Source organism: Chionomys nivalis, chromosome 5 (assembly GCF_950005125.1).
Source record: "Chionomys nivalis chromosome 5, mChiNiv1.1, whole genome shotgun sequence".
Classification (NCBI taxonomy): domain Eukaryota; kingdom Metazoa; phylum Chordata; class Mammalia; order Rodentia; family Cricetidae; genus Chionomys; species Chionomys nivalis.
The window spans coordinates 57,042,062-57,330,419 of NC_080090.1; the positions used below are offsets into that span (position 1 = coordinate 57,042,062).

The 288,358-nt window shown below is 38.0% G+C and overlaps 4 protein-coding genes across 8 annotated transcripts; 1 reads left to right on the forward strand and 3 right to left on the reverse strand.

Moving 5' to 3' along the window:
• Nucleotides 1–3,912: 3,912 nt before the first annotated feature.
• On the reverse strand, nucleotides 3,913–6,435 carry Mettl18 (methyltransferase 18, RPL3 N3(tau)-histidine). Its single transcript, XM_057770317.1, has 2 exons — nucleotides 6,374–6,435; nucleotides 3,913–5,580 (listed from the first exon to the last, which is right to left on the reverse strand). The coding sequence occupies exon 2, from the start codon at nucleotides 5,385–5,387 to the stop codon at nucleotides 4,278–4,280; it is 1,110 nt and encodes a 369-aa protein (XP_057626300.1). The 5' UTR covers nucleotides 5,388–5,580; nucleotides 6,374–6,435; the 3' UTR covers nucleotides 3,913–4,277.
• A 98-nt stretch (nucleotides 6,436–6,533) lies between these two features.
• On the forward strand, nucleotides 6,534–52,218 carry Firrm (FIGNL1 interacting regulator of recombination and mitosis). Of its 4 annotated transcripts, none has more exons than XM_057769679.1 (24): nucleotides 6,534–6,710; nucleotides 10,397–10,436; nucleotides 11,311–11,399; nucleotides 12,312–12,416; nucleotides 13,154–13,294; nucleotides 13,857–14,019; nucleotides 16,665–16,749; nucleotides 18,296–18,434; nucleotides 24,281–24,361; nucleotides 26,088–26,152; nucleotides 30,088–30,236; nucleotides 30,481–30,595; nucleotides 32,596–32,782; nucleotides 33,988–34,070; nucleotides 34,686–34,737; nucleotides 36,273–36,362; nucleotides 39,838–40,023; nucleotides 42,577–42,699; nucleotides 44,582–44,677; nucleotides 46,668–46,781; nucleotides 48,154–48,258; nucleotides 48,900–48,980; nucleotides 50,851–50,955; nucleotides 51,868–52,218. In XM_057769679.1, the coding sequence occupies exons 1-24, from the start codon at nucleotides 6,600–6,602 to the stop codon at nucleotides 52,075–52,077; spliced, it is 2,715 nt and encodes a 904-aa protein (XP_057625662.1). In that variant the 5' UTR covers nucleotides 6,534–6,599; the 3' UTR covers nucleotides 52,078–52,218. The 4 variants fall into 4 exon arrangements, with proteins under 4 accessions (XP_057625662.1, XP_057625659.1, XP_057625660.1 ...); XM_057769676.1 differs by lacking the exon at nucleotides 6,534–6,710 and adding an exon at nucleotides 6,914–7,241 and having other exon boundaries at nucleotides 10,409–10,436; XM_057769677.1 differs by lacking the exons at nucleotides 6,534–6,710; nucleotides 11,311–11,399 and having other exon boundaries at nucleotides 10,425–10,436.
• Nucleotides 52,098–77,382, reverse strand: Scyl3 (SCY1 like pseudokinase 3). Its single transcript, XM_057769680.1, has 14 exons — nucleotides 77,064–77,382; nucleotides 73,311–73,516; nucleotides 68,753–68,938; nucleotides 67,053–67,166; nucleotides 65,182–65,238; nucleotides 64,053–64,155; nucleotides 62,915–63,026; nucleotides 60,571–60,648; nucleotides 59,622–59,761; nucleotides 57,943–58,127; nucleotides 56,762–56,933; nucleotides 55,233–55,394; nucleotides 53,607–54,277; nucleotides 52,098–52,830 (listed from the first exon to the last, which is right to left on the reverse strand). Exons 2-14 carry the CDS (start codon nucleotides 73,473–73,475, stop codon nucleotides 52,774–52,776), a joined length of 2,202 nt encoding a protein of 733 aa, XP_057625663.1. The 5' UTR covers nucleotides 73,476–73,516; nucleotides 77,064–77,382; the 3' UTR covers nucleotides 52,098–52,773.
• Nucleotides 77,383–92,570: 15,188 nt separating this feature from the next.
• Kifap3 (kinesin associated protein 3) lies at nucleotides 92,571–229,738 on the reverse strand. Of its 2 annotated transcripts, XM_057770388.1 has the most exons (21): nucleotides 229,502–229,738; nucleotides 219,829–219,960; nucleotides 215,660–215,814; nucleotides 213,535–213,590; nucleotides 212,875–213,016; nucleotides 205,706–205,805; nucleotides 204,109–204,233; nucleotides 201,889–201,987; nucleotides 194,306–194,484; nucleotides 192,902–193,064; nucleotides 168,455–168,555; nucleotides 158,554–158,662; nucleotides 157,179–157,291; nucleotides 153,749–153,914; nucleotides 152,811–152,936; nucleotides 147,877–147,975; nucleotides 144,485–144,570; nucleotides 131,022–131,211; nucleotides 125,825–125,924; nucleotides 96,264–96,332; nucleotides 92,571–93,933 (listed from the first exon to the last, which is right to left on the reverse strand). In XM_057770388.1, exons 1-20 carry the CDS (start codon nucleotides 229,531–229,533, stop codon nucleotides 96,287–96,289), a joined length of 2,319 nt encoding a protein of 772 aa, XP_057626371.1. In that variant the 5' UTR covers nucleotides 229,534–229,738; the 3' UTR covers nucleotides 92,571–93,933; nucleotides 96,264–96,286. The 2 variants fall into 2 exon arrangements, with proteins under 2 accessions (XP_057626371.1, XP_057626370.1); XM_057770387.1 differs by lacking the exon at nucleotides 96,264–96,332.
• Between the last annotated feature and the right edge of the window lie 58,620 nt (nucleotides 229,739–288,358).

The window sequence follows — 288,358 nt, forward strand, 5'->3', positions numbered from 1 at the left end:
AGAAGGGAGGAAACTGAGGATGGGAACATGGAGGGTTTGAGATGGTGGAGTTGTCAGAAACCAGCTCTATAAGTCTAGTACTTAACAAGGTAGGGAATGAGGATTAGAAAAATGTTACCTTAGAGGAACAGGAGAGATAAGAAAGAATCACAAAGACATAAGATGGTAACGGGAGGAAGAGCAGCTCAGGGAATATTGAATGCTGAATTCACCAGTGTTTGTTTTTCATACACTTCTAAACCTCAATACAAAAAGGGGAAGAAGATAAAAGACTGCTTTAACATGATACAAAATGTTATGCTCAAATCCGCGAAGTCCCTGCAAAAGCCAACAAGGAGATCGAGTCGTAGGTAAAAGCAAAGAGCCTTTATTTTAATCAAGTTTGCAAAGTCAGTCTCTCCACATGTCCAAGTATTGGAATAACCAGAGAGCCCCGAGCTCAGTTAGAATTGGGTTTTATTTTTTTAGTAGTAAAGGTGGGGTTGAGATTCAGGACCCCTGATTGGCTGACATTTGTCTAGGGGTGTGTACTAGCAGGTGGTCCTATCTATAGCAGTTGGAATGTTAGGCATTTCCTTTGGATGGTTTGTTTTTTGGTGGTACTAGGTAATCTCAATTTGTGGTCCTTTCTGCATCCAGGTATTGTCTCAGGGTAAACTACTGAGACTCAGGTCTCTTATTAAATTTATCGATGGCTGAGTCCTACACTGGCAGATGATAATGGTTGGAAGTAAAGAACTTCCTTTAGGTGACCTGCCCATACTTAACTTATCATGGCTGGCCCCCACACAAAGGACAACCAGAACAGTTTCTTGCTTCCATACTTTGAGACATCAAGTCATTAGCATTCTGTTGCCTAGGCAGTGAAGCCACCCTAGACCAAGTGTCCTGAAGGCAGCCACTCCCAAGGTCAAACCTCCTATTTCAAAAGGAGCAGAAAGTATGCTTGAATTGACCTCTGGTCAGAGTGGAGTAGGTCTACCTGTATGGACCACCATACCTTACTTAGGTCAGTGTGTGTAGCCACACTTGTTTTTTTTTTTTTTTTTTTTTGGTTTTTGTTTGTTTGTTTTGTTTTTTTGAGACAGGGTTTCTCTGTAGCTTTGGTGCCTGTCCTGGAACTAGCTCTTGTAGACCAGGCTGGCCTCGAACTCACAGAGATCCTCCTGTCTCTGCCTCCAGAGTGCTGGGATTAAAGGCCTGTGCCACAACTGCCCGGCCCCTACTTAAGGGTTTTTTGTTGTTGTTTTGTTGTTTCAACATTTTTATCTCAAATCTCTTTTGTAGGCAGCTGTGGGTGGACAAATCTGTCTCCTTTGGGCTATTACCCCAGAATAATCTTTAATGGTTGTATTTATCTAGTTCCCAGCACTGAATTTCATTTTTGTTAGCATCTACTTTTGTCTTCTCCCTAAGAGCTGAAATTGTGTCTTGAGCATCGTTTGCTTCCAGAAAGACCTCAAGGAAGACCCTCTCATCAAAAGCTTAATTCTACCTGGATAACTGAGGTACTTATTTGTCTCAAAAACTTTAATACTGATTATCGTGCTGATTACCAAAGCATCAATGCTTTGTAACTCCTCAGTTAGCCAGTTCACCTGGGAGGGTGTCTGTGTTCTGTTATCTAGTATGTGTGAGTGAGTGAGTGTGTGTGTGTGTGTGTGTGTGTGTGTGTATCTGGAATTGTTAGCTGTGGCAATTTTGACAGTATGTCTATTCAAGCATCTGGCACACTACATGTCTTCTGTGTTGCTACCACAGGAATGATGGTTAACTGTACATTATCTGTGGATTTATCTGATGAGAGTCAAAGTATTTGATTTACTTTCTTCATATACATTAGGAAACATACACAGTTGCATAGACATTAGGGATACATACATATGCATTTGGGTTAAGGCCACACCATAGCAACCATATATCCAGAGTCTGGAATGTTCGGGTGGAGGTTTCATCTCAAGCCCCTTCCCCTGGGAGTTGCCTCAGTCCAGAGCCCACTTCCAAGTAAGCCTGCAAAACAATGACCCCTCCCCAAAGATGCTCAAGACCATTACCGCAGGGCATTTAAATGTACTCCAGAGAACACGTGGTTTTCCCGTCTTCCTTTCCTGTTTCTCTGGTGATCTGGAAAGCCATCTGAGAGCAGTGGTATCTATTAAACCTGGGCTTTTTCTAATTTGGTTTGATTTGGTCTGATTTGGATTATTGCATCGGCAGAGAAGCTTATGGAGTGCAGAAACTTTTCAATGCATATATGGAATTTGTGAGAATGTACAGTTAACCATCATTCCTGAATAAGAGGATCAAGATTTATGACCAAAACAGGCACTGATATGTTCAGCACCAAAACAGGTGCTGAAAATTGTAAAATTTTTTTTTTTTTTTTTTTTTTTTTGTTTTTGGTTTTTCGAGACAGGGTTTCTCTGTGGTTTTGGAGCCTATCCTGGAACTAGCTCTTGTAGACCAGGCTGGTCTCAAACTCACGGAGATCCGCCTGCCTCTGCCTCCCAAGTGAATTGTAAAATTTTTAAAGGACTTAAGATTCTGACTTAAGCAAAGAGCATGATGGCCCTTACCTATAAACCCAACACTAGGAAGGCTGAGGCAGGATTGCTGTGAGTTCAAGGTCAGCCTGCGCTACCTAGTCAATTGACAGTGTGTGCTACACAGCAAGGCCACCTCTCCCCCACACACATACAATAAAACATTATGATTTAAGGTAAAAACATGTGAGTAGGACAAATAAACTTTTTGAGCCTCAACTTACCTATAAAGCATGGGGTAGTTATTATAACCTAATCTGCTGGTGTAATAAGTATTAAATAATAGCATTATAAACTTATCAGCTATGCACATATAAATGCCGCAAACTGTTAGCTCTCATAACTGAAAATGACTAATCATTACTAAACTGGGATGACATGCAAGACTATAATTGCTAAATAAAATACTATACAAACATAGTACCTAGTTGTCAGGGCTCCAATAAATAACACACTGAATCCAAGACATAGCATGGCGTAGGGTTTTTCCAAGGAAGAAAATGTTTATATAACATGGCAGATCTCAATTTCATTAGTGATATGACAATTTTTGTTCCAGGTTCAACTAAAGCAGTACAATGTTTCCATCCTCCCTTTCTTTCTTGAGGAACTTAGGGCCAGAATCTGAAGTTCTTCTTCCCTATTTGTCTTCCCTCCAAGGTCTTAGGGTCTCTTACTAGCTTACAGGGGTGAGAGTTATCTTTAAGTACTGTTTCTTTATTACCACCCATACATTTTGTTGTTGATGTTGAAGTTCTATGGATGGAACCTAGGGTCCCATGCATCCTAGCAAGCACTCTACCACCAAGCTACATCCCTGTTGTCTGAGTTTTCTATCCTGCCTGGCTCTCACAGCCGTTAAGTCCCAAAGAAATCACACAGAGGCCTACATTAGTTATAAACTGATTGGCCCATTAGCTCAGGCTTCTTATTAACTCTTATAACTTATATTAGCCCATTATTCTTGTCTATGCTAGCCACATGGCTCAGTACCTTTTTCAGTGGAGCAGGTCACATCTTGCTTCTTCTGTGTCTGCGTTGGGACTGCAGAGGAATGGACTTTCCTCTTTCCAGAATTCTCCTGTTCTCCTTGACCTGCTTCTACTTCCTGTCTGGTTGTCCACCTATACTTCCTGCCTGGCTACTGGTCAATCAGCGTTTATTTAAAATATAATTGACAGAATATAGACCATGGTCCCACACATCCCCAGCCACTTTCACATTCTGTGTCAGATTCTTGTGAGTTCATCTTAATGCAGATTCAACTGCACAGCATGCTACTGCTTTTACACAATGGGAATCAATAAAAAAGTCTTCCTAGTTACATAAGCCTTCAACCAAACACCTAAATTCAGTTTACTCAGGGATGCAGTCGTCCTTAATAATCTAGCCAGGCACTTCATGTGAACGAGGAACTAACAAAGACTGTAGAGAGATTCATAGACTTGATAATAAATGGGAATAGTCCCCAAGAATGTGTTTATGGAGTGTTAGAGACTGTAGAAAGGTCAAGTAGAATGAAGATGGAGAAAGACCTTTTGTACAAAGTGATTCAAGAGCTCATCAAATGCGCAGGCAGTTTTACATAGAAAACACAGGCTGCTACTATACATGGCTTATTGTTTTAATAAGCAGAACCATACAAACACCATAATTTCAGAAAAAATTATAAAAAAGAGATTAAACAGTCACAAGTTCTGGGTTCCTCTGTTTATTCCATTAGGCTACTATATATTAACTGGGATACTTAAAAGTAATTTCAATTAGGAACCTCTTGAGACCCTCATCAATTATTTCAAGTGTTTTAGTCTCAAATACATTCCTTTCTTCTACAAACTTCTGAAAGAGATGAACGCCACCACCAACACCAAAATAATGTGCTTTGCTGGCCAGAAGCACCCGGCCGTTCCTACTCAACAGTCTGAGGAACGTTTCATGCAAAGCGCTGTAATAATCTGGATTATAAATGGTTTCTGAGGTGAGAATGAGGTCATATTTTGCAAAGAGTTTTTCACTTAATACAAGCTTACTGAACTCAGACCATTCCCCAGAGAAAAACCGACATTTACATGTTTCTTGGGCTGCTTTTGACTTCTTTTGTCTTTTCCCTTCTGGCTCATTTACATCATTGCCCTCATCTTGCAAAGGGAAGTTAGCGACTACGTTAGGTAAGGTCACTTCGTCGATCACCAGACTGTTATAATCTTGAAAATGAACTTCGATAGCTCCTCCTTTGGACGCAGTTATTCCAAGCAATCCCGATCCACACCCAAGATCCAACACTTTTTGCCCAGCAAATTTCACTTTGGCCTTTGAGAAGTAAGTCAAGAGGTCAAAAGTACACTCCCAGATTTTCAAGCCTCCTTCATAGACACCTGGAATCAGATCAGAATGAGATGAAAAGCTTTTTGAAACTATGTTTTCTCCAGGGAATTTCTCTTTCAACAAGACAGTTTTCACTACCGCTATGTTGACATGGGGACCCGGCAACATTTCCATAACCGTATTTTCTAAGACTTGATTTAAATCTTTAGGCATAGCATGCTCTTTAGCAACTCTCAAGAAGGGCTGTTTTTCATATGCTTCCCGGTCACCTGACCCATCAGCTGCACTGAGTGGGCGGTCGGTGTCTTCAGAGGAAGCTGCATTACCCATTGAGGATTCCCATAAGCCATCCGGAAGCAAGTCTGATGGTTCTGCAGAACACTTTCTGTCCTGCCTTCCGTTTTGACTTTTTGAGACGGGTGGTTCTTTTGATGAATCCAGGGTCAAAGTTCCATCTCCAAGGGGTGTTAATTTATTTTCTACATCCTCTTCTATACTAAAGTTGAATTGAAAGGCCATCCTCTTATTATATGGACACTCGCTTTATCAAAGGATGATGCTTCAACTTCCGGATGGGATAGAATGGCTTGATTCACACAGTCAATTAGTTCTGTTGGGATCAATGTCCGTTAGCTACTTATCCACCACTGGATATATTTAGAGAGGCTTCCAAAGATTTTTCAGGGGCCTTTGTTCCTCTTTCAATTCAGCTCTGGAAATGGGGAAGAAAGAGAGAGAGAGGGAGGGAGGGAGGAAAGAAAGAAAAACAGAAAGAAAGGAAGAAAATGATTATTTTAAAAAAAGCTGTGCGTGTAGGGGGGTGATTTAGGAAATTACACAGATGCCGTTAAGTATTCATAAGTAGAAGATAAAATATAAAAGCAAACAAAAGAACAGCTATAACAGTAACCACCTTTACCAGAACAAAATTCGAAGCCCAAGATTTTTATACAGGACAGACTAGCTACTCGGGGTGTTTTAGCTGTCGTATGCCCCCTACTTTCCGCCACATCTTCATCTCTGTGTGTTAATCTGCCTCCACAACAGTTTAAGGTCTTATTTGAGTAAGAAAGACATCCATTTTCAAACACGTAAAGGTGTAATATGGCGTTTATAAATTCATCCGAACGGCATATTTAATCAAGATCGTAATTCGAAACGGCGGAATGAAGACCAGCACTGTAGAAAGTAAAATCGACTGTACAGAAACATTTTTAGCCACGTAGCGGACTTTGTATAAGACCCGTTTTAATCTGCACACTTCTGGACGGTGGAAGGTTCACTTGGCAGGAGCTGGACGGTGTGTGCGGGGAGAACTCGCACCCCTAAAATTATTCCTACTTTCCAACCCCCTGCACTGTGGGGCTTCGAGTCATTCCCGGATACAGGACCAGCTCACCCTTGACCCTACGCGCAGTCTCAGAGCCCCCTGGCACCGAAGGTAACAAACTTGAGGACTTCTGGTCTCAGCACTCGAATGACAGAAGTCAGGGTGAATGAAGTACCTGGGTGTCCGGAACTCGCGGCAGAGCTCGCCGTGGGCACACCGTGCACACCAGCGAGATGAGTCCTCCGACGGCTAGAGGAGACTCTAGGCGCGTGGGGGCGAGGGGCCGCCTCTCTATGGTTGCGTGTGAGCGGCGCGCTCTCAAAGGCTGCCGGGACAGCGTGACCGCCATTCCAATTTGTGGCGGGAGTTGCACAAATCTGTTCGTGGCCGACGGCGCAAGAATGTCTCAGGACGACGAGGCGGAGGCGAACCGGGCCATGCTGGATAATCTCAACAGTTGGTCGCGGGAGGTGTGCCGCCGGGAGCTGCCTTCGGTGCTACCCCGGCTCGTCATATCCTTGGAGGACGCTGAGGGGCGGGCCGCGAGCTTTCTGCCGGGCGGGAGCGGGCGGCCTGTGGCTGGGCTCGAACTCTAGGCGTTTACGAGGAGGTGGCGGTGGAGGGAGCGAGGAGGACAGCGGTGGGTGCAAGGCCTAGGCCCGCCCGGCGTTGTCGGACGATTGCCACTGGAGCTGTTGGAGATGACTGGCGTTCTCACGCCTTAGTGTGTTCCTCTGTCCCTTAGTTTCCCCATAGACTCGCTGCCGAGTGTGAGAGATGCCAGCGCTGGCGCCCGGTATCTGGAGTGTGAGAATTGAAGGATGTAGTTGTAGTTATTCCGTGGGACCACATCTTTAGAGGATGTTCTGTAAATAAAAAATGCTTTCCCCTTTCAAGCCCCAGTTTCCTTTTTAGCTAGAAAGCGTCGCTGCAGGTTTTGGCTTTAAATGCATTGGAATTGCGCGCTGTCGGTGGAATGATAATTAGTGCCGTGCTTTGTGTTTATACTTGTAACCGGAAGTCGACCCCCTTCATGTTGAAAGGTGATCTTAGTATTATGTCTTCGGTTCTACCTTCTGTATAACATTACACAGACACACACACACACACACACACCTCCAAGACCAAACGACCATCACTTTCTCAAGAGTGCAAACCTGCACGAATGATGTTTCACAATAGAGCAAGTATTTCTACCATGTTAAAGTCATTCCTTAAATGGCACTAAGGTCCGTTTTTTTATACTCGTTGTGTGAATACGGAGTTATTTTGCCTTCTAGATGAAGTCTTGCTGTGTAGCCCTGGCTGGTTTGCTACCAGCTACACACAGCAGGCTAGTTTTGAGTTTGCAGTGAGCCTGCGTCTGCCATGCTTGAATTATATGTGTGCCAGCCTGCAAGGCTGTCTTTGTGGAATTTCCTTCTGGAAACAGCTGTTTTTACTACGCTTATTTATGTAATGTGTGCTTGCTATAATGCTAGGCTTAGAGGGAATGAAAATAGAGTGTTTTTCTCTCGCTTAGTTACAGGAGCCCTCACTAATTCAAAACACCATTTCTACCTTTCCTTGCTGCCTACGAGAACTCAGATCTCACTTCCAGGTTTTCTTTTTTCTTTTTTTTTTTAATATTTATTTATTTATTTATTATATATACAATATTCTGTCTGCATGTATGTCTGCAGGCCAGAAGAGGGCACCAGACCTCATTATAGATGGTTGTGAGCCACCATGTGGTTGCTGGGAATTGAACTCAGGACCTTTGGAAGAGCAGGCAATGCTCTTAACCACTGAGCCATCTCTCCAGCCCCAGGTTTTCTTCTGTAAGTAAACCTTGAATACTCATTTGTAACCAACATATTGTGGCTTCTGATTCTAAATTACTTCTTGAATCTTCCTGTCTCCCCTGCTGTCACTGTGAGTCCAGTCTTTATCATCTGGGCTCGTAATATTTTCCTTGTTTCTACATAATTCTTCTATAATCTATTCTTACAAAGTTTAGGGTGGAAAGCAACTCACTTTATTTCTCCTTCACGTACCTTTGTGACTTAATTTTTTTGTTTTGTTTGGTTTAGGCTGGCCTTGAACTCAGAGATCACCCACCTGCCTCTAGAGTGCTGGGATTAAAGGCATTAAAGGCGTGTGCCACCGCTGCCCTGCCTGTGTGTCTTAATTTTAAGAATACAGTCTGAACCTTGCCCATAATTTGAGCCTGTCCCTTCCTTTATACCTAGCTAGGTAGCTACACTCAGTCCCCAAGTTGACCTCCTTCAGAATCTTTGTTCTCAGCCTAATTTGTTTTCCAGCCTTTTCAACATCTCATTCCAGTCTTCTTCAGCGTACTTCCTTAGAGGATCCATTTCACAGCCTTCAATCTCAGGTAGCTCCCTGAAACCTGTCTTAGGATTTCGATTGCTGTGGTAAAACACCATGACCAAAATCATCTTGGTTGATAAAAAGTTCACTTCAGCTTGAAATTTCATATCACAGTCCATCAGCAGAGGAAGTCAAGACAGGAACTCAAGCAGAGCAGAGAAGAGGGTTGCTTATTAGCTTGCTCCTTGTGGCTTGTTCAGTCTGCTTTCTTAGAGCACCCAAGACCACCAGCCCAGGGGAGTGGTACTGGCCAAAGTGAGCTGGGCTCAATCATCAATTAAGAAAATGTACTACAAATCAATTGATTGAAGCTCATATGAGCTCACAGACTGAAGCAGCAAGCATAGGGCCTGCATGGGTCTGCACCAGCTTCTCTCTGTCTCTGTCTCTCTCTCTCTCTCTCTCTCTCTCTCTCTGTATTAAAACTTTCAGCTTAGTATCTTCATGGGATTCCTGCATAAGTGTGCATAAGTGGGTCTCATTCTTGTACTTTCTCCTGTTTGTGTTGTCCAACTTAGATGTGATAGTTTTTGTTTTATCTTATAATTTATTTTGTTAAGTTTTGTTATCTCTTAGAAGCCTGTTCTTTACAAATAAGAGGCCGAAAGGGAATGGTTCCTGATGGGAGGGGAGGGGGGAGGAACTGGGAGGAGTAGAAGGAGGGGAAACTGTAATCAGGATATATTGTATGAGAAAAGAATCTGTTTTCAATAAAGGGGGTTACACTATAGACTAGCCAACAGGCAAATCTTACAGAGGCATTTTCTCAGTCTAAAGTCCCTTCCGAATGACTCTAGCTTGTGTCAGTTTGACATAAAACTAGCCAACACACCACCCTGTTACATTTATGGCGTTTATGGTTTTCTGGAGACCATTTGATCCTTATTTGCTCCTTCCCCATTTTTCCTAACTGTATTGTGTAGAATAGAGGCAGGCATTTGGTTTTGTTCACTGTTTTATCCTCACCACTGAGAAGAGTGACTGGCACATATGTGTTCAATAAAAATAACTAGATATTGCAAGGTTTGAAACATTTAGTATTTTACTTTCATTCTGTAGAACAGATGGAAGAAAAGTGCAATATATCGTAATCTATCACCTACCAAAATTAGCTTCTTATTTTTTACTTTATTATTGTCCAGTCATTATCTGAATATTTGTGTACTTATAAATTAATTGTGAAGTAGCAAGCTTTCTAAATTTAAACTGGAATTGTTCCAGTTGGCAGATTTTACTCTCCAGAACTAAAAAGTTTTGGGTTTCCTCATTTTGATTGTAGTTATAAAATATGCAAAGTAAAAGTTCAAAAGAGGGGTTTTTATGATAGTTACAGGTAACTTCTTCACATTGTACAAGGGTTCTTTCTGCTTTTACAATAAAATATTTCTAATAATTCTAAGTGATGTAAAAGTATAGTTTATACTGTGTTTATTGTTAACCCTCATATCATAATTAAAAGTTGCAACAATTTGCAAGATCCTGCTACATCAGAAGATTTCAGTCTGGTAAGGTTGGTGCGATAGACATGTAAGTAACATGCAGTTAAGCCAGAGACAAAGGGTAGAAGTGCTAAGGAGAGCGTCTTTCCTGTCGTAGAGCCTGGAACTCTGGATTATCTTCCACCAATCCTAAATATCTCATGACTTAGTATAAAGTTACTTAGCCTTAAGTAACATTTTCACAAAACCTTTGTTCATATGATACATGTTAAATTTTCAGAGGTCAAAGAAATAAGGGCTTTGTGTATAATTTCAGTCTTTTAGGGGAGTATTGGTAAATTTTAAGAGTCCCTTTTGAATTTATTCCTTAATTACTTTTTATTTACTTTATGTATCAGCATTCTGAGAGATGGATTGAACATATACGTAAGTAAAGTTGTTTTGTATATTTGATGTTGTGTATGTGTGTCAGTAGATGACTTTGCAGATTTATGTTACCATCAACGTTAATCTTTATTGTAGCTTTGGTAACTTCCTGTTACATAAAATGAGCCAATTCCTTCCAGTCATAGTGTTTTTAAGTTTTGAATTCCATTTTTGATGATGTATAAGCACATTGAAATTTTATGCTGTGATAGGACCAAGAGAACACCAGTTCAGTCTGTTAGAACCTGCAGCCTCTTAACATACTTAGTGTCATCTAGAAAGCGCTCTGAGTTAGGAAAAGCTCATTGTCTAGATGATGACAAATTCGTCATTTGGAAAATTTTTATTCTCATCTCCATCTGTTTTCATGATTTCTTATAAGAAATCTGTTTTCTGATGTCCATGCATACTATGGCATTTGTGTGCATGAACTTAAACATACAAACATGTACACAGACAGAATCCCTTTTAGAGAAGAGATTATGATGGGAACTATGTTATCTCAATCCTTACATTTCTGTCAGCCTTGCTATATGAGTCATTATATTTATCTGTTTATATAATTGCTAAATTATGAATATTTGCCATTTTGGAAACACATATAGTGAATCCTGTTGAGAAGAGGTATTCATACCCACTTAATTTATTTAGCTTGTCTTCAGTTGCTGGGTGTAATGACTGTTTCTGTTTTCTTTCTTCCCTTTTTCTTGTATTATACTTTTTACAGTGAAATACTTAAGTTTCTCTGTAGATTATGGTATTTGAGACTTGCAATTTTGGGTTGACATTACATACATGTTCTCATATTTGAAAAAGGACAGTTACTGACTGACATGGTATGATATTTTTCAAAATATGTTATTTTGCTTTATAGGAATTTTGAAAATCATTACTGATAATTTTTTGCCTCATATGAATCACCTGACACTGGAACAGACTTTCTTTTCCCAAATTTTACCAAAGGTACAGTTTTGTGTTAATTTGCATACTATAGAAGATATTAAAATCTGACCTTAACTTTATATAATCTGTTCCTGATTTTCTTAATTCTCTTATTTTTCTTATTTATCAAATATATTCAAGTGCAAATAAATAGTAAAAATAGTTCACTTTTGTGCTAATTTGAGTTATCCTTATAATAATACAACTAAGCTTTTTTTGTATCTAATGTTCTGTAGTATAACATTTCATTGCAATGTGTTTAATTTGGGAATAGATAACTGTTCAAGTAGCTTCATAAATCTAGTTGCATGATGTTTTTATTTGTGAGTTCATTACTGTAAAGTGATTTTTATATTTAAAAGGGTGAACTAGTCAAAATATAAGTGAGAACCGCCTAGTGGATGTCACACACCTTTGATCCCAGCTCTTGAGAGGCAGAGGCAGGCAGATTTCTGTGAGTTCAAGGCTAGCCTGGTCTACACAGGGAGCTCCAGGACAGCCAAAGCTCCATAGAGAGATCCTGTCTCACAACACAAAAACAAACCAAATATATAAATGGGTTCTAAATATAAGACTCAGTATAAATTCATAACCAAATACCAAGAAATGCCCTTGTAAATGCCACAGGATATTGGTTGATTAGGGTTTTTTGTTATTCAGAGTAGTACTTGGCGCTTGTTACACCCTCAGATGAACTTTGAATGAGTTATTTTTCTATTACTAAATACATTCACACCACAGAAATGAAAAGCAAAGTAAGACTTGGGGCTTTGTTTAGGGACTCCATTGTAGAAGTACTTTTAAATTAGGACCAGTGGTTAACTGACAGTGGATAGTTGGGAATAATCAGGTCATTGTTATGTTTTTTCCTTCAAAGGTGTCTTTTTTTCTAGTGATTTCTAGTCCTGTTTATAAGCTGATTTGTTTTCACAGACTATGAAATTATTTGATAGAATGATACGCGAATTAACCACTGAAGCCAGAGAACTCTCAAGCCAAAATTTAGGAATCCAGGTCACTCTAAGGAATATTTTACAAGTAAGTAAGTATATTAGAAAAAGAGTGGAGCTGGGTGTTGTGACATGCTTAAGGCAGGAGATGCTTCTGTTTAAGGGCAGATGCGGTTATACAGTGAGATCCTGTCTCAAAAGAAAAAAAAAACTGAGAAGTTTTTTGTAGCAGGGGTGGTGCCTCATGCCTGCCTATTGTACTAGGGAGGTTGAGGCCAGTCAGGGTTAGGGAGTGAAATCTTGTCTTCGAAAAAACAAGACAAACCATTTATTTTTCATGAAATGGCATAATGCTTGAATTAAATTTATGGACTTAAATACATATTAAAGGTCAATTTCTGAATTTTTTAAAAAGATTTATTCATTTATTTATTATGTATAGAGTATTCTGCCTGCATGTGTACCTGCACCCCAGAAGAGGGTACTAGATCTCATTATAGATGGTTGTGAGCCCCCATGTGGTGACTGGGAATTGAACTCAGAACCTCTGGAAGAAGAGTCAGTGCTCTTAACCTCTGAGCCATCTCTCCAGCCCCAATTTCTGATTTTTTTTTATATAATTTTATGTTAGTTGTCTTAGAAGACAAATCAAGATAGCACCCTGAATTTGGTTGTGATTCTGAGTGGTGTTCTGAGAGAGTGAAGTTCACTGAAAAGAGAGAGGCACGTAATGTTACTGCTGTAGGTCCAGCACTCAGAATGCTATATAATTCCTTTGTTGCCTATATAAAAGTATGTCTTGAACCAGCCTTTCCTTTCTTCCAGACAATGGTGCAGATCTTAGAAGGCCTTACAGGATGTGTTCATCATATTTGTACCACACAGCAATCCATCATTCTAGAAAATATTCATAGTCTTCCCTCATCCATCCTGCATATAATTAAAAAGACATTTGTACATTGTAAAGTGAGTAGTGGGTCTATGTAGCGTTTGAATAGCCTGGAATCTGTAGGCAGAAGTGCCAGATAAGTGTTTATGTATAAGGTTTTACATTTTAGTTGATAATGGGATAGACTTTTCTGGAGCAAAGATAGACTTAATTGTTTCACAAGTGATTAAAAGGTGATTTTGGAATTGAATTTCCCCCTTCTTAAAAAAAATGGTTAAGATTTATGTGTAACCACAGGAATCTTGAAATTGTTCTGTTAGATAGCAAAGTGGGTTACTTAATTTAGTCCTTCTTAACATTACTGAGGCAGCTGGAAAGCACAAAAGATGGCTTAGAATTCGTAGGGCACAGGCAGTTTTGTTATCAATGTTTTGGGGTAAATGTCAAATTGTGTATGGTGGTAGGGGGCTAAAATGTGCACTGTTTATATTCCTGCATCTATCAAAGTGCATTTAGTAAAGTGTGATTCTGTCAGAACATTAAGTTTATGATCTCAGTCTCTGATAGTATGGACTAAAGTAAATTTGAATTTTGAGCTGTTTGTGATCTGTTTCTCTTCTTTTTATATTTTATGGTCAGAATAGTGAATCTTTGTATTCTGGACGCTTACACCTACTGTCAGACCTTCTCCAGTCTGTTTTCAGGGAGGCCTATTCTCTCCAGAAGCGGCTGATGGAACTGCTGGACAAGGTTTGCATGGGCCCTTCAGTAGATGAAAATAACACTTTGTTGATGGTAGAAGGTGAGCAAAGAATTATTGATTAGAATAGGGTGAAAATGGCTATAGTTTGTTAATCAATTAAATCATTAAACTAATGTTTCTCTTTATGCATGCTTTCTTGCTTATGTATAAAAATAATATCAATCTCCCTAGGTAAATTTTCAGTCTTTAAAATTTGTAAAATTTAGTTTTTATACTTTATTATCAATCTGAATATCCAGTAAAATATATAGTATGTAATTTCCACGCAAAAGATTTAACCAATAAAGGATTTATGTAACTTTATACTCTTTAAGCTACTCTGTAGTCTGAGAAAGCAGTCTTTAGCTTTTTTTTTCTCTTTAACCCATAACTGTAGACCGCCTTGGCGAGTCACTCTGTCTAGGATCTGTAACCCGCCTGGCTGGTCAGTTATTCCAGGGTCACGGAGAGGTACCACCTGAAAGACATGGGCTGATGAGAGGAAGGAGGCTAGGCATATTTGTCGAAGCCTCCGTTTATTAGAGTCATGGTTGCAGCTTATATAGCCCCTGGATGAGGAGCTTGGGGGGCTGGGGCACGGGATCTTGCCACGTGGTCCAAGCTAGCCAGGAGGTTACGATCGGTCAAGTCACGATTCCTTGGTCAGGAAGTCACGAGTTGACACACCTAGTTCTCTAAATAGTTTGGAATGTGAGACGGGTTCCACTAACAGATAGCTCTCTATTAACAGTTAATTTCCTCAATACAATTGGGAAGTAGAGCCCTCTACAAAACTCCTCAGGGCGGTGATTCCTATAACAATTTTTTTTGGGGGGGGGAGGGAAATATGGCTCCTGACATGTAACAAAAAGTGTAGGGGGAGGGAGCTAAATTCCTTTCTGGAATTGTGTGTATGTGTGTGGGGGGACTTTTGAATGTGTGCATGTATACTGACACACACATTATAATAAATATCTATTGGGGGCTGGAGAAATGGCTCAGTGGTTAAGAGCACTGTCTGCTCTTCCAGAGGACCCGGGTTCAAGTCCCAGCTCCCACATGGCAGGTCACACCTGTCTGTAGCTCCAGTTCCAGGGCATTCAACACCTTTACACAGACACACATGCAGGAAAAACAATGTATATAAAATAAAAATAAGTAAATTATAAAAAAAATAATAAATATCTGTTTTACATGTATTATACTCTATTATTTCTTTTTCTTTTTTGGGAATTAAGCCCAAGGCCTTGCATATACTATTTCATTCTACAAACTTGTTAATTGTTAGCCAGGTGTGATGGCACAGGCCAGCATAGCACTTCGGAAGCTGAAGCAAGAGCTTACAGGTTCTAGGTGACTTAAGCCACATAGTAAAGCCCTGTCTCCCAAACACTATACAGAAGTTACTGATTGTAATCTGTGTCATTGATTTCATCGCTTATTAATGATTATGATCTAGAATTTTGAAAATAATGCATTAATATAGGAAAGCAAAGATTATATTTCTAACTTTACTGTTAAGAGTATAGGTTGATTTGGGACCAATATTGGGTACCTTTTGCTCTCTAAGTAATCAACCTGAAAATCTGTTGTTTAAAATAGTGTTTGTTTATTCAAATCCCATGTGCCTCAACTTAGACTGGCATTATCTGCAGTAATTTTCTGTGCAGCTAGCTCATTCCTCCATTTATGGCTAAGAACGTCCTTCACCTCTGGCTGTTTGCTGAGGCAGAAGTGGTGAGAAAGTCTGCATTTTATTTAACACAGGCCCAATCACAGCTTTGGGATTTCCAAGAATCACAAGGGGAGGACAAGTCCCGGCACACCAGATCTTGGCTTGTTTTGCTTTGATCATTGTTCTTTTATCAAATCAAGTTAAAGGTCTGTGCCCAGAGACATTTTTATGACAAGAGAAGGGGCCATTGGAACCATTTTTTACAAGCTTTCTAAAACAACTAGAATAAAACACTTGCATGAATGTAAGTTAGTATAAATTAAGTTGCAGTTCTTTTTAGGTTTTCTTAGTAGTTTCTTTTTCTTCTTTTTTTTTTTTTAAATTGTATCTCTAGAATATTTCAACTACAATAGGACATAATTTTTATTCCACTAAATTTTTTTAAATTTCTTTTTGTTTGTTTGTTTGGTATTCTAAGACAAGGTTTTTCTGTATAAAAGTCCTGGCTGTTGGTGGTATACTGGTAAGCATAGATGCCTTCTACTGAACATTTTATAATAGGACATAACTATTAGTTTACTGAACATTTTTTAGTAGGACATAACTTTTATTCCACTGAATATTTTTGGTTTAATTGTCATTAGATAGATGTGAATTGCAATATCAATAATTCTTTCTTTCTCTTTTTTCTTTTTTTTTTTTAATTTCCGAGACAGGGTTTCGTTGTAATTTTAGAGCCCTGTCCTGGAACTAGCTCTTGTAGATCAGGCTGGCCTCGAACTCACAGAGATCCGCCTGCCTCTGCCTCCCGAGTGCTGGGATTAAAGGTGTGTGCCACCACATCCCAGCTCAATATTTCATTATTAAAACCTTAAAAATACAACATTTACTTTCAGTAATTATTTTCATACTAGTGCATATTTTAATTCTTCAGTCAAGTGTTGAGATGTTCACTTGATCCATTTAAATATAAGAAAATATCTCATATAACATTTGATTATCCTGAGAGATGTGTTATTCTTCTCTTTAGTTATTCATTCGTTATTGGATATCTGCTCTGTGATCTCTGGTATGGACCAAGCATTTCATGCCAATACATGGAAATTTATAATTAAGTAAGTTTGTTAGATTTTCTTTTTCGTACTGTGTTTTCTATATCTCAAATTCTAAATAGTTGATGGTTTTAAGATTACATTTGAAAAAATTTTTGTGATTGTATGGAAACTCATTGATTCTGCTGCATGATGATTCAGATATTTGTACATGTAACTTCCAAACCAAATTGAACTCCTCTATACTATTATTTTTTAAAAACAAACAAATAAAACTCCCTACAGTTGTAGCTAGTTAGCTGGTAGTTCTGAATAGTGGACCATGAACCATAGTATGCCCAAATTCATGTGCTTGCAACTACTGTTAGATAATTATCAGTATAAAATAAGGTATTTCTAAGTCAGAAATTAGTAATTTTATTTGTAGTTGACATTAATCTCTTTATTATATACAGTTGAGTTGTTCAACAATAATTCTACTTTTCAAATAATTTTTAACTTAAATTGAAGCCTTTTAAGGGTTAGTAGGGAGAGTACCTATAGTAGTTATTAGATGCTGAGGGGTGTCTCTGATTATCCTGCAGGAATAATTAAATCAGTGTAACTCATTTTAGGCACCTTTCTTGTTCTCTCAGGATGTTAACTTGCAAAAAAGTAATAGAGTGTTACTTGTTCACCATAATATGTGTACCTGACTCCTTGAAACCTCTCCTGAGTTTTTAGACAATTTGATTAGTTTTTTAAAACTGCTTTTACGTTTGTTCATCTTAAAATAGGATAATGATAGCACTCTTTATAGTGTTGCACTGAATATTGAGTTCACATGGCAGGCACCCTGTAAATGCTCAGTGAATTATCCACATGGCCGTCTCCATCCCACCAAACCAGCATCATTGTCATCTCTACTTCGTTCTTGCTCTTTTCCAGGTACTCTGTTTTCAGAGTGATATATTTAAAACTTAAACTGGATCATATCACCCAATTTCTTAAAATCTCCCACCATATAGAGCAACAGCTTAAGCCTTTTTGGACACATCTTCCTTTACCAGCCCCCTGCTGCTCCTTCCTTTCTGCTCTCAGTTCTTCAGATGCAGGAAGTTCTCTGTCCTAGGCCCTTCCTTCCACAGCTTGCCCTTTGCAGAAGCTGTTCCTCTCTTCTACTTTATAATGTAAGCTTCTACTTACCTTAATTCCTGGGTGCCAGCATTAACATTCTTGTAACACTGTTTCATAGTAATAGGACTTTCTCAGCTTAGCATTTACTGTTTATTCTATTCTTACATTATTTGACGTTTTCATATTAGGCCATATATTCCCTGTAGATAGCGCAAAAATTATGTCCAATTGATTTATTTTTTATCCTCAAGACCTAGCAGAATGGTTGACAAATACAAGTTCAGTTATTTGTACAAGTTCAGTTATTTAAAGAGACAAAAATTTAGCCACTAGCTTTAAAGGTAAAGTTGGATCTTAATTGTACCATGTTTAATATATAATACATTGTTTTGTTGAAAATGTTATATAAAGTAGGTGTTCTTTGGGCCTGAGTTGATTGATGTTATTTCATGTCTCTTCTGGTGATTTTATTTTTCTCTTTTTATCTATTTAGGCAGAGCCTTAAACACCAGTCTGTTATAAAGAGCCAATTGAAACACAAAGAGATAATTTCTAACTTGTGTGAAGACATTGTTTTCTCCTTCCATTCTTGTTTGCAGTTAGTTGAACAGATGACACAGCCAGCTGCACAGGTAAAATGAAATCTAGACACCACAAAGGGGAGTTATTATTTTCGCAGTTGTTAAATCTTATTGAACATAAAGAGTATGGTCTAGGGTTTTAATTATTTTCCCTTAGAAAATCTGTAGAATTCTTTACAACTCATAACTACTTTTTACCTACAACATTGTATTACATTCATTTTTTCACTTACAATAGCATTTACCTGACCATCATTTTTACATACTTAGTTGGTCAGAGCATTGTCCTCAGAATCTTTTATTCTTTTCTGACCTAGAACAAAATTGTAGTTTCTCTGTTTTTACATTTATTTAAGGTCTTCCTAATAGAGAGATTGTTAGCCTTTCTGTCACCAATGCATTATAACCTTTAACAGTATATATGTGTAGGTGTTTATTCATTTTAAAATTGATAGATTTCTTTTGATTTCAAGAAGTTACAGTGTTGAATTGGCATCACCTTAATGAAATAAAGGCTGCATTCTAACTAAGCATGCAGAATAGGGTTGTTTGAAATTACAATTCACCTTTCTATAAAAGTATATTAGCACAATAACTTTTGTTTTAGACTAACTCTAAATTTATTTAAACATCCCTGAGTTACAGAATTGATGGACTCAGGAACTAATGTGTTAACTTTTATGGGAAGATGAGTTGAATATTTCTTTCCCAAATGTCAGAAATAGGACTCCTCCTCTTGTAGATCTACAGCTGACTGAAGGTTCCTTTGCGTCTGTGTTCTTCCCTATCAGACAGCCTTGGGGATAGAAGTGTAGACGTTTAATCCAAGTTCCAAGACTGGTCGCAACTACTGCTGGAACAGGGATAGTCTAACAGGACAGATCCAAAAGGAACGTAGGACTTTGAAAAGGAGCTCTGAAACATACAGACGTGAAGGATAGTTGTAGAAAGAGCTTCACTTTTTTCTTCTTTTTTTTTCTTTCTCCTTTTAGATGCCTTCATTTTTCCTTTTTATTTTCTCACTCCTGGTTCCCTTTCTGGTTCCCAGGACCTCACTGATAGGAGAGCTTACCTGTGTATCCTGTGTCAGTGGCAGAGAACTTGATCCAGCAGTTTGCAACCTGTCGGTGGTGACCATTTGGGGTTGAATGACCCTTTAACATGGGTTGCCTAAGATATTAGAAAACGCAAATGTTTACATTAAGATTCATAATAGTAGTAGAATTACAGCTATGAAGTAGCAATGAAAAATGATTTATAGTTGGAGGTCACCACATGAGGAATTGTATTAAAGAGTGGCAGCATTAGGAAGGTTGAGAACCTCTGATATCTTGAGTCTTAGCCTTCTTTTCAATTTCTTTTTTGCTTGATGCTGCAGACTCACCTATTAGTAGTAAAAGGAAAATTAGGTTCCTGACCAGGTGAGAGATGAGGAAAACCCAAAGAATAGTATAGCCTGGAGTGGCAAGCTGAAAGAAAGTCTGGGAGGTTCCTAGATAGAGTAGCTAAGTGTATGATAAATATATATTAATTTATTTTAAATAAATTGGCTGTATGATAATGAAATTGAATTGAAACTTTTTCAACCAAATTCTCATGTTTTACTTAGTTGTGCTAATTTTGGACTGATAAATGTGACCAACTCCATTCACTGACTGAAAGAGTTCTGGGATGGCTTTTATGTCTAGTCTTTTGCTCACTGTAGTCAGCAGTGCCTTCTGCTATTCACTGTTGCTAATTAAGGTGTTTCCCAAGTAGTAATCATCTTGTAGTAGTCTACTGTTCCTTCTACATCAGAATACCTGAAACTAAGACATTTGGATACAACCGCAAACTATTTCTACAATTCTGTAGTCTAAGATCAAGACAGAAGCGGGTGTATTGATGCATGATTCTAATTAATCTTATTAAAAACCTGGAGTCAGATATTGGGGTAAAAACTGAAAGATCAAAGAAGTAAAGGACCAGCCACAGTCACCTCTTAGTTGCTCAGACTGAAAAGGACCGAGATCCTGTCTCCTCCCCACCTTCTCACTTCCTGTCTGTCTGTACAGGCCCCAGACCTCTATGGTTAACCAGTGGCTAGCTCCACCCTCTGGTCTCCAGTCAAGCTTTATTTGTTAGAACATGAACAGAATATCACAACAATGTATGGTCAGGGCGTATTCTCAGCTCAGAAAGTGTCACCTTAGTGCATTCTCACTTGGTGAAAGAGCTTAGATACCTCCCTGCAATCTCCTCATAAAGACACCTTGCCCAGATCACCTCCTCAAAGGCCCTAACCCTTAATGTTGAATATGCACTGATGTTGTGGTTCCAGCATAGTTTGACATAACACCAACATTCACACTAGGACCCTGCTTTCTGAAGTGTCACAGTAAAGCCAGTGAATTTAATTGTAAATATGGGATATGAATAAACTAGTCTTTGTTGTCTGGGCCTGCCATTAAAAACAAAACAAACTGAGCAGCTTAGAACAACAGAAAATTATTCTCCTTATCATTCTAGAAGTTTTGAATTCTTAAATGGCAACAGGGTTATGTTCTGTCTAGGGGAGAGTCTATACTTTCTCTCAGCTTCTGATGCTGGCAGATGTTGACATTCCTCAGTGTACAACTACAGATTTCGGTCTCTGTACCCATCTTCATATGATATATTTCCTATGTCTCTCCATCTTAAGATACCAGTCATATGCGATTAAGGGTGGCCTTAAGTCTGGTACCGCCTAGACTTACCTGCTCGTGCCTGAAGTGACCATATTTCTAAAATACTGAATTTTGTTTTAAAAATTATATTGAATTAGATTACTCATCATAAAGCTTTAGACACCAGTCATTCAGTTTCAAAAATATGTAAAATTTATTTTTAAGGTACTTAATTTAATCTCTATCATAATTTTTTTTTAAGATTTATTTATTTATTTTGTATACAGTATTCTGTCTGCATGTCTACTGCAGGCCAGAAGAGGGCACCAGATCTCATTACAGATGGTTGTGAGCCACCAGGTGGTTACTGGGAATTGAACTCAGAATCTCTGGAAGACAGTCAGTGCTCTTAACCTCTGAGCCATCTCTCCAGCCCCTATCATAAATTCTTAATAATTGCCGTTATAATTGTTTGGGGGTTAAGAAGATTAATCAGTGGGTAAAGTGCTTTCTGCTCAAGTATGAGAACCAGGTTTGGATCCCTAGTACCTTAGAATCATGTTTGAAACCCCAGAGTTGGGGTAATGAAGACAAATGAGTCCCTAGGACTCACTGGCTAAGTATTTATTGTAACCAACCTGACAAGCTCCAAGTTCAGTGAGAGATCCCTCACTGAAAGGGGTGAAAGGAAGAACCATGTAATAAAGGCCGGCCCCTCCCCCCCCCCCCCCCCCCACATACACATTCCTATTTATGTTGATGGTAAGGTGAGTTGAAGACAGGTCCTTGAGTTCTAGCCCAGGCTGTCTTCAAACTTAATCCTTCTCCTTTTTCCAAGTGTTGGCTCTCAATACATTGCTTGTTAAGTTTTTGTATTATTTAGAAAGTAAGCACATACTCTGGTATCTGTAGTCTCGTTTATTTTCTGCTACATTTAGATTTTTATCAGTATTTAAAGAAAAGAAATATGGTTACTCATTTTAAAACCCTGAAAAAAAATGTTTGCCTGGCTTATATTCCCTACTTATTTTAACAATTAAGTGAATCATATAAGAGTGTGAATATATTTATATTGTTTACTTGTTTTTTTTTTTTTTTTTTTTTTTTTTTAAATTTTTTTATTTATTTATTATTTATACAGTGTTCTGTCTGCATGCCAGAAGAGGGAACCAGATCAAATTACAGATGGTTGTGAGCCACCATATGGTTGCTGGGAATTGAACTCAGGACCTCTTTAAGAGCAGCCAGTGCTCTTAACCTCTGAGCCATCTCTCCAGCCCCTTTACTTGTTTTTTTTAAAGATATTGAAATAAAAGCTTTAGAGTTAATAGGTATCATGCTACTTAGTAATAAAGGAAAAGTAATGCTTTAGTCACAGTCTGCATGATTTTCCTTGTATCACAGGTGGTAAGGACGAGGGGATCCTGGAATGTTTAACACACAGGATGGTTCCTTCAAAAGGGATGCATAACCTGTTATCTGCCCAGAAGACTGGGAGCAGACTTGCCTGGTGACCAATGTGCTTTCTATGTGGTCCTGATCCTCCCCCGCACTCTGATCATAAGCTTGCTAGTCTCAGTCAGTTTGTACATCCTATCTTTATGAAAGATGCCGAATGTACTTTACAAAGAGGTTCAGTGTAGTCATGTTGGATCTTTCTTTAGATTACTTTGTTCCTCAAGGAGAGTTTTGTATGTCCTTACTGTGCACATGGGATTGAGCTGAATAGCACTGGGAACATTTCACCAAATTGTGCTATGCTTCAACATGCTAAAATAAACTACTCAGGGTCAGACTACCAAAGTTTGAAGCAACACTAGCTACTTAGTTGTGTTGAACCAAACTGACCTTTTGCCTCCTGCAATTGCAGAGACCCCTGCAAGAGAGAACATGCTGAGAGTGTGTTCTATTTCACTCTTGATAGTGAGTACCAGGTTGCTGAGAGAGTCTGGGCATTAGTGTAGATTCATTTTTAACCTCTGTTCTTAAAAAGAAATTACTCTGGGGGAGTGGGGCATACATGCATCATGCATAGTGTGTGTGTAGGTCAGAGGACAGTTCTATAGAGTTGATTTTTTTTCCTTCCTCTTTGTGTATTCCAGAAGTCAAACTTATATCTTTAAGCTTGTGTGGCAAGCACCTGTGTCTTTGAGTCATCTGTCCAGCTTTTATTCTCTGTGTTTTTTACTTGGAAAGCACTGTATAACAGAGTTCATGTCAGTAATATAAAAGAAAGGTGAATTTCTATTTACACAGTTTTTTAATGCAGAAAACCGTTTCCAGTTATTTGTTTGTAGTGCAAATCAGATGTAAGTAGATTATTCCATTAGTGGATAACTCAGATTTTGATTGAATTTAACTAACTAGGCTTTTACCACAGCAGGAGAAGAACCAAACATATTCAGTTAACATTAATGTTAAGATAGGTTATTTTCTTGTGAAATAATTCCCCAAATTAAAGATAATTCATTTGACTTAACTTTGTGGTGTTAATATAAAACTTTTTATCCATGCTTGGAATTTTTGTGTCATGACAATAAATTTATTTGCCCTGTTCTTCATGCCTTATGGGATTATAGTCTGTGAGTATGCTGTTAATATTTAGTCACTATGTGTGATAAATGTTTGGCTTACTTCCATTTAAAAACATTGTATCACATACTGGGTGCAACATTTTCATGGTTGTAGATATAGAAACAAAGTTTCTAATCAAAGAATTTTAACTGCTTAATTCCTGATATAATTGAATAGTAATTATTTTAAACTTCCACCAGCAATTGGAAAAAGTCCTTATGAACCCACTTTTCTCCCCAGCTTGTGAATATCATGTATCATGTCTTTTTAAGATTTGCTAGTCAAATAGTCTACAGTCCTTTTTCCCAAAAGATACCTAATTAGGTTGTAATTTTTCACTATGACTCATTGGCTGTTTGTATTCTCTTTTCTCCCCATTGCTCTTTTTTTTACCTTTTACATATCAATCACTTTTTCCTTTTGATTAATTTGATCCCCATATAGTAAGGAACTATAATAAATTATTTGAGTTTCACTTTCAAATCAATAAGTCAGTTTATTTTTAGTAATTCAGAATTTATAAAATATCTCTTGTTAATTGGTAAGAATAAAACAATAAGAAAATAATTATGTTTTCATGGAAAATTCATAATCTGCTTACTAAGTCTTTTAGAAAATATTGTCTTGTTTATAGGTTTAGCTAATTTTACATTATTATATTTATTTCCTTCTGAACAGGATAATGCTGACCACAGAATATTTCAGAAAACACTCAAATTGTGTCGTTTCTTGGCTAACTCCCTTTTGCACTACATTAAGGTAAGGTCCAGTTTTATAATACATAAATGTAAAACAAACACTAAATTTTAAACTGTCCTATTGTGTATGGCAGGGTGGGCCGCATGTGTGTACACATGAGGGCAGTAGTCTACATGGAGTGTGTCTTCTTCTCCTCTTTACCTTATTCATGAGACAAGGTCTCTCCCTGAGCCTGTTGTTTGCCATTTTTGGTAGACTTGCTAGTGAGTTCCTGGAATTTGTCTAGCTCTTATCTCCCAATGTTGGAGTTACAGTATGCTGTGCCATGACTGGCTTTTATGTGGATGCTGCTGATTCAAACTCAAGTTCTTTTTCTTTCCTGTCAAGTACTCTTGACCACTGAACCATCACCGTACTCCTCAGCTTGCCCAAACCAGTCATTTGAATGTTTTTTTGAAGTTCATTTTGAAGATCTCATGGTTTAATACTATTGATTGTTAAGTATTGAACATCTGTTACACTGCTTATTGATAGCATCATCAGATATTTTCATTTAATTTTCTGAAAATTATTTATGTAAGTAACTTATAGTTTTTATAAGCATAAGTCAGTTAGAAGGAAATGACTTAGTTTGTGTTTAAATACTATTTATAAAACTAGAGGTTGGTAGCACATGCCTTTAATTCCAGCAGTGGGAGGCAAAGGCAGGTGGATCTTTCTGAGTTTGAGGCCAGCGAGGTCTACAAAAGTGAGTTCCAGGACAGTTAGGACTGTTACACAAAGAAACCTTGTAAAAGCCAAAAACAAAACAAACAAACAAACAAACAAAAAACACCCCCAACTATTTACAAGTTATTTCTACCATATTTTGGAGTTAGGGCCAACTTTAAACATTCAAACCCTTTATCCACATATATACACATACTTTCTCCTTCTGGTATTTTCAGAATGACAGTGATATTTGAAGTTACAAGAATAGGATAAATGACAGGCAGTGGTGGACTCTGAGTTCAAGGCCAGCCTGGTCTGCAGAGTTCCTGGACAGCCAGGGCTACACAGGGAACAGAGAAACCCTGACTCAGAAAACCAAAAGAAAAAAAAAGGTTTTCCAAGATTATGTAGAAAGAGGATCAGACATTGAGAGAGACATTATTATTAAAGATGTTAGTGATTGACAAGCAAAACAAAACAAAAAACTATTACCCAAGTTAAAAATTTTAATTTCATGTTTTTAATTCTTTGATGGTTTCATGCATGTAGATCATGCATTTTGGTCATTTCACTCTCCATTAATTTTTCTCATCCTCCTCTCCTGCAGAGTGAGACTTCTTCCTAAGTCCCCTTCTACTTTGATGTTCTTTTCTCTTTTTTTTTAAGGTTTGAAAACATTTTTGTTTTTTTCTCTTCTGGCATCTCTTCCAAGATCCACCTACTCTCTAGCCACCCCTTTATGCCCTTTCTTCGAAAAAAAAAAATTCTCCCAAAATACCCCCCTCCAGTGAAAATTAAAAGAGACAAGCAAAAGGCCAATAATACAAGAAATGACAAAACTAAACAGCAAAGGTGGTCCTTAGTGTCAGCTGCTAATTGTGGGTGATGATGGCTCTAGTAGCCAAGAAGTTTGGATGCTTACCCTCATCCTCCATTTTCACGTAAGCTTTCCTTTTATATTTGTCTGTGGTGTGTCCAAGTTTTATTCTGTATGTTATGGGCAGAAGGTATGAATTAGACATTCATGTGACATATGAAGAATGAGTAGAGTTTCTTTTTCTTTTTTTTTTTTTAGGAATTTCTTCCTTTCCTGTCTGATTCTTGCTGTACTTTACACCAGCTTTATCTTCAGATATACAGGTAAAAAGGAGTGCCTTATGGTTACTAAAATGTGCCAGTGCTACTCGAGCCATGTAAACATGCATACTTATCTACTAAAGCATTAGAATGATTTTTCTTAACGTTTGAGTAAAGTTTGCCTACTTGCATAAAATATTGGGAGATGGAAGCTTTTGAAAGATACATTCCATGTGAGTTTAACTTTGTTTTTACTAGTTTCTTAAAATGACAAATAATTGGTATGATGATAAATACCAAAACATTTGTGTATGGGTATATTTTATATAGAATATATATACACGTACACACACATACACACACCTATGTATGTATGTATATACACACACATATACAGATGCTAATATACACACACAGATTATCATACATAATGCATATTTACATTTGTAACTGCATAGTAGAATTAAGTTAATTTTGAGGGTTTTAGCAGATGGAACGCAATAGACAGAGGAATAGTGAACTTTAAAATCAAGTCAGCAGAAGTGGCAAAGACTGAACAGATTATTAAGGGCATGTAGGAAAATATAAAATAAAAACATGTCAGTGTAGATTCACTAGAAGAGAGAATAAATTTAAAAAAATGGCCATAATGCCCAAATGTTTTATAACTTTAAGGTTTCCAGGCTGGTCTCGAACTCACAGAGATCCGCCTGCCTCTGCCTCCCGAGTGCTGGGATTAAAGGCGTGTGCCACCACCGCCCGGCACTTTAAGGTTTTTTTATTTGTTGTTTGTTTTGTTTTGTATAAGCTAATGCCATGAAGTGCCTTTTTTATTTGTGGAGTTTTTCTCAGCATGACTAAGACTTGTGTAAGATGTGGCATTTTAGACTTTATCCACTAATGTTTACTGGATCATTCCTGAGGAAGAAGTGTAAAACCAAGAGATGGCTGATATTTGGAAAGAAGTTGTGAGAGTCAGGAAGGTTTAGAAGAAGGGTATGGAATAGCGGGAGAGCCTTTCATCATGATATTAAGTTAACTTTATGTGCTTTTGTGGGTCTGTACCCAGGTGCAGATGACTTTAACTGGTGAGCCACCTTGCTGGACATAGCTTCAGATAAAAGTAAAAATAGTTCTAAGTTTGAGAACATCTTCAGCTGTCAATTTTCTCATCTGAAAATGGAAGTAATAATAACTCCTTCTTCAGGGATTTTATTTTGATTAGGATAACTTGTGCCTGATGTGGTACAGTCAGTTTCTTCTTGCCTCAGCTCCAGTGTTGGAACATGGAAGCTGCCTGTATGAAGGCACTGAGAAGCCATATCCACACAAGTTCCTCGTTTTTCATTCAGCTAGTTTTAGAAAGCTAGAACATTCAAGGAATAAGAGTACCAGTCAGCCTTGTATAGTGTACAAATATGTTGTTATAATTTTGTCTCTATTAATTTTTATGATAGTTTTATGAGATTTAAATTAGGTTTGTAAACTATATGAAAAGGTCTTCTTTAATTAGGGGTTAGTCACATTGACTTATCTTAGAGCTCAAAATTTAATACTGAAACCTCACATCTGTCAATTCATTTGCCCAAAGCCCTAAACTTCTATCCATAACTTTTTTATTTTGTTCCTTGATGTTAATTCCTTTTGTCACTGAGAATAATGGAAACAATTAGAAGAGAGCTTATATATACTCTCTTCTCCTTGTACCTGTATTTAGGCCCATATAGTAATTCCCTCGCTGCCCTGAATTAATTGTGCATGTGCCTGAGGCTGCCTCTTTGTACTCTGAATGTAATTTTCTTACATGCTCAGGCAATTCCTGCAGGTAGCCCCTTTCTCTTTTGCAACATCAACCTGCCCTCGCTGCTGGTTCGTTCTCATGAGTACGTAATTCATGCTACTTACTATTTTCCCCATTTCAGTACAACAATTCCTCAGCTGTACATTCTTTTCCAGGTTTCCTCTCATTTCTTATTGCATTGCAATCCTCAGATGGCTTCCTCAGAGACCTTCCTGTTCATTTTTCTTAACTTTTTTTTCTGTATAGCAATTAACACCTGGTATATCATAGTAGATCCTACAATTCATAAGGAATATATTAAAAAACCTACAATTGTTGCCTGAAAGGCAAATGATACTGAATTCTTTACTGTGCTTTCTTATACATATATAAATACATACCTATAATAGAGTTTATGTCTAATAAGAGATCCACTATAGTAATAGTATATTGTTAAGAATTATGTGAATTGGTCTGTCTCTCCAAAAATATTTTGCTTTGCTATAGTTACCTTTTTGATGTGAGAAGATTAGATATCTTGTGGGTCAGTGAAGTTAGGTGAATGACAGTTATGACATGACATTAGGCTACTGTGTAAAAGTTACTTGAGAACTAGTACGCCATGCGTGAACAGTGGAGCCGATGGCCTAGAAGCTGCCTAGTGAACTGTGGGGTGGCTGATGTATACAGCAAAGACATACTGTACAAGGGAGATTAGCATCACAGGCAGGGGAGAGCAGGATGGTGTGAGATTTCATCATGTCCCTAAGAATAGCACACAAATAAAGAGTTGTGCTCCCTGCCCCCCACTTCTTTTAGATGGTGTGACTCCAGGAAACTGAAATCATAGAGAAGAGGAAACTGTTATACAAGTTTATTTTTTTACTAAACTGTCTGTCCCCTCTAACTAAAATATAAACTATATAAAGGGTAGTGTTTCCTATATTCTTTTTAGCACTACCATAGTACCTCCTCCTTAAACAGTGCGTCCTGTTACATAGATACTTAAACATTTGTGAAGTAGTACAAATACATCATGAAATTGAAAGATATTTAGATGCTTAGTTGTAGTTCATATCTGGAGTTTTACTACCTATATTTTATTTTATTCATCTATTATTTATTTCATTCTTCTTAATAATTAGGCATCTTGTTAACTGTGTCACAGAAGAAGGAATACAGGAATAAGGAGATGAGATTAATGAACAAAGTGACATAGATATTTGGCTATATGTGAAATAGGGCTTTTCTTTGTCATACTAGAAAGACTTCAGGTATTTGTTAGGTGCATCTTTTTAAACGTTATATTACATGTTAGAGAGTTTGCTTATAATGTCACACTTACCATAATTAAATATGAAGTAGCTGCAAAAAAATTGAGTACTTATTATATTTCATATAGTTTTTAATTGAAGTTAAACTTCATTACTGAGACATTTCTGTGAGAGTCTTTTTAACCCCCTTTAGTGTTTGTATATTATTTCTTAAAAGCTTTAGCTTCTAAGAAACAAAATTGATAGTAGATTCAGCATTTACCTATTTTTTTTTTTGTTTCGTTTTGTTTTTCTCTGTTTAACAGTCCTGGCTGTCCTAGAACTCACTTTTGTAGATCAAGCTGGCCTCAAACTTGCAGAGATCCTCCTGCCTCTTCTTCCCCAGTGTTTGGATTAAAGATGTACGCCATTACTGTCCCATGCCTTTACCTATCTTAAAGTAACTATTTTATCTTATTATTAATTTATTTATTTTTGATTGTTTGAGATAGGGTCTGTACTCTGACCTCAAATCCAGTGTAGTCTTCCTGGCTCGGCCTCTTGAATTGAGGTTACAGGTGTAAGCTATTAAAAACAACTTTCAAAAGAAGTAAGCCAGAATATATCAGACCCAGAATATATCAGATCTATCTTTTAACAGATTTTACTAGTAGATTAAATATTTGTTATTTACATTTTTAAGGTTACCTCATCAAATGGTATTAAAATGTCTCAAAATAGTACTATATTTCTCTAGGAAATATTTTCTCTATAGAATTACAGCTATGCTATGTAGTTTCTAGGTCCTCATATTTTTCTACTACCAATTCAGTGTTTTGAGCTTTTTTTCCTATAAAATACGTACTTTTGCTTTTTTTCACTACTGTGACATGAACTTGTGATACATTTATTTAAATCCAGAAGATCACTATTAAATACGTGAGGGTTTTCACCTTTGTTTGCAGCAAGTTTCCTCCAAACCTGCATGCTGCTAGGATGTCTAAAGCACTGCAGGAGGAAATAGCAGGTGCTTTCCTTGTGTTACTGGACCTACTCATCAGACAGCTGCTCACATCCCAGCCTTTTGTACAGGCAGTTTTGGATAGTAAACTAGGTAAGTTTCAAAACAGATTTATACCATCTCCTTGATATGACATGTCATATACAGTTGTTTCCCTTCAAGCAATCACTATTTTGTGAAATTTGAAAATTTTATTTAAAATTCATTATACTTTTATTGAAACATCACCTATTAGTCATACTTGTACTTTCTTTGCATAAAACTATCAAATTTCTGCTGAAAATATTTCGGATATATTTACCAATTTGTTTTAACATATGACTTTATTACTGAAAAGACCTGCCCTGTGAACTGCAGCTCCCACAAGTCCTGCTCCTGGTTGTTGTCATGGAGAAGTTGTGCTCTCAGCCTAAAGATGTCCAGACCCTGTGGTGCACAGAAGCTATGACTAGGTAACGTTTTGCTTATATATATAATCATATTAGCAGTGGTTTAGTGGGCTCTGTTAATTTGAAATGATCTTAAATTTATGTTTAAGCCAGACATGGTCTGTGTCTATAATATTTCCTCTGCAGGATGCTGAGACAGAGAAGCACTTGAACATAGCATTTTGAAATCACCTTATCATATTTTGCTTAATAGCTATTGTGTAGAAAAGCTATCATATAAAAGATATAAAATGTATATAACTGATGCTAAAAATATTTTAATTTTATTCACTGATTATTACCCATTGGTGGCACTAAAAACATTGGCTATAATGAATATAGATGCAAATAACAGCATGGAAGAGTGAGTTGCAATAGGAGCTGGAGAGATGGCATATCTGTTAAGAGAGCTTGCTGCTCAATCATGAGGCCCAAAGTTTGGATCCTAGCACCTATGTTTGGTGGCTTACAAATACCTGTGACTCCAGCCTTAGGAATCTGACACCTTCGGGTTTCTCTGGATGTGCATGTGCAGATACACTCACACAGATGAACATACAGGCATATGCATAAGTCTTTTTTTAAAAGCTGTGATAGATATTGTACAGTGTCTCCCAGGAAACGGCACTGGTCTTCACCCCTTTTCCCAGCACTGCAGCTCAGGTGCTAGTTTGTTATAACTGGATTACTGCTATGCTCCTATTTTTTTATTCTTCCTCTTGGCTGGTCTGAGGTTCAAACTGGTATGCTCACAAAAAGAAGTAATGTTCAAACTTTGAAATTTTGTGACCTGTTCTGTTATTAACTTTGACCTGATTTCTTCATTAAAATATATATAAAAGCCGGGCAGTGGTGGCGCACGCCTTTAATCCCAGCACTCGGAGGCAGAGGCAGGCGGATCTCTGGGAGTTCGAGGCCAGCCTGGTCTACAAGAGCTAGTTCCGGGACAGGCACCAAAGCTACAGAGAAACCCTGTCTCGAAAAACCAAAAAAAAAAAAAAAAAAAAAAGTAATATTTCTATTAATTGAGAATTCCGTATATACATACAGCATATTTTGATCATATTCACCCACCCATCTCACCCTAAATTTTCCTAACTTTCCATTCATTCTCAGCTTTGTGTCCTCATGTATTTTTATAACCCACTAACCTCAGTTTATGCTCTCCATATGCTCACGGGTGTGTGGCTGTCAAATGGAGTATGGTTGGCTAACCCGGGGCCATACCTTTAAAGCAAACCGACTCTCCTTCTGTCAGAAACTATCTACTGTCAGGAGTGGGGACTGTTGAGACACTTGTCTCTCTGTCCCTGTGCAAGGGTGTAGACTAACTTGGTCTTGTGCAGGTCTTGTGTAGGGTAAGCACAGCCTGAGTGAGTTTGTAAGTGCAAAATCCTGCCTTTCCCAGAAGGCAGTGTGTGGTGCCTTCCCGCCCATGCTCTGGCTTTTTAAGACCCTCTTTTATTTGTAACATAACATATGAACTTAATTATATCATTTTATTTTGTCTCTTACAGACTTTTGTTTGTTTTTAGTTTTTTACTTGAAACCTTTATGAAAGTTTCAACTATTTCTATCTTAAAATGATCCTTCCATGTATGTTTAAAATAATACTTAATTTAGCTAAGCTCTTTGCGTTTGATTTTATATAACTTGACACTATTGTAAGTGACGGAGATTTTTAAATTTATTTTATTGAGTTTATTTCTTTGTTTAAGATGGGGTCTTGCTGTGTAGCCCTGTCTGTCTTGGAACTCTTGGCAGTCCTCCCATCTCCTTCCTAAATTTACATGCACAGTTTGAGAAAGTTTTGTTCAAGAAATTCCTTAAAGATTTTTTTTTCTGGCAGTAAATAATGTTTTATTTTTTATATCTATATATTTATATATATTTCCAATTATTACAGATTTTTATCTTCTGACAGAATTTTGATTTTCTAAGTTAACCCTGTTTATGACATTATTTTACCTGCTAGTTGTTAACTTCTATTAATGCTGTGCTCAATGTTCTTAATTTTCCTGCAGGATGTCCCTGTTCAAAGCCATTTTCTACAATTTTGAGAGGTGTTCTGGTGAACTGTCTCTGACTGCTTGTTTACAGGGAGTAGAGGATAAAGGGCAAGCCGAGGCCTCTGTTACTTTATATCAGCACGTCTGTGTTCATCTGTGTGCATTTGTTGCTTCTTTTCATCCCTCACTGTTCCCTGAGCTGGTAAGTGCTCTACAAACTTGGAAAGTGGGGCTCTTGCACTTTGCTTTCTTTTCATTGAAATTGTATTTGTTTTGTAGAAGAACATGAGAATTAATGACTGTAGTAAACTTCAACCTAGTCACTTCAGCTTGTACATTTTGTTTTGTTCATTTGTGTCTTAAGAAATGGCAGTCCTTGATCATATAATACTAGATGTACTGTTTTGCTAAAACATTTGATAAAACATTTTGTGTTTTGTGTGGGGAGATATAAGAAAATCCTGTGAGAAGTGGAAACACAAGAAGGGGATGTTACCTAATGTACTAGTTACATTTCTGTTGCTGTGATAAAAATCAGGAGGAGTTTTAAAAGGGAGAGTTTGTTTTGGTTTAACGTTCCATAAAGAGAGTCCGTATAATGATTGAGGAGGCACAGCATTTGGTGACCAGAATAGGAAGCTGAGAGATCACACCTCAAGCATAAACAGGAAGCAAACTCCACTTTGAAAATGAATCAAGTCTATAAACTCTCTGTGTCTGCTCCCAGTGATGTACTTTTTCCAGCAAGACTTCATGTCCTAGAGGCAGGCCGATCTCTGTGAGTTCGAGACCAGCCTGGTCTACAAGAGCTAGTTCCAGAACAGGCTCCAAAACCACAGAGAAACCCTGTCTCGAAAAACCAAAAAAAAAAAAAAAAAAAAAAGACTTCATGTCCTGAAAGTTTCATAGCTTCTGACAGTGTCATGAATTGGGTCCAAATGTTCCACTGCCTGAGCCTGTGGGGAACATCTTTTGTTCAGACTACTATACTCTTTCATAAAAAATGAATAGTAATATATAATGATTAGTATTTTTTTATGTGGTTTTATTTTTAATGGAATTAGATTTAAAGGCTGAAGATATTTTAGAAAAACTTGTCATGTTGTTTGAAAGCTTTCAGAGAATGGTCTTTGTGGCTCACAAGGCTAAGTTAGCACAGTTAAGATTGCTTTCTGTTCCCCCTCAGCTTAACACAATGTGTAGCATATATCTGTGTGCTCAACAGATAAAGGAATGGCGTTACAGTTCTTGTGGATACTAGCCTGTGGAGGTTTCCCACTGAGGATCTCTTAGAGGATCTCTTATTTTGATTTGTGTAGTGCTTTCTGACTTAGTGTGAGAAATGTGACGTTAATATCTCATGAGCATCTGCCAAGGAATAAGTTGACATTTCTGTTTTCTCACTAGGATGCTGCTCTACTGAATGCAGTGCTTAGTACTAACATGACCACCTCGCTGCTAGCAATGGACGTGTGGTGTTTCCTTGCTCGGTAAAGAGTGGCTTTTCTGTGTTTGGATTGAGTTAGTAGTGACCAACATAGTTTTAAGTTAATAGAAAAATTCTATTTCTGTAATCTTTTAATGGTTAGATTCCATGCCAGTATACTAAGTTTGGAAACAAGTGCCCTTTTTTTAATGTTTAAACTAGGAGGTGAATGTTTTTGCAAATCTGTTTACGATGATGTTCCCTGGTGATGGGTATCCAGTTTGAACATGCCTAATTTGAAATCCAAAATGTCTTAAATTCCAAGCTTTGAGCACTGATGGTACCAACAGTGAAAAGTTACATTCCTTGAAACAGTTTAATGCTCAAGATTACTAGAAATATTGAATAAAAATTAAGTTACGTATATAGCCAATTATAAAAGATAAATATAATTATAAAAGATAATGTTTTGATTTGGGCCCATCCCCAAATCTCATTGCATATATGTAAATATTCTAAAATCTGATAAAATCTAAAATCTGAAACACTTTCAGTATAAGGCATTTTAGATAAAGGATATTCAACCTGTAATAGTTCACATGTCCTCACCAGGTGTTCTCACCAGGGTGTTTTCTGTGTCCTTGTTCTTCTCCTAACTGTAAACTCGTTTAATGTCTAGATATGGAACTGCTGAACTCGGTGTGCACCATGTCACCTTAGTGGCTCATCTGGTAAGTAGAATTAAATGACCTAAAACACCTACTTTCTATGTTTTCTTTGGAGATAAGATTTTATTTAGTTATTTGTTTGTTTTTGTGACAGGTTTTCTCTGTGTAATAGCCCAAGCTTTCCTGGAACTTGCTTTGTAGACCATGCTGGCCTTGAACTTACATAGATTCACCTGCCTTTGCCTCTAAAGTGCTGGAAAGAGAGAGTGATATTTTTGAATGTTAATAAAAATGGGAGAAATGATAGCTAAATTTAATGCTAATTGTTATTAATTGCTAATTTAATCCTAATACGAATACAAAAAAGTAGTAAAAACCCCTCTGTATAAAGTGGAGAATTTTTTCATTTTCAGAAGGGGGAAAAAGCCTATGTCAATTGATAATGTGTTTAAAATTGAATGTAACGTGAAGGTGAAAATGTGATAGTGATGGCTAAGTGCTCATCTCCCCTTCTTTACTGTAACCTGAGGTCTCCTGTGGTTGCTGTGTTTAGTCAGGATGGTGTGAAAGGGATTCAGTGATTGTGATCATATTCTCAGGAAAACGAAGGAGGACAAGCATAAATGGACTTAGTGGTTCTTTATCTTTAATGGTGATTTTAATTATGAGGTGTATTCCATATGAAGTACTTATGACTTGTCACTGTTTTTAACCATAGCCTTTGATAATGATCATATCTGAACCCGTCTACCCTTTGCTTCTTAGTCATATATTTATTTCTGCATGGACCTTTAATGATAGTTATATTCCAGTGATGAGTAGCATAACCTGAATGGCTGACTTTATAGCTCTGGATGTAGCTCACAGCCTGGTCTTTACTGTTGGAAGGCTGTACAAAAGAGAGTGATGCTTTACATGTCTCAGAACCTCAGTCTTTGTTACTTACTTTTTAAAATTATTATTTTTGAATAATAAAAATATTAGTTTTTTAGATTCTGTGTGCCTCTATATATATGGTCATGTAAATACAGGTTTGCACAGAGGCCAGAAGTGTCAGACCCTTGGGAGCTGGAGTCACAGGTGGTTTGTAAGTGGCCTGGTCTGAGTCCCACATGTTCTTCATGCTGTGCCATCTTTCCAGCCCTCGTAATGTATTTATTTATTCTCTAGACTAAGATATCTTATTTAGTCTAGTCTGGCTTTGAACTCAAATTGTGCTTGCCTCAGCCTCCAAGGGCTAGGATTACCTTATAATTGCTAACTCAACTTTTGCTATACATTAGTGTGCTTAGATCCTTAAAATTACATAAATTATTTTGAGTAATAACATTAACATACTAGCTTATTGTCAAAGTGGTAGTTACTGTATTACTGTGTTCTTAAGTGTAACACAAAAGTTCCTTTCTCATTATTAAAGCAACCAAGTTTCTTTGAAGCAAAGAAATTAAAGAATAGCTATGAATTAAAAATATCAAAAAATTTAAAATTAGTTATAGTCCAATCTCTCAGAAGGAGTCATTAGTATTTTGGTGTAATTGTGCCTTACAGACTGACTCTCTTGTTTTAACTCTTCTCTTCTTTCCCTCCTGTCTTTCCAGATAAAATCCTGCCCTGGAGAGTGTATCCAGCTTACCAACCTGTCAGTCCTGTTGAAGCGTCTCTTTTTCTTCATGGCCCCACCCCATCAGGCAAGGATATTGTCTGTGCCAGTGTCTTTAGTCAGCTGTGAGGAGCACAAATTAACATTGATGCTTTGGTAATTGATTTTATGTCTGCGTAGATTTTGATGTCCCTGTTTCAGTTCAGGTTACAGATGCAATCTGATTCAGTTGTCCTGGAATACTCCCCCTTTTAATATCTTTAAGATGGACAATGAGATAGCTTTGTCTTTGTTCCATTTATTAATTCTGTTATGCTTTGAATGATGTATCTTAGTTTTTCACAGTAAGTAAAATTGATTTTTAAGGAAAGATTACAAGTATGATAAGCCTCAGTTACTTACTGTTGTGAAGTCAACAGGATTTGCCGTGGTTGAGTTTCTTATCTCGTGGGCCTGAGTAGCCTTGTGAAGAGTTGTAGATGGGTACCATTGGAACTTCTGTAGCAGGTTTTTGTTTGTGTTTAAAACAAGTTTGTGGACTCTGGCCTATAAATGCAGTGGTGGGTGTAAATAAGGCTCAGCAATTGGCTTTTGTTGTTAAGCACTTAATGTGATTCTGACAAGGAGTCGAGCTTGGAATCCACATGAAAGAAATTTGCCTGTAAAGCCTTTGGTCTTGGCTTGAATCCTGATTATATTAGTGATGCAGCATCAACACACATCAGAATGAATGTGTTTTACTGAAAGCTGACACATGCTAAGATGTGTTTCTCTTTCCATGGGAATAGCAGTTGAATGTGTATTGTAACTCAGTACTCTTACTTTAGTTGTTTCCTGATTGGGGGAAAAGGAATGTCCCTTATTTAAACATACTAATAATTGTTTTCTATTGCTGTGATAACAAATACTGACCAAAAGCAACTTTAAGGAAGAGAATATTGATTTGGCTGAAATTCCAGGTTTAAAAGTTCATCATTGCAGGGAGGTCAAGGCAGGAAATTCATCACACCCACAGTCAAGAAGAGAGAGAAACGAATGTACCCATGCTCTTTTGTTTGTGCCTTGTTGAGTTTCTCCACTTTTCTCACAGTTCAGGACTCCCTTCCATAATAGGCTGGGTAACTTAATTAAGGTAACCCCCACAGGCAAACCTAGTGTAAACAGTTGCATATTGAAACTCTCTGCCCAGCTAATTCTAGATTGTGTCAAGTTGCAATTAAAGGTAACCATCACATTGTGCTAGTATTTTTATGTAAGGTGAAATTTACTACATTTTCATTTTAAGCCCTTCTTAGTTTTAAGGAGGAATCTAAATTTTCTACACAGTGTTTTCTTACATGCCACTCTTCTTGTTTGAACTGTTAGCCCTAGTAGCTTTAAAGTGATGTTTGAACCTTAGGATAGAGTCTTGAACTCTGAAGTGATCAGTTCTGGTAACACCTTTTAAAAACATTTTTATTGTGTAGGACATTATTATATGTCATATATTCTTTGAACGGAGACACATATGTTGATTAATTTAACCTTATTATAAGGAAGAATGGTTCTTGAATTGGCTTCTCAGTCGAATCATGACTTTCTTGATGCACTTCAATTTTCTGCTGAAGTTGCTTATTATAAATGACACTCAGCTCTCTTTTTTCTTTTTTGATTTTCAAGATAGGGTTACTCTGTTAAACAGTCCTGGCTGTCCTGGAACTCACTCAAGTAGACCAGGCTGGCCTCGAATTCACAGAGATCCAACTGCCTCTGCCTACCGAGTGCTGAGATTAAAGGTGTGCACCAACCACTACTGCCTGGCTTGACACTCAGCTCTTGAAGTATTCTTTTTTTCTATTTGTAGACTCTGTCACAGCAAGTGACCAGTCTCTTGCTTGTTTTTGATGCACAGTTAATAAAAACTCAGAGACAGATATTGGGGTTTAACCTGAAGACCAGAGAAGCAAAGCAGCCAGCCACTGGCTTTTACCTCTACCTCAGTCTGAAAATGGTGATCCTGCCTCCAGGAAACCTCAGAATGAGACTGAGACTAAGAGCTGTCTTTTCCCGTTTTATAGTGCTGGGATAAAAGGGTGTGCGTCACTACTGCCAGGTTTCTATGGCAAGCTAGTGTGACTACTGAGGTTAAAGGTGTGTGTCATTGTGGCTACTGGGATTAAAAGGTGTGTGTCATTGCTGCCTGGTCTGTAAGGCTGACCAATGTGACTGTTTTACTTTTCTGACCTTCAGGCAAGCTTTATTTATTAAAATATAAATGAAATACCACTACATGTTTTGTCAGTTAGATATTTATTTTCTGCAAGTTAAATAGAGTTCATATACAAATATATAATAGAAAAGTCCGGCACTATCAAAATTAGTTGTATTGCTTTGGACTTAGGAGAAATTTTTGTTTAGTTTTTAATGTATGACAAGTTTTCATATATTTTGTGAAGCTTTAATATTGTAAATTGAACTATCTCATTTCTTTAAAAATATACTAGTATACTTTTTAACTAGGTTCTACAAATTTAGCAATTAAATACAATATTTTTTAAAATCTAACAGTTGGACTGTGTTGTTTTTTGTGTTTTGTTTTGTTTTGTTTTTTTGTTTTTTTTGTTTTTGGTTTTTCGAGACAAGGTTTCTCTGTGGTTTTGGTTCCTGTCCTGGAACTAGCTCTTGTAGACCAGGCTGGTCTCGAACTCACAGAGATCCGCCTGCCTCTGCCTCCCGAGTGCTGGGATTAAAGGCGTGCGCCACCACCGCCCGGCTGTGTTTTGAACTTTTATATTTTTATTGAATCTTCTTGACATCTGCATTTTAAAAGAACAGTATCTCGTTTCTGTTAACACAATAAATGCTTTGGATTCCATCTCAGTAGAAGACTGTATTTACCTATCACAATCTTTATTGTGGTTGTTTTTTGTTTTATAGCTTCCTTTTGGGAAATTAATTTAGTATGTCCTCTAAGGCCGAGCAGAGCCAGCTAATCCATTTGAAAAGAGGACATATGACCTTGACTTCATGTTCTCAAATGCAGTAAGCTAAGATAAAAGCCAGGAACATGGTGGATTATTCTTGCCATATCTGGAATATTAATTTGACTTAACTATATAAGGTGATGAGTACTTGGAAGATAGCAGATCTAATGAGTAGAAAGAAGATAAAATATCTGATGTGAATAATAATGAAATGCATTATTTATCACTTAGTGTTTTTTATATCATGCTTCATTTAAGCATGATTTTTCATTTTGGAAATAAATATAGTAGCAATAAAAATCTTTGTGCTTATTTATGTTATGTTGATCTGGTACCCAGTGATCTTACTGTGCATTTAAGAAACAGATTTTAAAATATTTTTGTTGGTGCAGACAAACTTTTGGTATGTGGCCCTGACTGCCCTGGAATTCACTTTGTAGACTAGGGCGACCTCAGACTTGCAAAGATTCTATACTCTGTCTCCTGAATGCTGGAGTTGTGTCATACACCACTACACCTGACATAAGTGTTTAAGTTAATATTCAGTTCTTGCATATCCAGTGATCTGAAGTTGCTCATTTCATTCTCAACTTATTTCAGGTGGAATTTATCCGGAGATTTTCTCCAGAAGAAGTAGACAACTTGCCTCTGTGGCAGTGTATTTCCTTCCAGGCATTATCTGCTGATCTTAGGAAACAAGCTGCATGCAAAGTGATCAGAGTATGCACAGTGCAGTGCATGGACTGGTTGAGCAGCAGTCATACCCTGGCAGAACTTGATTCTCTGGTGAGATAGTTTTGCTTAATTCAGCAGTTTACTTAGATAATCGCTAGTCTTCTCTTTCAAAACATAGCAATATTTTTAGATCTATACATTATAAAAGGACCTTTGAGAAAATTTTATCGATTAATGTAAATTGAGCAGGAGGTTTCATCTGTTGGGTAAGAGACATTTGGAAAGCATGACAGCATTTCATTCCTATTTTTGGTAGCACCTATCTTGATTAAGCAGATATAATTCACTCCCTCACCCTTAGAGAGGATCTCATCACTGAGTAGGCCAGGTGGCTTTGAACTCATGATCTTAACCTCTTTAGTGTTGGATGACAGGCCATCTTAGATATGATTGTTTTATTTGACAAAATACAACATGCATTTTATAGAAAACTACTCTGAGCCTTTACATAGCTTTCTCTTTAATTGATTTCTCATAAAACAAAAAAAGAGGTTCATCTATAAGTAGAAGATATATAAAAAGTGGACTAGACACAGCATATACAGTTGAATTTTCCACTTTAGTCTTCATTTGATTATTCATTTATTCAACAAATAAACTTTGAGTGTTCATATATAATAAATTGTGTTAGTCATTGGGGGAATAGATATAACAGGAAACAAAATGAAGAAACCCTTCTATTCTTGTAGATGCATATTCTAGCTAAGCAGTACACAGTATAATAAATACCGCTGTGGTAAGTATAAAAAACTTAGCAGGGATAAAAGCATACATTCAAGGACTTGGAAGCTTTCTTTTTAATTTTTGATTAGAAGTTGCTGAAGGCATATATTTCCATACTAAGTTGTTGTTCTATACTTTTGTAAAATGGCAGTTGAGCACAATTATTAAGATAGTTTAAAACATTTACATACAAAAAAAAAATAAAACATTTACATAAAACCAAAGAAGTTTTTTTTTTTTTGTGGCTTTATTTATCACAGCTAATCATGAGTGGGTCAATTTAAGTTTGTCATTTGTATTTAATATGCACTAGTTTCTAATCACTCAGCAAACCCAGTCATGTTGTGATGGAGCGGTGGGCCACTTCCTGCCACCCGGCTAGCTTTACCTGAGATAATAACACACAAATTGTATTCATTTAAACACTGCTCGGCCCATTAGTTCTAGCCTCTTATTGGCTAACTCTCATATCTTGATTAATCCATTTCTACTAATATGTGTAGCACCACAAGGTGGTGGCTTACCGGGAAAGATTCTAGCCTACATCTGCCTCGGGTCGGAGAATCATGGCAACTGCCTCACTTCCCTTCTTCCCAGCATTCTGTTCTGTCTACTCCACCCACCTATGTTCTGACCTATCAGGCCAAGCAATTTCTTTATTAATTAACCAATGTAACAACAGATAGAAGACCCACCTACATCATAGTCAGTAGACTCTCAAGATGTATTACACTTACATAATAAAAATATTTTGGGTGTATTAGGTAAAAATACTACTGTTGTAAAATTAACTCCTTTTAAATTATGGGCAAAACTTGTAAAGGGAAGTAGATTAATCTTGAATGAAATGGTATAAGGCAACTTTAACATGGGTTGCAGCTATTGAATTATAGGATTCAAGTCAGTGTTACTGATTATTACATTAAAATATGACCTTCTCCTTATATATACCACCCCAGACATTAGTATAAGCCAGAAAATAGATCTGAGTATTTGTATGTAGAAACAAAAATGAGTCTAGAAAAGTTTGTTTTCTGTTTCAAATTCTAGATGCTATATTTCTTAAGTATTTCATTTGCTTATAAAATTTGTTTCTGTAGCATCTCGTGGTAAAAAACAGAAATAATAAAAAAATCTAGTAACCTATACAGATTGCTGGGTGCACAGTGTTGAAAAAAATAATGTAGCTTTCTATTGATGAGTACTTTAAATTAGGCTAACCTTGCTCACCATGTTTTAGGTTTCTATTGCTATGACAACACAATGACCATAAACAACTTGGGGAGCAAAGGGTTTATTTCAACTCAGTCCATTATGAAGGGACAGCAGGGCAGGAACTCAAGGCAGAAACTGAAGGAGAAGCTTTGAAGGAACAGGACTTCCTGGCTTACTCCGCATCACTTAACTCAGCCTGCTCTTATCCACAGTCAAGACCACCTGCTCATGGGGTGGCATAACCCCCAGTTGACTGGGCCCTCTCACACCAGTAGCCAATCAAGAAAATGCCCTACACACTTGCTTACAGGTAATCTGATAGAAACATTTTCTTAACTGGGATTCCTTTCCCCGGATAATTCACACTTGTATCAAGTCGACAACAGCAACAAAATAGGACAGAAGCTTAGTAGAAGTCGGTGTTGTTGCTATTTTAAGTGGACATTCCAATCTAGGGGGAGAAACACTTTTATGTGCAAGGAAAATTGATCTTAGTATTATAATTATACTAAAACTTTATATGTTTTAAAAAGCTGAAAAGAATGGCTTTATCTCTGTGGATCTTATGAACAGTTAATAAGTAACTCACACGGTGTTTATAATTGGGCCTCTGGTCCTTTAAACTAGATTTGGAAACTGAAACTTTTTTCTTTTCTCCCCCTTTAGAACACAGCACTCTCTGCTTTGCTTACTGTATGTAATTCTGCTGGTGATGCTTTGGATATTGGACAACAAACTACAGTTATTGAAGTTGTGGGTCGGCTTTGGGCTTTTATAAACATTCAACAAGTAAGGAAAGCTACTCATCATTTCTTTAAAAACTATAGACTATTGACAAGAGAATATTAGAATATCCCTATAGATTAAATTTTCTAATTTCTTGAGGTGTTAAGTAAAAGTTGTGATTAGATTTCACCTAATTGCATTCTCTCTCAGGTAGTTGTTATATATTCATATGGGGATAAAGGAGTGTATGTATGTTTTTTGGTGTGTGTGTGTGTGCTCACACGTGTGTGTGTGTGTGCACACATGTGTACCAGAGAAGACTTGGGTGTTTTCTTGACTACACTTTATCTTACTTTTTGAGACAGGAGCTCCAGAGAGCTCCTGGGATATGTCTGTGTCTGTTACCCCTTTCTGCCAAAGCACTGTGATTACAGATGAGCCCTGCCACATTCAGTTTTTTGTGGGAACTGGGGATCAGGAACTCAGGTCCTCATTTTTGACACATCAGGTACTTTACTGACTGAGCTGTCTCCTTAGGCCCTTTCAGGCAGTGCTTTTGTTGTTGTTTATTTTATTCCAGTAATCTTAGACCCTACCACAGTGGCAACCACAGTCCATCTTTCTGTGTTTATGAACTTGTTGGACCCTTTTAAAAATTAAGTTTCATCTTTTTGTTGTTGTTGTTGTTGTTAGATTGATGTCTATTTGTGATTTTAAGTTTTTTTTTTTTAGTAGTAATTCAGTTGACAAAATAGTGTGTTACTAGTGAAAGGGACTAGTAAGTGTTGTAGCTAATTTGTATTCCTCTTCCTAACAAAGCCAGGAAATCAAGTGTTTATTAGGCTAAAATTAGAACATATTCCCTACATATAGTTGTAAACTTAAGTTTCTTATGTTAAAGATCTAAACATTTAAAGTACAATGTTTGTTTTCTTTAACTGAGCATGTGCCTCTGGTAACCAGTGGAAGTTGAGAGCAAAACAAAAACTTTGGGGAAGTAATAGAAATTATTTTGCAGATAATAGATTTTGGGGGTTCAGGTTTCCTGTAAGTCAAACTTAGGGCTTCCTGTGTGCTCCACCACCGAGTTACCCCCTAAGTCCTTCTGAAAGACCAGGTTTATGATCCATTTCTATGGTCACCTTGCCACCCTGCAGCTGTGTCACCAGTAGTGGGCTGCCCTGAGCCGGATATAGCACTTAGTAGCCATTCCGATGCCTGTGCTGGGATGTGGCTTCACAGCAGTACGACATACATGCTATGAAGAGGTAGAATTTTACCAACACCCATGGATATACAGGTTTTTAAGTGGCCAACAACAGTAATTTGACCCCTTTAAATCATCTATTTGAATGATGAGCAAATATTTTTCTTACCCTGTGTTTTCTTCTTATTAAAATGGGATGATATTATCTACCACTTAGCTTATGTAAGTATATAGGTGAGGTAGTAATTCTAAACCCCATATCAACTGGTATATAATAAATGCTTAGTAGACTACTTACTATTGCTGCTGTTCTCGTGTGTGTCTAAGTTAGACTTTCCGCTGTGATAAACACCATGACCAAAAGCAACTTGAGGATGATAGGAGTTATTTTGTCTTACATCTTACAGCCCACCATCCAGAAGAGTCAGGGCAGGAATTCAAGGCAGGAACTAATGCAGATGCCTTGGAGCAGTGATTGTTTACTGACGCACTCCTATTGTTTGCTAGTTATCGCACCCAGGACCACCTGTCCAGGTGACACCACCCACAGAGAGCTGGGTCCTCCCCTATCAATAATAATCAGGAAAATGCCCTACAGCTTATCTATCTATAGGTAGTGTGAAAGAGACAAAAATTGAGGTTCTTCCCAAATAACTGTGTATGTGTCAAGTTGATGAAAAACTAACTCTATTATGTAATTGAAAATTCTCACCAAAATTACTTTGTTTCTTGTTCTAGGTACTAAGTCAACCCTATGTTCAACAAGCATTTAGACTTTTACTTCAGCTACTGACATTTTTCATCCAAACTGTAGATCCACAGCTGATAAGTCAGGTAATAATGTGACCCAGTTGGTTCTTTGCTCATTGTGAATCTGCAGTGATTTATTTGGTTTACTTGTAAGCCCTTTAATCATTTCCCCTCTTCCAGACTGGCCTCAGACTCATTTTGTAGCAGAGGATGCCATTAAACTTCTCATCCTTTATCTTTAGAAGCATGTGGCACCATATCAGATGTTTATGCAGTGCTGGGAGTAGAATCTAGGGCTTTGTACATACTAGGCAAACACTGCACCAGCTGAGCTCCATCTCCAGCCTTTGTGATCCTTTCCTTGTAAACCGAATGTGTCAGCTTTACTTGTTTTCATCAAGATTGTCACCTTCTCACTTCTCTTAGTGTTCTTACTGTTAACCCAGCCTTTGTCAGTTCTCAGTCACCTTTAAGCTTTATGCTCTGCTATTTAGTAGTCAGAATTTTGTGTGGCACAATCCAGGAAACAGCCTGCCAGACTGCCCAGGAAATAACCAGGTTTGCTGACCTCTGCATCTATTGTCCTTTCATTGCCAACAGCTAGCTTTGAGACTGCAACATTGCCATGTCTTTGTTTCCTTGAAAAAAATGAGATTGCTTTCAAAAGCTGGTACTATGAATTTCTTCTTTTGACCCCAGCTTACCTGGCTGGGCATAGGCATATTTACTGTCTGGAGTGCTGCTTCTGAGGCAACAAAACATGGGAATACCTTCCTCTTATCTGAAATGACTGAGAGCTTTGAAATGAGTCCATATTGGACAGAATTGATCTGCCAAATCCTGTTAGCTTTAGTTCAGGGTCAGGAAGCATAAAAAAATAGTAGAAATAACTTCTTATTTCGGAAAAGTATGAAGAGGTGGAATCCTGTCATCATATATCATGAAATGGAGGATAAAATGAGCTACAAGTAGGTGGTAAAGCTTTGTTTCAGGCTTTGTTTCTGTTTAATTGTATATACAAATTGGCTTAATAAGCAAGTACTTTAGTTACATTCAGTTACTGTGTGTGTAATGTGGACTATTGCAAATAAAGAACGTGGGAAAACATACTGGATAAAGTAATGGTTGAATTTACTGACTGAAATTTCTGAGGTTCATGTTGAAAAATTGAATATGACAATTTTAAGAAGTACTTAAGTCTTAAAAAGCTTTAAGCAACTACAGTTGTACAATTGCAGTGTTCAAATAGGGATTGTGTAGTTTGTAGATTTCACTTTTGCCCCTTTCCATTGTTAGGAGCTGCCAAACAACCCTCTGGTTTAATTCACTTTGTTATTTTCAACCGAAGAGCAATGAATGGCTTTTTTCATTTTAAAGATTGTTGAGTATATGTTAGTATTGTGTGATATTTGACATATCATATATTTGACAAATATATATTTGACATATCCATATATTCAGCACAATGTACAACACAGAATGTGTTGCTTTTAAAGCCCAAATCTACTGGTTCTTTTTTTATAGAACAAATTTACAAATCATTTCTTTAAATAATGAATTTCTTTTAGTAGAATTTAAAATGTAAAATGCTTAGCTGGCACAGATTTTGGAACACAGATGGTAAATTTGCCAATGCCCAGTCATGTAAGCTGGGGCCCAAAGAAGGAATTCAGCAATATCAGTCTTTGAAAACAATCTTAAGTTTTCAAGGAAACAGAGGATCACCCTTAAGTTCATGGAGGCAGTGTTCTGTAACCCCATAGCTAGCTGCTGACAGTGCCTTTGAAAGTACTACATGAATGCAGAGTTCACCACAGCACCAGGACTCCTGACTCGGCTATTTCCCACAAAATTCTGATTGCTTATTAGCAAAGTATACGAGTTGGAGGCAAGAAACTATTATGGTGAGAAGAAATATTAACAACACTTTTATCTGATGCTCTCCCTGCTTCCACAATTGAGGCTTTGCAGACTTAGCTGCTCCCAATTTTGTCTTCTTTCCCTTCCCCATACAACCACACCTTGGTAGCAAGCAGCTCTACTTACAACTGCTCTTTTGTTCTTAACTCTTCAGGTAGTAACTTTACTGACCTCACTACTTAAATTGGAGCCTCCTGACCATGTCTGTCTGGCAGTGCTGGATTTTTTATCTTCTCTGAGCAGACTTTTTATACCTTCAGCTATCCAGGTAATACACTCTTTAACAAAAATGCAAAATCTAAAAACATTCTCTAATGACTAGGGGAATTTTAAGCTTTTGATTTTTGTTTGTTTTTGAGACAGGGTCTCATACTGTAGCCTAGCCTGGCTTAGAACCTGAGGCAGTTCTTAAGTGCTGGGGTTATGATGTGAACCATGCTGGGTATAGGTTTTTGATTGCTAAAATCTTGTGCCTATACTAACAAAGTTGTAGAAAAAGAAATACTTTCTGATAAAAAGGGTCATTGTCAAAATAGAGTACTTTTTAAGTAATTTTCTTTTTAAAAATATGAGTTAGCATTCAAGTAATTTATCAAGTCGCCTACTGTACTCTGGGATACATTCTGTTATATGCCATTATCTAAAGGAAGAAGTCATTCATGTTTTACAGGCAGTAGTGTCTAGTGAGGAAATTTGGTAATGAGTTATTGTGTGGGTAGATTCATGAAACAGCGTTTATTTTTAGAGACAGTATTTTAATAATACTGTAAAGTATGTATAGATGACAAATGTGTATTTTGCTTCCAAAATTATATTCTAGTGACCTAGGGGAAGACTACCACCAAATTTTAAGACCACCTACAAAATTAGATTCTCTTAAGCCAGGAGTTTTGTTTACTGTTGTAATAAAATCCCAGGGTTTCTAGATTCTTGTCTTTGTTTTACCTTCAAAGGGGAGAATGTAAAAAGCTCTCTGGTGAAAATCTTTTCAGAGTCAAAGATGGGCTATATTTCAGTACACATGAATAAAAATCCTTGAAGTTGAATTCTAAAAGGTTTCTTTTACTTATTCACAAGAAAATGACACTAATTCACCCATTTCTATCATGTCAACTTGTGATTCATGAGATAAACTTAGATGGTGGCAGCTTTTCTCCTTTTGACAGAAATACTAACTTGCATTTGAGCAGTCATCTTTTTTGGGAAAGGTCTTAACATGTAGCCCGGGCTGGGTTCAGACATGTACTCTTTACTGCTGGCGGTGTAGTGGCCCCGTTCTCAGTCCGCTGAAGCAGCTGACAACAGAGTTGTGATACACATAGTGTGGTGAGTGGTGAGTGCTATGGGAGAAAATAAAGCAGAAGAGGGGGGCAGTATGAGGGGATAAGAAGAGGGAGCCCTTACTTGGGTGATAAGTGAGTATAAATATGAAAGGGAAGGAGAAAGCCATGTTCTGAACAGGGTATAGAGAACAAGTACAAAGCTTTGCAGGTCATTGTAAACCCTTGGTTTCACTCTAAAGGAAATTGGAAGTTATTATGAGAATTTGAGCAAGGAATAGAAGAACATAATGTGTCCCAAAAGTAGACAGTATTCTGTATTGAAGTTTTTTCTACAGCAAGATTTGGTTCTCTTTGTAGGACAAGGTGCTGCCCAACCTGCCTTGTATATTTGCTTTACTGCTAGCCAACAGCAATTGGCTGCTAGAGCAACATACTTTGGAGGCATTTACTCAGTTTGCTGAGGTAAGACCAGTTTATCATATTGACTTCTGTATATTTTAGTATTTCTTTTTTTAAAATTTTTATTTAGGAAATATTTTTACTGATTTTTTTTATTGAGTTCTACATTTTTCTCTGCTCCCCTCCCTGCCTCTCCCCTTCAACCATCTCCCAAGGTCCCCATGCTCCCATAATTTAATATTTCTAATATCCTTATAAAACACTTAAATTAAAATACTGAGCTACTTATGTATCTCAGTTGTGAAATTTTCTGCTGAGAAAATATTTGTATGTTTATAAAACCTCATTATAAGGCCTAGAGAAATGAAGTGACTTTTCCCAAGGTTCTCTGATTAGCAGGGATTAAACATTTGGAGTCAACTGCCTGATTCAGACACTGCCTTCAGTAGCACTGGGGGAAGGTCTCCTTTGGAATTGCTACTGCTCTGACCCATTTCTGTGCAGTCACGCCTTGGGTTTAATAAGTAATTAAACCTTGCAGCACCATATATATAGAAGCCAAAATTACATAAATCTTTGTAGATCTCTGAGAATCCTTGGGTACTACTTCCTTTTAAAATGAGTTTTCAGGTATAAGGTAGTTAAAAAACCTATCAAGTTGCTGAACTATGCGTGATCTGTCTTGTTTACTGATCTTTTAATAGGTAACAAATCATGAAGAGCTAGTTCCACAGTGTCTCAGTTCTGAAGATATCAAGAACAAAGTTGTAGCCTTTCTGGAGAAGGTATTTATTTATGTATAAAGCCCATGTTTTATTTTTTATCATTTTTAAAATTAGCTATTTGTAATCACCTTAGCTTCCTCTTGGTTCTGGGGTTTGAACCGGAGTTTTGCATATGCTAGACAAGTGCTTTACTACTGAGTGTTTTGCACAATGCTAATACAGATAGGCTAAGTAAACATCCCTAATCCAGAGTACTTCAAAATCTGAAACTTTGTGAGCCACCAATATGAGGCAAAAACAGAATATACCTTGTAGTGAAACTGTATGTCATGCATAAAATTACTCATTTTAGTAACATTTACTATTTTACTAATTTTACAAAAATATTGTATAAAATTACCTCAGGCATGAATTTTATGTTCATACTTGGAGCCTATCTCCATAGTATCTGAGTGTTTGAAAGAATTCTGAAGCATTTTGTATAAATGTAAAGGGAAACACAACTTGTATGAATCAGTTAAGAGCGTCCATTAGGTGGGCGGTGGTGGCGCACGCCTTTAATCCCAGCACTCAGGAGACAGAGGCAGGCGGATCTCTGTGAGTTGGAGGCCAGCCTGGTCTACAGAGCTAGTTCCAGGACAGCTAGAGCTGTTACACAGAGAAACTGTCTTGAAAATACAAACAAAAGAACATACATCAGAGAAGTAAATCACTTTAAGTCAATGTACCTAAAAGTTTGAGATATAATAGCATTGATTACCTTGGCACTAAGATAAAAAAAGTGTGAATTCCTAACATTGCTGATCATAATTAGCTATACGTGATTATAAGGCCTAGTATTATGGTTTGTATGATATCAGTATGTTTTTCTAATATACAGAAACAGACTTTATTTTTGTAGATAGGATCTCACTGTGTAGCCCTAGCTAAGTTTGCTCTCAGAGATCCTCCTACCTCTGCCTCCCAAGTGCTGGAATTAAGGGTGTCTAAAGTGGTGTTTCTACAATTGTTCAATACAGTCAAAAATTTTAAGTATAGGGATCCAGCATATATTCTGGTGTTACGATGTGAGGGAGTAATTGAAATATTAAGACCTGTCAAACCAGACTTAGAATACCAGGAAGTATAAATTATACTTTAGCACATATTTAACTGGGTTCTATGTATTTTATAAATTACTTACATGAGTTGTTACTAAACATTATAAATAAATGTGTTACAGTTATTATCTAGGCTGAACTTTAAGTACATGTGGTGTTCGTTTTTTGTGTTTCTGATTTTTCAAGACAGGGTTTCTCTGTTGCTTTTGGATCTTGTCCTGGAACTAGCTCTTGTAGACCAGGTCTGCTTCTGCCTCTGCCTCCTGAGTGCTGGGATTAAAGGCATGCGCCACCACTGCCCGGCTTAAGTGCCTGTGTAAGTAATTGTTTTGCCAGCACCACACCCTGTACAGTAAGTTGAATGTGTAACATACTTATTTTTCTTGGAGAGATAATACTTAATTCTGTAGTGAAAAATGTTTTAAGGCACTTTTAAGAACACTTTGGTCCTTAACCTAATGGTCCTTTGTCGCATGGGGTCACATATCACATATCCTGCATGTCAGATATTTATATTATGATTTATAACAGTAGCAGAATTACAGTCAATGAAGTAGCAGTGAAATAGTCACCACAACATGAGGTATTACAGGGTCGCAGCATTAAAAAGATTGAGAACCACTGCTCTAAGGGGATTGTATTCAGATTGCACTAAAGATGAGTCTACCTAACCTAGAATTTGCCTGGTCACAGGTCAAGCCAGAATGGTTTAATACTCAGCATTTACAGACATATACATAAACTAGCTGGTTTCCTTTTCTAAATCTCATACCCCTTGGTATCTAGTAGAGAATGCTGATTTGTCAGTGATTTTTGATGATCTTTGACAGACAGGATTTGTAGATGAAACTGAAGTTGCCAGAGTGGATCGTGTGAAACAGAAAGTCGCTTTCTTGGAACCCACTATAGAGGAAGCAGATGGGTTGGCTTTACAGGTATGGACTGCTTTTCAGTATGGCTAATAGTAAAACAATGGAACGTCTTTGCTCATTATTGATAAACTAGTTTGATTCTTGTCCTCATGTTGAATATCAAAGTCTAAACATAAAATTCCCATTTTATGGTCAAAAGCACATCAAAAACAAAACCATACATCTTTCCTGAAGTGTTATCAACAGACAAGAACTACAAAAAAATAGTTGTAAACATTTTAACAAATATACTCTTTATTATTAGAAGTTACATATTGTATCAATGATGACATAAAGGTATTTTCTGACCCATAGATACCAATCAGCATGTTTAGTTCATCTCTTGTCTCCTCATCCAGCCAGCCTCAATCACTTTTCGCTAATTATCACATGTACCTATTAATTGGAAGAAACTTGACACTACTACGTACATTCAAAATTGTGTTTTAAACCTAAGTACAATTATAGTTTGGGATTTTAGGCAATAGGAATTTTTTTTTTCTTTTAAGATGTAGCTGTAAGCCTGAAGTATATAAAGTTCAATATAAACCAGTTATACTCATAAGCCCTGTGAGTTTAAATTGTGACACCCCTTTGGAAAACTGATTATTAAATATGTCTGGGTCTCAGTCCCTTTCCCCCCTCCCTTTGCAAGATGTTTTGAGCCTGTGGTTCTCATCATTTACAAACTTAGTATTTGGGAAATCACAAACACACTATCAAGAATACTTATTGATAGTTGTTGGGCAAGACAGCATTTGTCAGGGGGGGCCCCAGCATAGGAGTGTTCTCCTTGGCTGCCGCATACAATTAGGATGAAGTATGATTAGAGATGGGGAGGGAGCACTTTGGGATCCCATGACTGCAGTTTCTCTCAAATTGTTTTCAGAATGAGCATTACGGCATTACTTGTTTTATGCTTTCCTTATTTCTCAGCCTTGTACAAAAAGAGCCCGGCATGAGTTCCCCTTTGAAGAAGAGTACAGGTCAGCATTTCAAGCCGCAGTAGGGGCTTTGGACACAACTGAGTGGTTACTCCAACAGGCCCCTGCTCCAACCTGGCTGCCAGGGAAACTGCAGGCACTAAAAGAAAAGATCGAGAAGCTAAAATGCTGTGTGCCCGAGGGTAACATGAATGGGCTCTGACTCTTCCTCAACCATCAGCGCCTTGCCTGGATGTTTTGTAAATGAAATTATGAATGTAAATTATGTTTGTACATTTTCATTGCACATATAAAAGCTTTTATAAATGTGAAAATAGTCTTTATTTAACACAGAGAACAAGATGGGGGATGTTTCTCATTGAGAACTTTGGTACAGTGTAATACACGTGAAAGAGTAACTGCCCAGGTAGGTCCAAAGGAGGGACCTTTCTTTTACTCAGATGATAAACTGTAAACAAATAAATAAGCTGCTTAAGGAATCTTAGCAGTTTGAAGTTATAATTTACAGCTAGACTTTTTTTCAGTAAGTCATTATTTCATAGTAGAGCTTACTCTTTTAAAGGAATGGCACAAAATTAAGCTTACCGGCTTGAATTTTTTTATTTTATTTCCAGAATTTTCCTGGAAAAAGCACTTTAGCTACTTACTTTTCATGGAACTGGCCTCGATCAAGTGCACACAGGCTCTTCCTAGAATTTGGAACTGAGAGCCTTCTGCCACTCACGGCTTAGTCAGCAACTTGAAGTTGGTCTCATGCTTGAGTTGGTTGGCACAGACTGCAAAAAGAGCTTCTGGTTTGGGGAACACAGGCTGCTTTGGGGTTTAACATCCATGCAGCTTGCTTTGAGGTATTAACTTCCTTTAGAATTCTTCCTGAAGTTTAAGCTCTCCCTCATTGTCACCAGTTGTTATCTTCCCAGGTCAGCTCTTCTTCTTCCCAGCCTTCTGCCTCTCCCTGCAACAGAACACACCAACTATCTGAGACAAACTATATACCCCGAGCATTTAAAAATGACACATTTGTTTATAATACCAGAAGAGACCGACGCCTGACAACCAAAGGCTAAAGCGAGATTGCTTTGGCTGTAACGCCACAGGCCACATCCATTGGAAAATAACTGTAGTCCAGTAAAACTGGTCAGATTCTTTCCTAAGTCAAGGACTTACTTGTACAGGAGGTAGACCTAAGCATGGCCAAGGACAGCCCTACAAATGGAGGTTTCTTTTAAAGATTTATTTTAATTTGATGTATGCATTAAAATGCGTATGCATTTTTATGCACCACGTGTGTGCCTGGTGCCTGTAGAGGTCAGCGAGCGACTGAATCTCCTGGAACTGGAGTTACAGACAGTTGTGAGGCATTCTAAGGGTGCTAGGAATCAAACCTGGGTCCTCTAGAATAGCCAGTACTGTTAACCACAGAGCCATCTCCAACCCCAAGATTTTAGTTTGGCAATGTGATTAAACAGTTTTGAACTATAACTTTGTACATGACAATAGCTGTCATATCAATAGGTTGGACATGCCTGAGGGATCAGTCTTGTTTGTTTGTTTTTTTTCCAATAACCATGAAATCATTTATAGGAACTGGTTTTATTGATTCTAGGTTAAATTTGATCATTTTAATTAGCTATGTATGATACCTTCATTGAGAAAAATACTTGTTTATTGTTAATTAGGACCTCCAAGGGAAACCCTGATTAGCACATTTAGTACAAAGAATGAACTCACCTCAGTCAGTTCTGTTGCAGCAAATTTTGAAGAAAATTGCATCACTGTGGAGACGTCGTCCTTGTCAGGGACCATCACTTCTGTCCTCAGTTCAGGCAAAATGAGGAAAGTACCTGAAGGCTTAATATCTGGAATCATATCTGCAAACCAGTCCAACTCAGGATCTTGTACTGGCTTCTTTTTTACTTGTATGGTGAACTCTTCTCCTAAACCAAGTTCTGACCGAACTTTAAGGGGTCTTTCTTGGGACACTTCTGGTGGTTTAACGTCCCCATGCTGTGTGTGGCTGGTCTTAGAGGAAGGGCTGCATTTCAAAGGCACAGAGTGCTGAGTGGGAGGAAGCCGTGCTGCAGTGGGCTTCTGCTCTCCTGAGGTAACAGGCATGGCAGCAGAGGCAGCAGCCACTGTGTCTACTTGGGTACCAGAGCTAGACTCACAGTCATCCCGGCACTCCTCTGCCTTCAGATTCCTGTGCTGGGACTCTGCACAAGGCTCGTGGGACCGCATCTGAACACTGGCAGTTTGGTGCTCGGACTCCTCAGGCTCACTCCAGTCAGGCCATTCCTCAGGCTTACTAGAACCTGCTGGGAGGTTTCCATTGTCCTCTGAATTGATTTTCACATCTGAGATTCCATTCATAGGGAATTTAATAGAGTGAGAAAACTGATCACCTATGGGATATCCAAGAATCAGTCTCATAAAATGTTAAGAGCAAGCAAGCATAAAGTCTAATTACTTAAAAATATCCAAATACACTTAAACTCAAAGGAAGCAAACATACTATGCCAATTAGCTCATCATTAGATCTTTGACTAAATATTCTCACACTCATTGGCATAAGTAAATAATACAGATGCAGTCTTACCTAGTAATTGTATCTAAAAATGGATGCTCAAGTAAGTTGTTTTAAAAATTATTTACTTTGGGGTCTCCCACATTCTGGGTGTGAATGCCACAGTACAGGTGTGGAGGCAAAGGACTGCTACGTAGTTGGTTCTATTTTTGTGGGTTCCCAAAATTGAACTTGGGGTATTAGCCTTTTACTGCAGGTGCTTTTAATTCCTGAGCCATCTCTCCAATCCACTTTATTTTTCAAAGATTCGCTTTTAATTACATGTTTGTCTGTGTGTGGGTATACACAGGTGAGGACAGAGGCTAGAAGCATTGGATTTCCTGGACCTGGGGACCAAACTTGGGTTTCCTACAAGAGTAGTTTGTTCTTTGAACTGCTGAGCCATCTTTCCAGCCCCCAAATAAGTCTGAAACAGATTTTCTTAAATGCTATCAAGGTGCTAAGAAATCTAGGTTTACTCAGCTACCACTTCCTCATACTTATTTGTAAAACATTTTCTGCTACTTTATTATGTCTTTATTAACATCTTTACAGCTCTTTATTTTTGGTACATTTATGATGCAGAAGACATAAAAATACCAAAGCATCTGATATAAAAATGAATTCAAGTAATGGTAACTTATTATGTAGAAAGGCTAGGTGTATAACCAACAGTTTAAAGAGGTGAAAAGAGAAGTACAGAGACATTCCAAAGTGCATTTAATTTTCAAAATTTAAGCTTAATATTCTCAGGAACAGATTGAAGCCACAGGAACCTCAGTTAAAATTCTTACCTGGCTGTAGAAGAGTATTGTAACACTCTTCCTGTATATGCTTCTTGCTGTTGATGGGCGTGTTGCCAGAAAACAGCCATTTAGGGAATGAATTAGAAGAGGGGTTCTCTGAGATGTGTGAGAGCCTACTCTGCTGGCTGCAGACAACATGCATGGGAGAACCTGGAGAACGTGAAGGGAGAGGATGGGCTTACTGATCTAGCACTTGATTGGTGAGCAACAGTCAGGGGGAATGGTATATGTAACACAGAAAAGAATATCAATATTTGACCAAAACCCATTGTTAATGGTCACCTGTCTCTGAAGGTTTAAGACAGGTTGTGTCCACTGAACATGGTGGGGATGGGACAGAACTATGAAGCATAACATAGATAAAATTTCTAGGAAACCTTGGTAAGTTACAGTTCTTAAAATCATTTTGGTAGCAATCTAAGCCCTTGATTCTGACTCTTTTAAGAATAAAAGGCTAGTATAAGAGTACAGAGTGAACAATATTAATAACTTAATACCACAAAATTATAATACTGAAAATAAGATAAGTTATGCTATGGATATCTGACCTTGAATGAGGAAAGTAGCTGCCTTTAACAGTTTACCAGAAAGCATATATTCAAGATTGGATATTGATCAGAAAGATTTAGTAAAATTACACTGAGTATTTCCCCTACCTTAAAGCTAGGGTAAGGGGAGTCAACTGTCATAATAAGGCTTCAGCTCTCTCTAGCATCTCTCTTCTTCACCCTCAGCCCTCAGGGCCTAGCACTACAAGCCAAAGAACTGCATTAGAGAGACCAGAATTTTGTAATGAAATCATGGTCATATTCAAGGTCATACAAAGTAGCAAAAAGGCAATGACACTGTTGATATAAAGTTCTTGTGAGAACTTTATAGAGTGGGAACAAACCAAAATCAAAGATTTCCTGAAGTACTCAAAATAGCTTTTATCCAATAGTCCAACAAAGTCAAAAGAACTTAAGGATCTAGCGTTAAAAAGAACAATGGTCTTTAATAGTCCCTACTAAAATTCAAATATATCCTCTAACCCACAAAGTCTCCTTCTGAGACTGACTTATCCTATGGCAGTGGAACTCCATATAATAAAGATGCATCTGCAAGGATATTTATGGTACTACAGATTATATACTGGTTAAAAATCTAGCAGTGGATACAACAGCTATGGCTATAAATCACTGAATTGGATTCAGTGAAATGGTAGGTGTAAAAATGAGGTTTTTCTGTATTGACCTCGAAACACATCTTTAATATACAATACATGAAAATAAGCTATAGAGCTGGGCACAGCATTATTAAATATAATCCTATAAAATCCACACATAATGAGTGTGTAGTTTCTGTATCCCTTTGTGGGTTTAAAAAAGGAATTTTACTGAACCATTAAAGGTCACTTTGTACCCACTATGAGAGTGTGAAAAGGGAAACTGAACTATCCTCATGCTTGACCATTTACCTCAAAATAAAACCTGTATCATAGAATAATAAGAACTTACTAAAATAAAGTTGAATCTTACCTTCAGGGGAAAGGTCACTAGTTTTGGTAAAACTTGGAGCAGTACGCTTAAAGATCTTGGTTCTTTCTCCACCCACAACCACTTCTGGTCCAAGTAGAGATACCAGCACCGCCAGGCTACGAAGAGTAACTGCCACAATGGAATGGCTGGTGTCACGAAGACCCAGTAGTACCTAGGAGCAAAACTGGTCATGAGTGCAGACAGCCACTACCTCTGCCTCCTGGAGAAGAGCAATTGGCCTGCAGCCATAATGCTTTAAATAAATATTTTCCTAGACATTCCTCAGCAGTTCAACTTACTATGGGAAAGAAACAATGTTTTGTCCTTCCAGTCCATCATGGATTGCCAACCCCACTCCCAAATAGGCAAATTATGAGCCAGCCCCAGAGCAAAGGCTCCATGAAAATGGGTGTGGACTGCCTGATACAGCTGCCCAACAAGATACGTAAACTTAAGTATCATTTCTGGGAGCATCAAGGCTTATAATTTGCAGGCCCTTAGAAGCAAGCAGCTGCACCTTGATTTCCCACTTTAGTTTTCCAGTGCTTCAGTATATTTTTGATATTTTGATCCATGCCTTTGTGATTTTTTTGTGTGTGTGTGTGTGGGGGGGGGATACAGGGTTTCCCTGTGTAACAGCCCTAGCTATCCTGGAACTCGATACGTCGATCAGGCTAGCCTTGAACTCGCGAAGTCTACAAGGCGTGCACCGCCACAGCCAGTTCTGATAATTTTTTATGGCATAAAAAAATGATTACAAACCTTGGGCAAGCAAATCCTAACATTCCCTATGGTGGATAAACAGGTTGGCAATCACTGCTAACAATCTCATGTTCTCTGTGGTAATTATCATAATGTAATTAGTGCACAAATGCTAGTGAAGGGCCATGGACCGAGGGTCTGCTTAGGCTTGTTTTTGTCTTCTCATCCATTTACCTACAAGATGAGCAAACAGAATCCTAGCTGCTCACAGACTCAGACTGAACATCTTATGCTAACTGACTGTTCAGACTGGGATGAAATCATGATTTCACCTCTTTACACCCTAGTAACTTTTAAACTCAATCACTGTCTCAAGGCTCTGAACTACTATCTGAAAACCGTCTTCCCTCCTTTCATTTCCTAAGGTGGCAGCAGTCTTGTGCACTCTCTCATCTTCCCACTGCCAGCGTGGTCCTAACCTGTGGCAAGATGACTTTCTTCAGCTGTTCCTGTGTGAAGTGCTCCACGTAGGCTTCGATGTGGGACAGTAATACCATCCGCACATGCTCCTCGTGGACCTCGAACAACTGGAGCAGCACAGGGACCACCCGTGACTGGAAGAGTGCTGGTGAGAGCAAGCACGGAGGCTCTCCTGGTGTGTTCTCTACCCGGCATCAGAAGGTACAGACAGGTCATTCAGGGGAAAGGGTCGTCAACTGAGACCAGAATTTTACACATATTTTATCTATTTGTCTAGAATTTTAAGCCCCAAGCTAAAGGGATTTCTTATGTGGATTCAAAATTACTTAAAGGCTTTACTGTCTCAAATGCTATCTGCATCGTGTCTGGCCCTAGTTAGCGGGTGGGGCAAAACTCATCTTTAAAGAACACTGAGATGACTCTTGGGTTCTCCCTCAAATCCAGTCAGGATGGAAAGCTGTAAGGGAACATTCAAGACTAAATATATTCAACACCCCCCAAAAAAAATGCAATTCTAAATTGAAATTAACTACCCATAGTATCTGTTGGAATGACACCATTTAAGGCAATGAACTCAGGGGCAGGCGAGATGGCTCGTTAGTTAAGAACAATGGCGTTTGCAGAGGACTCAGGTTCAGGTCCCAGCACTCATAGCGGCTTACAATAATCCCTAACTCCAGTTTCAGGGGATTCAGTACCCTCTTGTATCTTCCATGGGGACCAGGCAAATATGTAATACACATACATATAAGTAAAACACTCATATACATAAAATCAATTTTCTTTTTAAATTTAAGAGAATGAGTCAGGCAGTGGTGGTGCATACCTTTAGTCCCAACAGTTGGGAGGCAGAGGCAGGAGGACAGGTCTATAAAGTGAGTTATAGGACAGCCAAGGTAATACAGAGAAACCCTATCTCGATAAACAAATGAATTCTTAAAGCAGGATTTAACCTAACTCTAAATTCTTTAGCATATTAAAAATAAGTTCTTTTTTTTTTTTTTTTTTTTTTGGTTTTTCGAGACAGGGTTTCTCTGTGGTTTTGGAGCCTGTCCTGGAACTAGCTCTTGTAGACCAGGCTGGTCTCGAACTCACAGAGATCCGCCTGCCTCTGCCTCCCAAGTGCTGGGATTAAAGGCGTGCGCCACCACCGCCCGGCTAAAAATAAGTTCTTTAATCTGATGTGTTACCGTCTAAGAAATCTCATAAAGAAATCTCATACCGTCTTACAAATCTCATAAAGTTTCAAAGCAATTGCTTTGAAACCCACAGCTCCAAGATTAAAATGGTCTTGGAGATTTTCAACCTTTTTACTAAAAATACAACATGGGTTGCTTTCAGTAACTTAGGAAGCACAGGTCTAAGGATGACCGAAAAGATATCTGAGAGCGTATGCCTTACCCATTAAAGGTTCATATACATACCATGTTGCATTTGTGTGTGCCTGTGTATGTGTAACCACTTATGATGTAAGATGTTCCATAAAGATATTCCATATTTACCCGTGGGTTTTGGTACCCGAGTCAGAGTTCAAGCTATCATATTAGGGAGGAGTAGCTCTTCTGTGCCTTTAGAGGCAAACATTAACTTTAGAATACTGCAATATTACTCCATTCAAAATATGAACTAATAATTGCCAAATTCCCTCATAACTAATAACACTGGGGAAAAAATTCACCTTTCTTAGGGCCAAGGAGATACGGAAGAAAACTTTTAACAGCCACTGGCTCAGCAAATACCAACTGGTTAAGCAGAAGAGGCACCAATCTCGAAGCTATTAATTCTTCTGACAAGCAGCTCACTCTGTCCAGCAGAAATCTAACAGGAAAGAGATGGTTAGTCCCCAGTTTGGTCATGTGACCTCTGTTCTCTCTAGCTGTGCTAGTCATCCATCTACTTCTGGCTATTTGTTCTTTTACTTTTGCTTGTTACACATTTAGTGTTAATACATGGCCTTCCTGGGCCACTGCTCTACCACCTCGTCTCCCGCCAGTTTACTCAGTCTCCTGCCTCAATTCCAAGTGCTCCCTCCACTCCCCCACTGGCTCTTCCCCTCAGTGTCTTTATCTTTTCTTTCATACCTCAGTGTCTCCTTCACTGGTCCATAGTACCCCTACACCAACCTCTTACCTGCTGACTGAACAATACATACTAACCAATCCAAGCCTGCCGTGCTCTAAGCCTGCCTTCACGAACGGAATGACCAGTAAAGGCAGACCTAGCTGTCTCGCGGACGCCTTATCCCCTCAGTGGCTTCAAAGCAAGAAGTCTACTACCTACAAATAACGTCTACGAGGAACACCTCTTACCTGTTCTTGTTTTGAAATTTGCCCTCCAGTAGGATTCAAGTGCTTGCCATTTGCTACACAAATCACAGCCTTTGTGTGTTCACTCCTGTTTCTCTGTCCTGAGACCTCCCTCCCGGCAAAGCAAGACTTGCACCCATCTTCACACTTAAGTTACCAGTCTAGCTATGTCTGCATTACCAGTACAATCTATCCTGGGCATGTAGAAAAGTTCAGTAACCACTATGAAGTCAGAAGTCTGATCCACCCCTACCTAGATCACCAACATGCTTATCATAGGTTTAATTCAAGTTAGCAAACCTAAGTTTTTTCTAAACTTACTTGAAAAATTCAGTTTTTTCATCTTCACTTTTTAATGTCAAACTTCTCAAGAAATTCACAACTTCTAGAAAATCATTCCTAAATGCAGGGCAAATAAAATAAAATAGGACAATAGATTAAAGGCATGTTAAGTATTGATGTTATTATCACAGACCATACCACCATTTTCAATGAAAGAAATGTTCTCTGTGTTATATGAAAGACTCAAAGTAGCTGATGAGATTTATGCAGTGGAGCAAACCTAGAAGAGCCTAATGTCTTCATAATTCTAGAAACATCTGCCAGAGGCTATAAATAGAGAAGCGCATGCTAGTGTGCTTTAGGCTTCAGTAGCAAGCATACTTCCCCCAACTCTCCACTGACACAGGACACTGGCAATGGACTGTCCTGGGAGCAATGGCGTAAGTATTTCAAAGAAGCTGCTGATTCCCAAGTCTCTCCTGTGGCGCAGTGAGAACACTTGGGAAGTGGAATCTCTGTAGGAGTCACGAGCATTTTCTCACTTTTCTGACTTTTGCGCTCAGGCAAGGCCAGTTTCTAAGGAATCCACAGATGGTCCTAAACCTGTAAACTGTCTGTTCCAAGAGAGCATGGCTCACAACTTACCATAAGGGAGCTATTGCATGGCAGTTAAGCACACAAGCTTGGCAGCCGACATGGCATGCACAGTTACTACCTCCCTTCCCATGTTAACATCTCCATGTGACCCTTGGACAACTCATCACCAGGGCACTGACTTTCATGACTTCTTCCGCAGAGAAAGTCACGTGACTTTGACTTCTCCAAAACTTAATTCCCATTAGCCTGGTGTTGAGCAGATGCTTCAATGAAAACAGTCTACTAACATACTTTTCTATGGTGCGTGAGTTAAAACACAACGGAAGACACACAAGAAACTCAGAAAACCTCTGTACTGCATCAGCCATTTTTCCGCTTTTCTGGGGCTGATTCATACCGCGTGCCGTTCCAGGGCAGCACCTGCAGCGCTGTATGCAGCACACCAGGAATATGTGTGCCTGTGAGCTTTCCTAGTTCATGTGCTCATGTCTCACTGTAAACGGTACCATATATGGTCTAGAAATGTATGAGTATGTGTTCATAAACTTTAGCTTCTTATAAGGACAACTTGTTTATACTTCATGGACCCAAATAATAGACTATCTACATTTATTTTATGTGTCCATCACAATCTGTTTCTCCCTTTGATATTTCTAGGCTATGAAATTTGTCTCAGAGTTTCAATTTTTTAAACTTTAAAGATTCATGTCAAACCTAAGTGGACCTGTACATCCTGAACCCGTCATCAGTGTCTGCCCAATCCTCTGCAGCAAACCTAAGCACAGTGTCTTGAATCGAATGAAACTGGCTCAGCTGCCTCAGTGATGGGTGCTGACCTGCTTCATCCTGTGGCCTCCGACATATTTACTCCTCACCATAGTGGCTGTGTCAAGTGTGGGTTGGAGTGCTCTTTTGTTTTTTTTTCTTCCCTCTATATTAATACACATTTCTTAGAGAACTTGTATTACACATAGTGGTGACAATTTACTACAGTGAATTATCTTTGTAGAGATTTTATATCATGAAAAATAGAGGATTTCTAAGAATCATCTGCAAACACAAGAAAATACATGTTTCTAATAATAATTGTTGAAAGACCTGTACAAGAAAATATATACAATTGTATCTGTCAATTTAGGAACTAAATGGAGGCCATATCTGCTACACTGGAAAAAGCTAAAGCCATAAATGGCAACTGTACTCTTGATAACTACAGGCACTAATTCAGTAGCAACCCCAAAATGTGCCTCTCTAGAGGTGGCTCATCTCAGGAGCAGCACAGCTGTCCTTTGCTCTGCTTCCTGCCAAGCTCTCTGAGTACAACACAAAAGGTTAGCTTTGCTAATAAAATTCATAAACGTGGAACTAACCTGGGCATAAGGTCTATGGTTAGAGAAGTGAAAGACCATAAAATTAAAACTACTCTTGACAATTCAATACCATCTGTGAACGCAGGAAAGTATTTACACTGTGTCCTTCCTTCTAACTGACTTCTACATATTCTGGGACAAAGGAAACAGTCTACTGCTGGAAGAAACACAACCTGCCCCCTCCCAACACATACTAGAGAACATGTCCCAGTAATGCAGTGGCAGCAGACAGAGGCCACGTTTATCAATTAACATATAACTGTAAACTATTTCACACAGATTAGTTTCTTTATAATCAAAATCCCTAGTGAATCTGAGTAAAATTCCTTCATGACAGCTAAGAATTCCTAAAACTTTCTGTGATGGGACCTTGAGAGGCAACCAGTCTCTCTCCATCACGTCACCTGATGCCTCACCTGAAGAAGTCATGGGACAGTAAGGTGCTGAGCGCTGGTCGACAGGTTGGCGTGGGATTCAGTAGAGTTGAGTGCAAGGTCTGTAGGAAGCTGGAGAGAACACCCGCTGAAACTGAAATCCAGAGCTAAGTTAGTTCCAGTGCCTTCTCCCTCTTTCCGGACCTCTCTAGCTGGAGACTGACGAGAGCAAAAACCAACCTGCAAAAGCCCAAGCACACAGAGCCCCGCTGTTGCTACATGACTCGCGTCGTGCAGGCCAGATCCGCAGCAGGTGCACAGCGCTGCCCTGCCAGCACAGCCACACGGCCGCAGGTGCCTCCCTTCTGCATCCCCCCATTTCCTCATTTTTAACCCACCGACGTCCAAAATGGTGGTTTGAAAGGGGGCAGGTTTGAAGATCTTTTTTGGGCAGGTCCTTCTCACCAGGGAGCTGACTGAATGCCTGTATTTTCAACTCTTGTACACATTTGCCACCATTATAGGTGCATAACAACAATGCCTTAGAGCCTTAGGCTTTAATTCGCAAATATTCACGTTGATAGCCAGAGCCTTCTAACAGCAGAACACTGCACATCATGGTAGAAGCTATACTGGCACTGGAGAAGTGTCAGCAGAGTAAGACAGCCACTAACAAGGAGCTAATGTGGCACACAACTCAGTAACCTTCACAGGTGCACAATTAATGTCCTAGAGTCCACCCCTGAGTGACACAGGCTGCCGAGCATGCCATTAGAGAACACAGAAGGGAATAGAGAACTGTCTTTAAGTAGACGGGCTTTAAGAGGACACACAAGAAAAAATACTGAGTAAATTTTAGCAGAAGTAGGTTTTTACATCTCAGTCACTAAGGGCATTTATTAGCCACAAGAGAACTCAATAATGAACTCTGAAGACAATCACATATGATGGGGACAGCCACTGTTCAAAATGTTTCCTACTTAAAATTCCTTTTTATTATTCATCCTTATGGAACCCCGAGCTACTCCCCTTTTTGGTGCTGCTATCTGTCCTAAGTAAACAGTGTGGTGAGCGGCGGGTTCCCCACTACACTAAAGACTGTAGTCCTTGGAGTTCACGCGGAGCGGGTCGGGTGCTTTCCTACTTAGTCTATGCATGTGGCCATACAGCTCCAACTCACCCTGCTCATTCAAGATGGGGAGCAAGCTGTCCACCAGAGTTCCGAAGGAATAGGCATCTCGGGCATGGCCATGGGACTCGGGAAGGGCTGCAAATTCTGGAGACTAAATGCAGGAAGACTATTAGAATGAGAGGACCTGCTGTATAAGCTGTCTCCAACATTCTCCCATGTTTGCATTTATTATACTCAATTCTAACTTGATGGTACCACACTCCACAGGTTTTAAGAATTGTTAGTACACAGTATGTGACAAATTGGTACAATTGTATGTCAATTAAAATCGTAGGTCTCTCTCAAAAATGGAAAAAATTTTTGACCTATTAGTTGATGGAAGAAGCTTATCAAAGATTTAAAAATATCATATATGAAAAAAGATAAAATACTTAATCTATGGCTTTCTGAATTGTGTATGGCTGCAACCCAGGGTTAAAAATACTATACACACACAATGAAAACAAAAGTTCATAAAACAATGTTTTTTCTTATACTCTGGTATGCCCAGTGATATTTTCAACATTTTCAAAATGCTGATGAACTGACTTAAAATCCACAAATCATCAGTTTTAAAAAAATCCCTAGTCTATGCATATACAGAGATTTGGTTAACCTGCGATCGCAAATCTTAGGTCTCTAGCTTACAGTTGGGCTTGCATTTCCTGTAGAGCACATTGTCTCTGGAGGTTGGGGCTTTATTTAGGGCTTGTAAAAACTGTGTAAAGGGCTCACCTTCTAGACTAGTAAATGGTCCTTTCCTCACCATGGTATTAACAACCCCTCTTGCACATGCCCAGGAGTTCCAGCTATGAGCAGCTAGGAAGACGTGTGCCTGGGATGATACAGAGGAAGGATGAGGCCACTGCTTCCCCCAGAATCACGGCCTCTAGCAGAGTACACCAATTTCTCCTGAAATAGATATGATGCTCTCGCCACACTGGGGCATCTCCATCTTTATACAAACACAGTCCCTAAGCTGGTCTAACTGTGATAGTAAGATTGATCTCAGGCATTTTCAAGATCATCATGAGACACCTATGATTTAGTAAACTGGGCAGAGGAAATGGTGAGGGTCTTAGTTCTCCGCTGTTGCACAGCAGAGGCTGACTTAGTTCCACAAACGGCATCTACTCACCATCTCCTCAGGGGGAATAGATGCTGGGTCTCTTACTGACTGGATACTCCTGAGAAACTAGACAAAGAAATAATTTAAGAAAAACAACTCATATTTGGTAATTTAATCTTAGTTCAATTTAAAAAAGAAACAAGCAGTGGAAGCAGGAGCCAGGAAACCTTTTGATCAGTGCCACACACCCCACTCATAAATGTCCAGCCTTCCTAATTTGATGTGACTGTGGTCCCCAGCACAGCATGGGCTCAGGAAGCATCAATGCCAGCTGTTCTTCCATTGGGCTTGTCATCAGAGGCCCCTGAACTACCCACTTTCCCACAGACAGAACAACTGTGAGGTGCTTCGGTCAGATATGGCCCATGCCTATAGTGGCCACTAGTAAGGAAGCTGAAGCAAGGTTACTTGAGCCTATAAGCTCAAGGCCAGCCTGGAAGACAGAGTGAGATCCTTTTTTTTTTTGGGGGGGGGGTGTCAGCACACAACAAAAATTTACCACCTATTATACCATGGGAATCTTAAGCTTTGCTGTCACAAGACATTAAGGCTCAGACCATATGTCACAAGCCATATGCGAGGCTCATATGGGCTGTACAGATAAAAACAACACCCACTGAATAGGCACACCTATTATTCACCTATCCAAAGATTATTTCTGAAAAGCTTACATTTCCAAAATGCCATTTCTGGCACAAGGACTATGAGATGAATGGACAGGATCTCCTGTTCCCAACCAGTGCTTACAACCTGGAGAGAAGCTAGCAGTTCTAATAGATGTGCCGAGCACCATGAAGCCCACAGTAGTGATTAATTCTTTCAGATGAGGAAGGATTCAGACGGACTTAGGCTCGATCTGTGTTTCCATTTTCTAGGAGGCCAACAGGAGGAAGAAGGCGGTTCGGCAGCAGAACCACATCAGAAAACAGGGAAGCATCTGAGCTGCCCCCTGTGTAAGCAACAGCTCAGGAGTGTGGGGCTGTGGGTGCTAAACAGAGCTGAGGTGATGGGCAGGTACTGTGAGGAGCTGTGTGCCCCATGGCAAAGAATTTGTGCTATGGACTACAGACTAGTCAGATCGGAGGTGAGTTCAGAGAAGAAAGTGTGCAACAGAGACAGAGGTAAGGAGAGGATATTTACAGAACTGGCAGCATCAGAACACAGCACCACTCATGAAGGTCTAAGGGTAGAAACGGCCCAAGAAGATAGACTAAACCAACACATCAATGAGAGAGTGTCCCCATCTTTTGGAGGACCCGAAGCCAGTTCCCAGCACCCATGTAAAGTGACTCACAACTGCCTATAACTCCAGGTACAGGGGATCTGACATCCTCTGACATTATGAAGGAGTGATTTTTTATTTCTTTTAGAAAAAGTGAGTCAGGAACCACATGCAAATGGTGAAAGAAACAGAACAGAGAATAAAGCAGCTTGTCTACTAGGGTCGAATGTACAGCAAGTTCCATGGGAACAACAACTTCACTCTACACAATGTAGTGTCCTGGCACGGGGTAGCTTAGACAATGTCCAGGGAACACTCCTGGCCTCGTAATAGCAGCTGCTATCGCAGGAGGAGATACAAAGTACGACATGCAACTGCCGGGACACAAGAGACACAAATAATGAGGCACAAAGTAGCTATGGGAACAGAGAGGCGGGCAGCTGGCTTCAATGTTGAATAAACCATTTACCTCAGTCTTGGGCTCCTTACATACTAAATGATAGGGGATACATGAACCTCAGAACTTCTGAGCAATAAACACTACAATTTTCCGAACATGAGCTTTAACACAAAGTTCAGCTCTTCAAATCTACAATCCTAACAGTTAAGGACACTGCTGGGGCGCGAAGCCCACCCCGCATCACCATCACTGGCTCACCTCTGCTGTGGCCTCAGGAACTCTGCACACGGTTTCCATGCCTCCGAGCTTCCAGTGCCCGTCTTCACTCACAAAAATAGAAGACAAGCAGACATTGTTGTGTGTCAGATGTCCCTGGAAAAGAGACAAACAGAAAAGGAACAAGACTGACACCCCAAAACCTGAAGGTTTTAAACAATTAAATACTAGTCACCACACACAGTGCAATGTGGTCTTTGGCACCCGCAGCATAACCAATGGAGCTGTGCTTAAATGAACAAACCAGACGCAGCTAAGAAAGGAAAGGCTCTGCCTAGCGCCCCCACCTGGCAGGAAGGTTGTGAAGACACCAAATCCTATGCACAGACAGCATCACTCCCATTTCTTGAGAATTAGGAGCCACACACGTCCTTAAACATCCGCAAGTCTCCACGGCCTGGATCAGCTGCTTCAGTACCTTAAACAAAAGGTACAGCAGCTCCCGCAGATTATGTCTCTTTCCCCTTAAAGTCTCTCTTGCCTGTAGGCTGTCATGAACCCAGACCACTCCACCCGAAAGCCTGGCAGTCAGTAGGCATTTACAACATCCCACCACAAGAGGGGAAGTGGAATGTCAAGAACCACCACCCACCACAGAAGGATCTAGTTTAAAACTAAAAAAAATAGTACACTCAAATAAATATGAGGAAGGAGAAAATGAGACCAGGGTTTGAGTAGTTAAATTTCTTTTTCAAGCCAGGAATCATCCATTCCAGGACACAAAAAGTATACTAGATATTCTACTCACAAGATTCAGTGTGTATACATTTTATACAGAAGACTCTGATATATAGTAAAGGAAGGTTTTTAACAGTATAATATGCTTCCACTGGGAAAAATAGGAAAATAAACATAAAATATTTGCTTGACATTCACACAAAATTTCTCTGGAATAATGCACTGAGCACCACAGTTGCCTCAGAGGAACAAGGATGGGACAGAGGTTTACACGCCCTCTAACCCTGCTGCTTTTCTGTTATAGGTAGATTTCCATCAACAAAAAAGACATTCCTCCCCAATGAAGCATTAACAGTTCTTGCTGCCATGTGAACCTCAACAGACTCTGAAATTCTAAGAAATTATAAACTGCACATGACAAACAGCTTTAAGATGCTGAGATGCGCCTGGGGCCAGCATGTGTAGCCTGCGTTGCTGCCGTCCCATCTCTGCAGACTGCCGAAGACATAATGTTTCAGAATGGACATACCGTACAGCGACAGCTCAGAACAGTGACAACAAACAGACCAGAAGTGAGCACAGACCCGACATCTATCCCAGAAATCACCAGAGCCAAGCTTACTAGCCAACCATGGGGCTGTCTCCTCACTGGATTCACCCACCCATTTCTTCTGAAAAGATGGCTATTTCTTTCTTTGAAATCTAGAGTGGAGCAGAGCTTCTGAAAACAAAGAGGGGCTTTGGTCTATAGTAATGGCTGGCTGCCCTTTCTCTTAGCCAGTACTGACTGGCTATGTTTAGATAAAGACTTAAACAACAGGGAGACAGCAGACGGAAAGAAAACTGTGTAAATAACTGCTCAGGGACAGACAAGTAGCGCTGAGTCCACAAACCATCTGCAGGATCCCTTGTTCCTTCCACTCTGGCTCAGTTTCTCTCTGTATCGGTCTCTAAGTACCACCGCCCAGAGGGTCACTTCAGTCCCCATCAGTCAGTCCACTTACTCTGTCATGAAGGAAGATAAGAGCCAGCAATATGTCATAGATTCCAGCACAGACTTCTGCAGGAGACAGGGTTTCCAAAGCCACTTCCAGAGGCTGTACTCTCTCAGTGATGAGATGAATGCCATCTGCTTCCACAGTACAAGATAAAAATCTTAGCAAGCAAGGGTGACGAAGGGTCTTTAAGTGCTTTAAAATACAAACAGAGAGTTGATGAAGTTAATGACTCAAACCAGATTAGTTCCAGTTTCATACGCACTGAATAAAAGGCATGCTTTTTGTTGAAAGTCTCTTTAACTTCCCTATGCTCTCCCAGATTTCAAGGACAAAAAAAACAATCTATAACCTGTTCTAAGTTGAATAAATTTATTCAATTTACCAATGCTTAAATAATTCTACAGAGACTTCCTATTCCCTCATAAGCCCCTGAACTCTCACGCCCTCCAACTATCATTGCCATGCAATTGGAATGAAATGCCAGAAACGGCCAAGAATTCTGCAAAGCGCCCAGATTATGGAGCAGAGTCAAGCAGCTGTGAAAATGAAGCTCACCTCTCCTCCTGTAATGAATCACACACTAACAGCAGGCCTCAAGCACGGAGTAGGGTAGCAAGGGTACCAAACTGCACCAAAAATCTCCGTATCTCTCAGGCTAGACTCAGAAAGGAACCTAGGGAGGGCAGAGTACGAGACCACTGTCCCAAAGGGTGGAGAGCTGGCAAAGGAAAGGCCCCATTTTCTGCACAGCTATAAATCCTCAAACTCTGGAATCAGCAAGCAGGCACAGGGAAAGACCTAACCAGGAGGAAGGAATTTGAACTGCTATTCATGGGAACCTGAGGTCTGAACCTAAGGAAGGTTAAATTGGTGGTAGAATCAATAATCTCTGCCACACAACATTATAATATTCAAAAGGGAATTCAAAATATATTCAGCCTGAGAATGTGATCCATTTTTAATGGGAAATTATTAGAAATTAAAAACTCAAAGTAGGAATTCATTAACCATATGAATATGCCATAGTATAGAGTGAGGAAATCTGAAGCTATTAACCAATCCAAGGAATAAAAAATTTGCTTGTTTTAATGATCAGCACCAGAGAAACCTGTGTGACAATAACAAAAGGTCTAATACAGGTAATGAGGTTCCCCAAAAAGGGGAGAATAGGGGCATAAAAAAGCATAATTACTAAAAATATAAACTGGGCCTAAATCTCCAATACACAAATTTAAGAACTTCAGTTAGCAGAGAATGTAGTAAACGTTTTAGGTTTAAAGGACATATGGCTTCTGGGGACAAATATTAAAAGCCCCTTTAAAATCATGAAACATTCTTAGCTCATCCTTAGTTCTTCCTGAACATTTGCTGAGCCCGACACTAGGACATAGTCTTATTAAACATTTTTCATTTTATATTCTTAACTTTTTACCTACTTATCAAATATCTAACCTTTTAAAATAGTTCAACATTTTAAAAACTTTTGTTATCTGAAGTGATTGCCACATTTTTTAGTTACATATCTCACCAGCAAAAATACCTTATTTTTAACACCTACTTTTAACACATAAAATACTAGAAAACAGCATGTAGGCACAGTGGCACATGTTTTTAATCAGCACGCAGGAGGCTGAGGCAGATGGATCTTTGTGAGTCTGAGGTCGCCTGGTCTACATAGTGAATCTCAGGACAGCCAGGGTTACACACTGAACACCAAAAGAGAAGACTGAGTTTACAAACTTAGTTCCAGCTTCCCCTTAAACTACAAGGAATTCATGCAGAAGCCTCTGGCTTCATTTTTAGAAAGCCCTAATATAAAATATCCCCCTTCCCTCTCAGTTTCCTTAGCAGACAGACAATATACATGCATGATGACAAGTATAGTCCGCGTTGTTTGAATACAGGGTTAAAATTATAGTCTCTTCCCCGTTTGGTTTTGAAAAATGAACTGAGATTGGAACTAGCACTCAGAGGCAGATGGGAGGGAAGCAACTGGAAACTCGAGGCCCAAACAAGGAGTTAGCTGCTTGTTAACAGAGTGTTATAACAGCCATGACCCTGGCTCTGTTATAGCCTGATTAGCTCTGGATTATTGGTTCCTAGTTCATGCTTCATAAGATGAAAATTTCAGCTTGACTCTACTGGCTGAGTAGAGGGGCAGTGCATGGTGGTGCACCATAACCCAGCACTGTGGAGGGACAGAGGGTATAACCCAGCACTGTGGAGGGACAGAGAGTATAACCCAGCACTGTGGAGGGACAGAGGGTATAACCCAGCACTGTGGAGGGACAGAGGGTATAACCCAGCACTGTGGAGGGACAGAGGGTATAACCCAGCACTGTGGAGGGACAGAGGGTATAACCCAGCACTGTGGAGGGACAGAGGGTATAACCCAGCACTGTGGAGGGGACAGAGGGGCAGTGCATGGTGGTGCACCATAACCCAGCACTGTGGAGGACGGAGGGGCAGTGCAAGTTCAAGGCCAGTCTGTTCTACAAAATGATAGCCAAGTCAGACTCTGCCTAGATAAAAACAAAAAGAAAAACTAGGGAAACCACTTTAAAGAAACAAAAGGCAATAAAGAACATGTTATTTAACCAGTGATTACAAGCTTGAACATGCAAAACAGAGAACACAGCGAAGACTCCAAGGAGCAAAGCTCCTGCCAGCAGGTTGGTTAAGTGAGTATAGCTAATTGGAGAGCATTTCTTATTAGTTTATTTTAATCTATAATTTCTGTGCAACATTATGTATCCTCCTTCATACTTCAATTTTTCAAATTATTCCAAATAATTTGACTGAACATGAACTATTTCACTTTTGTCTGTTCAAGAAAAACTCTTCGTTCCACTTTTATGTCTTAGTGCTCTAATTAATTTCCTCTCTTCTTTAATTTTTTTTTATATTTATTTATTATGTACATGTGGGTGCAGGCCATGATGTAGTTGGGGGCCAGAGGACAACTTGCAGGAGTGGATTCTCTCCTTCAACCGTCTGGGTGCCGGGAACTGCACTCAGGTCAAAAGCCGTGGCATGAGCACCTTTTCCTGCTAAGCCCGGAGCAGCCCTTCTTTGATCTTTGTGTACTAACTTTTATTCTCCTACTGCTCAGGAAAACACCTCATTCAGTGCTGGTAGGAAGATACAATGTCACTAAGTGGTCACCTGATGCAGGTAAATTTCAGTTTTGCTTTCCCTACCATCCATGCCCAGAAGGTCTCATGCTCAGAGCAGCTGTAGGCACTCAGACAGGGGATTACAAGAAATTCAGGATCTGGGGTCTCACTGCTCCCAACAATTTTTACCCAGCATGTACCACTCCCAGGGTGTGGGCAGGCGCGCACACAATGCAAACTGTGTCCTGAGAAGACGGTTACACATGCCCTTTCCCACAGGAACATGTCAAAACTGTCAATTCTGTGTTTAATCTAAGACATAACATCAAACAACTAATGAGTGTGGGCAATGAAATACCAATATTGCTAACAATCTTTATAGCCATTAAAGAAATAAAGCATGTAAGAAGCTTATGGAATAATGTTCTCCATCTATGGACTCTTAAAAAGGAACTCATAGTGACACAGACCACGATTCCAACAAAAGAGCTATCAGTTCAAATGGAAAACTTCCCAGTCCTACTACAGAAACACTAAGAACTCATGAACACAGCTGTGTTTCTCTCTAGAAACTCCCTGATGATGAGTTAGAAAGTATGCGAAAGTTGGTTATCCAAGGAAATGTCAGCACACAGGACTGCTTTCTTTAAGAAAACAGGTTATTTTATTAGAGATATTCTTCCAAGGTGGCTCATTCTTTCTTTTTCGGTGCTAGTTTTCCTTTTCTTTTTTACCTTTTTTCTTTTTTGGAGGACAGATCCACGTGCTCAGTCACGTCACGGGAGTACTGCACGACACCAGCCTAGGCATCATTTCTTCTCTGTCACCGTCCCTGACACTCAATCACACAGCAAACCGACCGCAGTGACACTGTCGACTAAGGGGCTAAGATGGACACCTCCAGAGTCAATGACCCTGTAAGGCCTCTCACCAAGAACCAAAGGCAGACTAAACACTGTTTCTGTGACAGCCAATCTAACACACAAATTAAAAATGTCGGGGCAAGGGCTGGAGAGAGGCTCAGCAGGTAAGAACATTTACAAAAGAATACAAATAAAATACTTCTTAAAATGCTGTGACATTACAATGTTTCGGGGCAAGAGAGATAACATAAAATTCCTAAAATACTATATTTTCAACACACTAATGAGAACATCAATAAGCAGCATTTTTGTTAAACTAGATTAATTCCATCTCTTAGGTCAGCCATGTGAAGTCACCCGCCTATCATTCTCCTTAAAAGCCCTATGATAAAAACCATCACAATGAGTTGTGTGACGCTCTTTGGCTGTGGGGATGGTGTGTTAGGGACAGAACAACTGTTTTTATGGGACACTGATAATAAAATACCATGGCTTGTGACCACACCTCCCTCCATCTTTAGGAAGGTCACTGGAGAGGAGACGAGGTAATTAAAAAGCCCTATGAAGATAACCCCATTACAGTACCTTGGCGGCTTTGTTAACCTTGTCTTCATTTTCTCTCTTATATACAAACACGGAGGCACATTTCCCATCTTGCAGTGTGGCGGGATAAACAGCAAGTCCAGAGGGCAAGGTGAACGGCGGTTCTTTCAGTGTACAGCTCTTTAAAGCGCTGTTCTCTGATCCCATCCCTTCTGCAGGGGGGCAGTTCCTCCTCGGATCAAGCAGGTCTAAAACCCAGGAGAAAACATTACATATCTATCTGCAACATAAGCCAAGCTGGCTCTCCAGCTCACACTGAAATGTCCATTCAAACTTACGCCATTTCTGCAGTGTTGACAGCTTCATTTGATATCACAAATGGTCAACGAACAGCAAGCTATCAGGAATGCTTGTTAATTAACAACAACTCCAGAGAAAATGTGTGCCACCAAATAGTCACAGGTACTTCCTTCCCCAAACCCAATCACACACAAATTTTATAAAGGCTTGTAAAACTTTGCAGTTAAAAATAAACAGTCTTAGATGGTGGTGGTGGTGCATACCTTTAATCTCAACACTTGGGAGGCAGTCAGGTTGGTCTCTGAGTTCAAGGCCAGTCTGGTCTACAAAGTGAGTTCTAGGACAGCCAGAGTTCACAGAGAAACCCTGGCTTGAACCTCTCACCTCCCCAAAATAGTCTTTGTATAAATACAAACCTAATAGTCATGGCAAATCTCTCTTGACTTAGATTTTCCTTCCACCTGAAGAGCCACAGAATAATTTGTTATCTATGTAATGATGCTTAAAAAAGAAGCCTATCATAGAATTTAAAATACGTACAGATGTATACACTTCCACGCGAGGAACACAAAATGCACTAGGGCAAAAAGCTACAGAAAATTAGTTTTTCAAAATCTAAGACTGTCTATAGGTAAGAATTAACTTCGCTGTTTAGCAAACGCACTGAGCTCTTATGTCCCTAGCAATTTATCTTTCTTAGGCTCAGGGATAATTGAGGAAGAGAGGGCTTGTAAAAGCCAGAGGAACAGGAAGTTTGCTGTGGTATTGTATGTACTAGAAAGCCAAAGAGGTGATACCATCCAGTCTCATTAACATGCCTGTCTAACTAAGACCTGAACGACGAGGACCCCAACGGACAAGCTGACATAAAAGATGAAAGCTCCCCAAACCCTAGCCAAAGAACTACAGCAACTGGGGATGCTGGGAATCACAAGTGTTCTTCCAAAGGGAAGAGTTCCCAACTGCAAGTCCAATAGCAAGTGGTCAACCCTGACATCATCATCATATATATATATATACACACACAGGTAACATTGTACACACTGAGCAGGTTGTATTTATGCATTCAGGAACACACACACACACACACACACCAATTAAAGAAAAAGAGACCATGAATTTGAGAGAGCAATGGGGAGGGGGATGCACGGGAAGGTTGGCAGGAGGAAAGGGAAAGAGGGGAATGATAAAATTAAGGTCTAATTTCAAAGTATATATAAAAAGAAGTGACATTAAGAACAATATCAAAATATTCAACAGCCTCAGTTATAAGAAACACCCACTTTTGACTGGAACAACAGATAAAAACAGTTCATGCAGGATAATGGAGAAAAGCAACTCTGTTCATCTGGGGATGCATAGTGTTTGCTCAGTGAGGGCCTTCCTCCTGCGCCTGGCCAAAGTTAATGACTTGCTTCAGGTCAAAGAGCAGTCAACTCACAGACTGTCTTCCGTGTCCACAACCAGAACGAAGGCGCAGACTCACCAGAACTGGGCAAGGCTTTTCTCCATCACTAGTAGCACATCTGAAGCTGGGGGGACCAGGTGATGGAGACTGGGGCAGCAGGAGGTGGAACTGGAGCTATGGTGAAGGAAGGCAAGGGGGAGCAAAAACTTGGTTGCATCGAGGTAGTGAGTGGTAGTGGCATAATAAGCTCAGGCTGGGGGAAGGGCCAGACACACACCCGCAGCACCCCCATCTCAGACTTGTCTCAGGTCTGGAGGATGAGCAGCTAGTTTCTAATACAGTTTCTTCACTGACTAACTCTCTTAGAGTCTGTAGCTTTTCTGACTGGCCTATGCTCTTTGAGACCAACTGATATTTCCACTCTAACCCCTGTTTGAAACACCACAGGATGAGTTAGGGAAGGCTTACTTTGAAAAGTAGGTGCAGCTGGCCTGCATTCTTGGCTCATTCAAAAACAAAACTTTTCAATATAAGCAAACAATAAAGGAAAAACAGAAGGAGGAACTACAAGGTGAGTGTCTGCCTGGCAGGAAGTCATGTGCCTGAGTTTCATTGTTAGTCCTCAAGGTTCATGAGTTATGCTATCCAAGGCAAGGACAATGAACAGTTAATTTATTCATTCTCAATGGTAAAACAGGCCCTTGTTGGAATACCAGGCTTTAGAATATCTATTAACCTTTAATTCAGTATTCTAAGTACACACATGATAACTTTAGGTTTACAAAAGGATTAGAAAGATACTAAAGCTGCTCATTTTTCACAGCAGTGTATTGCCTACGACCCCCCCCCCCCAAAAAAAAAAACACTTTAAAAAAGGGATGACTGTTTCTACTGAAAACGGAATGCCTTGTACTGCTGCCCTGAAAGCTTGGCCACAGAGAGCTGTCTACTGACACCGACCGAAGAGCAGAGTTCTATGCCCAGTGCAGCAGGGAAAGGTACTGAGGACTGGATTTGACAACACACCTAAAGTGGCCATTGGGTCTTCCCACCACGGTAGGGGCAGGAATGCTATTGACATAAACAGTGCTTTTAAAACTGAGAACGTACTGGAATGCAAGGCACAAACAACACTCCGAGCTCCAAATATTCTTTCTTGGTTTCGGGAGTATGGAGGAAAATATGAAACAGTGCCATATAGATTTGAAACGGAAAGTCACCCGAAGGTAGAAAAGGCTATTCTAATATGGCATAGACAATTTACAGAATACACTTCTGCTTTCTACAGTGAAACGTTGAGTTGACAGTCTCCTCGGACGTGAATATTCACCATAGCTATCTTTATATAAAAAAAACTCATTTACCTATTTTCCTCCAACCTTCTTTCTTTGCTTCAGGTGAAGCTTCAGAAGGGACCACCTGTGGCTGGGAAGCACCCCTTGCCTAATTCACCGGACAACTTCTAGACTCAACCATAAAACCTGTGTCCTCTGAGAGAAATATGTCTGTTAGTTCTCCCAACAATCCATAGGCTTCAAAGTGCCAAAGCTTACACCATTACCCTGAGAATCCTGAGACTATGCCTTATCCGCTGGCACTTAGCTCTTGGGCGATAAACCTTCTAGCAGCCCTGTGCTTTGATGGGTTTCAGCTATGGACGTTCCCGGTCAAGAACTCAAACCACAGTGCTAGGTGATCATGTAGTCTCTGCTGTCTAAAAGTACCCTGCCTGACCTCAGCTCAGGATACACACGAGTCCCTCAAACCAGCGGTAATTATGATCCCCAATTTCTGCCAAAAATAAAAAAAAAAAGACTTTGGGAGAAAAGCGTTATCTTTATTCTTCGCATGAAGCCCCTGGGGGCCTGGGACCCTGCACCGCGCGACCTTCCCGCTAGACTCCAGGCCCGGCCGCTCCGTTCTCCACCGGCCTCGGCCGGACGGCGGGGGTCACCGGAGAAGCCAGGAAGAGGGCACCCCGAACAGCCGGAGCAGGCGGCGCTCAACCGGCCGCCCCAGCGCTCCCCGCGAGCGGCGACCCCGCTCCCGCCCTGCCCCGCCGCCCTGGCCGCTCAGCTCCCGGTTACCTGCGGGCGGCGGGAGGAGGCTGGCGGCTGGCTCCGACGCGCAGGCCTAGGCCCCTCCACCCACAGTCTCCCGAGCACCGGGCTCAGACCGCACCACCAGGGCCCGGAAACGGGTCAACAGACCGGCCTCCAGTTCCTCCGACGCCACCACCGAGGTGCGCGAACCCGGAACCGAGCTAGAGCGGCCGCGCAGGTGACGCTCGGGCCCGTGTCATCTTCAGGGCTGGGCGCCGGGGAAGCCTGCGCCGCGCGCCTGCTCCCAGCAGCCTACTCTGGCTGCAAAGAAACCCGTCTGCGTGTGATTTTAACCTTGATTGCACAGGTGTCCTAGTTTAATGTTTGGGGTTTTAGCCGGTCTGATTGGAGTTCATTTCCGCCCGGATCCAAAATGGCCAACTCTGGCTTCAGACAAGTACAATATTAAAGGGGCGGGGCAAAAGGAGAGGCGTTTGTGGCTGAGCCAGAACTTTTCCGGTAGTGACTTGCCGCATCCAGGCCATCATGATTGGCCACGCTACCTGGGAAGGTATTTTTTTTTTTTCAACTACTGGTGAAGTTGTCAGAAATCATGGTGATTCAGGCTTTAAGATTTAAGGTTTCAGATGGAAAGCCTGGGATCAATTCAGTAGAAAAATAAAATTAGAAGGAATTTCTTTGGTCCTCAAGACCAAAGAAGAGAGGAAGGGAGTGGAGGAGAGGAGAAGGGATAGGAGGGGAGCGGAAAGGAGGAAGAGGAGGAAAAGGCGACAGTACACACTATAGGGTTACTAGCTCCGACATCGCTGATGTCTCCATGCTTGTTCACCTTCAGCATAATATAGCCTAAGATCAAATGATCTCCCCATCTGTGCGTGGGCTGTCGCAGGTTCTGTCTAGTGAGACTTAGCAGAGCTGTGTAGATGCTAAAGGAAGGTCAGTGCAACACAGCCTCTGCCTTCCTTGTAAAGAATGTGGGCATGAATGAATTGCAGCTACTAAGTCATGTAAAGAAATTCAACTGAGTTGAAAGGCGGAAAGAACGGGATTCTCTTGGTCCATTTGTTCCCTTTTCCTGGAGGAGTAGAATTGAGTCACTTCCACCAGCACATGAAATCTGCCATCAACACAGTTACTTTCCTGACTCACCTTCTGTGCAGCTTCCTCAGCTCCGAGTTCTTGCTGGCATTCTCATCCACTCTTTGATCATTCATCCAAGTCTAATTGTAGATGGGATCTTGGATAGCCTATATCCCTTTTTCCCAAACACGATGGTCATCTCCTCCTCAAATTAACAATAAAATTTCCTCCTGAATGAATAAGAGAAGACTGGAAAAGACTCACACTCAATACTTTCTTTCCCCACTATTTATCTACTCACTTACTTGTCCCAAATGTCACTCAGGTCTCTAAATCACTTCTTAAATCTCTGGATTAAGATTCCAGATGTTTCGAGGCTACAGGTTACCTTGTACATGCCCCTCTACTAAGGACGACAATCACTTTGACTCTGTAAGAAGAGGGAGCAGTATTGGACTGGCACACAGAGATCCAGCTATCCTAACTGGACTTGGGTGACAGTTTTGTTAGTGTGTGGAGGACAGAGGACAACCTCAGGTGATATTCCTCTGTAGGACCATAAACAGGCTTTCTCATGGTCTCGCAACTCACTGATGAGCTAGGCTCTCTGGGGACACCCAGGAACCCACCTGCCTTTGCCTCCCCAGTGCTGGGATTACAGCCTCCTGCTAGTACTGCAATTTTAAACACAGGTTCTAGGGATCAGACTCAGGTACCAAGCATTTTCCTAGCGCCCCCTCCCTGCAACAAAATTACAGAGTATCTGCACATTAGCCTGGGGTGAAATTCTAAAACCATGTGTAAATTTTGGCCTCACAAGATTCTTATACACTAATGGAAGGCTGATGGCAGGCAACCTTTCAGCCTTTTTTTTTTTTTTTTTTTTTTTGGTTTTTCGAGACAGGGTTTCTCTGTGGTTTTGGAGCCTGTCCTGGAGCTAGCTCTTGTAGACCAGGCTGGTCTCGAACTCACAGAGATCCACCTGCCTCTGCCTCCCAAGTGCTGGGATTAAAGGCGTACGCCACCACTGCCTGGCCCTTTCAGCCTTTTTGACTTGTCTTGAAGTTGCTCATTTTGGCAATGCAAATTCAGTTTTTAACATTCTTACAAGTACTATTTAGTCTGCCCGAGATGTGAGAAGGGCATTTTTCATAGGATCTTGTCTCTGAAATATATTATTTCCTATTGAAATCCTTTCAATACCAGCCCCTGAAGTGTGAAATGCTTCTTAGCTTCCAAGTGCACACGAATTATTGCAGACACTTGTTCAAATAAAGAGAGAGATTAGGGGGAAATAGAGATGGGTTGAGTTGTCTAGGTCTCCTTGCAAGAGAGTATTTCATATGGTGATGTAATTTGTTCCTTAGGGATGGTTAGTGCTTCATTTGGAAACATGTTAAAATTGTGAATTATGGGGCCCATGCAGCTGGAGATGTAGCTTAGCAGTTAAGAGCACTTGCGGGTTTTACACAGGACCTAGGTTCATTTCTCAGCACCTGTAGGTAGCTCACCTGGAACTCGAGCCCCAGAGGATTTGATGCTCTCTTCTGGTCTGTGCTGTGATCTAGCACTTGGGTCCTGTGACCTCATTGCCTTTCAGTCTTTCACTCACTTAACCTGTCCATCACACTGGCCTCTTTGACATCCCTGCAACTCAAGTGGACATTTGTTTAGGACTTTTGTACTAGCTCCTCCTTCAGCCAGGGATCTCTCAGCCTTTGATAGCTACCTACCTACCTCTCTCGTGTCCTCCTCCTGTGCTCAGATTACTCTGCTTAGTGATGTGCACCTTGACTATGCCATCTAATATCACGGCCTTTATCCCTGACGATTCCATTGCCAAAGCTTCTTAACCTTTGCATGTTCCCATCAGCCTAGAGTTCTAACATCGATGTTTTATGAACTGTAAAATGACAGGTTTTCTTAATGTTGCTAGAATTTGGAAGCATTTTAACCATAAATAGCATCCCATAATTTAAAAGTTTTTCTTAGTGTCATCAACTGTACTGGTGGCCCTTGTGTGATGGCATCATAGACTGACAAAGCACAGGAATTCCTACCTATTATGTTTCTTGTTCATCTCTAGGGGCAGAGGTTAATTTGGGGTTTTTTTATTTAACAGAGACGCAAATAAGACCCAGGTACAACCAATAACTTTAATGGTTACTAGTACCCTGACCTGTAGGGCACTAACCTAGCAATGGTCAGCAAACACGTGAAAACAAAATCAATTACAAAGATTTTAGAGTTTTATTAGATTATGCCCTCATTTTTGGCAGTAAAGTTTATTTTCAACTATTTTCTTCAAAGAGTTTTAAAATTCTTTCACATCTTCCCCCAATTGCTGTCTTCTTCCTTGTATGGTACAAAGGCCATTATGTAAAGAGTTTACTATCCCAGTGAACTGGTACACTGTGTGTGTAGAGCACAAGACACCTGTATGAGAAAAGCAAAACATACAGTACAATGGCTGCTCTTGGATTCTGGCTAGAAAGAAAAGTAGAAGACACCTCTGTTTGCCTTCTTATCTTCTCCAAGCAAAAGACCACTTCAGGAATCCCATGGAAATGTGGTCAAATCACAGTACACAAAAAGGCATTTTAGCAATACGAAATCAGACAAAATGGTAAGGTTGAGGATATGCAGGGACTTTTAACAAAAACACATGTAAGTAAGCTCTATGTGGTTGGTGGCATGTACTTATAGTTCTGCTACTCACAGGATGAGGCAGGGGGATCACTCACTGCATATCGGGACCAGCCTGGATGGCATGGTAGGACCCTGTCTCAAAACCAATAAAACAAGAAATAAACATAAAAGAGAATGGGGAAGTTTAGGAAGAATGGTTCTTAAATGGATGCCTACAGAAACTATCAAAAGTCTGCCATCACAAGCTTGCCCAGAGGCCACTGAAATTCTATAGAAGAAATGCCCACAAGGACATCTGCCTGGCAACTGACCCTTCAACCTTGGGATACATTTCTTTTCTATCATTGTGGCCAAGGATTTTTATTCCTAAGAGTATGTAACGATTCTCATGTTTGTCTTTGAAAACGTTTCCTTGTTCTATCACATTCAATATGCCCACAGTTTATTCTAACATGCATATTTCTTTTGCAATGTTGTGCTATTTCCAAATAAATAATATTGTATTATCTTTTATTTAGGTAAAAATAATAGGAATTAGATGATAATTTGATTGTACCAATGGTGTTTTCCAGAAAGAGTCATTGAAAGGGTAAGGAGTAAATTTAGTTACAGAAGGGAGCTGGGTACATTGGAGGCTCCCTGCTCCCTCTGGTGGCAAGTATACAGTGTCACCTACTTCTCTGGGTAGATAGGACATTTGGACCCAGATTGGCTTGCAGTTTTCAGGCTGAAATACTTTGTGTGCTATCTTAATTCTGAGAACTTTTATGGCTGCCTAAAAAGTGGAGAGACTTATGGAAAAATACAGTACATACATCTAATAGAATTACTCCACTATAGGAAGAGATGAGGTCTTCCGAGGCCTGCCTGTGAGAGATGAGCTATGAGAACGATCAGGTATACATCCTTTTCTGTGTAACATAATTATGTTATGTGAACATTTCAGAATATGAAACATTTCAGGGTTTTTCCCCTCCTCTGAAAGTCTGGTGCTATTAAAGCATCAGATTCTGCCTAGTAGTGAATGACCTCATCATCAAAGTCTTATTCAGGCATGGGTAAGGCTGCTTCAGCAGGGTCTCTTCTAGTGTAGCTCTTCTTGGTCCAAACACCCGACGGATTCAAGAAATCATCTGTCCTGACTGTTCATCATTATTTAACATACACTGGCGACTCCTAGACCAGATAACCACAAAGGACACTCCTGTGTCCAAACACATCTAACTAGTTCTCTTTACTTTGATCTCCAGCTGCATTCCCTAATCTGAGTCCATTTTGATTCCCTGGAAAAGGCTGGTTTCCTGTTCCATTTCCAGATGCTAGCCAAGCTGGCCTATCGCAACTTCAAAACAAGGGGGAAAAAAACTCCAGCTCTTCGTGAATTTCACCAGTTTCCAAGCTGTATAAGAGCTGATCCTATAATAAACCCCCCACTCTGTATATCTGGTGGTTCTCTCTTGATACAATTCTGATACAAGATTGATTGAAAATAGCTGAGCCCATTACTACAGAACTTTTTAAATGGAACTTCTCACTGGAGTTTGGATCTGACAATTGTGGCGGTTCCTGTCTGGCAAGGAGGGGTGCGGCAGCAGCTGTGGGATTTTGATGGATGGAATTCCAGGAGGCACAGACAAATTTATAATCTTAGACAAGTCACTCATTCCTATCTGCTGGGGCTCTCTAATTTGGAAAGTCTCAGAGGTGTGGTGCCTGTAATCACAGCAACAAAACTCTCCATGTCCATGTGAGCAGATTAAATGTAGAATAGTGCAGAGGACGGCGAGGTGCGGATGCAATTAAAACATTCTGAGGAAAGAGCCAAGCCGTTAGACTCCCAGTGACACAGCAGAACAAACACTGCTTCTTCAGGGTTCCAAGAGATGGCTTTGTGCACTCAGATCAGAGGGAAGCCCCATGCTAAAGGGAAACATCTGTGATGTGACTCACAGTGGGGACACAAAGACTACTTGTGGGTCAAGGGTAGCAATGATACCTTTACCTGAAAATGAGGTTATGAGCTTATGCCTTCTACCCCATAATCATTTAGAGAAGGAACAAGATAACACAATGTGCTTAGCTCTGGGTTTTGCTGACTTGAGTACAGGAAGCCAAGTGAATGGGGTCGGGGGAGGCAAATTTACTGACTATACTATGGTCAAGCAGATGCAAACAAAGCGGTGAGAAAATTAACACTCAACTCATTTGGGAAGAGAATCATCAAAGCACTGGCACCCATGAAGATGCCAGGCTGATGAATACTAAGATGAGTGCTATATTTGAACCACAGGACTATAGGAAGGAAAGCCAGGACGGTGGGAGTCAAACCCACCACAGGATACTTTTGTTCAAGTGTTAACTAAGCTTGTGCAACACCTTCAGTGGTGAGTACAAAGAATTTATAACTGATATGTCTGTTCAGTTTTACCATGTCAGAAAATGTTGTTTTTTTTTTAATCTTCATATTTCAAAAAAAATTTTCTGGGCCTATTTTTCAGGGATCTCCTGAGAAACCCAACCAATAGTATATACATAGCTCTTTAAGGGAACTTACTATGGGAATCAGCTTATGAGATGAAGTAGGTCATTAAGTCCCATAATATTCTATTTGAAAGATGCATAACCAGGAAAGCTGGTGATGCAATTCTGTTGGGGAATATTATTTTCTGATGGAGGAAAGTCATTTGTCTATGTGTTACTTTCATTGGCTAATAAAGAAACTGCCTTGACTTTTGATAGGACAGCAGCTTAGATAGGCGGAGTAGACAGAACAAAATGCTGGGAGAAAGAAGGCAGTGAAGCAGTCGCCATGATTCTCCAACCCCAGACGGATGTAGGCTAGAATCCTTCCTGGTAAACAACCACCTCGTGGTGCTACACAGATTATTAGAAATGGGTTAATCAAGATGTGAGAGTTAACCAAGAAGAGGCTACAGATAACGGGTCAGGCAGTATTTAAAAGAATACAATTTGTGTGTTGTTATTTCGGGTGTAAAGCTAGCCGTGCAGGAGCTGGGTGGGAACGCAGCCCACTGCTCCTTCTACAATTTTCACATGTGTTATTTTTGTTTATGCTGCATTTGATTAACTGTGAAGCTGTGATTCTTTGCTTTCCTAAAACTCTTGATGGTCTAATAAAGAACTGAACAGCCAATAGCGAGGGAGGAGCAAGGATGGGTGGGGTTGGGAGGCAGAGAGGATAAATAGAGGGAGAAAGGAAGAAGAGGGGGAGAACAAGAGAATGAGGAGAGGAGGACACTAGCGGCCAGTCACCCAGCCAGCCACGGAGTAAGAGTGAAAGAAAGATATACAGAAGTAAAAAAGGAAGAAGCCTGGAGGCAAAAGGTACTCAGGATAATTTAAGAAAAGCTGGCAAGAAACAAGCCAAGCCAAGGCTGGGTATTCATAGAATAAGCCTCCGTGTGTGATTTATCTGGGAGCTGGGTGGTAGGCCCCTCAAAAAGCTGAAAGAGCAAAAATATATCATGACACAATTCAGTCTGAGTGTAAACTTCTAAGAAGCAGTGGAGGAGTCAGTGGTGTAGTCCTTGTTTGAGGGAAGGAAGCTGCAGTGTTCAGTGGCTCAGCAATCAGGAGCAGCAGGGCCTTTGCTACAGAAGAGAGAGTACAGAATCTTTCCCTTGTTCCCATGAGCTATCAGCACTGCTGCAGATGGTGCCCACATTGGTGAGGGTGGTCCTTCCCATTCAGTCTGCTTAGTCAAAGGCTAATCTCTGCCAGGAGCACACCCACAGTCACCCAGGAAAATATTTTATCAGATGCATTTTTTAGCCCAGTCCAACAGATAACATGGAAAAACCATGATGCCAGGTATAGAATTCTAGGGGACCAGTTTATTCCTTTTCACATTATTTCTGATAAGAAATGTATTATCACCTTTATTTTCTCCTATGTGTATGATGTCTTTTAAAACATTTTTTAGTTCTTTGAGATTTTCATACAGTGTGTTTTGTGTTCATCACCCTTCCTCCAACCAGACACATCCTCCTTCCCCATCCATCCAGCTTTGCCCTTTTACGTCTCTCAGAAACCTATCAAATATTGTGCTATTCCACTACTGTCTTAAGAGTCCTTGGGTTTGAATGGGTGGATAAGTAAAGTTATCTCCACAGTACACATATACATGATGTTAGAGATTGAACTTTGTCTCCCAAATGTATGTTGAAGTCTTAAATCCTAAAAGGTGACCTTATTCAGAAAGAGTTTTTACAAAGGCAACCGAGGTAATGAGGTCATCAGAGTGGGTCTACTCCAGTGATTACTGTCCTGTTGACAGCAGCAACTGAACCTAGAGCACAGGATGCAGCCCTGGTATAGAGTGCTGCATCTATAAAACCAGGGAGCCAATGACTCTTAGCAGCACCAGATGCTAGAAAATTTAAAAACTTCAGAGGAAACATGGCACTGCCAGCATTGTGGTTCTGCACAGTTAGTTTCCACAGCTGTGCACGATTTGTTCCTAAAGCCTCATCCCACCCAGGTTTTTAGCGTACATTTACAGCAGTCCTTGAAAACCAACATGCTTCATACATGTGGCTGATTTGGAGCTTGTACAATCCCCACTTACTCTATCCTATGCTCGGAACAAACTTGGTTCAAGAATCCATCAAAGCCAGGCTTATGGGCCCACACCTGTCTCACAGCACTCAAGAAGGCGGGAGGGTCTCTGTGTGAGAAAAGCCTGGATTACAGAGTGAGCTCGTTTTAACAGAATAGTAAAGATGAAGATGATGATGATGATAGAACTCCATCTAGTGGCATAGGATTTCGTATCTAGGGCCCTTCTTGGTCCCTGGCACTGTGTCTGGGTCAACTGGTATTATGTTAAAGGGACCACTGGAAAATGATGGCTGCTGCCATGGCGAGTTTTTAACACAAAAAGACCAGTTCCCAAAGCCAGGGAATTAGCAAATTGGCCAAACAGAAACCATTCAATTGTGAGATTGGTCATTGCTATAAGCCACTGTTTAAAAATTGTTATATAAAATATGATAATTGAAAGTTGACAAACCAGACTAGTAACGTTCTTGCCTTTTTTTATACTAAAATATTTAAATCTTTTTTTTCTTGAAAAAACAACCCTAGGATAATTTCGGTCTCTGTGCGTTACTGTTTGTTTGGCAGTTATTTTCTCTCAGTCCGCTGATGCATTCTATTGGCTATTTAATTGCTGAGATATGTTATCTGTCTAATTCTTCAAGTGTGCTTTTCAGGTCATTGCTTTTTGATACATTGGAGTCTCATGCTTCTGTATCCTAGTATTGTGTGTTGTGTGCTTCCTGTATCAAACATTTCCTTCCTGTGTAGATATGCTCCTGTTGTTAGCTTGGAAAATTCGCTATGCTCCGTCCTTCCCCCACTCTTCCAGCTTTGAAAGCCAGGTTTAGTTCCCATTCATATCAGTTCCACCACACTACAATGAGATCATTCATATTTCCAGTTTCTTTAAAATTAGAGTGACTAACCAAAACCTGGACTAAATTAAGGGACTTCAACAGATTGCTCATGCCGACTAGAAAGACATATAGTTTGCATCTCAACCTGTCTTCAGCAAAGCTCTTTTGCTTGTGGTAGCTGTATCATCCTGAACTAGAAGAGTTTGGCTCTCTGTGGTAGAGACACGCAGTGAAGCACTGGGAAAGGCTTTGTAAATATCTGATATGCAGGATATCTGATACGTGACCCCCGTGAAAGGGTTGCTTGACCCCCAAAGCAATCGCGATTCACAATGGAGACCCACTGGTGTAGTCCTTTGTTCTGTCTACTGAGCCTTGCTCCAGTCTCGTTTTCAGCAGGGCAAATGGGTGAGGGGGAGTCCCGAGTCCATTCTTTACATCACATCAATGTGGCTCGCTTGAGCTGGAGCAGCAAGGCTTACTCTTCTGCACTGGCCAGAGCATGGACAACCACTAATAGCCAGGACCTCTCAGTACTTTGTGCCTATGCCCACAGGAAGCATTCAAGTCCTAGGCAAGGTCACCCCACCAGCGAAAACAATACATAGCCTAAGTACTTATAATTTCAATTCTTGATCTCTCTGATATGTTTGGTTAGTGGTTAAAAATATAGTGTCAAATAGGCAGTTTTCAAAAGATGAAATACAAATAGTAAACATTAAAAAAATGCAAAAATACACCAAACATCAGATAAATGAAATTAAAACTCTACTGATGTTGATGAGAGGACGGAAAGGGTGGAGTACTCTGGAGCACTGCGACATGCCTGTTGTCCTCAGGAACATATAGGAGCTGTGACTATCTGTACAAGACCCACACCACACTGAGACTGAACAGTTCAGTCATGGAAAGGAGTGTCTCAGGAGGCTCCACCTCTCCTGACAATCCGCAGGCAGTCAATGACTGCTGGTGGAGGAAGAGACATTTCCCTTGTGTTGTAGACCCTGGTAAGTTGGCTATGCTCCTGTAAAACCCCTCACCCATGTTCCTGTAAGCAAACCTAATCAAACGTGAGTCACACACAAGCACATACAAGACTGTCAGAGTAGAGGGGACAGTTGGGAGGAAGAAGGTCAGCAGGAGTGGGAAGGAGATGAGAGGGTAATACGAAGTGAATCTCTTCATAATATATTATCTATGTCAGAGGTTCTCAATCTGTGCATGACAACCCCTTTCAGGGTCATGTATCAGATATCTTGCATATCAGAATTTTATATTATAATTTATAACAGTAGCAAAATTACAGCTAAGAAGTAGCAATGAAATAGTTCTCATTCCTCAGTGATCACACTGAGGAACCATATTAAAGCATCATTCAGAAGGTGAGAGCCACCGCTCTGCATGCTAGGAAATATCATGATGGAATCTATTACTACATGTAATTAATATATGGACAAAAGGGAACCCTTACACACTGCTGACAGGAATGTAAAACTAGTGAAGTCACTAAAGAGGTTTCTTAATAAACTAAAATAGACCTAGCATTTGTCCCAGCTATAGAGATCCTGGGTGTTTTCTTGAAGGACCCAAATTCAATGTATCAGAGGTTTTTGTGTATACATGCTTACAGCACCCCTACTCACAACAGCTGAATTATGGAATCAACCTAGGTGTCCAACTTCAGAGGAATGGATAAACAGTGTGGTATGGATGCACAGTGGATTTTTTTCAGACTGAAATAAGAAAAAGGTTATGTTATTTGCAGGGAAATGGGTATGGCTGAAGATAATCATATTAAGCGAATTAAGCCAGTCTCAGAAAAACTGATTTTTTTTATCTCACTTGTGGTTCCCAGATTTTTGTTTGGATACATAAAACTATGCAATACATCATGAAAGGAAAAGTGAAATGGTCTGGGAAACAAAGGGGATTGACAGGAGGAAAGGGGGGGCGTAAAAAAGATTAGGAGTAGGTGTGAGAAAAATACACTTCATGTACAATATATACTTGTCTAAACATTGAGGCGAATAATTCAGAAAGCCTAGCATGATTTCCTTATCTGTCAAATCTGGTTCTCATCAACACAGTTTAACTCTAAACATTTAGTTTTACATGCCTGACCTTTGTCATATTTCTTGCACATGTTTTGGTTCTAAATTTGTTTCTTAAACTATTTGAAAGAGGTTTGTTTTATCGTCTGTATATGGTGGAGGCAAGGGGCTTCAAAGTGCTCTCACTTGTTAATGTAATTTTTCCACGGGAGCCTGTGCTTAGGTATCTTACCCTGAGGGAATGAACGCTGAAACTCGGGTTCACAGCACCTTCCTCTAGAAGGGTCTGTGTTTGCTCCTGCCAGGTGCTCCAGAGCTATAGACAGTGTCTCTCTGAACTCTTAAATTCAAAGAGATCTATATGGAAGGTAAAAGAATATTCAGTGTGGTGTCTGACTGCTCAAGGCATCTCTACTTTTATAGTAAAAGGCCTCTAAAGTCATAAAACTCTTATCCCTTCAATTACTTAAGTTGTCAAAACTATGTAGTCGTCCATGAGTTAATCTCCCATGCATATATTTTCAGGAAAAATAATTTTAATTTGCATTTTGTTTTGTAGTTAATATTTATACCTGCCAAGCTCAAAGTCCATCAAATCCCTTTGTGGGGTCTTCCTCCTGAACATTATATAAAAAATGACACTATTAGGAATGGAATGGGGAGTCTACCTCTGGCACTCTTTTTTTTTTTTTTTTTTTTTTTTCTGAGGCAGGATTTCTCTGTGTAGCTTGGTTGTCTGGAACTCACTCTGTTGACCAGGCTGGCCTCAAACTCAGAGATCTACTTGCCTCTGCTGAACACTGGGATTAATGTCGTAGCTTAGATTCTTAAGCACTTAGCATTTTAAGAAGCGCTTCTGGTCAGAAAATAATTACAGATATGCAACAAAGACAAATCCAGATAAAAAAACCCCTATAAATGGGTCACAGTGTTGAATAAATTTACGTAGGCTTGAAAGAGAAAAGAAAAAGAATATAGAATGTCATAAAATAAAATTAATGCTTTAAAAAAAGGGGTAAAGTCTTTAAAGAGACACACTACAAATAGTCATAGATTAAAAGGAGTAAAGAAAAATAAGCCATTTAAAGATGGCCTATACACTGAGGGTCTGGATTATGTATATTATTGTGGTATCTTTGAATTTTTTGACTGTGAAGGAGCTAAGTATAGAGAGACATTTCATTGTATGGGCTGCTAAGCTAAACCAGCATGTATATTATAAAGGTATTTTGAGTACAGAATTTTTGTCTAAGGATATGTTGCTTTGGAAAAGAGGTTTTCTTTTGTTTCCACAGAAGATGAGAACCTGTGGACTGCTTCCAGACCAACATGGTACGATGGACCAAGACCCCCTGAAAGGTCACCGTGAACACCCCAAAATTACCACAAAAGAAAATACTTTGCCGAATAGACAGCAGGAAGAAGTTTGGACAAAACTATGCCCATATTCCCAAATACTGTTTATAAATGTTCTTTTACATTTAAAGGTGGATATAATACAGATATGAATAATTTGCATTGGTATATATCTTGGTTTATTGATACAAATTTAAGGTCAATCTTGTTATATGTATATTTATGCTTGATTAAGGAGTTGCGATTGTATAGTTCTTTTAAAAATGTAATGTATAATTAAGAAATATAGATTGATAATCATCTATAATAGTCAAGCTTGTAGTAATGTTAGATATTCTAGATATATAGAGATATATTTCAGTTAGATAGGTATTCTTCAAATCTTTCAGAGACCTTCAGAATATGGCATTTAAAATGTTTTAAAAATTTAAGACTTTTCATGACAATGAGACAAATCTGCTCAGCAGCACCAATCTACTTCAAGAGGATGATGTGCATTGATGAGGCTCCTTATGGAGTTGGTTAGCCATTTGGGTAAGAAACTGCTCTTGCCTGGCATGCTTCATTGGACATGCAGGACCCACAGAGAAATGACTGCTGAACTTGCGTAACAGTGAGATGATCCTTTGGGGTTCCTGCTTCATAAAAGAGTCTGCTAGGCATTTTGCAGGACACAGAAAAATGTGATGGACAAACTGCCAGTATAGGTGGAACTGTCTTTGAAATTTCCTGCATTGTGGAAAAGTCTGCTGGCCTGTAGGCTGAAGATGGATGCCCCAAAGGTACAGAAGAACTTTGGGTAACTATCCAGGCAATGAGATGTCTCTGTCATTTCTGGAGTTTTGAAAGTTTCTTACAATGCACATCCTGTTTACTTAGGTAATATTATATCCTTCTGGAGTCTTTGATGGAGTTGAAGAATTGTTAGTTATAGTTTTCCTTAGTTATGATAAAAGATAAATAGAAATATTGCAACTGTAATTCTTGCTTGATGCCTGTTTTGTTATATGTAATTTTACTATGTTAAAGCCTTCCTTTTTGTTTCAACAAAAAAGGGGAAATGTTGTGGGAGGTCCTTCTGTCTATGTGTTGCTTGTACTGGTTAATGAATACAGAAACTGCCTTGGCCTGATAGGGCAGAACTTAGGTAGGCAGGGAAAACTGGACTGAATGCTGGGAGGAAGAAGGTGGAGTAAGGGGATGCCATGGATCTGCCACTGGAGATAGACATGCTGCAACTTTGCTGGTAGGCCATGACCTCATGGTGATATACAGAATAATGGAAATGAATTAAATTAATATGTAAGAGTTAGCTAATAAGAAGCTAGAGTTAATGGGCCAAGCAGTGATTTAATTAATACAGTTTCTGTGTGATTATTTTGGTTCTGGGTGTCTGGGACAAAGAAGCAGCCTCCTCCTACAAATGGAGTACTACACAGCAGAAAAAAATAATGACATCTTGAAATTTGCAGGCAAATGGATAGAGCTAGAAAACATCATATTGAGTGAGGTAACCCAGACCCAGAAAGACAATTATCATATGTACTAACTCATAAGTGGTTTTTAGACATAAAGCAAAGAAAACTAGCCTACAAATCACAATCCCAGACAACCTAGACAACAATGAGAGGACTCTGAGAGACATACATGGATCTAATCTACAGGGGAAGTAGAAAAAGACAAGATCACCTGAGTAAATTGGGAGCTTGGGGACCGTGGGAGAGGGTTGAAGGGGAGGAGGAAAGGCAGGGAAGGGAACAGAGAAAAATGTAGAGCTCAATACAAATCAATTAAAAATATATAAAACCCTGTAAAAAAAAAAAAGAATATCCACCTGCCTGCCACTTGGGATACAGGTTGGGGTAATGCACTTGCCTATTATATGCAAGGGACTCAGGTTAAATTCTTAGTACGGCAGAAGAAAAAATGAGGAGAAACAATGAGATAAAGAAAAGCTATCTCCTTCACAAAACACTAAACAAAATTATTCAAGTGTTTTTGAGTTCTGAATCTGTCTATCCCCCACCAAAACCAAGTAAGACTACAGTTCTCAGTCTGCTCTCTTAGTCATTTAATAGCTAAAGACTGAGGGCAGCTTATTCTTTGAAGCATTTTATGTTTTCCTTTCCAAGTCATTTTAAAATTTAATTCAATTATTTTATTTGAGGAAACAACCTAGTACATACATGCTAAGTAGATCCTGACCCACTTGGGTATAGCCCCATATCATCTAAGATTCTTGTGGAAACTATAATTTTTATCCCATAAGAAATTTTCTAGTGTATGTCATTAAGTAAGTGTGACCTTCATTTACAATTCTAATCCAGCGAGGCCAGGATATAACCTACAGGATGAATGTTATTCCTACAAGGGTCAAGTGCTGACCCTTTTCTGTTCTCTGATAGATACAATATTTCAGATATTCTTCATTATTGATCTTACTGGAAAACTTTCATAAACAAGGGAGTGAAACTAGTCAATGCCTGAGTGGAAAAATTATAATTTTATAAATCTGTGAAGTCCTAAAACAATACAAAATATATATAAGAAATTTGTGCACAGCATTAGAAATGTTATACCTTATCTGGAATGTCTTTGTAAGTGTGTAAATGTCACTTTATTTTTGTGTATTTATACTGTGTATGTGATACACAACAGGAAAGCATTTGTACAAGGACTGCTATGTTAAAGCAGAGACCGGTATCATCAAGATCTCATCTCAATTTTAAAAGAGTCTATATTTCACTTATTTTATATCTGGGTTTGTGTAGTGGTACATATATTATACACGCTGTATAGGGAAGGTCAGAGGACAAACATGAAAGAACTGGCCCTCTCCTTCAACCACGTGGGTCCTGGGACTTGCACTCAGGTTTTCATGCTTGGTGGCAAGATGCTTTACTCACCCGGCCAATCACTGGCTCTCACCTTAGATTGTTTGTTTTTTAACTGTAAAAATGAGAGTTGCACAGTACTGATTCAAACTTTTCTGATTTTAATATTTTGTGGGAAAAAGGGAAACAAAGACAAAAACTGTGCTGTGAGTTCACAAGCAAACATCATCCAAGATTATATGCTACCTCATAAGTACCAGGTAAGAACATACCAGTTGGCTATATTTACATTTTTAAGTGTTTGGTTTCTCCAGCACATGGACTGAATTGTTCCAAAGGACCTTCCCCACTCTAGTACTGTGTGCTACATGTTTAAATGAAGTTAAATAGTATAGTTAGATTAGTGGGATTTTCAATTTAAAGGCAGAAATCTTACCTTTGATACATGTTCTTTGGAAGCCTTTTGTTTCCTTAGTAGGAGGTGATCAAGAAACAACCTATACTAATAATTAGTTCACTTCCTTGGTTTTTCAAGTAAAAATTTCAACATTTTAAAATCAATGAACCATTTTCAAAACTCATTATTAATCCATTCCCATTACTCACTTCCATCTTAAGTTAACAAAGAGAGAAAGAACCCTTTCCTTAATTTTCTTAGGTAAGGTAAAAATAATTAGCTTCTCCACACTTTATATTGTACATTTCAGGAAAAAAAAAAAAACCCAAAGCTTAGAATCGTAGTGCTGCTCCTGCTATATTTACAGAGGTTGCCCCAGTATTCTGCTATAGTCAAAAGTCCAAATCACTCAGGAGTATAATAGATCATTTAAGGTACAACACCATTCACAACATATGTTCATTGTTAGTTAATAACCTTATGAGATAAGCTTCCAGACACAGCATGAAATAAAAGACTGAGTGAGGGTCATTTAAAAAAATTTAAAGGTAGCAGAGCTCATACAAACACTAAGGAATTTATAAGTAGAAAGAGAAACCAAAAAAGGGTACTGTATTCCATGTATATGAGTAGTTCCTATGAAACACAGTAAATATGAACATATGACTTTGGCTTATTCCTTTGCATGAATGCCACTTTTTAATAGAAATTAGTCACTTAATGTACATAATGTAGTATCTGCTTTTCCAGGCTAGTAGTTTCGCAAGTCTCATGGGAAATATTATTCTCCTCAAGATGTGTCTGGATGAGTGAACCCTGGAGCATCAACTGTATTTAAGAGAAGGCGTGAGGGTCAGAGTTAACCTGTAGCTAACAACGTGGAGAAAGAAGAAACACAGCCCCACAGGAGTATAAACATGCATTATTAAGTCAAGATTCAAGGTTAACCAACACCACACAGATTTCTCCTCAGCTGAGTGTACACATGGAAAGGGGTGACTTTATCGAGACCCAAAGCTGTAGTAGTAAGGTTCATCAGGGCGAAATCCATATGCAGTGGCAGGACGTCCAAGAATTCCCACAGGTTGGCCAAAGCCATCCATTCCGAGGCTGAAAAGAGAAAGACAGGTGATAAGCTTTTCTGTTTTGAACCACACAGCCACAGTGCAGGTCATCGTCAGGATCTTTGAATGTCACACTTCCAGGATTCCCCAGCAGTGACAGTGATTTTCAGAAATATTATTAATCTTTCTATTCTCATTAAAATATAAATTCTAAAATATCTACCTCTGATGATCTATATTCAGATACCAGAAACCTGTCAGGCAGGTCTATTCCAAATAAAGTGAAAGACTGAACAGTTTAAACTCACAAATTATTTATATATATGGCTCTTATAAAAGAATATGAAAAAAATCACATTCTGGCGGTGCTCAGCACTACTCTGCTGGGAAATGATAACAGTGGTAACTCTCTGTTTTGTGGAGATGGAGACTAACCCCTCTGAATAGGATATGCAATCTGAGCATTAGCAGTGAGCTCCCAACACATACATCTAAGTCATTTGAGCCGGGAAGGACAAGAGTGAGAGCTCTGCACAGCCTGCCAATCAGCTGGAGCTGACCTGTAAACTCTTAATGCTAAATTGTGCGTCTTTTTCTCTTTAGTAAAAGCAAGGCTACTACTGTAAGCTCTAGTTTATTCTGCGCAAATAGAAGCCAAGGATTTGTAAATAGAGCCTGAAGCATAGATACAGTTTACTCTTAATTTATAATATTCTTTTGTTTCTGAATAAAAGAAAATCTGTTCTACAAAGCATTTTAGCAAAGTATTAGTCATAACTGAAGAAAAGGACAAAATGTTATTTTCCCAGGCAAATATGGCAGCTTCAACATGCTCATGCATAGCTCATGCAGCGAAAGCTAGTGAGCTCAAAATAAAACAAAAGGAAATCATTTATAGTGTGGAAATGTAAGCTTTGAAAACAAAAGGTACATCTGAAAACATTATTTGAGATTCTACTACGCAGAATAATTTTCACCAACAAATGTCAATTTGATTAGAGTAAGTATTCACATTTATATTAACTTCTTCTCACAAGAAGGATTAAACTGAAACGCACTAGTAGGTATTAAGATGCTAATCACACACATGTTCAAGTGTTTGCACATGGATCAGATCATATCTAAAGAGTAAGTGCTATGATACACGATGCATAAGAATATAAGACATGCACTTCAAGTGAATCTACCTCTTGGGGTAGGTTTATATACCTTTCAGCTTAAGATTTATACTGAGTGATCCTGAGAAATAAAACTTCATGAAAAATCTTGGATCTATAATTTACCAAAGGTAGCTGCAAATTTTAATTCTGTATTTTATTTTGTTCCATGGAAGAGATAAAACTTTGAGAAGAAGGGAAAGTATTATGTAGCTTCAGAGAGGGTGGAGGTTGAGAGTAATCAGAACATATTATATACATGTATGAAACTGACAAAGAATACATTTAATTACTAAAAAAGATGTTTCAGAAATTAGTGGATTTAACAAAATTCTATTTATTCACAAGGTACACCTATTCACAGTTAGGGGAACAGTTTGGGAGACGTCTGGAAGAGACTGAAACCATAAATACAAAGGGAGTGACGCAGCAAAACTTATGTCCTTCTGACTCAGGAAGACTGGACATGGCATTAACAGTCCAGGGACACTTGTGTGCCCTTACCAGCGACCTAGCAACCCAAGGAAACTAAGCTGGGTGTGCGACATCTGCTCTCACTCTGTGTGGCCACTGCATTAGATACTAGTTTGTAATGTGCGGCTATACATATGGGAATTTAATGGTGTCCTGCTTAGTGTGTCTCTGTATGGACCAATTCTTTCTGTTGCCCTGAACCTATGGAAAACTTGTAAATTCCTCTATATTAGCTTATGAAGCCCACTATGCTACTTTTTCTTCACAAGACTATTTATAGTGATACTTAACTTTTGTCTTTAGTGTTAAGATAAAATATTTTAAACCATTGAATTACCCAACCTCAGTATGTTTTCTTGATAATATATAATTCTAGTTAAAAAAAAAGTCCCTCTCTGATAAGATAACAAGGGATGGAAATGTGACTTTGGATTCCTGGAGAAGAAAATGGAAACAAATCCTTGAAAGTGAAAAATATAATCCAACAATAGTATATTAAACACTTAGAATTTGTTTCTATAAATATACAGAGTAATTTGACACAGAGAAAGCAAAAGCTTGAAGTCTGTCAATATCTACAGTACGTGAAACAAGTCTTCAAGCAGCATTCACTGAGACTCTAAACTTGCGATGGTTCAGAGGGAAGACGAATTTGAAGATGACAGGTGACCCTTTACATGCAGCGCATTCCAAGGACACGGCAGCAGCAGGAATCCTTGGCACACTCGGGAAGACAGGCACCTACCTCAGGCTGTTTGGGAGGCTTAATTAGTGCATGTTTGTAAAGCACTTTGAAATCCTTGGATGAAAAGCGCTGCATAAGTGAAAAGCATCATCATTATTTTACTATAATTACATCAGAGCAACACGTCCTTTTCTTCTTTTAAATTCCTAAGTCAGCAATACAAGTACAAGCATGTAATAAATTTATTAGTGGATATTACTATGAAAAGTACTTTGACCATTTTTTCTTTCATAACCTCATAGTATCTAGGATCTGAAAATCTTCTTTTGAAACAATCTTGTTTGCACTTCAGCTCACAATACTCTTGAAAGCACTCATCCAGACCTTGTCTGAACTGGAAATGAGGTGCTTGTGACTCTGAGTAGATATGTCAGGCTGCTAGAAAGTTCTCTATTACAGTCCTCTGGAACCCTATCCAAGTAGTCTTAGAATTACTCTCTGATCCATAAGTGAAGTCTAATTCTTTATGTACTGTCTCATCACTGTTTATTCAATCATCAGGACACAATCTTCAATCTCTGCTTCTCATTTGTCTTCTGAAAAACTTTGATTTACCTTTAAAAGAATATGAAGTTTGTATGATATTTATGATGTGTTCTGAAATCACTACAGCAGTGCTAATATACTATCTTGAATGTGCCCAATCTCATCTGAACCATGCATAGCATACAGTGGGAACCTATCTCTGACTTTATTAATGTAACAAACTCCATTGACCCTAAGAAAAATGTTAAGGAGCTATTATGACAAAGTAGTCTAAGATCGAGTGTCTAAGTGAATGTACAGTTATGCATATAGACAGAGACACACCGAGTTTTCACCTGCCAATAAACTGGATATCTTTCTGTATAGTCTGTGACTTCCTTTGTGGATTCTATACATCATTACATAGAATATTTGGTTTCAATATAATTATAAACAGGAAACAATGACTTTTAAAATCACTCATTTTTTTTTTTTGTGATTCACAGGTGACATTAAAGGCTGGAATTAATCTGGGATTGTCAAGTAAAAGTAGCTATCACTGGAGTAGATGTTTCCTGACTCTATAGAACTACATTACATAATCTCTTAACATTATAGATGATTTCATTTGTATTAATTTAGTATCAATTTATGAAATGATCATTGAATAAAAAATCAGCATTTTATACTCATAATTAAATGATAAATTGATCATCAGAAAAATTTTGGCATAACTATGATCTGTCATGGGAGTTCCAAGTCTGGTAACTGGTTCTTTGTGCATACATCTGCTCATTCAAACAGAACAAACACCTGTTGAATTTCTTCTACCATGTGTTAAGCATAGTGTTTGGAACTAGCATATAAGCTCATAGAGAATGGCACTATTAGGAGGTGTGATTATTTTTGAGAAAGTATGGCCTTGTTGGAGAAAGTGCATCACTGTGGGGGTGATACATGCTCAAGCCGCTCCCAACATATCAGTTTATGTCCTGTTGCCTGCTAATCAAGATGGAGTACTCTCAGCTTCTTCTCCAGCACCATGTCTGCCTGCATACTGTCATGTCCCACCACAATAATAATGGATTAAACCTCTGAAACTGTAAGCCCAATTAAATATTTTTCCTTTATAAGAGTTGCCATAGTCATGGAGTTGATGCACAGCAGTAGAAACCCTAAGAAAGACAGAGTTGGTACCAGGAGTGGGATATTGCCTGACCATGCTTTTGTTTGAAGGAATATGGACCTTGAAACTGTGGATCAGAAAAGCAGTTGAATACTTTAAGTGCTGCTTAGTGGGCCATCCTAGTAGGAGCATGGAAGACAGTGACACTGAGTGTGATCTGATGAACTATGGGGAGCTGGCTTAAGAGGGTATAGAGTAGAGGAATTTTAGTATGTTGCCTAAAGATCATTCTTGTAATATTTTGGTGAAGAATGTGGCTGCCTTTTGCACTTGTCTGAGGAGTCTGTTTGAGGCTACATGAAGAGATTTGGGTTAATTCTCTTGGCAGAGGAAATCTCAAAACAGCCTAATATAGACTCTGTCATGTGGTTATTAGTGGTGTTGTAATTTAAAAAAAGCAGCATGGGAGAGAAAGACACCATACAACAGAGCTCAGGTGGAGAGGTGTTTTGTTGTGGGAGAGTGAATGGGAAAAGGGGGCTATTTATCAACAAAGGTTATAAATGGTCTTTCTAGGACTTGGTTATTATCTCAGATTTTCTCGGGACCCCATAAGATCACCAGTGCCTACCAATGAGCAGGAAATAATCTAGAAAACTACATCAAAATTCCTAAAATATTGTTTATAAATGTTTGTTTTAATTTAAAGGGGGTGGATTATAAACTGTTATTGGTCATAGTCAATCTTTTTCTAAAAGAAGAAAAGGGATATGATGTAGAAATGATGGGAGTAAAGGGTAGATCATTGAATCTACTTTTGTTAAAAAAAACAACTGTTAATCTCAAAATATTTTACATTGGTATGGATTTTAGTTTATTTAGTTTATTGACATAAATTTAAGGTCATTTTTGTTATAATGTATGTATATTTCCACTCTTGTTTAAGGTATTATATTTATGCAGCTCATTTAAAAATGTAACATACAATTAAAAATACAGTTTAATAGTCATCTATAATAGTCAAACTTATAGCCATATTAATTAGTTTTTTTTAGATATATAAAGATACATTTAAATTAGATAGGTAATATTCCAACACTTTAAAGACCTACAGAATATGACATTTAAAATGTTTTAAGAACTTAAGACTTTTCTCGATAGAGACATGTCTGTGCCTGGCAGCACCAATTCCTTCAAAGAAAATGATGGGCATTGAAGAAACTCATTATGGGTTTTTGTTCAATGTGGCAAGGTTAGCCATTTGGGCAAGAAACTGTTCCTGCCTGATTGCTTGACAGTATGCTGTATAAACTGGACATGCAGGACCCACAGGGAAATGACTGCTAAACTTTGCCAAAACAAGGAGTGATTGTCCTTCATATTCCTGCTTCATAGAAGAAACTACCAGACATTTTGCAGGACATAGAGGAAAGCGACTGACAAACCACCAATATAAGCAGGAGAGTCCTTTAAATTTCCTGCTTCACTAAAATGTCTGCCAGATACTACTGGCCTGTAGGCTAAAGATGGATGCCCCAGTGTTACAGAGGAATCTTGGGTGACTGTCCAGGAAGTCAGATGTCTTTGTTATTTCTAGAGTTTTGGTAGTTGCTTGCTATGCACTTCCTGTTTACACAGGTAATATTATATCCTTCTGGGGTCTTTGATGGAGATGAAGACTAGGTAGTTCTAATTATAGTTATAATAAAAGATAAATTAGATATGAAACTTTAGACTCACAAAGACAGGATAGATGATAGGGTATTAAATTTTATCAAATGCAAATAGACTAGATATTGTAACTGTAACTCTTATTTGATAACTTTTTTCTTATATGTAATTTTACTATTTTTGATTGTGAGCCTAGCCTTTAATGGCTGAGCCATCCCTCCAGGCCTAATTTTACTATTTTAAAAGAAAAACCTCCAATTTTGATTAGACAGAAAATGGGTATGCTGTGGGACGGTCTTTCTGTATTCTGCGAATATGTGCTGCTCTCATTGGTTGATAAATAAAAAGCTGCTTTGGCCTATGGCAAGGCATCATAGAGCCAGGCAGGAAATCCAAGCAGAGATATAGGACAAGGGTGGAGTCTAGAAGACGCCAGTCAGCTGCCAAGGAAGCAAGGCACGGGAAAAAGGAGGTAACAAGTCACGAACCATGTGGCAAAGCATAAATAAAAAATATGGGTTAATTTAAATGTCAGACTTGGCTAATAATAAGCTTGAGCCATCAGCCAAGCATTTATAAGTAATATCAAGCCTCTAAGTGGTTATTTAGGAACAGGCAGGTAAGAGAGAATCCTCTGATGACATTAAGTATTTAATATACCCTGAGTGCCTGTGTAATGCATGGCACTGAACTGCTTTAAAACCTGTACAACAGGACACTAAAATACAATGTGAGCATATTAGAGACACAGTACAATCTCTACAGCAGAATCTTTGAGGTTAGACAGTCCTTACATCATCAGTTAAACTTGAAGCATTTGTCATTATATTTCTGTCATATATTTTGGTTGTTGCTTCTTGTATAAGAATGTAAGTACCATGGAGGGCTAAGATTGTAATATTCTTTGATGTATATGAAGCACCTAGCATAGACTCTAACACGGAATGGACAAAGAGTATCAATGTTTGAATGGAGGGGTAGGGCAGATAGGATAACACAGGTTAAGAGAGATGCAGAAGGCAAAACAGCAGCATCTACAGAGTAGCAAGCAGTGTGTTTTGGTCAAATTCCTTTTTTTTAGATTAATGCATTTTTTAAAAAATTGATTTTATTGAGCTATACATTTTTTTCTGCTCCCCTCCAACCTTCTCCCAGGGTCTCCATGCTCCCAATTTACTCAGAAGATCATGTCTTTTTCTACTTCCCATATAGATTAGATGTATGTAAGTCTCTCTTACGATCCTCATTGTTGTCTTGGTTCTCTGTGATTGTGATTTGTAGGCTGGTTTTCTTTGCTTTATGTCTAAAAACCACTTAGGAGTGAGTACACATGATGATTGTCTTTCTGGGTCTGGGTTACCTCACTTAATATGATGTTTTCTAGATCCACCCATTTGCCTGTAAATTTCAAGATGTCGTTATTTTATTCTGCCATGTAGTACTCCATTATGTAAATATACCACATTTTCCTTATTCATTCTTTGGTCAAGGGGCATTTAGGTTGTTTCTAGGTTCTGGCTATGACAAACAATGCTGCTATGAACATAGTTGAGCACATGTCGTTATGGTATGATTGAGCATCCTTTGGACATACACCCAAAAGTGGTATTACTGGGTCTTGAAGAAGGTTGTTTCCTAATTTTCTGAGTAATTGCCACACTGATATTCAAAAGGGCTGTACCAGTTTGCATTCCACCAGCAATGCAGGAGTGTTCCCTTTACCCCACACCTCTCCAGTATAAGTTGTCGTCAGTGTTTTTGAACTTGGCCATTCTTACAGGTGTAAGATGGAATCTCAGAGTTGTTTTGATTTGCATTTCTCTGATGACTAAGGATGTTGAGCATTTCCTTAAGTGTCTTTCAGCCATTTTAGATTTCTCTGTTGAGAATTCTCTGTTTAGGTTTCTACTCCATTTTTTATTGGATTATGTGTTCTTTTGATGACCAATTTCTTGAGTTCTTTGTATATTTCGGAGATCAGACCTCTGCCTGATGTGGGGTTGGTGAAGATCTTTTCGCATTCTGTAGGCTGCCGTTTTGTCTTGTTGTCTGGTCAAATTCTTTAGTGTGATACAAGCAAGCAACAAGGCTGCAGGTCTGAAGTGTGAACAGGACTATATAGTAAAACTCTTCATAGGCTGTGCTAAGAATTGCATGAATTTTGAGAACTGTCAACAGTTTTAAATAATAATAGTCTAAATCTGTCTTTTAGAAAGTTATCTGTGGTAGGAAAGGGAGTTGGGGTGAATTCGAATACACACACACACACACAAAAACATTTAGGAGGTAGTATAGTTGCCCAACTTAAAGAAATGAGAGCCTTAAGCCAGCAGCCTTGTAAACAATGGTGAAAAAATTGCTACAATTCACAATAAACGTTAGTGTGTGTGTGTGTGTGAGCATGTGAGACTGTGTGTGAGTGTATGTGTGAGCATGTATGTGTATGTGAGCATGTGTGTGTGTGTGTGTGTGTGTGTGTGAGAGAGAGAGAGAGAGAGAGAGAGAGAGAGAGAGAGAGAGAGAGAGAACACCAGTCTGTAGAGGTCAGGGAACTACTCATGGGAATGTTCAGGTCTCTCCTACCTGTGCTGGAAGCTAAACTTAGGCTCTTAGGTTTGGAGGCAAATGCTTTAGCCACAGAAGCATCTTGATGACCTATAATTCCTCTTTTGAAGTGAGCTGTTCAAAAAAAAAACTTTGCTAGATTAGACCTGAGAGTCAAGGGGGAGAATTTAAAAGCTGGCTAAAAATTGTATTGACTACAGATAATCAGATGAAACCACCTTGCTCCATTAGTATAGGAAATGCTTCATGAAATAGCTAAAAGGCTACTGTAGTCCATGTGATGCAGTCAGACAGGCTGAGAAGCCGCTTGTTCCACGGTTTTGAAATTACTGTTGCAGGAAGAGAAATGATGTACAAGTAATTAACACCTAACAAGGTGTGGTCTTAGCAGGAACCCGGATGTAATTTACAGATTAGCCACTAGATGGCGAGTTTGTCTTACCACTGTACTTAATGCCCACTAGTTTCAAAGCAAAGCTAATGAATGGGATTTAAACTGTATTTAACACTGATGGAGTGCAGTTTGTTTTGCTTACTCATATGATTAATGTTTTCATTTTATAAGAGTGAAATAATGTAGCTCACAAAAACCAGAAAATGTAAAATCTGTAATTGTGGGTACCTAAAAAATAAGTTAAAATAAAGAATGCCAATTGTCTGACCCTGACAATTTAACTTGCATGTTAAAGTACTATTTTTACAGCACAGTTTGAAAAACGTCAGGAACACAGTGTTTTGTAAGCTTTCCTATAATACATATGTTTTAGATTTCTCTAAGGATTAGGTATTGCTTTCTTATTTTTGTTTGTTTGTTTTGTTTTTCCAGTCAGGTTTTCTCTGTGTAGTCCTGGCTGTCCTGAACTCGCTCTGTAGACCAGACTGGCCTTGAACTCACAAAAATCCGCTTGATTCTGCCTCCCAGGTGCTGGGATTAATAGTTATTGTTTTGAAATCGAATCATTGTATCATTCAGAAAATAAAATTGAGCATAATTATGTAGTCTTTTGATAAATCTGACATATATATGTATATATACACACATAAAGAATACCTGTAATTTTACATTTACTTTATGTGTTGTATAATTATAATTACATTTTCTTTTATTACTAATAAAATAAAGCATTATAGATAATAGTTGGGGATTTCGTTTTCAAGGTGTCTTTGTGTGTGCTGTGTGTACCTTTAGAGACCACAAGAGGACGCTGCACTCCTTAGAGCTGGAGTTAAATGCATGGGTGCTGGGAACTGAACTCAGGCTGGAAGAGAGAAAATCCTCTTAATTCACTTAACCAATTCTCTAGCCTCATAAGTAATAGTTTTTAATGAATTCAAACTAACTGTTTTAAAAATAAAGGCCAAATTACATGAGTATTAGGAAGCTGTACTTAAGTCATAATGACATCTGTCAGTTGTAAGGAGAAAACTCTGCAGGGGCAGATTCATTTAGATTAGTGACTATGCTGATACCTCAGACGAAAACTAATTTGTGCCAATGACGGAAGAGGCATGTGCAAAACTGTCTCTAATTTATTCCGATGGGTAATGAAATTCCACCTTGCCTCTAATCTCAATACCTGTCTTAATACATATGTAAACTGCTGTTTCCTTCTGCCATGTCTTGTTGAGATTCATAAAGAAGATGGAGAACACCTCAACTACAAAAAGTAACACCCCAATTCCCGGGAGCGCTGACAAGCACACTGCCCAGCACGGAAGGTGGTAATGAAGGAACACAGGGACTTATCTTTTTATCATCATTTGAAGAGAATTAGATGTCTTTATTTAACTAGTCCAGAGCAATGGCTAGAGCTTGTCTGGGTAAGAGCAGAGGACAGTAAATTAGGAAGAAAATCATAAGCATTCCTGTGGATTTAAGTGCTTTCTCAGTTCTGAGCTTTTTCTTTCTTTCTTTTTTCTTTTATATCTACACAGGAGGAGGCCTTCCTTGATCTAGCTTGCCCTCTTGCTGGAGATTTTTTCTGTTCTTGTTTTATCTATTCTGCACATTCAAGGAAACATTTATAAATCTTGTGTTGCTGTGACTTAACACTGACTTTCTGAAGAGAACAATGGCTTGAAAGACAGAATCACAGCTATTAAATGGACTTTACTTTTCCTTATTTGTAGCATAGGTGCCTAAGCCTGTAATGGTCTTAGGCCTTCTAGAGCAGTCTTTTAGTTAGGGTATACCATTTACCTGTCTTTAAATACATGTCTTCAGTTAAGCATGAGATTTCTTAAAACTGGTGGGTTCTATAATGTCAAGCGATGCCTTGATTCCCAGCACTTACCAAGTGGCTTAAATAACCTCTGTGCCAATAATCTGAGTCATTAGCACCTCTTCTAAGTAAGTGTTTGTTACCGAGCCTACATTTATATAATCTGTCATAATGCCTTTGTTCTTCTAGAGGTACAACAGTTAATGCTATAGGTTTCAATGGAGACTAGCATCTCAGTAGCAATGTTTTCTCAGTGACAGATTAACTGTGCCGTCTGGTACCGAGTGGGTTAACTGTGAACACCACAGCTAATTACTATGTAAGCCTAACCTTAGTTGCTGCCTCATTTTGAGACTCTTTAAAATATGAACTGTGTATTTTACCCCTATGCACTCTCTTAATGATTTGTTGTTTTAGACTGAAATCACTTCCAGCCATCAGTTATACCCTTGGTCTCTACATATGCACTTTTCCAAGCACAAATATTTCTTTTTCCTATTGGTCTGCCAGCCCTGTCAGAGCAAATTTCACTTTAAACTAAATGCTATGATACTTAAAACCTCTTGGATTACTTGGGCTGCTAGTGTGATCTATGACCTTCCAAGAATGACAGCTGAACTTTCCAATTTGCTTATACTGCTTGGGGAGCTAGAAAGCACATGCCAGAAAGGGGAATGTTTCTGATGTTGAACAGAGAGGAGAATTCTTGTTGGAGGAGGGGGCAGGAGACTACTGAGGACCGAAAAAAATACTAATAAGAAATGAAAAGAAACCAAACATGCTGTAAAGTGGAATACCTCAAACATAATTCCAAAGTTAGCACCAGCACTAAATGCTCTAGCTGGAGTCACTGTAATTTAAGCACCATGCAGAATCCTAGTTAGGCTGCACTACTGGAGTGAGTCCTAGACATGGAACAGCATCTAACACCATCCTGATTACTACCAAATAACCAGGCTATATCAATTTCCACTTTTATTTATAAAATAGAAATTTGACATCTGAAAGAATTCAGAAGCAATACAGTCATATAATATGCATGCTATCCCCATTGACATGCTACTTTCTCTTAAATGAGAAACTATTGCTAACTTTCTGTGAAAAAAAAATCCTTAAATAATCAATATAGTTTGGAAAAATTTCCAGTATGGTCCTGAAACTTTTCTCTTTGTACATCACACAAAACAGGATGAACACAGATCTTAAAAAAAAAAAAAACCTCTAAAATGTCGTAAAAATAAGGTGTTTAACATAAAATTTCCAATGTATCATCCATTTCTTTCCTTTATTTTGCTGAACAACAGACAAATCATGTCTTTTGAAAAAAATCATTGCAGTTTGTAAATACAGACTTTTTGGAAGATAAATTGAACTAAGTAATGGTTTCCAAACTTAAGAGAGATCCGTTAATTAGAAAACTATAGCTAAACACGTTAAAGATCTCGTTAAGTAGCTAAAAAAGAACATCCGACAATTTGATAATAAACAATTTTTTAATTGTAAATATGCAAAAAAACACCTTTGTCTTAGTAGGCCATTTTTAACACTGAAGCAGGAGGTGCTATTGCTACTCTGCAGCTGCTAATTCAGCCGTCTCCTCAGTAAGCACAGGTAGGTGCAAGACACATGCTTCAGAGCCGGCCCGCCAACCAGCCTTAAAGCAGCTCTGCATTTACTCTCCAGGCTTCCTTAGGCTGCGAGCGTACACTCTTGTTACTACAGTAGCGGTCTGTCCAAAGAGCTCCATCCATTTTCTACTTGGGTTTGAGGTTAACTGCGGATTGTTTGGTTACAAGTTTTCTGATAATAAAGTAGGACGTCGCTATACTGTCTTCAGAGTAGAGAGTTACGGAAGCACTGCCTTGTGTCAGGCAAATGCGGTGTAGACAGGATTCCAGTAACTGCTGTTCTGACTGACACCCCAGGACCACACCTTAAGTTGTTCTCAAAGGCAGATGGAGACATTGCAAATCCTTTTCTCTATCAGTGATGCATGTGACATTTCTATTTTTGTTAAAAGACTGGTAACTGAATTTACTGAATTCAGCAAAACTAACTGACATGGACTTACTGACAATTCCTGAGCTTTATTAAAGCTAGGGAGGTACTATAGTGACTTCAAAACAAGGGTGTCTGGGTGAAAAGTCTCCCTTTACTGATAAAAGTTGTTTTAGTTTCTTTCTGTAACTTCATAATTTCTTTCTTTGAAGAAGAATGACTATCACACTTTTATTTAGATCACTACATTTTCAGGCCTTTTTCAACTCTACTCCACCCTTAAGTATACAGTTGGTACTGTTTGTATTTGGATTGTAATGGCCATGTTATATGAAATGATTAAGATGTGCCTAAAAATGCTTGGGAAATTCTGACTCCTACATACAATGTAGCAATGGTAAAGAGACAAAGAGACACTCCACCACACATGGTACGCCTCCTGCACACGCTTTCTGTTTGCCTTTACAAGACTTCTGTATAAGTCATGAAGATTTATGTCTATGTAGAGGCATGCTAATTATTGTTGCGGTAAAATAATGTCATGGCCAATCAGACTTTCCTTTTCCCAAAGCAAGAGTAGACTGCTTGTATAAACTGGGTAATTCAATCAAACACGTAGATTCTACATCATGATAAATGCAAATGCACAACACCTTTAGGAAAACTGGACAATATCTTACTTTACATCCCGCAGGCTCATGTTAAAGGACTAAATCAAGAGGATTTTTAGCTATTTCATGCAAATCGCTTCCCACACTGCACCTGTGCCCAGGCAACTGCTAGTGGCTGTTTCTTTAGTCAGGAGCACAGGACATGAAAACAGTTGGGGTACAGTCTTTTATTTGGTGGTATCTGCTGTCTGAGGTTGTAGAAAAGCTTGACAATCTGGGACTCAAATGTAACTTGGGCAAAGACGGGAACTGTTCAGGGTGATGGGAATGTGCATTCAGGTTGCAGTCAGTTGTTCTAACGGACATGCAAGTGCACCTACATTAGTTGTTCCAAGTCTACAGGGCCAGGAACAGCAATTCCATTAAAGACAACTCTGGACCCTACTTGATGATGATAAACAGTACCTCTTTTTTCCAGGTGTTGAAAGAAAAAGGCAAAAAGGTGATAGTTTCTTTTCTCCATGCAGAAAATAAGGTAAATGTACAATTAATTGTATACTATTTGTAAATTCCTGAAACCCAGACATACATACATACATACATACATACATACATACATACATACATACATACATTTCTTTCCCCTGTTACTCTTGTGGTACTTGGCACCATTTTTTTTTAAATTAGCTTCTCAATCATCATCTAGAAAGAAAACATTCTGAGCAACATCATTAAAAACAGCTCTGCTAAAGCACGGTCACTACTATGTATCATAAAGCAGGGACAAGCTATTTTACATTCACAGAGGTGTGATACAGTGCTGTTCTACATCTACAGTACTGGAGGATACAATTGAAAAGGCAGGATTTGAGACTTGATTCTACCTTTTCAGCAGAGGATGGCAAGACACAGAGCCAGAAACCTTCCTTAAACTTTTTTTTTTTTGACAGGGTCTCAGTATGTAGCCCTGGCTGGCCTCAGAAATCTGCTTGCCTCTGCCTCCAGAGGTCTGGGATTATAGGCATGCACCACCACACCAGGCTAACTTTTAAAAGCTGCTGTTTCCTTACCTCACAATATCTCACACCGTCTTCTGACTACCATTCTAATTTTATGGAACTTCTTGCACTGATTTAACAGTGTCATGTCTTTGATGCTGAGGCTACCATCCAGGAGTTCATATATGTTACCACTAGCTACATGCCCAGACCTTGAGAAGATACCTGCTTTGATTACAGTTGCAGTTTTAATTGTATTTGCCTATGCTCACAGAAGTCCCCTCTGTCCTTTCACAGCTGAGGGCTCTAAATCAGCCACATGACCCTGCAACCAATTCTGGCTTCCTTAAGGAAGCTTTGCCTTATGTGACAGTATGGTGGTTCTTGTTATGGATTAAAACTAAGCAAACCCTAAAATGGAAAGAACTCCTCAAAAGGTGGGATATACCAATTTTAGATACAATTTCTTCCAAAGCAAAACAAAGAAACCACAGGCTTGTGTATGATTATCTTTCATCATTTGAAGCAGAACGTCGACTACACTCACAAAATTACTGATAGTTTAAGTATTGAAAACTTAAACTATTTAAGGTCTTTAACTCAAAGGGCAGAAGGAAGCACCTGCTATGTCCCTATAGTCTGAAATTATATATAAACTCTGATTGAAAATTCAACATAGAAATTGTAAATGTACATACACATATATGTATATATTCATAATCAGCTTTAATGGAAGCATAAAGTTTAGAAATGTACTATTTTAAAATTACTCTCCTCAACCAAAAACACAATGCAGTATTTGAAACACCTTCAATTAGAGTGCCGACCTCGACCCTTTGAGCAGGTCTGAATTCTATTTTAATCATGGAGGCTCTGGGCAGCTGGTGACAACAAATGCTTTGCCCTACCCTCTGGAAACACTGCATGCTACCTAACGTTCCTACCTGTAAACTGTACAGGAATACAGTCCTCAGTTTACTCTTCTCACTGCAGACAGCTTCATATTTGAATAACCATCATGGTAGTGCATTCTGCTTCTTTTTAAACCTGACACATTCTAACCATTCTTCTGTAATCTAAAATTCTTTAAACAAAAAGTTGCAAGAATCTTCCAGTAACTAGGATGTCAACTAGATGCTCACCTTTCTAACCAGGCATGATGACTCACGCCTGAAGTCCCTGGAAGCAGAGGGAGGAAGTATAGGCTACTGTGCACACATGACATCAGCTTTCTGTTGAGTTCCTTCCCAGCCACCAGCACTATACAGTGAGACCTTGTTAAAAACAAATTCTGTTTTTTGTTTTTGCCATTTGTTCCCCTGAGAGTGTATGTTTGTGTATCTACCTATGTAAAGTGAAAAGTGAATTTCCACTGAGTTGTCCTTTCCCCACGAGATGGGAGGTATTAAAATCAGCTTCTCTATCATATCAATATCATCTCCTTGATACTCTGATGCAATCGCTACCCCAAAACTCACACTTTTCCAAATTACATTGTATAAGACATTAATGTGCTCTTAAAGAGGCAGTGTCTCTATTGCAAAACCACAAGCTACAATATGGTCAACTCTTTTTTGTTTGTTTGTTTGTTATAAGAAACTATCTAAAAACTCTAGCGAATTATTAAAATATATAAGCACAAGATTTTTTTTAGCCAATACAATTTAGGAGGCTAGATTTGGTAAAGAATATGATTCTTGGTCAAATACCATACTTCTTATTCAACACACTGGGTAACCAATTATTTTTCCCATGAGAAAATACTAAAGCTCTTTATTTCTTAAATAGAAGTTAAAGAAAAGCAACAAAGCAATAGCATGCTTTTCAGAAAAAAAGTGGGGGTGGGGGGAAAGGGCTTCATATTTTTTTGGATGACCTAGCCATCCTTTCTAAAGATCACTAAATCTATTTCCTATGAAGATATGGTCAAGTTTAAAAAACATTCAAGTGTTTATTCTACTGGATGTACACACACATACAAACTTTACTCAGGGATAAGGGTAAGAATGAGCAAGAGAAGATAAAAATTGATATCCAAATCCAGATCTTAATACTATCCTTTTCTAGGCCTGATAATACTACTGCCCTTTAAAAATGAACACAATAAGAAAGTTAAAGTAAGGCATAATAAACAGGGTACTTAAACACATTATAAATTATGTATTATACTGATATCTGTCCTAGGTCCTATTCAAACACTTATCAATTAAACAGACTACAGCTAAAAATTTAAATGATAAGACATTGGATGCATACCTTATATCTTCACCTTGATTCTATCTTTATGTTGTGTTCTTTAGATCTGAATAACACTTCAGAAACTACATTGAAAGCACCTTAGAAATCACAGAAACAGCAACAACAGGACTCTGAGGCAAGCGTGTACCTTCTAATGTACTAACCAACTACTGCTCCTTAACAGGAGAGAACGGGATGAAGGGAGTTGGGTAGGATTTGTTGCTGTAGAATGTCTGCTATTTGACACTGAAAGTTACTATGAGATTCCGTAATAATATCCTTGATTATATCATCATTTCCTAGAAATATAACTTTAAAATGTATGCTGCAACTTCAGCATGGACTTATAACACCTTGAACAGATAGATATTCAGGGCAAGTAACACTAATATTTGACAACTTAGGAAATTATGTGATGTCTAAACACACTTTATTTATCTTTCTGCATGAAAACTTGTCTTTCAAATAAATGTTAACTACAGAAAAAAATGAAGTTCAGACAGTGTCTCATGTAGCTTTAGCTGGCCTCCAATTCACAATGTAGTCCAGGATGGCCTTGAACTTCTGTCCTACTTCTATCTCCAAAGTGCTGGGAGTACTGGAGACCAAACCCAGAGCATCCTGCCAGCACGCTACCTACCGAGCTGCAACCTGGCAATTGCTCTGAAAATCTAAAAATTGGTTATAATTAACTAGACTTTTAATGCTAATACTATTCTCTTTCACTATCATGGTGAAGCTATGTTTCTTTAGAATGGATGAAATCAGATGGATTGCTGATGTGATTTTATATACTCTAATTGTAATTTTGGAGCGTTCTTTCTTTTGGAAATAAAATGTTACAGGCTATTATGTTTTACATTTAGCACAGATGAGTACTTCTTAGTACATTTAATTTGATATATAGAAGTATTATACAGCTTTACAAAGAATGTTAACTAGGTCTTAATCATAAAAACAAGTATCTAAGAGTTTAAACCTTATCTGAATTATTAAAATATTTGTTCATAAAGCAAAGTCATATGCCAACAATTTATAAATAGAAGCACATAATGCTATATGCAGGATATATAGGACAATATATCATGGTAATGTATATTTAATACATGTTTTTTATTATACTCTTGAAAGGATGACATAGAACAGTAAAGGTTAAGCATAACAGTAAAAAGTTATGAAAAGTTAATTCACATTGAAAACAAGATACAGCATGGGAAGTGAAATAAGTTCATCTGTGTTTAAAGACAGGCCCTGCCCTTTATAATTCATTAATTCATTCAGCAAATGTTTATGAGAATCTAGTGTGTGCCAGGTATTACAGACACAACTCTGAATGAGACTGTCAAAGTTCTTGTCCTTCTAGAGTCTACATTCTTGAGGAAGGAGGGATTATTATTTTAGTAATCCAGATAAGGTTTAAACAAAGAAATGACCAATTAGAGCAGATGGGGTGAAGGGGTTGCTTATATGCAGGAATAACATTTCAGTTGAGACTCAAAAGACAAAAGCTAGGTAGTTAGAAAGTCTGATGACTATTTGAGCTAAACACAAAGGTGTCAAAGTAGGAAGTACCTCTTCATGGAGGAAGGGACACAACTGAGACATAAGTAGAGGAAGCTGAAGGAGCAAAAGTGTCAGACAATGTAGAAATGCCCAGAGCATGCTGAAGGATTTGCCTTTTCTTAAAGGTGCAGGGGAGCCATGGCTTGACTTAGGAAGATGATGTGGGATTTCCCTCTGTATGCTGTGATTACCATTAATGAATAAAGGAACTGCTTTGGGCCTATAGCAGAGCTATAGGGGAACAGAGCTAGGCGGGGAAACTAAACAAAATGCTGGGAGAAAGGAAGAGGGGTCAGAGAGAAGCCATGGAGCTGCTGCCAGAGACAAACACTGAGAACTTTACCCAGTAAGCCACAGCCATGTGATGATACAGATGAATGGAGATGGGTAAAATTAATATGGAAGAGTTAGCCCATAAGAAGCTAGAGCTAATGGGCCAAGCAGTGATTTAATTAATACAGTTTCTGTGTGATTATTTTGGGGCTAAGTAGCCAGGAACAAACTAGCGGCCTCCTTACTACAGGAAGACTGCAATGACTACCGTGAAAAAAGAGTGACATGAAATGAGAGGAACATGAGGTGAGGTGGCTGCAGAATCAAGGTAATTAGGAGGCTACTGGGTAGCTCAGTGGTGCTGGTAGTAGCATCATGAACTAGAGTGGGTAGCTTAGTGGTAGTATCATGGAGTGCTAGCTGTAAACTGTAAGAAAAGTCCAAATATGAGACAGTGTCCCAAGTGAAAAAAGGACCAGCAGATGGACTGAATATTGGAGAGGGACTAGTGGGGAAGAGGAAAAATCAAGGAAGAGTCCACAATTCATGACTTGACTACTTGGTGAATGGTTGTAACATCTATTAAGATAGGACGGTGTTCATATAGATGCAACAGTTTGACAATCTTACAAGTATTTAACTGGCCATGTCAACTAGGGAGAGAGAAAAGGATAGTGTTCAAGTAAGTCTCTGATGAAAGAATAAGATGTCAGATACTATTGACAACCAACAGGATCTGCTTTATATCCTATAAACAGTGGGAATGTAAAGATACTCTCAGAATAGGGCCAGGCTGAAGTACCCAACATTTACAGGTGGGGAGGAGAAGCGGTTACAAGTCAAGGAACAGTGAAAAGGAGTGAAGAGGGGCTGATGAGAAAGATCAGAAAATGGTGTGATTTGAATTGAAGTAAGGGATCTTTCAAGGAGCAGGGCTTAGACAATGGTGTTAGGCACAGATAGATGAGTTAAAAATGAGAAAAGTCTACTGCTTCAGTAATACAAAACCTACTTGCAATTTTGGCAAGAAAACTGGAGAAGCACAAAATAGAATTGAAAGATTTCTTTTTTATTTTTAAATTCCCCAGCCTCTCTGTGTATGTGTGCATGCATGTGTATGTTTTTGTGTTTGAATGCATGCATGTACCAAGTTCAGTCAGAAGAGGGCATGAAACCCCCTAGAACTGCAGTTACAGATGGCTGTGACCCGTCATCTGCAAAAGCACCAGTGCTCTTAACTGCTGGTCCATTTCTCTTACCCAGAACTGAGTATTTTTGGAGAAGTTCTGAGTATGAGAAAGCAAGCAGTAGTTGGAATGTAATATGAGGTCAAGTGGAGTTTACATGGTGACAGGATGAGAGCCAGTAGAGGGAAGGGTGTGACATGAAAGTCGTCTTCAGGAAGGTAGAGGATTGGGTCCAGAGGGTTAGGTGAAACATTTGGACAAAGGTCACTGTCATCATTCTAACAAGGTGGAAGACAGGAAGGGGGATAAAAATATGAGTTTCTGGATTGTCCTGGGTAACCAGCTTTCTTCTGTATGCTTTACAAACAGAATGTCTGCTTTCAGTTGTGAACATTAAATTAATAAGGGCAGCAATAGCACACTCCTTCCTACGCCTCTGGGGCATATTAGTAAATGCTAACCATCACTATTAATGGCTACGAAAGATATCAGATTGGAAGGCATTAATGGAATAACTTTTCAAACACTCCAGTCTGAATAAAGATTACACTGGTGTGGCATCGACACCAGCATTGCTTCTGTTGTTCTGCAATGTTATATTATCATTTGAACCCGTTCAAGACTATTCCAGTCACACAGAAATGAGCTCCTGTGAACAATTTCATTTGTCTAAGATGTAGTTTTCCTTTTTAAAGAGCTATAAAATTGTAAAAAAAATGTTTATCTTATAGAGAAATGTGCTGTAGACTTTCAATATCAGAATTTTGGGTGGACCTAAAATTGCAAAAAGACAACACAATTCTTGAACAGCTTAAGAAGACTGTAGTCCTGTTTGAAAGCTAGGCGAGAGTAGAACCCATAGCTTCCCAGCTCACCACTGCTACACGGTACCAACATCTTCTGGAGAGCCAACGACAGCACTTACTGTACTTCTTCCTTAAAATGCCAATCACTCTTCTTTCAAAGTATTCTTTCTTTAAAAAAAAAAAAAGAGTATGGGCTGGGTGGGGGTGGTGCTTGCCTTTAATCTCAGCACTCGGGAGGAAGACGGATCTCTGTGAGTTTGAGGATAGTCAAGTTTACAGAGCGAGTTCCAGGAGTGGCTCTATAGCTACTGGGAAAACCTGTCTCAAAAAAACAAAAAGAAAAAAAAAAAAAAAGGAATTGTGTGTGCGCGTGCTTGCGTGCATGCCCACATGTGTTTCTGTGTGTATGTGTGCATATGCATTGGCATGCATTTGGAGGTCAGGTCAGAGGACATTTGGGTGAGTTAATTCTTTCCTCCACTATATGAGTTTCAGAGATCCAACTTAGGTTATCAGGCTTGGCTGCAACTGCCTTTACCTAACAAGCCACTTTGCTGGCCAACTACCCTTTTTTTTAAAATAGATCAGCCAATTAGTATTTTCCAAAGGTGGATCTTCTACGTTCAAGAGAATTGATTGGATGGTCTCTAATTCAGAAATATTCTCCTCAATTCTCAATCTGCTTTTAAGCACTGCTTTATGATTAGCTGAATCAGTAATGGGCATTATACAGTACTCACTCGTTCCCACGTTCTGATTTTTATGGAAAATTATTTATTCTGTGGAATAATTATTATTACAGTAACTGCAAATTCAGTGATGAGAAATGACAAAACTGATTTAAAATTTATTTTTCTTAATAATATTCATATGTATGATCCATAGGAACACATAAAAAATATATTTATTTTGGCTATCATTCAAAATTGCCATAGGAGGATAAATTTTATGATACAGACAAGTTGCTAAATACCAACTGCCAATCATAACAGGGCAATATAAAAAGGTAAAAGACAAGTGAACAATAAATTCAATATATAATAATTGAGTTTATCAAATAAAGGAAATGTTTGTACTTTACTATGAAGATGCACTTTCTTTTTTCTTTTCTTTTTTTCCTTTTGGTTTGTCAGACTAAAGGCATGTGTCACCACCGCCCGGTGAAGTTACACTTCTTAATATAGAAAATTCAGTTACTTAAAGGTAATTTTGAAAGTCTACAGATTTACTGAATAATTGTTATATTTATTCTACATGTATAGAGATAATTTCATCACCGGATAAAATGGCTGAGTGGGTTTAATAATGTTATTTTTGTTCTAAGAGTATAATGTGGAAATGAAGATTTCTGAGTCTCTGAACTCCCTTGTTACAACGTGATCATTTCTGTCCCTGAAGTAAAAAATAATGTTCTTACTCATTAAATTAATTAGCTATAAGTTTATATTCACACTAAAGATATAGTCTAACCAAAGGGGACAGAAAGGTTTTGGTTATTTAAAAGTCTTCTAGTGGACCAATTTTAACCTTAATGGCAGCATGTCAACCCACCTACTGCCCTACCCCAGACCAACTCTTAGGACTATTCACATCCTAAAATTTTCTTTCAGTTTTGGTCTTGCAACCATGTGACTTGATAAAAAGTAGGTCACTTGAAAAGGAAGAAAGCTCAATAAAATGAATTACAAAGACAACAAGATTAAACTGATTGCACTGTTTTCATATACCCTCGCTGAAACCGTGCAAATAGGAAGCTGGCTGTGGTTTGGCATGTAGCAGCATGTGACCAGTGAGGAGGAGGAAATTTCATTCTCATTAACTGTTGCAGATTTACTGCAGTGAAAGAGGGCTATGTAACCCGAGATGTGACAGTACAGAAAGATCAAAGCCTCGGACTGGAAACTAAATAAACCCTCTGGCTACTTCCTGCAAGGAAAATTCACTTTGGCAATGTAAAACAGAGCCCAGTTAAAAACTACTCTCAGCTTTATGAGCTGTCATAGCAGCCCAAGCAGTTTGGGCTGGCTGAGTTTAGAACATTATATTTCCTTGTTTTTGTCTTAGATACTTCTCTAAGGAGATTTACAGACTAACTCCCCACCCCAACACAACAAGAAACTTGTAGTCGAAAGATCACAGCCACTAAGCACACTAACGCAGGTCTTCGTTTGTAAGTACCTTTTCCATTCATTATAACCTAGTACTTTGCTCTTAGATTTAACTTGGGAATATGAGATTTACTTTGACATCTCACCTACAACCTGTACAATTCCTATTCAAACTAAATGCAAATCAGCTATATAGCCCACATGGCTTTTATATGATTAGTAAGCTATTTGTACAGCACATCCAGAGTGACTATGGGCAACATGGAGAATAAGGCAATTAATATTACATTAAAAGGCCTACGGCCCAGCATTGAGTTTCTGCTGTTCTCTTAACAATTTGAAGAAAAAAAAGTTCCTGTTTGATGTCTTTAATATATGAAGAACTTAAAAACTGTTCATAACAGGTCACATCAAAACTGACAGGGCTGGAATGAATAACTAACTCTACTTTGAATTACACAATACTCTCCAGGTAAGGAGTAAGCTTAATACCACTGACTCCAGACTCAAAGCATAAGTGACTGCTCCACTGCTCTCATTTTAAAGGAGTGATATTGCTTATACATTTATTATTCAATTTATAATATGAATAAAGAAGCATTTGAAGTGATAATTTGCATTGCAATAAAAATATGTTTTTTTTTTAAATGCAAGCACTACCTAGGTCAAACATCTCTTATGAGCATTCATCTATGCTTAAAGACTTTAGACTGTTTCCATTTATACCTGCAATTATTTTATTTTGAAACAGGGTCTCATAATCACCCAGGCTGACCTGCCTTTAGATCCTCCTGCCTCAGCTTCCTGAATTCTGGGCTTACAGCTATAAGCTTATAGCTGTAAGCCCAGAATTATACAGATTATATACAGATATAGACCAATATACCTGATTAAATTCATTCTTAATTGTTTTATCTGTAGAACCCACAAAAATGTAACTAATACACTTGAAAAAGACATGAACTTTAACACTGATAATCACTCTTAAAAGGTGCCTATGTGTTTAATTTCCCAGTCATGCCAGCATTAACACCCGTATCATGTCTTTGAATACAAGGCTATACACATTTGATATGCTAACATTTTTTACAGGATTTAGCCCTATTATTTTATGTCTAGATTCAATTATACCATTTTTTTTATCCTAAATGAAAGTCTTAATGAGAATAATGTAGTTTTTGTTGTTGTTATTTTCTGAGACAAGGTTTCACTGTGTTGTTGTAACATTGTGTGTCCTGGATCTCACTATGTAGACCACCAGGCTGGCCTCCAACTCACAGGGATCCGCCTGCCTCTGCGTCTCCAGTGCTGGGATTAAAGGTGTGCACCACCACTGCCGGGCTTATAAATGTGGTTTATTTATACACAGCTAATGTGCATGCTGCCAAGGACCTTGCTCTGGCATACACCGATGACAGCAGTTCTACTGTCAAGTTCTCTTGCCTCTAAATTTGCAAAGGAAAGTAAATAACTGAAAATACCTTTCCAACTAAGCACTACGACCTCTCTAGGATAAAACATCTTCCCAGTTTCCAGTGATTTTTGGCTTGCACTGTATTTCTCAGTAAAGTTTATAGTTTGCTAATGCTTATGTGTGATAATCTAATAAAATCTAACCTTAAAGGTTATAGGCCCAATTTACTAATAAAATCTAATTCAATTTTCCATGGGAAATGCAGATAATTAGTATCGAAGCAGTAGAAGAGGCCTTTCTCTGCAAGAAAGAACTGTCTCAGTACATAGTTTAAATAAATGACAAGTAAGGCTGAAGTACAGCAAATTCATAAGGATGTATTTACCAAGAAAAACCAGAACCATCATGTAAAAATACTTTACCCGGCTTAGTTAGCTGAATAAATTATTTGCACAAGGCATTTATCCTTCAACACCGAGATAATCTCATCATTTCACTCTCACTTTAATACAACTGGTTTTAATTTTTAGAGAGAATTTAAGGTAATGAACTAATTACTTAATGTGTTAATAAACTCACAGCAGCTTGCCTCCAAGTAAATGTAAATTACCAATTTGCAAAAAAAAAACATGTCAAATGTATTAAGGCAAAATAGGTTTATGATTTGTCCTACTGAGAAATGAATGCCACATCTCCCTTTAAAAAGCGCTCTAAACTTCCCAAAAAAGGTCACTGGTGATTAATGTATCTCCTTGTCATCTGGGTCCAGTAACTGTGCAAAACCAAGGCTTGTTGCTTAAGGACTTCAGTGTTTATTACCACCCAGTCTGCTTCCATAAAAATCTCTGAATCTTAATTTCCATTTCCACTGTTTGCCCTCTCTTCCTCACATACATGATTTTGATCGAATGTGATATGTGAAATTACACAGATTAAGGGAATTCAAGTTATTTGCTTTTTTGTACTTAGATTAAATTTTTAAAAAGTCTTAAACATTTAATTTTTTTGAGAAACTTAAAGGCTCCTAGGAATATTTTATCTTGAAAAATGAAACTGGTAATATCCAGAAATATAAATAAAATTTCTCCTAAGGATTATCTTACATCACAAGTCTCCTAATGTAAAAATCTTCCTTTGTTTCATGCAATGCAACACCACTGTCATGCCGTTACTGCCACTCATGCTCAACAGATTTATATCACTACTATCTTAGGCATAATATCCTCTGTCATAAAGCTTATGAATGATTGTTAATTTCAAGAAATTTTGTGACATATTTCTACTCTCTTAATACAAAACTAGAAAGAGGTTAGAATTATTTCTCTGGGTTAGGCCTGGACAGCACATATTACTGGGTTATAGATGAACTTTTACATATGTTAAAAATGTCCTTTGGATAAATGAATATCTATTTATAATTAATTTATAGTGTATTATAGAAGTTTGCATAGATTTGGATATTTTAGGTAGAAACATGCATAATGTCTAAAACAGAGCAATTTTTAAAGTAAATGGGATAATACTCAACCTTGCTGTTAAAGTCTTGATATATATAAACACATGTATTTATAAAGAAGTTGCTTTTGAAAAAACTATTTTTTAATTTCTATGTATGAGTGTTTTACTTGAATCTGTATGCCATTTGTGTGCCTTGTGCCATGGGGCCAGAAAAGGGCATCAAATCTCTTGGAATTAGAGGTACAGATGGTTTTGAGGCAACATGTGGGTCCTCTAAAAGATCAGGTGGTGTTATTAACTGCGACGCCATCTCTCCAGTCCCTCTTCTATATTTCCTTTAGTCAAGACTTAAAAACTCTAGAAGTGGCCCTTTTTAAACATCCCTGCAAATATCCAGAACTAAGAACGAGTCAGTAGGTACCAATGTAATTCATGTCAAGAACTCATATGTAAGAAGTTTAACAGTGCATGGAATATGGAATATAAAGGATATTGAATGGTTTTTGTTTACTTATCTTTAAAGATTACCGGTATATTGCTTGATAATGGCCTAGTAAACTAGGTTTGTGATGGAGGATGATAAAGGTTGCCTTATAGTAAAAGAAATTTATATATATAGAATCCTAGTCTTAGGAAAGACAATACATGAAAAATTAAGGAGCTCTTAAGATGGCTCAGGGTAGTAAGAATGCTACCTGGCAAGACTGACAATCCGAGTCTAATACCTAGGGTCCACGATGGAAGAGAGAACTGATGCCTGCGAGTTGTCCTCTGCCCTCCATATCCATGCATTGGCATGCACTTATACTCAATAAATATGTAAGTGCAAATTATACTTAAAATTATTATAAAGCATTATATATTTTATTTAGAGAAATGTTATTTCTATTCATTATGATCTTGCAACTAACATTTCAGGTGTTATTTAACGGTTCACAAAATAAAGAGACCAGCAAAAGGCATGCATGTATAGTATACAAGCTTATGTACGAAACAAATAATAGTAAAATACTCCAAGAAAGAAAACAAAAGGATATAACTAACACACATAGAAAATGAAGTCAGAGGAGGCAGAGAAGAGGTCCCTGTGCAAGTCCAGTCCACTTTGACCTCAGCAAGATGGTCAGTGACTGACATCTCTCTACCAACCACAAAGAATGCCAGGCTCTCTGAAAATTATTTTTCAAAGCCCCAAGGAAACTTAAGCAGACTCTGTAGTTTTTTTCCAGTTTATGAAAATTGGATTCCTATAAAAGGAAAATGGACCATTTTTACTGCAACAAAACCTGATTTGTAAAAGCTGGAAGCAGTTTAAGGATACTCTTAACATGAGGTTCTTGTTAGTCTTGAAAAGTAAGAGTTATAATAAAAAAAAGCTCCAAAAATATGGCACGAATACGTAGTACATAATAGGAAAAAAATCACCTCGCCTTGCTCCCATTATTTTTAATTAGCTTCAATACCAAGTCCCACTTTACCCCCAACACCAGTTCAGACTTGGGAGATTTGCATTTGACACTCTCATTGGCAACCCCATAGCTAATGCCTGGAGCCCTAATGCATTTTGCATTAGCTCTAAATGTCGGGAAATCCTGGCGCCAAGAGGTTCAAACCAATAGTGACACATGTCTAAAGCCAAGGATTTGCTGTCCAACTGCCAGTATCTATTTTATCAAACGTCCGGTCTCTCTTGTAGACTGAGATAGATGAGTTTAACAGCTTTCACTGTTTCCAATTAAACTGCCTCACCATATTACAAAGACGCCGGCATTAGGACTATGAAGCACCTTTGACTTGGACTTTAGGAAAAACAACAATATAGATTAGGTTTAAGACGTCTTTCAATTTGACTTAGTTTCTCAGATTTTAATATATATATTTACTTACTAAACATCATTTAAGGAAAAAAGAAAATCATTCTTTGAACAATTAAAAAATATGTATGTCATATAAGTTAGTAATTTATTCTTTACCAGATGTCACTTGGGATCAACTACTTTACAGGAATCTACTCAAATTGAAATGTTCCCATAACAAAGCCTGAAAAGCCATGGGAGTTGATTGGCAGGTGGCGCTTCCCACTTCTGTAATCTGTCTCATGCACTGTCCCACATATCACTGGCAATCATTAAATCAATAAATAAATAAAAAGTTACTCCATACCCTCCAGTTTGCCACAAGCATATGAGACAAAAGTTACTATACTACTCACGCTTATGAATCAGGAATTATGCTCCTGTCCTGTGGCCTGGGATAGCTACATGCTTTAGTTATGTTTTAGCTTGAACTATCTACATAGTTTGTTTAGAATTCTGCATGGGACATTTGTCTTTTCCCAGTCATTTATACCACTATGTACTCATGGACATTTACCTAGTACTTTAGGGCTATAATCTAATATTGATTTATCTTATTGGGGGGCTGAAGAGATGACTCTGTGATTAAGAGCTCTGTCCAAGTCCCAGCACCTCTTCAGGCATCAACGACCATCTGTAATTCCAGTCTCGGGAGAAACAGTGCTCTCTTTTGGCCTTTGTGGGCACTGCACACACATGGCACACATACATGCTTGTAAAACACTCATACGCATAAAATAAAAAATAAAAATCTCAAAAAATAAAAAAGATATATTTTATTATTATGGGTCTGTGTGTGCACATGAATTCAGGTGCCCATGAAGGCCAAAGGCATTGGATCCCCTGGAGCTGGAGTTGCAGGTTTTTCTGCTGCTGGGAATTAAATTCAAGTTATCCACTCTTAGTGCTGAGACAACTCCATAGCCAAAATTTATTAATTTTTAGTGTTTCAAAATCTTTCAACATGTTTCTTTTTAGGTATGTATATGTGCCTACTTGACTGTAGGAGCACCACGTATGTGAGGTGACTATGGGGGCTGGAAAAGGGCATTGGTCTCCTGGAACTCGGGAACTGCCTAGGTTAGGTGGGACCCAAACCCAGGTCCTCTGCAAGAGCAGCATATACTTTTAGCCATCAAACCAGCTCTCCAATCCCCCTTTTAAAAATATTTTTTAAAAATGTTTTAATGGGGGCAGGAAAGATGACTCAGCAGTTAAGAGCACTGACTGCTCTTCCAGAGGACCCTGGTTCAATTCCCACCACCCACATGGCAGCTCAGGATTAACTGTAAACTGTTCCAGGGTACCCGACACCCTCATACAGATATACAGGCAGGCAAAACACCAATGCACATAAATAAAAAATTTCAGTGTTTTAAACAAAACCAAAACAAAACAAAACAAAAAAACAATATTGGTGATACATTTTTACCTTTTATACATAAATCTTCTATTATTCTTCCCCTGGATAACTTTGCTAGGCTTATCTATGAAAACAGTAATGAAGAAGCAGGGGAGAATTTGCGAGTCCTCTGGCTATTTCCCTGACTTAGGGGAAGCACCACAGATGCAACACTTGCCCCCTTTAAAGGTATTTAGAGAGTCAGGATTGTCAGGGTTTAAATCCATAAGGACAATATTTGTTCAAAGCCTAAGTTCTTCTTTTCAATTCCAGGAGAAGTGAAAGTAAGAATTCAACAATTTCAGGTTAGTGAATGGGACATTTATTGAAATATTCTTATATTATTTGAAATCAGTTAATAGTATAGAAATTTTTATAATCAGCATTTTGAATGGATGTTCTTTGATGAGTTTTAAAGTCCACCTACTAGATATTAGAAACCGAAAGCTAGCCACTAGTATAATTTTCAGATCAGGAACATTATACACCAAAATCACCATAGCAAAATATGTGAATAATTATATAGCATTCAATATGCCTAAATATTTCCATAATCAAAATAAGTACACCTAACTGAAGATCCATCGTTTGCTATTAGAAAAGGAGAAAATAGCTATATTCAAAAGCGAATCCTATTTTTGAGGAGTTGTAGGGAGGAAGAAGAGGGTGAAGACAGTTAAAACACAACTCATGTATCTATGAAATTTTCAAAGAATAATTATAAAAATATTAAATAGGTGAAAAAGTAAATTATTCGAGAATAAAATGTATTTAACTAAGAATTATTCCAGAATAACTCCAATAGAATGTGCAAAAGGTCCATGACAAGCCCGCAGACACTGTATCTCCACTCATTAGCATCTCTTTCATTTGATTTATTAGCTACAAAAAAGTCAACAGTAAATTATTTCTTCTGCAAATAAAAATAAAAAGTGATATGCTTATAGGATTTAAAGTATATAAAGTTATAAAAGATGATAAAAGACAAATTTTCTTAGGGAAAGTTCTTTTTAAAGGACAAGCAATTCTCAAATCAAGATAGTTACAGTAAGTACATTACTTTTTTGATAATAAAGGAGTCTCTCCAGAGTCTTTTCAAGGGTAAAAATATTTAAGTGGCTTCTTTACTTCACAAAAAAATTTATCACAGTAATTTTCAATAAAAAGTCCTACCTGAATATTCCCAGTCATTAAAATTTAAAAGAAATAAAAAATACTGAAATATTTAAACATTAAACTTTATCATTAATTATCTCTCAATAAAGCTATGTCCTTTTATAAAACTATTATTGAAAATAATAGTCATTGTTGAATTGGTTTCAAGATTTATTGACTTTTGTATATTCAATCCAATTATCATATTGGTATTTTTTGAGACTGGGTCTTACCATATGACCCAACTGGCCTAGAAGCATTTTGACTTATGTCCCCAAGGGCTGAGGTCATAGGTATATACCATAGTCCTGACTATTTATTCAATATTAATCAAAATGTTTAATTTCTTTAAGGGCATATAATTACATAAAAATGAATATAAGTCTTATTTAAGGAAGGCAAAATTAGTAGCAGTTTGCTTTATTTAGATTGGCAGTATCTATAGGATGATATAGGATGATAAGAAACATACAGGGAAGAATAATTACAATGGTAGAACAATTAGGTTTATAAATGATATAAGCAATTTTTTGCTATAAATATTAAGACCATATGCCCAAATTATCTTTCATTTTTAATTTTATGGAAAACATTAATACTGTGAATTGTTATATGATAGAATTATAATTAAACAGAGACTGTATTTAAATATTTATAACTGGAATGTCAGACACCTCAGAAATAATCAAAAGTCAAATGTTTTTTGTAAAAAAAAATCAAAAGATAGCTATCTGTAAACTAGATTGTATACACTAGATGATCAATAATATTTATATCAACTATTATAATTATATTAAAAAATTTTAACTGATCATTCAGAGTTATAACATACTGGTCAGGAGAAGACAGATAATGTGCATCACTTAAATTGATTTAGCCTTTGCTATTGATTACCCTCCACAGCTTCAAAGTAAAATGGTATTGCTGAAATACCACTCACTTATGCCACTGACCATGGAAAAACTGAGCCACTGCCCAACTAGACACTTCACTCCTATTCACTCCGATAGCATTCATGGTGCTGGAAGGTACTTTGCAGGCTACTTGGGAGGGAGAAATCTTCAGTATTACCTAGCTACTAACACTGCAACCTACAATAGCAAACTTTCTGCAAATCATACTGGCATAATAGAGGCACAAGTGTTATAGGAATAACTGCCACTTTCTGATTAGATTCAAAGACTGCCCATGAGATGGAACCCATACCTGCCACTGACAAAGCGGCCAAGAACCTGAGAATAGGTAAGTCGCAGGCGTTAGGAGAAAACCTGCTCTTATGCTAAAGAAATCCAGCAATAAAATGACTCCTAATAGGACATCACTCAACCCTTTCAGACAAACCCCTTGCAATCGATGATAATTAACACAGAAACTCACAACTGGGCAAGGCACAGAGCCCTTCACCCTACACGGAAAGTAGTTATCTAACCCCTACTCTTAGGGCTCGGGGATCTTCTTGGAGGAAGAGGCATAGGTGGTGGATGACTCCCAGGAAACAAGCATCTTACAGAGACTATAGGGGCTGACGCACATGTGAATGCACAGAGACTGACAGACAGCATGCCCAAGACTTGCACGGGACCAAATCCCAGCACGAGGAAGGGGACAGGGACACACAGTCCCACCCTTAATCTAGAAGTCACTTTCAATTAACACCTGCTGGGGGAAGGGAGATTTCAGTTGAAAGTCAACAGTCAGAATGAAGGAAAGCATTAAACCTTAGTGAAGGCAGAAGGAAGAAAATGTTCACACATTTTAGCAATAGTTTAAAAATCTGTAACATGATTGATGAAGCTGGACGGCTGCTGAAGTGAACTTTATTACTACTGAAAAGCAATGCTGTCTTATGAGACACTGTTTTCCTTATGTATTTTACTGCTAATCCTACAGTTAGAAGTCTCCTACTGCCGGGCAGTGGTGTTGCACACCTTTAATCCCAGCACTCAGGAGGCCGAGACAGGTGGATCTCTGTGAGTTCAAGGCCAGCCTGGTCTATGAGGTCCAGGACAGACAGGGTACATAGAGAAACCGCGTCTTGATACCTCCCAATAAACAAACAAACAAACAAGCAGATAAATAAAGTCTTCTACTAGTCGAGACAGAGCTTTTTAGCAGACTGCTCTATGAATGTTAAACTATATGTCGTGTGTCTTCATATTTTGTTTTGGACACACCAGGAAAGACACCAGGAAACACACCTAGAAACAACTGAGTTTGTCAGTTTGCAAACTACTATCTATTTCAAAGAACAGTGAATATTTTTCAAAGTAATAAAACATTATTTTTTAATAAACTAGCTGAAAAATAATCACTCTCCTAGAGAAATAGAAGGTTTTTATCCTCCGTGTACTAACAAAGGCAGAGATATTGAGGACTGAAGAAAACCCTAGCTTTTCAAAACAAAGGAGATGCCACACCTGAGTTCTCTTTTGGAACATGGCTTACCTGCCGGGGAATGAGTGCTGCCCAACCACATCTCCATTCTGGAGGTGAAAATCATTGAAGAAATCTGGGCTTATGGCTCCTTCAGCAGCAATCAATCCATCTAGAAAAAGTCAAAGCAGTAACTAGTGAAACATACAGGGAATAAAATAGAATTACCTTATTGAGCAACATATTAGAAACCTATTTATTTAGTCTGGAAAGAAAAATGTCAGAATGGCATGCTGTTGTCCTGAGAGTATAGAGTGTACACAGAAGGCAATACAACATAAGTGGTCACCACATTTTATCATCATAATAGAGCTGTCACCTAGTCCCTACTGTGTGCTAGGTAATACCAGTGCAGGTAGACTCTCCCCAGGGGACTTAAAGTATTGTGGGTAAGAAAAGGCAGAAAAAGATAAAGGCATTCTTTGTGATAGTCAGGGACAGGCTAACAAAAGATCATGGATAGAGGTAAAGGAGGCATGGAACACCACAATGCTGGTAAACAGTAATACTTCAGCATGCGTCTCATCTTATAACCAGAGAGCTTTAATTACACAGCATGCTTGGAGAATATATCAAAAATAATTTGCTGATACTAAACACTTAACAATTTAAATGGCAAACATTAAAACACACACAGACATGTATTTAAATGTTTATTTTTAAATAAACGTGATTTGCACATTGTGTTAAATGGGTAAGCTGTATAAAATGTAAATACTTCTTGATGACTTGGTCTTTATTAGGTATTAATTATTATACAGCTATACCATCAGGTTATCAGATATATTTGATTTCCTGAAGAGCTTTACACTGCTGGTTTTGCTTATAAACATTTATTCTTCTAAATCTCAGCCTGTTAGTATTTCTTAAAAATGATGTAAGAGTTGTATCACTTTCTCAGTTGCCCCAAGATTCTAAATGATCTGCTATTTGTAGGATAATGCAGAGGAATAACAGTTATTTGGGAATAAGAGATGTGTGTTATGGCTTCAGGCTGTCCTAAACCTAGAACAAACCCTCAGTATAAGCCTTAGGATAAGCTGTTTGCAAGACTCTGAGGACTCTGTGAGTCGCCTGTGCTGTATCATTGAATGTAGAAATACTGGCCAGGTCATACTGATCAGGTTAATGAAAAATATGGCAAATAACTGGCATATTATTTAGTTACCAAATGATTATTTTCTATAAAATACTTTCATAATAATAGTGTGATCAATTTTGTGAAAAATATACACAATTAAAACATACAATTTCCTTACAAAAGAATTTCTCTTTGAATACAATAAAATAATTTATTTATAAATTATAGACAACAGTAGATATATGTATCATGTGAGTATTAGCACAATAAAATATAGAGGAAATTACTGTTTACAGGGGTTAGAATATCTAACTTGGGGAAAGGAAGAATCAAAGGTATAACTGATTTGACTCTTCAAATATCAGTAGGACTTAAATGACATTTGATTGAGGAGGCAATGGGATGGCTCAGTGGGTAAAGGCCCTTGCGGACAAGCCTGATGGCCTGTTTGACCTGAGTAATGCAACTGGTGAAAAAGAACCAGCTCAGGCAAGTTGTTCTTTGGCTTCTATACACATGCCACAACATACAAATAAATAAATATACATAAGTTATTTGAGATAAAGGTGTATTCAAGGGAGATTCAACATACCACACTGCGATTGTTTTACTTATTTGCATATTGTTTGTCTCCCAACTCTTCCTAGAATGATAGCTCTAGAAGGACAAAGACCCTGCCTTATTCACTGACACATCATTGGCACCTAGTAACTCCGTTGTTATCCTCTCAAAATACTTGATTGAGAACATCATCTCACTTCTTCTGCTTTGTGCTGCCAAGATGTGAACAGCTCTCCTACACCCATGCCTTCCCCACCATAAAAGCCCTGAAAGCATGAGTCAAATAAACATTTCTTCTACTGAAAACAAAACAAACAAAAGTGTATTCAAAATTGCTCAAATTCTAAATTTAACTAATATAGTTAGCAAAAGAGCAGGCATAGTGCTTTGTACTTTAATAAAACTTCCACACTAGTAACTTGGTACAAATCATGAATTAATGGCTTTGGTGGTTATTTAATTGTTGAGTTGTTAGTGTATAAATGCAGGATAGTCCTCTATACTGTGTGATACACATTACTGTAATTGGCTTAATATAGAAGTTGACTGACCAATAGCTGGACAGGTAGAGATTAGACAGGACTTGAAGGTAAAAAGAGTGCAAAGAAGAAGAGGAGGAGTCACAGGGTTGTGAGCCAGATGCATAAGGAACAACATGGCAAGGTCATAGATGAGGTAAACCGCAACATGGCAGCACATAGATAAATATAAATGGGTTTATTTAAGTTGTAAGAGTTGGCTGGAGACAAGCCTAAGGCTGAGCATTCGTAATTAATAATAAGTCTTTGTGTGGTTATTTGGGGAGTAGTTGGCAGGACAGTACTGATCAGTGGTCTAAATGGAAAACTCCACCTACATACATAATGGGTATTAATCTTATTATTTTACTAAATTTAAAGTACTTGAACTTCAACTAAAAGTAACATTTGGTTCTGATTTTACATCTGCTAGAAGTTAAAGATTCTATGAATCAAATACTGGGTAAACATTGAGAAGATACAAAAACAAAATCATGGGGAAATCTAACACAGCAGAATGAGAGGAAAGAAGCTAAAAAGATAAAAACTCAATTTTGTATTTAGTATTTTGTGGCAATCTGGTTAATGTTAACAAGGTTAAGATTAAAAAACTCAAACTACTTTGCAAAATGAAAACCAAAATAACTCAGGATGAGAATATGAGAAACCTGTCAATTGTAGAATAAGTAAAATACCAAATGATGTTAATTCTACACTTAAGACCAACACAAAGAATTTACCTGATGTTTCTGAAATATAACTGTACACAACAAAAGGGGGAGACACTGTCTAGATCTCTATGCACTACATCAAGAAATGGCACAAAGGTTCATCTAATCCCTGGTGGACTTCATGGAAACAAATGGCAAAAATTCATAAAATGAAAAGTATTGAGAACTTGTCTGTAGGAATCCAAATCTCCAAACTCACAACATCAAGCCTGCATTGCTAAAAGCTCAGCATCTTCTGTCAGATGAAGGAATGTAAAAGACAAAAGACAAAGGATGTCTAGGGATGGTCAAATAGTCACAACTTATTTTCCCAGCAGTAGTCACTGTTTCTAAATTTCAGTATACAAGATACATACATACACATACATGTATATCTATGGATAGATACATAAAACATATCTACACACATACACACACATGTGTGTGTAACTTCAAAGATACTATGATTAAATTCTAAAGGGTCTTGCAGACAATATCAACTTACATTCTAAGACACTGATTTAAATGAATTAATTTTTAGAAATGTGGTATAACTTGATGTGTTCTGACATTTTAATTGTATTAAAAACCAAAGTTGAAGATACTATGAATAATGATTATCTGGTGTGGGAGGTCCTTCTGTTTATGTGTTGCTTCTATTGGTTAATGAAAAAAGAACTGGCTTGACCCAGCATGGTAGGAGGAAGGCGGGGTCAGGGAGAAGCCATGAATCTGCCACCTGAGACAGACGCTGGGAACTTTATCTGGTAAGCCACAGCCATGTGATGATATAAGACTAATTGAAATGGGTTAAATTAAGCTAGAACTAATAGGCTAAGTAGCATTTTAATTAATATATAGTGGTTATTTTGATTCTGGGCAACCGGGACGAATATGTGGCCCCTCCTCCAACAATTATCTTTCAATATTGAGAATGATTGATTAGGATTCCTCTGAATCATATACTTTGTATTATTTTCCTTCATAAATTCTGATCATGGAAGGGAGAGTTACATGCTGTGACTCAGAAACCCAGGTTGGCTGGAGCACAAGACCTACAGGCTGGAAAGGAGCAGCCCCTTCCTAACTGCTGCAGAGTTTGGTTAGGAGGGAAGCTATTCCATTTGCAAACTGGAGCAGAAAAGTTTTGGAATTCAGGTGCCTTTATTAAATATAAAATGGTATATAATAGTGAAAATTTTCAATATGTATTTATGAAATACATAAGTGAATATGCGAACAGTATACTGATTAATATGGTATCAATTATTAGTGATTAGATATAATGGCAAGTTATATTAGCATTCAATCACTGATCGTACACAAATTTCCATTAATTTGGTTAGGATTACTTGAATTCTTTCTTTCTTTTGTCGGTAACAGACAAGAGCGCATGGTCTTGTGCATGTTAGGAAAACTTTCTACGACCCAGTGCCCTCCAGTCCAGCTAACACTTTCATTTTTTAAGCCTTTTACAAGTCTTTACTGGAAATCTTCTCTTTTGTCTCCTCAAGTATAAATGATTTCAACATGGTATTTTTAATATTAGTGATAATGTAAAAACATTTAAAGCAAAATATAGAAAAGTTTACTGTATCTGTGCCAAACTCATTACCCCTGGAGACAGCCATGCTCAACAGTGTTATAATAGATACAACATTTGTGTAATTTTGAGTAATATCTTTTTTAATTTTGGTCTTTTGAGACAGGGCTTCTCGGTGTAGCCCTGTCTGTCCTGGAACTTGCTCTGAAGACTAGGCTGGCTTCAAACTCAGAGATTCACCTTCCTCTGCCTCCCAAGTGCTGTGATTAAAGGTGTGTGCCCGGTTAGACTATTATCTTAAAAGTATTAGCAGGGTTTAGAAGGGAAAGCTCTAAATATTCCTAATTATCACCATATGTAATACAATAGTCTAGAATTAAAACCAAGTAATGGTAGCATTAAACTGCTTAGATAAAATAAGAAAACAAAATAAAATTAATAAATTACATATTTAATAGATGCAGAACACAGAACAAATGAGTGTCACATTGTTAACTAGAAGTCAGAAATCCTGGAGATGTTTAACTTACACATCCTAGAAAACAGGAAACTTCTAACGGCCATTAACTATCCTGGCTACACATACTTTAAATGGAGGTTACACCAAAGACGAACTGGGAAAAAATCTTACTAGTTTTGTGTGTGCAGGAACTATTATCTGAAATTATTAACAGAAGACTGCTTGTATACTAAAAATGTGATTACAAAGTTTGGGAGCATGCTTGACTAGCAGATAAAAGCCCCTTTTTATAGCACACAAATGAAGCATGTGTTTTCGCTTTGGTTATCACCTTACCTGAGTTGTAGAAAAGGTCAGGCCTTTCAAGAATGTCCCCTTCATGGATGTATGGCTCAATTCGATCATCACCATACAAGTACTGTTCGCTCTCATCCATCTGACGACTCTCGACCATCTCCAACCACTGAGAGTTATGCCAGCGAAACTTCTCACTCTGAATTTTCTTTGCCCATTCTTCATCATATTCCTATTACACACAAGCAGAAAGTGTTACCATGTAAGTCTACTTGCTTACTGCTCAGAAACATTTTTCTAAGAGGGCCTTCATTTGGGTCAAAGGAAAATTAAAAATACCTGCTTAGAATTGTGTTTCAGCCATAAAGAACAACTAAGTATATGCCAAACAGGTCATTCAATAGGTGACTTGGCTTTTCTTTTATCCCTAAAAGATGACTTAGTTACAAGTCACCCATAGTCCAAGAATAAACCTTATAACACCAGAAATCCTATTAATGCCACAAGAAATGCCAGAACTAAATGTTTCTGATCTTTTATTTTAGTTTTTATAAACAAGTGGCATTCTTAAAAAAATAGTTGATTAGTAGCTTATTTCATTTGGCAAAAAAGCTAAAACTAACTTTTGGCTTTGATTAAAAAATGAAAAAATCTGTTTGAATTATTTGAACAAAGATATATTCAAGGGAAACATACAATCTGATTGTTCTATTAGAATTTAAGTTTCAAGCACATGAGTTGAGTTGTCAGTCGTGGCCCAGGGCATATAAAACCATGGCTGAGCCATACCACTAAAAGCAAAACTGGCTTCCTAATAGTAATTGTGAGATATTACAGATATAGATAAAAGATACACTCTCTAATATATTCATAAAGTTTATTTACCATAGCTATACTCTGAAAAAAGAAAAAACCTTATTCAGTTATTATCTCATACCATTTTATAATATTTTATTATCCTAACTCAAAACAAAAATCCATCTGGGCTGGCGACATGGCTTAAAAGGCAAAGGCACTTGCATCAACGCCTGATGACCCAAGTACAATCACTTGAACCCACACAGTGAAAGGAAAGAAATGACTACTGTCCTCTGACCTCCATATGTGTACTGTGGTACACACATACAAACACTAAATATTAAAAGTTAAAAAATTAAAAAAATATCTAATAAATGTATAAGCAGAAGGCTCATCACAAGCCCCAAAACTTTAGCTTCCTTTTTACCTTATGTACACTTAATGGTATTTATGTGTATGTATATTTTCTGTGTGTCTTCATGTTCACATGTATGGATGCATGTGCATATGGAAGGTCAGGAAGGTCAGCCTTGAGTGCTGTTACTCATGCTATCTACCTTGTTTTTGGGGAATGGTCATTCTCCAGCCTAGAACTCAATGAGTTGAGTGGTCTAGACTGGCCCACCAGTGAGCCACAGGGACTCTCCTTCCCTGCCGACCCAGTGGTGGGATAATAGGTGCCTCTGACCTGCTTTTTAACAAGTGGATGCTAGAGATTTGAATTCAGGTCTTCATACTACCTGAGTCATCTCTCCATCCTTCCTCTTCAGCAGTATAACAACTAATGAACTTGAATGTAAAATATTAAGAAGACTGACAAGATTACAAACACAGAAACCAAGAATATCCATGGCTGCCTTGAAACTCTTCTAGTAAAACAATTTTTTTAATACAGTGAGCATAGAAGGTAGCAGCAAATATGACAAGGTCATGCCATGCATTCCTTTAAAAATCGTGCCCTCCTCTTTTTTTCAAGGTCAGTTTATGATTGAATTGTCCTCTCAGCCTGATGCATCACAACAATATAAGAGTAAATACATAAACACCAGGAATGACACACTATACTGCAATTTTCATTAAAAATAAGCTTCTCTGCACTGGTGAGATGGCTCAATAGACAAAAGATGCTGGCAGCTAAGCCTGATGTCCTGAGTTTGATCTCTGGGACCCACGGAGCAGAAGAAAACTGCCTCCAACAAGGTGTCCTCTAACCTCTGCATGCACACTGTGACAAGTGCATGCTATACACACATGTAAAATGAAACTAAAAGAAGCCTTTTCTGATTTCAAGTATATATTTTTAGTAACTAAAATGGCCTTTGACCCTTAGCACTGCACTCAAAACAGTTCTAATCTCTACAACTAGCATAATGATTGATGTGTATTATTGCCGAAAGGGTCACAACAAAAACGCTCTGGGGAAAAAGACAAAATTAGAAGGTAAAAGGAGGGAAATTATTCAGTAGTAAGCTGTTACCACTTAGGAAATAGAAAATTACATCTTACAAGAGCTTCAGCAATATTTACAGAATCCTGCTACCAAAAACATTTGGTTATATTCAGCAGAGCCAGCATGAGAGGTGCCTTGAGCTTTAATAGATACGTATACTTCTATGTTGTAACAACATATTATAAATTCAAAGGACAAGAAATCTCAATCAAGGTGATCAAGTCTTTAAAAGACTTTTAAAAAAATCTAAATGAGCTATAACATTACTTTTTGAAAATATTTTGATCTTGCAAAAGTATTTTTATTGAAATATAAACACTATTAAAAAATACAATATCTTTATGTAGAGAAAACTGCCTTACATCCCAGTGTATGTGCGCATGTGTGTGTGGTTTTTAATGGGCCTCTAAATTTCAAGTTTATTCGCTTATTTATTCACTGTGGGTGGGTGCATTAGTGCTATGGTGTGCACTCATGGGGGTCAGGGGACAACCTTGCTTCTGGCCCTCCTTCTACCATGTGGGGCCTGTAGATAGAGCTCAGGTACGTAGGCTGGGTGGCCAGTGCCTTCATGTGTGAGTCATTCACCACACATAGCTGATGTTAAAAATTAACATCTTTTTAATTTAGAGGCTAAGTATGACACATTTTAAAAACAATATATTGTGTTAGTTTCTTCTAATGAGTGATAACCTAACTTATGTTTTCTAATATTTACCAAACAAAATGTTTTAGAACTAAGTATCTGTTTTGTGACATACTATTCATTTAAACACTGTAAATTAACTCCTCAAGTAGCAGTCAAGAGATCTAGATCCCAGTCATACTTCTGCAGCTAACTGAAGTATACATCTTGCTAAAAGATATTATTTGTAGTCTCGGGTTTTTCACTTGTAAAAAATACAAATTTAGGAATTATTTAAGTGCTAACATTCTGTAAATATAACCCTATAATAAATATCTTTTACTTCATAAAGGTATTAAAGAATTACCCCAAATAACTAAGAGTGGTGGAACCCCCAAATGAGTAGAGTCAAAAATGAATAAAGTCAAGCTATTACTATCAATTCCCTATGGCATTGCTCTGTGATTCCTAAATGCCCACTTTCCATCCCACAGCAGGAAACGGCCATGCGAATGTAAGCAGTTCAGTCACAGCTAGCACATATGATCATCCAGCTCTACCAGCCTCTGTAGGAACGCTCGAGGGAGACACCTCTCATGGTTGAAACGCTCTTTTCATGAGGGGGTATCCCTGGGTTCTGTCTTCAAGTTTTGATTTTACCCCGAATTTAAAGGAAAACATGGTTTGTCTTTCATTTTCTTCTCTTCTCAGTTTCTGACATTAGGATCTTAAGCACTCAGGTTCCATAAACTCGAACGTGTCACAAAAGACTTATGGTTTGATTTTTACATGGAATGTGCCATCCTTTTTGAAGTCCTACATCACTTTGTTTACTAGTTAACCACTGAAACATTCTGAAGGCTTCCCCAGCCTATTATCAGAGTCTGGGCACTCTCAGGGAAACCCTTGTCACTGGCTTCCGTCACACCTTGTATCTGATTAACACACTCTAGGATAACACAGAGCTACACAGATCTGCTTTGTGTCCTGGAGCAATTGATGGGAAACAGATTTTTCCCCCTTCTTTAATCTGGCAGTCCCTTAATTGAGACTGCAATATGGTTTATTTAATAAAATTTTTCATATTAAATTAAAACAAGTCTAGAATAGTCCAGCCTTTTGTTAAGGCTAAGTAGCTCCAAAAATGAGACTTTTTATAGTTTAAAAATATTTTCCCCCAAATACACACATATACACTTGTAGTAAACATACATTTAATAAAGTTGTTGGGTTTTGTATATATACTAGCTCTTTTCCAACATGGTTGTCCCTAGTATGGACCTTTATATAGTCTGGACTGAGACAAAATTTAAAGCAGACCATTAGGTACGATTATCTCCTCAGACAAACTTTTTTCTAAAGTACTGAGAAGACTAACCTGTACAGTAGCAATTCAAATATGCCACTTTAAACCTCAAAGTAAAAATACATAGATGTATAAAATTTAAATAAGAAATCATGATATCTCTTTTATGGTTTGTTTGGGTTTCAAGTCCAACTGTGATCAATTAAATGAAAAAAAATATGTAAGTATCAAGGAAGGAATATACAAACATTCATGTATATGTATTTTAATTGTTTAATTTCTAACAAGCTGGAAAAATATCTGAAATTTCTGCTTTTTTTATGTGATACAATAATGAACTACAAAAGAGGGCCAACCAAACTTTTGGCATTATGTATAATTTCACTGCATAGAATTAAGAAAAAATATTTTTAAATGTACTTACATTGATACATTAAAAATGATCATGTCTGTAACCAATCAGAAACCAGATCTAGCTTTTGGCAAGCTTATTGAACAAGCTCTAGCAACAATTCATTTGAAAAGTCTCTGCTCTGTATCTACAACCAACCTACATGCTAATAAAAGGAGAGTAAGGCTGGGGAGACGCCTGCATGGTAAAAGGCTGACTCCTCTGGTGTGAGACCCGAGTTCAGACCCCAGAACCGACATAAAGCTGACAGCCACTGCGTGCCTCTGTTATCCAGTGCTCCCACAGCACGATGGGAGGCAGACATGGGACAATAACCAAAGGCTCATGGGCTAGCTAGTGTGGCATGTGACGCAGTGAACACGTCTCTAAGAAGGTGAAAAGTGAGGACCAGCAACATAGGTTATCCTAACCAACACAGGTACCTCCACTTAACTTACACATACACACACGGGGGTGGGAAGAGGTAAAGGGAGAGAGATTTTTAAAAGTTAACTATCATGTACCCATTTTATTCAATTCTTAAGCATTTTATGATGTTTGAATTCCTGGTTTCTAATCTTAACCCAATGCATTTTCTCTGTAATTTTAAGTATTTTCAGATACATTTTAAAGTATTCTCCTTGGTAGCAAGATTATTAAAAAAGCAGCTTTTCCATCTGATAGGCCTTCTTGGAAATCTTTGTGAGGACAAGTTAACAATGTATAGAGACTGCATTTATACCCTGAATAGTTTATCTCATTTAAATAAGTCATCAATCCTATGCAATATAAAATTTTCTGTACTTATAATACCTTACTTTTCCAAGTTAAAATACTAAAGCTGGGTATTAACTTGATTATTGAAACGCATTCATTCCATCCATGATCATAATCAGTTGCAGAAAAAAGAAGAACTACTCTTCAAAATCTCAATAGATTAGTTATGAAAGGGCAACAAGGACACTGGTGGTAGAAGGACAGAGACACCGGTACTGTAGCAGAGGACATAACCACACCTCTGTTGTGAGCGCCATGGAGATAGCACAGGACATCTGTTGATGGGATCATACCACACTACCGTTCTGGGATGACTAGCTTCCGTGTTTAGATGGCAACTCTCAGTGCTCTCCAGAGTCTAGACTGTAAACTTCAATACTCAAGGGCTTTGCACTGTTGAGTTCTATATGCCAGTAGTTACAACAGTGTCTGGCACACACTATGTGCTGCACAGTAAACATATCTTAAGTGTATGACAACCTAATCACGTCCGAAGAGGTATTTGTCTGCCAGTTTGAAAGTTTTAAGGTTGTCAAACATGAAGTTGAGGCCATACTAAGGACACAAGGAACTGAGTTTTAGAAGCCCTGAGGAAGTCTGTGTAGGTTCTCTTCTTTTCTTGATTCCCAAGGCCTGGAGTCTTAAAACAGAAGTCCAAGTACCTATGTTCTCTCATATGGCCTCCCTGCTCACCCCCACACTGGTACCATTCATGCCTCTCTAAGCTACAAGCAACCTCAGTTGGACAGCAACAACTTATTGTTACCACTGGAGAGATTGTAGTATGCAGTATGTAACCCTCTTTGGTTTAAAAAGAACCATCACACGTTTCAATTCACGAATTCAGGATTCTGGCCCAACTACATTAAACAAATCATCACTATAACAGTATTTGCAAAATATTGCAAAATTTGGGGATCAAATACTTTACTGAAGATGGCATATTTTCCTAAGGAATTCAGTGTTTAAAGTTTGTGTTATTCCACATTATATGTCTTGAGCTGCAAATAAGTTTTTTCTTTAGATACCAATGGCCTTCAGCTATAAATAGTCCCATATATATAGTTATTTTAAAATTATGATATAATAGCTTCTATAGGAAACCAAAATCTAGTAGTGAAAGCATCTTAAAAGGTCATCCGCTCCTATCACAGGCAAGTTTCTAACAAAGTCCTCACAGAATGAATTACTTAGCCATTACTACTTAGCATTGCCAGAGATTTCACATTGTCTCTTGATAGCTTTCTTTAGTGCTTTGCCACCTTTGCTGTTTCCAATCACTGTTTCTCTTGTTTCAAATTATGCCATGCTTCTTTTCCTTCACTTCTGAAACAGATTTAGGATGGACAATTTGCACCCTCTATTGTGATCAGTAACACTGTCCGGCCTCAATGAACAGCTCTTGTGAGGGTAGAACCGTGCGTTAAGATGGCTTCCTGCAGATCACTGCAAGAGGGGCAGAGGACTGTGACCCAGAGATGGTGCCAAATCCAGTAGCAGCGCTTTTAGGACACAATAACACAGTTGTACATATGTGCTCAATGCCTGGACAGCATGCACAAGACCTGTACGAGTTCAAGTCCGACAAAATGCCAGGATGGGGGGGTGTGAGGGACACAAAATTCCATCCCTAACTGAGAAGCTATTGGTAAAGGATAGAAAGGGAGCAATTGATTTACTTAAGGGTGTAGCCTTGGAAGATCTAACATACTTAGTAGATGGCCCCAAACCCAAGCATATATAGGCAGCACTAATGAGACGTGGTGGGTTTTAAGAAAGTAAATGAGGAAACACAGGTTGGTATGAAATAGGGGGTGGCTCTGGGAGGAGATGGAAAAGTGGGTCAAATGGGAATATGATCAAAACATAATGCATAAAATTCTCAAATGATAGAAATTAAAAGAAGATGCTTTCTCCTGAACAAGGATGCTCAGAAAACTGGGAATACAATTTTCATTTGAGATTAACTTAAAAATTGAATCTAAATTAAGTTATAAAATCAGAGTATGGATCATTTAACAAAAAAGATATTTCCACAACAGAAAAAGCAATTTCCTTTTTATTTTTTAAAGGTTCTTAAAAAAAAAAAAACCAACCTTTTTCAGTTAATTGTCATAGCATGGAACATTAAAAAATTTCCAAATTCACTCATTCTGTGGGATAAGTTCAAATATAAACTATGAACACTAATATATCTGTCCAAAGTACATTGTAGAATAATTTTGGGTTAATTAAAAGTAAACAGGTTATCTTCTTATGTCACTTAAAAATCAAAAAAACAAAAACAAAAACAAAACAAAAAAAACCAAAATGAAAACAAATAATATAGTTATTAGTTGTCCCAAGGAAGGGAAATGTTGGTCCATATAATTTACATATAAATTCCTCAACTAGACACATGACCACCATCTGTTAAATGTACATGAGCATTTTTTCTAGTCCTCACAGCAAGTCTCTATGGATCAGAAACGCCATTGAAAACCGAGTGGTCACTATTTTAAGTGGTTCACTGAGATTATTTACCGTATCTGTAAAAAAATAAAACAAAACAAAAATTGGTTGAATTATAAATGTAGTAGATCAAGTTGCCACTTTCAGAAAGTCAAAGATTGAATTATCATCAGAATGTCTACCTAAGCGAGGGGAAGCATGTTTTTAGGGCTTGCTATCGTTCTTTACTGTCTGGCTAAAGCTGAACCTTACAGTTTAATAGCAGAAAGGTAAGACCGATAAGTTTTCAGTAGAACAGCTCGTTTCCACACCCTCATGCCTTTCCATTGCTCTACAGGGTTTCACTTCTAAAAAGCACAACCTGTATATGAGCCAGTTGGACAGCACAGTAGGGCTTCCAAATTACACAAATCATCCACATGAGTATCTTTAAATACTTTAGTCTATTTAAAAAGAAAATTATTCAAATGAATGTTTTCCAGTGTGAAAAGACAACTACCACATGACATCACATCAAATGCTGATTTTACACACCCAGCGCAGAGAGCTGTACAGAGAAATCAGTGAACTAAGTCAACCCATGTTTGGGTTTTCTTTTTATACTAACTTGAAAGAGATCTGATGACACTGTGGGGAGCCACATAAACATGGCAAGCTGTTACATCACAGCTTAATTTTACTGATTCTTCTTGAAATTTTCATGACAAGAAAGCTCTTTACAATAATTATCTAACACTGTTCTCTTTGTGGCTTTAATTTTAGTGCTGACTAGAACTTATAAGTCTCTCCAGGCTGGATGGGATGAACAGTAAAAGGAAGGCTGGGAATGTTCACTGGGCTTTGACAAATGAAAGCCTTTTAAAAAAATGAGTACCATTTCAATACCGTCTTGGAAGCAGAAGTCAAGATTAACATAAATTGTAAGGATGTTATGGGAAATGAGGGAATAAGGTAAAATATAGACCTTAAGAAAACACCAACACAAAACTGGCTGCAAAAAGGAAGGGTGGCTGCAGTGTCTAGGAAAAATCGTACATGAGAGGGAGGCACCTCTAAGTATAAGATAAAGAAGTCAACTCAGATTGTTTATTTAACTACAATAAAATATTTTATCCTATAACATATTTGTATTTGTGCCAAATATTTTTACATTAAAGCTGTGGCTACTGCCAGGCAGTGGTGACACACACCCTTAATCCCAGCACTTGGAAGATAAAAGCTGGTGGATCTCTGAGTTTGAGGCCAGCCTGGTCTTCAGAGTGAGATCCAGGACAGCCAACACTACAAAGAGAAACCCTGTCTCGAAAAAGACTGAAGTTATCGTTAGAGCTACCATTCATTTACATTCTAAAAGAAAACACCTAATATACCAATCTAGACATATCTTCCATTTCTCAGTGAGGGGAGCTGGAGCACACAAAGGTCATGCACAACACTGATGGGTGATGGAGGTAGGTCATTGGTTAAAAAAATAAAGAAACTGCTTGGCCCTCATAGGTTAGAACATAGGTGGGTGGAGTAAACAGAACAGAATACTGGGAGGAAGAGGAAGTGAGCTCAGACTAGATAGCTGTCCTCTCTGGGGCAGATGTGATGAAGCTCTGACCCAGGATGGACGTAGGCAAGAATCTTCCCGTGAAGCGCACCTTGGGGTGCTACACACATTATTAGAAATGGGCTAGTCCAGGTGCGAGAGTTAGCCAAGAAGAGGCTAGATATAATGGGCCAAGCAGTGTTTAAAAGAATACAGTTTGTGTGTTGTTATTTCGGGGCATAAGATAGCCAGGCGACCAGGAGCTGGAGCGGCAGGAACACAGCCCGCAGCTCCTACTACAGAATGGCGCACGATGTGGTAGCAGCAATTTCTTGGGTCTGCTCTGCTTGCTAGAGGCAAACAAGTGCTCTCATCTAAGAGAGGCTTCCTGACTCAGCTTTAGCTGCAAAACCCTCAGCTCTTTTAAGAGGTCCTGCCACGAAACACTTAAAATGGTGTTGGTGAAAAGCTGAAGGCATGCTTTTCAGTTTTCAGCCGTAGCAGGAAAAAAGTTGTGCTGTTTTAAAATGCTGGCTTTCTGCGCCATCCTGCCAGGGCAAACTCTGACTGTTTGAGGCAGGAGGGCCGACTACAGAGAGAGGACTTGAGTGTTGTCTGTTGCAGCTTGTTTGCTGGCAAGGACCATGAAATGCCACAGAGTTGTGGGGATAAACATGGCTACAGCCGGTACCTCAGCCATGAGGCTGGAAAGCTAAGGAATGGGCTGGATCCAGCCATCAAAGCCACAGCTTTAAACCTACCCATATTGCTCAGTAATTTCAAGGCTCGTGTGGTCAGAAAAAGAGAGATATACAGTAAAAGAAAGATTCAAAGTCAAAGAAAATGTTTAAATGATTTACAGTGTGTTTAAAAATATACACAGGCTAAAAGTTTAAAGTTCTTAAAAGTAAAATAAGGAAGAAAGAGAGTAGTTGGGTGTGGTAGTACACACCTTTAATCCCAACACTAGGGAGGCAGAGGGAGATTGACCTCTGTGACTTCAAGGTGTGGCAGTACACACCTTCAATCCCAATGCCTGGGAGGCAGAGACAGAGGGATCTCTGAGAGTTCAAGGACAGCCTGGTCTACAGAGTTATTCCAGGACAAAGATATACAGAGAACGCATCTCAAAAAATAAAAGTGAAAATAAATGAAATAGAGGTTAAAATAAAGCGCACAAAGATGGAAAATACACAGAGAATTTTGATACTGTATGCTACTATGCTTTCTTTGAATTGTTTGAATGCTGAGGAAGGAGCAATAGCTGCTAAAAGATATCTGTTTACAAATGCTGCTGAACTAATCCAACATAGATATTTTGAAAATACCTTGACTTCAGAATTTGGATCTAAGGATATGATATTTTGGAAAAGAGTTTCTTCTTTTGTTTTCACAGCGGATGAGACCCTGTGGATTGTTTCTATTCCAATATGGTATGATGGACCACGCCCTCCTGAAGGGTTGCTGTGAACACCTTCAAAAAATTACTTTGCTCAACTGCCGACTGAGAGGAACCTAGGACACAGGTTATACCATGAAAGACCTGATTAACAGCGCCCCCCTTCAGGAGGAAGCAGTTTGGAGAGAAATAACTATGTCCATATTCCCAAATATTGTTTATAAATGTTCTTTTACATTTAAAGGAGGATATGATATAGGTATAAATAATTTGCATTAGTATAGATTTTGCTTAATTGATAGAGATTTTAAGGTCAATTTTGTTATATGTATATGTATTTCTGATATTAAGGTATTGTGATTGTGTAGTTCATTTAAAAATGTAATGTATATAGATTATAATAGTCAAGCTTGTAGTCATGTTAGTTAGATTTTCTAGATGTACATAGATATATTTTAGATAGGCATTCTTCATATCTTTCAAAGATTATAAAATATGGCATTTTAAATGTTTTAATAACTTAGGACTTTTCATGACAATGAGACACTCTGCTCCTGGCAGCACCAATCTACTTCAAGAAGAAGATGGGCATCAAAGAGGATCCTTATGGAGTTTGATAGCCATTTGGGCAAGAAACTGCTCTTGCTTCGACTGTTGCATAAACTGGACACAAAGAACCCACAAAGAGAGGACTGCTGAACTTGCCTAAAAGTGAGATGATCTTTCGGGGTTCCTGATTCATGAAAGAGTCTGTGAGACATTCTGCAGGACATAGCAGATAGTGACTGAACTGCCTTTGAAATTTCCTGCTTCATGGAAATGTCTGCTGGAAACTATGGGCCTGTAGGCCGAAGATGGATGCCCCAACAGTACAGAGAAACTTTGGGTGACTGTCAAGGCAGTGAAATGTCTCTGTCATTTCTAGAGTTTGAAAGTTGCTTATTTCTTGTTTGCTTAGGTAATATTGTATCTTTCTGGAGTCTTTGATGGAGTTGAAGAATAGTTAGTTATAGTTATAGTTTTCCTTAGTTATGATAAAGATAAAATAGATGTAAATATTGTAATTTTTACTTGATAACTGTTTTGTTATATGTAATTTTGCTACGTTAAAATTAAAGCCTTCCTTTTTTTTTTGGTTTAAACAGAAAAAGGGGAAATGATGGAGGAAGGTCATTGGTTAAAAAAATAAAGAAACTGCTTGGCCCTCATAGGTTAGAACATAGGTGGGTGGAGTAAACAGAACAGAATGCTGGGAGGAAGAGGAAGTGAGCTCAGACTCGATAGCTGTCCTCTCTGGGGCAGATGTGATGAAGCTCCGACCCAGGATGGACGTAGGCTAGAATCTTCCCGGGAAGCGCACCTTGGGGTGCTACACACATTATTAGAAATGGGCTAGTCCAGGTGCGAGAGTTAGCCAAGAAGAGGCTAGATATAATGGGCCAAGCAGTGTTTAAAAGAATACAGTTTGTGTGTTGTTATTTCGGGGCATAAGATAGCCAAACGACCAGGAGCTGGGGCGGCAGGAACACAGCCCGCAGCTCCTACTACAGATGGGTGGCTCATGGCTGTCCTCACTGTTTAAGCAGACTCACACATAGAACTTTATGATGCCTCTTATTCCCATGGTACAAATTTTATCAGCAATGACATTGTGATATATTTAAAAATGGTAAATATGCCATTAAATTGTTCCCTAAGAGTATTAAGTATTTTATGTTTATTAGCTCCATTTTTATCAAGATAAGGTATACTGGTAAAGATTCTCTCTATATATACATATACACGCACACGTGTGCACTGCACACATACACACACACGAGAGTATCTGTCTATCTACCATCTACATCTATCTATCTATCTATCTATCTATCTATCTATCTATCTATCTATCTATCTATCTATTTCTCTCTTCTGACTTAGATCAAAGCTAAAACAACATTGTATCAATAATTCAAAACCACAGTGAGGTAGTCTAATCTAAAAGCAGCTGGCATCAAATATGATGAATTTCCAAAATAAAATCTGGGAAATTAACAAGAAAGTTCCTGCTGTTAATTGTCTACTTCACAATGACACCACTAACAGAAATGTTAGCCCAGTTTATTTTCAATGAGCTAGTTAATTGATTTCTAAAAATGTTTATCTATTTATTAAAAGAGGTAGCTAAGCTCCCAAGAGTACTGAAGGTGGCAAGCGGGCTGTATCGGCAGTACACAGCTAAGGTTAAACCAAGGAACATACTAGCCTAAGGTTCAAGTCCCAAAGAACTCTACAAAGTTTCCGAGAAAAATCTTTAGGATCAGCCAGTTTCCCACCTAAAATGTAGATCATCCCTCTACTTATGAATACTTTAAAATGTCCCAGCATCAACAATAACGTGAAGACATTTGTACTTCCTCATTATTAAGTACCTCATAAAACTAATCTATATATAGAACAAAAATCATCAAATAACTGAAAAAAATCATTTGCATGAAATTTGATTCATTTTATAGACACTGACAGCACTTTTCCTTCTTTTACATGTTTCTAAAAGTGACATGATTCTTGGATGGCACAGAGACCAGCCTGTGTTCTGTGGTGATTTACAAACCTCTCTAAAGAGCCTCGGGTTAAAAGTTGAAAGCCAAAGGATCTAAACTTAGATAGCAAAATTTTCTAGATCTTCACAGAATACAAATATTGTGTTGCCACTCAATAGTTCTAATTGGGTTTACATAATTTTTTCATATTTCATAAAATAAAATCAGATTTTTTGTAGAGAAAATACTTACTGCGATAATATCTAATGTGTTATCACAGACTTTCCGGATTTCATTATTCTTATCATGCATCAGGTCTATGAGATATGCTGGAGCTTCTGAATAAAAGTGGTTAAAGACACAAAATGAACTGAGATTGTAGCTCTTCAGTTATATAGAAATTACACACACCATTATGGCAGCACAATTGCTTTCTTGATCTGTCATGTCCAAGATATTCAGGGAAACATTTCATATGAAAGTGAATAACATCAACTAATCACTCGAATCTCATATAGTTGCTATAGTAAAAAAGAAAAAAAAACTGGAAAAATTATGTCATTTTAAATAAGGCATTTTAAAACAGAATTTAAAGAAATAGTAAAATATATATGACAAATATAAATCAGAATTAGAAAACCCAAGGAAACAAAAGTTCAATAAAGAACATGAAAAAGAAAATGAACATAAAAATAAACACAACAGACTCTTAAGAGAAGTATAAGGCAGACAATAAGACAACTTATATGTAAAAACTAAATGGACAAAAAGGTTAGAAAATTTAAAACACAATAAGGATAGGCAAGGGGGTTAGAAAGACAGCTCACAGTAGAGTGCTAGTCTTGCAAACTTGAGAACCTAAACTCATTTCCTAGAAACTATATTTAAAAAGTGGGTGTGAAGGTGTGAGCTTGTAACCTCAGTGCTGGGAAGGCGGTAAGTGAAGCCGGGACTCACTGACCAGTCAGCCTGTCTACTTGCTGTGTTCCAGGCTAATGAGAGGTCCTGTACGGAAGAGTAAGAGAGATGGTTCCTGAGGAATGACAGCTGAGGTCATTCCCTGGCCTACACACACACACACACACACACACACACACACACACACACACACACTCACACACACACACACGTGCCTATCCACTTGCACAGACAGGAACATGTAGACACAATACACAATAAATAAAAAAATAGATAAGGAACTGCAAATTTAAATCCCTAAGACAAAATCCAAAGCAATAGAATATAATAAATAATAGAAACTAAGTTCAAGAGAACTTTCCAGGGGGTCGGGGAAACTTTATATGTGAAAAGTACATTTGAAAAATTTTACTGTGGTTTCTAAGTCTACTTACAGCAAAACAACTTGATGCTAAAGAAAGTAAACATTCTTTTAGTTTTTCTGACCAAAAGACCTGATCATTCTAGGACAAAGGAAATTAAACTGTTCTCAAAATCAGGATAGTAAGTACTTTAGCTACAGAGCTCTCCTTGGAAGCAATGCAAAATGGATGGCAAATGCCTCTAAATCGCTAAAGGGAATAAGTGTCAACCCAGAATTCGATATTTTGCTAAATTATCAGTAAAATGAGAAGTTGTTATTTTCAGATAACCCTATTTTATTACTTATATATTTTACTACATATAAAAATACCACATTATAGGTAGAAGTCAATTCAAGAGCATAACAACATAGAATACAAGCAGAGATAGGAGCCAAGGAAATAAAACAAATACATAAATTTCAGGTAAGCACTCATTTTTAAAAGGTAATAATTAAAACATTAAGTTGTATGGAAATATTTTACAACATACACTCACATGAATTTGAAGGGAGATTCTCTGAAAATCTACACAATGTTGCTTCTAGAGGCAGTGAGTTACTAAATAAAATCCCTAATGTCATGTGGGAGACCTCCTGATTTGTTTTTGGTCAGGGAGACAGACCATGGAGGCCTCCAAAACAAAACATGCTCTTGTCATTACTGTTGATGGTCCACAAAAACCAGATGATAAGACCTTAACTGCATAAGACAAAACACAACTTGGTTGCAAGATATAGAGAAGCTGAGTGGCAACTGAGGTGGGAAGCATCTCCTTGCTGGCTGGCCTTCAAAGTGCCAGAAGGTGATACGATGGCTGCCAGGAGAAAAACAGTATCGAAGGGCTTACCTCCTTCTCAACTCTACGAACAATAAAATCAATTTGCCAGGCAAGATGAGCCCACCTGTGTAACAGTCATGACTGTTATGGGGGAAACCAAACACTGTCTTCTTGGATTTGAGGCCTGCTTCACAGGAGAACCCACGCCAGACATTGCAAACTCAGTCAAAAACCCAAGCCTGGAAGGATTATAGGCCCTAGAGAACACTGACTAATGTTTAGATAAACTGATAAGGCATCAAACGACCTTCTAAGTATCTATGTTTATACACAGAGGTAAATGCTAGTCTTAGCCCCTGTAAGTGAAGCCTGTTTTAGAACTCACAAAAATCTTTAAGATAAAATAGGTTGTCTTTCCAAGAAGTCCCCTAGTAACACATGACTTGTCATTCTGTTTTATGTCTTAACTTTTCATAAACAATTTTTTATGGGCTAAAGAGACACCTTAGTCTTTAAAGGCTATACTCACTATCAAAACTTCAAGAATACTTTGATGTTTTGTCTGTGTTCTGAAAATTTGAGTGAGGGAGAATTCAAAGCTAATGGACTAATTATTTGGTGGAGGATTCAGGCTGAGAAATTTTTCTGTTTCTTTTAGCTGCTTTTGTTTGTGTGTGTGTGTGTGTTTGTTTTGGAGCAAATAGCAAAGCTGTGGAAAAGATACAGATTGACCAGGAGTAGGAGTGCAATTACAGCTTAACATAGAGAGGCTCTGGGTGCTAAAGAGATCAATAATATTAAGAAAAAGTGAAGTAATTTTCAGTCAGACAATAGAACAATAGGAGAGGAGCTTTGAAGGCATTTCTATGGACTCTACAGTGCAAAACTTCAAACTAAGACTTCCCTCTGAAAATAGCAAGTCTGCAGGACACCCTCCTGATAAAAAAAAAAAAAAGCAACTTAGGCGACCAGAGACTGCTGCACCGCCAGTGCAGGGCCTATAAGTAGCACTCAGGTGGATGTGTGCCCCGGAATTGCCCACATGGACTGTTTTTGCAAATGTGCAAAATGAGGATTTATGGGCTTATGGAGGGTTGCACCAAGGTTCCAGAGAGAGTCCATGAAGGCAAACGGGTGTGGATGTCTTGGATTTCCTGCAGGAAGCCCCTGTGCGGCTTATGCACGATGCTGGGAGAGAACAGCTGAAATGGAGACTCTTGGGTGCTGGAGATAGCAGGAACGCTACAGGCACGGTTTTCTAGGCTAGTCTTGTGCACTTAGTTTGGTCTGTGGTCTATTAGCTAAAGTGGAGGTTTACACTGGTGGCATTTACAGAGGTTCTGATTCTGGAATACTGCCGATTTCAGATTTCCTTTATTTCATACTACTTTCATGCAAACAATTGCCATAGAAGAGAAACTGCCATTTAAATTCATTTCTAAGTCTGCTGTTTTCTACAGCATTTCAACATTTGAAAGAAAATACCAAAACCGAATGTTTCTGCAATTGTAAATGGTCAAATATTTTAAACACTGAAAGGATACGTGTTTCCTTGATTATGACATCTCTTGTGGCCTGATGGAAAACCATCTGGTAGAAGACATAAATTATCTGACACACAAATTCATCATCTTCTTGCTGAGCTGAAAGGAAACAGAAGCTTCCATGACAGAATTCTGTATTTATACACTGAACTTAAAACATTTGGGAAACAACAGAGTGATAGTGACAGGCAGACAAACAACAGCACTTGAGTTAATCACCACCCCACGTTGATTTCACATGGAAAAAGCACTGACAAAAGGATGCCTTCTAGAGTTTAAGTCTTAATTAGGAATTGGATTACTGGGGTAGAATGCAGCTCAGTGATAAAGCACTTGCCTAGTATTTATGACAACCTGGGTTTGACTCCCAGAAGCTCAAGAAAAGAAAAAGAAAATGGACTATTATAAAAAGACATTATGTTGAATAATATTCACCAAGTTAAACTTTACATATATTGGCTTAAGAGGTATTTTTATTTCATTCCAATTATTATGATAAAATGCTATCAGAAAGGCTACTTATATTTATATTTTATGATGATAATAAATAACATAATAAATATTTACTATGATAAACTTGTAATTTAATAGTAAATGTGATTTACTGACAGAGTAATTTTGCCATATACTCTTGGCAACATTTCAATGACATGTTAGAAACACATTTCCTGGCTAATAGTGTCTAACTAGCCATGTGTATTAAACTGAGCCTCTTCAAGTCTAACCTGCCTAAGATGATTTCCATCACTAACTTCTTAAATTACTCAGGCTGTCCACCAATCTCTTTCCATGTAGGCTTTGCTCTATAAGGCTTTAAATATTGGAAGTGTACATGATCCTTTTCTCCTATACAGTTAAGAAAATCCTACATATCACCTTGTGGTAAGTGCATATTAGAGAATATGCAAACACAGTGAAACTGAGCTGCTGCCAACTTAAACACCTCAGCACTCTCAGTTAAACTGCAGTAGAGCATTCTGAGACACGGGTCATTTTCTAACTCTCTGCAGCTTCACGAGATTTTCACCTTCTGTCCACTACATTGTCTTCATTTTCACAACCCAACTATCTAGTATCTTTTAATTAGTTCTAATCTATGAACTTCTGGCTGTGGGAAGGGTATATTAAAATAAATATGTACATATTACATTTCTGAAATGGAATACTTTGAAATATGACTATATTATTAGATGGTCTTGTAAAATATTAAATTACAAAGCAAATTAAAAAAAATCAGAAAAGAAAATATATAATAGACTTAAATAAGTAATTCATTTTATTGGCCATGTCTAACCTAAATGAACAATAAACACAAACTAGAGGTCAATTTCATTGATTACTGGGGAAAGTTAAATTAACAACACAAGGAGATAATGGTAGGAAGGCGTCCCCTAATGGACTGACAGTGCTGAGAATGGCAGTGGCTGAGTAGCTTTAACTGTCCTGCACTGGTAACTAGACCTGAAACTGACACAATCACACTGGGAAACAGACTGCACCATTTACTGAAAGCTAAACATAATGCCAACTCTCTGACCAGCAAGTCTCCTCTTAGATACACACCTGATAGAAACGAGCACAAACACTAATGGCCAAAGGAAAGGCTTTGGAAACATTATTTGTAATAGTTACTGTTCCATATGCCCCATATCACAAAACCCATCAATGATACAAAAGATAAGCATATATTTATAATACTATATATGGCAATGGAAAAGAGAAAGCCTATACGTAACATAGATGGACTCATAAATCAGCCCAATTTCATGTACACAGTTAAAAACCAAGCAAAGTCAAATTATCAGTGATATAACTCAAGACCAGAAAGATAAACATTTCTTCTCTGATATGGATACTAGCTTTAACTCTTGTGTTTTAACATGCAGAGCAAATGGAAGCCAGGAAACTAGAAAGGGTCTTGTGAGGACATGTAAGGGAGAGGATATAATAGATTGCAGGTGACACCAAAGCAGTGAGTGAATATAGGAGTGGAAAGACTTAGCAGGGAGGGGCATAGGGTGTGGGGGAAGCCATGGAGTAAAGGGCAGGCTAATGAAAAGAAAGAGCTATGAAAAGTCACATGGAAACCTACTGTTCACAACACAACACATAAGTGGAGGTGCAGCAGAACACACGTGCAATGGAAGAAGAGGTCCAAACACTGGGGGTTAAAGGAGAAAATGAGAATGGGGGTGAGGGCATAGGAGAGAGAGGCAGGTAAACCAAAATGAAGGATGTATGAAACCCTTTATGGAAACTCACTAGTTACTATGCTAATTTCAAAATATAACTTAAAGAATAAAAAGAGAATAAAATTACCCTACATGGGTCCCAGAAGACAGATTAATAGCTAAAAATTGCAGTAGAAGGCATGGAATACCTCCCAGTGAGTTTTTGGTCCCCAAAGGTCTCTAAAAATACAGGCTATTGTTATCGCTCTTTGTTACCCACCATAACCACATGCTAAGACTCTACTGCTAAAGACTGTACATTTTGGCTTCAGGACACTAAGTCGAATCTCCAACTGACTGGGAAATTTCCTGTTGTCTAGCTTTCACAGAGCCAAAGTGCTATGAAGGCTACTGGGAGAGAAAAGACATCAGTGAACTAACCTAACACCAGACTCTGCATAGAAAGTACAGCACCAATCTGCCAGGAAAGATGTGCCTCTCAGTACATAGTGGCAATAATGCTGTGAGATAACTAGCCTCCTTCTTGCTGAGTTTGAGGCCTGTTCCATAAAAAGGAATTTCATGCCTGGTACTATAATCCTAGTCAAAGCTCACAGTTACGGAGGTCATAGACCCTCTGCTAAATGGTCATGTTGTCGAATAGCCTTCTAAGTATTTATGCTTATGCCATAGATCTGGGTTCTTGTCAGCTTTGGTCAGAGAAGCTCACTCCTGCAGTGAACAGCAGGCAACAGAGATATGCAGAACTGGTCAAAATCTGAGAAAAAGAGACTTAAGTGCTTCACCCTAATGGGACATCTCAATTTCCTGGACTACTAACATCAAGAGCCAAGTGATGGGCAGGGGTGCTGTGCAATGCTGTCTTCTGGACATCGCATGCCTAGTGCAATAATGCATACAGAGTAGCCACGGTTGCCTGTCTAAGACCCACCACATCCAGCTAGCTCCACCCCTTACTGAGGAGCTACTAGCAGTGAACAGCTGCTGAAGAGGGAACAGTTGCTCACTCTTTTGAGGAAGTAGCCATTGCTAGGTTTCCCAGTGGATGGCCACACCTATGCACATAGGGGCAGCACTAACTGGATTTAATGGGTTATAAAAAAATGAAGTTGGAAAATGTGGTACATTTATACAATGGAGTACTACACAGCAGAAAAAAATAACGACATCTTTAATTTTTCAGGAAAATGGATGGAGCTAGAAAACATCATTTAGAGTGAGGTAACCCAGACCCAGAAAGACAATTATCACATATACTCACTCATAAGTGGATTTTAAACATAAAGCAAAGAAAACCAGCTCACAAATCACAATCTCAGAGAACTTAAACAACAATGAGGACCCTAAGAGAGACATACATAGATCTAATCTACATGGGAAGTAGAAAAAGACAAGATCTCCTGAGTAAACTGGGGACCTTGGGAGAGGGTTGAAGGGGAGGGGAGAGACAGGGAGGGGAGCAGAGAAAAATGCAGTGCTCAATAAAATCAATAAAATAAATAAAAAAAAATGAAGTTGGAAAGACAGTGTCTTGAGGAGGGCATGGAAAAAGCTAGAGGGGGGAAATGGGATGATCATATTTTATTGTACACATATGTGAAATTCTCAAAAAGAATGTTCAGAAGATAGAAATCTCTCAATGGAAACATTAATGATTGAGAAAACAGCAGATGCACTTCTAGAGTGACAGTAATAATTACTTCCCTACATGGGTAATGCAGTATGGCTATGCTTACTTTGAGAGTTCACTGAATATAAACCTATAATTTGTGGATTTTCTTTATGTATAGTATACTTCAAAATGTCTACTAAAATTAATAAAATATATATATATATATATCTTATAAATGGCACTGGAAGGGCTGAGACATTTTTTTAGATGTCTCACACTAGCAAGTTTAATTTTCATATAATTAGCTACTTTTAATCTCTAAGATGGAATAGAAAATTACCCCAATGAAACAATACTAATTTCAGATAAATTTGATCTGAAATGGGAAAATAATAAGCCCTAGACCGTTAAGAGAGATATGGAGTAAGGGAAGACTCTAGTTCCCCACTAATACTGTATCCTCACACTATTGTAGCTAGTTCAATTTAAATTAAACTGAAAATTCAGTCCTGACAACTTCTTTTCAAGTGTTCAATGGTTACATGCGTTGGGAAGGGAAGATAGATATAGGACATTTATTTTTCTGACAAGTTCAGAGGGCAATAACCTATAGATCTAAAAGAAAATATGATGTTTAGAATCAGCTTCCAAGTTAATGTTCTTACTGAGAAGTTAAGATATAAAAAGAAAGAGTTGCGCAACAGAAAAAACACAACTCAAACCAAGATGAAGTTAGACAGAAAGAAGTGATTCAGTAATACTTGTTGAATTTGGGAAAGGAGGAAAATGCACACGAAATTGTTACAGAATTGTTTCATAGTAATGTCCTTAGCAGCAACCTTAAGTCCTTTCATATTATTCTATCCTATCCTAGTTAGTAGCTTATTTAGTTCATTTTTGATACTACATAATTTAGTTAATTCTATGATTAAAGAAAGAAAATACTGAAGAGATGGCAAAGCACCCTGTGTTCGTATACTCATTTCACCTTCTACACACCCCAGATTCGAGATCCACTTCTCTGCTGAGGCTGGTCCCCAGCAAAACACATATAACATTGTAGATTCTGTATTTTACATTTTAAATTTAAAATAATATCCTTTACACATTGGCATGAAAATGTGAATTACCATTCAGCAGTTCAATGAGTGCTGGGATTATTCCAGATTTTGCTAGCAGTGCAGCACAAGAGTCATCCATAGATACAGTTCCGATCATTATAACCACTTCTAAAACAAGGTCATCCTCTGCAGCACCTGGCAAAATCAAGACATGGAAGGATTTCATTGAGTATCTTGAGGAAACCCATTTGTTCTGTCAAATTTAAGTGCATAGAAAAGATACTAAAAGATGTTAAAACCATCCAATGGATATCTGACATGCTTATAAACTTGTCTTTTTATTTCAGATTGTTTCATGTTTCTCCAGGATAGCCTGTAGAACTGGTGAGACAATAGGATGGTGTAAATATTATATTTGAAAAATACAACTGAAAGATATTGTAAGCAGATGGTAGAAGACTCTTTACTGTGTGTGAACTTCCACATCTGCATGTATACATGGGGGATACTTGTTAATAAAAAAGACAGTAAAAAATCTAAAAACAAAAATAAATAGGGAAGAGAAACTAATGTCAAGAAATCACTCTTAGCTGGGTAGTGGCGATGCACACATCTTTAATCCCAGCACTTGGGAGGCACAGGCAGGCAGATCTCAGTGAGTTCAAGGCCAGCCTGGTCTAAAGAGTGAGTTCTAGTACAGGCTCCAAAGCTACAGAGAAACCCTGTCTCAGGAAAGCAAACAACCAAAAAACAACAACAACAACAACAAAAGAAATAAATAAAGAAAGAAAGAAAGAAAGAGAAAAGAAGAAAAGAAAGAAATCACTTTATGACAACTTAGGACAAATGAGGACTTATAGAAAATAGGGGTCTTGGTAATAGTCTTTCTAAAAACAACACTGTTGGAATAGTGTGCTGCCTAGAACAACGGACTCATACAATACTTGGTGAGCAACCCTATCCAAAACCCAGAGCTTAAGCAAAAAATCTGTAACATGGACACAGACCTGGCTTCAGCTTATCTTTGAGGAACGGAACTAGCTTGTACTCCTTCAGAACCAGCTCCCAGTCTAGGTCTGGGATGGTCAGATTTGCCAGAGTTCCCAAACACTCAATTACAAATTCCTCCTCTTCATCACTGGAAATCTGGGCTGCAAGGTCCCCGACATAATCCTGAGGAAGCAGAATCGCAACAGAGTTAAAATGTAGGAAAGGATCTAATCTAGTAACTGCTAGGAAAAAAAAAAGCAAAACAAAACATAGTTCTCAATTTAACTGAGTTAACTTGTTAAGGATCTGATGGTAAGCTCCAGAGAGGGCATGTTGACTGGACAGCTGTAACATTACAATGAGGAGTGGGCTTTCCTTTCTTTCCTTCCTTCCTTCCTTCCTTCCTTCCTTCCTTCCTTCCTTCCTTCCTTCCTTCCTTCCTTCCTTCCTTCCTTCCTTCCTCCCTCCCTCCCTCCCTCCCTCCCTCCCTCCCTCCCTCACTCCTTCCTTCCTTTCTTTCTTTCTCTTTCCCCAGCATGTTGAAATAAGTGATTGTGGTCATTGTGTACAAAGGACCATTGATAAGGGAAGAAGGAATGTTTTCTCCTCTCTGGTCAAAACCTGCAGACCCTTGATTCAGGAAGACTTGATCTTAACTCACAGATCCATCATTTACTTGCTGTGAACCTTAAGGAAACTTCAATTTCTGAAAATAGGATGATTCCTTTTAAGAATATAAAGTTGGAACTATCATCTACACAGTAGCTACTTCACACATATAAAAGTAATTATTGTCATTGCTTCGAAATAAATCTTAATATCTTATGGCTGGAAGTTAGATTTCAAGTCAAAGAGAATTTATTTAATACTAATATACTCAACAAATATTAAGTACCTGCTAAATGTGATTAATATTGTTATTGTGGCAGAAATGTTGGGGAAAACATAAAACCTGTTCTCACAATGCATTCAATAAGTCATCAACAGCATTCTGAGACTCTCTATGTGGCAAGCAAATGAAGAAATCAAAGTGGTTAAGTTTTCACTTTTGTAACTGGATAAACTGGACACTTTTGAAAAGATGGTGTGGGAGGTCCTTCTGTCTATGTGTTGCTTTTATTGGTTAATGAATAAACAAACTGCCTTGGCCTGTTGATAGGGCAGAACTTAGGTAGGCAGGGAAAACTAAACTGAATGCTGGGAGAAAGGAGGCAGAGGCAGAGAAAAGCCATGTATCCCTGGCCCAAGACAGACGCTGAACCTTGCCCATAAGCCACAGCCGCACAGTGATACACAAATTAATGGAGATGGGTTAAATTAAGAGTTAGCCAATAAGAAGTTAGAGCTAATGAACCAAGCAGTGATTTAAGTAATATAGCCTCTGTGTGATTATTTTGGGGCCAAGCGACCGAACGATCAAGCAGCCTTCATTACAACAGAAAGAACATTTAGATAAATTTGCTTCTAATGGAAGTACCAAGCTGATCTACCATCTTTAAGATTTTATAGCCTATTACTGCAGAGTATAGGGATGTGGTATCTGGCGAGTTGTGGTAGGTAATGGAGAAAGAATTCTGGATTAAGCAGATACAGATGAATAAGAAGATCTGAACATAAGCCTGGGTCATGGGAATGTGGATATATTGTTTATGCTCACTCTGTTGAAGACATGGGATTTCTAACATCAGCTATCCACTGATGTCCAAATGTCAGTATAGACACATTTTCAGAGAAACAAACAGATAACAAAGTGACCCTCACTCTGGGAAGCAGCACCCAAGCAATTGTTGGTGCAACTGTCCAAAAATGGGAAGCAAAGTGGCTTGGGCTGGAGCAGCCAGGAGGCAGGAAGACTAATTTCTGTCCTTGTTCCTGACATACATGGTGCTGGGCCCTGCAATCACTTGGAGCAGCGGTGTACTTCCTGGTTGTACAATAAAACCACTTGTGAAGATTTAGCAAATGCATGCTCAGTCATTTCACTCCCATATGAAGTAAATTAAAGCTCACTAGTACAGAGCAGTAGAATCGTTTGATTAAGACACACAGCCCTTTCAGGCTCTCTTACATCTGGGTTATTGGACTTTACCTCAGAAATCCTGACTCTTATAAGGTCACACAACAGTAGGAATGATTGATCAATAATCATTCTACCAACTTTAGCAGGATGCCAACTACACAGTAACTTCTTACTGTAGCTTAAACTGTAGTGTTCTGAAAATCTCTGGGTCCAAATTCCCTATTTTGGGCTAGTTCATGATCAGAGAATTTAGGCACTAGGGATATCTGAATTACCTCCTTTGTCTTCTCTTTTTTGTTTGTTTCATCTTTTTGAAGTATTTACAAATTGATGATGTGTGTTCTATAATAGGCACGTGAATAAAGCTTTAACTCTGGAATGGATTTTAAGTAAAGTAATCATGACAGCTAATTTGTCTCAGCACTCAGTTACAGCAGGAGTTTCTCAACACTTCATTATTATCATGGCTCCTTGAGAACAGGGCTCTTTCTGTAGTCCACAGGAGAGACAGTGAGGTTCATGGAGGTTAAAAGACTTGCCTAAGCATCTGTGTTAGACCTTGGGTTCTTTACTATTCTGCTCATTAAACAGTGACATAGTAACAGGAAGCACCCTTGGCAAAGCACATGTGTCTGCCATGCTGGGCCTTTGCACTGTACGTCCATCAAAGCAGAGGACAGCAAACCAGGAGCTCCAACTACTTTTTGAAGCTAAAGAGTTTTTGTTTGTTTTTGTCCCATATTTTTTTATCATTTATTGCTTATATTTGTGGTGTGTATGTGTGTTGTGTCATATGGAAGTTAAAGGACAACTTGAAGGAGAAAATGTACCAAACTCATGCAAAATATTAATATGGAAATATATATGTATGTATTCATGCATACATGTGCAGATGACTGCATTTGCATGGAGGTCAGATACCAATTTAAGGAGTAGGTTCTTTCCAGTGTATGGGTTTTGGGATTAAACTCAGGTTGTCAGAGAGTAATTTAATTAGGTTAAACCACTGTTTTTTAACTGTTCACATTAATGGGCTTTGTTATAACACAGTCATGCACAGATATAACAATTCTGACTATATCCACTCCTGTCATTACCTTACTCCTGTCTCCTTCCTTTTCCTAACAGTCTCTTCTAAGGGTTCTTTTTTTTTTCTTGCAAACACTGTAGACTGAGGGAAGCGAGACTCAGAAAGAGAGATGCCTCTTGTTCTCTTTTGTGGATACCAGTTCTGAATCTTTTCTTCATTTAATCTTTTGAGAATTTTACTCATTAGTGTCATTAAGTTAAGCTCATAAAGGTTCTCCCAAGCGCAGAGGTGGCTTGAGTCCTGAGTAAACGTTTGAAGAGGACCCAGGAAGAGCTGTCTCCCCAAATGCAGCAACTTAAGACTGGGGTCTCAAGGTTTTAAGCTGGAAGCTACTCACGATGAACAAACTTTTGGTGGGTCCATCGTGCTGGGAGACATTTCTGATCATCTTCATCAGCAGGGGGTCCTTGAGCTTCAATGCTCTTTTCATGAGCATTTTTAGCCCGTTTCCTAAAACAGAAAAATGGAAATTTCTGGAACACACGTAGGTGACATTAAGCTTAAATGGCTTTTGTTTGGGGTACATCTAATACAAAGCGGGATCCTTAAGTGTACAATTTGAATCAGATAAATGCATGTGCTGTGTAACCCAAAAACACACCACACAAACTACGCATAGAACACTCTTGTTCATTCCTCTGCCTTTCAATTCTATCTTCCCACACAGCTATTTCCTTCACCTTCTTTTACTTCTCTTATTTATCTTTTTAGACCAAGTTGAGCTTTATGATCTAGAGCTTTATCAAAATAGGCTCATATAGTATATGCTTTCTTGGCTTTGGATTATGTTTCACAAATAAAAAACACTTTTGAAAAATATTATACTTCTAGGACTTCTAAAAATGTAAAACTGGAAACATAGAAAGAGTTAGAGAAAGGATAGTTTCTACAGCACTGTCTATGCTTGAAAAGAAGGGCAACAAGATAACTATGCAAAAGAGTAGACAATGACAAAATCATAGCTCACTTATGCTTTGAGTTTTAAGATGTTTGCTAATATTGTTTTTTGTGTATGTGTGAACATGATGTTTGCATGCTTGTGTATGTTATGGCATGAATGTGGAGGTTAGAGGTTAGCTTTGAGTAGTCAGATCTTATATGGATTGAACTTAGGTCAAAAGGTTTGTGTGTCAAGCTCCTTTATCTACCAAGCCCTCTTGTTAGCCCACTTTTATAAAAGCATTTTATCATATAGAATGATAGTCAAAATATTATTTTTAGAAGATCATTTTATAAGGTACAGAGAGAAAAATCACCTTTTTATTAAAATTTTTATAAAAGCATTATACAAAAATTGATTATATTAGTTTCTGCATGATAAGAATAAAGATTTAAGGTTTTTGTGCCTGCTCATTTGTATTTTTTATAATGAACATGTTATCCTCATAAGTAAAAACCGATGGCCAGTAGACATCGAAGCATCCTGAGTAAGGTAAGTCATTTTATCAGGATACTATAGAAACAATATCCTCATATTCTTATAGTTCATTACCTTTAAAATAAATGCAAGCTGATTTGTGTACTAAATATTACCAAGGAGCATATCCATCAGAAAAGGATATCCTATGAGACCCATAAGAAGTATAAGCATACTGAAGAAACTTAGAAGAATATGTTTACATTGTATTTTTTCTTCCTTTTATTATCTGTTTCTCATTATATGCAAGTTACCATATGTTTAAAAGGCTACCTGTGAAGCTCTGTGCACTGACCTTCACAGATGAGCTGGACATTTCTCTTGTTAGCAGCAAGATTAATGCAGAAAGAAATCAGCTCCAAGTCAATTCGTTCATCTGAACATTCGAAGAGCATCTTCATTAACTAGCAAGAAACAAAGTTATATATTATTCAAAACACCGAAACACAGCCCAGAAGTAGAAGTATTAAGTATTCTCTTAAATTATACATTGGAAATAAGGTAATCTACATTTCATTACAAATTGGAAAGCTTCAACTGTTAAATAGCCACAATGAGTAAATAGGTGGTAACAAATAACTAAATGGCCAGTAGTAAACAGGAATCTCTGAGGAGTGTAGAGAATGCTAGGAAACATCAAGCAACACCTCAGCACATTAAGGAACTAAAAATATGGCCTGGAAGCTGGGCAGTTCAAATGAGGAAAACAGCTCATATAAACGTGACAAAGGAGCAAGGAACACAACCGTTCTGAAGAACTGAAGGAAGCCAGGCACGGCTGATGAAAAAGGGGCTGAGAAGGCTAGAGCTAGATCCTGCAGCTCCTGTGACACGTTAGGGACTCTGGGCTTCATCCTAAAGACACACCAAAATTACTTAACGTTTCTGAGGACAAGAGTCAGGAAATAAAGTATAAATCAGGACAAATTGTTTTGTAACACACAGAGATTAGAATCACATTTTATTTAAATTTACAAAGAAAGATTACACAAAAATAATAAGTGAATAAAAAAACATAAGCAGAGGGAAAATTCAACTAAAATGATAGCTACCTGTGCCAGCTATGTTGTGCAACTGGGGTAGAAATAAAAGAACTGATTAGATATATATTTAGAGAAGAGAATCAAAGTGGGACTTAATAACTGACTAGATAGTGGGGCTAATGGAGGAAAGGAACCAAAGATGAATCCTGGGATCCTGCATCGAGACTGTTAGGGATGGTGTTGCCAACATCTAGTGAAAATGTTGAAAGCTAAAAAGGGAAAAAGTACTTAGGGTTTGACACTGGTGGAGTTTGAGCTGCCAATGAGTCTAACTACAGGTTAGAAGCTATAATCAAGGCCTAAGCTTATGTGTTTATTGGATGTATATTAGAAACTGCTACATATGGCTGATTTCTAAAGCTGCAGACTACATACTGAAACTTGTCCATCGATATAAAATGAGAAAAGAAAATCAGATAGACAGATATGAAGAGAGGGCTTGAGAAGTAACAAACAGAAGTCAGGTAAGAAGAGACAAGCTATGTATGCTAATAGTGATTTAGTCATTATGTATATGAGCGTGTGTTTCTTTGTGTGTGTGTGTGTGTGTGCAGGTGCATGGAGGTCACATGACAACCTTGCGGATCCTTCTTCAGGTGCTGCCCATCTTGTCTCTTATTGGAACCTGGAATTCACAAGTGGCCCAGTCTGGCTGACCAGCATTTCCCCACAGCCTCCCTAGAGCTTGGACCATCACTCCAGGCTTTTTCTTTGTTAAAATATGGTTGCTGGGAATCAAAGTCAGGACTTTCTGAGTGTGTGGAAGACATTTTACGACTGGGCTATCTCCCCAGCTCCATGCCAGTAGGTGTAAGTGAGCAGACCTACACAATTCAGAAAATACTCTTCTTGGGGAAATCAACAAGCTAAATTAGTTACATATTAAGTAAAGATATTTTTGGTAAGTCAAAACTGCTTATAAGAGATAAAGATATGAACATATAAGCTTTATAAGACAGATATAATAAAGATAAAACATTTGAAACATTCTAAGACATATAACCTAAATATTTCCATGTTGTATTTTAGGAAAATACCTTTTAGAATCACACATTTTCATTAATAAGGTTTATACTATTTCTATTATATTTTTATTTTTTGAGATTATAATTGCATTATTTCCACCATTTCCTTCCCTTCCTCTAATTCTTTCCATGTACTCCACCCCCACCACAATACTCTCTCAAATTCATGGTCTCTTTTTTTTTAATTCTTATTTTGTATATAGTAAAGTGAATAAGTTTTTATTTTAGAATCTGGCCTGAAAGCTATGGTTTTAATTACTTTCTGTGTTAGCTCCAGATATCTACAAAAAGGACATACAGTCAATACAGTCAAAATCAATAAACTTTTCTTGTGAGCAACCAATAGCTTGAGAACAAAATTAATGAAAAGCACTATTCTATTCCAATTGTCATGCACAACTCTAATAACATGGTGGTAATTTATATGCAGAAACTACATAATACTGGCATGTATCATGTCCTCCCCAGAGGGCAGGTCACAAACCACAAACGTGTCACTAATGAATCTCTGAGTAAAAGATCATTAACACGTAGTAATGTTGTACTATAAAGAGACTCTAAGCCAAAAATAAAATTATCTTAATTTACTGGATATGTATTTAACAGATCTGTCAGCCAATTAAAAAAAAACAAATTAGCAAAACTGCAGGCGATTATCCACTAATTAACATGACTACATTTTCATAATATTAATTCAAAATCTGTTACTGCTATCTTCCTTTAGAACTTTTACTAATATAAAACTTTTTATAATGAAAATCTATTACATTGAAGCAATGCTTTAAGAAGGTAAAATACTGTAATAAATATTTACTTCAAATTAGCCCTGAAGTATAAAAATTACCCTTGAAAAACGAGGTTACAGATGACATTTTTAGAAGCTATGGATTAAAAAAATAATTTCCTTGCTAAATCTCTTGTAGAAACAATCAGATATGTATTTAAAATAACATCTGGTTTGAAAAATTTATTATCCCATCTGCAAAACTGAGAGAAAATTTAAGTATGAGTGAAATGTATCCTAATAGAAAATCATTGCTTCATCATAATGAGAACACTTCCATTTTAAAGCACTCAAGTCTAAAACCAGCTTAATTCAAACTCCAAGAGCCACAGTGCGGTTGTCTTTAATTTGATTGCTACCCACGGTACTTCAAACACAAGGGTAATTACTGACAACTAGGAAATATTAAAACTAGATTTGTTCTGTTTTAACTGTCTGTTTTCATCTTTTACTAATCTAACAGGAAAGCACTAAAAGGTCTTCAGCCTGTGCAATGAAGAAGCAATAGTGTTCAATCAGACAAGTCCCATATTGAGTATCAGATACCAAAGACCCAAGACTGAAATCACTGTGTCTAGACTCTCTGGCACCTGACTTCACTTATTTACCAGTGACCAGAGGCCAACCCCCACAGCTCTCTGTATTCTCATACACCTCCACCACCCCACTCCCCCCTACTCAAACATCTTTGAATGATTATGCCAGAACTGAGCATGCCGCAGGAATCTCTTCTGACTGGCTACTCCCTAGCTCTCTTGTTTGAAGTGATGCTCTGGTTTCTGAACTCAGCAGATAATGGCAGCAAGAGCAGAGAGTGCTGTCAGAAAGGACGTTTGCCAGCGTTCAGCTAAAAAGAAGCATGCAGATCAAAGTGGGGCCAAACAGGACAACTGTGGTGGAAAACATGTGGACCACTCTGACGACTCTTGCATGCTGTTCTAGGGCAAAATATTAAATAACACCATGACATCACTACCTAACCATGCACTTTGATTGGCCATTCTATTACCAATAAATACTTTTATAAGCATCTGGATGGCATTTGCACCTATTTAAACAAAACATGCAGCTCAGAGGTCTAAATAACAATGAACTGTTAATGTGTACTTTTAACAATTATTAGACTACAACCATTAACTCCTGGTTATCCAAATATGCTTACCTGAAACAATCCACCCACTGAGCCCATTAAGATCATATATAAAAAAAGATGTCCTGAACTCAAATTTTGATGAATAATAACAAATAGGGAAAGAAAATGAGAACACATTGAATAATTACAGGCAATAAAGTACAAAGGAAGAAAAGTGATGCAATACCGGGTGAGATTATGAGGAATGTTGCATGCACACTCACCTGTTCTGGACATTTAATATTTTCAGAATGTGAACTCTAACCCAATTACAGATCTATCCTGTACAATACTGTACAACACTGCACTATGAATGAGTCAGAAATGATGAGAAAGATTCACATTTTATAAGCCATACTTTATTTGCAATCTAGACAGCACATACATATCATCTTATGTAATTAAGAATATAATCATATTAACTATTCTTTCTGATCACTAAAATATATGTGAATCACTGCTGAGCCACTGCATTTCTGCCTTCAGGTTTACTATTGTCTTCTCTGAAAAATTCAAGTGTAATACATCAAGATCTTTATTTTTAATATTTAATGAAAAAATATCACTAATTCAAAAAGAACAAAACTCCCCTTGACCTGTGGACACTGTCACCATGATAGGGCTTTCTCTAATACACAGGTCAATTGGTGTACTGCCCTCAGAAAGTTTAAAGTCCAGTAGAAACACAAATGCTGCCCTGGACAGGAGTACATTTCTAATTTCTGAAGGGTATATTCTATTTTCATTTAACTTTTGTTTTCCTTTCTATTATTCTTTTATTTTGCAATGAACAATGATTGACAGCAAAAGCATATAAGCTTTTATCTAAGTATGCCCAAACTGGACAGTGTGAAATAAATTTTTTTTTTTTTTTTTTGGTTTTTCGAGACAGGGTTTCTCTGTGGCTTTGGATGTGAAATAAAATTTATAGGCCTTAAATGTACTTAAGTATATTCTAGACTACTACTTTGTTTTATTAAAATAACTAAAAGTTCCAATATAATTTCATATTCCTTCAACAATCAACATTTCAGAAAGATAAAAGAAGAGAATAAATAAAAACCTTAAAAACTGTCAAAATTTTATGATCTCCTGACAAAACTGGGAGCATGGTGGTGGGGGAAGGAAGGGAGGGTGGAAGGGGAGGAAGGGGGGAGAAAAAGAGGGGGGAGGAGAACTTGTGAGGGAACAGGATGGTGGAGAAGGGGGAAGGACAGAGATGGAGAGTAAGGAAAGAGATATCTTGATTGAGGGAGCCATTATGGAGCTAGCAAGAAACCTAGCACTAAAGAAATTCCCAGGAATTCACAAGGATGACCCCAGTTAAGACCATAAGCAATAGTTGGGGGGGGGCAATCTGGCCTTGCCCTGTAGGCAGACTGATGAATATCTTAAATGTCACCATAAAACCTTCATCCAGCAACTGATGGAAACAGAGGCACAGATCTGCAGTGGAGCACTGGGCTGAGCTCCCAAAGTACAGTTGAAGAGATGGAGGAGTGAGAATATGAGCAAAGGGGTCAAGACCATGATGGGGACACCCACTGAAATAGTTTACCTGAGCCTATGGGAGCTCACCAACTCCAGCTGGGCAGGAAAGGAATAAGCCTGGGACCAAACTAGTCATTCTGAATGTGGGTGACAGTTGTATGGCTGAGGCAGACTGCTGGGCTACTGGCAGTGGCACCAGGATTTATCTCTACTGGTTGTATTGGCTTTTTGGAACCCATTCTCTTTGAATGGATTCCTTGTTTAGCCTAGATATAGTAGGGAGGGCCTTGGTCCTTCATCAAAGCAATGTGCCTTACCCTCTCTGAGAAGTAGATAGTGAGTTGGGTAGAGGGAGAGAGGAAGGGAGTAGGGGAGGGAGTGGGAATTGGAATTGGTATGTAAAATGTAAAACGATAGTTTGCTTTTTTAAAAAAAATAAAAATTGTCCAAACTTGAATGGGTTTAGGGAATTTGGCTCATGAAATACAGATGACAAATGTTTTAAAAATTCCATCGTCGACATGTGTGATATTAGAACACTCTGTCAAGTATACATGGAAGAAGACTGTTGGTAAGGATGGGGGAACTTTTGTAGACACCAAGTTCTAAGCTGCACTTATAGCCATGTCTAAAAATTACCCTAAATGGGCTCTTCTTTTTGAGTCATTTGAAGTTTCATATTTTATTTTTGAGACTATACATTCTGTAAGAGTAGGATAACTCCAAATTTAATATTCAATGTAACAAGTTTTCCATCTCTTCCTGGTTTGTATTTATTTCTCTCTTAATGCTATTATTTTAAAAAATCTAAATCTGGGTAAAAAGTCATTCTTTGAGAGAATTTTTTTTTTGGCTGCTTTTCAACTAATATTCTGAAGTCAATAAAGGTCAGACACTGAAAAAGAAGGAAAAGGAACTCCCTTTGAAACTACAAAGCAGAAACCTCTGGAATTCTTGGAGCCAGGCTGCAGTGAATCACCTGTAATCTCACCTGGACAGGGCTACTCACATGCTGGACAGCTTGGTCACACCGCACAGGCTGTGTGCTGACACAGGTCAGCACGAGGATATGTCTTATGCAAGGATGTGCTCTGACTTCTGGGAAGGATGTCTATCTGTGGCAAACACTCACAGGGACTCCCACAATGCAAGAGGAATGACTCTTTGGAAGAGCACCAGATTTTAAATACATGTAAGGAAAACCTTAAAATCCTTGAAAACAGATTGTTAAATTCTGACTCACTGATTGAGAATGAATAGAGGGACAGTCAGAATAGCAAAAAGAAAAATCTGAGTCAGTTCTCTTAGAGAAGCAAGGGGTTATGCAGCAGTAGAGTTAAGAATGACTGTATTAGGGGTGATCCAGTCTTGTGCTCAAGTGTCCTTGCAGCCTTTTATTTTAGCTATATATCTTGTAAATTTTCTTTTGCTATTTTAGAAATCTTTTCCATACAAATACAGTAAAAAGATCAGTCATTGTTGTGAGCATTCAGGACTCACATTATTGGAGTTCCACTCACTGGCGACTAACGAACACAAGAGTGAGCCCATGAGTGTAAGGTCCCCAAGCCACTACATCTCCAACCTTAAATAAAAGATTAAAAACAAGAATACTTCTTTGAGACATACAGACCTAGCAGGAGATATATCACACAGATGAAGCAAAGAAAACCCGTGAGAACAGCACTATAAAACCAAAAGAATCTGGATAAGGCATTTTGCTATCACAGGATACAAAGTACTTCAAAATGTCAACTATAAACAAGATTAAAAAAAAAAAAAAAAAAAAAGAAGGGAGCTCAGTTGGAGCATTGGACTGAGCTCCCAAGGTCAAAATGAGGAACAGAAGGAGGGAGAACATGAGCAAGGAAGTCAGGACTGCGAGGGGTGCACCCACCCACTGAGACAGTGGGGCTGATCTATTGGGAGCTCACCAAGGCCAGCTGGACTGGGACTGAAAAAGCATGGGATAAAACCGGACTCTCTGAACATGGCGGACAATGAGGGCTGCTGAGAAGCCAAGGACAATGGCACTGGGTTTTGATCCTACTGCATGTACTGGCTTTGTAGGAGCCTAACCAGCCTGGATGCTCACCTTCCTAGACCTAGATGGAGGGGGGAGGACCTTGGACTTCCCACAGGGCAGGGAACCCTGACTGCTCTTTGGACTGAAGAGGGAGGGGGAGAGGAGTGGGGAGAGGGGGAGAGGAGTGGAGGAAGTGGGAGGGAAATGGGAGGCTGGGAGGAGGCGAAAATTTTTTTCAATAAAAAAAAATTATCAATGAGATGCAAATTTAACTGGTTTCTTTTTACAAATCTTCCAGGCGCTTGTTCCTTGTGCAAGGGTCTGATGGAAGAACTAATTATAGCTACCGCACTCTTGTATTTAACTCAGGTACATGATACAGACCATTATGCAATTGCACTTAGCCTTACTTAACAAGACTAATGGTTATATAGATGTAAAAAAAATTCTCATTAACTTTGTCTCTTAATGTTCCCCTAAAATGTTGTACATGGATTACCTCCTTATATAACCCAATTTAAAAAGATGTATATTATTAGTAAACTTTTTTTCTGGATAATTGCCATTCGTTAAGTTTTTCTGGGCCCCTTGGTTGGAACCTCTTCTGAAGTACTCTAACTGCTGCTCTTTCTGCATAACGCCTTTTGCCAGTTCTAAGAAATTAAGAGATATATGTAACCCAAAGGCTTAAGAGCATTTCTGCTGAACTTAAAGGGGAGAGTAATAGGCCATGGGACTTCCAACTCATCCCTCTTCTTGTCACTCTATGGATATTTTTTTTTCATCATTCAGAAATAAAAGACTTGGATTGAAAAAAAATTAAAAAAAAAGAAGGGGACAAATCTGGGAAGTATTTGTAACATGACAGTTAAAACACTGCAAAATCAATCTTATTCATCAATAATATGAATATGCCACCAGAAATAGAATGAAAATTTATACTAGAATATAGATGCTAAACTGATGAACTATGTTTACCTTCACCAATACTCTGGAAATACACATACATCAAAATTTTGAAGCACCTCATTTTTAGAAAAATACTGCATCATTATTGTTAAGGGTGAAATGGTGGCTGGAAATACAGCATCATTTTTAGAAGATAACTGGGCCAATACATACTCAGAGCCCATTCTTTTTGACCTAGGCATCCATCTGTTACGGACTGCAGCTAAAGAAAACTCAGTGCATAAGCACACATGGCTGCAAAGACATGGACAAACATTCAAGACTAACTTTATCATGTACTCATATATGTTGATGGTGCTATGCGATAACCTAGGAAAATCTGAGGATATAATTTAATTGTGGTCATTAAGCACAGTATTATATGATCATTAGAGACAGTTTATAATTTAACTACATGAGTATACTTGATCTATTCAGCAAATAACTCCATGCATGAAAATGTTATTAATATATTATTACTTTCATAACATACAAGGGGGGGCTGGAGAGATGGCTCAGAGGATAGGAGCACAGAGTGCTCTTCCAGAGGACCTGGGTTTCATTCCTGGCACTTACATGATGGTTTGCAACTGTTTTTAACTCCAGTTCCAAGGGATTGGATAACTCCTTTTGGCCTCTGGGGGTTCTGTATACATGCAGTGCACAGACAAATATGTAGGCAAAACTCATACACATCAAAAGTAAATGGCTCTCAAAAAATGAAGAGGAAAGGGTAAGAAAGTGTTAGTTATCACTGGGGTGTGGATAATTATTCTGTATTCATTGCTGCTCTGACAGGCATCAAGCATTCTAGTGCTGCCACTAAGCTACACACCCAGGCCTAGTTCTATGTTTCCAAAATTTCTTTTGAATTTTTTATTTATTATGCATATGATGCTCTGTTGGCATGTACAGGCCAGAAGAGGATGATGTGAGCCACCATGTGGTTGGTGGGAACTGAACTCAAAACCTCTGGAAGAGCAGCCAGTGCTTTTAACCTCTGAGACATCTCTCCAGCCCCCTTGTACGTTATGAAAATAATAATATATTAAGTTATACCACATAAAACATTTTCATACGTGGAGTTACTGAATAAATCGAGTATAATATTAAGAAGTATTTTAAGGAATAGAAGATCTAAGAGACAACAGTGAAAATACTGACATTTCCTTTAAAAAAGATTTAGTGTTTTGTCCTTTTAATTAGGTCTTTGAGGATTTTGTACAATGTGTTTTAATCATAATCACCCACTTCCCCCAACTCCTCTCAGGCCCACACCCCTTCCCTAGCCACATAACTTTGTGTTCCCTTTATTTTCATTCCTCAACTCCAATTGTGCTGCTCACTTGTTCTTCAATGCATGACCTTCTAGAGGAATATAGTAGACTATTGGGGCAACATTTCCAAAAAAAAAAAAAAAGTGGCTCTCTTCCAGCAGCTATCAATTGCTAGTGGATCCCTGGCTAGGAACAGGACTTCATCTCTACCTTACCTCTCTGTAATGAGATCTGGTCTGGTTTAAATTGTACAGGGCTGTGTATACTGTCATGGCTGTGAGCTCATACGTACACCTGCTCTGCTTGGCCTGCAGGACACTTCCCCAAAGTCACCCACTGCGTCTGACTCCTAGTCCTCTCACCCCGTTTCCACAACGGTCCCTGAGTCTTGAGGAGTGGGGATTCAATACAGAGGTCCAATTTAGGGATGAGCGTATTTCTTAAATGCCTTTCTCACTTAAGCCTCTTACCTGTGGTATGCAGTCAGTATATGCAAACATTGATTTAAAGCGGTCATCCATGCTTATATGGTAAAGCACACACATTGCTATTTGTTTGTAGTTTTCATTGCCTAATCACACAAAAAAAATCATGGTTATAATGAAAGATGCCATATATGTATATATACCATACTCAAGTTAGTAAAGTTATATATAAAAAACTTTTAAACTGCTAAATCAAATATTTATATAACCTTGATCAGGAAAAATTTGGAGATCCTTATTTCAAATCTGAATATTTAATCACACTTATATTAACTGGGCAGTATAAAGACAGATGTCCATTTTACATGATATAATTTTGGGAAAAATAATTCAATTTCTAGAAATTTACTGTCCCCAGTAGCCTAGAATAAAACAGATTGGGTCATTAGTCTCCCCTCTCTTACAAATGAATAAAAATACAAGATTAATTCGGTTGATTTGCAGTCACTAGGTAAAAGATACTGTAAACAAGTATATTTGAGTTCTAAGTATTAAAGCCTGGATCATCAGTGAATTGCTGAAACAAGTAGAATAACATCAGTTTAATCACGAACTGCTAAGATCACAAATTCATTACAGTCTGGGGAATGTCCCTGGAGTTCTGAGGTAATAATATTCTGGGCTAGGGATTTCACTCAGTGTAGAAAGGTTGCCCAGCATGTATAAATGACTTAGTCTGATTCCAAGATTAGCATGTATAACAAGGTAATAATAGCAATAGTGACTAACAGTAATCACGCATTAAGTTCTAGCATGCAAAAGAACCATACTTTAGACAGATGGCACAGCACTGAACCTCCCTTCAGAATAGTCTTCAGTTGACCTTACCATCAGTCACATGAGGAACCTCAAGCTTAGAGAAAGTAAATACTGATCATATAGCCTTGGAAACGTTGGGCAGAGATTTAAAACAGGCCTGTCTGCCTTCAAAATCTCTTCCCAGTTATAATAGTTTTAAACATTTTTATATCATAGGGAGGAAAATTTTTACCACATAAGGTATTATCAGGTGCCAAGAACTTTAAACACTATTAGATGATCAAATAAAGTTATTTCTCAAGTAGTATTCTTTTAAATTGAGAAAACACATCTTGTAAAACTGGTTGTTTTTTAGCAACTGTGACAAGGGTCATATTATTTCCAACTCTTCCAGGAAGCCATGGCAGGAAGATCACAAATTCAATTCCTGGCCTACATAGTTAGTTCAAGGCCAGCCTGAAAATTTAGTAAAACCTTGTTCAATTTAAACAAACAAACATTAAAAAAAAAAGTAGGCCCAAAAGTGTAGTCCCTTGGTAGAATGCCTGATTAGCATATGTACAAGCCCCAGTCCAATTTCTAGTTATGCCCAAACAATTTATACCAGCAAGAAAAATAACTCCAAAACCAGATTAATATATATTACGTGCTTTAAATATGAAAAGACGAGTAAATATTTTTACCTTGAATAAGACTATGAGTTAATAATCCAACTGCTTAGAACAGAATGTATGTGGGAAAAAAAGTATTTTATACCTGAAATATTTATTTTTTCTTTATAACATTATAAGAAGTTGAAATCTGACTGTAGGAGAAAGTGCAATTTGTGTTGCTGTTTTCAGACAGGGTTTTTTTGTAGCCAAGGGTGTCCAGGCTGTCATGTCATGTCATGTCACAGAGATCCACCTGGCCCTCTCTCCCAGTGCTGGGATTAAAGGCACACGCTACCACACCCAGCTAGTTTGGATTATTCTAAGGTAAATTTCGGATCTCTTATTGGAAAGTGAGAATAGTTGAAGACCTTGAAAGACGAGTGGTATGGATAAAGAACAGCATCTTAAAGGTACAGTTAGGAAACAGTAATGGAGGAGGAAGTAGTATTTAAAATCTTAAGATGTTTAGCTCTTAAGGTCCAAATGAGGAGCAGAAGGAGGGAGAACATGAGCAAGGAAGTCAGGACCATGAGGGGTGCACCCACCCACTGTGACAATGGAACTGATCTATTTATTGGGAGCCCACCAAGGCCAGCTGGACTGGGACTGAATAAGCATGGGTTGAAACCAGACTCTCTGAACATGGCAGACAATGAAGGCTGAGGAGAAGCCAAGGACAATGGCACTAGGTTTCGATCCTAATACATGAACTGGCTTTGTGGGAGCTTAGCCTGTTTGGATGCTCACCTTCCTGGACCTAGATAGAAGTGCGAGGACCTGATCTTCCCGCAGGGCAGGGAATTTGGACTGCTCTTCAGTATTGAGAGGGAGGGGGAATGGAGTGGGGGGAGGAGAAAAGGAGTGGGGATGGGGGGGAGTGGGGGGAGGGGGCAATATGTGGGAGGAGGGGGAGGGAAATGGGAAACGGGGAGGAGGCAGAAATTTTAATTAAAAAAGAATAAAATAAAAAAAAATAAAATCTTAAGATGGAGGTCAGTAATCTAATGGCTATACAAAATATAGTATTTATAACTACTATTTATTTGAGAGCATGAATTATATTTGGAGAGAAGTATGGTGTAAAATTTGTGACATTCTTCCAAATAATATAAAAGCAGGCATTTCTGATGCCAGCAATTTGAGACCACAGCAATCTATAATTCATAGAATCGTATTTTATATTTTGGCATTTAATGATGCTTACCTGCCACAGAAAATGTTTACATGGGTTTTATGGTATATATGTGCAAAGTAAACCCATTTTAAATCCTGTTTCCTCCAAAGGCAAGTATCCTAGCCCAATGGACTGAGCAATTACAGCATCTTTTAAACTAGACACCAGGGAAACTCTCATACTCTGTAAAGGCAACCATCTCTTGGTTTTCCAGTTACTTTCTACAAGAAACATGGGCCAGATGGTATAATTTTCTCATCAGGATTCTTGAGATGTAAACTCCACCTAACCTGGTACAGCCCTTCTATGCACATGGCAGGTCTTCCAAACAGACACTCCTTTAAGAGTTATTTATAGCAATTTTCCCTAATAGCATCACAAGCAAAAACAGGCTTCTAGCTATTGGTATGTTGGTGTGATGTTCAGGGCTCTGCGAATTTTGAGCACAGCAGAGGACAGATGGAATATTTTGAGAAGTATATCTTAATAACTGGATGTGAATTAGCCAAATCTGTTCAAGTAATAAGAGTGGGTTTGAAAAAAAATAGCCCAGGTATTATGATTCCTATGGTATTTATGGCTATAAACATGAATCATGACGAGCTCACTGGCTATTAAATGCAGAGGATATAAGCACTTTGATTGGATTTCCTCAGAAATTCACTGTTAACTAGCTGGGTCATTATCTGAATGCATTACTGAGTTATCTTAGTATTTGAGCAGCCAGTCTCCCCCAAACTGTTCACTCCTAGCTGAACAGTGTTGATACCTCAACAAACAGGTCATTAACTCCAGTAACTGGTTTTGTGGGAATTGTTGCACTTACAAAGTATAGTCGAGAATTTATAAGAAGCATTGCCGCCCCCCCCCCCAACCTTCTTTTTAAAGAAATTTACAGCTGTAGCTCAGCTGGAGCAGCTGAGTCAGAAGAAAATAAGTTTTCTGGGCCACACTCACAATTGATTTTCTGCCAACTAAAGAGAAAAACACATGCTGATCAGTTTTGAGTTTTAAAATGTCTTCATTTGTTTATTGCTGAAGTGATTAGTAGAAACACTACTCAGTCACTAATCTTGTAAGACACTGGAGATTTTCCACTCACAGATGACTCAGGCAGAAATGTGAGCTTTGAACATTAGAATACAAACCCAAATGTCTGCTCTTGTGACAGACCCAGTTCTACACCGCAGAAGAGAGTGAGAATACACATTATGAGCCATGTTATTAGCCAGATTCTCATTTCCTTCTATACCCCATGTCATCTTTGTTCAAAGCAGAACACTCCAAGCAAAGAAAAATAGGAACAGAAGCACATACAGCACAGCAATAGGTGATATTTTATCCTGAAAATGCCCTATGAATATAGCATGCTGAAACTGTCTAAGATTAATACAGCATTAGGGCTCTTAATGCCTATTAACAATATAGCATAAAGTAAATATCACAGGCTAACAACCTCTCAGAAATTATCTGCAGTAATTATTGAATACATTTATCTTCTATATCAAAATATACTAAAATACATTTAAGATTATCATGAAAAATTATTTTCTGGTGTTACGGATGGAATCTAGGACCTCAGGCATGCTGGATAAGCACTTTACCAATGAATCACATCTTTATATTTCCATAAAATTTACTTTTAATTTATTACAGTAAATATATAAAGATTAAGTAGACTTGGTTTAAATTGGAATTTGGACAAACTAATTTTTAAAACTGCAACTCTACTGGCTGCTCCTTTATTTTACAATAGACTTATTGACAGCAGATGTGTAAGGGATTGGACAGATACAACACAATAATTTTCAAACGAGTTAAGTGGGAAAAGCAAAAACATCTCTATGGTCCAATGATCAGTATGAAAGCCCAGCAAGAGTTTTGTGGTCAAACTGTTGTATTCAGTTACTTATCACAATGAGAAGCAAAACTGAAAATCTATCATTAAACTAAACACTAATTTAATTATACATTAATGACTGTTTCAAGTACTCTAATATTCAAATCTGATAATTTTTCATTTTTAAAATATGTTCAACTAGTTATTTTCAACAGGTCTTCAATAAGTTCATTGCCTTGTTTATAAATTTTAATTGTGTACTTCCCCTCTCCAGGTGGATGACTATACGATTTTCTTTGGGTTCACTTTCTTATTTAGCTTCTCTAGGATCACAAATTATATGCTCAATGTCCTTTATTTATGGCTAGAAACCGATTATGAGTGAGTACATCCCATGTTCCTCTTTTTGGGTCTGGGATACCTCACTCAGGATAGTGTTTTCTATTTCCATCCATTCCTGAGAATACTATAGCAACTTGTTTGTAATAAACCTTACAATATGGCCGACTTCAGATATAAATGACATAGACCAAAATAAAGCCCTTAACAAGGACTGATTTCCAGCTCAGAGTCCACACTACCCACTTAATGTGCTTTGGCCAAATTTCACCATGTAGGATGGAGACACCCCAGGCAATATTCACACACACAGTATTAGAACCAGCTGCTGATAGAAGAATCTTAGGAAAAAAGGCCTCTCGATTTAATTGGGAAAACAGGAGGAAGCATAAATTTTACTGCCATTAATAACTTCAAGCATCGTGATATGGTTCTACCCCAGCCTGAAGGGGACATGTGCTTTTTGTTAAAGTGTTTGCCACATCTGACCTCTATTGGTTGCTCACTTGATCAGGTAAGAAAATATAGGTTTATTTACAGGATAAATGAGGCCTATTAAAATTGAACAATGCAGTAGTCTATGAGGAGCTAGGTTCTGAAACAGATGTGTGAAATTCCCTAACAGTTTGGTAATAATAATAAGGCAAACCTAAGTTACTCTTTTTTCTTTCTAAATTGCCTTTAATTTTCTTAAAGAAAAATATCATAAAAGCAAACTAGTCTCAAATAACTAGGTTGGAAAAACATTAATCTGACCATTTCCGGTTTTTAATAAGCCTAAAAGGTCACTCCCAAGGCACTGGTGCTCTTTCACAAAATAGACAAGTTTCATTCATTCATTTATGAAGTTGTTGACAAATTAAAAATTAATTCACCAACACACACAGCACACACACACACACACACACACACACAAATTTAACCTGGTGAGAGAACGTCAAAAATGGTTGGAACATAACTTTGCCAGCTTTCTTTAAGGCATATATATGAGAGAATGAACATAAGAAATAACTTTTAGTGTCTATGTGGTCAATGTTTACACCATAACAGTACCTTCTGGTGATCTCCAACAATAAGGGGAATCAGGATTGTGTAAACCAGAATAGTCAAACATCTATCACTTAACTCTTGACCTGGATTAACTCCCTTCATGCTGATGAAATTTTTCTACAAACCAAGAAAATGCTGTGAATCCCAGAACATTAAACACAATCCAGGAAAAATAAACCAGGCAGTGTTATCACCCTCAAACCCAGGTTTGAGTCTGCTCATAGAGCGAGAACCACTGTATCAGTTAAGACCCCTAATAATGTCTGCCCATGAAGACTACATCTGATACCACTCTTACTGACACTGTGCAGTAGGCTCAACAGAAGCTTTGGAACCTAGGACCCAATAAAGTTAGTTCATGCACAAACCAACCAAATAACTACCTAGTTACACTTTAAACTTTGAAAAACCAAGGTTTGTGCAGACAGAAATTTGATTCAAGACTTAAATTTTGAAGAAAAAGAGAGGGATAAAAACAGTCATTTTTCTGGGTGCCTGTAATGCAACAATTAGAGGTCTGTGGTAGGAGGCCAAGTCTAGGCAGAAAGCAAGACCCGATCTTAACAAAGGAAGAAGGGAAGGGAGGGAGGAAAGAAGAAAATAAAACACAGAGACAAAACATACATATGTATGCAAAATAGATTAAAAGCTTCATGCAAATAGCATTGAGTGCCACACCTGAACCAGAGACAGTGCAGCCCTGATGATTAAATGAGAAAATGTTTGAGTTAATTTTTTTAAGTTAACTTACCTATAGGTTCATAAATATGTGAAAATGCTTAATAAATGCTAGTCTCAAATTACATAAAATATGAATCAAATTATTCACTTTTAAGAGAAATATTCTAATTTTGGCTTATAAATGAGTTAATGGCTATCCCGGGCATTCGATAAGCACTGTAACTTCTAAATAATTATTCTTATATTTATTTATTTATTTATTTATTTATTTATTTATTTATTTATTTATTTTGGTTTTTCGAGATAGGGTTTCTCTGTGGCTTTGGAGCCTGTCCTGGAACTAGCTCTTGTAGACCAGGCTGGTCTCGAACTCACAGAGATCCGCCTACCTCTGCCTCCCAAGTGCTGGGATTAAAGGCGTGCGCCACCACTGCCCGGCTTCTTATATTTATTTTTAACTATGTGTCTCTGTGGGGTTATACACAGAAAAGTGCAGGTGCCCCAGAGCCAGAGGCATCTGTTCCCTGGGAGCTGGTGTTATGAGCATATGTGAGCCACCTGACATGGGACTAGGAATGGAACTTGGGTTCTTTGCAAGAACAGTATGTGCTCTTAACCCCTGCCCCACTTTTGAGTTCTTTTAAAGAACATTTTGCTACCCAGGCAGGTGGTGCACGCCTTTAATACCAGCACTGGAGAGGCAGAGGCAGGGGATCTCTGTAAGTTTGAGGCTGGCCTGGTCTACAGAGCTAGTTCCAGGACAACCAACACTACACAAAGAAACGCTGTCTCAGACGGATCTCTGTGAATTCAAGGCCAGCCTGGTCTACAGGACAAGTTCCAGAGCAGGCTCCAAAGCTGCATTACTTAGACACTGGACAAAATTTTATGTACTTATGTGTAGAGTATATTGAAACTTTGATTAATTCATTTGTGAGTTATAGTTTTGGTGATTAATATAAGATTTTTCAAATAAAAGATTATACAATTTGGAAATAAAAATGATTTTTACTTTAAAGAAGCTAGAGAAACCCTGTCTTGAAAGACAAAAAAAAAAAAACAACAACCAAACACCCTATTTCAAAAAAACCAATGAGAGTTAAAAAGAGAGAGAAAGAGAAAAAGAGAAGATGAGAGAGAGTTACTTGTGGGGATTGAGCCATGATTTTATTTTCTTTCCAATGTGTTAGAAACCAATATTTGAGTAAAATATAATAAAAAGAAAAAATTTAAAAGATATACAATACAAAAATAAATGTAAAATATTGTTACTACATTTAGGCCACAATATTTTATTTAGTCAAACTGTTGGATATGTAGTTTCAATTTCTGGGCTTACTCATTAAAGACTGGTAATAGATTAAAAGACTAATAAATAGATTAAATTGTTCAGTGGACCACACTTGGAATATAACTCCTGTCCTAATGAATAACAATTCATTAATGGAAGTTATGTGAGTGAAATCAAGGTACTATCCTAATGATAACTAAAGAAGGCAGATGATGGAAAATGGTTTTGGTTCTACCATATCTCACTGGGCTATCAGTATCCCATTCTCTTTCTTCATCTTTATCACAATGAACATGTGTGAGGCTTTCTAGTTACAGAATTAATAGAAAGCAATACTCACACCAGATACTCTGAAAAAGCTTTTGGGATAGGTCCTACTTTGCTTTCCATTTTCTAAATAAGACAAAAGGTTGAGCGAAGAACAACAGATTGACCCAATATCAGTCAATAAAGGGCAAAGGGAAAGTGAGTGCATGTCTCTTATTTATTTATTTATTTATTAAAGATTTCTGCCTCCTCCCCGCCACCGCCTCCCATTCCCCTCCCCCTCATCAGCTCAAAGAGCAATCAGGGTTCCCTGACCTGTGGGAAGTCCAAGGACCACCCACCTCCAGCCAGGTCTAGTAAGGTGAGCATCCAAACTGCCTAGGCTCCCACAAAGCCAGTACGTGCAGTAGGATCAAAACCCAGTGCCATTGTTCTTGAGTTCTCAGCAGTCCTCACTGTCCACTATGTTCAGCGAATCCGGTTTTATCCCATGCTTTTTCAGACCCAGGCCAGTTGGCCTTGGTGAGTTCCCGATAGAACATCCCCATTGTCTCCATGTGTGGGTGCACCCCTCGCGGTCCTGAGTTCCTTGCTTGTGTTCTCTCTCCTTCTTCTCCTGATTTGGACCTTGAGATTTCAGTCCGGTGCTCCAATGTGGGTCTCTGTCTCTGTCTCCTTTCTTCACCTGATGAAGGTTAATATTCAGGAGGATGCCAATATGTTTTTCTTTCGGTTCACCTTCTTATTTAGCTTTTCTAGGATCATGAATTATAGGCTCAATGTCCTTTATTTATTGTTAGAAACCAAATATGAGTGAGTACATCCCATGTTCCTCTTTTTGGGTCTAGCTTACCTCACTCAGGATAGTGTTTTCTATTTCCGACCATTTGTATGATAGGTCATCTCTTGGGTATATTCCCAAGAGTGGTATTGCTGGGTCCAGGGGTAGGTTGATCCCTAATTTCCTGAGAAACCGCCACACTGCTTTCCAAAGTGGTTGCACAAGTTTGCATTCCCACCAGCAATGGATGAGTGTACCCCTTTCTCCACAACCTCTCCAGCAAAGGCTATCATTGGTGTTTTTTACTTTAGCCATTCTGACAAGTGTAAGATGGTATCTTAAAGTTGTCTTGATTTGCATTTCCCTGATCGCTAAGGAAGTTGAGCATGACCTTAAGTGTCTTTTGGCCATTTGAACTTCTTCTGTTGAAAAGTCTCTGTTCAGCTCAGTGCCCCATTTTATAATTGGACTGATTAACCTTTTACGGTCTAATTTCTTGAGTTCTTTGTATATTTTGGATATCAGACCTTTGTCAGTTGCGGGGTTGGTGAAGATCTTCTCCCAGTCAGTGGGTTGCCTTTCTGTCTTAGAGACAGTGTCCTTTGCTTTACAGAAGCTTCTCAGTCTCAGGAGGTCCCATTTATTCAATGATGTCCTTAGTGTTTGTGCTGCTGGGGTTATACGTAGGAAGTGTTCTCCTGTGCCCATGTGTTGTAGAGTACTTCCCACTTTCTCTTCTATCAGGTTCAGTGTGTTTGGACTGATATTGAGGTCTTTAATCCATTTGGACTTGAGTTTTGTGCATGGTGATATATATGGATCTATTTTCATTCTTCTACAGATTGACATCCAGTTTTGCCAGCACAATTTGTTGAAGATGCTCTCTTTTTTCCATTGTATACTTTTAGCTCCTTTATCAAAAATCAGGTGTTCATAAGTTTGTGGGTTAAAGTCCGGGTCTTCTATTCGATTCCATTGGTCGACTTCTCTGTTTTTATGCCAGTACCAAGCTGTTTTCAATACTGTAGCTCTGTAATAAAGTTTGAAGTCAGGGATGGTAATGCCTCCAGACGATCCTTTATTGTATAAGATTGTTTTGGCTATCCTGGGTTTTTTTTTTTTCCATATAAAGTTGATTATTGCCTTCTCCAGATCTGTGAAGAATTTTGATGGGGATTGCATTGAATCTATAGATTGCTTTTGGTAGAATTGCCATTTTTACTATATTGATCCTTTCAATCCAAGAGCAAGGGAGATCCTTCCATTTTCTGGTGTCTTCTTCAATTTTTTTCTTCAAAGACTTAAAGTTCTTGTCAAATAGATCTTTCACTTCCTTGGTCAGAGTTACCCCAAGATATTTTATGCTATTTGTGGCTATCGTGAAAGGTGATGTTTCTCTGATTTCCCTCTCTGCTTCCTTATCCTTAGTGTATTGGAAGGCAACTGACTTTTTGGAATTGATCTTGTATCCTGCCACATTACTAAATGTGTTTATCAGCTGTAGGAGTTCTTTGGTAGAGTTTTTGGGGTCTCTTATGTATACTATCATATCATCTGCAAATAATGAAAGCTTAACTTCTTCCTTTCCAATACAAATCCTTTTGATTCCCTTATGTTGTCTTACTGCTATTGCTAGAACTTCAAGCACTATATTGAAGAGGTATGGAGAGAGTGGACATCCTTGTCGTGTTCCTGATTTTAGTGGGATGGCTTTGAGTTTTTCTCCGTTTAATTTAATGTTAGCTGTCGGCTTGCTGTAAATAGCTTTTATTATATTTAGGTATGCCCCTTGTATCCCTAATCTCTCCAAGACCTTTATCATAAAGGGGTGTTGAATTTTGTTGAATGCTTTTTCAGCATCTAATGAAATGATCATATGGTTTTTTTTTCTTTCAGTTTATTTATATGATGGATTACATTGATAGATTTGCGTACGTTGAAACAGCCCTGCATCTCTGGGATGAAGCCTACTTGATCATAATGAATAATTTTTCTAATGTGTTCTTGAATTTGGTTTGCCAGTATTTTATTGAGTATTTTTGCATCGATGTTCATGAGTGAGATAGGCCTGTAATTCTCTTTCTTGGTTGGGTCTTCGTGTGGTTTTGGTATCAGAGTAACTGTAGCTTCATAATAGGAATTTGGCAATGACTCTTCTGTTTCTATATTGTGAAATACATTAAGGAGTATAGGTATTAGCTCTTCTTGGAAGTTCTGGTAGAATTCTGCATTGAAACCATCTGGTCCTGGGCTTTTTTTGGAAGGGAGATTTTTGATATCAGTTTCTAATTCTTTGCCACTAACAGGTCTATTTAGATCATTCACCTGGTCTTGGTTTAGTTTTGGTATATGGTACTTATCTAAAAAAATGTCCATTTCTTTTGCATTTTCCAGTTTTGTGGCTTACAGGCTTTTGTAGTAAGATCTAATGATTCTCTGAATTTCCTCTGTGTCTGTGGTTATGTCCCCCCTTTTCATTTCTGATCTTATTTATTTGCGTGTTCTCTCTCTGTCGTTTAATTAGTTTGGATAGGGGTTTGTCGATCTTTTTGATTTTCTCCAAGAACCAACTCTTTGTTTCACTGATTCTTTGGACTGTTTTCTGTGTTTCTATTTTGTTTATTTCCGCCCTCAGTTTGATTATTTCCAGTCTTCTACTCCTCCTGGGCGTGTCTGTTTCTTTTTTTTCTAGAGCTTTCAGGTGTACTGTTAAGTCCCCAATGTATGCTTTCTCCATTTTCTTTAAGTGGGCACTTAGTGCTATGAACTTTCCTCTTAGCACTGCTTTCATCGGTTCCATAGGTTTGAGTATGTTGTCTCTTTATTTTCATTAAATTCAAGGAAGACTTTAATTTCTTTCTTAATTTCTTCCTTGACCCAGGTGTGGTTCAGTAGTTGAATGTTCAGTTTCCATGAGTTTGTTGGCTTTCTAGGGGTAGCATTGTTGTTGCCTTCTAACTTTAATCTGTGGTGATCTGATAAGACACTGGTGGACACTGATATTTTTTTGTATCTGTGGAGGTTTCCTTTGTTACCGAGTATGTGGTCAATTTTTGAGAAGGTTCCATGAGCTGCAGAGAAGAAGGTATATTCTTTCCTATTTGGGTGGAGTGTTCTATAGATGTCTGTTAAGTCCATTTGCTTCATTACTTCCAACAATTCTCTTAATTCTCTATTAGGTTTCTGTCTGATTGACCTGTCCATTGGTGAGAGAGGTGTGTCGAAGTCTCCTACTACTAGTGTGTGTGGTTTGATGTCTGCCTTGAGTTCTAGTAATATTTCTTTTACATAAGTGAGTGCTTTTATATTAGGGGCATAGATATTCAGGATTGAGACTTCATCCTGATGAATTGTTCCGTTATGAGTATAAAGTGTCCATCTTGATCTCTTCTGATTGATTTTAGTTTGAAGTCAGTTTTGTTAGAAATTAGTATGGCCACACCTGCTTTTTTCTTAGGACCATTTGCTTGAAAAACCTTTTCCCAACCCTTTACTCTGAGTAGATGCCTGTCTTTGTGGTTGGGATGTGTTTCTTGCAAACAGCAGAATGTTGGATCCTGTTTTTGTATCCAATCTCTTAGCCTGTGCCTTTTTATAGGTGAATTGAGACCATTAATATTAAGTGATATTAATGACCAGTGGTTGTTTACTCTGGTTATTCTTATTGCTTTTGGTAGTAGAGTTTGTGTGTCTCCCTTCTTTGAGTTGTGCTGGTGAAGGGTCGTTAGATGCCCGGGTTATTGTAGGCAGTGTTGGCAATGTTGGATTCCTTGGGTTGTGATTTTCCTTCTATTACTTTCTATAGGGCTGGATTTGTGGCTACGTATTGTTTAAATTTGTTCTTATCCTGGAATGTCCTGTTTTCTCCATTGATAGTGAATGATAGTTTGGCTGGGTATAGTAGTTTGGGTTTGCATCCATGGTCTCTTAGTTTCTGCAGTACCTCTATCCAGGACCTTCTGGCTTTCATGGTTTCCATAGAGAAGTCAGGTGTAAGTCTGATCGGTTTACCTTTATAAATTACTTGCCCTTTTTCCTTTGCTGCTCTTAATATTCTCTTTAACCTGTATATTTTGTGTTTTGATTACTATATAGCGAGGGGATTTTTTTTTGATCCAGTTTGTTTGGTGTTCTGTATGCTTCTTGAATATTCAAAGGAATATCTTTCTTTATGTTGGGAAAGTTTTCTTCCATAATTTTGTTAAAAATATTTTCTGGGCCTTTGAGCTGTGACTCTTCTCCTTCTTCTATCCCTATTATTCTTAGGTTTGGTCTTTTTATTGTGTCCCATATTTCCTGAATGTTTTGTGATGAGAATTTGTTGGCTTTGCTGTTTTCTTTGATCAGTGTGTTTATTTTCTCTACGGTGTCCTCAGAATCTGAGATTCTTTCTTCTATCTCTTGTATTCTATTGATTATGCTTGTTTCTGTAGTCTCTGCTTGTTGACCTAGATTTTTCATATCCAGCTGGTCCTCAGTTTGTGTTATCTTCCTTGCTTCCATTTCAGTTTTCAATTCTTGAACTGTTTCCATTACCTGTTTGATTGTTTTTTTCTTGGTTTCTCAGGGTATCATTTACGTATTTACTCATTTCTTCAAACTTTTTGTTATACTTCTCATCCATTTCTATAAGGGAGTTTTTTACATGTTGTTTAAGGGACTCTATTGCTTTCAGAAAGTCAATTTTTTCCACTTCTTCTGTGTTAGGGTGTTCAAGTCCTGTTGTAAGATCATTGGGTTCTGGTGTTTTCATGTTGTTTTTCAGATTGTTGGGTGAATTCTTGCCTTGGCGCCTGCCCATCTCCTCCTATCGATGCTATCTAATTGGTCTTTTAAAACAGGATCAGGTTTCCCTGCTGGCCAGGGGCCCCGCTTACAAAATGCCCTCGCTCCGTTTCCTGGCTCCCGCCGCGGGCCAAGATCCCTCTCACCACTCAGAAGGGTCTTCAGGAACAGGAACAGGCTCCCCGTTTGCCAGGGACCTCGCCAATAAAAGGCCTACCACTCTGCAGGCCGGGCCCCCAAAAACCTACTTGATTTAATTGTAGTGGGGCAATCTGCTCTCAGTGTGGGCTTCACTGTTTCATGCTTGGACTATGCTGCATCCGCCGCGTCCGCGCGCCAGTCTCCGCCGTGCGTGTGCGTCTGCCCGCCGGTCTCCGCTGCATAGTGCATGTCTCTCTCTCTTTTTTTTTTTTTTGGTTTTTCGAGACAGGGTTTCTCTGTGGTTTTGGAGCCTGTCCTGGAACTAGCTCTTGTAGACCAGGCTGGTCTCGAACTCACAGAGATCCGCCTGCCTCTGCCTCCCGAGTGCTGGGATTAAAGGTGTGCGCCACCACCGCCCGGCTGCATGTCTCTTGATGTATGTTTCTTTCATCCATTTACCCACCTAACTACACACCAAATACTGACAGCCTATGTTCTAGTCCCTGGGGACACAGAAGTGAGGAAAAGTAATACAACTTTATTTTCATGAAACTTACAGTATTGGAGCCATGATGGGTAGTGGTGGTGGTAATTGTGGTTAGTAGTACAGCAAGAAAACACAAGATAATTATATAAAATATCTAAGAAAGACAGAGAAAAATAAAGCAAGAGCAAAGTGACATCAGGCTTAAAAGTTTAAAAATGTCATTAAAATTAACCAGATACTGAAGCATGACAGAGACAAGACAATAGGCCCATGCAAAAATAGTAGGAACTGACATTTCAGGTAAAAGGACCAAGAACCAGTAAAGGAAGAAAGCTTCTTGTTGTGTTCAAACAACAGCCAAGAAGTCGATGAGGCATCAGCAGAAGGGAGAAAGAAAGCACTAGGGGATGCAACAAAAGAAGTGAGGAGACAATATTCAACACAAACATCTCGGAGGACATTTAATGGGCTCTGACACTTTGAGATGTGTAAAATTATTGGAGGTTTCTGTTAATTTCTTTTTTAGATTTCTATTTCTTGTTTTATGTGTGTGACTGTTTTACCTGCTTTTATGTATGTGCACCATGTGTGTCTGGCACTTGTGAGGTCAGAAAAGTGTGCTGAGTTTCTTGGAACTGGAATTACAAACAGTTGTAAGCCACTATGAGGGTGCAGAGAACTGAACTTCAGTCCCTTGCAAGAGCAACAGATGGTCTTATGAGCCCTGCCTCTCTCCAGTCCCCAGTGGTGGGTTCTGAGTAGAGAAGATTTTAACTTGGTCAACAGGATCACTCTGCATGCTGTGTTAACAGACTATAGGACAAGAGAGGAAACACAAGGACCGGTGAGAATGTTATTACTATGTTAAACCAGGAGAGAGTGTTGTGTCTGGGACCAGGGTCGTAGTGGTTCTATTCTGAAAACAGAGTAGTCAGTTTGGATGCAGAGAGGGAGAAAATAAAGGACTCAAGGACAAATGCCCCAGTTTGGTCATATTTAACTAGAAAGATGAAGTAACATTTGCCGAAATGAAGAAAGATTGGAAATACTGAGTTTTATTCACAGGTTGGGTAGAGATCATGAACTTAATTGTGAACTCAGTAAGCCTTTAGTGCTAACAAAACTTATAAATTATGACAATAGGAGTCAAGACATGAGAGAGGAGGCTAGTACCATGTATTATTTTACTAATATTCAGGGTCATCCTTACAGGCAGAGTATTTAGATGGAATGGACAAGTTACCAGAGGAATAAAACAGCTAGAAAATAAAGTCCAGGGTAAAAACTGAGACACATTCTAATGTGTAGAATGTGTACAGACTGGGAGAAGAGGTGGAAGAAGGAGACCGAACGTGACTGGGAACCTAGGTCGCAGGAAAAGACTTAAAGGTACCAGCCGTATCCTGGAAAACAAATGATGACAATTCCAGGAGGGGGCAACTGCAGAAATGCTGTTCAATAGTCTAGGAGCGTGTGTGTGTGGGAGGTTGTAGGAGGAGAGAAGCGGGGAGGGGCAGGAGGAGTGAGGTACAACCAGCTTCCTGCATCTGCCTTTCCCAATCTCATGGATGAGCCAGCCAGTGAGTCCCCTGCCCTGTCCTGTCCCTTTCACTCCAGACATGTGCTCAGGAGGGGATTGTTGATGACGAGGTGGAGGAGTAGAATTCTCACCTAGTAGTATGTTAGTCATCCAGAATTTACTGTGCTTAGGACCTCCTGTCTCTTTCAATTCCATACACACCAAATAAATTGAGAAAGCACGGATAGATAATAAGGCAGGTGATCTAACAATGTCTAAATGTAAAATGTCTGGGTCAAAATCAGAGGGTTTGTGACCTTACCTACATACAAATATAAAATTATTAGTAAGAACATGGGGACATAAAAGAATAAATAAGCAAATAAATAAATGTAATAACAAACCCATCAAAATCTAAGAAAACCCACACACATAAAAACCTAGAAAATATATTCAGGCAAAACTCAAACATGTCTTTTTAGTAAGATTTGAACTGCTAATCTGAAACTCGTGCATGACTCTACGGGATCACGAGCATGACATGAGCAGTGACAGCTGTAAAGCCAAGCTCCAGAGCACCAGTTTCCCAGTGTGGTCGTCACAAGACTCCGTAAGAAGGACTCAAAATCACATCATTCTAATGAAACCTCTAATGCAGTACTTTCCTACTTCATTACGAAAGTTTTTAATTTTTCATTTTTATAGGTTTAAAGCTGATTTAAATAATATATGATACCAGAGAAGAGTCTGAGGGAAATATTAGAGTTAGCTGTGTGTGATGAGGCTGAATGAATCTAAAAAGATGTGCAAAATGCAAAACAGGGCCACTCTTCTCACTACTGAGGACATGTGTGAAAATAAAATTAAGTTAACAGGTGACAGGTTTATTTATTTTCACAAATGCAAAGATTCACTTGTTTAAGATAAGACTTGTATATTTGTGTAAGTTTTTTAAACTTAAATTTAACTTCGTTTGGAAATGAAGTTAACATTTTAAAAGCTGATGTTAGAACATTGCTCAATTTCAAAGGTATGCCAAAGCACCAATAAAGCTATAACTTTACAGAACAGTGCACTCTGCCAAGGTGTGGTTATTACTATTATGAAATGCAAACTTCTGACGCTGTATCAGGAGGTGGCCGTGCTTTTTCACAAAAACCAATGTCATGATCAGCTAGCCTCTTCAAATAGTCAAGTTTAGTCAGGTATCGGGGCTTGTTTCTGTGCTAATGATAGTCTCTGACATATCAGTCTTTAACTTACAAAACTCCTATGCAAAAAGTTACAGAGAATCTCAGCAAATGCTTGCCTGGTACATCAGTAAAACCTTAAGCAATGTTCCCCAGAGCACTGATGAATGAATGGACTGTGACAAGGAATTTCCATGTCACCCCCAAAGCTTGAACACTCTGACAGAAGGAAGCACTCTCGAGACACATCAATGAAAATGTCTTAAGGAGTTTTGACAGATTCTTACGTGAGCCAAAAACAAAAAAAAATCTTCAAACACTTTTAGAAAGTTAACACTACTCAAAGCCAGAAAACATCATGCAAGTAAAGCCAAGCTTTCTAAGTCACTTAGTTTGCATATAATCCCATTCACTGAGAGAACAGCATGAAATCCACCCTCCGAGACGGCCAAGTGAGCAGACCCAGAAGCTCTGCTCAGAGTGTGTAGGGACCACAGAACACGAAGGCTGCTAACTGGCCTGGCTGAGCAGGAATAAACAAAGGGTCCTTATGAAACATCAGTAAATCTGATAGCAGCCAAGAAAAGGAAGACAAAGGGATCTTATTTATATACAAGGTTTTCTATAGAGCCAAACAAAATTTTGTAATGATTTAAGAGTTAATGCCTTCTTTTCTCCACAATTAGGAACAGGACGAAACTATTCAAACAAACCAATTTCAGCAAAGACAGAAAAAAAAAAATCTAATAATTGTTTTTAACATTCCTTATCAATTCTTTTGTGTGTCTTTGATATTAAAAAGGAAAAGCAAAAAAAAAGAAAAAAATTTAACTTAAAATTCCTAAATAAAATAATTTATATGATAAAGTAATATTAAAGTAACTTTTGATTCTATTTAATTTTTGATTTTCTCAGAGACACACATACTAAAAGAGCTGAGGTCTAACACAAATTTCTCCTTTGCCTTTAATAATTATTCAAACTATATGACATTTTAAGTGTTTGTGTTATTTCAGGTCATTTCTCACCTACACTAAAAAGTGTACAGCCTTTAAGGCCAATCTCACAACTGCTGGGGTTGCAGTGCACGAGTCACACACCCAGGAAACAGCACGGTGTGAGCAGGGCTCTAAGACCCATATTCATTGTACTGTAGTTAACAAAATGAAGAAGCATAAATTATGGAGCCCTCAAATAATAAAAAGAAAATGGACTTAAAATTGATAATATTTTTTACTGAAACAGCATAAAAATCACTTCTGGAAACTTCCACTACAAGCATGGCCCTATGAAAGTGTCAAAACAAGGTTTTTCCATTTTCTTTCAATTTCAAGTTCATGGAAATCACTCTTAGGACATGCCAAAACATAACCTAAAATAACTTAGTTTATAAAAAGCCCAACACGTTAAAATTATTTGAAAATAAAAGAAACCTAGGGAACGATCAGACACATTGACAATTTCTGAAGTCTAGAGGAGAACAAGTCTAATTACTTCCCCTGGTTAAACATGTTTTGGAGCTTAACATTACATCAATCAGTGAACATAAAATTAATGAATACAAAATAATTATTATGTAAAAAATAAGTAAAGTATATACTGCATACAGAGGAGATAAATATTGCTTTGTAAATGCTAAATTACATACACCAAATGAAATGTATTTCATACATATACATGCAGGTATAAACAAATGCTTGTATACATATCATATATTCATTTGGGCACTGGATTGCACCAATGTTAAATACAGCTTACTCTGAGTCTAAAGTACCTTTTCAAACCACAGCTTTTGTAACACTATCTTTTTTTTTTTTTTTTTGAGACAGGGTTTCTCTATGTAACCCCAGCTGTACTGAACTGTAGACTAGGCTGGCATCTAACTTACAGAGATCTACCTGCCTCTGTCTCCCTGAGTGCTGGGATTAAAGATGTACGCTACCACTGCCAAGCTAACATTTTCTTACTATACTTTTTACATAAGCTTCATGGCCAAGCATCAAACATGTTAAATATATCACTAAAGATTCCCCTGGGAAGGTTAGTTTATTGAATTAGGAACTGAAGATTCAATTTTCTACACATAAACCAATATGCTAACAAACGTAATATCAGAAAATCAAGTATATGTGAAATGCAATCTTTATGAACAAAGCAGAGAGGGACAATAAGGGAAGCAGGTTTGTTCATTTCAAAATATTACAAGTCCATGCAGAAAGCATCAGAGCATTATTACCAGAATGGAAACCCCCGAGGGTTTTAAATGAATTTGGAATTCATTTAAAAATATACAATTCAAATAAGTTCAGTGGTCAGTTTCCAAAGTCTCAGAAGATTAGAAATAACAAATCATTATATGAGAGGGAAATTGCTGCTATCCACATGCTCCTGGTACAAAAGAAATGAGACATGATGGCCAAGCAGAGGGGTAAGAAAACTATATTAAATGAAAATACACAACATCTTGAAGTCATTCAGAAAGTGAAAACTCTTGAGTATACTAATAATATTTATAGCCTTGTACTAGAAATTATCTTCAGAACTGTACACTTGAATAAAAGATAATGATAGCTATGCATATACAGCATAGCCAGCACCATGAAACTGCTTTTGCTAAAACATACTAACTTCCAACTCAGCCCACAGGGTAACTAAAAGCTGGGTAAGAAGCCTGGTGTTTAAAATTCCACCCCAACCCTGGAGAGCAAAAGAGATCATCCTGTGGAAAGCACTGTACTCCCATGAGGACTTTCTGAGTCACCTCACAGGACAGAAATGAGACAATGATCAACAAGACCACAGCTTGCCCAAGACCGCTTATTAATGTCTATGTTTTCCCCTCCCCTGACGTGGGTCACTGAACTCCACCTCACTCTTCCCAGTGCACTGCACTGACTGCATCCTCTCACTGGTCTCCCCAATCACCCACAGGTCAGCCAGGCAAGTCTTGAGAGCCAGGGCTCTTGCCCTAAAACTCTGCTAACAGCTCCTGATCACGGTCTTTCAGTTCACACTTTCAATTACAACATTACTGCTTTAATAGTACGTGAAAGAAAATGTTTCAGAAAATATAGTCATAATTGACTTTAAGAGACTTGTTACAAACTGAAAGACTATATCCCTCACATACCAGACACTGAAACCTGACCTTCAGGGTGCAGATGTTTCAGGGTGGGACTCATGGGAGGCAAATACATCATTAGGTAGAGTGCTGTCTGGAATGAACCATAACAAGAATGTAGAGCACATCGTGGGTAAAGAGTCCAGCGGCAGTATTCCCACCCACACCACTCATACATGACCTCCCTAAGTGAAGGACACCAGGTGAGAGATCACAGCACTCAGTTTTGGATTAATAATCAAGCAGATACACTGAAGAAAGAAAAAAAGGAAAGTTGCTTGTGTCTCAGTTTCCCCAAATACAAGCAATGCTGTATCCAAGGAAACATCTTCCACTTTTGGAGGAAAGGAAACATCTTCCACTCTAGGCCTTAGAGCAAGACCCTCTCCCATGTGAGCACCATGTGAAATAGCACTGAACAGAGGTCCATGGCTAGTGCCCCTGGCCAGTGGCCTTAAACAGACCCTCTGGACTACGTTTGCTTGTCAGTCAGCAGACTGCTTTCATTGTCCTTGGTTTTACAGAGGATAAATGAAGAGCAGGTCAGTTCTAAGTGAGTGAAATCCAGCATCAGTGGACCCAACAGTCCTTGACTCCAGGCTAATGTCTACAGACAGAGCCTCCAGGCCTGCCTATTGGCATATTGAGACCCAACACTCCAATGAGACAGAACTGCATTCCGGCCATCATCCCCTGCAGCTGGTTACAGAAGTCTCAGGTTGGAGCTTGTTTGCGCTCCCAAGAGGCTCTGGGTCTTGGTGTAATCCAGCATTATGGTGTAGGTGATGAGAAGACTGCCAGCTTCACACCATCTCTAAACCCAGGCATCACAACAGAAAGAATCAAGGTCTACTTGGGAGGAGAAGGAGAAGCAAGGAGATACCACTCTTTCTGCATTTAGGATTGGTCCTTCCATGTTAACTAAGAAAAATCCCGCTGAGCTTGAATGCAGGAAATGAATAAAGATGAACATTTGTGTCTGCCTTAGCCTCAATAAAGGTTTGAAGTGGTAAATTATCCTTTTAGGGCACTCATGCACTCCATCTTAAACAATACATTAGGTTTACACTTGGCTTTGAGTTTGTTTTCTACAGCAGAAACAATGAAGGCACACCAAGTACTGACACACTGTAAACTTGTACTTAGGGTACCACCTAGTGGTGACACAGCAACAGTGAACACAAGTGCAGAGAAACTAGGCATCCTGATTTAGAGGTCTGAACAGATGACAGAGAATGGATTTTATCTAAACGTTAAAAGAATAGGCATTCAGGCTATTTCAACAAACACGAGTAAATTTCAGAGACCTATTTTCTCTCCACATGAGCATAGCATAATAAGGTGCCAGAAATTGAGCAACTGATGTTTAAGAACTCAGAAAACTTAAAACTGCTATTCTCTGACAACTCAAATTCAAGTAAAACACACAGAAAGAAATCAGTAAGAACTTATCAGACAAATGAGAAGAGGGAATAAAGTAACAAAATCCAAGCAAATCCTTGAGCTGGAATCATGCTAAATGATAGGAAAAATGTGACAGAAGGCATCAACACTGGAACAGATCAAAGTTCAGAGACAGGCTATGGGAAAATACAGTCACAGGGGCGAACGAAGGGCTAAGATGAACGGAAGACATTGCAAAAGATGAACTGTTAGGTTACCAGACTGAATTATACTTGAGAAGCCACAGCGGTAGAAAGTTTATTCAAAGACAATAACAGAAAACCTCTAAACTCAGAAACAAATTCAAATAGCTAAATACAGAAAGCTCAAAGGTTACAAGTCAAACTCATAGTTTGGGTTTAAGAGAGAGGAAATATTAAAAAGAGGTAAAATACAATATCAAAAATTCAAAATGCAGGAAGAGTTAGAATGCAAGCATACTGTTTTATTTGAAAATAAGACAGGAATTACAAAGGAAACAAAAACAAAACAAAAAAACCCAAACAAGTTATATAATGGTTATAGGAAATCCGGACACGAAGAATGACATTAAATTTAAACAAATTAAATTCTCCAAGTAAAACACAGAGCAACAAGGGAGAGCTGGAGGGCTGGCCAACCCTGTAATTACCCGGGTTCAGAAACAGGTCTGAGTTCAGTATCTACCTCATCAATGATCTGCAGGAGCATGTGAAGCAGTCAGTCCAGCAGACCCAAAACTGCAAAATCTTCATGACATAGGGCAACAAGAGAATATTCAATAGGAGTCCCAGTGAGGGCCCAGCACTGATAGTGTAGCAGAAACCAGAGGCCTCGAATCAGACCAATGATCTTTGCAAAGAACACATGCAAATAAAGATATATAGACAAAAGGGTTTACTACGTGACTCACTGTGTCACACTACAGATTCTAGGACGAGATTGATTTTTTTCCTCATTTTTCTTCTTTCCTATTTTTCTCTCTTAAATTTTATTTTTGGGAGACTGCAAAGGCAGAAGGCAGATAGGAAGGGACAGGGAAATGAATGGAATTGAGATACATGATGTGAAAGATACAAAGAATAAATAGAAATTTAAACAAATAAACAACAACAAATACCTGGGTAATAATCTAATGAACACAGATGAAAAAATACTTCCTACCAAAATATTAATTCACTAGCATATAAAAAATGCTCACTATCATTAAGTGATATTCATGTCAGAAATGCAAGGATGGTTTAATGCACCCAAATCAATAAACATGATATAACACATAAATAGAATGAAAACTCTAACTATCTAATTAGACGAAAAACAAAGCAAAGCAAAGCATTTAACAGAATAAAATACCCCTTAATGAAAGAAAACTCTGAGCAAATTATGTGTCAGGGTATTGTACCTAAATATAATGAAGCGACACACAACAAACCCATAGTAATATACTGAACAGACAACAGCTAGATTTCCTTCTAAATTGCGATCACTTGCAAATTATATGATCTCATTTGTAGAAAACTTCCCAAATTCTACCTTATTTAAGTTAATTTTAAAAACTCAACAAAATTTCCATATGCAAAATGAACATATACAAGTTAGTGGGACTCCTCCGTAACAAATAGTGAGTTACAAAATAGACATGGTGGATGCAATCTTACTAGAATTTTAAAAAGGTAAAAAAAGTGCCTGGTAATGAAGTTTAACCAAAATCAAAGAGTTCCAAAATGTCTACAAAATACTGATGATGATTGGCACTGAACATTGAAGGACACATACACATTCACACACACTCACGAAATGCATTATGTGTTCATGAAATGGAAAAACAGCTATTAAAAACCCATGTTGTCCAAAGCAATTTATAGATTCTGTACAATAGTTATCAAATACCAATGACATTCCCATAGAACTAATAAAAACAATACTAAAGTTCATATGAAACCACAAAATGCTGACCAATCAAAGCAATTTTGAGGAAAATAAAAGGTAATAGACATTACTTGCTTTCAAAATCTACTAGAAGATACAATAATTTGATAATATAGGTGTTGGAACAAAAATAAGACAGAAAAGTGAAACAGAAGAGCGAACCTAGGAGCAAACCCAAATCTACATGAAATTGATTTCCAACAAAAGGTACTGAGCACAGGTATCAGATAAGGACCAAGAGATGGCCTAGAAGAACATCACATACATACAGAAGAAACTAGACATTTTAAATCATTATACATAAAAATCAACTTAAAATGTATTAAAGACTTAAATATAAGATGTCTAACTATAATAATATTGGACAAAACTACATGAGAAATGTTTTGAGACATTACTTTTGGAAAAGATCCCAAAAGCTTAGAGACAATCTATGGAATGAAAAAAAAATGTTTTTTTTTTTTTTTCCAATTCATAAGGCGTTAAAATCCAGAAAATAGAAGAAACTCTAAAATTTCAGTGTTAAAAGTGTGCAACAAATCTAAACAGATATTTCTTTAAAATGGCAGGGAAGTGAGATCAGAAGAGCTGGTCATGCACTGACAGGCAGCAGAGAGTGAGTGGGAAGTGGGGCTGAACTATAAATCTTCAAGACCTGCCCCCAGTGACCACTTCCTCCAGCAAGCCTCACATCTTAAAGGATCTACAAGGACTTCCCAACCAGCACGAGGGCACCAAGTGTTCCGGCACATGCGTCTATGAGGGGTATTTCACAAAGGAGAAGTAAAATCCAACGGTTTAAGTGTCCTATTCCAGTTCATTCTACAACTAGGAAATCCTGGGATAGGCTATATTTTATTAATCTGCTTATTTTTTAACTATTCAATATGTAGTTGAAGAACTTATAAGGGATGATTTTTCTCAGAAGTCTTTTCTACACAAAGTTCAACTTTTCATTAATGCTGGAAATTTCAAGAACTATCATCATCAATGTAAAGCATACCTAGGAGTGCGGTGAGCTTTGGGAGAAGCCCAACTTGTACCATCTTGTTCCTCAGGCCTGTGTCAAATGAGAGGTTTAATAAAAGCCGGAGGGTGATATTCAGGAGATCTTCATGCTCACAGGGTATCATTTTCACCAGTTTTTCAACAATATCCATCTCCACCTATAGTAAAAAAATAAAACACATTTACATTAGATTGCAAAATAAGATATAAAAGGTTACACAGCCTGTTTTATATGAATTAATAACTATTTCCTAAGTATGTATTAGCTTATATTCTCATTTCAACCTATAAATCAAATTTTTAAGGAGGAAACATGCACTCCTATATCACCCATTCCCTTCCCTCATTTATCTGTCTTCAACCTGATAACAAATTGCATTTGATCCTTGAAAACTGCAAATTGAGCACGACCTACTAACATTCCAGAATTCTACAAGAACAAACAAGGTTTCATTTGGTTTTCAAGAATTCCTACGTCTGAAAAGAGTGGACAAATAAAACAAGTAGTATATATACAATGTGATAAACAAGTAGTATATATACAATGTGATAAACAAGTAGTATATATACAATGTGATAAACAAGTAGTATATATACAATGTGATAAGCAAGTAGTATATATACAATGTGATAAACAAGTAGTATATATACAATGTGATAAACAAGTAGTATATATACAATGTGATAAACAAGTAGTATATATACAATGTGATCTTTTGCTATCTCAGGGTAAAATCAGGAAGCTAGAGTGACTACATGTATTGAGGCACATAATGTCTAGCTTAGTTCTAAAATACTAATTTCATAAGATGCTGTCACATATAAGGGCATTTCTCCCATATAAAACTGGAACATGTGTATCTAAAGTCAAAATATGAATAAGATCAAACACTTGTAATAACTCTGGATGAGAAATTAACTTTGTTGAACCTCATTATTTTCTTCCCCAATAAAACTGATGTATGATGCGATGTACTGCTTTCTATCTTCTGATTCTATATTACTGGATTTACATGTAAATGAAAACTAATGTTGAGATATTTCTGGTAGGTTGACCACTTCAAGGTTGATCATATTTAAATATAAGCATTTGGGCTAAACTGCATACACTAAAATCAGAAATGCAAGATGTAAAATAGTTAAACACCAAATGAACCTAAAGTTTAAGCTATTATTTTTAAGATATCATGTGTGTCTATTATATGTCATATTAGACAATACTTTTATCTAGAAAGATGCAATTATCTAGAAGAGTGATGATATTTGCTATATTTCCTAATGAAGCTGTTACACTTATTATAAATTACCTTAGTAGGGATTAAAAATGTTTACAGTTTATCAGAGTATGTTAACTTAAAAACAGCTAATATAGACCATTTGAAATAGCTTTGTACGTTACCATGTCATTTTTATTCTCCATAAAAATACTGAGTTTCTTTAAGAATGACACAACTAGAATGAGCAGCTCAAAATTGTCCCGATCAAGAGCCTTCACCAACATGTGAACTATATTCTTGTTCCTCATCTTCAGTTCTGTACGTGTGTCCTCAGCAAGATTCAAAAGTAAATAGAGAGCAACTGAGAAAGAAATACATGAGAGTTGAATGGCTGGCATAGTGAATCAATAATTTAAAAAATCAGTTCTACTTACCAAGGTCATGGACACAGTTCTAAAAAGGTTCTATATTATTTTAAAATTTTTAACATAATTAAAACATTCAAACTTTATCAAATGAGATATGGATATTATAAAACACAGGATATTCCTTTAATTAATCTATTTTATTAAGGTTTTAGTTAACACACAATATATTAAACTTCATTATGCATTTTCAAATTTCCTTTGTTTTTGCTAATCCTCCTCACTCTGCAGCATACCCAAACCACCTTGTGCCCAGGAGCCTCATTTCTGCTTCCATGTCACATGTTCTGTGTGCACTACATTCTTATGAAGCCAAGACCATAAGAACGAATCTAATGGTTTGCACTCTCCAGAAGCTTCGGGTTTAATAGTAAATAAATGACGAAGATTTATAAATAGGCAAATAATAAACAAGGGGAATAACTTTATACGTACAAAAACAAGTTATCATTAAACAAAATTTTAATCTCCAACAGCTTCTTGCCATCCCTAGTGATACATTTGACACATTTGAGGATATGAAAATATCTATTTCTCACATTTAATCACATCTTCTGTTAGTCACTACAAGAGTCAAGAAGTACAACTGTTATGTCAGATGGTGCTAAGGGCAAGTTCTACTAGTTCTAGATACAATTTCCTTTAGAGGCCTGTAATAATGACGTCAGTTCCCAATAGAAACTACACAGTCCTTTCTGAAAATGAGAATTGTATGATCCACTGGCAGGTAGTAGTTTTCATTGCCTTGATAGGAAGTTTCATAGTAATACTTAAAAGATCTTTTTCTGTCAAAATTATGTATATTATTGACGAATATAATCCTTTTGCCTTCTCTTTAAAGTCTGAATGTTACTCATTATTCTAACATTTTATCTATGATTCTGTCTGTTTAGATAGGAGTTCACCATTAGCCCATGCTGGCTCTGAACTTGTGATATTCCCATCTAAGTTTCCCCAATGCTAGAGTCACTGGTGTGCAACACCTTCCCCAGTCCTCTTTTAATACGTTCTTATCATCCACCTTGAAACCTTTGTGCAAAGAAGATGGAAATATATACATGTGCTTAAATATATTAATGTAAGCTGATAAATATCTATTTAGCAAATATTTACGACAGAAAGGCAAATGATATGTGCCTGTATGACAGTTATTCTACTACTTAACAAAAATAAACAACTCATTTTAATTCTAAAATATTCATAAGCAAAATAACATAAACATCTTAAAGATGGGAAATATATAACTTAAGCAACTTTCCCTGTCTACACAGGTAGGAGGCAGCAGAACTAAATGAAAACACAAGCTCAGCGGAGTCTCAAGCTCAGTCATCTATGCTGCTGCATTATGCCAAGCTTCCATGTAAGATGATGCAAGACTTTAAAGCTGTGGTGAAAGCATACAGAAACCTTCTGTAAAGTAGACATAGTAAGCTGAACAGTGCCTACCTAAAATTTAATAGGACCTTAGCATTGGGTTTTATCTGGAAATATCAACTTTGCAACTGTAGTACATAAAATGATGCAATAATGAACTAAGAGATACTCTTAATCTAGTAGATGAAGCCCTAGTTGAAGATGAAAGCAGGCACTGGAGTGATTAGCAATAAGCCAAGAAATATCAGACAGTTGAGAAATGCTAAAATGACAGAGAGGTAATAAGCAATTCTTCTCTAGAACCAGCAGAAGAAACATGGTCCTGAGATCACGTTGATTTTGGCCTTCTAGCCTTCAGAACTGTGAGAGAATAATTTCCACGGTTTTAAGAAAGCCACTTTGAACTACTTCATTACAGTAGGCATTGGCCTTAAATTGTCACAGAAACAAACAACAAAAGATTAGAATACACAAACTCATTTTTTCACAATAATAGACATCAAATAATGAAGTATAGAGTAATCTGAGAGGTAGGAAACAAAGGAAATAGCCATGTGACTGCCAAGAAAGCTGTCTGGGGAGTTTCTACATCACCACACCAGAAAGGAGTCAGGCAAAACCCAACCAATCTCTAAGCAAAGCTAATGGACTGAAGGGTCTGATGGAAGCCAAGAGTTCACAAAGAAAAGCATTGGAAATCAAACTGTGTTCTCTAGAAAGGCAGCCAGTGTTCCATTAAGCCAACTCTCTAGCCCTAATAGGGTAAATTTTCCAACATCAACAGAGTACAAGGAAATGTTTTCCCTAGAATTCCAAACCCCATTAAAATATTTTAAAAGAAAGAAAAAGATATCTCCAAATGTCAAAAGATTAAACAAAAATAAACATTTTTACCAGTGAACCTTGATTTATAAAGAATATTAAAGGAAATCCCTTAGACAAAAATTAAGAGCAGAAAGGAATATATGTCCACAAATTAATAAAATCAATGGAAATGATCACTATACATATCAATGTTTAAACTCATTTCTATATTATAAAATGTTAAAATTAAATATAAGATTTATAATGTAACAGATTTTACAGTTGAAAGGAGAGAAAAATGTTTTCTGTTTGCTTGTATTTGTGTTCTGAGGCAGAGCCTTGCTAAGGAGCCCAGGTTGACCTTAAATCTGTAATTTTCCTGCAGTATCTTCCTAAGGGGTAGGATTACAAGTACCTGCCATCACATGCAGTCAGAAAAAAATAGCTTTATTCACTAAATAAATGAGATATCACTTGACAGAAAACTTAATATGAGACAAGTTAATGATGTACACTTGAATACAGACAACTGAAAACTAAACTCCATAGAATGTAGCAGGCTGCATATTGAAGTGTACATATGATCTTCACTGAGAAAGACTATATTCCAGACCATAAAATAAGACTCAGTAAGTCTCAGAGGAGTGAAAGCATAGAAAACATATTTTCTGATGATAGTGAAATTAAATATTAACGATACTAAGATTTCTAGAAAAGCCCTACTTTTATGGACAAAATACTGCTGTGTAAATAATCTATGGGTTAAAAACAAACAAAAATAAAATGGAAATTAACTTTAACTAAATAAAATTACAAATGAAAACAAAACAGTTGAAAATATGTGGGTTGCTGACAGAAGGAACATTTGTGTTCTAGAACCAAACAAGTGACCTCGGTTTCCATAGAAAAACAACAAAATAGAGCAAATTAAACCCCAAATATGTTAAAGAAATGATCATCTTTTGCTGCAGTCTTTAAATGACTGTGTTGAAGGCAACTATTTTAAACTGATTTTAGAACATTTGATGCCCTACACATGATATGGGATTCCCCTCTGTATGCTGTGATTCTATTGGTTAAAAAAGAAACTACTTTGGGCCTATAGACAGGGCAGAATAGAGTTAGGTAGAAAAACTAAACTAAATGCTGGGAGAAAGAAGGTGGAGTCATGAGAAGCCATGGAGCCACCAGTCGGAACTTTGCCAGTAGGCTATGAGCCTCATGGTAAAATATAAAATAATAGAAATTGGTTAACCAAAGATATAAGAGCTAGCTACCAATATGCTTAAGTGATTGGCCAAGCAGTGATTTAAATAATATAGTTTCTGTGTGGTTATTTTGAGTCTGAGTGGCTAGAAACACACAAGTGGCCTCCACCAACATACACATCTGACTAGAAACATGTACAGTTGTGCATATAAATTAACGTATTATATAAAATTAACTAAGTTAAAAAGCATGTAAAGTTCACCCATGCAAAGTAGGCAAGAGCTGTGGCTCAGCACAATGCACCTGTAGCAGCCATATGTAGCTCAAGGAGAGATCGCCTCAGCCACCTGAACTAACAGCACAGCAGGCCAGAATATGCCCTGCTTCCCTCTGACCATGGACCAGGATAAAAAGTCTGAGCTAACTCTGAGGACAAAAAGACTCAAGAAGCCACAACATCTGCATGAGAATGTGAGACTACTCCTACATAAAAACAATATGAGCCTTTTAAAGACTGAGAGCCATTAGATATTTGTTAGCATGTATCCAAATTCTTATTTTTCAAAATAGTTTTATCTTTTATTGCTGTGTTCTTTGTAAAGCCTTCTAGCTAACCAGTGTGTATTATCTTATAGTTGTGTATCTATAAAGTCTTAGAAGTAAACTGTTAACATTCTCCAGGTCTACAGCATCTGACAAGGGAGCCTAAACATTTCTGAAACGCTATGACATTTCCTACAGGAAAAGCAGAATGAACTTCAGATAAACCTGTCTTAAGAGCCATATCTTCTATATTTCATTGCTTAAACTGGGCCTAAAGGGCTTATTGGCACTAACTCCTTGACATCTTTCCCCAGTGTGGGTCCAAATCAGACCAACCAGGATCAGTCTTTCCCTAGCACTGTGGAACAATGGAGAACAAAACATCAGATGGTTAATCAACAATGTCTTCAGAAAGTACTGAGAGAGTAGTGTTAGGGAGACCGTCAGAACTGAAATAGTCCCAGTGAGCATGGAACCCACCTCAGGAAAACTCAAACAAGAGGGTCATAATTTTGAGGCCAGCCTAGGCTTTATGATAAGACCCTTTCTCAAACCAACAAGATGGAATTGCTTGTGCCAACCTTCCAAAAATAACTGAAAGTCTGAGGTTATAAAAAATGACTCTTACACATGGTTACCTGGCACTAATGAAAACCACTCTAACCTCAGTCCCTAGTTGCATCTGCATATTTGTTTCAGACATGTTTATGTTCCCCTCAAGATTAAGGAGCTAAAACATGAAGTGGGGAAATGTCAGAAGTCTGGCAGGAATGATGACGTTCTAAAGAGATAGAAGCAGACTGCTGAACAATGAACCCCAAAGAAATGGGAATTTGCTCAGGAATCTATGCTGAAAAAAGGAAAAGGTCATAGCCAGAGGAGGACCTTGTTCCTGATAAAGAGACGACTTCTACACAGTTCTAACGACTTCTCAGGTCACTGTACCAGGTAAGACTAAAGTCCAGACAAGGATAGGTCAATAGTGGGATGGACCACACCTTGACCAGGAATGCTTAGATGTGCAAATTTTTGACCCTCTATTTAAACATTTATTTCACTTCAGAACACACACACACACAAAAAAAAACAAAAACAAAAACAAAAAAAAAAAACACTTGACTGGTCTCCCTAGCTCTTTGCTCCTCTTCCCCATGTGACCACAATGAATATGTCTTTTTTTCTGCTTTATACTTAAAACAAAGTTATGTAAAAACTTTTCTATAATCAGAGCACTGTGCTACCAGCAATAAAACTACACAAAAGTGACGGACAGAAGAGGACAGGGTGCCAAGCAGACATGCACATCTAAGTGCAAGTAGTCTTAGAAACAAACAGGTGCACGGATAGCAACACATTCATAAGCAAAACAAAGAGCTGACTCATTCAAATGTATTCAAAATGCATCACTGACTTAATTGCAAACCCTGTAGCGATAGAACTTCTAGAACAAAACATAGCTGAAAATCATTGTACACTCCAGTTAGGTACAATGTTTTAGATGCAATGTCAAAAAACATGATCCATAAAAAGACTAAGCAAATTATAACTCACAAAAATTAGAAATTCCGATCTTCAAAATACATAATTTAGTGAGTAAAAAGATATAACCATAGACTGAAAGTCTTTGTAAATCATGTATTTTATAAAGGCTTGTATAAAACAGATCATATAATCACACACACATACATATAATACATATACATATATGCATAGAGAACAATCCCACTAAGGACTGAACAAAAGACATGAAAAGATATTTCAACAAAAGATATAGAGATCAATATATGAAGAGACTCTTGACCTAACTAGTGGGCAGGTAAATTAAAATCAAAACTATAATACATTATAAGTTAACTAAAATTAATAAGATTGAATCATGTCAGTCTTTTTTTCTTCCTTCTTTCCTTTCCTCTTTTTTCCCCCTGTGTTTGTTTGCTTTTGAACACAGGTGTAGCCCTGGTCATCCTGGAATTTGCTCTGTAGACCAGGTTGGCTTCAACTCAAGACATCTGCCTGTCCTTGCTGCTGGCTCCCAAGTTCTAGGATTAAAGCAGTGTGCCACCACTACCCAGCTTATACCAGTCTTTTTCAATAAAGTAATTTGAGACTTTTCTACACGAATGGTTGGAGCACTGGGTAGGAGGACTGCAGGGGCCCATTTCTTTGTGATACCAGTCTTCTATGACGCTAAGCTTTGCTTACTATGCCATCTCTAGGGATGGATATAGATGGAGGACAGGATGATATCTGCCTGTATAAGGATATTAAAAGGAGCATAGCAATTGCCAAAACTGGCAATATTCCAAATGACCATAAACAAGAAAATACAGAGAATTATAATGAGTAACTAAAAGGAAAAATTCCTGATAAATCCAACAACATGGACATGTCTTTATTCTGTCCAAACAAGACGCTGTGTGATTCCATTTATATCTCTAAATCCAGCAACATGGACATGTCCTTATTCTGACCAAGCAAGAAGCTGTGTAATCCCATTTATATCTCTAAAATTACTAGAGAACAAAGGGAAAGAAAAAATGAAGGAAAAACATAAACATATAAGGAAGCTATGGGAATGATGGACATGTCTACTTTGAATATGGTCTCAGTCCTGTAACTATTTGCATACATTGAAATTTACTAAATTGTGTATGTTAATCGTATACAGTTTACTGCCTATTAATTATCTTTCAATAAAACTGTTTAAACAAAACATAAAACATATGCTTAAAGAAAGTATTTTGGTTAGGAATAGAGTTCACTATTTTACATGTTAAAAAAAATCAGCTTAGTGTTTTAAAATTCTAACAATTATTTTTAGAAATCTAATGTTATCATGACTGACATGCTAACCCAGGTAAAGTTACTATGTTCTAGTCTCTTTAAACATTTGACATTGACAAGGTGGCTTTTACTACAACAGTCTGAACTTAACCACTCAACTTCAAATCTTTAAAACAGGCCTGAGGAGACATGGTTCATTAGTAAGGTGCCTGCTTAACAGTGCAGACTTTGGTTTGGTTCCTAGTACTGCCAAATCAAATAAAACAACAGTAAAACTTGAAAAATTCAGTATAGTTAAAAAAGTTAAGAACTATCAGGGAATAAAAATTTATTCATGTGCTAACATTTCCATGTACAAAGTTCATCAAATAAGCAATGAAATAAACCAAAATCCACAGTTCACTCTAAGACAGGATTTGAATACTCACTTAAAGGGTCCATATCATTCTAACTAAACCTTAAGACTTTGCATCTTAATTGACAGCAAAACTATATAATATTAAAGTCTCTCATTACTCAACAAACCCTTAGAAACAGGCTTTAATTCTTCATTAAGTGAAAAATATTTTAAAATTTTGTACCAGTTTTCTAGTGTCAGATCTCAGGAAGTGTTCAGGAGCTCATACCTCTCAATAGCTGTTCTTGTTTTACCACAAGTCCCTGGTACTTTTTAAAGGTTTTATCATAATCCTTTCTCAACGTTTGATTTTCAAGGTCTTCGTCAAGTAAAACACAAGTTAAGGATCACAAGCATGAAGTGAAGAAAACCTACTGAGAACAGTGCTATTATGTTTCATCTGCAAATTATTATTTATTAAGACAGGGTTTCCTTGTGTAACTCTAACAGACCTGGAACTTACTAAGCTGTAGACTAAGAGGGCTTCAAACAAATAGAGATCCACCTACCTCTGCCTTTGGAAGCTGGTATTAAAAACTCGCGAGCTATCAAGCCTGACTACAACTTTATTTCCCATCCAACAATTCAACTAGAATCCTAACTGCAGAACTATGCATAATAAGACATATTAGCCGAAGGACCCATAATTTCCCTGAAGTCCTACAAGGATGAATTGTTTGAACTTCACCAAATACTTGGATTCTCAGTAATACAAGCAAATATCTTATGAAAGTTGTCAAGTATATAAGTTCCAGCAGACTATAAGTGAGTCCATTAAAATATGACTTACTTTAGAGAAACTGATGCAGTTGCTAAGAATAAAAGACTCTATTTAGGCAGACACCTAAAATATGTAGATTAAATCTGATGCTTTTTAGAAACTTGCTCAGGTTAGAGACTTGAAGAGAAAGAAGCCGGGCAATGGTGGCACATGCCTTTAATCCCAGGAGTCGACGCAGAGGCAGAGAGATCTCTGTGAGTTTGAGGCCAGCCTGGTCTAGAGAGAGTCCCAGGATGGCCACGCTTATACAAAGATATCCAATCTCAAAACACCAAAAAATAAAGAGTGGGGAGGGAGGAGAGAGGGAGAGGGGAAGAGGGAGAGAGGGAGAGAGATTGTTCAAAAGAATAAGGCCCATGAGTTTCACATGGAGATTTAATAAATGCACCACACTCTGGCCAGACAGGACTGGGTAATAGCCTTAGGTCATGGGGAGTTAAGTCAGGGTATTGGGCAATAGCCCCTAGCCATAAAGAATGGCTTAGCCCCAGCCTGACTTCAGCTCTACCTACACAAACAATATGCCCAGGTATGGAAAACAACCCACTCTGGTCCCATTCAAACCACAAAAAATAACTGTAACTTCCTAGTAGCTATGTATGTATGTATATGTGTACCTGTTCCCCAGACCCTCTAAAAGCACTCAGCTTTCATCCTGTGCAAAAGCCGGGGCCCCTTACTATTCCAATAAAGCAGACTCAGCCTGTTATGATTAAATCTATCTGCCTCTCTGCCTCATTTTTTTTCTTATAGGAATGAGGCTTTCATTTCCAATAAATACAAATAAATATTGTATTCAAACAATGCCATGCCTGCACTTCACTGATACGTGAAACTTCATGCTAAGACACATATGAACAGTTAAGGACCTTTGAGTTAGAATTAAATTGTAAAGACACTATAGTAAGTATTTTCAAATGAGATTACAGTAATTTTAAAAACAGCATCCTTATACTATACTCAGTATGAAAGACAAATCAAGAGATAGAAATTATCAGAATGTAGACTATAGCTCAAAAAGCAAAGGGACACTAAAGTAAATGGAATTCCAACCCCAAAATGCCTTAAGCCAATGGGCAATGACACTGTTAATGAAAAGTGTGTGAAAGCATTTGTTAAGAAACCTAAAAAATAATTCCTAGACCATAAAATACATTAAACCAGAATTTCCAAGGTTCTTTTCATAGGTTCTATCGTTCTATAGATCTCTCAAATCTGCACTAATAATTTTTCACTTAACCAGAAAAACTGAACTTCATAGAAAAGTAGAACTTCAGTTTCCTGAAAAAATAAGGTTTACTGAGAAATTTAATCCATCCCATCAAAGTTACTTGGAAGTCTACTGCAGCAGTGGGAAGCCATGCTTCACCAGACACACACCATAGTGCTGTCATTCAGAGACTCTCATCCACTTGTCTAGCACTACTGCTGACTTCACTCTTCTACCTTATAATGAGTCAAATGTGAACAGACAAAGCGTCTGTCAGCCTGTAACTATTCTGATAATTCCAATCTCTATCTTTTCTTCTGGCACATTTTTACATAATTTTCAGATAATATGACAGGAACTAAAAACGGAAAGAACACCCCCGCCCCACCCCCGCCCCGCCACATCTGTCAAAAGCATCTAAGCATAGGCAGCAGGTCAAAATGGCACCTAAAGGATATCAGCTTTCTTCTTCTTAGAAAGTTCTTCTTGCCAAAGCTCATGTCTTTTTAACTCATGATCAATGATATTCATACACAGGGCTCCAATTTTATAATGTGTGATGAGTCCATGAAAATGAGAAAAGCTTCAAAGGAGAGATTTAAAAAGAATACATCTAGTTCAAATAGGAGATTTGGTTTGGGCTCAAACTGCCATAAACTATACAAAACATAAGTATGACACACATTTCAATGAATGAATATACTACAATAATTTTGAAATTATGAGATTATCTTAAATATGTATTAACATGCTATCCTCATTTTAAATATAATTATTAAGCAAGTTTTCATTCTTAATCACAATAATAAGTACTAAGACAGTCTCATAATGTTTTTGAATATTGTCTAACAAACTAATGTTATAATAAGGTTTTATTTGTTGTATAAAATTGATGAGAGAATAAACTAATAACATATTAGCAATCAGGTCATATATATATGCATATATATATTGCTAAATAATTAACTTATTTAAGTATTTATTCAAGAAAATATCTTTGCCAATGTTGCTTTATTATTAAAATCCAATTGGCTAGAAAATTTTCATAAAATCTCAATAATACCTCTATTAAGAATATATACATGTAAATAGAATATATTCAACTATTAAAAGAATAAAATTTCATAATTTATTAGACACAATGGAACTGGAGGACATTATGTTAAAATAAGTCAAACAAAGTAACTGTCATATGTCCTTGTTCTGATATCTGGAAGGAAAGAGTTGACTTCATATAAAGAGAGTAGACTAGAGACTTCTAGAGATTAGGAAGGGTTAAAATTAGGGAGAATAAAGGGGAGTTGGATCACCAAAACAACACATAATCACAGGAGGAATAGGTTCTGATTGTACAGCACAGTAGGGTGACTACAGTTCACAACAATTTATAGTATATTTTAGAAAGAACTGTAAGAGAGGAGTTCAAACATGCACAACACAAAGAAATGATAAGTGTTCACAGAGTTGGAAATACTAACCACCCTGATTTAATCATTTATACATTGTCACATGTAATCAAACTATCAATCTGTATCCCCTAAGTATGTACTAAATTGGTAAAAAAAAAAAGAGATACAGAAGTATGTGTATTATAAATATGCTTTTATTTGCATGTTCATAAGTATATCTAAGTACAAGAGTACTTACTATGTACCAGGCTTTTAACCTAAGTTTCTTAATCATTTAATCCTAAAAACTACCAGAAAAGAATGTGGCTATTACATGAAAACTTTACACAGGAACCAAGGCCCAGGGTGATTAGGCAAAACAACCAAGAGTACACAGTGAGTAAACGGTAGGCATTACATTCATACTGAGATAATTTTCCTCCAGAATTGTAAACACATTCCAAACTATTATGCCGAATTGGTGTATATGAACATGTGTGTGCATGTGTGCAGGTATAGGGAGTTGTAGACATAATGAAAGAATAATAGAGTAAAAAGCCAGCAGTAAGAAGCAGAGCATGGACAAATACACGAAGACTGAGAGAACCACTGGTACAGGCAGGCAGCAACAGAGATCAATTAGTCCTTTTAGAATTTTTATACTTACCTAGAGAAACAAAAGAAGATATAAATGATATTTGTTGCTAACTCAACACTTTGTTTCCAGTCTTCTCTCAGGACTCTTGCTAGCGCACCAAGGGCAGTTTCTACAGAAAAGGAGACATACGGATATGATCATTTACCTCGGCTTTGATATAAAGGGAGGTTGGTTTTAAATGTCTACTTATGAATAAGTAACAAAGCCAAGATGGAACTGGGACAAAGAAGTAGGATGTTTCTTTCCAATACAGAAAGCTAATTTAGAAGTGTAATAAAACTTTCATTCAAAACTCCTGACATACAGTGTGTGCAGTAAAGAAACTGAATGTGACGTAGATAAACGTGACAGCAGATCATCAAAGGTTGTCTGCTTCCTGTCTGCTTCCTGACTGCTTCCTGACTGCCTGCTTCCCGACTGCCTGTCTGCTTCCCGACTGCCTGTCTGCTTCCCGACTGCCTGTCTGTTTCCCGACTGCCTGCTTCCCCACTGCCTGCTTCCCGACCGCCTGCTTCCCGACTGTCTGCTTCCCGACTGTCTGCTTCCCGACTGTCTGCTTCCCGACTGTCTGCTTCCCGACTGCCTGTCTGCTTCCCGACTGCCTGCTTCCCGACTGCCTGCTTCCCCACTGCCTGCTTCCCCACTGCCTGCTTCCCCACTGCCTGCTTCCCGACTGCCTGCTTCCCGACTGCCTGCTTCCCGACTGCCTGCTTCCCGACTGCCTGCTTCCCGACTGCCTGCTTCCCGACTGCCTGCTTCCCGACTGTCTGCTTCCTGACTGTCTGCTTCCCGACTGTCTGCTTAGAATCCTACTACTGCTACCTTTGTTTCTCTCTCTCTCTCTCTCTCTCTCTCTCTCTCTCTCTCTCTCTCTCTCTCTCTCTCTCTCTCTCTTTCTCTCCCTTCCTTTCTTCCCTTTCCTTTCCTTTATTGAGACAGGGTTTCTCTATGTAGTCCTGGCTGTCCTGGAACTTAATTTGTAGACCAGGCTGACCTCAAACTCACAGAGATCCACCTGCCTCTGCCTCTGCCTCACAAGTGCTGGGATTAAAGGCGTGAACCACCACTGCCTGGTTTTTGTTTTCTTTTTTAACATCTGATTTACTCTATTAGGACAAAGATTAGAATATACCTAGAATATAAATGAGCAGTTTAGCCATCTTAGCTTCATTAAGGTAAAAAAATAAAAATAAAACTTATGTGAAGAAAAGTAACATTTACATATATTACATACCAACAGACATAAATAACAAAATAGAAGTTTCAGATAATAACTTCTTGGAAGTACATAAGTATTTCTGCTATAATAAATAATTAATTAATACTTGGAGATATTAAGGAAATATGAGGTCAGTTTTAAATGAGTTATTTTAAGACTATTTTTGCATAAGTATGTATCTGTGGTACCTGTGTGTTTACACATGTGTGAACACACATATATTTAAAGGCTAGAGGTTGACAGCAGGAGTCTTCCTCAATTGTTTGCCACCTTTCCTTGAGGCATAGTCTCTCAGCTGACTCCAGAGCTTTGCAGATGTCTATTCTGGCTAGCCAACTCAGCATTAGGATTATAAGTGGAATGCCATTCCCACAAACAATTCATGTGGGGCTGAGAACACACAGGTTCTCACACCTGCATGGAAACCACTTTTTTTCACTGAGCTATCTCCCAGTATTGCCGCCCAATTTAAAAAAAAGGTTAAAATAACTGTTAATGCTGTAAAAAGTCTTGCAGCCAGTTGTTACCCGCCCACTGGGGCATGGCCTTATTACATTATATAAGCGGATGCAGAGCATGTGTCTGCTCTCTTTCTGGTTGCTGGATTCAGTTAACGTTCTCCTTTCAAGCAGAGAATTCTGATTTGTGAGTTTACCCCTAAATAAATAACCATCTATTTCTCAATTCTGAGATAGTGTGGGATTTTTTTAAAAGCGTCCTTCCACATGTTAAAACATAGAAATTATAATTCCACTTTCATTAATGAAAATTCAGGATCTATTGTTTATTATATTTAATATAATATCTAATATATATATGTATATGTATATATATATATATATATATATATAGTCCTGGTTATTCAGATTATAAAACAAGAATTGGCTATATTAGCATTAATCAATTTAGTAATGAATTTTTTAGCAAATTTAAAAATCTGCCAATAGATTTTCACAATCACCATAAGTCATTGGACTAATGCAAGCTTTGCTCGAAGTTATTGAAAAAAATCACATAAGCAGACAGGCAGTACATACTCAATGGTTCAAAAGTCCTACTTAGTAGGAAATCTGGCTTCACTTTTTCTATCTACCAAATCCTAAAAGCTTTTAATTAACACAAGCCAGAGGAAAGAGTATTTCTCAAGTGTGCCACAGCAGACTATTGTAAAAGGGCATGAATTTGAACATAATTTCAGTACAAGACCAGCAAAGTGAATTCTGAAGAAAAAAGAAAGTCAAATTGGTTCATTTATCTTACAAGTAAATTAAACTACATACTAGAAAGTGAAGCCAGAAGATCAAGAGTTAAAGGCTAGCCTTAGCCACATGTGCATTCAAGACAAACTGTGCTACATAGATGAGATCCTGTCTCTAAACAAAAATCCACCTCCCACTCCCAACTCCTACCCCCTCAAAAAAAAAAAAAAAGAAGAAAAATTAAGTCCACCCAAACTGAAGAGACTTGATAAATAAACACAGCCTGGGGAACCAGCTCTAGTGACAGCCTACCCTTAACAGGTGAAAGGTCTTGGGTTCAATCTCATGCACCACAAATAAAACTACAGAACAATAACCAACAGTATTATATTGGTCCGGCCCTTATCTGTTGTGGAACAATCTTTTTGTACACTGTGAAGATGTGTTGTTCTCATTGGTTTAATGGAGAGCTAAATGGCAATTGCTAGGCAGGAAAAAGGCAGGACTTGCAGACAGGGAGAGAGCACTGGGATAAAGAAGGGCAAGTCATCACAAGATGAACAAGCCATGTTGAAAAAAGGTACCGAGCCATGTGGCAGATCACAAATAAGAAATATGAATTAATTTAAGTTGTAAGAGCTAGTTAGTAACAAGGCTAAACTATTGACCAAGCATTTATAATTAATAATAAGTCTCTGTATGGTTGTTTGGGAGGTGGCTGGCAGGACAGAAAATTCCACCAATACTCATCAACCAGACCAATGGAACAGAAAGAAGATATAGCATACCCATTGCCATGTGGGAAGTGTATGGTGAGGAGTAAGTCTCTGGAAGAAACAGCATCTGTTCCATGAAGAAATAGCAGGCACACAGGAACAATAACAAAAGGAATTTGGATAACTGAGTTAGGTCATGTTCTGATCACTAACTACATGGGAATGGAGGATTACATAACATAAAGTACCCTTAGTTTATACCGCTATACCATTATTTTATCAAAAATGAATTCTGGGGCAAGTAACTTGTAGGGCAGCAGACTAAAAACCTCAAACAATTCAATCTTCCATATAAGAATAAGCAAACTGGTAAAAAAAAAAACTTTTCAAAACTGCTATTTGCCATATTGCTATATAAGCTATATATTGCATATACTACTAGCCTGTTGGGAGACTTGAGGCATGAAGACGTGAATTTGAGGGTAGCCTGAGCTATATAGTGAAACACTATTTCACTTTTATTTAAAAATGGAGAATTACCTTTAGGTAATTCACAAAGTATTTACTGAAGAAAAAACAGTTAAACGTTGATAAGAACAGAGAGCCCTGTGACAACTGAACTATCTTAATCCTTTTTTGCCTTGTCCCACTGTGGTGGACTAGCAGGAGCTGAGGAGAGCAGAGTTTGAAGCTTCCCTCATGCCCCATACCAGAAGAAGCTTGTGAAAAGCTGGGTTCATGGGGTGCAGGGAACATTCAGTTGTCATTTGTTTGACTTGGAGCTTGCTGTGCCTTAAACAGCCTTATGCTGTTAGAGAAAAGCACTGTGGCAGCATCACAATGCCCAAGACAGGCTTAACAGTTTGTTAGCAGGATTAACAAAAGGTTATTGACATTTTTTAAACAAAAGCTAAAATCAGGTATTTTCAGGAGTCAGATGTACTTTTGTTAAATCTAGAAAGCCACATACAGACAGGTACACAGTTGTATGCCTATCACAGAAAGACCCAGAAAGACCCTAATCTATCAGTTCTGGCTGAATTTTGAAACTGTCTAAGAAGAAAAGCAGAGTCTTAAATGTGAAGTGCCTCAACACTTAGGACACACCCTAACATACATAGAGGTCTTCAGTAAGGGTGGGAGATATTCAAGCAATTAAGGAAATTGTAGCCCAATCATTGTCCAATAAACTGAGTAGAAATTGCACTGCCTCTAAAAGGATACCAAGTTTGTAGAATTAATCCACAAAACTTGGCAAACAAACAAATGGCATTAATAAAAAGCCATGGGGTAGCAGGACTGATTTCCAGAGTTACCATATATTGTTTCAACAAAACCAACTCACCAGAGAAAGAAATAGAATCATGTGACCCATGCTCAGGTAATAAAGTTATCAATAGATTGTCCATGAAAAAGCAGATACTGAACTTATTATAAGACAAAGAGTTTAAATCAGCTATTATTACATTCAGAAAAAAGGAGGGACTGGAGAGATAGGCTGGCAGTTAAGAGTACTTGTTGTACAATCATGAGGACCACAGTTCAGATTTCCCAAGCAAGTCACCATGATTCTCTCACACCTTTAATACAGCTCCAAGGAGGTGAAAACAGGAGCACCCCTGAGGTTTGCTGGAATCTAGCCCAGTTGTGAAAACATGTGTCCCAGATTTAGTTAGAGACTTTGCCTCAAAGAATAGGTAGAAAATGATAGAGGCATACACCCAATGCCCTCTTCTGGTCTCCAAATACACACGTACACAGCTACACACATTCAAATGCACAGACACATATACAGAAATAAATAACATTTAAAGATTAAAGTAAACCATTTCTATAGATTTAAAGGTAATTACATGAGTGAACAGGGATGACATTTTATCAATGAGACCACAAATTATAAAAAAAAAGGCAAAAATAAGAAATATGTACTTGAAAAGTTCAAAAGCTAAAGTTAAAATTTACTGGGAATCTAAGCAACAGGCGTGACATAGGAAAAGTTAAGATAAGCATTTTAGATTGGTCAGTCTGAAGAAAAAAAGAGGAAGTCAAAATGAACAGGCCCTCAAAGACATCTGGAGGAGAACAAAGCACATAAACATCCATGATGCAGGTCCCAGAAGCATATACAGGTTCAAACTGAACATTTAATGAGAAAATAGCTAAAAATTTCCTGTTTGCTGAAGACCAAAAAGGTAAACACACCAAATATAGCACAGTGAATGATATCAACACTTAAACATGTCACAGTCATGGTCAGGTTTGCAAAAAAGGCTAAGAGAACCAAAGCATGAAGAAAAAAGCAACGCTGTGCTTATATAGGGTCATCAATAAGATGGTAAACAGGTTTACCTCAGAAATCATGGAGACATGCAGATAGGAATGACACATGAAAGTGCAAGAGAATTTCTGTCATCTGTTGGGGGTACAAAGCTTCTCGTGCCCACAGAGCATCGTAAAACCAGTGATGCTAAACATGCAGGGCCTCTCCTCAAAGGAGAAATTACCTGTTTTTCACCCGGAAGGCCGGGAGTGAATACTGTTAATGACCAGGTGACCTTTCTGCTATTTGAGAGGCAGACCTCACCCACATTGTGCTCTAGAGGCCGAATGTTTATAACAGACTCTTCCCTCCCTAGATCTTTAGCTCTCAGTTATTGGAACCCATTCTTGGGGGAGATGTCACATGTACATCTTGGACAGAGACCACACTAAATTCTAGACCTTGTAGTTACAGAAACCATTCTTATGGCCACACGTACTTTGTAGAGGAGTTTCTATGTAGCCATACCTTAAGCTTTATTGTGCACCTGGAATGGGAATAACTGTTGCCTGGAAACTTTTACCCAAACTGTACTGTGTTTTAAATATGAACCTCCTGGCATTAGACTTCCCAGGTTTGATCCAGGTTGATGAAGGCAATCTGAACTGAGTTTTCATTTTCCCATCTCCGTGGATCATTGCCTGAACTGACACTTTACAGGGGCCCTCAGCCACCTGCCTGTAACTCCAGAGCTCTGAAGGTGGATCACTGGAGCAAACTAACTGGCTAGACCAGCCATATCCTCATGCTCTGGGTTCAACTAAGAGACAATAAGGCAGCCAATGATTGAGTAAGACTCTTGATATCAGCCCTGGGCCTCTACACACACATATGAGAATGTATACTTCTATAAACAAGTATACTCATACACTTGTAAACATGCATACAGATATGTATATACCACACATATACATATGCAAGAAATAAATCAGTATTATTACAGTACAAAGGAGTGAGGAGGGAAAAGAGCAAAAGTGTATACTGGAACAAATTTCTGTATACTGTTAAAATTAAATTAGTTGTAATTTGAACAAGATTGTTTGAAACTGTCAATTGTAATGTTGGGGAATCACTAAGATAATAACTCAGGTAAACATAATAATAGAAAATTAGCTTAAAATGATAGACTAGAAAACATCTAGTATAGAAGGAAACAATAGCAGAAGAAAACAGAAGAGTAAAAAGAGTTAAGAAGCATAACATTTTTCATAATTTACAAATATATATGTTAAAAGTTTCATCATTCATAGCAAATACAAAATAACAAAACCTACTTTATGAGTATTACATCAATGTTAAACAGACTAAAGACACCAATAAACTGAAATGGAAAAAGAACACATGATGGGCTAGTCATATGCTAATTCCAACAAACTCTTGAGATTCAAAACCATAAACAGTGTGAAAATAAAAGAGTGGATACATAGACCTACCATGAAAAGAGAAAAGGAGAGGAAGATAATAGATTTAAAATATTCCTAATATATACAAGAAGGTATATAGGTTCATAGACCTACCATGAAAAGAGAGGAGAGGAAGATAATAGATTTAAAATATTCCTAATATATACAAGAAAAAAAAACTTCAGAATATAAATATTTAAGACATGAAAACAAGTATATGTGCATTTGTATACATAAAATATTTAAGATCTGAGTACAAACTTTGAGGGTAGGTTTGCTTTACATAATTTTCTATGTTCAATATTTAGGAAAAGAAATTACCATTTAATAGCAGTTCTTCTAAGTTATCAGGATTTCGAGCCAGCTGTAGGATCAAGGCAGAACCCCGAACCTTGTCTGGAATATCTTCATACAACAGCTCAATGTACTCATCCATGTCATTAATGTTGGCCACTTCATCAATCTGAAACATAGCAGGAAGCACTCAGCAGCTCTGATAGGCAGAATCGCTGTCAGATCGATGATATTTGTGATGGATATATTACTTACAAACAATTTCCAAAAAATGGATAATAGCCTCTTTTGTGAATAGAAATTTTAGGTCTTTGTGTAGTAGAATGATAATATTAAATTATAAGCACAATAAAATGGAACATATCTAAAATTTGTCTTTTAATGTATTTTAAATGTAATACAAAGTTATTTGCAACTACTATAATAGATTAAATATTTTAAAACTTATTCCAAAATGTTGAGAATATTTTTGCTACTTACTTTAATTAAATTAAAATGTGTTAAACAGCACTACCAACAATTTTTGCTTTAATCAATTAAGCATTGATCAAATAAGATGCCATTTTAAGGTTTCTCTAAAGTGAACCATTTAAAATTCTACTTCTGAACATGGCCATATACATTACTGAAAGGAAAGGTGATGTCTGTAGTGTTTTGTTGAACAGATCAGAATCCACACGGTCTTACCTCCATCCCTTCAAAAGGAGGTGGATCTTTAGGCTTGCTTGATTTTTCTTTTTTTTCTGTAAAAAAGATTTTAAAAATCATAAGAATTAGGTTTTAAAGGTTTGGGAGTAATTATTTTCAGTAGTCGAGATTGATGCTGTCTAACCTGGGGGTATAAAACTAAATATTTGATGAAATTTTTTTCAGTGCATAAAATATTTCCATGTAAAAATCAGCTATTTGTTCTAATGATGTTATTAAGGAGAACATAAACTAACAAAATCTGTGACAAAATTATACTTCTTTCAAGATGGGAATGTATAAATCAATAAGGCAAAGAAAATGGTTTAAGTAATACAAAAATGATGAACATGAAAACTAACGTTAACACAGGAGGAGTAAGAAATAGTAGCTAAATTATAAGCTAAAGTAACTAAGAATGAATGATTTTTGTCCAAAAAGTTAAAGGACATAAATTAAAAGACAAAGTTTTGATATTTACAACAGCTTAATCTTCATTTATTCCCAAGGAGGCATTCAAACGTACTGAACACGTTTATTACTCTATTCAGTTAAAAGCATATTTTCATATTCTAAACAGAAACAATGCATTAAATCAATAATAAATTAGAAAGGAAATTAAATAAATTAGAAAAAAACTGTACAATTAGCAAATAAATATGGATATAAAAGACTTGGCCATTACAGGGGACAATTTAGAAGAAGGGGATTGGCAAGAATGCTGGAAGTAAATATGAACTCTACATTCATATATCAAACTGTCCTAATGAAAACCACAGTTTCACACAATTAATACATGCTATGAAAAGAAATACTGCTATGAAGTATGAGTGATGGAAAATGAGAAACACACTGTTGACAATAAAAATGTCAGGACTGCCTACTCTTCCAAAGAGACACAAATACAGAATTGAAAAGGAATTAACCATTTCCACTTTCAGGGGCATTATCCATGAGAGGTAAGGACATATCATGAAAAGTTAAATTCTGTGTCAAAAAAAAATTAGTTAAAATTATTTTTAAATTTAAATAAAATAACAGTAGTTCTGACTGGCAAAGAAAAAGAAATCACTGAAGTGATGAATCACTGTGCCACAGCTTACTACAGTCCTCCTGCCGTCTCCTGGGGGAGGCTGCTGGCTTTACATTATCACAGTAAAAAGTTAGAAACATCTTGATCATTTAGACAAGTATAGTTTTAATATGCAGTAAAACATATTATATACCTTCAACTACTAATGTGCAGAGAGAGACTAATACTGACTTGAATTATTTTATCCATATATAATGAACACTTTTCACAGTTCTTTTTTCATATATTCTAATCACTAACATTCAATAATCCATTGGGATAACCTTTTTATTTGAAAATATCTTCTATATTTCCTGAGTTCTAAAACATTAATGGTACAGTTCTTTCATGAAGGAGTTGAGAACAGGAAAATGACAACAATAAAGACAATGATAAAAGAAATGTGATACTTTTCTTAGGAAAATTCATGAGAGTAATATCCCAGGGTTATCTAAAGCATGCGACATCTCTCATATGTATCTTAAAACTTGAAATAAATAGTTCACTAAAGTTATAAATGATGTATAAACCAGAAATTTAGAAAAAATAAGTCTAATTAGAAAAGAGAAGATCTCTGCCTTCAATGTGCCTTCTATCAGTCTACTACCATGACGACAGACTTGTCTCCTTATGTCAGCATATGTGTCATGTGCGCACACGGTGAGACAGAGTCTGACCACTGCATGTAGAAGCATGAAACCTCCAATTCAGGAGACAAGTACACCTGGTTATCCTAGCACTGGTAAGAACTACAACCAAAATGAATACAGTTTTCATAACTAGATTTGTTTGTTTGCTACTTGTTTTGGTTTTTCGAGACAGGGTTTCTCTGTAGCTTTGGAGCCTGTCCTGGAATTCACTCTATAAACCAGGCTGGCCTTGAACTCACAGGTATCTGCCAGGCTCTGCCTCCTGAGTGCTGGGATTAAAGGCGCATCATTGCCCAGCTATAACTATGCATTTTTATACTACACATCTATTTACAAAGTAAACATAATATTTGTGAAGGCCACCTTTGGTGTTACATTTAAAACCATACCTCCTTCCACTCACCTTTTCCTGACAATGAATCACGGCGGTTCTGTAGATAGTACAGCAGCTGCTCTACCTCATTCAGCTTTGAGGGATGAATAAGTTTACATTCTTCAACTACTTTTCGGGCCAGAGAGGTGATATCTGTGTTAGCATTGAGACTCTTCAGACGAATGCTGCAAGCACATCCAAATTCCCAATTCAGATATTATAGAAAGTACATGACAGATTCAAAAATACTATTTTAAGATAATTTATAGATCATAGTCTATACCTATCTAGCCATTGAATCTTATTAAAGTAATAATTTAGATACAATTAGGCTTATATAAATTCAAGGCAATCATTTCCTGTGAGCTGCATAAAAAGGTAGTAAAAGCAACATAAATCTTTTAAGACTTTCTGGATAAGATATCCCTAAGCCCTGTTTGAAGCAGTACTTCTGATGTAAAAACACAGTCTTTACTTTTTACTGAATATGAAATACATACGGTCAGAAATGACATCATTTATACTTAAATATGACAACATTTTTCAACTTTTCTTTACTTGTGCTGGGATTGAAACCTGCCAGTTGCTAGGCAAGTACTATAAACTCTGAGGTACTCTGCCATTCCTTCCTCTTAATTGAGTCCAGGACAATCACTGGGAGTCTGTCCTAGTGAAAAGGAAGAAAAGACAGTGCAGAGGAACACACCAGCCTGTTTACATGGACTCATGGCATGAGTGACAACTAGGAAAACATACAATCAGGACTGTTGAGTAAACCCTCCTATACAAGACTCATACTCAGTAGGAGAAAAAGCCAAAGTACCCACTGCCTAGAATTATTTCTTTGTGAAGATAGCTAATTTTTGTAGGAAAATAGCAGGCTACTACATGGATAAGTGAAAAAGAATCCAGAGAAATATTTTGAATGTAGCATCTGTGAAGTCAGTATTCATAGATGACTTCTGCTGAATCCAGTGTTAGCTTGAATTAGATATCCTTCCCAGCTTACATTTTCTAGAATAACACTCTTTACCTGTTCTGTCTTAAATCTATTCATTTTTGTTGTTAACAACTTTTAAGTGTTTAAAATCACTGATTTTATTTTGGACAATTTTAGCTGAACATTAAAAGGCAGATGTAGCAAGGATAGTCCACAGAAATAACCCCAAAGACATCTCTTTATTCAATTTTAACAGAAACTCAGGAAATTTGTCAATAAATCTGATTGAGAAGAGATACAGGAGAAACTACATCAACAGCTGGGCACGACAGGAGGACCCAGTTCCAGCACTTGGAAGGAAACCCGAAGCAGAAGAATCGGTGAGCTCAAGACCAGCCTGGGCCATACAATGAGACTCTATCCCAAACAAAACAAAAACGAAACTCAATAAGCATACCTTCAAATTTGTTTTAGGCTTTTAGAGCAGATTAGTTTTCTAGAAATAGTGTTCACAAATTACAGAGAGAATACACTCACCTCTCTCCAGTTTCTACTGTGTGCTTCTTCTACAGTTAGCATCTTGCCTGTACAGCATATTTACTATCTTTATCAAAACTCACCAGTGTAAGCTAGGAACTAATATTGATACATTTAATTATTAACTGAGGGTCAGAGCTTATATTAGCATTCATTCTATGTTCTATGTTTTTATAAATTATGTATCAATCATTATAGCATTATACATAGAAGTTTTATTGTTCTAAAAAGTTCTATCTTTTGCCCATGGTAACCTCTAACTTCTTTATTATACTTACAGTTTTGTCTCCTCCATTAATGTCAGGCAGCTGGAATTGCATAATATATAAACTTTCCAGACTGACTTCTTTTGTAGGGTCCCTCCATGTCTTTTTGTGCTTAATAATTCATTTCTTTACGTTCTTGGATAATGCTTTATGATATGGTGGTGCCAAAATTAATCCACTCACTATTGGTCATATTTTGGTTGCTTTCAATTATTAGGTATTTTGTATAAAGTTTCTATAAATATATGTGTAGACTTTTGTATAGACATAAATTTTTAACACATTTGAGTAAATATCTAAAAACATGATTACTGGATATTATATGAGCCTGTGTTTAGATAACTGCTAGTATCTGCTGTTGCCAGTCTTAGAGGCCTTAGCCATTATAATGGATGTGACATGATTCTTGACTGTTCTAATATGCACAGATTTTTAAATCTCTTCTATGTCTCTTTTGTAGCAACATATACATTAGCAATCCAGTTCAGCCTGAGCTGCCTGAAGCCATTTTAGTTACAGTGTTAGTCTCCTAAAACCTGCATCTGTTAAAGGAAACTGGAGAAAAGGTATAATTTCATTTTTTCTGGTTTTGAACATGACAGTTGTGATTACTCATCTGTTTTTAATCAGCATATGTACTTTTGTTAGGCACCCAACATCTATTAAAAGCTAACAAAATTTCATCTGTATGATTTCTACACCATAACCATCAATTTCTCAAAATGAAATCAGAAAGGCATTCTAAAAGGCAGAAGTGCCAGGCTGAGGATCTAGATAGTCACCGGTCACAGTTTATATCATCCCTATCTCAACCTACACAGACTTTCTCTTCTCCACCATTAACAAAATCTTTCGGATTAACAAAACACATTTTCCTTTTGGTAGAGTCTTGTGGTTAGTGAATTTGACAAACCTTTTGTTAGTGAGTGAAACCCTTAGAACTAAAAATTAAATTCCTCTCCTGAAGTGCAGGTTTTGAGATTATAAAGTTAAAGACAGCTTTTCTTTAGGAAATCTAATATTGAAATATCAAGAGATTTTCATGAATGCTCAAGTCTTATAGTCTCAGGTAAGGAATGACAAACAGAAAAGAACAGAGAGAGAAAGACTAAAAGGGTGAGCTAGACTGCAGTGTGAATATGCACACGTATTCTTCATTATCTTGTATAGTCTAGAGGATTCATTTATCATCATGAGCCACTAATGTCAGTCTCCTGATCCCGACAGAAAAACCAATGAAGACAGTAAAATGAGACACTAGGCAGTTTCTCTTTGTAGGATGAAGCAAGCCAGGGCTTTCAACTATAGCATTACTGAAATTCAGGCTTAGTAAGTGTTTCTTGTAGGAGGCAATTGTGTACATATAGTACTTGGATTCCACCTCTTAGATGAAAATGTGACCATCTTATAGTGACAACCTAAAATATCTCGATGGGAAACAATGTTCTTTGTGGGGAAGAAACCATCCCCAGAGTGTTTAAGGACTTGGAGTCAATGCTTAGACTTAAAGTGGCACTATCACACGCATTCCTAGTAGCTCGAACACACTCAATTCCAAACATGGCACAAGTAGAAATGATTTCTGACTAATTACCAAATCAATACTGTGTATCTGGGAGAGGGCTGAGGGTGAACATTAAGTGATATCAAATCTTCTCTACTACCATAAAACTATGGGGATAGAGAGATGGCTCAACAGTTAAGAGTATTGTCTGCTCTTCCAAAGGTCCTAAGTTCAATTCCCAGCAACCACATGGTGGCTCACACCATCTGTAATGAAATCTGGTGCCCTCTTGAGGAAGACACCTGGCCAGTCAACTTAGACCCTGAAACCCAATATGAACAAGTTCAACAAAACCACCATATATGGGCTGCCCACATATGCTTCAGCATTGCCAGGGCATAAATTTCATTTTCATTTCATTTCACCATAAAACTATAGGAGGAAGGTAAGATAATTAGCAGAAAACTGCAGAATGATGAAAAAAGGACAGTTCCTGAGGGACTCTCTCAAAACCAAGAAGGAAAGGAAGTAGGACACCAGAGGATCTAAGAGCACTCTTATTACTAGCATTTTTCAGAGGACTAGGTTGCTTTCAAGGACTAATTAAAGATCTGTGCCCCATTTGGAAACATCTGAACATCAAACCACTCCCAGCAATTCTAGGGGGGAAAGGATATAGGATTTTAATACTTAGATTTTCCAAACTAAGCAAAAGTTCCTATATAAACGTAGCTTTTGTGATTAATTTCACTTAGCATTTCAAAAATATTACTTTCTCTAGAATATATTCCATATTTATATAGTCTAATGTAATCTTTCATTGACTAAGATAAAGTCTGTCTAGAAGTGTTCCATAAATATTTACTACCTATAAAGATTAAAATATTAGATTTGTATAAAATTTATATAAAGTCCCCTATTTTAAAGATGTATACAAATGAAGAAAACTTACATTTTTTGACATTCCTTTCTTTCCCCCAACATGGGATCCCCCATTTCTCCAAGAATGGTAGCTTCCACTTCATACTGAACGATGAGAGCTTTTTCTGATGGATGGACATCAATATTTCCCCCTTTAACTTTCCTACAAAAATATTAAAAAGTACATTAAAATCTTACAGAACAGCCATAATTTTCACACAGTTTATGTCTAAAACATGAGGGTGAGACTGACACATGCCATCTAATCACATTCTGTGAGTCTGGGACAAGTATGTATTTCCTGGCCCAGCAGAACGTATCTTCATGAATAGTCTTACCTTGAAAAAATATGTATTTACCCAAAGAACCATGTATAAACGCAAGTGAAACATTTATAATTAAAATTGTCTTTGCAGAGGATGGCTCTGACTAAAATGAGCTTTTTATCACAGCCATTTTGATTTGCATTTCCCTAATTGCTGGGGATAATTAACATTTTGGGGAGATATTTCTTAGTCATTTTTAGATCTCCTTCTAAAAACTCAATGTTCAAATCCATAGCCCATTTTTCAAATGAGTCATGTTTTTTTCTTAAGTTTTCCATTTCTCCATATATTCTGATATTAATCCTCTATCGAGGATAACTCACAAAGATTCTCTCCCATTCTGTGAGTTTCTTCTTCACTCAATTGTTTTAGTTGTGAAGAAGTCTTTTAGTTTTATGAAGCCCTACTTGTCAATTGTAGACCTTAATTCCTGGATAAATGGATCATATTCAGAAAGTCCTTTCCTATACAATGCCATTTATATACCGTGTGTGTGTGTGTGTGTTTTATTCTAGTATATTCAGTGTTCCAGGTTTCATATTTTGGCCTTTGGTCCATGTGAAATTAGTTTCTCTGCAAGGTGATAGATATGGGTCGAATTTCATTCTTATACATGTGGAGCATCCAGTTTTCCTAGTACCACTTGTTGAAGATTCAATTTTTCTCCAGGGTCTGATTTTGACATTTTGTCAAATATGAGATGGTTAGAGTTACTTGCACTGTACCCATGTTTGGGTCTTCTATTTTGTACCACTGATCTACATGTCTGTTTTTGTTCTGGTGCCACGTAGATTTTATCTGATGGCTCTGTACTGTATCTTGTAATCTCTAACAGCAATCCATCCAACACTGCACTTTTTGCTAAATATTGTTTTGGCTATCCAGGGTTTTTTATTGTTCAAAACAAATTTTAGTATAGTTTCTGCTTTTCTACTTTTGTGAAGAATGACATGGAGTTTTGATTGGGATTGTTCTGAATCTGTAAACAGTTTTTGGTAGTCATTTTCACAATATTAATTGTACCATTCCATGAGCATGGCATGTTCAGCCATTGCCCAGTGTGTCTCCATCTCTTTCTTCAGAGATTCAAGGTTTTCATTGTAGAAGTCCTTCCTAGAGATTTTATTTTCTCTGGGGTTACTGTGAACTGGAGTGTATCCATGATTTCTTTCTTTGTATGTTTGTTGTTGGTGTATAGAAAAGCTCTTGATTTTTGCGAATGGATTCTTATCCTGTCACGTTGCTGAGATTGTTGATTGTTTCTAGAATATTTCTGGTGAATTTTTTGGGTCTCTTATGTGTAATATTATACCATCAGCAAATAAGGATAGTTTGACTTCTTTTTTTCCTGCTTGTAGCCCTTTACTTTCTTTTTCTTGATTCATTGCTCCAGCTAGTACACTGAGCAGTGTATTGAAAAGAGGTGAGGATTGAGGACAGCCCTGTCTCATTCCTGATTTCAGTTTGCCTGCTTAAAGATTTTCTCTATTTAAGGTGCTGCTGGCTGTGGGTTTCTCATATATAGCTTTTATCATCCTCAGATAGGTATTTTCCAGTATTTTCTCTAAGCTATTTATCAAAATGGCATGAAAGATTTCACTGAAGGCCTTTTCTTCATCTATTGAGATAATCATTTGATATTTAAGTTCATTTATGTAACTTATTACATCAATTCATGGTGAATGGTTCCTGTGGTTATATGGTATATAATCTTTTGGATATAAGCCTATATTAAATTTACAAGCATTTTAATGAGGATTTTCAATCTGTGCTCATAGGATATTGGCTTATAGTTTTCTTTTTGTTGCTGCAGCTGTGCCTTATCTAGTTTGGGTATTAGAATGGTACTGGCTTCTCAGAAGGAGTTTTGCAGTGTGCCTGCTCTTTTTGAATAATTTAAGAAGGATTGATTGCAAACCGTGTTTGAAAATATGGTAGGATTCTGCTGGGATTCCATGTGAGCATTTTTTTTTGTCAGAAAATATTTTGCTTATATTTTATGTGCATGGGTGTTTGTATGTGCCTATGTATGTACTTAAAATCGGCAGAGACTCAAAGAGGGTATCAGGTCCCCTCTAACTGGAGTTACAGTGGGTTATGAGCCACTATGTGGGTGCTGAGAACTCAACTGGTGTCCTCTGCTTCAAGAACATCAAGAACTTTTAACTGTTGAGCCATCTAGCCCCTAAAATTGTTTTCACAATGGATGTACCTCATTAAAATTTATATTTATACTTTATTCTGTTTTTACTTTTATAAGATGAATGATTTTATTTTAAATGTTAGACTGTCAAACAGAATTGAACATAGCATTTACAACATATGAGGAATGTCTAACTTCTGAGATGATTATCTCTCAAATATTTTATCTCAATTCTTAATTTAATAAAATTATTGAATTTTTTTATTTACAGCATCCTATTACTAAATTGATATCTTTTAACTGCCTGAAAATGCCTTCTTAGTAACACCACTTTGTACATATGTACCAGAGAACTGCACCCAAAGATGATAACTTAGCTTAGAAATATATTTATATTTATTACAATTGAAGCCACAGAAATATTTATTAGAATCCTTTGGCCTGGAGTGAACTAGGTAATAAATTGAAACCAAATGAGGAAGTAAAGAAAACTGATAAAGGTAACTATGTAGCTAAACAGAAAAGCCACTGTGTACCTTTAGTCTAGAATACTTCTTTAAACAGATGTAAGTCTTAATTATAAAGTAACTACTTTATAAATTAAATTCTAATAAAAGGCAATGACTTCCAGAATGGATAATTAAGAAATGAAGCATATATATGTATGTATGTATGATGTGTATATGGTAGACATGGTAGACACTTCAGCTCCAAAAACATGAACTGATTAAAAGATGGGAAAAGAAAATACAAACAATATAAATGAAAGGTGGGGCACTTATACAAAACCGGCTTTAAATTAAAAGCTAGTACAAAATGTAACAACAAACGCTGTGGTGAGAAACCAGTCAACACATCCAGAAGATCTAACTATTACAAACGTAAACTTGAGAGTAGAGACCTAAATCACATGAAGCAAGGACTGAAGTAAAGAAAGAACAAACAGGTCTATAACAATAGTGGCAGACTTCAATATCACTTGGAATAACAGATATACCTATATAGATAACTATACATAAAGAAATTGAACATTATAACCAATTAGACCTAATATATATAAAGGAGATGAACTTCCCCTTTACAAAGGGTAAACTGGGTATTCTAACAGCTAGATCTTATGTTATGCACAAGTCATCAATTTGAAAACACTAACTTTATATAGTGTATGTTCTCTAAACACAAATGAATAAAACTAGGAATCAGCACAGAAAGAGAGCATTCACAAAAATATGGAAAATTAAATAATCCACATCCACATAGCTACTAAGTCAAAGAGTAATTCACCAGAGAAATTATAAATAAAAACAACACAACAAAATTTAGGGGTGTGACAGAGTATTGCTGAACAGAAATCTGTAACTATAAATGCCTGCATTGGAAAGATACCCAAACTTAATAAAAGCAATATAAAGCAAGCCTATTGCCAACTTCAAAATAAATGGAGAGAAACTCAAAGTAATTCCACTAAAATCAGAAACAAGACAAGGTTGTCCATGCTCTCCATACTTATTCAATATAGTACTTGAAGTTCTAGCTAGAGCAATAAGACAACTAAAGGAAACCAAGAATCTCCCTGGGAAAAGGAAACATAAGGGATTTCATGAGTGAACTGAGGGAAGGTGGGATTGGGAATACAAGCAATCAGACTGGGGAAGTAGGAACCGAGGGGGAGGGGTACTAAAAGAGACTACTGGAAAGGGAGGCGACACTTTGGGGTCGAGTAAAAATCTGGCACAAGGGAATCTCCCAGGAGTCTATGGGGAAGACTCCTAGCAATAGCGGATATGTAGCCTGAACTAGGCATCTCCTGCGGCCAGATGGGTGCCTAGCCTAATTGTCATCAGAGGGGCTTCATCCAGCAACTGATGCAAGCAGTTGCAGACCCACAGACACAAACAGGCAGAGTTCAGGGAATCCTGCTGAAGAAGGGGAGAAATGATTGTAGGAGCCAGAGGGGTCAAGGACACCACAAGAAAACTCACATACTCAACTAACCTGGGCTCATAGGGCTCACAGACTGAACCAGCAACTAGGGAGCCTGCAAGGGACTGATGTAGGCACTTTGAATATATGTTACAATTGTGTGGGTTGGTCTTCCTGTGGGACTCCTAACAGTGAGAACTGAGGCTGCTCTGACTCTTTTAACTGGCTTTTGAGACCCTACTCTACATACTGGGTCATCCTACCCAGCCTTAATACATGGGGAGGTGCTTAGACTTAGTGAAACTTGATATGCCATGTTTTGCTGATACTTGTAGGATACCTGTCATTTCTTAAACAGAAATGGAAGAGAAGTGGATTGGAGGGGGTGGGAACAAATGGGGTGGGGGGAAGGACTGGGAGGAGAGAAGGGAGGGAATGTAATATATATATATATATATGTGTGTTATAAATATATATATTATAAATATATATAAAGATGTAATTCAATTTTACACCTCAAGAAGCTAGAAAAGGCTGAGAAAAAACTACTAGAGTTTGTAGAAACAATAAATGAAAAGGAAATAATGTTGATTGTTTAAAAAGATCAAAAATCCAGGAATTGTGGCGTACAACTTTATTCTAGCACTCAGGATGCAGAGGATTGGCAAATCTCTGTGAGTTCTAGGTCATCCTGATCTACAGAGAATTTCCGTCCAGGGAAGGTCACAGTGAGACCCTATCTTATTGCCTAAACAAGACCTAAGTAAGGATTACATCAACAAACGTTTGTACGGGTTTACTTGTAATTTAAAGAAAAATAAACACCCATCCTTCTTAAGATCCTCCAAAAAATAAAAGGAGACAGAAAACATTTTACAATACGTTACATTCCAAAGTGAGGCAAAGATATTACAAAAGTTGTAGACTAACACTCCTGAAGAACACAGCTGGAATATTTTCAGAGTGCTAGCCAGCAGAATCTGTAGCACATTAAAAGACTACACAGGCCATGCGATATTACTCAAGGAGTTCAACATATTAATAAAATGAAGAAAAATAGTAAATGATTATCTCAACTGACATAGAAAGCCCATTTTATAAAAACAAATTCTTCATTCAGAAATTGGTAAGGGATAAAGGAAAACCCCCTCCAATGATACAAAGCATGAATGAAAATTCTGCAGTTAATGTCATACTTAATGATGAGAAGCACCTATTTTAAAATCACAAACATGGCAATGTCCAGTTTCACCATTTCTATTTCAAATATCCTAGAGATCTGAACCTAATGAGACCTATATAAAGAAGTAAAAAGAATCCAGATTTGAAAATAAGAAATAAATTATATCCATCTGTAATGAAATTATTTCATTTTTATATTCTAAAAACTACACAAAATTGTTTAAGTTAATAAACATACTCAGCAAAGTTGTATGTTTAAAAGTAAATTGTCTTTTCATTGATAGTAATTAAAAATTTAAAAACTAAATTAAAAAAATTCAATTTCCCATAACAACAAATAGATCTGTTTACAAATAAATGAAAGTAGGAAGACTCAACACTTAAAACTCTTAAGTGTTAAAGAAATTAATAAGAAATTTAAAAAAAGGGAAAGCCATCCTATGTTCAAGGGCTGGATAATTAATTTTTTAGATAGTATTATTTCCCTTAGATGATTCATGGAGTCAATAGAACCACTATCAAAGTCCTGACAGCCGTTTTTGTCAGAGACAGAAAAGACAACACTAAATTTCACATGGAAACAAAAGACTCTAAATATTAACACAAGCATAATAAAGAATAACAAAGTTGTAGGACTCACACTTCTCGATGGAAAACCTCCCCATTTACGCAGTAAGAGTTACTAGCACGAAGTTATTAGGAGATCTGTTGATGAGGACTGACAGTGCAGGAACAAACTCCTACCTTTATAGTCAATTTTTAATAAGGATGCTCAAATATCAATGGAGAACAAGAACAATCTCCTTGACAAATGATGCCCAGATTGGATATTCTTTTCCATATATTTTGAAGATTTTATATGTGTGAGAGTTTTTTTATTAGCAGAGAAAGCACCAGCTGACCTTCCTCTTCAGCAGATGTCCCAGAAGCCTCCCCTTGTCCGACTCAAACAATGAGTCTCCTTTCTAATTCCTGTGCACCTCTCTATTCACCCTCCTGACTCCCCTGTTCTCCATAAGGTTTTTCTTAATAATCTTATGTTCACATCCTGCCAACTAGTTGTTTGTTTGCTCCATCTTTTGTGCTCCTACTTTTAGCTGACTTTATTTAATCCTGTTTTGCTTTTTTTTTAAAAGTAAAAAAAAAAGAGAGATACATTTATTTATACATTCTTTATTTTTATTTATTTATTTATTTTCTTTTTGGATTTTCGAGACAGGGTTTCTCTGTAGCTTTTGGTTCCTGTCCTGGAACTAGCTCTTCTAGACCAGGCTGGCCTCGAACTCACCAAGATCCGCCTGTCTCTGCCTCCCGAGTGCTGGGATTAAATGTGTGCGCCACCACCGCCCAGCTTATACATTTATTTTTGAGACAAGATTTCTCTGTGGAATAGTCCTGGCTGTCTTGGAACTCACTTTGTAGCCTAGTGCTGGAATTAAAGGCCTGCAACATCATAGCCTGTTTTATTTATTTATTTATTTATTCATGATTTATACAGTGTTCTATTTGCATGTATGCCTGCAGGCCAGAAGAGAGATCCAGATCTCATTATGGATGGTTGTGAGTCACCATGTGGTTACTGGGAATTGAACTCAGGACCTCTGGAAGAGCAGCCAGTGTTCTTAACCGCTGAGCCCTCTCTCCAGTCCCAAAATTAGATATTCTTAAGCACCATATACAATAATTAACTCAATTGCATAAAAGACAAACATTTAAAAGCTAAAACTATAAAACATAAGGGAAAGCTTCATGGCCTTAAATTTAGCAATGGCTTATAAATATGTTTTCGAAAGCAACAGTAACTATTATAAATTAGTCTTCAACAAATTAAAATTGTTGACACTTGACATATTCAACAGAGTAAAAAGGCAAAAAAGGCTGCGACAAATGTTTGTAAATTGCATATTTACAAATTGTATTGAGAATATATTTCAGTAAAACCTTTTTCCTAAAATAGGAAGACAAATGGCCAAGGAGCACATGAAAGCAGCTCAACTTACTTAGTTATTAGGGAAATGCAAATCAAGATCAAAGAAAGACACCACTTCATACCCCTAGAATAACTACAGTTACAGAACACACACGCAGAGCAGTACAATGAGAGAAGATAACAGGCATTGGTGGAAAAATTGGAGCCTACATACATAAGAGGGACCATAAAAGGTACAGACACTGAGGAAGTTTTTGTTGGCTCTTCCATGAGCCCAACATAGAATCACTCCATGTTTCTGCAATCCCAAGCTTATGTATGTACCAAATGACTAAAGAGAAGTGTTCACACAAAATCTCGTCAAGATCCTAACAACTTTATTTATAGGCAAGTGGCAAAAAAATCACCTAAATATCTCTACACTTGGGTCATAAATAATCAGATTATGATATACCCATGCAATAAAATATTATTCAGTTACAAAGACGGAATAAAGTGTCAATGCACAGTATAAGTGGAACAGAATTATACAATGTGAAAAAGTGAACAAAGCATCATACTTATCATATCCATCAAGTTCCTGCCTTTTCCATTAGCTCTGTATATCATATATATAATAATCGTCTCTCTCAGATATCCATGTGTGCATGCATATATTTAACCTGAAGGTAATGCAAAGTTTATTCTGTCAAAATTAGATAAAACTAAACATAGTACTTTCAACCCCTTTCCAGATGCTAATTCCAGCTTAAAACATCATGGGAACTAGATCAGTTGCATTTATTGTTTCCTAGATGATGTAATTTTAAGAGTGCCCACACTAGTCCAAGGACCCTGAGGAAAACAACACCATAGCATATGGAGCAACCATAGCATATGAAAATCAGAAAATGGAACAATAGCAGCCCCTTCTTTAAAATAAACTCAGGTTTAATGTGAAATTACAAAATTTAATGCTCTGGACAAAAATTTTGTGTATATATGCCTGGAGGTGTGGGGGTAAAAGTACATGTGTGCATGTTGTTAGAAAATGATGCGGGGAAAGGAATACTGCCTCCTTAAGTATTTCTTATGATTACATGTTCCGTTTACAAATCTCTACTCAAGGTCTCTTCATTTGCCATAAACACATAAAATGAAAAAGACAAAGGACTATGTTTCCTGTCTTGCAAAGGCATTATAGTTGATTTATCTTATAAACATTGGACTCTGTTTAAGAGGCCACTAACATTTGTAAGGTGTTTCTGTGACAGCTAGAACCCTACCAAGCAAAGGAAAAAATATACTCATTAAAGTATATTAGGACCTAGGCTCATGTCACCACCTAACATGTATGGTTTCTCTCTCAAAAGTATTCTGTCCTTATGGCTGTCATTTTAGATGAATTATGTCATAAAAAGTATGTACTTTTTGTATGGAATCAGCAACAAAGCTTTAACTAAAAATAGAGACCCCACATTAGCCTTTAATTTGTTCACTGCTCGCTCGCTCTGGTCCAGTGAGAGGTGTATTCTTAACCCTGGTTGTCCCTATCTTTGACAGAAGTTAAGGAATCTCTATAAATTTTCTTTCTTTCTTTTTTTGGAACAGCTAACAGCACACAAACTTCCTATATAATGCACTTCCTATATAAATGCACTTCCTATATAATGCACTTCCTATATAAATTATATTGTGAATATGACAGTCAAGTGAGTGAAGTGGGCCAAGAACAGCTGGCTGAATATCTCAGGCCAGTCTTGCACGAAGTAAAAACTACCGCGTCCGTCTTTATTTCAAAACCCCTGTGATTTATGAATGTCAAACTAAACACAAATTGATGCTGTGACAGAAATCACTTCCACGCTCCCATGGGATTTATCTATTGAGAAAAGCAGGAGAATGGGTCGGGGGGAGGGGGGAACAAAAACAAGAACAAACGAAATAGAGGGTTTACCTAGCCCCACCTGCCTCTCACTGCGGATATAAATTAAAGAAGAAAGGAAATCAATTGATGGTGTCAGGGCCCCGCCAAGTCAAGGTGGATTAGGGACCTTGCGCCCTGCAGGGCCGTGTCTTTCATTGCACCCCATCACTTCCCCTCTCTTTCTTTCTCCTTCCCTGCACCCCACCCCTTCTCTCATCTAGCTCTGCTCAGTGACAACCCACATCAGTGGGGAAACGTCTAAGGACCTGTTCAGGGCGGGGCCCGGGTCGTCACCTTTTGAGGTATCTGGCGTCCTCGCCTTGCATGGCGGCGGCGGTAGCGGCGTGGGGAGGATGGGGGTGTCTGAGAGTCTGGGAAGGCTACTTCCGGGGACCCGGCCAATGTACCCTCACAGCCGAGGCGGTGACAGTCCCGAGGCCTGCAAGGCTGGGCGGCGGCGGCGCTGCGGTTACCACGGTGAGGCCGCCGGCTCCTCCCACACCTCCTGGGCCCCCGAAGCACTGGAGCAGCCCAGACCCGCCCAGGTCTACGCAAGGCGCATGCGCCCAGGCGACAGCTGCAGTATGCGCAGGCTCAGTTGGAGGCCCTGGCTCCCGCGACTAATCTGACGCTCCCAGGAACAGTGCGGGAAGGGTTTGGTGCTGATCAGGGAGCCTGTGGTTAAGAGTGAGATTCCTGGTTACTGCCCCCTGCAGGATGGGATAGGAAAAGGCATTGCAATCTCCAAAATTGGAATTCAAGTCCTTAGGGTGAAAGGCAAGGGTAACCAGTTACCTTTTTAGTTAACTGATTGTAGGCATCAGGTCAGTCTTTGACTAACAACCTCTATGGCGGGGCTTTTATTTTGGACATGTGAAAAGTTCTGCTTTGATTGCCCCGAGTTCTAGCTGGTGTAAATACTTTGTATTATGGGATGGGTAGAATTAGGATCAAGTTTGTAAGTAGCCTTTTAAATCATAGATGCAGAAAGTACTCCCCTCCATCAAAACAAGCCAACTTCTGAACTTTTAAATCGCCACTAATTAACCTTAACTCAAAATTCACGAGTAATTGTTTCTTCTAAGACAGGTAATTGCTGACAATTTGTAGCGAAAAGAGCCCCTTTTTTAGCGATAGCAAGTCACCTGCTCTGCTTTGAGGTAGCCTTTCCTCTAACCTGTCCCTCGTTTACCATCTTCTAGTAAACATTATTACCCACCCCTTCTTCAAACGAGTTACTATAAAACTGACCGACCTTTCTGTTAAAATGGCAAACTGATACACTGTATGGCCCATACACTCCAGAGAGACATTAAAAAGAGGTGTTATGGTCCCACCCATTCACACCGTCTGTACTATTTCTGTAAAGTCATAACTATTCTTTCAATCTATTAAGAAAGGAATTTGGAGCAGACTCCAAATTTGTTTATCAATTTTTCTTATTGAACTGTCCCGAAATTCCTGAGAGAGTCCTGCTAGTCAGCTTTTCTTCTCCTTCCGCACTCTGCCTAAGCAGTCCATCTATAGAGTTCCTCCTAACTAGGCTTGCTATTTTCTGTGTTTTCTCAAATAGTGATTCTTCAAACTAATGCAAAAATGGACAAATTATCATTCAAAACATTTTTAACATTAATAAAAGCCGGGCGCATTACTTTAAAGCACTGATTCTCAACCTCTGGGTCTGAACAAGACCATCGGAAAACAGATCTTTACAGTATGATTCATAACAGTAGCAAAATTACAGTTATGAAGTAGCAATAAAAATGATTTTATGGTTGGAGGTCATCACAAGATGAGGAACTGTATTAAAGGGTTTCGGCATTAGGAAGGTTGAGAACCACTGCTTCAAGTTTCTATAAAGGTTGGCATGATGGGTCATTTTCTTACATAATACATAAATAATTATAAAAGAAAAATATAAATTTGACTTAATGGGAACAAAATTTAAAACTTCCCTTTGAAAGAACATCAAAAATGAAAAGGTAAGTCTAAGATGGAAAGAAATAATTTTTCATAAATAATTAAGAACAGTGATTTAACTATTACATTTAAAAAACTGTCATAACTCAATAATGAAAGCATAAACTAAAATAAGCAAAAAATTTCTACTTTCATACAAAGCAGCATAGACACGTGATGACTGAGTTTCCCTAGCCATAGTTAATCCATAGTAAAATGTGCCATACACTGCTAGGAGTACTGTTCAGTGGGGAAGTGCTCTAAACCTTGTAGCTTGAAACACACATTAGCTTACAGTTCACAGGTCAGAAGCATCCAATGAGTCCTACTAGGCCAAAGCCAAGATGCCATCAAAAGATTTGTTCCTTTCTGAAAGCTCTGAAAGACTGCCCATGTCTCTGCCTTCCCCATCTTCTCGATGCCATTCCTTCATACTCCTCTGCCGTGGCCCCTTCTGTCTCAAAACCAGAACTACTCCCCAAACCTTTCTCATCCTGATGTCTTCCTGATCCTTCCCTCATCATATCTGTCTCCCATAGCCAGGAAACATTTTATCCATATAAGAACTTATATGGACCCATTTGGAAGCTTCAAGATAAGCTCTCCATGAAGTGAGAGCAGGTTTTTCATAATAAAATCTGTTAAATTTTCTCATAAGGGAACACGTTTATAAGTTTCTGGAGAATGGAGTGTGAACCTCTTTTTTTTTTGCCTGCTACAATACATTATAATTTTTCTAGCCATAAATAAAGGACATTGAGACTATAATTCGTGATTCTAGAGAAGCTAAATAAGAAGGTGAACCCAAAGAAAAACATATAAGCATCCCCCTGAATATTAACCTTCATCAGGCGATGAAAGAAGACAGAGACAGAGACCAACATTGGAGCACTGGACTGAAGTCTCACGATCCAAAGGAGGAGCAGAAGGAGACTGAGCACGAGCAAGGAACTCAGGACTGCGAGGGGTGCACCCACACACTGAGGCAATGGGGATGTTCTATCGGGAACTCACCAAGGCCAGCTGGCCGGGGACTGAAAAGGCATGGGACAAAACCGGTCTCGCTGAACATAATGGACAATGAGGACTACTGAGAACTGAAGAACAATGGCAATGGGTTCTTGATCCTATTGCACGTAATGGCTTTGTGGGAGCCCAGGTAGTTTGGATGCTCACCTTAATAGACCTGGATGGAGGTGGGTGGTCCTTGGACCTCCCACAGGGCAGAGAAACCTGCTTGCTCTTTGGGCTGAGGAGGAAGGAAGACTTGATTGGGGGAGGGGGAGGGAATGGAAGGTGGTGGCGGGGAAGAGGCAGAAATCTTTAATAATTAAATAAATTAATTAATAAAAAAATAATAATAATTTTAACCTATTAGATAGTAGAATGCATTGATAAAAATGTGGAGCAGCTGAAGTCCATACACACCGTTGAGAGAACAAAACAGTAAACATTTTGAGAACAGTTTGGCACTTTCAGCAGTTAAATACATACTTACTATATGGATTTAACAATTCTATTCTTGTATTTTTATTTAAAAAATGAAATTCATGTTCAGAAAATTCTTGTACACAAGTGTTCATGAAAGAACTATGAACAACTCATCAATTGATCCAAATTATGGGATAATGTTTGGTATAAATCAGAGTAAAAGAATATAAATATTTCAAATGAAAAAAGTATATGTCTTATTTCTTTCATAAGAAGTTCTTAAGTAGAAAAGCTAACCTATTGCACTAGAAAATAAAGCAAGTGGTTTGATGGGACACGTGCTAAGGGCAGGTAGACTGCAGATAATCTGCTGGAAGCTTTGGGGTAATGGCAACTCATTCGAACGCATTTATCAAACTATGTAGGAAGCCACTTTCACTGTTGTAGGAGGCTGCTTGTTTGTTTCTAGCTGCTCAGCCCAGAAATAATCACACAGAAATCCTATTATTTGCAATACTGTTTGGCCAATAGCTTAAGCATATTTCTGGTTAACCCATATCCTACACTAACCCATCTCCATTAATCTGTGTATCTCCATGAGGCTGTGGCTTACCTGGTAAAGTTCTGGCTTCTGTGTCTGGCAGGGCTACATGGCTTCTCCCTGACTCTGCCTCCTTTCTCCCAGCATTCAGTTTAGTTTTCCCCACTTAGATCTGCTTTACCCTATCATAGGCCCAAAGCAGCTTCTTTATTAACCAATGGTATTCACAGCATACAGAGGGGAATCCCACATCACATTACAATGTAAATGCGACTCCTTAACAGATTGATTTAAAATAGTGAGCCAAAACTCATGGATCAAATAGTATATACACACTTGAGGAAATCATCTTTGAATAAAAGGGTTAGTGGGGTGAGGGTAGGGTGACTCAGTCAAACACTTGCTATGTAAGCATGAGAACCTGAGTTTGGGTCCCCAGTGTCCATGTTATAGACAAACATACACATCTGTCACAGCACTGGGAGAGGTGTAGGTATAGACATACATATACATATATATGTATATACACACATATATGATACATATATGACACACATACATGTGAATATACATACATATATGTGTGTATCATATACTGCACATGCTAGACAGGCACATATTCACCCAGCAAAATGAAAAGATACATACACCATGTACACATAAACAAAGTGTTCTTTTGAATTCTGTACAGAAGTCAGGGAACAATTTTTTGAAGATTAAAATAGGAATGATATTGCAATTATGAGATCATAACAGCTGTGGTTGCCTGCATTGGGCCCGCTTAAGACTGGGTCCATAAACAGCTAACCGTGGAGTGGGGAAGTCATGAACTTTTATCATTTTGGGAAAACTATTGACTGTTGATAAATGCTGGAGGTTGAATTGTGTGTGATTGGTTAGCCAATCAGGCTCAAAGGGATAATTCCACACCCATGGTCATACAGACAGTCCTGGATAACCTCAGTGGGTCACAAGATGAAACAAAAAGACATGAATGTCAGAGAGAATCTTGCAGGGAGGAGTTGGGGGACGAGAGGGTTGAGGAGGAGATAGAGGGCAGAGGTATGAGAGTAATCGAGATGCATTATATTTATGTGTGAAGTTTTCAAAGAATATATTTTATTAATAAAAACATAGAAACAACATAGAATCTCTAAGTATTTCATGCAACTATTAGAATAAAATAAAAGACAGAACAGGGACAAGCAAACATGTAAGAACTAAAAACTGTCCTGAGTTAAGTCAGAAATCCCAGGTAAGGTAAAGAAACAAATCAATACTTAGATATAACATATTAAAGAATTCTACAGATAAGAAGAACTACCATAATTCCTTCGGAATTGTACATATTTATTAATTCTATCTATCTATCTATCTATCTATCTATCTATCTATCTATTGTGTGTGTTTGCACGTGTGTGTGTTTGCACGTGTGTGTGTGTGTGTAAATTAGAGGACGATATGCAGGAGTTGATTCTTTTACTTCCATTCTGTGGGTCCTTGGGTTTGAACTCATATCATTAGGCTTGGCTGCAAGTGCTTTTACCTAATCAGCTATTTGCTGGTCTTATATGTTATATTAGTTTTGCATTTCCCTCCTATTCCAATCCCCTAGAGCTGCCGTTCTTAACTTGTGGGTCTCAACCTTTTTGGGAGTCAAATGACACTTTCACTTCGGTCTCATCAGAGATCTTTCATATCAGATATTTACATTATGATTAATAACAGTAGCAAAATTACAAGTATGAAGAAGCAACATAATTTTATAGTCAGAGGTCACCACAACCTAAGAAACTGTATTGCAATGTCGCAGCATTAGAAAGGTTGAGAACCACTACTCTAAAGTATTACAACGTGCTTGGGGTAAGAGATGAGCCGTTTTCATGACTGAGAAAACATTAATGACATGTAACAGTTAAGAACCTGACTTCTGGAGTCAGAATTGGGTTTAAAGTACCCAAAGACATTCTCAAAAGATGAAAAAATGTTTAGCAGAACATATAACAGGGATGTTCCAGGAAAGACAAGAGTACAGGGAGGGGCAAAAGTGTGAGCTCCACATTGGGTCTAAGTAGCAAGACGTAGTTTGAGATAGAAAATTAGGTCTGAGTGAAAGAGCCAATGAAAAGCCAGTTCAGAAAAGTCAGAAGGGTACCTGGTACATTTGGAAATGTCCTACAGGCAAGAGGAACCATGAACTTTAGTATGGGAATGTGGTAGGCTAAGATTTATTACTTAGAACAACCTTCATTATTCTGCACTTATATAAATAGCAACTGAAAACAGAGGTGTAGCAATTACATTTAAAAATAGTTCAAATAAACTGTTTAAAATTTCCATCCTGATTTGCTTCAGTAAGCTTTTTGTAGTTTTTCTTACCTTGTGACTGCCTTTGGGACATCATCAAATGGCCACTGTGGTCCAAAGAGTCCACATCCACTGGATAGTAATGCAGTCATCTTCAAATTTCAAATTAGTTTGAGCTTATGATACACATCTTAATACAAAGGAGATTTCAATTAAAAGGAGCCTTTACAATTCATCTTATTCTTGATGGTGGCAACCTCTATCGACAACCAGTATGACATAGGAAGCAATTATGACATCACTGGGTGCCTCCAAGAGTCAGAATAGGGATGGAAATGGCCCTTAAGGATAAGGAATGTTTTTCGCTTACAGTGTGATTGACCCTTTAATAGCTGTGTGTCGTGTGAACCTGATGATGCTTGAAGACACACAGTCAAATGAATGTAGTATCTTATATACACAGTCGATATGAGTTTAATCACACACATCTGTCTTTGCAATTTTATATATGTGGGTTATATGTTCAAATAGAAGTTATAAGACAGTACAGCTACTGTTACTCTTGTGTATTATTTTGAAGAAATGTACTTGGGATGATAAAGAGAAGATCTGAACTTAGCATATTATACACTGATTTATTAATTTCCCCAGAATTTCTAAGCAGGTGTTTCTTTAGACTTGGATATACAAATATGGATAGTCATAATTTCTGACTTGAGTACATTTAAATGTAGTACAAGTACTCAGTATTTCTGCTATCTAAGCCATATTTTCCATACATCTACATCTTGATTTTATGTGTTGTTTTTCCCCTTGACCTTTCTACTGAATTTTTTAACCTATTAATTATATTCTCATGAAAGATAGCATACCATCTCTTGTCACTTTGTGGCTTCCAATTCCATAATCTCACACAAATATTTGAGTTAGCTATTCAGTGAATACAATCTTACTACATATTTGCTGGTGTGTATTATATATTCCACACATGCTTCAGAGCTAAAGTAATAGGTAAAGCAGTAGTCAAAGATCATTCTGACCACTTGGAGAAAATTCAAGCTATGGATATATTAGCTTTCAGGGGTTTCCTATGAAGCTTTAGTAGCAGTATTAGAAAGAACTTAATGCTGAAAATGTATGACAGCTGGTGCACAGTTCTGGAATGACTTGAAGAGGGTATAGTCATCAAAGAGGTTCCTTCATCATCTCTGTAAGAAAAGTTACTGCTGTAACACGAATGTGATGTAACCTCTGGATCATTAAGAACAGAACAAGAACTGCCAGCTCATTCCAGCTAGCACATATTTCCAGGATTATCATAAATTATTTTCCATTGAGTAACATCATCACACCTTACTTTGGAGTCAAAATCTTGTCATCTTTAATTTGACTCTAAGATTTTAACTTTATCCCTCCCTCCCTCCTCCTTAACTACCCCCTCCCTTCTGTGATAGGCAGAATACATGTTATAGAAATAACTACATTTCAGAAAGATTGTAAACTTTGTCTTTATTAACTAGTTGTCATTGTCCTCTAAATTCTTTTCAGAATTTCTTCATTTGCATGATTTTTTCTTTTAACTTTCTATTTTAACACATCATTTTTATATTTAGTCATGCTTGTGTGGTAGAATAGATTACTTTTAAATTTCTTTTTTTAAAATTGTTTTTATTGAGCTATGTAGTAAGGAGGCCACTTGGTCATTCTGGCCACTCAGCAGCTCAGACCCAAAATAACCACACAGAAACTGTATTAATTAAATAACTGCTTAGCCCATTAGCTATAGCTTCTTATTGGCTAACTTTTACATGTAATTTAACCCATCTCCATTAATCTGTGTATTGACATGAGACTGTGGCTTACTAGGTGAAGTTCTGGCATCTGAATCTGGTAGAGCTACATGGCTTCTCTCTAACTCTGCCTCCTTTCTCCCAGTATTTAGTTGTTTTCCCTGCCTAGCTCTGTACTACCCTATCAGGTCAAGCCAGTTTTCTTTATTTATTAATGGTAATCACAGTGTACAGAATCCAACATCACCTCCCCTTTTCTGTTTAAATAAAAAGCAAAATTTTAACTTTAGCATAGTAAAATTACATATAACAAAACAGTTATCAAGCAAGAATTACAGTTACAATATTTATATCTATTGTTTATCATAACTAAGCAAACCTATATTATTACTATGTACTCTTCAATTCCATCAAACACTCCAGAAGGATATAATATTACCTAAGTAAACAGCAAATGCATTGTAAGCAACTTCCAAAACTCTAGAAGTGACAGAGACATCTCACTGCCTGGATAGTCACCCAAAGTTCTTCTGTATCATTGGGGCTTCCGTTTTCATCCTACAGGCCCATACTATCTCACAGACTTTTCTAACAAGCAGGATATTTTAAAGACAGTTTTAACTATATTGGCAGTTTGTCAATCACATTTTTCTGTGTCCTGCAGAATGTCTAGCAAACGTTCATGAATCAGGAATCCCAAAGGATTCTCTCATCTTTATGCAAGTTCAGCAGTCATTTCTCTGTGGGTCCTGCATGTCCAGTTCATCAAGCAGTGCAGAGAAGAGCAGTTTCTTGCCCAAATGGCTAACCAAGTCCATAAGGAGCCTCTTCGATGCCCTTTTCCTCTTGAAGTAATTGGAACTGCCAGGAGCGGATGTGTCTCATTCTCATGAAAAGTTTAAGTTTTTAAAACATTTTTTTTCTTTTTATGATTTTCGAGACAGGGTTTCTCTGTAGTTTTTGGTTCCTGTCCTGGAACTAGCTCTTGTAGACCAGGCTGGCCTCAAACTCACAGAGATACGCCTGCCTCTGCCTCCCAAGTGCTGGAATTAAAGGCATGTGCCGCCACTGCCTGGCGTTTTTAAAACATTTTAAATGTCATATTCTGAAGGTCTCTGAAAGATTTGAAGAATCCTCATCCATCTGAAACACATTTCTGTACATCTAGAAAATCTAACATAACTACAGGCTTGACTATTATAGATGATTATCTATTAACCTGTTATTTCCCAATTATACATTTTATTTTCAAATGAGTTACACAAACACAATACCTTAATCAAGACCAAAAATATACATACACAGTATAACAAAACTGACCTTAAATGTATATCAGTAAACCAAAATCCATACCAATGCAAATCTCTATAGCATATTGCCCTTTAAATGTAAAGAAACATTTATAAACAATATTTGGGAATATGGGCATAGTTCTCTCCAAACTGCTTCCTGCTGTTTATTGGGCAAAGTAATTTGGGGGGGGGGTTGTTTATGGCATCCTTTTGGGGGATCTTGATGCATCAAACCACATTAGCCTGGAATGAGTCCACAGGTTCTCATCTTCTGTGGAAACAAATGAAGAACCTCTTTTCCAAAACAACTTTTTCTTATATCCATATTTTGAAATCCAGATACCTTTAATATATATATGTGTGTGTGTGTGTGTTGGTTTAGTTTAGCAATCCCCAGAATCAAATATTTCTCTGCAATCAAAAAATTCAAAGAAAAACAAATAGTATGCACAATCCAGACTCTCTGTGAATTTTCCATCTTTACGTGGTTTATTTTTCTTTACTCCTTTTAATCTATGACTGTCTGTGTCCAACTCTTTTTCTTTTCTCTCCCGTCTATGTACATTTATACAACACTGTGACCCATTTAGAGGTTTTTTCTATCTGAATTTGTCTTTATTGTGTATTTATAATTATTTTCTGAACAAGACTGCTTATTAAAATGCTATATGCATCTTAAAAACTTGAGCTGCAGCATTTCTAGGACAAATATGGCCTTGTCTGCTTGCTCCACCAAGTCTAGCATGGCAGAACTGTTAGTTGTCTCTGAGAGCCATGTACATTGCCTCATTTTCAGGCACACAGTGGGTCTATGTTGCCATTAAGCAAGTTGTAGCAGTCTTCTCACAAACCCCATTTAAATGCTCCATAGTCAGACCTTGTCAGAGTTCATACTGGCAGCACAGCCTAGGAAGTTGCACTTGTTTCAAAACAGCATGGCTTTTTTCTGCTACCACTGAATTAGGAAAACCTCTCTTAGAGAAGCTGCAGCAAGCAAAGCCCATTTGAAAAAAAAAAATGAACTTAAACTTTGTTTTTTAGTGTCTAGAATATTTTTTAAGTTTTCTCAGATTTGACATGGATTTAGCCAACCACGTTGGTGTGTTAATTTGTAGTAAGGAGGCTGCCTGATCATTCTGGCCACTTGGCATCTCAGATCCAAAATAAACACACAGAAATTGTATTAATTAAATCACTGCTTAGCCCATTAACTCAAGATTCTTATTGACTAACTTTTATATCTTAATTTAACCCATCTCCATTAATCTGTGTATTGCCACAAGGCTGTGGCTTACTGGGTAAAGTTTTGGCATCTGTGTTCAGTGGGGCTACATGGAGTAGTATGGGACAATTGTCTGTATTCTGTCAATTATATTTTAAATAAATACCGATTGGCCAGTAGCCAGGCAGGAAGTATAGGCAGGACAACCATGCAGGAAGTAGAGACAGGGCAATGAGAACAGGAGAATTCTGGGAAGAGGAAAGCTTATTCCACAGTTGTGACCTCGCCACAGAAGAAGCAAGATGTGCCTGCCTTGCTGAATAAGGTACCAAGCCATGTGGCTAGTATAGACAAGAATAATGGACTAATATAAGTTATAAGAGTTAATAAGAAGCCTGAGCTAATGGGCCAATCAGTTTATAACTAATGTAGACCTCTGTGTTATTTCTTTGGGATTTAATGACTGTGGGAACTGGGTAGGACAGAAAACTCAGACAACATAACACTGCCTCCTTTCTCCCAGCATTCAGTTTAGTTTTCCCTGCCAAACTCTGTTCTATCCAATCAGGTCAAGCCAGTTTTCTTTATTCATTAATGGTAATCACAGCATACAGAAGGGAATCCCTCATAAGAGCTATATATTTTTCTCAGCTCCCTTCCCATCCTCTCCCTTCCCCTTCTGCCCTCTCACATGATCCTCATGCTCCCAATTTACTCAGGAGATCTTGTCTTTTTCTACTTCCCATATAGATTAGATCCATGTACGTCTCTTTTAGGGTCATTTTGTTGTCTAGGTTCTCTAAGATTGTGAATTGCAGGCTGATTTTTCTTTGATTTAGGTCTAAAAGCCACTTATTAGTGAGTACATATTAGTCTTATTTTTAAATTTACTTAATTTTGACATTTGAACTTTTATAGTATTCAGTAGTGTAATTCAATACACACATACAATGTCTAATGATTAAATCTTCAGTTAGTCTTATTTATATGTAATGGGAACTTTTAACCACTTCCCTCTAGTTATTTTTAAATGTATAATTGGCTGTTTTAGACAACAGTTAGCCTGTGGTACTATAGAGAATTAGAACCTATTCCATTCTAACTCTGATATCCACTGTTGACTCTGTCTGTATGCTTCCTTCAACCTACTCCCCCTAGCTCTAGTGATTTTTAGTCTACTCTTAGAGCCTATGAAGTTTTACTTATTTATTTTGCTACTATGAATAAATGAGGCACTTGTTTTTATTTTCCTTATTTCCCTTAACATGATGTCTTCCAATCTGATCCATGTTGTTACAAACCATAGGGTTCCGTCCTATGAAGTGAGCCAGCAACATTCTATCCTTTATACTTCTTTTGCAGAGTCCATAGATTAATCTTGGATATCCATATTGCAAGTTTGAGTCAGTTTATCAAGTGTATAGTAAGCAAAAGGAAAATAATAAATAGCGAGGAGCAGGTTGTAGAAATAGCAGATAGATACCAAAACATCATCAAACCAATGCTCACACTATCCAGTGGAGACAAATGGAGTAGCTTGATTGGGAAACTAAGCAAAGGCTATGTAATCACACCAGGAGTTTACAAACACAGCAGACATTGACTGCTGCAATTTGAGCAGCCAACTGGTGTTCTTGATGAAGAAAATCCCAGGCAGATATATTTCCCTCAATGAGACTTCCTCAGTTTTTAAATTTTTATTTGAATGTGAGCTTTAAATAATTATCTCTACTTTGGTGCACAAAGTCTTTAGGCTTTTTTTCTACATATAAGATATAATCTGTAATCAAGAATACTTTGATGAGCCTAACAGTGGTGGTACACGCCTTTAATCCCAGCACTCTAGAGGTAGGCAGAACTCTGAAACTATCCTGGTCTATAGTTGAGTCCTAGGACAGCCAGGGCTACACAGAGAAACCCTGCCTCGGGAAAAATGCTTACATGATCTATTTGACATCGTTTGTGACTGTATACTGTCTAATTATCTTTCTTACTTCATTGCTCTGGATAAGTCTCCTAATATTATCTTGAATAGGAATGATGAAAGTAGACATTCTTGTTGTTTCCCCAGAAATTCTTTTAGAATTTCCCCACTTACTATGATATTGTCTGTGGGTTTATCATACAGTTATTTTTGTCTTTTAATATGCTGATGTGTGCACATCTGTGTGTGTGTGTTTGTGTCTGTGTGTATGCATGTGCATGTATGTGCAGATTCCCAAGTTCACATAGCTAGCACCTAAAGACAAATGTGAGTGAATGCATCTGACCATGCCTAATCCAGATTCTTGTGGAATATTAGTAAAAGACATGTTACATTCTCTTATGCTCTGGAATATTTGTTTAATGATGCAAAGATGTGTTGTATTTTTTTAATTTTTAATGCTGCATTTGTTTAACTCTGTGAAGCTATGTCTAAAACTCTGCCTGTCTAAATCACCTGACTGACCTATTAAAGAACTGAATGGATAATAGGTATGCAGGAGAGGGATAGACAGGGCTGCCAAGCAGAAAGAATTGAACAGGAGGAGAAAGAGAGAGAGAGAGAGAGAGAGAGAGAGAGAGAGAGAGAGAGAGAGAGGAGCGGGAAAAGAAAGAGAAGAGGGTACCAGGGGCCAGCCACTAAGCCACACATCCAGATACAGAATAAGAGTATAGAAAAGGTATATAAAAATAGAAAAAGGTTGAGCCGGGCGGTGGTGGCGCACGCCTTTAATCCCAGCACTCGGGAGGCAGAGGCAGGTGAATCTCTGTGAGTTCGAGACCAGCCTGGTCTACAAGAGCTAGTTCCAGGACAGGCTCCAAAACCACAGAGAAACCCTGTCTCGAAAAAACCAAAAAAAAAAAAAAAAAAAAAAAAAAAAAAAATAGAAAAAGGTAAAAGTACAGAAGCAAAAGGTAGATGGAATAATTAGTTAAGAAAAGTTGGCTGAAAATAAGCCAAGTTAAGGCTGGGCATTTATAATTAATAATAAGTCTCCATGTAATTATTTGAGAGCTGGGTGGCAGGGCCCTCCAAGGAGCAAAGGGAAAAATCAACCAACTGTATCAGATAAATTAGTTATGCATGTTCTTTCCTTCTTCGTGTTTTGTTTTTTTTCTTTTCCTTTTTTTCCTTCAATTCTTCCTTTTCCCAGAGCTCATATATACACTAGTTATTTTTTACTTCAAAGCCTCTGCAAACACATTATTGCTGTATTCTATTCCATAATGTGAAGTCACTGAAACTTTTAATTAAAGAAAAACATTTAAGCAAAACTAATTTCACTACAATTTAAACTAGTCCTGCTGTAAGAACAATCTTTTTTTTTTGTTTTTGAGTATATATGGTTTTCAAAGAAAAGCTACTTAATGCCAAATTCTCTGACACCTTCTTCATCAAAATATTGCCTGCTAAAAATAAATTGATGCCTTTAAAATGAAACTACATAAGCATTTTATGTAGTTCTTTGAGTATTTTCTTTTATACCTTTCAGTACCTCTCAGAAAACCACATGGGCTAAAAAGTAAATAAACTGTGAGGGCTGGTAAGATGGCTCAACAGGTAAAGGTGCTTGCTGCCAAGCCTGTAAACCTGAGTTTGATCCCCAGAAACCACATGATGGGAGGAGAGAACAAATTCCCACAAGTACCATCTGACCACCACATGTGTGCCATGGCACATGTACCCACACATACACATTCAGATGCACAGAAAATAAATAAAATGCAAAAAACTTTAAGCCTGAAAATTTCTGTTCTAATTCACAAATTTATAATCTCAGAATTTAAAGGTATTTTAAACTTGGTCAAAGTCAAATGACCTGTTTTTGAAACATCTTTTAAGATTAGGAACTAGGAGTTAGCTAGTCTCTGAGATACAAGTTCATAAAATCCTAAGCTGCTTTATCTAGAGTTCTTGGCTCCTATTTATGACTAACTGGCTTGGATTCATTAAAATACAAAAAGCAAAACCCAGAAGTTTACCATTAAAACTTCCAATGAATTTATAGTTTTATGCTCTGTCATGTAAAAATTAGGATTTACACTCCCATACTATTCTACAGATGGCCTATTAGTAATTCTATTTTGGGGATCACAGTTTTGTCAAGAGATAAAGTTGCCACAAGGTCTCAGAAATTCTATTTCAAACCAGTCCCTTTATAAAATTCTGTTCCAGGTTTGCTCTGTAATGGATTTCCCAGGTTGGTGATATGCCACCCAGAAAATGCCTTTCCCTTATTTCCCCGCTTTCACTTCCTGCTCTTACTGTGAAGGCTTAGTTTATACTACTCAAGGTTGCTTGTTGTGGTTGGCACAACATTACCCTTCACTCATCTACACATTGTAGATAATGGTTATTTGCCTATAAACCTAACAGGTACTGAGTCTTATTTACCCTCCTGCTCTGTGGACACCTTCTGAACAAATGGGCGGTTGTTTTCCAAACACTTGCCATTTTTAATGACACCTGGAACTCTTTTGCCTTGTTGCTTGTGTGCTTTTTAACAGCTCGGGTCTCCTTTCATGGTGTTGATTCTGGAGCTGGTGTGAACAGAGGCTCTTAGAAACGCTGGGGTGTTAATATCCTGGCATGTGTCTTGCTGTATGCAAAAGGCAACTTCTCTAGACTTCTGGGGGTTGGAGTGGCAGTAGGCCTTCCACATTAGATACAAACACACCTAGGCCTGAATGATCACATACCTATGGTATCCTCTTGTGCTCTCTGATTTCACTTGGGCACAACCAGGCCAGGAAACCTGACCCCATGTTGACTGGAGTGTTGCTTTGCATCCATTTCTAGACTGCATGGCACTGCACATATGCTTCTAATTAATGCTCATGTTTAAATGTTTTATGCAACTTTTTAAAAATTAAATAATCTTGTATAAAAACGGTCAATTTGTGTTAAAGAAGCACAGTTATGTGCCTTTAGAGATGAGAAAGAGAGAGAAAGAGAGAGAGGGAGGGAGGGAAGAAAAAGCTAAAATACTTCAGTCCCTTTCCGTATATTGTTATAAATGAGAGTGACGTTGAAACATAGTCACACATTTGAGTTCCAAGGGGTTTTTAAATAGCTTTTGAACAAATCAAGCACGAACTAGTATTACTTATATTAAGAAACTTATTTAAAACAGAGCCCATTAATGAAATATGATTTAAAACCATGTCTGTTTTAAGTATATGTTCAGAATTAAGTTACTAGGCCAGAAATTAAAAGTCAGAAAGCTGATACCTGAACATAATAACTCCAGCTTTTGAGGCAGATTTATTATTTCAACCCATGAGGAAAGCATGATTTGGTAAATTACCATATCCAGTGTAATATAATTAGACCTAGAGAACTTCATCCATTTCTGAAAGTGTAGTATTTTGGACTGCATTTCACCCAATAATGTACCAGCTATCCAAAACTGGCCTGGTGGTGCTGTGGCCTCTTTAACATAAAAGGGAAAAGCTGGGTAGAGGGAGTGCAAAAGCCTTAGTAACTTTATAATGTTTATGTTTATATTTAGATAGAACTTATGTTTCAAGACCAAGTATCAGATTGGTGTTACCATCTGACTCTTATCTAGTCTCTCGCTTTTGGATAGTATTCGGTTTGGCAATTATGCTTTTTTTCTATATTTTATGGTCTCTGAGATCTTCGAGATCAGGAGGGACTTCCGTCCCCACAGTTCGTGGATGACTAGATGTAACAATCAGAGTGCCTGGAAGCATGCCATTAGTAACAAACCAGCTGCTCAGAGTTCACACTCTAATCGGTTCCCTTATCAAACTCTCTGTATGCTAACCCAATACTTAAGCAGTTAAGTCACTCGAGAGCCAGACACCAGGTAACTATGGACTATGCTGTGCTCACAAAAGGGTAGAAATTATTGAAACCATCCAATCCAAAGCTTGCAGAGTGTCCCACCTCACCTATTCCTTCCCGAGAGAACCATTACAGTCTTTGGTCTTCTCCTTTCCTCCAGATATTTCCTCATCTGCGTCTGTATAGGACCTTGCTCTCCTCCTTCTGAGTACTATGAATAATAAGTTATATTTTCACTGAATTCTTTCCTCTATATTTGCCCTCATTCTGTCTCATCAAAATAAAACCAAAATATATTCTAGTATATTTTATCATCCTTTGCTAACCATTTACTCCTGGCCTCTCCAAAATCTCTTTGTATTTATTATTCTTTTTTTATTAACTAATCAATTATTTTTTTCCCCAACTGGATCACAGTTTTCCTTCCCTCTCTCCTCTCCTTACAGTTTCTCCTCTTGACCTCCCCCTCCCCCATCCACTCCCTTTCTCTTCCTGTCAAAAAAGTGCAGGCCTTTCATGTACATCAGCCAGTCATGGGATATCAAGCTGCAGCAAGACCAGGCACCTTCTCTCTTATTAGGGCTGGATGAGGCAACCCAACAGGAAGAAAGGGTGCCAAGTGCAAGCAACAGAGTCAGAGATAGCCCCCACTCCCTCTGTCAAGAGTGCCACAAGAAGACCAAGACACATAACTGCAAGACATGTACAGAGGACCCAGGTCAGTCCCATGCAAGTTCTCTGGTTGGAGGGTCAATCTCTGTGAGCCCCCACGAGCCCAGGTGAGTTGACTCTGTATGTGTTTTCCTGTGGTGTCCTTGGCCTCTCTGGCTTCCAGAATTCATCTCCTCTTCTGCAGGATTTCCTGAGGTTCACCTAATGTCTGTTTGTGGGACTCTGCATCTTTTTCCATAAGTTGCTGGGTGAAACCTTTCTGATGACAAACGGGCTAGCCACCAATATATGAGTATAGCTGAATATCAATAGGAATCATTTCACTGATTTTTTTGTTTTTCTTTTTTTTGACCATCATGTATGGTTCTATCCTAGGTCTTTGGGCTACCCAATCTATGTATGGATCCTGGTCCTGTTACTCTATCACAAACAACTAATGACTTTTCATATCCCAAGTCCTTCGTGAGATCTGAAAATGTTTGTCCGGTCTTCTAAGCTCATTTCTGTGCTTTTAAATACATTCTCTAAACTACCTCTCTCCAACCATCCTATTGTCATCAATCCAAAGCCAAGCCTGTCCTCTATTAAATATTCTCTAATCATTCTTCCTCAATATGATGATATTTAATAGGACATTTTGTAATGTGTTGTCTCCTGCTTGTAATGAACAATATATTAAAAAATTATCACAAAAGTGAGCCCTGGAACTAAACTTTCATTTGTATACTACAACAACTATTTCTCATTGTTATACCTATATAAAAAAGTAATTTTTATAGAATTTGTTGTTATCCTCTATAACTGTAGCACTAAGCTATTAATCTATGAATATATCCATAAAGCCTTTTATTATTAGAATGAATTTCCAATTAATGGCTTTGTCACCTGCCTTTGTGTCTTTGTTCACAGCATTCATTTTATCCTGAAGCTTCCCCTTCTGAGGTTGCACCTGCTGATTTCCTTTGGAATCCTAGCTCATCTGTCATCTTGTCTGACATCACCCAGACAGACCCCTTATGCATATACAAGTCAAATTTTTACTTTTTTTTTTATACTCACTTTGCAAATGACAAACTTCTGTCAATTAAAGAGTCAGGATTTCTCTTGCCTGTGACTAGTCATCATCAACCCTAATGTGTTATGCTTTACTGTGGAGGTGCTGAGACATAAGGCATTTGGATTAAGCTGTTCACACAAGACCACTTTATGAAGAAGAAGGGTGAGCTAAAATTTTGATCCAGAAACACCTGTCCCTGATTCTGGGCTTCTAAGCTGCTCTCCCTCATTACCTTTTCCAAGAAGTCTTATTTCAACATTTAATGGAAGTGAGTAACTTATAAGGCCTGCCAAATTCCAAGGAGCTTGTAATGAGAGCAATGGGTCATAAGACCACTATTAATTAGCAGGAAAATAAGCCCCCATTTAACTTGGAGTCTGTCCCCTAACTTCATAGCTTTGGTTAAATCAGTTAACCTTCTTTGATTTGTAATTTCCTTAGATGAAAACCAAAACTCAACAAAGCAACAATTCGTAGTCTTTCTTCTCTGTGGATCATTTTAAATGAAAGAAATTCTAACGTATTGAGCTTCAGTACCCGAGTCTCTTCCAATGAGAAAGAGCTTCACTGAACTACCTGTTGATTCCTAGGGTTGAGCTCACTGTGGTGATGATAGAACTCTCTCTTGGGAAGATTGAGAGAATAATATAAATGATGCTGGTACTTTAAAAAGGTTGATGATAGTGTGAGTTAGATGCAATTTAATCTACAGAATAGCTTTTAAACTAATGATGCCTTTTGACTATCTACTGGAAAACTACTTGGAATACTAGAATATGTATTCCAACTTAAAAAAAATGTTGCTTGTTTTATGTTCCTGGTATAAAGTCAGTAATGACTGGTTCATGATGAGAAAAATATATATAATTACAGCTTTTGATCACTTTCTGAAAACATATATGTTTTTAGAGCTGACCTCTACATGCTTGACAACCAATTGGTGTGCTCATCCGTCATTAGCCTTACAAACATGTGTGTGTGTGTTTGTGTGTGTGTGTGTGTGATGTAAAGGTGCGGGCCTGCTTATTTGTGCCAGCTGCCCGGCTAGCTTAGCCCCAAAATAACCACGCAGAAATTGTATTAATTAAATCACTACTTGGCCCAGTAGGTCTAGCCTCTTATTGGCTAACTCTCACATCTTGATTTAACACATTTCTATTAATCTGTATATCACTACGAGGCAGTGGCTTACTGGGAAAGATTCAGAATGTCTATCTCTGGTGGCTCCATGGCGTTCCTCCTCTTCCTGAGCCTTTCTTCCTCCCAGCATTCAGTTCTGTCTTCCCCGCCTACCTAAGTTCTGCCCTATCAACTAGGCCAAGGCAGTTTCTTTATTCATTAACCAATGAAAACAACACATGGACAGAAGGACCTCCTACAATATATGTGTGTGTGTGTGTGTGTGTGTGTATACATAGACATATATGCATTTGAAGAAGGGCAGCAAAGGGTATATGGGGGACTTTGGAGGAAGGAAAGGGAAATGTAATTATATTATAATCTCAAAAGTAAAATAAAATAAGTTAGAAAAAAGAATTCTCAATAAAATTTCATTTTATTAAAAAATTATTTTCTGGTGCTGGCAAGAAAGCTCAGCACGTAGAGTAGCTTGTTTTCAAACCCGATGACCTGAGTTCAAATACCAGGAACCACACAGTAAACAGAGAGAAACAACAGTTTTTTTTTTGTTGTTTTTTTTTGGTTTTTTTTTTTGTTTGTTTGTTTTTTTTTTTTTTGGTTTTTCGAGACAGGGTTTCTCTGTGGTTTTGGAGCCTGTCCTGGAACTAGCTCTTGTAGACCAGGCTGGTCTCGAACTCACAGAGATCCGCCTGCCTCTGCCTCCCGAGTTCTGGGATTAAAGGCGTGCCCCACCCCCGCCCGGCTGGAACAACAGTTTTTGTAGATCTTTTGATAACCTCCAAATGCACACCATGGGACACATTTACACATACATGCACTAGTAAATACATTAAAATTATTTTTCAAATCTGGAAAGTTCAGATACTTTTAGTTCTTAATTTTGGAGTCCTCAGTATACTTGAATATTTTCTATTAAGTCAGTCTTTTAATTTATCTCATGTTGGGCCATTGGATTTCTTCAATATGCTGACAATTTCTAACTTTTCACTAAAAATCTTTTCAACTCCAGAATGATGAAGCGATCACCTCCTCAGCCTCTCCTGTGCTTTTGATGCCTTAAGTCTCCAAGTTTGTGTGAAATCCTGCTCTGCCAACAGCTTTCCCTGTAGGCAGAGGGGAACCCTATCCTCTCAGTAGCTTGACTCCCAAGTTTTTCTTCCATCTTTAGCTCACATCCACCCTGTAAAGAACTCCTCTTCCCCATCCCTCACGCCTGATGTTTAGTCTCATTTTCTACCTTTGACATTTGAATTACTGCAGTGGTTTCATTATCAGTGTCTCTGAAGCTGCACTTGTCACGTTAGGTTTGTGTTCAAGCAGTAGCCAGAATCATCTGGTAATTCACATTGCCTGCTGCTCTTCCCCTTGTAATCCTGCAGGGCTTCATTTTATACAGTAACCTGCCTGGGCCACTGTGCCCAGAGAGTTGGCAAAATATTATTCTGAGGATTTCTATCAAGGTACTTTTAGATGTAATTAACACTAAAACTTATGCACTTTGAATAAAACATACTGTTCTTCATAATGTGGGTAGACCTGCAACAGCCAATGAAAGCCCTAACTAGAACAAATACAGGAGTTCTATCCAAGCTAGGGGACTTCTGACAGTCTTCAGGCTGAACGTGTAACTCTGGCTAGAGACTATCTCTAGACTGTTGAATTTCTCTGTCTCTTGTCTCTGTCTGTCCATCTATCTATGAAGGTAAATATACATGTACTATGAATGTTTTATGTATGTACATACTACATATACATGTATATTGAATATATATTTACATATGCATACTCTATAAATCTGAGAATTTCATATATATGTATTATAGCTAGATAGATATATAGAGGGAGAGAGAGTGCTTCTCTATACCTACACATCTTATTGGATCTATTTTTTCTGTAGACTACTATAATTTTTGCTTTTATTATTATTTATTAAAAAGTTTTTGAGACACAGTTTCTCTGCTTAGCTCCTGCTGTGCTTGTATTCATCATATAAACCATGCTGGCCTCAAACTTAGAGCTCAACCTGCCTCTAGATGCCTGGATTAAAGGCGTGTTCCCCTACACATGGCTTTATGTTCTTAATTTTTATCAGTTCTTTGAAAAAAATCTTTTTTTGGTTTTTTTCAAGACAGGGTTTCTCTGTGGCTTTGGAGCCTGTCCTGGAACTAGCTCTGTAGACCAGGCTGGTCTCGAACTCACAGAGATCCGCCTGCCTCTGCCTCCCGAGTGCTGGGATTAAAGGCGTGCGCCACCATCGCCCGGCTCTTTGAAAATTTTGTACAAAGTGTTTTGATCATATTCATTCCTCCCAAAATGCTTCCCAGATCAATTCCCTTTTGATACACCCAACTTTATGTTATTTTTTTTCTCTTCTAATTTGTGCTGCCCCAATAATTTTGGATGAAGAACCTTTTCTGAAGCACAGTCAACTTACTGGGAACTGTGCTCATAGAGTAAGCTAACTGTTTCTCAGCTAACAGCTGCCAGAAGCTCATGGCTAAGGGTGGTATCCCATGTCCAACTCCCCTCTTCACCTGCTGTCACAACTGTGAGTTTATATGTGCAACTTGCCCTGAGGTGTCCAGGAGACATTTCCATATTTATTCACCACTTCTGGCTCTTCTACAGACTGGGATCCCTATCATTTTACCATCTGTGTATTTTTACAGCAAGATAAGGAAAAGGTCTATTAAAAGAATGTTTAAGTTTTTATTTCCTAGTGGTATTTGCTTATGTAAGTTTTGGAAATTATTGATATAAAATATAAATTTTCATTTTCTATTGTGCCTGAAGTTCTACCCTCTCTTTTATTTGTGGTAATATATATAAGATTCTATGTATACTAGCTGTTGGGTTGTAGATTATTTGCCTCTTTCTGTATTTGACAATACGTATCTATCTTTATTTTCCCTACTATACATAGATAGTTTATCTCTTTATTTTCAACCTTTTTATTAACATCATCAATTAAAATTATCTATTGCGTGGTCCAAAATTTATCATTCAAAATTGTTGTCAAACATTGTCTTCGATTTTAGAGTATATATGGTATGTGTGCTCTACATTATAAAAACCTGCAGTAGAGTTTTTGTTCTTATAAATTAAGATAAAGAGGATGTACTTTTTGTGTTCTGATACTTGCAAGTAGGAAATGTGGTTATCTATTATATATATATATGCCAATACTATTCATAGCATATAATGATATATATCATATAATTATATGATTATGAATAATATTTGTTTGAACATACCATAACCATTTCCATTTTATGGCTACTAGTGAAAGAATTATTAGTTAGAATTTTCTTAGAAGCATACATTCATTGTCCTTGGTTAAACATCAAAGAATAAAATTGATGTTACAAGATAGTCATGGTTTTTAAACATTTTCTATCTAGTCACTGATAGCACATTACCATGATTATGGTAGCTGGAGGGTACTGAGTCCTCCCATATTGTTGACTGTTTTGTTAAGATGGGTTTACATATTTTAGTCTTTGGATTCTCATAGATAATGACATAGTTACTTTATTAGTATATGTAGGCCCTGCTGTAACTTTTCTGTGTCTCTATGGAGTGTGTGTGTGTATACATGTTTGCATGTGTATGGGCATATGTGTTTGTGTGTGTGGGTACATGTGCACATGCATATGGAACTCCAAGCTGAAGTTGGAAATCTTCCTCAAGCATTCTGTTTTGTTCTCAACTCCCCAGCCACTGCCTTGACCACTCTGTGTCTATGTTGGTGTTGGATATCTGAACTCCAGTCTTGTGGTCTTCATGCTTGCACTTCCCCCACTGAACCATCTCCATAGCAACTTCTGCTACAGTTTTGGTTGTGATTATCTTGGGACAGGGTGGAGAAAATGAATTATGTTTTTCTGTGTTTAATATAGTTCCATTTCTTTAGATATGTTTTCTTTCCATATTGTTTTATACTTTATAGTTAGGAAAGTTTACATATCATTTGTTAGGTTTATTTGTATGAAGTTCGTGTTTCTAGATGCTCTTGTAAATAGCATACTTTAAGATTTAAAAAAATTAGTTGCTACTGCATAGAAATACAATTGAGTTTTATATATTGACCTTATATTCCACCACATTGTGAAATACCACTTATCAACTATTGTGGTTCTTTCACAGATAACTTGGGAATTTTTACAACTACAGGATTTTTTTTCAGTTTCTATGATTGTTTTCTTTTGTCTGAATTCACAGCCTAAGAATGTCAGCATATACTTTTGAGGATGGTCATCCTTGTTCTGTTCTCAGTGTAAGGAATATATAACTTAATTAATATTAAGTTTTTTGATTCAAAATTTCTTTCTAGTATTTGCTGAAAAAGAACAGGATTCTGTCAATGGATTTTTGCTGGCAATGAAGTGTTCATAGAAATTTTTCTTTAGTAAAATAATGTGACAAGTTACTCTGAATATTTATATGTTAAATAAATGTTATATTCTGGTGCCAAACTCAATTCATCATGGTGTGCTATGCTTTTTACATATTTCTGGATTTAATTTGCTAATATTTCATTAGGGGTAACAGTCACCTGGACTGTTGCTCTTGAGAAAAACTTGTGAGCCTCCAGATGGTTGTCATTAGATTACCTTGTGAAGTCAAATTTAGCTTTTACTTTTCTAATTTGTACTTATCATTAAAATTTCAGTCCAATCATCATTTCCCAAGGGTTCTGTTGAATTTATAAATCATGAAATATGTTTGTCTTTTCTGTCCACAGGTTTTTGCTCTCCTGTCATATTCATAACAGTCATTCTACTTACACTTGCAAAATTTCCAAAGTTTCCAAAACGTAGAGTTTAGACTGGTCTCAGTTCACGGTTACAGCTCCTAAGCCCAGCAGAGTCTTTCACTTTAACCGAGGAAATGTTAGTAGAATTCTACTGAAATTCTTACTTGATAACCTAGAGGATAGTTATGGTTCCCTACTGAGTGATAAAATGGAGATCAATTCAATTTGGATTTTAATTTTGTAAACCAAATCTTGGTAGTTCCTGCCGAGTTAAGAAAATTATTATATTTATATTTCTGAACTTAACATTGTTCATTTATTAAATGGGGTTAGTAAGACATATATTAGTTGTTATAGTCACTCATTGAATTAATGTATTCAGAAACTTAGCACCTAGTTCTCAAAAGGATTTCCATTTATCTTGTTCTTTTCCCTCTTGTTTTCCCAAGAAGGGATGAGAAAGGTTAAGACAGCAGGCAACTATGCACATCCCCTTTCCCTGCAGAAAGTATGTTTTTAGGTTATCCATTTACCTTTTCTCCTCTTGATCTCATTCTATTACATAACCCCCAAGGTCAAATATGAGTGTATTGATATCAGTCTAATGATGTTTAATCAAGAGCATCCCATCCGTTTTGTGGCGCTGCTATTTAAAGGGATTGTAAACAATCCAGAGGCCTAAATTAGGTTTTAAGTGTGACTATTTAGCTGGGCTTACAGGTTCTGTCTGTGTCATAGGAGGCTTTTTGTTCATTCCCGATTGCTCAGTCCTGAAATAACCACATAGAAATTGTATTAATTAAATCACTACTTGGCCCATTAGCTCTAGTTTCTTATTGGCTAACTCTTACATCTTAATTTAACCCATTTCTATTAATCTGTGTATTACCATGTGACTGAGGCTTACTGAGTAAAATTCCAGCATCTATCTCTGGCGGGGCTACATGGCTTCTCTCTGATTCCGCTTTCTTTTCTCCAGCATTTAGTTTAGTTTTCCCCACCTAGCTCTGTTCTGCCCTGCTCTGCTATAGGTTCAAAGCAGTTTCTTTATTCACTAATGGTATTCACAGCATATAGAGTGGAATCCCACATCACCTTCCCTTTTCTGTTTAAATAAAAAGGAAAGTTTTAACTTTAACATAGTAAATTTACATGTAACAAAACAGGCATCAAACAAGGATTACAGTTACAATATTTATATCTACTTTATCTTTTATCATAACCAAGGAAACTATAACTATAAATACTTTAACACCATCAAAGATTCCAGAAGGATATAATATTACCTAAATAAACAGCAAGTACATTATAAGCAACTTCAAAAACTCTAGAAATGACAGAGACATCTTGCTGCCTGGACAGTCACACAGAGTTCTTCTGTACTGTTGGGGCATCCATCTTCAGCTTACAGGACAATATTATCCAGCAGACTTCTTCATGGAGCAGAAAATTTCAAAGACATTTCTGCATATATTGGCAGTTTGCCAGTCACTTTCATCTATATCCTGAAGAATGTCTAGCTGTGTCTTTCATGATGCAGGAACCCCGAAAGATCATCTCACCTTTAGGCAAGTTCATCAGTCTTTTTCCATGGGTCCTGCATGTCCAGTTCACACAGCATACCATCAAGCAGTCCAGGAAAGAGCAGTTTCTTGCCCAAATGGCTAGCCAACTCCATAAGGATCCTCTTTAATGCCTAGCATCCTCTTGAAGTAGATTGGTACTGCCAGGAGCAGATGTGTCTCATTGTCATAAAAAGTCCTAAGCTCTTAAACATTTTAAATGCCATATTCTGTAGTCTTTGAAAGGTTTGAAGACTGCCTATACATCTGAAATACATCTCTGTACATCTAGAAAATTTAACTAACATGACTACAAGCTTGGCTATTACAGATGATTATCTATTAACCTATATTTCTTAATTATACATTACATTTTTTTTAAATTTCTTTCTTTCTTTCTTTCTTTCTTTCTTTCTTTCTTTCTTTCTTTCTTTCTTTCTTTCTTTATTAAAGATTTCTGCCTCCTTCCCGCCACTGCCTCCCATTTCCCTCCCCCTCCCCTAATCAAGTCCCCCTCCCTCGTCAGCCCAAAGAGCAATCAGGGTTCCCTGCCCTGTGGGAAGTCCAAGGACCACCCACCTCCATCCAGGTCTAGTAAGGTGAGCATCCAAACTGCCTAGAATCCCACAAAGCCAGTACGTGCAGTAGGATCAAAAACCCATTGCCATTGTTCTTGAGTTCTCAGTAGTCCTCATTGTCCACTATGTTCAGCAAGTCTGGTTTTATCCCATGCTTTTTCAGACCCAGGCCAGCTGGCCTTGGTGAGTTCCCGATAGAACATCCCCATTGTCTCAGTGTGTGGGTGCACCCCTCGTGGTCCTGAGTTCCTTGCTTGTGCTCTCTTTCCTTCTGCTCCTGATTTGGACCTTGAGATTTCAGTCCAGTGCTCCAATGTGGGTCTCTGTCTCTGTCTCCTTTCATCGTCTGTTGAAGGTTAATATTCAGGAGGATGCCTATGTTTTTCTTTGGGTTCACCTTCTTCTTTAGCTTCTCTAGGGTCATGAATTATAGGCTCAATGTCCTTTATTTATGGCTAGAAACCAAATATGAGTGAGTACATCCCATGTTCCTCTTTTTGGTCTGGGATACCTCACTCAGGATAGTGTTTTCTATTTCCATCCATTTGCATGCAAAATTCAAGAAGTCATTATTTTTTACTGCTAAGTAGTACTCTAATATGTATATATTCCATACTTTCTTCATCCATTCTTCCATTGAAGGGCATCTAGGTTGTTTCCAGGTTCTGGCTATTACAAACAATGCTGCTATGAACATAGTTGAGCATATACTTTTGTTGTATGATAGGGCATCTCTTGGGTATATTCCCAAGAGTGGTATTGCTGGGTCCAGGGGTAGGTTGATCCCAAATTTCCTGAGAAACCGCCACACTGCTTTCCAAAGTGGTTGCACAAGTTTGCATTCCCACCAGCAATGGATGAGTGTACCCCTTTCTCCACAACCTCTCCAGCAAAGGTTATCATTGGTGGTTTTTATTTTAGCCATTCTGACAGGTGTAAGATGGTATCTTAAAGTTGTCTTGATTTGCATTTCCCTGATCGCTAAGGAAGTTGAGAATGACCTTAAGTGTCTTTTGGCCATTTGAACTTCTTCTGTTGAGAATTCTCTGTTCATCTCAGTGCCCCATTTTATAATTGGGTTGATTAGCCTTTTATGGTCTAGTTTCTTGAGTTCTTTATATATTTTGGAGATCAGACCTTTGTCAGTTGCGGGGTTGGTGAAGATCTTCTCCCAGTCAGTGGGTTGCCTTTTTGTCTTAGTGACAGTGTCCTTTGCTTTACAGAAGCTTCTCAGTCTCAGGAGGTCCCATTTATTCAATGATGCCCTTAATGTCTGTGCTGCTGGGGTTATACGTAGGAAGTGTTCTCCTGTGCCCATGTGTTGTAGAGTACTTCCCACTTTCTCTTCTATCAGGTTCAGTGTGTTTGGACTGATATTGAGGTCTTTAATCCATTTGGACTTGAGTTTTGTGCATGGTGATAGATATGGATCTATTTTCATTCTTCTACAGATTGACATCCAGTTTTGCTAGCACAATTTGTTGAAGATGCTCTCTTTTTTCCATTGTATACTTTTAGCTCCTTTATCGAAAATCAGGTGTTCTATACATTACATTTTTAAATGAGCTACACAAACACAATACCTTAATCAAGAGCAGAAATATACATATAACAAAATTGACCTTAACTTTGTATCAATAAACCAAAATTCATATCAATGCAAATCTCTGTAGCATACCCCTCTTTAAATGTAAGCAAACATTTATAGACAATATTTAGGAATATGGGCATAGTTCTCTCCAAACTGCCTCTTGCTTTTTATTGAGTGAAGTATTGTCTTTGGGGGGGCATTTAAGGTGACCTCTCAGGGGATCTTGGTTCATCAAACCAGATTAGCCTGGAATGAATCCACAGGTTCTCATCCTCTGTGGAAATAAAAGAAGAACCTCTTTTCCAAAGCAACATATCCTTAGATTCATATTTTGAAGACAAAATACATTTAAAGTATATATGTTGGTTACTTAGCTCATTCACAGTCAAAAATATTAAAGAAAAAGACTCTCTGTATATATTCCATCTTTATGTGGCTTATATTTTTTATTCCTTATAATCAATGACTGTTTTACTCTGCCTCTTTCAAGACTTTACCTTCTTTTATTAAACCATTTACTTCTTTTTATAAGTGTTTATATTATTTTTCTTCTCTATTCCAAGCCTACATACATTTATCCAGCGCTGTGATCCATTTAGAGGTCTTTTCCATCTGAATTTGTCTTTATTGTGTATCTGTAATTCTTTTCTGACCAGAACTACTACTTAAAATGCTAAAACCCTAAGCAGCAGCATTACTAGGGCAAACAAGGCCCTGTCTGCTTGCTCTTCCCATTCCAACATGGTAGAGTCAAGGTCTATTTAGCTCAAGGCATGCTCATAGACCCATTTTCAGGCACACAGCAAGTCTATGTTGCCATTAAGCAAGTTGTAGCACTCTGCTCACAAACCCCATTTATGCTCAGCCTCCTGAAAGAGTCAGAGTTTGTGCTAGCAGCACAGCACCATGTGGCTGTTTTTCTGCTATTGCTAAATCATAACAACCTGTCTTAAAGGAGCCACAGCATGCCACCAGCAAGCAAAGCCCATTTAGGAAAAAAATGTGGCTAAACTTTGTTTTTTAGTGTCCAGAATTCCTTTCCAAGCCCTCTCAGGTTTTACCAGAATATAGTCAACCATGTTGGCGCGCCAATTTGTAGTAAGGAAGCATCTTGTTCATTTTCGGCTGCTCAGCTCTGAAATGATGCCACAGAAACCATATTATTTCCAATACTATTTGGCTAATAGCTTAAGTATATTGCTAGCTAGCTCTTACATCTAGAATTAACCAATCTGCATTATTTTACCACAAGGCTCATGGACTACTGGCAAGTTTTCAGTGTGCCTGTTTCTGGTGGCAACTCCATGGCTTCTCCTTTGACTCCACCTTCCTTCTCCCAGCATTCAGTTTAGTTTTTTCTGCCTAGCTCTGTTCTACCCTATCAGGCCAAGCCAGTTTCTTTATTAACCAATGGTATTCACAGCATACAGAGGGGAATCCCACATCATATCTGAGTTCTGGGAGTTAGACTTTCTTATGTTCATGGGCTCCAGAGATTTTACCAGTCAACTGCAGGGTTTCTGTAAGCTTCCTAACTTTTTGTTGGACAGTTTTCCCTCTCTGACAAATCTCGCTGCTGACCCTGGAGTATAGGCAAAGAGGGGCTCTGTATTAGCTGCTTTACTTGTTGTGGTGGCAAACTACTTTGCAAAAAGCAGCTTAAGGAAAGTCCAGTTTACTTTGGCTCAGTTTTTGTGGATGCTGGGATGGTATGGTGGCAGGTATAGGAGGCCACTGATTGAATCCTTAGTGAACATGCAGGAAGGGAAGAAGAAGTAGGGCTGGGATATGAGGTCATGAAACCTGCTGTCAGTGACCTACTTTTTGAGCAATGCTCCAATTGCTAATGACTCTACAACCTCACAAAGAGTGCCAGCATCTGAAGACCCAGTGTTCAACCTCATGAGCCTATGGGGGACATTCCACATCCAAACCGCAATAGGCTCTGCTTGAATCTAAGAATGTGTATCTGTGATTTTCTTATCCTAGATTCAACTTTAATTTCCTTATCATTAGCAGCAGCCCCTGATTTTACTTGTCCAGCCTTAGTTTACCTAGAGAGATTTGCTTAATCACTTTTAAACAACAGTTAACCAATACAGGCATGCTAATAATACTTACAGGAGAAGTTTGGATTATGTGACTGTACTAATAGAAACATTCTCATGTATAGCAAACCAAAATTCTCCATCAACGAGGGCGACCACAGGCCCAACTTGGGTTGCTACACTGGCCTGAGATAAGCAAGGTAACCTTGGGAAGTAACAACTGCAGCAAATTTGAAGAAAGCCAAGAATGCAGAGTGTCAGATCAGGTTTCTAGGCCCAAGTTAGGGATATTAATGATAAGAGTCAAGTTACAAAAACGGGGATGACCATGGAAAATCAGAACATAGGAAAACTGCAGAGGCTGCTTGCTCAGCTGAGGTATGAAATTCCTTAGGCCAGCATCAAGGACAGTGAAAAAAATTGATTTAGGATTTCAGATCTGCAGAACTTCAAAGAGGTGAATCTCTAGTAAGAATAGCAGAGCCTCAAGACCTTCAAAACCTGCTTATTCTTGGAAATAGTATCAGCATCCATCCGTTGTCTTTCCTTCTTTCTAATCTTCTCTTTTCTCCAAGCTTCCTGGGAATAAGAACTGAACAACATTAAGTGTCTGTCTGCCAAATTTTAATAGTTTCCACCTCAATCCTAAATATCTTTCTATATTGATGAACTACATGATTGCTTCTAGAAACCCTTCATATTAATTCTAACATCTTTGTACTGAAGGTAGCTACATCCCAGTAGTAGAGAAAATTATTGCCAAAGGTCCATTGGCCCCTGTTTCATCAACCCATGTCATTTCTCTTATCTGTCTGTCAAAGCCAATTTTTTGCGGGGAGGGGATGTTTTTGAAGCCAGGTTTCCCTGTAGTTTTGAAGCCTGTGATGGAACTAGCTCTTGTAGATGAGGCTGGCCTTGACTCATAGAGATCTACCTGCATTTGCCTCCTGAGTGCTGGGATTAAAGATGTGTGCCACCACTGCCTGGCTCATAGGAATTTTTTAAAATTTTAATTAATTAATTAATTTTTAAAATGATCTTTTCTCATTTTATATTCCTATCCCAGTTCCCACTCCCTCTGCTCCTCCTGCTCCCCCAACTTTCCCCCACCCTACCTCCCATACTTTTCTCAGAGAGGGTAAGTCTTTTCATGGGGAGTCAACAAAGTCTGGCACATCACTTTGAGGCAGGACCAAGGCCCTCCCCTCTATATTTAGGCTGAACAAGGTATCTATCCAAAAATAATGGGCTCCAAAATGTCAGTTCAAGCACTTGGGATAAATCCTGGTCCTACTGCCAGTGTCCCCACCAACTGCCCCAGCCACATAATTGTCACCCGCATTCAAAGGGCCTAGTTTGGGCGTATGCAGGTTCCCCCACTATCAGTCCAGGGTCAGTGAGCTCCCACTAGCTCAGGTCAACTGTTTCTGTGAGTAGTCCCATCATGGTCATGATCCCTTTGCTCATAAGATTGCTCCTCCCTCTCTTCAGCTGATCTCCAGAAGCTCAATCCAGTGTTTAGCTGTGGATCTCTGCATCTGCTTCCATCAGTTGCTGGATGAAGGTTCTATGATGACAATTAGGGTGGGTAGTCATCAATCTGATTACAAGGGAAAGCCAGTTCAGGTGCCCTTTCCACTATTGCTTAGGGTCTTAGCTGGGGTCATCGTTGTGGATTCATGGGAACTTCCATGTTGCCAGGTTTCATGCTAGCCCCATAATAAGTCCCACAATCAAGACATCTCTTTCCTTGTTTTCCTTCTATTTCCTGCCCCCATCTTGTTCCCTCATGTTCTCCTTCCCTTTCTTCTTCTCCTCTTCCCCTCCCCTCCATCCTTCCTTCTCCCTCCTCACCAATGCTCCCAATTTTCTTAGGAGATCTTATCTATTTCCCCTTCCCAGAGGGATCCACGTATTTCTCTCTTCGGGGGCGGGGGGTCTCATTGTTACCACTGAATCTCATAGAAGAGAGAGTGGGAAGTAGCCTTGAATGCATGGTCACAGGAGACCACTTCCTTAATAAAACACCAGTATCACAGACTGAGCACAACAATTAATAAATGGAACCTTCTAAAACCGAGAAGCTCTGTAAGGCAAAGGACACAGCCAAAAAAACAAAACACAACCTACAGAATTGTAAAAGATCTTCATTAACCCCACATGTGACAGAAGACTGATCTCCAAAATATGTAAAAAACTCAAGAAACTAGACATTAAAATACCAAATAAGCCAGTTTAAAAATGGGGTACAGAGCAAACAGAGAATTCTCAACACTAGAATCTCAAATGTCCAAAAGACACTTAAGGAATTACTTAACATCATTAGCCATCAGGGAAATGCAAATCATAATGACTCTGAACCAGTAATAATGACTAAGATCCAAAACACCAATGATAGTGTATTTTGGAGAGGATGCAGAGTAAGGGAAACATTCCTCCATTGTTGGTGGGAGTGCAAACTTGTACAGCCACTTTGAAAATCAGTATGGTAGCTTCTCAGTAAATTGGGAATCAATCTTCCTCAAGATCTAGAAATATCACTCTTGGACATATACCCAAAGGATGCACACTCATACCACAAGGACATTTGCACAACTATGTTCATAGCAGCATTATTTGTAATAGCCAGAACCTGTAAACAACCTAGATGCCCCTCAACCAAAGGATGGATAAAGAAAATGTGGTACATTTACACAATGGAGTACTACTCAGACATAAAAAACAATGATATCTTGAAATTTACATGCAAATAGATAGAATTAGGAAAAAATCCAGAGTGAGGTAACCCAGACCCAGAATGACAAACATAGTACATACTCACTCATAAATGGATATTAGACCTTAAGCAAAGGATAACCAGCTTATAGTCCATTATCACAGAGAACATAGCCAATTATTTTGAATTCTTAAAATTATTGACAATTTCATGCATGTATATAATGTGTTTTGGTTATATTTATGACCATTACGCTCTCTTATTCTCTTTCTGCTCTCTATTAGCCCCCTTTTCTTCATAGTTGATCCTTTCCCAACATCCATATCTTTTTTAAAAATGACCTACTGAATTTAATTATAGTTGCTTGTTGAGCATGGGTGTGAGATTATTAGTGTGAACTGAAGCATGTGAAACTTACCAGCTGCTATACTGATGAAGAATGACTCTCTATCCCATCATCAAATACTAATGACCAGTAGATCCTCAGGGAAGGGTAGGACTTTATAAGCCTCACTCCCATCGAAGATGGAATCTTTTGGGGCTCAATATTATGCAGGTCTTGTAGAGGTAACCAGAACTCTAGTGAGTTCACAAGTGCCTCAGTTGTGACATGTACAGAAGACAGTGTTTGCATCAGTCCCCTCATTTTTTGGCTGTTACAATCTTTCAGCCCCCTCTTCTGTGATGTTCCTGAGCTTTGGAAGGGCATGATTTATAAGTCCCCTTAGAATTGACTATTTGACAGTCATATATTTGCAACATTTTCAACAGTTAGGAGTCTTGGCATTAACCACTGCGGACTGCATGCTGCACAAAGAAACTCATTTCACAAGGCTGAGAGTATCATCAAGTGATGTGTATGAACATAGCTATTTAGAAGGCAGTCTGACACATGTCCTTTGCCTCCCTGCCCAGGAGCCTGTGATTATAGTGACGGTCAAGAATTCCCTCCGATGGCACTTAATGCCTACTGCTGGGTAAGACTGGTGATCACGTTTCTTGGTTAGAGGGCTGCATAGCACCTTCTGGCACCATGAAAGTTAGAATAAGAAACTGTTTTTAATAATTTGTCTGCATTTGCCTGTTTACTTATAAATAATATGCTTCGATCACTATTCCTGGCTCCTTTGCAGTTTGCAGTTCTATTAAAATCTTTGTGTTGGTAGGGGAAGGCAGTTTATGTACATCATACCTTCTATTCCCACTTCCATTTTCTCATGTTATTTATATTCAGTATTGGTAACATTGGGATTATTTAGACAATATTAATATCTGTAACATGTAGTTACAAAGATAACATTTTAAAATTCTTTTAAAACAATTTTCCCTGAGATCAATATATACCATCTATGGTTTAGTTTGGGTGAGCATGGCCTCCATAGGCTCATATAATTGAGTGCTTGGTTCCCAGTTGGTCGACAAGTTTAGGATTAGGAGATATGTTCTTGTTGGAGGAGGTGTGTCCTTGTTGGAGGTGTGTCACTGGCGGTGGGATTTGAGACTTCAAAAAACCCACACCAGTCCAGTCTCACTTGTTCTCTGCCTGCTGCTTATGGATCAGATGTAAGCACACAGAAATTATACCAGTCCCATGCCTGCCAGCCTGCCCTTTGCCACGCTTCCCACCATGATGGAATAGACTCTCAAACTGTAAGCAAGACACCAATTAAGACACCTCCATTTTAGTTTCATAATTTCTCATATACCTATCACAAACTTATCTCTACACTGCATTATTCTCACTATATATTTCATGTAATTAATCTATGTCATACCTCTTGTGAGACCCCTGACCCCTTTGCACCAAATTGAACTGTTAATTTTCTAGAAATTTTGCATGCCTGCCGTCAGGAGGTTCCTGGCCCCATGAAAATGCATTCTTTATTTCTTCTGCAAGAACTTTTCTTGTTTGATGATGGGCCTCTGTTTTACTGGGATCCTGAAAATTAGAACACCATGTGTCCCACAGTTTATTTTAGAGCAATCACATTCTGTCTTTAATTCCCATAACACAAACTTTGGCTTACAATGATCTGCTAATTGTTTTTTTTTTTCCCCTCAGTGCTGACTAATGGAATTCCATTTCTTTGCCTTAAATACTTTTGGCTTTCCTAACAACTGGTGAAAGAAATCTGAGGAAAAGACAAAAGAAAAAAGATTCTCTCATTGATCACAGTTGCCTAAAGTAGATACTTTTCTATATTGTGAAACTTACTCTGATTAAACGATGATTGGAAAAGGTTACAATAGTGCAATTTTACCCTCCTCTCTAGGGCTGAGAGTTGCATAAAAATAGAACTAAAAGGAATTTAAATGTTCAGACATGAAAATATGTTGTGAACCCTGTGGACTATTATGAATTACTTCTAAAGTCTACAAATATCACTGATTGTCTTGCAAATTTATTTCCCAGGCAATGATATTTAAACGGGCACACTGTTTTGCGAAGTTATAAATACTTCAAGATGTATTTGTTGAGCTGGAAAAAGATGATGAATGAAAAAAGCTTTGCACTTCTTTTCTATTCTAACACATTATACGATTTTTATCTCACTGAGGATTTTCTCTGCCTTTGCGCTTGATTTATTCTTTCTTTTTGGCACTGCATGCTTGTAAGTTTCCTCTGAAGTGGTGCACAGGAATTATTTCTGGTACCACTTCATGCCAAAAAGTCTTTATTCTTATACCCCACAATGGTTCATTTGCCTAAGTGGTCACATGTGCAAATTTATCTGAGAATTTTAAAAAATTTCCCTCAATTGCCTGCCAGCTGCCAAAATTAATTTTATCCCAATTTCATAACAGATAAAATATAAAATTAAATGATTTTTAAAGAAGTTAAATTCCAACAACCACCTTTTTTGAAATTCAATTTAATGTTTTCCAAAATAATTCATTATTTTACTCTAAAGGCTTTAACTTGGAAAGTTTTAATATCACAGAACTACAGTGTTTGTTTCCATTCTACCTAGAAAAATGCCAACACATTCAAGATCAGACCTATCATATGGTATGTAGAAACGTCTGTATGCACTGAAAACCAGCAAACATAAGTTGCTCTTACGAAATTGACTGCTTTGTCCAGAATCTAGAATGATCCAGGAAGCAGAAATTACCTTTTGAAATTACCTTATTAGAACATTCTGGAAGTCTGCAAATAACTGACACCTTCATGAAGACCATATCTATGAGATATTTCCATTCATATTTTGCTTCTTACTTCTTAGTCCTCCATTTCAGTTATCATGGAGAGCTATTTATTTATTTATTTATTTATTTATTTTATCTTTAAAAATTATAATTCCATAATTTCCTACTTTTTCTTCCTTCCAAACCTTCCCACTTAGTCCTCCTTTCTCTTTCAACTTCAAAGCCTCATTTCTTTAATTATTATCACATACATGTAAATGTATGTGCATACATATATATTCCTAACTACATACATACAACCTGCCCTATCTGTATGACAGTACTTGTATTCATGTTTCCAGGACTGACGACTTTGTCTAGGATAAACATTGGTATGTTCTTCCCTGGAGAAGACCATTTCTCCTCCTCTAGTATTCTCTAGTTACCTGAAGTTCCCAAAGAAAAATCTTGAAATATTGCAGTGCGGGAGGAATTGGAGTGAGAGGCTGACGGAATAGCACTTATTTTAAGTAGAGCAATCAGAACAGTCCTGTTTCATGTGTCATGCTTTAAGCAAAAACTTGAAGGAAGAGGAGGGTCTTCTTTGCTGAGTTCTGGTGGAAATCTGCTAGCTGAGGAGCAGTTAGTGCATTCTTTAAGGTGTTGGGAAATCTATTATGTTTGAGGAACAGTGTCTGGGCTGGTGTGTCTAGACACAGCAAGCACAAGGGGGGACTGGAGAGGTAGGGCCAGGGAACTCCCAGGGCCCACAGCATGCTGGACCTTGAAGGCCCCTATAAGACTGAGTGGTCCTGTGGTTGAGTGAGGGTCACTGCTGACATTTGAGTAGATGAATGACATAATTTGACTCCTTATTCAAAGGATCACCTGGCTGTTGTTTTGGAAACAGGTTATAGTCAGACTACCTAGGATGTTCAGCTAGAATGCAGGAAAGAGACAATGCTGGCCAGACTCTCAGTCACTTAACTTTTAAATGGCAGCAGCGGTAGCTTGGAAACAGAGAAAAAAGATGCAAATTTCTGAGGTAAAATGATCTCTCGATTTTGTAACTAGCATAGCCCCAGTACCTAAAATACTTCATAATCAGTGCATCTTCTGTGCAATGTGACAGTCTTTATTTTAGAAATATTTCTATTAGAAAAATTACATAATAAAACTTTTCATCATTTTACTGTCTCCATCTGTTTTCCACATTATAGATAATCTTCCCAAATGTAAACCTGGTGATGTCAGCTCTTCTCCACTCCTTCTCTTCCTCCTCTCTACTTAAGACAATCCAACTGGCTATGTTTTTGCAATTAAGATAGAATTCTTTGACATGGTCTATAAAGCTTTTTGTGGATTACTTTCTGCTTAAGCCATAGGGTCTTTGCATAAGTCCTTCTCCTTTTCCTTTCTTCCTTCTCCTCCTCCTCCTCCTCCTCCTTCTTCTTCTTCTTCTTTTTTTTTTTTGGCAAGGCTTACCTTTTCTTTGTTGTTTAATTAATTGCAGGAGCAAAGTCACATTCTAAGGGTATGGAAGGGTATGCAGGAAAAGCCTGGAAAGAGAATCAGACAAGACACTTGAGCAAGACTTTGTTGAGGAAAAAAAATCAGTTTTAAAATAGCTTTACATATCCACAGGGTTTCCCTATTACCCATTCATCCCACTCTTAACAATTAGCTAGTTATTAAATTAGCTCGAAAAGTCTTGAAACTATTAGAAGATTACTTTGATAAGAAGTAGCCTTCTTTCTGTCCAACATTTGGTTAACTCCTTTTTATTTCTCAGTTTGGAACTCTGGGGTCAACATCACAGTGCAACTTTTTTGGATAGATTCTTAACAATTTGGTAGGCTGTCTTTGCATTGTTTGCCTCTTCTTAATAGAGTGGGATGTAATTAATTTTGTTACCCTCATTAGATCTCATGAGTATAGGGGATTAAAGCCAGTTTTCTTCTCAACTTATTATTACTTCCTAGTACAATATTTAAATCATGGGGTGTAATCAAAATAGAATTTTAATGGAGGCACTGCTGTAAAATAGACTAATTTAACATCATCTTTCATTACATATTAGTTTATCCATGCACCAGCATTGCTGGTTCCTGCTAATTGCTAATGTCTACTATGCTTGAAGGTTTGTTCATTATTCTTGAATTGATAGGTAAAAATCTCTATAAAATAGATCCATATCTATCACCATGCACAAAACTCAAGTCCAAATGGATTAAAAACCTCAATGTAAATCCGACAACACTGAACCTGATAGAAGGGAAAGTAGGAAGTAGTCTTCAATGCATGGGCACAAGAGACCACTTCCTAACTATAACCCAGTAGCACAGACACTGAGGGCAACAATAAATAAATGGGACCTCCTGAAACCGAGAAACTTCTGTAAAGCAATGGACATGGTCAATAAGAAAAAAAGACAGCCTACTGAATGGATCTTCACCAACCCCACATCAGACAAAGAACTGATCTCCAAAATATATAAAGAACTCAAGAAATTAGGCATTAAAATTCTAAACAACCCAATTAAAAATGGGGTACATAACTAAATAGAGAATTCTCAACAGAAGAATCTCAAATGGCCAAAAGATACTTAAGGAAATGTTCAACATCCTTAGCCATGAGGGAAATGCGAATCAAAACAACTTTGAGATACCACCTTACACCTGTCAGATTGGCTAAAATCAAAAACAGCAAAGTTAGTTTATGCTGGAAATGATGTGGAACAAGGGGAACACTCATCCATTGCTGAGGTGAATGCAAACTTATACAACCACTTTGGAAATCAGTATGGTGGTTTCTCAGAAAACTGGGAATTAACATACCTCAGGGTCCAGCAATACTACTCTTGGGCATGTACCCAAAGTTTGCACACTCATACCTCGAGGACATTTGCACAACTATGTTCATAGAAGCATTATTTGTAATAGCCAGAACCTGAAAACAACCTAGATGCCCCTCAACCAAAGCATGGATAAAAAAAGTGTGGCACATTTGCACATTAGAGTACTCAGCAGTAAAAAACAATGACATCTTGAATTTTGCATGAAAAATGATGGAATTAGAAAACACTATCCTGAGTGAGGTAACCCAGACCCAAAACTATAAATATGGTATGTACTCTCTCATAAGTGGATACTAGCTACAAACAAAGTACATTGAGCCTATAGTTCATGATCCTAGAGAAGCTAAGTAATAAGGTGAACTCAAAGAAAAACATATATAGATCCACCTGGAAACTGGGAACAGACAAGATTGCCTGGCAAAATTGGGATCATAGGGATGGGGGGAGAAGGGGGGGTGGAAGGGGAAGAGGAGGGAAGAAAGGGATGGTTGACGAGGACTTGAGGGAATGGGATAGTTGAGATGGAGGAAGGACAGAGATAGAGCAAACAAAAAGATATCTTGATTGAGGGAGCCATTACAGGGTTAGTAGAAACCTGGCCCTAGAGAAATTCCCAGAAATTAGATGACCCCAGCTAAGACCCTAAGCAATAGAGGAGAAGGGGCCCGATCTTGACTTGCCGAGTAGTTAGATTGATGAATATCTTAAGTATCACCATAGAGCCTTCATCCAACAGCTGATGGAAGCAGAAGCAGAAATCCACATCAGAGCACTGGACTGAGCTCCCAAAGTCCAGTTGAAGAATAGGAGGAATGAGAATATGAGACAATAGATTAAGACCATGATGGGGTCACCCACTGAAACATTCTACCTGAGCTAATGGAAGCTCATCAACACCAGCCGGACTGGGAAGAAACAAGCATAGGACCAAACTTGTTCCTCTGAATATGGTTAACTGTTGCATGGCTGGGGCAGAATGAGGGGCCAATGGCAGTGGCACCAGGATTTATCCCTACTGCATGTACTGGCTTTTTGGGATCCTATTCTCTTTGGACGTATACCTTGCTCAGCCTAGACAAAGTAGGGAGGGCCTTGGACCTTTTACAAAGCAGTATGCCTTACCCTCTCTGAGGATTGAATGGGGGTGAGGTGGGAGGGTATGTGGAGGGAATGGGAGGAGGGAGAAAGTGGGAACTTGGATTGGTATTTTTTAAAAATCTAATAAATAAATAAAATTTTTAAAAACTGAACCGTGTACATATTCTGCTATAAGTATTTTTGTGTTCTTAATAATTGCTGGTGTAGCCTTTTAAATATGAAATTTTTGTTCCAATCTTCATATTAAAATAGTTATGTTATTTTGATACTATTTTAGTTAATGTTGAGGCTAAAAGTGCTATCAGACATCAGGCAGTAGTCACGCACACCTTTAATCCCAACACTCAGGAGACAGAGGCAGGTGAATCTCTGTGAGTTCAAGGCCAGCTTGATCTACAAATGTTAGTTCCAGGCTATTACACAGAGAAACCCTGTCTCAAGAAATTAAAAAAAGAAAGAAAGACAAAAAATGTGGTATCAGAGTCACTTACTCCCCCAAAACTACCTCTTATGATTGTTTTCTGAAAGTGTGTGTTTGTTCTAAATTTTATTAAATTTGAAAAAACCTTCCTGGGTACATGCAGAACTTTCATACTACTCAAGAAACTCAATAAAAAAAACCTTCAGCATCAAGGCAGACAAGTAGGAGAAGATGACAGGAATAGGGATGAATGATGTAGAAACAACAAGGTTTTTACCTCGTTGATTATAACTTTTATAAGGTTTTGGGCCTTTATCAGGTTTATTAGTTTTATAAGTAAATTATGGCCAGGACTTTTGACTCACCAGATCTGTAACCTTTATTCTACAGAATACATGAAAGTAGAAAAACGATGGCCATTTTTTTTTGATGTTCAGATTACGACACTTGGTTTCAGGATTTGTTTGGTTTGAAATGGATTTTCTCTGTATAATGATCATTCTTCCAGCTTCATCAGTAATCCCCGTCCTTTTCCCAGCAGAGGTGACAGGCCTTCTGTGATTCAGCTTCAGTCCTGATCCTGGCAGGCTTCATATATTCATTAGAGAGATATTAGGAACCCAGCTGATGGTTATGAAGAGGAAAAAGCATTACTAGATTTCATTTGGCTCAAATGTAAATCGGCTATGCCTATTTTCCAGGAACCCTGGGTGTGTGCACACACTCAAGTAGAGAAATACATTACTTTAAATTATGGCTCCCAACCCAGCCAGTGTTCATAACTACACAAAACACATATGCTGGCCAAAGTACTAATAAAATCATCCTGGAAAATGACTCCGGGGAGTCAAGGAGTTTACGACTTTGGCTGTCACTGGATATTTAATTCATCTGAAGTACACTTTATAACTAGAATGATAGAAGATTGCACAGTAATCTCAGAGATCTTGGTGGATGCAGTTCGAATAAACAGCTTTTCAGCCTTGCTCTGCTGTTGCCTGGCTCTCTGAGAGCCAGTGGTTGAGAGTGATTCATTGAATCTGTGCCGAGGACTAAATACTGTGGGGTTGTTCTGGGCTGAGAATGGCACGACCTAGGGCTATGTCCGCTGTGTGGACAGTTTCACTGCTGGTGACATCAGCTGCAAGAATCTACATAATAATTCATTTGGACATGGTGGGACTGCAAAAAAAAAAAAAAACACACTAGAATAAATATGCTCTCACTTCCAGATAATCTAAAAACAACTGCAGTTAAAACCAAAAAGAAACATGAAACACACTTAGCATAGTAAGCTATTCTGTGCAAAGAAGAAAGAATGTCCAAGATGTATAAATCATGGCGACTTCCTTCTGCAGTAACCACTTTCTCCACTCCCAGAATTATCATTTTATAATCAGAAAAGCCCTAGAGTTTAAAGCATGCCTCGTACAAATGTCACTTCCAAGCTTCAGTGCTAATCCAGAGGAAATATTATCCAAGTGGTCTCCGAGGCCCAATGTCTAGGTGTTGGCTACATGATAAACTTACGTGGAGCTTTCTTAGTGAGATATAGTCCTCCAGAGGATTGAATTTTTCAAGGCTTAGTACAACCCAACCCTTTTAAATAAGATTTAAGCTTCCCTTGTCAAGTTCTTTTAAGAGCTTTTTAAATTTTTTTTATTTGCTGCCCTGACCAGGTTTTAATTCCTGGTCCCCAGTGACAGCTTTTGACCATCTTGGGCACTTCATGTCTGCTCTGCTTTCCCAGGGCATGGAGCAGTTTACACAATGAAAGGTGTTTTTCGCTCGCCCTACGGAAGAACCTCGGGGAAATAACTTGAAACAGAAAATGAAACATTGAGGATGATGCTGTTGTTGGTAAGACAAGATGATTTTTGCTACTATAATATCACAGACCTTTAATTCTTTTAAGTGTCTTACAGACAACTACCTGAATAGGTTGAGTAATGATTCAATAGCAGTTATTGGAAATATAGAATGATCTGCCAAGTTGGACATTCCAAGGGGTGACTCAAATATAATTTTACTGAGCACATACAAATGGCATCCAAGGGTTTCTAAGCAAGGAATTGTAGGTAATTATCCAGACGGTCATGGATTCAAAGAAATCAGAGCTGTGTGCTTAGTAGCTCAGCAAATCACATCCATCCACTAAAATGATATGCAATTGAACTAAACTGCCCTCAAATTGCTTATAATTTGAGAAAATAATGACACAGTGATTCATGTTTTAACTGGCAGAAGTTCTTTTCTGTTCCCCTAGGATGCCTAATGACTCCATGCAGTAAGAACAGGAAGTGGGCTTTCTTAAAATATCAGGTGCTCACATTCTCTGTGGTCTGGAATTAGTCGATGTACCTCGGATTCTTCTTCAGAAAGGGACCCAGACCTGAGTCTAGGGCCAGTACTGTTTGAGCAAACTATCTGTAGGGAAGGAGATAGTCTTCTCCACAACAGAAACCACTGGTCAAGAGACTGACAAGCACTTGAGAGGTGCCTAGTGCAACTGGGAACCTAAATTTAACATTTTATTTAGCTTTAGCTAATTTAATTTTAAATTTTAATACACAAAATGAGTTGAAAATGAGAACTCTGTGTTGACATTTTGAGTATTTTCCAGACAGGCTGCCCGTTTTTTAGGAAGGAGCCAGATCCTACTCCACACTGCCACCATCCACCCTTATGTCACCATCACTACCTCACATAGATCCAACACTTGGGGCACACCCACAGTAGATCATATATTGACCCCCCTCCCTTCTCTTATTTAGTCCCATTTCCTTCTAAGCTTTCCTGAGTAAGATAGGGTGAAATCTCTCTTTAAACACCAGAACCATCCATGTTCTTTTACAGCCACATTGGGTTTTACTTTTAAGGAGGAGGTAAGAGCGTGAGATTTATTTTATTTTATTTTATTTTATTTTTTTGAAAAAAAATTTTCCGCCTCCTCCCCGCCTCCCATTTCCCTCCCCCTCCTCCCACCCCTCTCCCCCTCCCCCCACTCCTCTTCTCCTCCCTCTCCAGCCCCAAGAGTAGTCAGGGTTCCCTGCCCTGTGGAAAGTCCAAGGTCCTCCCCACTCCATCCAGGTCTAGTAAGGTGAACATCCAAACTGTCTAGGCTCCCACAAAGCCAGAACATGAAGTAGGATCAAAACCCCGTGCCATTGTCCTTGGCCTCTCATCAGCTCTCATTGTCTGCCATGTTCAGAGAGTCCGGTTTTATCCCATGCTTTTTTCAGTCACAGTCCAGCTGGCCTTGGTGAGCTCCCAATAGATCAGACCCACTGTCTCAGTGGGTGGGTGCACCCCTCGTGGTCCTGCCTTCCTTGCTCATGTTCTCCCTCCTTCTGCTCCTTGTTAGGACCTTGGGAGCTCAGTCCGGTGCTCCAGTGTGGGCCTCTGTCTCTATCTCCATCCATCGCTAGATGAAGGTTCCTCTTATTTAGCTTCTTTAGGATCACAAATTATAGACTCAGTGGCCCCTATCCACAGCAAGAAACCAATTATGAGTGAGTATGATCGTTTCATTAGATGCTGAAAAAGCATTTGACAAAATTCAACATCCCTTTATGATAAAAATCTTGGAGAGATTAGGGATACAAGGGACATACCTAAATATAATTAAAGCTATTTACAGCAAGCCAACAGCTAACATAAAATTAAATGGAGAGAAGCTTAAAGCCATCCCACTAAAATCAGGAACACGCCAAGGCTGTCCACTCTCTCCATACCTCTTCAATATAGTCCTTGAAGTTTTAGCAATAGCAATAAGACAACATAAGGGGATAAAGGGGATTCGAATTGGAAAGGAAGAAGTTAAACTTGCATTATTTGCAGATGATATGATAGTGTACATAAGTGACCCCAAAAACTCCACCAAAGAACTCCTACAGCTGATAAACACCTTTAGCAATGTGGCAGGATACAAGATCAACTCCAAAACATCAGTCGCCCTCTTATACACAAAGGATATGGAAGCAGAGAGGGAAATAAGAGAATCATCACCTTTCACGATAGCCACAAACAGCATAAAATATCTTGGGATAACTCTAACCAAGGAAGTGAAAGAGCGTGAGATTTAAACTTGAAATGTGAGTCTAGCTGACTGTGATGCTTACTCAAACGGTGCTCCACCAAGGCAAATGGAAACGCATGGTCAGACCAACAGTATCAAACGGCTTTGAGGAACATCGTGAAGTCTCGTCATGAAGGTCATCTTTCTATTGCCACAAAATTATTTTTCTTGATATCTCAAGTTCAATCCGCAATGTACTGTTGCTCAGCTCTGTTCATAGCAGCTTTGTTTGTCATAGCCAGAACCTGGAAACAACCTGAGTGCCCCTTGACCGAAGGAAAATGTGGTACATTTACCCAGTGGAGTACTACTCAGCAGAAAAAAAAATAATGACATTTTGAAATTTGTGGGCAAATGGATGGAGCTAGAAAACATCATATTGAGTGAGGTAACCCAAACCCAGAAAAACAAATATCATATGTACTCAGTCATAAGTGACTTTTAGACATAAACCCAAGAAAACCAGCCTACAAATCACAATCCCAGAGAACCTAGACAACAATGAGGACCCTAAGAGAGACTTACATGGATATAACCTACATGGGGAGTAGAAAAAGACAAGATCTGATGAGTAAATTGGGAGCATGGGGACCATGGGAGAAGGTTGAAGGGAGGGGAGAGGAAGGAGTCGAGCAGAGAAATATGTACAGCTCAATAAAATCAATTTAAAAAGCCATGCTGCCTGTTGCAAATAATAGCTAAATATGAATAAAATAAGTTTCATGTGCTGTTATGTGCATATTGAAACGGACTCATTTTGGTTAATTCTATAACTCAAGCATCGTAAATTTCATCTAGTGTGTGGTGTATAGTGGGATGACTTTATCAGATTTAGGAATGTGCTACCATAATTGTAAACCTTAGTAGCACTATCCAAGTGCTTGAAATACAAACTCAGATCCTCTTGACTGGAATCCTTGAGATTTTTTTTTGTCATAGGCATAGAGACGGTTTGAATTCTTTCCTAATTTAAACACCCTTTGTAGTTTTTTTTTTAATTTTTTTTCCTTTTTATTTATTTTTATTCTTTTTTAATTAAAATTTCCACCTGCTCCCCGTTTCCCATTTCCCTCCCCTCCTCCCAAATATTGCCCTCCCCCCACTCCCCTCCCCCTATCCCCACTCCTCTTCTCCTCCCCCCACACCATTCCCCCTCCCTTTCGATACTGAAGAGCAGTCCAAATTCTCTGCCCTGCGGGAAGACGAAGGTCTTCTATCTACATCCAGGAAGGTGAGCGTCTAAACAGGCTAAGCTCCCACAAAGCCAGTTCATGTATTAGGATCGAAACCTAGTGCCATTGTCCTTGGCTTCTCATCTGCCTTCATTGTCCGCCATGCTCAGAGAGTCCAGAATCAACCCATGCTTATTCAGTCCCAGACCAGCTGGCCTTGGTGGGCTCCCAATAAATCAGTTCCACTGTCACAGTGGGTGGGTGCATCCCTCGTGGTCCTGATTTCCTTGCTCATGTTCTCCCTCCTTCTGCTCCTCATTTGGACCTTAAGAGCTCAGACCGTTGCTCCAAATTGAGACTCTGTCTCTACCTCGATCCATCGCCAGATGAAGGTTCTAAGGTGATATGCAAGATATTCATCAGTATAGGATAGGGTCATTTCAGGTTCCCTCTCCTTAGTTGCCCAAGGTACCAGCTGGGGACATATTCCTGGACACCTGCGAACCCCTCAAGAGTCAAGTCTCTTGCCAACCCTAAGATGGCTCCCTTAGATAGGATATATACTTCGCTGCTCCCGTATCCTCCCTTCCTATATCCCAACCATCCCAATCCCCCGAGCTCCTCCCATCCTCCCCTTCTCATGTTTCTCATCCCATTTCCCCTTTGCCCCATGCCACCTCACCCGTAAGTTCCCAGTTTTTGCCCTGCAATCTTGTCTACTTCCCCTCTCCATGCGGATGACTATATGATTTTCTTTGGGTTCACTTTCTTATTTAACTTCTCTAGGATCACAAATTGTAAGCTCAATGTCCTTTATTTATGGCTAGAAACCAAATATGAGTGAGTACATCCCATGTTCCTTTTTTTGGGTCTGGCTTACCTAACTCAGGATAGTGTTTTCTATTTTTGTCCATTTGCATGCAAAATTTGAGAAGTCATTGTTTTTACTGCTGAGTAGTACTCTAATATGTATATATTCCACACTTTCTTCATCCATTCCTCCATTGAAGGGCATCTAGGTTGTTTCCAGGTTTTGGCTATTACAAACAATGCTGCTATGAACATAGTTGAACAGATACTTTTGTCATTTGATGGGGTATCTCTTGGGTATATTCCCAATAGTGGTATTACTGGATCTTGGGGTAGGTTGATCCCAAATTTCCTGAGAAATCCCCACACTGATTTCCAAAGTGGTTGCACAAGTTTGCATTCCCACCAGCAATGAATGAGTGTGCCTCTTTCTCCACAACCTCGCCAGCAAAGGCTATCATTGGTGTTTTTGATTTTAGCCAGGTGTAAGATGGTATCTGACAGGTGTAAGATGGTATCTCAAAGTTTTTTTTTTTTTGTTTTGTTTTTTTATTTCCCTTATCGCTAAGGAGGTTGAGCATGACCTTAAGTGTCTTTTGGCCATTTGAATTTCTTCTGTTGAGAATTCTCTGTTCAGATCAGTGCCCCATTTTTTTTACCATTTTTTTATTGGGTTCAGGAACACGACAAGGTTGTCCACTCTCTCCATACCTCTTTAATATAGTGCTTGAAATTCTAGCAATAGCAATAAGACAACATAAGGGGATCAAAGGGATTCAAATTGGAAAGGAAGAAGTTAAACTTTCATTATTTGCAGACGATATGATAGTGTACATAAGCGACCCCAAAAACTCCAGCAAAGAACTCCTTCAGCTGATAAACACCTTTAGTAGCGTTGCAGGATACAAGATCAATTCCAAAAAATCAGTTGCCCTCCTATACACAAAGGATAAGGAAGCAGAGATGGAAATCAGAGAAGCATCACCCTTCACGATAGCCACAAATAGCATAAAATATCTTGGGGTAACTCTAACCAAGGAAGTAAAGGATCTATTTGACAAGAACTTTAAGTCAATGAAGAAAGAAATTGAGGAGGATACCAGAAAATGGAAGGATCTCCCTTGCTCTTGGATTGGGAGGATCAACATAGTAAAAATGGCAATTCTACCAAGGGCAATTTATAGATTCAATGCAATCCCCATTAAAATCCCATCAAAATTCTTCACAGATCTTGAGAGGACAATAATCAACTTTATATGGAGAAACAAAAAACCCAGGATAGCCTTTGTAGTTTTTTTAAGTTTTTATAATGAATTTAACTGTCAGGTTAAACATACTAATCTCCTTAAACATTTGTTATTTTTTATTTCTTAAAGATTTGTACATATACATATTACATGTTGTGTGTATGATGCCTCCTACCTCTTCACTCTCCCTTTTCTCTCCCCTTCCACACTTACTATCATTGTATTTGTTTATTCTTATTTTATGTTTAAATAAGCTCGCCTGCAGGCTTATGTGTGCGCTGGCTTCCTAGATAGAGTCTGGCACTAACTTTTACACCCTGCTCTTGCTTTCTTCTTCAGCAAATGGGGTCTCACTCTGTCAACTGAAGCAGGGCTAGAGACACCCGGCATCTGCCAAAGTTTTAGGAGGTCAGTCAGGCATACTGTCCTGGCAACTAAGGCTGGTGGGGATTTTTCTAGCAATGGTTTCCATGGTAGTGCACTGGATACTGGATTTTAAGTCTGAGTTCCGACCTTGACTTTTATTTCTCTTTCCCCTGGGAAGGTAGAAGGAGTCTGGGTTACTTAGAAGTGGGGGGTGGAGTGATGCTAACTAACCTTTGCTTCCTGTTTTCTTCACTGTGTATGTTTTGCTGTATGGCAAACAAATACGACAGTTCCTCCTCTGGTTTATGTTTGTCTGGCATATGCATAGCTGTTTATTAGCTGTGCTGTCTGGGGGGTGGCGGATGATCTAGGCTCTTCGATGTTGTCTTGCTCTCTATCCCAGTTCATTTCATTTTTCTCTTTCTCGCCTCTTCCTTTTATAAACCATGCCTCACTCCATGCTAGACAACTACCCTATCACCAAACAATATTCTAGTCTATCAATTCTTTTAATTTTCGGGACTTAAACACTTTCCATTATAGCACAGGAAGAAATTTTGAAGAATTTTGAAATATTTTTAGAAATGAAACTGGAGAAAATTATACTTCTGACACACAGTTTTGTTGAGGTGTGATAATAAGCTTTGTTTTCTGCATCTGTGGAGTGGGAATATTAATGATGTCTTGGGAACATATAAAACATTAAATGTACATTATGACTAAAAGTTCTTTGCTATTAAATGGCAGTGTCAGTAAATTGATACTATGACCTGATCAAGACAAGAACATTTGAGGGGCTGGAGAGATGACTCAGAGCCTAAGAGCACTGAATGCTCTTCCAGAGGTCCTGTGTTCAATTCCCAGCAACCACATGGTGGCTCACAACCATCTGTAATGAGGTCTGGTTCCCTCTTCTGGCTTGCAGGCATACATGCAGACAGAACACCATAATTAATTAATTAATTAATTAATCAATAAATCTTTTTCTTTCAAAAAAGAAAACAATGTTTGATTTTCTTTTGAAGATTCTGAACAGTATGACGTATGAGCGTAGTCTCTAATTCCTTATAAGAAGGAGGTCTATAGAGGAAGAAATAATTCCATGGATTATACTTGTTGTACCTAAACATAGGCTTTCCTAGAAACCTTTATTTTGCTTCCCAGTGTTGAACAATTCCTGTAACAATTTTATCTAAGGTCAGTTTTAAAGAAGCAGGCTTGCTAAACAGAAGAACCTTGTTCTAGTATCTTTCTGTTGTTGTGACAAACACTATGATGGAAAGTAACCCAGAAGAGGAAAGGGTTTACTTAAGCGTACAGATTACAGTCCACCATGAAGAGCAGTGAAGGCAGGACCTCAAATGAGAACTTAGAGACAAGCCTACTTGGTATTGTATGCAGCATACGCGGGAACGAGGTACTCACAACCAAGGAAATGTGGCATGAACTATGGAGGAATGCTGCTTGCTGACTTGCTCACAGACCTCTGCTCAGCTAGCTTTCTTACACAGTCCAGGGAGTGGTGCTGCCCAAATGAGCTGGGCCCTCCTACATCAATTAACAGTCAACATAATCCACGACAAACATATCTATAGGCCACCCCATTCAATCAACCCCTCAGTTGAGACTGTTTTCCCAATGACTCCAGACTGTGCCAAACGGACAGGTAAAGTTAATTAGTTCAAGTGCTGTCACTGTCCTCTATGACTTTCTGTGCTAAGTCATTGACTGCTAATTTTTGTAGATTGTGACGGTGAGAAGGTAGAAGAGGAAGAGAAATTTCATGCCAAATATTTCATTTGCAATATCGAGTTACTAAGAACACTGATGTTTATATTATTGTTAACTATTCATGGTTATAAATGTTAACTTTGCTCAAGACACATCCCCAAACCCGGATGCCAAAATATTCAACCTCTTTTTATTTTCTCAGTTGGTTATGTTTTTGAATCAAGGTTTTGCAATGCTGCCCTGGTTGGTTTAGAACAATCTGTGTAGCACAGGGTGACCTTAAAGTTGCAGTCACCCTCCTGCCTCAGTTTCTTCAGTGCTGGGCTTATAAGAATGTCCCACAGCTTTTGACTGTTTAGACTTCCACATAAACTATCATGGCCCAGTTCTTAAGGTATCAATGCAAGTCAACTCTAGACTCAGACCCTTGATCTCAGGCATGGTAGAGGTAGGGCTGTGACTGATGCTACAGCTGCCTTACTATATCACACCGTTGCAATCACACGATCAGCATTAATTGTGTCTAGAGTCAAGGTTCTGCAATGTCACATTGCCTTTTTGTCCTTGCCATTCTTAAGGGAGAGCATGAGCTGCTGCTTCCTTACTGGCATGGATGCAAAGTTCTTCGCTAGAGTGTCTAAGTGGCTCCCCAGAATGTCTCTGGCTCTGACAGGCAGCTCTGCTTTAGGGTGAATGGGCAGTGGGAAACTCTACACCTAGATCCTGACCCTGTTTTTAGTGTGTTTTATTCAGAAATCACTGCTCCAGTAGGTAGAAAGAGTATGTCTGTCTTTATTCACATGGCTATTTAATAAAAACAACCACCTTCATGTAAGAGACCAATAAAGTAAATAATATAATTTTGCTTACAATTTAATTGCAGGCATAAGCATTGTTAATATATAGGTCCCTTAGTATTCTGTTCCTGGCACATCCCTGTCTTTATCCCAGGGTCCATCAGTATTTTCATCATTGTGTTTGGTTTTCTCTTAAAGTCATGCTGTTTGGGCTGAGGAGTGTGGCTTAGACATGGAGCTAGCTTCTATCAGGCAGGATGTTCAACCTTTAACTTGGCAGCAAACAAAGAATAAAAATTAATAAATCATTGCACTTTTAGATGTTTGAACTTTATATTCTTAATAACCTTTATACAACCATTTTGCCTTTGAAAATTGTGGTTTGTTTAATACTGTGGTTTTGAGATTCACCCATATTTATGGGTAGCTGTAGTGGTGATATCAGAAGGAAAGGCTTGAATTAGTCTTAAGATTCCCAAGTCATTGATAGATCCAGAACTTTTTCTTTTACTTGAGAGTAGCTAAAGAGGCCAAGTGGCTGGTTTGACCTACTCACCCATGATGTTAGAGCAAGAAGGGCTGGCAGACTGCAACAGAAGTTCTAGAGCCTGTGCCACTAGGAAGCAATTCTGGAACGGGACTAAGTGGTTTTATAATTGACCGTTATATCCCATGCTTCAGCAGTTCCTGGGAAGTGACACAGAACTGTACATGATATTATCTCATGGAATATGCTGCCATCCCAGACTACTCACCTTTCATCCAGAAAGGGTCACAGCATGCCACCAGACTCAGATGAGATATAATCCCATTCTGCAAGGCATGTGTGGAGCCTGCGGGTATTCCAGGAGAGAGTCACTTAGCCATTCTCAAAAGTAGTCATTAGTTTTCATCACTGTGCTTTGTTTGATAGTCTATAAATATATGTTATTTGGCAATCTAATGCTATTCCATATATGGGTTGATATTCCATAATGGGTTGATATTCTAAACACAACCATACAAAATGCTCTTAAAATTTTTAAATTCTGTGTGTATATGTGCATAGTGTATGCATGCATGCGTGTGTGTGTGTGTGTATGTGTGTGTGTGTGTGAAGGGGCATGTGTACCATGGCATCCATGTGGAGGTCAAAGGGAGTCTGTTCTTTCCACCATGTTTGAATCTCAAACTCAGTTCATCAGGCTTAGTGGTAAGTGCTGTTATCTTCTGGGGCATCTTGTCAAGCCCACACCAAGCATTCTTGTACATATTTTTCTGATGCAGACAGATAGGGACTGTTTTAGGAACTGAACTCAGGACATAGGCCATAAGCATCATTACGTTTATAAGAGGCGGTCCTGAATGGTTTGTCCCAATTCTCACTGATCCATAATTTATAACAGTGACTTCTTCTGCTCCGTAACTTTGCTTTACTAGGCATTTGGAGTCTCCATTTTTCAAAACCTCATGTTACCTCTTGTTATTATCCCAATCTATATCTCAAATAATTAATACATCAAACATTTTAAAATGTTTAATTAGCTTTATATTTACCTTCTTGCAGGGTTATGTAAGCATCCTTTCTCCTTTCTTACAGAGTTTGTGTTATTCTTTTTTATTTTTAGTAGTATTTTGTACATGTCAGGCACTACATTTTTTTAAATTGACTCTTGAGGGTAGAAACACTGATTATTCATTTTGAGTTGGGTTTTTATTCTCTGATTTCTTTTGATGAATAAAATCTCATTATCCTAATCTTAATGTAGTTACTTTACTATATTTCATTGTGGTTTTATTTTGAATCTTAAGATGTTCATTTAAAAACAGAAAAGTGTCTTCCAAAAATATGTTAAGAGGCTTTTATAATTGTTGGTTGAGCTATCTCAGATAGACATGTATATTATATGAGTCAGGAATCCAGTTGTGGTAATCATTAGAAACATTGCTATTGCAATATTATTGTAGAATTCATCAACTTAAAATATAATGTGTGTGGGCTCTGTCTTCTGTTACCTATTTGTCTGTGAACAACATATTTTGTAATTTAATTTTTTTTCTGACATGAATTTTTAAAAATCATTTTTCCTATGAGCATCCTTAGTGACATGTTGTCCCTTTGGCTGAAAGTACTGTTATTCCATCCACTATCTTGAATTTAAATTAACATTATGAAATTTTAATTTGGTAGGAATTCTATATTGAGCACACTTCTCAAACATTAAACTTACTATATTGCAGAGCAAATATATTTCTTCTGTGTCTTTTCTTCTGTGCCTTTCTTACTTCTGAACCTCTGCATGATAATCTAGTCTGTTTTAGCTCTAATTTGCCTTCACACCCTGCACAGCAGATCCCTCATGAGAGGAAATTCAAATGGATGAACTTGCTACCCTCCTTGTCTTACTGAAGTTGTATTTCTCTCTTCTACTTCACTGTTTTTCTTTCCTGCCTGGAAGTTGGACGCCTGAGGTGAACCAGAGGTGTGCATCAGAACTTCACTCCATAGGTGCGAATGTAGCCAAGAGTGGTGTGTGTGACAACAAATAGAGCGTTTCAGCTGGGAGAGAAAAATGATCGCCGCGAGGAAGCAAATGCAGTGAGCTGGAAACTAGGAGAAATAGTCACGGAATCTAAAGTGACCCACAGAAACAAACCAAGTTGACAACGGTGCTTTGTATGAACCAATCAGTCTTTCATCCCACTCAGAAATTATAGGTATGAACTATAAAGATCTTAGAATGTTTAATAATCCTTGTCCAGATATAAAACGTATATAATTCATCATAGACCATTAGTTCTGTAAACACTGAAAAACTTGCCAACATTAACTGTCAAGTAAGCAGTGTGAGTAGTTCGAGTCAGTTACTTCTCTCCTAAGACCAACATCTTACCATGGGTTAAGAATCGGCATCCTGTTGGGTATACTAAATACAAGTGACAAAGGAGAATAGTATGTGCACCCACTGGCCCTGTAAACACAACACACATTGACATTGTGATACAACTTGTCATTGGCAAAGTTCACACTTAAGAACCACAGAATCAATTTATAAAAACTCCATATGTACAATGTCAGTGTGCGTGTATGTATGTGTGTTCATATCCATACCAGTGCACACGTTCTAGAAGGCAGCCTCTCTAAGATGGCCTTCTTAATCTTCTACTTAGTTTCCCAACAACAGAAAACTCAAAGGACATATGAATAAGCTCTCATAGTCCATTTCATTTGGATTTTGCTTCAGTTTCTAACTTCATTGAATATAATTCATCTTCTCCGAATGTATGTGGTGAATTTCTTGAATAAAACCCAAGAATAGCCAGATAGAAAAGTATTTTAAAGGCCTGCACCTCATCACTGGCTTCATATCAACGCTAACAGTTAGCAGTTAGTGAACATGTGTGTTAAGCACTCTCATGTTTTAGGCTGAGTGCTCATTTAGTGTTCACATCATATATAACATATACCATTATCATTATGTTCATATTACAGAAGAGGAAAGTGAGACTCAGAGTGACTAAGAAATCAGTCTGTCAAGGTTACCCTATATACATATTGGGGAATTTTCAATTCAGTCATATCTATTTGGTCTTTAAATTGTTTATCTGGTCTTGGTTTAATTTTGGTATATGGAAACTATCAAGAAAGTTGTCCACTCCTTTTAAATTTTCCAATTTTGTGGAATACAGGTTTTTGAACTATGACCTGATGATTCTCTGAGTTTTCTCAATGTCTGTTGTTATGCCCCCTTTTCATTTATGATTTTGCTAATTTGGATATTCTCTCTCAGATTTTTGGTTAGTTTGGATAAGGGTTTGCCTACTGATTTTTTATTTTTTTGAAGAATCAACTCCTTGTTTCATCGATCCGTTGTATTGTTCTCTTTGTTTCTATTTTATTGACTTCAATCCTCAATTTGATTATTTCCTGGCATCTTTTCTTTCTGGATGAGTTTGCTTCTTTTTGTTCCAGAACTTTCAGACATTCTGTTAATTTGCCATTGTGGGATTTCTTCTACTTCTTTAGGTAGGCATTTAGTGCTATGAACTTTCTTCTAGGACTGCTTTCATAGTGTCCCATAAGTTTGGGTATGTTGTACCTGCATTTTCATTTAATTTTGGGAAGTCTTTAATTTCTTTATTTCTTCCTTGACCAAGGTGTGATTGAGTTGAACATTATTTAGTTTCCTTGAGTTTGCAAGCTTTCTGTAGTTAGTCTTATTGTTGAATTCTAACTAAGTCATTGTGTTTAAATAAGATATAGGGGTTATTCCAATTTTTTTGTATCTGTTGAGATGTATTTTGTGACCAAGTATGTGATCAGTTTTAGAGAAGATTCCATGAGATGCTGAGAAAAAGGCATATTCTTTTGTGTTTGAGTGGAATTTTCTATAGATGTCTATTAAGCCCATTTGAGTCATAACATCTGATAGTTCTCTTGTTTGTCTGTTAATTTTCTGCCTGGAAGACCTGTCCATTTGTGACAATGGAGTATAGAAACCTCATACTATTAGTGTGTAGGGTTTGATGTGTGATTTAAGCTTTAGTAATGTTTTCTTTTTTTCGAACATGGTTGTCCTTGTTATTTGGGGCACAAATGTTTAGGATTGAGAATTCATCTTGATGGATTTTTCCTGTCATGAATATGAAATTTCCTTCTTTATCTCTTGTGGTATAGAGGCTGCTTGTTCATTTCCTGGCTGCCCACACTCCCGAAATAACCACACAGAAACTGTATTAATTAAATCATTGCTTAGCCAATTACTTAAGCATATTGCTAGGTAGCTCTTACATCTAGAATTAACCCATCTCTATTATTTTATATTTTACCATGAGGGTTGTGGCCTACCAGCAGGTTTCAGCATGTCTGTCTCTGGTGGCAGCTTCATGGCATCTTTCTGACTCCACTCCTTTCTCCCAGCATTCACATCAGTTTTCCCCACCTACCTAAGTTCTGCCCTATCAACAGACCAAGGCAGTTTCTTTATTCATTAAGCATACATAGGGGAACCCCACATCAATATCTTATGATTATCTTTAGTTTGAAATCTATTTTGTTAGGATAACTACAGTAGATTTCTTCTTACATCCATTTTAATAAAAAGTCTTTTACTTACCCTTTATTCTGTAGAAATACCTGTCTTTGAAGTTAAGGTGTGTTTCTTGTAATTTGCAGAAGGATGGATCCTGTATTTTATCCACTCTATTAGTCTGTGCCTTTTTATAGGTGAGTTGAATCCATTAATATTATGGAATATTAATGACCAGTGATTGTTAATTCTTGGGGTTTTTTGTGGCTGTGTGTGTTTCCCTTTAAGATTTGTTAGTATGAAATTATCAATTGCCTGTGCTTTTGTGTGTAGCAAGGAGGAGCTGCTTGTTTGTCCCAACCACCTGGCTAGCTTAGCACCAAAATAACTACACACTGCTTGGCCCATTAGCTCTAGTTTCTTATTGGCCAATTCTTACATCTCAATTTAACCCATCTCTATTGTGTATCACCATGTGGCAGTGGTTTACTGGGTAAAATTCCAAGCGTCTGTCTCTGGCGGATCCATGGTATCTCACCTCCACCCTTCTTCCTCCCAGCATTCAGTTCCATCTTCACCACCTACCTAAGTTCTGCCCTATTAACAGGCCAAGGCAGTTTCTTTATTCATTAACCAAGAAAAGCAACACACAGACAGAAGGAACTCCCACACCATTTGGGGGTACAGCTAACTTTCTTGGGTTAGAATTTTCCTTCTAATGTTTTCTGTAGGTCAGGATTTGTTGATAGGAATTGTTTAAATATGCTTTTGTCATGGAATATCTTGTTTCCTCTATCTGTGGTGATTGAAAGTGTTGCTGGGTATAGCAGTCTGGGTTGCCATCTGTGATCTTTTAGTGTCTGCATAATGTCTGTTTAGGACCTTCTAGCTTTCAGAGTCTCAATTGAGAAGTTGGGTGTTATTATTCTGGATCTCCCTTTATGTTACTTGGCCTTTTTCCTTTATAGCTCTTAATATTCTTTCTTTATTCTATATATTTTTGTGTTTTTATTATAAGCGACAAAGGGACTTTTTGGCGTGTGTGTGTGTCAAGTCTATTTGGTGTTCTATAAGCTTCTTTTATCTTCATAGGCAATTTCTTCTTTCTGTGTCTTTGAACTGGTGTTCTTCTCCTTCTTCTATCCCTATTGTTCTTAGGTTTAGTCTTTTCATTGTATCTTAGATTTCCTAAGTTTTGGGTTTGACTCTGTTGACTCTAACTTTTCTTTGACCAATGTATCTATATTTCCTCTATTATATCTTCAACACCTGAGAGTCTCTCTTCCATCTCTTGTATTATATTGGTTATGCTTGCATCTGTAGTTCCTATTTGTTTACCAAGATTATCCATTCCCAGGATTTCTTTGGTTTGTGTTTTCTTTATTACCTCTATTTCAGTTTTCAAGTCTTGAACTATTTCCTCTAGCTGTTTGATTACCTTTTCTTGACTTTCTTGAAGAGATTTGTTTATTTCTTGCAGTTTTTTTTTGTTTGTCTTTTCCTCCATTTCTTTAAGGGTCCCTATCATCTCCATGAAGTTATTTTTAAGATTGTTTTCTTCTATTTCTTCTGGGTTGGGATATTCAGGCCTTCCTGTTGTAGGACTGCAAGGTTCTGGTGGTACCATATTGCTCTTTAGGTTATTGAAGGTACTCTTGCATTGGTGTCTACCCATCTCTTAATACAATTATTGCAGACAGCCTCTTCATCCAATTGTTCGGTGTCTGTGTCTCAAGGATCTTCTGTTTGACTGATAGATGCAGTCACTTTCTGTGTCTCATGGAGTTACTTGGTCTGCTCTGTGCAGTTGCTGGCTGTGTCTCAGGGAGCCACTGAGGTCTTGGTAGATGGGTGGTTTGGGGGCAGTGTGGGACTTGTAGATTTGGTGGAGGTTTGGTGGAGGGTTTCTAGAACAACCTGACTTACCCTTGCAGCTGAGGTGGGTAGGGGAGGGGCCCTGGGTTTTGCCCCAGGGATTCTAGGGTCTGGAGACTGGACTGTCCAGCTGAGAGGTCACTTACTCTTGCTTCTCTCTGTTCAGTCACAGTCTGTCACGATACTGTTCTTGGAGAAGACTTGAGTTCAGATTCCAGCACCTATATCAGGTGGCTCAGAACTATAACTCTAGCTGCAGGAAATTTGACACCCTTTTTCTAGAATCTGGGCATCTGTACTCGCATATGCACATACCTACATATACATGAATACACACACATAATTAAAAATAAAAAGGCATCTTTCAAAACGTCTTTTTTTGTGCATTATGAAAGAATTCCTTTTGAAGTTCCCTTCTTCTCATTTGGAATCATCTATCAAGCATTTCCAGCTGGTGACCCACATGTAGCTGAGGGTAGCTATGAATTTGGACCAATACAAAATTGTAAATCTATTTGAAACCTTATGAGATATGTTTTGATTTTATGTAACTCCACTGTGCAGCTCTCAAGGGCAAACTTTGTGGATGTCAATATCCTGCTGCAATCAGAAAGTTAGAGATTCTTATGTCCTTCTGAGAATTAACTGAGTAAAAATTATTAATGACAGTTTTTTCACTTGCAAGATTTCATTTGCTAGCACAGAAAACACTAGATGGCCTGAAGAACAATGGATAGCATATCTGTATCCTTATGGAAAACATAGCCAAGGGAATACCATCTGAGTAAAGCCTGAGGAAGAACCTATTCACGAACCAAAACTGGCAAAGGAAAATTGTTTAACAAATTATGTTCTCAGCAAGTCCTGGAGTCAGAGGTGGAGACAATGCAACCAAAATGCTTTCTGTTATGGCCAATGGGAAAAGGAAATCTAGAGGCACTTGGAGGCTATAGAAAATATATTAGAATCAAACAAATGGATTCTTTCCTTTTCCAGTAAAAGGTTAGTATCCAAAGTAAACTTTGGGAGATTTCAGTTCAATTATCAACCTTACATGGGTGATGGGTAAATTAATCTATGGCACATTGTAACACAATCCCCCAAAGATCAGAAAAAAAAACCAAAAAACAAATTACTGTGGATAATAAAATTGGAGTGGCTTAACTGGATTGGGGTCTCCCATCAAGTTATGGATTCAGTTCCTCCTTGATTTCTTGAGGTCTTCATTTCCTTTACATGGTCCATGCCATAGGGAAGTTCATAACAGGCTGTTGGCTTTAATCAAAGAAAATAAGTAAGAAAGGGAAATGAGATGCTCAAGACAGTCATTTTATGATCTCATCTTAAAAGTGCCATCCCATAACTTCTGGTATGTGTTTTTCTTTTGAGTTGAGACAGCCAATTGAGTCTACATTCAAGGAAAAAGAATGCCAGAAAGGCATGAACTAATATGTGGAGGAAAGGTGAAGATGCAATTACAGATGGCATATTTGTGTCCCCTCAAGGTGAAGGGGTTTAGATGGTGTACAGAAATGGTAATCTGCAGAAAAAGTGAGATCTTCCTGAATGAGATTAGTATCCTGTTAAGATGTGAAATGAGGCTTGATCACATGCTCTACTCTCTGACATGTGGGTATATGATGAGAAGAGAACCAATGGGACACCAATAACAGGCATCTCAGTAAATACAGCGTGCACCAGCATCTTGACCTTGGATGTCTCTGCCTCTATACCTATGAGAAAGTCACCTACTCTATGTAATGTTATAGCAGCTGGAAGTAACTAAGACAGAAGTCATCTTATAAGCTGTCTACTTTAATGTGTCCACTGTATATAGGGTTAGTGAGAGCACATGGTATAGATCCAATAGCGTATGGAGTATGTATGTGTATATACATATATATATATATGCGTATACATAACACATATAAATGCATGTATTTTTCTGTTAGGGATATATGAAGAGTAAAATAGTAGTCATGGTCCATGTAGACAACAGGTGCCAGTCACAAGTTGGACTCAGCTGATTTGGAAGGGGACTATTTATAAAAATAACGGGGAAATTGCAAGGAGTAGGGCCTGCACTACCCTGACACACCAGTGTC

What these genes read in the sequence shown, in the direction of transcription:
- Mettl18 (XM_057770317.1), bottom strand. Translation starts at nt 5,387, where the DNA reads ATGGCCTTTCAATTCAACTTTAGTATAGAAGAGGATGTAGAAAATAAA.
- Firrm (XM_057769679.1), top strand. Translation starts at nt 6,600, where the DNA reads ATGTCTCAGGACGACGAGGCGGAGGCGAACCGGGCCATGCTGGATAAT. An exon ending in CACTTTGTTGATGGTAGAAG is followed by an intron (nt 14,020 to 16,664) that starts GTGAGCAAAGAA and finishes TCTTCTCTTTAG; the next exon opens with TTATTCATTCGTTATTGGAT. An exon ending in CTTTTATAAACATTCAACAA is followed by an intron (nt 42,700 to 44,581) that starts GTAAGGAAAGCT and finishes TTCTTGTTCTAG; the next exon opens with GTACTAAGTCAACCCTATGT.
- Scyl3 (XM_057769680.1), bottom strand. Translation starts at nt 73,475, where the DNA reads ATGGGATCAGAGAACAGCGCTTTAAAGAGCTGTACACTGAAAGAACCG. An exon ending in AGGTTAACAAAGCCGCCAAG is followed by an intron (nt 68,939 to 73,310) that starts GTACTGTAATGG and finishes TGTATTTTAAAG; the next exon opens with CACTTAAAGACCCTTCGTCA. An exon ending in CCCCATCTTGAATGAGCAGG is followed by an intron (nt 63,027 to 64,052) that starts GTGAGTTGGAGC and finishes TCTGGATTTCAG; the next exon opens with TTTCAGCGGGTGTTCTCTCC.
- Kifap3 (XM_057770387.1), bottom strand. Translation starts at nt 229,533, where the DNA reads ATGCAAGGCGAGGACGCCAGATACCTCAAAAG. An exon ending in AGAAGAACTGCTATTAAATG is followed by an intron (nt 205,806 to 212,874) that starts GTAATTTCTTTT and finishes CCTTTTCTGTAG; the next exon opens with AAACTGCCCTTGGTGCGCTA. An exon ending in ATACTGACTGCATACCACAG is followed by an intron (nt 158,663 to 168,454) that starts GTAAGAGGCTTA and finishes GTTTCTTGCTAG; the next exon opens with TTAATGAAGATGCTCTTCGA.